The sequence below is a fragment of the Dasypus novemcinctus genome, chromosome 2 (assembly GCF_030445035.2).
Source record: "Dasypus novemcinctus isolate mDasNov1 chromosome 2, mDasNov1.1.hap2, whole genome shotgun sequence".
NCBI classification, from domain to species: Eukaryota; Metazoa; Chordata; class Mammalia; order Cingulata; family Dasypodidae; genus Dasypus; species Dasypus novemcinctus.
Window position 1 is genome coordinate 16994768 of NC_080674.1, and position 288358 is coordinate 17283125.

General features: G+C 40.5%; 1 protein-coding gene and 1 pseudogene across 1 annotated transcript; one reads left to right on the forward strand and one right to left on the reverse strand.

Moving 5' to 3' along the window:
* Window positions 1-49575: 49575 nt before the first annotated feature.
* Window positions 49576-179899, reverse strand: MARCHF11 (membrane associated ring-CH-type finger 11). Its single transcript, XM_058307150.1, has 4 exons — window positions 179363-179899; window positions 178067-178222; window positions 72188-72380; window positions 49576-50066 (listed from the first exon to the last, which is right to left on the reverse strand). Exons 1-4 carry the CDS (start codon window positions 179897-179899, stop codon window positions 49744-49746), a joined length of 1209 nt encoding a protein of 402 aa, XP_058163133.1. The 3' UTR covers window positions 49576-49743.
* LOC101425606 (lysM and putative peptidoglycan-binding domain-containing protein 2 pseudogene) lies at window positions 96932-97597 on the forward strand (annotated as a pseudogene).
* Window positions 179900-288358: the final 108459 nt, after the last annotated feature.

Here is a 288358-nt window from a genome sequence, read left to right on the forward strand (position 1 = left end):
TGCCTTTAGGGTCAACCCAGATAATCTAGTAGAATCTCCCTGTCTTAAAGTCCTTAACTTAATCACATATGCAAAGTCTCTTTTACCATATAAATTGACACTTATATGGGATTAAGACTTGAATATTTCTGGTGGCCATTCAATCTACGACAATCTGCTCTCTGGCCCACAAAGATTTATGTCTATCCTGACTATATTGACCCTATCCCAACATTCTCCAAAGTCTCAACCTATTACAGCAGCAATTCAAAATTCAAAATCTCATCTAAATATCATCACCTCAAAAGACCCACACATGCACACACCTAATTGCAAGGAAATGTATTGTAAATTTTGGTAAACAGCTGGCAGTCTGAGGAGTAGCTCTCAAAGTCCTCTCATTTTTGGTCTGGTTGTAAGGATTGAAATGAAGCCACACCAGGAGGTCCTAACTCATTGTTATGATTTGGCAATATGGTGGGGTCCTGGAATGGGTGTCACTGAGACCTTCCTCCCAAAATATCTCCTCTCCTAGGCCCTTCTCTCCCATCCAGTTAAAAACCACCACATGCAGCATTATTCCTTTAGGTTCACAGGGAATAAATCATCAAATGAATGCCAGAGTGTAGATAGGTCTCCTCTGATCTTCCATTTAGCACAATAATGTGGATCATTTATTTAGTTTAGTTGTATCTGTGGGCAGATGTGGTACATGGTGATGCAGTGAAGAATAAAGAAGATTGCTGAAGAAAGACAAGCTTTTTCTGCATTACTAAGAAACAGGCAGAAAGAAGGAATAAAATCTGGAAAAGGAAGTGATATGAAGGAAGAGGACCTTCTACAGTAAGACAATTATCTCAGATTATCTTGATGGTCATTCATGCCAAATTATCTTGATTGACATTCATGCCACAGCTTGCTCAGCCTTTTCAGATATAGATGAGACTCTTTCCAGAAGAGCAATGTTTTATTCAGGAGAGATAAGTTTCATAGTGTATAAGACATAACATGATATTTGGAGCCAGACAGATTGAATTGGAATGTCATTTCCACCACTTACTAGCTATGTATTCTTGGACAGCATTGCTTAAATTTTCTTACCCTTGGTTTCTGTATCTGTAAAATGAGGGTACAAATGTCTACATTAGAGTCTTTTGATGAAACAATTAAATTAAATAAGATATGCCAAAATGCCTGGCACAAAATGAGCACTGATTGCATATCAACTCCTTCCTTCTTCCCTTCCCACTGACCTCGGCGCAGAACATCCCTCACTGAAGTCAGCTGGCTGTGGAGGAAGGAATACCTTTCTCCCAGTGTTAAGGGTTTGCAAAGATCTGCTCTGTTGACTGACATCAAGGGCTTTTATTTTCTGGCAACTCATGAAACATGTCTTCCTAGGTCAGGAAAACGTTCTTCCTGTTTCATCTCATTGTAAAGTTTTCACCAATCTTTTATTAAAATTTTGAATTCTAGAGAAATAAGGATTTTACATTACAGAATTCCTATCTACAATTCTGTCATCTAAATTATTCCATCCTTGTAAAGTTGACTTTGAAATAAACTAGTTCTTAAAGACACCAAGACATTTAAATAAAAATATGTGTATATATGTGGGCCAAGACCACATGGGAGGTCTACGGTTCAAACCCTGGGCCACCTTGACCCATATGGAGCTGGCCCATGTGCAGTGCTGATGCACACAAGGAGTGCCGTGCCATGCAGGGGTGTCCCCCACATTGGGGAACTCCATGCGCCAGGAGTGCACCCTATAAGGAGAGCCACCCAGCATGGAAAAAAAAAAGTGCAGCCTGCCCGGGAGTGGTGCTGAACACACAGAGAGCTAATGCACCAAGATGATGCAACAAAAAAGAGATGCGGTTTCCCAGTGCCACTGACAAGAATATAAGCGGACACAGAAGAACACACAGTGAATGGACACAGAGAGAAGACAACTAGCAGGGGTGGGAGGAAGGAGAGAGAAAAAAATTTTTTTAAAGAGGTCTTTTAGAATGTTTGCATATGGCTTAACTAAATTCTAGTATAGTACTTCTCATTGGGGTTTGAGGACAAAGTCCTAGTCAACCACAGTGCTATTTTGCCTTCTGTTTATAAAACACTGCACTGTGTACTGTGACATTTTTCCATTAAGGCTTCTTAGGGGAAGTGATGTATCTGGAGCTGAATGTGGTCACTTTATCTGATCCCTGGTAAAATGTCACCTTAAGTATCTCATCACAGCCCCAGTGGTCCTGGAAGTATTCAATGTGTTACCAGGAAGTGACGCTGGTATGAGGGTGACCAGAAGCCATGGCTCTCATTTTAACCTTTCTGTTTTTACCTTTTCATTGTAGTAACATATATATTATTTTACTCAAAACTCCCATTTTAAGCACTTCCAAATGTACAGCTTGGTGGTTTTAATTATATTTGCAATGCTGTGCTACCAGAATCACCATATATTACTAAACGTTTTATCATCCCAAACCAAAACTCCACACCCATGAAATAATTCCCCCATCCTTACCTGTGGTCACCAGTAAAATACTTTCTGTCTCTATGAATTTGCTTGTTCTCGATATTTCATATAAGTGGAATCATGCAATCTTTGTCTTTTTATGTCTGCCTTATTTCTCTCAGTATGATGTCTTCAAGGTTCATTCATGTTGTGGCATGCATCAGACTTTCATTGCTTTTCACAAGTGAATAATATTCCATAGATGCGTTTATTACCTTTTGTTTACCCATTCATCTGTGATGGATCTTGGTTGTTTCCAACTTTCAGCTATTGTGAATAATGTGCTATGAGCATTGGTGTATACATATTTGTTCAAGTCCCTGTTTTCAATTCTTTGAGGCATGTACTTAGAAGTGGGATTGCTAGGTCATATGGTAATTCTATATTTATAGTACATTCTTTTTTCAAAGGGGAAAGAAAATTAGACAATGTAGAAGGAAAGGGAAGTCTACAAAAAGAATAATACCTTTACAATCAGAACAGTCGCCAGATACAGCAATAGAAGAAGCAGAGAAAATAAGGACATGCAGAGTAAAACATATGCAGGTCAGATTTTAAAAGCTTAATAAGATGGATAGAGAATGAAAGAGGGAGCATTAACAAAAGTGCCATTTCTTTTCAACAGAAGATACTATGAGGTTATGGTTTGGGGATTTTAAAAATTGCTTTCCATTTTATAATATGAAAAATAGTGTAAGATTTTGAATTAGATGATATCTCATATTTCTTCCAAATCTAAGATTCTCCATGACATCCAGAATGGCTATGGAGTGGTATGAGTATATTATTTTGAACAATAATAAAGAATTCTACCAATGCTCTACTTTAATAAGACATAAATCTAAGCTAATAACCTCATGGTCAGTGTGTACACTATCACAAACACAGACACACACACACCCATAGTCATACTGATGTACATGTTCTCCTGAAATATTGAGCAATAGAAGTGAAGGACATTTGGGGAGCATAAAGTGGTGAAACATTGGTTAATCAGTGAACTAATGAACACCTCCCTTGCATATGACTAAAGAGGATAAATTAAAGCCTCATATTCCTGAAACTTTGAAACACTGTTGATTGCACTTGGAAAGAAACTCTACAGGAGTAAGAAAGAATCAATGTTATCCATAATTCTTGGAGAATGGAAGCAGGTTTTCAATTCTCTAATCCCCAGAGTCAAGTACAGAGAACATGATGTCACTGGTGACCAGTGAGAGGTTAACGTTCCTCAGCTGCTCTGCTCTTATTTTGACAAGCCCTCTGCTCTGGGCAGGGACCTGATGGGTTCTTTATTCTGCAAACAGAGCCAGAAACCCAGAGCAGTGGACTGAACTCGAGGCCAACAGGCAGGAAGAGCCAGAAATTGCTTCGTTTTCAAGTGTATGCATGGAATTGATCAGCTAGCTATATAGTGTATCTCTATTTGCTAAGAACAGATAGGCAACAGGACCACTTACTGGAAGCATCGCCCTTGCTCAAATATTAGGATTTTTAATGCACTGAATATAGCACTGAACCTCCTGGAGTTCTGTATTGTGGTCTCTAACTGGATGTAGTAAGGCACATGGGGAACCTGAGGCTGTTGGATGAATCTAGACATATTAGACAGAAAAATCAATGCGGAAGTCTTTTTACCTTGTGGATTTGGGATCTCATTCCAGAAAAATAGAAACAGAATCCCCCAAACTCCCTGGAATCTGTCTACAGGCCAGGCTGGATCAGTTCATCTGACTTTGGCTTTAAAGTCTCTACATAGTTTAGGCAAAATACTTAGCTGAATATCATACCTATGTCTGAGGTTTAGGTACCCTTCTTTCTCTAAAATCCTAGAGATCTATAGAGGGCAAATGCAGAGTCACAATTTATATGGACTTGAGGGTGCTCTGCTTTTTGACATGTGTTGCCTGTGGGTAAGCAGTACTGATTTGCTTGATCTGGCTTGTCCAAGGAGACCCCTTCTCTACAGGAGCCATTGAAAGGTAGGTGGTCCTTAAAGGGAATGATGATGAGTAGCTACACTTTTCTCAAGGAATTCCCCAAAATATGGCTTTTTAATATGAAATAATGTTTTTCTCCTTTGAGTATGGCACTTTGATTATTTATAATTCTTGAATATATCCTATTGTCAGCAACATTGCGTTGAGCTTTTCTAAAACCAACTCCTACATTAACACATGGATTTTGTCCATGAGAAAAGTCATTTTTACTAGTTAAACTGTTTTCCAAATTTTGATGATAACATATAAGTGAAGTTATGATACATGCCTACATGAGTTAGGACATATAGTCTAGAGACTAAAAGGTTGGATTAGGGACCCCGACAGCCTGGGTTCAAATCCTGGCAATATCACTTACTAATTCTGGGACCTTGGACAAAGACAACTTCTTGGTGCCTCAATTTTCTATAAAATCTACTTTATTGGGTTAAGTGAGCTAATAATTATGAAATGCTTAGAACAGGACCTGTACATTAATGAGGACCTCATACATGTTTACTTTATTGTACTTTGTGTATGTATAGATGAAAATGTGTGCCTTTAAAAAAAAAAGTCCTTCCTGCTCTGCATCATTTTCCTTTTCCCTAAAGCAGGCTAGTAATAAGGAACTCAGTTCTTTCAACCACAGACTGGGTGTGGAAGCTCAGCCAACCTTTAGATTAAAGCACAGGTAGATCTGTTAGCATGAAAACCTCTTTCCCAAGGGCCTGGATCATTGTTTTGTTTCTATTTTATTTGATAAGGGTGCAGGAAGGGGCTTCACTCTTCCCTCTGCATGGACCTCCACCTCAAGAATGTGGGGATATTGGATATCCCTATACATTTATAAGTTCTGAGAAAATACCTGGAAGATGAGTCAAGGAGCATTGAAGGAAGTTGAAAGAGAGAAGCTGAGATTTATTGAGCACCTACTCTGTACCAGACAACATCATACGCACTTTACATGCATTTTCCCTTCACAAAGGAAGGAAGAATTAACTGCATCTTTTAGATGAGGGCATGAAATTTGGGGAGCCAGGATGTGAGCCCAGGACTATCTGCTTCTAGAAAGTGTGCTTTCTTCCTCCTGGATTTGCCTGTTACACCTTGTGACGCCATTCTGGGTAATCAAGATAAGGACCCTTTTCATTGTGCTTGTTTTATTTTTTTTTATTGGGTAAGGATATAATATGTTTCAGAAAAATTTTTATATGAAATACTAAAACCAAACAAACTTTTATCAACCTTTCTTCTTAAAGTAGGGACATGTATGTTTTGAGAAAATTCTATCGGGTCAAGCCCCTTCTTCTTTGGCACTGAAAGGTAAACTGTGGTGAATCTCAGAAAGGGAGGGAGCCTGTGCAAGTGTGCCTAACTGTGAAGTTTCTAGTACACCCTCTAGGGATTTAGACTCTGCTGTTTCTGGTAGCAGCCAGTCCTCCATGCAAAAAGCAGGTCCCCTGATACTCCATCCCCAGAAGCAGGGATATAGCAGATGCCTGGCTTCTGCCTCCTGCCTGTGGCTCTCAGCATTACTATTCTGAGAGCCTAGGCAAGACAAGAGAGGAGGAACTCCTAGGAGATTTCCCCAAGACTCATCTCATCCTGCCCCTGCACACCCCACCCCATACCTGCATACCTCACACCCATACCCTGATATCACCTCCATTCTAGCCTCCAGGGCACATGGGCCACCCTGATTAGGGGACATGTGTCCTTTCCTCCCTCAAAGTGTTGTTGACAGGGGCACAGGCTAATGTGGCAAAGAAAGGGGAGCTTGAGAGTTTTTATTGGATCAATAAGGTATTTTGGTACCATGCAATCCCCTGAGGTAATATTCATTTATTGGATAACAAAATATATTTCCATACTATAGGTCAGCCTCTTATTAGATGCTCTCAGGAGTATCTGTCCAAATTATGGCAAATATACCTTTTCAGTAGTAGTTGTATTTTTTCAGGCTGTATTCAAGATGAGGACATTTTAGACTGGAAGAAGTGTTAAGACATTAAGGTACCCTGTGATACAAATGGGCATTTTACAAACTAAGTAAAGACAGAATTTCTTAACACTTCTAGAGCTGCCCAGGATGGCAGGGGACTTTAGTCTATGTGAACACTGAACTGGTCAGTAGGAAGACTGTTTAAAAATGCAACTTTTGATTTATGGGAAGATGTCATCAGATTAGGCAGACAAGGCTCAGCTCTTTCACAAAAACACCAGAGAAAGAACCAAAAGCTATCCAAGGGGCCTGCTTTGGGGGTCAGTAGATCAGGAAAGTGATTCACAACTCCCACAAGGGTGAGGCACAGAGAGATGAAGAAGCCAAAACAACAAACTGTGAGTTATGAAACTTCCTGGCTGCCCAGAAGGGCTCCCCTCCCCGACCCTGGAGATATTAAGTGGAGTGAGGGTGGGGGTGGGGGGCTAAAACCCCTGGCTCATGGCAAATGACTGAGAGGGGAGAAGATATCTTCCTCCCTGTCAGGTGTTATGAGGGAAAAGGGAAAGGGAGTTGGGGGGACTTATCTTCAGTAAATTCAGCCAGTGGAGCCTACTTTGAATCTCAGCTCCAGCCAGATAAAAACAAAGGAAAACTGAGAGATACACCTCTTTGGGAAGGTGTGCCAACAAACACCATCTACTGGCTGGTCTGAAAATTGCATGGATAAAAACTGCTTTTAGGGCTCTCTTTACCCCATACTTAGGAGAAAATTTTTGCCCCATAGTGAGTCCCTGGCATGATTTTGATAACTTAAGCTGGGCAATTTTAAATACTCAGAATAAGTTGAACCAAATATCAAAGAAGAGCTGTGAAAAAATAATAACAATAGACAATAGAAATTGGCCATGAGAGTAAATTCACCAACATATTCAGATGCCTAGACATCAGAAAAAATTACAAGCCATACTAGGAAACAAGAAGAGATGGCTCAGCCAAAGGAACAAACCAAATATTCTGAAGAGATATAAGATTTAAGAAAATTAAGCAATGATAATCACACAACTCTCCTAAATCAATTTAAAGAATTGAAAGAAAATATGAATATAGAGATAAAGGATATTAGAAGACATTAAGTGAGCATAAAGAACAATTTGAAAGTCTGCAAAGAAAAGTAACAGACCTGATGGGAATGAAGGACATGATGGATGAGATTGAAAATACATTAGAGGCACATAAGAACAGATTTGAATTGTTTGAAGATAGAATTAGTGATTCTGAAGACAAAGCATCTGAACTGGAAAAGTCAGGAGAACAGAAAGAGATGGGAATGGAAACAATGGAAGAGGGTCTCACAGAATTGAATGACAATGTGAAATGCAAAAACATATGCATTATCAGTGTCCCAGAAGAAGAAAATAGAAAAGGGGCAGAAAGAATATTTGGGGAAATAATGACTGAAAACTTCCCACTCTTATGAAAGACATAAATATCAATGTCTAAGAAGGGCAATGCACCCCAAACAGAATAAATCTGAATAGAGTTCCCCTGAGACACTTACTATTCAGAATGACAAATATCAAAGATAAAGAAAAGATTCTGAAAGCAGCAAGAGAAAAGCAAAGCATTACATACAAGGGAACCTCAATAAGATTAAAATGCTGAACTTGCATCAGAAAGCATGGAGGAGAGAAGAAAATGGTATGATGTATTTAAGGTAATGAAAGAGAAAACAGCCAGCCAAGAATTCTATATCCGACAAAGTGTCCTTCAAAAATGAAGGGGAGCTCAAAGACTTCACAGACAAACAAAAACTGATAGAATATATTACCAAAAGACAAGAATTATAAGAGATATTAAAGGGAGTGTTGCAGCCTAAAAGGGAAAAAAACAATGGCAAGAGACTTGGAGAAGAGTGTAGAAATGAAAATTATTAGAAAGAGTAAAGTAAAAAGTAAAAAGATAGACAAAAGTATGATATGACAACAGAATGCCAAAGGTCAAAATGGATGAAGGAAGTAATGCCTTTACAGTGATAACATTGAATGTTAATGACTTGAACTCCCCAATCAAAAGACATAGGCTCATAGAATGGATAAAAACTATAAGAGACTCACTTCAGATGTAAGGACACAACCTGGTTAAAAGTGAAACTTTGGAAAAAGATATTCCACACAAACAGTAACCAAAAAAGAACTGGAGTAGTGATACTAATATCGGACAAATAGATTTTAAATACAAAACTGTTATAAGGGCTGAAAAAAGTCATTATATACTAATAAAAAGGGATAATTCAACAAAAAGAAATAACTATACTAAATATTTATATACCTAACCTCAGTGCCCCAAGATACATGAAACACACACTGGCAAAGCTGAAGGGAGAAATAGATTTATCTACAATAATAATTGGAAGATTCAATACACCACTTTCAGTATTGGATAGAACATCCGGACAGAGGATAAATAAAGGAAAAGAGAGCTTTAATAATGTGATAAATGAACTGGACCTAAAAGACATCCATAGAGCATTGCACCTGAAAACAGCAAGTTATACCTTCTTTTTGAATGCTCATGGATCATTCTCCAAGATAGACCATACATTGGGTCACAAGACAAGTCTCAATAAATTTAAAAGGATTAAAATTATTTAAAAAACATTTTCTCTGATCATAATAGAATGATGCTAGAAATAGTGGATGGAAAAAGGGAAAATTCATACATATATGGAGATTAAATAATACATTCTTAAATAATCAGTAGGTCAAAGAAAAAATTGCAAGAGAATTCAACACACTTCTTGACAACATGTCAAAACCTATGGGACACCACAAAGACAGTACTGAGAGGGAAATTTATAGCCCTTGATGCTTACATTAAAAAAGAAGAAAGTTAAAATTGAACATCTAACTGCACATCTGGAAGATCTACAAAACAGACAATGAGCTAATCCCAAATCAAGCCAAAGGAAAGAAATATTAAAGATCAGAAGAGAAATAAATGAAATAGAGAACAGAAAAAATAGAATCAACAAAACCAAAAGTTGGTTCTTTGAGAAGATCAATAAAATTGATAAACCCTTAGCTAGGCTGACAAAGAAAAAAAGTGAGAAGATAGAAATAAAATCAGAAATGAGAAGGGGGACATTACCATTGACCATGTGAAAATAAGAGATATACTATGAACCATAGGCCAAAAAACTGAAAGTGTAGACAAGATGGACAAATTCCTAGAAACACATAAACCACCTACGCTGACCCTAGAAGGAATAAAAGACCTCAGCAAACCAAAGACAAGTGAAGACACTGAAACAGCCATCAAAATCCTTCCAAAGTTGAAAAGCTCAGGACAAGATGGCTTCACAGGGGAGTTCTACTAATCATTCAAAGATGACCTATACTGATCTTGCTCAAGTTCTTCCAAAAAACTAAACAGGAAAGAATGCTACCAAACTCATTTTATGAAGTCAATATCACCCTAATATCAAAACCAGATAAAGATACTATGAAAAAAGAAAATTACAGATCAATATCTCTAATGAATATAGATGCAAAAATCCTCAACAAAATATTTGCAAACAGAATCCAAAAGTACATTAAAAGAAATTATACACCACAGTCAAGTGAGTTTTATCCCAGGTATGCAAGGATGGTTCAACACAAGAACATCAATTAGTATAAAAAACAACATTGATAAATTGAAGAAGAAAAATCACATGATCCTCTCAATTGATGCAGAAAAGACAGTTGACAAAATACAGCACCCTTTCTTGATAAAAACACTCCAAAATATAGAAATAGAAGGAAGCTTTCTCAATAGGGTAAAGTGCATATATGAAAAACCTAGAGCTAGCATTGTCTTGAACTGAACTTTCCTGCTGAAAGCTTTCCTGCTGGGATTAGGAACAAGACAAGGATGCCCACTGTCACCATTGTTATTCAACATTGTGCTAGAAGTTCTAGCTAGAGCAATTAGACTAGATAAAGAAATAAAAGGTGCCCAAATAGGAAAGAATGAAGTAAAACTTTCACTATTCGCTGATGACATGATCCTACATCTAGAAAATCCTGAAAATGCCACAACAAAACTACTAGAATTAATAGATGATTTCAGCAAATGGTGGGGTACCAGATTAATACACAAAAATCAATAGCATTTTTATACATTACTGATGTGCAATCTGAGAAGGAAATCAAGAAAAAATTCTATTTATAATAGTGACTGAAACAATCAAATATTTAGGAATTACCAAGGACATAGAGGATCTGCATTCAGAAAACTACAAAACATTGCTAAAAAAAGCTGAAGAAGACATAAAAAATGGAAGGACATTCTGTGATTGTGGATTTGAAGACTAAATAAATTAAAAATTTAATAAAATTAATAAAATTAAAATGTCAGTTCTACCCAAACTGATTTACAGATTCAATGCAATTCCAGTACAAATCCCAACAACCTTTTTTTGCAGAAATTGAAAGGCCAATAATTAAATTTATTTGGAAGGGTAAGGTGTCCTGAATAGCCAAAAATGTCTTAAAATGAAGGGCAAAGTTGGAGGCCTCTCATTAAGAAGCATATTACTTAGCTACAGTGGTAAAATACAGCATGGTACTGGCATAAGGACAAACAGATTGACCAATGGAACTGAATCCAGAGCTGAGAAATTGACCCTCACATCTACAGTCAAGTGATTTTTGACCAGATTATTCAACAATTGGTGCTGGGAGAACTGGATAGCATATCCAAAAGAAGGAAAGAAGACCCCTATTGCACACCTTATATAAAATATTAACTCAAAATGGACCAAAGGCCTAAACACAAAAAACAACAACCATAAAACTCCTTGAAGAAAACGTAGAAAAACAACTTCAAGATCTTATGGTAGGTGGTAGTTTCTTAAACCTTACACCCAAAGCACAAACAACAAAAGAAAAAATAGATAAATGGGACCTTCCCAAAATTCGACACTTTTGCACCTCAAAGGACTTTGTCAAAAGGGAGAAAAGGCAGCCAACTTAATGGGAGAAAATATTTGGCAGTCACATATCTGACAAGGGTTTAATATCTATGATATATAAGGAGATTATACAACTCAACAATATAAAGACAAGCTATTTGATTAAAAAGTGAGCAAAAGACTTGAAAAGAACTGTCCAAAGAAGAAAAGCAAATGACAAAGAAACACATGAAAAAAATGTTTGACATCACTAGTGATTAGGGAAATGCAAATCAAAACTACAATGAACTATCACTTTACACCTACTAAACTAGTTGCTATTAAAAAGTCAGAAAAGTGCACATGTTGGAGAGGATGTGGAGAGAAAGGAATGCTTATTCACCGTTGGTGGGAATATAGAATGGTATAGCCTCTGTGGAGGACTGTTTGGCAGTTCCTAGGGAAGTTGAATATAGACTTGCCATGAGCCCAACAATTCCTTTACTAGGTATATACCCAGAAGAGCTGAGCGTTGACATGAATAGACATCTGCAAGCAATGTTCATAGCAGCATTACTCATGCTAGCCAAAAGTTGGAAACAACCCAGGTGTCCAGCAACTGAAGAATGGATAAACAAATTGTGGAATATATATACGATGGAATATTATGCAGCAGTAAGAAGAAATGAAGTCGTAAAACACATGACAACATGGATGAACCTGGAGGACATTATATTGAGTGAAACAAGCCAGACACAAAAGGACATATACTGCATGACTACCCTATAATGAACTAAATATATTATGTGAAATATAAATATATTATGTGAAATATGAATATGGGTAGAATTGTATATACAAGACTTTTTCTTTGAAGCTGAACAAACATAAATTAATACTACACAATATTAATATCAGACTCTCACAAAATAACTGTATACTAAGTGAAGGAGACCAAACACAGAGTACTACATATTGTATGCTCCCATGTATATAAAATATAAATATAAATCAATTTATAAAGATGAAATGGGATTAATGGTTATGAAAGCTTGAGGAAGGAATGCTAAGATGTGTGGAGTTTTTCTTTTTGGAGTAATTAAATGGGTCTAAAATTTTTGAGATGATGAATGTACAACACTGTGATTATACTAAAAGCCGTTGATTATACACTTTGGGGAGATCATATAGTAAATGAATATATCTCAATAAAACTTCTCAATTAACAAATGAATAATTTTGCAAGAATAGCTAGAAATAGCAGCTATGTACAGCAGGGGAAACAGAGAGATTGAGAGGTGAGGAATTTTCTTGTTTGTTTTTTGTTTATTATTATTGTTATTGAAATAATGAAAATGCTCTAATAACTATTGAGGTGTTGAATGCACAACTATGTGACTATACCAAATGCCAACTGATTGTACACTTTGGAGGAATTGTATTCTTTAATATGTATCAATAAAATTGATTTCTTAAAAAAAATACAACTTTTATCTAAATTCTATACCTACATGACCTATTCAGGCTCCTGAAGATGGCACAGGGCAGGATGTGACTGAGTCCATCCATGTCTCCTAAAATGATTGGAGCATCTGATGAAAAACATATGACCAGAACCCCACATCCAGATTAGATTCCTGAAGGATGTATGCACAGAGAAAATGTCAGAGAATTGTATTATTATATTGCTAAACAAGATGTTGATCTCAACATCCTATCTGATTTCTTATTTTAGCAGCTTAAGTTGATTCATGTGTGAGTCTAGAAGTATATGTTTGAGGCTTACTGTAAGGTCTCTAAGACTAGATTCAAAGAATTAATGTATGTAAAGTTCACAGCACAGTGCCAGGCACACAATATGTACTCTGTAAACATTAGTGCTCTTACTTTCATCACTATTATTTTAAATGGTAGCCACCCTCCTCTCCTAAGTAACAAGCCTCAGTCTCCTGGCCTAGACTTAATGAGGACAAGGCTGCACTATTCAAAATGGAAATACAATGCTATTACAAAGTGTAATTTTTCTAACCTACAATTCTCAATATAATATTCTATTTGCTTGCTGGATTCTCTTGGACTTTTTTTTTTCCTTTCTTCCCATTCCCTTCCCCTTCCCCTGCCCCTGCTGTTTTTGCTGTCTATGTCCATTTGTTATATGATCTTCTGTATCCATTTCTCTTTTTGTCTTCTCTTCTCATCTTTCTCCTCTCGGATTCCCCGGGACTCGATCCTAGAGACCTCTGATGTGGAGAGAGGTTCCCTGTCAATTATGCCACCTCAGTTCGCTGTGCTTCACCTTAACTCTCCCCTTTGTCTCTCTTGTTGTGTCATCATCTTGCTGCGTGACTCACTTGCATGGGCACTGGTTCACCACACAAGCACTTGGTTTGCCATATGAGCACTGGCTCACTGTATGAGCACTGGCTCACCGCATGCGCACTCATGCGGGCACTTGGCTCACCATGCAGGCACTCAACTCACCATGCGGGCACTTGTGTGGACACTTGGCTAGCCATGTGGGCACCCATGCAGAAACTCAGCTTGCTGTGCATACACTTGGCTCACTGCATGGGCACTCGGCTCACCATGCAGGACCTGGCTCACCACACAGGCATGCTTTCTCTTCTTTTTCACCAGGAGGCCCCAGGGATTAAACCCAGGTCCTCTTATATGGTAGGTGGAGGCCTTATCACTTGAGCCACACCCTCTTCTCTCTCTTGGATTTTTAAGACACAGCCACAGGCTAAGACTGATAAATTCTACTAATTTGCTAAAGGCTGCCAAGACAATATACTAGAAATGGGTTGTTTCTTTACAAAGGGGGTTTATTAATTTATAAACTTACATTTCTGAGGCTATGAAAGTGTCCCCTAAGCTGCATCTGTGGACCATCAGGCATATGATGGTGTCTGCTCGTCCTGCCCCTCTCCTCTCTCCTCTGGACCTCCTTGCTTTCAGCTTCTGGCTTCTGTGGATCCTGTGAGCTTCTGTGTTCCATTGATTTCAGCTTCTGTCTCCTGGAGTCTTCTCTCTAAGCTTCTGGGCATTTTTCTCTGTATGTCTCTGCATGTTTCTCCCATTTATAAAGGACTCCAGTAGAAGGATTAAGACTCACCCTGGGTCATACAGTCTGATCAAAGGCCCTTAACTAAAGTGATTTAATCAAAAGTTCCCACCTACAGTAAGTTTACACACACAAGAATGGATTAGCTCTAAGGACATGATCTTCTGGGGTCCACCCAGCTCTAAACTGTCATATACACTTAGAGGAAAAATGTGACTCAAACTGACTCTCAATTAGATTTCTAAAAGTGACATAAATATAGAGACTATCTACATATTTTTATAACAGACTGACAAATATTTCCCACTACCTTGAGAAATATTCTCCCATTTAACCCTGGGCAATCAAAACCCTAAAGGAATGTTTTGGTGCTATCACCCCATGTTTCCCTGTTTTCTTAAGACAAATAGACTCAAATGTTTCACCCACAAAATGATTTTGGAGCATAATAGAGGTACATATAGAACTATTTCTTCACAATGCATTCAGATGAATGATAACTTCAAGGGAAATAATATTTGCAGAGGCCATCTATCTCACATCAAAGCCAAATTAGGGGTAGAGATTGGGAGCCAAAGTCCAGATAAAACTGCTGGTTTAGTAGAGAAAAGTTTAGAGTTTTATTGAGGCATATTAATTTTTTTTCCTAAAAATAAACCAAAAGCCATTATCACAGAAGTTTGCTTTTTCAAGCAGTTATAGCTGTATACAATATATGAACATTGGTCTTGGGCTCAAAACCACATTAAAATAGAGTTAAGGGCCTGGCTTCCATCCAGCAAAGTTTAGGTGATATAACTTCAATAAGACTTGTTTACCCATGACAAGGCCAGATACAGACCTTACAAATTCCCATCCTTCATCTCAGAAATGATTAGCTAAACTCTGTACCAATGACCAATCTGGACAAAATACCCATGAACTCTACTTGACCAATCTTTCATCATGCTTGTAGCAGTTTGATATTGGTTATGAATTCCAAAAATAGATATTGGATTATGTTTATAAACTTCTTTGTTCCTCTGGGTGTATAAGACTATATTAGATTCAGAGGTTTCACTTTTACTTAATTAAATAATTAAATTAAATAATGATTAAGGCTTTGATTGGCAGAGTAGGAGAAAAGAGATGGCAAAGAACAGAGTTTGGAGTTTTTGAGTTGGAGTCCTAGGAAGTAAACATGCAGGAGAAGAACACAGACGAGCAGAAATGTGAGGAAACAGAGAAGGCTCCATTATACATGACAAAGGTCCCAGAAAGAGAGATGAGCCATTTACCTGATAGTTTGCAGCTGCAGAGACCAGAACCCTGAGCATCTAAGCCTGGAGAGAAATGAGCCCTGGGAGAGGGATGAGATTTATGCCAGCCTACAACTGATATTGGAAGAAGATGGGACAATGGAGCCTTCAGAGTGAGAGGGAGCCTAAACCCTTGCAGACATCAGCAGACATCTTGCTCCAACACTTGGCAACAGAGTTTGGTGAGGGAAGTACTTTACGCATTATGGCCTGTAACTGTAAGCTTTTACCCCCAAATAAATACCCTTTATAAAAGCCAACAGATTTCTGGTATTTTGCACTAGCACCCCTTTTGGCTGACTAATACACCTCCCAACAAGTTCTGGGGTCCTGGCCCACCCTTGAGCACAGGAACAGCAAACCCTGCCTTAGCATGCCCTCCTGAGAATCAGCTGACCTTAGGGAAAGACATTCCCTGGTCAATGGTGCTTCATGCCCCTCACTCATCCCAATTCCTGTGAACCTGTTCACTTCTTCCTACAAAAAAAGGCCATTCCTGCCTGACCTCTGACAGTTGCAGATCTTTTGGTGAGATCGTTCTCCCTGTCACAAAAAATCCCTTTGCCCTTATTGCAATTGTCTTTTTAAATAAAGTCTCCTTTAAGTCTGGATTTGTTTTTATTTGGCAAGGTCAGTCGCAGGTTCTGCTTTAAATCTTCATATTCATGTAGCATCATCATGGCCACAGACTAAACTACCATATTTTCTGTATCCTATATTCTATTTCTGCTTCCAAAAAATTCAAATCAAATTATTAAATATTGAGCATCTACTAAATGCAAGGCACTCTATCCCAAAGGGAATCCTGATGTGCATATACATGTCTAAATAGGATATGTGTGATAAGTGTACACATGGATGCAAGATAGTGTTATTAAATTAGCAAAAATTAATGAAGCTTGTTAATAGCATTCTTCAAAGGACTAAGAAAATGCCTCATTGTCAAGCTGAAATACGTGCATATATGTATATTTGGGATCTTGGGCAGTTTCTTTTGCTTTCTGGGGCTTAGTTTCCTCACCTGTAAAATGGGTCAATATTAGTGCATAGGTCCTAGGGTCATGGTGAGGATTAGATGAGATAATAAGCCTAAAGAACTCAGAGGAGCAGCTGAGGCATAATGACTGCTCAATGTATGTTTGCTGGGAAGAGAAATTCTGGGAGGAAAAACTAAGTGTAGACAGAAGACTCGAGAGCATATTCCACCGAGCAATCCCATCCAGAAAGCAGTCATTGCTATTGAAAAGATCACCTGCATCTGACCACAACTCCTCCCCCTACCCTGCCCCCACCCCATAAGTGTTGTTGGACTTCCTTTTTTAGTTAGAGGAAATTCTGGAAAGCATCATAGCTTTTTGCAGACAAAGAAAAAGCCAGGTGTCTGTCTAAACAAAACTTTGGTAAGAGGAAATGTTGGAGAATTTGTGAAATTCCATGTGCAAACCAATGATGAAAAACCAATTAGGAGTCTGGTCACTGAACAGGCAGAACTGAACCCCCTGAATCTGGTGGCCTGAGGACAATTAACCCTAGGAAAGCCCAAAGCTGAGAGGGTCCCTGCCCCCAGCACCTTATTTACACACAGCAAAGCTCTAAGTCTAGTGAAGCTCCCGGTGATGAGAAGAGACAGTACCTGGGGTTGGGAATCACTCAGGGAGCCCAATGAGGAGGGGGTTTGCCAAAAAAAGAAAAAGAATAACCCTAAAAGAGCATGGCATCCTCATGTGTATCAAATTATAGGCTCGGTTTGGAAGGAGACTAAGCTTCAAATCATGCCAAAAGTCGCACACAAACTAAAGCAGCTGACCATTTGCAGCTATGAATCAATACTGCATTTTCAAAATGCCTTGTTTCTTTTATGAATGTCTCGACTTCTCCAAGCCAAAGAAACTTAAGAGTCCAGAGTAAAATAAAACATGTCAGGACATTCCGGAACAGCATCTATTCATAGGGACCTAGTTAGTGTACTCATCGAACAATATGTTCTCAGTAAATCACTTACGTTGGGTAATGTATGCAAATACATTAGTCATTCCTACAGACCCAGACTGCTAATATGTGGTAATGACCCCACATTAGCTAAAGAAGATCAAGGCTAAAGCCGAATGCCTTTGCAGGGTCATCTCAACAATGACAACAAAAATTCCACAGAGATCTAATAGTGTGTTGGTGCCAATATCTGGATCTTTTTATTGCTAAGTGTTCTCTTTCCCCTCTGCTCTTGGCATGGTTTTTAAATCACGTCTTGTAGCTTTTGTTTAGGAGAAACCAGATGCTATCTCTATATCCTGAGGTCAGACCCACGCAGCCCATCAGTTAGCACTCTACCGACAGGGGGGCTGCGTGCTTGGTGTTTTAAGTCCTTCATTAATCTGGGCCCATGTTCCCTCGGGCTTTCATCTAACAAAGGGTATTATGGGTGCTTTCCAAATGTTCAGTTGTTTTACATCTTTGTTAGTAAATGTGGGCACGTTGTGTAGAAAGGGAATCCTGGGCTTTTAGATGGTACCTTTGAAAGCTTTGGGTCTAGGAGTGGCAAATAGACTGTGCTTCAAATGTTAACATTATCAGTTGAACTGGCTACCTTTTTAACACCATGGTGCTAAAAAGTGTCCCAAGGCCAAATTCAGGCTCCAGAGGAAATGACGCCAAGTTTGATCATTGGTGGCTGTTATGGGCACATGAAATAAGCCTCGCTAGCTATTTTCCTCCTCTAAATCCAACTCTTTCTTTTTATGGATGAGGAAACTGAGCTACAAAATATTTAAATTACGTTCTCAAAGGAGTGCAATTTGTTAGGGAAAAAACCAAAGTGAGAATCAATACATCCCAATTCCCTTTTCTACTACACTATTGAAAGAATCCTATTAGCATGAATATAACATAATTCACCCTCCCGGTGGTAATGCTGGTCTTTAATCTCTAGTGGAACTATAATCCAGAAAGTAATACTATCCCCCACCCCCACCCCGCCCCCCATTCTCCCCTCAAGGATATGTTTACTTTGCATTTACCTAGAGATGTTGTTAGAATTCTGGGATAAAGTTTATCTCTTGGCACTATTTACTCATCTATAAATTAGAGAGAATGATGCTCAAAGCTTGAATGCTGCATACTGAATTTAAGTCTCTAAAATCCCTTTGAGTTCTTTAGAAAAAAATAATTCAAAGAAATGAAAGTTTCTCTTGTTATCAACATGTCAAATGTTAGAAAAGAAAAAATTAATGTATATATGTAAACAAAGTCTGCGCTTGCATTGGTCAAGCTATAGGAAGAAGTAGAAGTAACAGTGAACATTTTTGAAAGAATAAGAGCAAGGAGTTAAATTCTAATTCCTTGGAGCAATTATTTTTTTTTCCCTTGGGGAAGGACACTAAGAACTTTTGTGTGCCGCAATGCCATCTATTTTTTATTGCACCAATGAACAAGTACATCTTTCCAAACTGCCAGTTCTTATCGTTTTTAAATAAGAATAGATGAGTTTGAAAAGATATGAAGATTCATTAGGCCTGGCTCTAAATATTGCAGGTGAAATTATTTCTGTCTGCAGCAGCCTACTGCAGACTCTGAGAACGGTCACCTAATAACCTTGAAAGTTACATTTCCAAAGAATGTGGTCCCTGTTTGGGCAAATTCAGAAGGAGCAAGACACAGTCCCAACATAGCATACATCTTACCAGATAAAGAATGATATCTGATCTCCTTAGCCAGGGGCATCTTTCTACACACTGAGGATACCCACAAAGCCAGGGAAGGAGGAATTTGATTTTGATACGGCATTTCAAACAAAATTCTAGAGTCAGTAAAAAAAGAATGATTAAACTCCACTTCTTTCCAATCATATTAACCTCCACAATAAATAAATGAATAAATAACTGAGGCAGTAACTGCTCTTGGGGAAAAGCTGATAAATATAGCCATGAATTCTACTAATCACCTACAATTTATATTTATTTCCACCTGGATGACCACAACAGTCCCATCTGCATTTTCCATGTGAGGCCCTAGGCACACTGAGGGCTAACCATCTTTCAATGCCCTGAAATAGGAACAGGAACTGACCTCTCTTGAGTCCCGTCCACCAGGTCAACCAGAAGACTGTTGTGTGCCATATTTGTTGACCAGACTGTAGCCCTCACCTCCCAATTCTGCCCTAGGTCTTCTTTAAAAAGTAACCAAATATACTCCTGCACTGCCACCCTATGCCCAGGCACCAGTTAGGAAGTGCTAGCTCTCCCATACGTAATAAAGGCCAGTCCTTCAATCATTTTGCATGATGTTTTTAAATTAAGACACAAAAGGGGAGGGATCACCATACTTCATTTACAACATTCATTTCATCCTGCATTGCACTAGACTTTGTAGCAAGGACACTGTCATGCAGCCTGAACTCCTCAAGGCATCCAGCCTGGTGCTTAATATGTGTTAGTAGACTGAAGACTGTCTGAATGGATGGGTGGGTGGATCATATCTGCCTGATGTCAGTGTTCCTAGCTGCTCATCTGTTTTTCCCTTTTCATTCCCTTCTACCACCCCAGCCATTTCCCAGAACAGAGTACGGCCTCCCTCACTCCCCTACTCCTTAACTTCCTACTCCTCACCTGACGTGCCCTCCAACACTTCACCCTCCACTGACTTCTCCCAATGTAATGAGGGCTCAAGGAGAATGACTCAGCTTGGAGAGTGACATCCACGTCTTTCATGACCTTTTCTCCTTCATCATTTGCCTCATTGCCAGTCTGAGTGACTCAGCTCCTAGCTTAATGGAAATGGTGTTTATAGTATATGCTCCTCATTTAGAATAATGATTTACAAAGCTCTGCCACATCCACTGCTTCATTTGGTTGTCAGAGCACCTTTTGGGGTCTCATGAGTCCTAGCTTACTGGGAAGAAGTGGGGTCACAGAGGTGACATGACTTAACCAAGTTCACATAGTTAGGCTAGTTAGTGGCAGATGTATATCCTGTGTTCTTTTCATTGTACCATCAAATTCTTCTTCAATTACTGGCTGACTTTATTTCCTCCCTCACGGCAAAGGCTTAATCCCAATGGCTCAGTTCCAAGTCACAGCACAACGGATGTTGATAAACTTGACCAGGTTTCTAAAAGTATACACTGGTAGTTTTTTAGTTCACAAGTCTTAAAGTACTGATGGAAGTACGCATTTGTTATGAACAAAATACGACTTGAAATATTTAATATTAAAAAAATGCCTCCACACTGGAATCTCATCGAAAACAGACATCTTTTCCCCATTCATTTATCTGTGACGATTTGGGAGGATGGGGCTAGCGTGAGAAGTGGGGTGTTAGGAACTTCGAGGGGTCTTCTGTCATTGTGTGGGGTCCATTGCTGGAAGTAGCCTAGGAAGAATCACATAGAGTGAGCATGGGTGGGACACCCAGACAAGTAAGCAACTTGATGGCCAAGGGGCTCCATTTTGAAAGGTGAAGAAGTTTGCCCACTGAGCAGGAGAGAGAGGACAGACAGACACAGTGGAGACAAGAGCTAAGGGAATGCAGGCTGCTGGGACCAGTAGGGTACCAGATTGCAGTGTGCATCTGTGGGAACCATTTGAATCACACACACACACACACACAAACAGGCATTCATGCCTTATTTTCCATTTAATTTATTTTTTATTGTTTTAAACTTATTTCCCCCTTCATCCATTTACCTGCATGAAAGGGGTTAAATTGGGACAGATTTACCACTTCTTAGTTATCTGATACTGGGAACATGTTTGATTTTCTCTGAGCCTCATATTTCAGCTTTTGAGAAACAGAGAGGCTTTAGAACTGTGGCAGTGTTTTGTGAGGATAAAATGAGATGATATACGTAAAGCATCTAGTATACTTGGCACAGAGCAGTTGTTTAATAATTTATTTTCTGGGTACTTTCTTTTTTCATATGATTGGTTGAATTTTTTCAGTTGGAGAAAAATTAATAAAGTTACAATGTTTAAAAAAACATTTTCACAAGGTTAAAACTGAAATTGAGCTCTAGGCTACATACGTAAGTAAATCTAGAACACAAAAAGGTTAAATGAGAGTTTCTCTTTTAATACAAGAACTTAATCTTCAATTTATAGATAGAAAAGTGATACTTTTGTAGTCATTTCTCCAGTCTAGAGACACTATCTATTATAGATAGATAGATAGATGATAGATACAGATACAGACAAACAGATAAGAGAGAGATGAATGAAGAGATGGATAGAGAAAGATGTGGAGATAGAGAGGATTAAAGTATTGTTCTTGACCCATCCACATCTCCATGTGACACTACAATTTAATCTTTGCTGAATCCAAACCTGAGTAACTGCAAATGACATTTAGACTTAAGAGGTTTTGTGCTGGTCCCGGTTATTTATATTTCTTTCTTGTTACTGAGTAATGAAGCATCACAGGAAGATCAACATCATCAATAAGAAAGTTAAATTCTAAAACTACTCAGATTCTAAAAATGGGCTCAAATGAAAACTAGAGAGGGAGGAGCATATATTCCCCCCCACACACACACGCTCTAATTGTGCATTTTTCACTACCACCCCCCAAATCTGTCTTGATTTCAATAAAGCCTCCTCCCTTCACCCCCACACCTCCTCTCCCCTGCCAAATGACCTCAGCTTTTGTTGGGTAGCTGGGAGGTAATTAAAAGCACTGTTTATGTGGGACTCAGGAGGACCGGGGTTTAAACTGAGAGAATAAGTACACGAGCTGCAAGGCAAAGGGGTGTCTTGGAAGAACAGGCACAGGAACAGGCCACCAGGACCAGGGGACCTGGGCTAATCCACACAGTGCTTCAGACACCTAGAGCAGGGAGACTCTCTGGCAACGGCATCCTCACTGGCCATTGCCTGCGTGCAAAGGGTGCCAGGTAATAAATGGACATGATAGGTTTAAATAGAGGGGGATCAGGTGCTGCTGACTTGAGATAGTAACAAACCACTTACAGGATCTATGCCCACTGATGGGACCGGCCCAGTCCTCCCCAGCCAGGCCCCAGCAAAATAAGTGTCATTCCCAAACTTTTCCAGGATCAGAACCCACCATCAACCACCAAAAATTTTATAACTTTCACATGATCAGAGTTGTAGCTAATGTTTTTTGGACCCCTATCATGGGCCAAGTCCCACTGTGTACTGATGCTGTGAATGTTCATCACACCTCTATGAGTTCCATAGCCTCATGCCTATTTACAGATGAGAAGCCCAAGGCCCAGTGTATTAGTCAGCCAAAGGGGTGCTGATGCAAAATACCAGAAATCTGTTGGCATTTATAAAAGATAATGATTTGGGTAGAAGTTTACAGTCACAAGACCCTAAAGAGTCCAACTCAAGATACCATAAGATACTTTCTTACCCAAAGTCATTTGCCACATATTGAAGAAAGATGGCGGGTGATGTTTGTGAAGGTTCAACCTTCCTTCTTTCTCTTAATGCTCTGTGATCCCACTTTCTTCTGATCTCAGCTGTATACTGGTATAAGGCTCATTTCTTTCCTGGCTTGGCTGCTCTGGTCTCTTCACAAGGTCATCTGTAGACTATCAGGCTCATTTCTCTTCCCAGGGCTGCAGGGTCCTCTGTATCTTCTCTGTGTATCTACTTCCATGTGAGAGTCTGTTGTATCCCCACAAAGGGAGTGAGGACTCAGTCCTGCACACCCTAATGATGTGGTCAAATCAAAGCCCTAATCTTAATGTAATTTAATCAGACATCTCAGCTGAATCTAATATAATCATGCCCAGAGAAACAGACCAGTTTACAAACATAAACAATATCTCTTCTGGAATTCATAATTAACATCAAACTGCCGTAAATATCAAACTGCTACACCCAGGGAAGTTAATGTAGCTTGTCCAAACGTCACACGGCTGGTAAGGGGTAGCTAGGTGCAAGCTCAGGTAATCCATCTCCATACTCTGTACTCTAAACAGCTATGCTATGCTTCATCCTGATTATAATGTACTTTCACTAAAGTACAAGTCACAAAAGGATCTGTACATTTGATAACATTTTAAAATTAATTTGTATTTGCCTGTCACAATATGCTTTCATACAGTTGGAAAACAATATGCCTGAGATGGTTTGTTCAATCCATAAAGAACACTGGAAGTAGCACATGGGTACATGGATTCCTTATGACTTCTTCCCTGAGCCTGGGAATGCCCACTCAGACCCCATTCACCTGTATGCCCCATACTCTTGGATTCAGGCTATGTATTGATCTGTCTACTTGTGGTCAGAGACAGTATCTTCTTCATGATTGTAATACCTGGCCCAGCATAACATCTTGCCCATAATAGGTACTCAGTAAGTGTTTCTGGAATGAATGAATGTATAGTTCTGTATCTACTCCTCTATCCCATTCCCAGGGTATTTGCAGGCACAGAGGATTTAAGAAATTTCTAGTTTGGACTGTAATCTGTGGTCATACTAAGCATTTTGGAAGAAGTAGTGCTAGAAGAGCGCTCCCCTGGAGACATGAGTATAAAATTCATAGCAGAAGGGGTCAGTTCCCATTCTGTCCAAAAGTCGAAGTGTGACCAGGCATCCATGTCATGGACCTCTGATTAAACAACCTTATCAGCTTGGAAATGGGCATTACGGACAGTGGGTGGTGCATGATCAGTGTCAGCAGACACCTTGGGGGAAGATGGCAGGGTCTTTGGCCAGCACGTGGCAGAACCTGGGACCCAGTAAGAAGCATCTCTCGCAAGTCAGGCACGGCCAAGTTGGAACAGGGAGATGAACCACCTGGAGCTGGAGCATGTAATCAGCCTGCCTGGGCTGCTGATCCCAACTGACTGTTTAACAGCGTTCGCTCGTTCAGGTCAAATTCTGACTGACACACAAGGGAAACTTGCCCCTCCAGACTTCTTCCAAGAGCGTGACTCTAAGAAGAATTCACTCACTGCTAATTAGAATGAATAAAAAGAGGAAACTGTGAATCTTGGCGTTATGGGTATGAAATTGTGCCTTACTGGTCCACGGAGGCCCAGAAGTAGGGTTCTTGGAGGTTCTGGTGGAATTAATGTTCACAGCTCTTGGATCTACCCCAAGGGGAGTGTTTTGGCATTTTAAGCAGTCCCCTTTCACTCTAAGAAGCAGCTGTAAGAAAGAAATCCCAGAGGGTGCAGCCCGAGCAGAGCATGGGATACACAAAGTGTTCCCCAAAGGGAGCAGGCTCTGTCTTCCGTCCATTGAAAAGGACCCGTAAGAATTGGGTAGCAAATCACTGGTTTTGAGAGGGTTTGGGCGCTTTTTACCCTGAATTGGATTATTCTTGCAGAGCTCATTTCTTCCTCTTCCTAAAAACATTTGTGGCCTGAGTCCCCATCACTAGGATGAGGGTGAGGGGAAGGGCGCAGAGGAGGGGAGGCAGACAATGCTCCCAGGGAGCTTGCCATTAAGCTGGGCTTAGGCCAGGACTGGGCTCAACTCCTTGCTCAGAAAAATCATTCTGAATAGGCAACTCATGCTTGTCGGGTTGCTTCTCTGCCACCGCTTGTGACGCTGAAGAGCTTTTCTTTACAAAACAAGCCCTGATGCCTATCCTGTACATTCAGCAGAACAGACAAAAAAGTGCCCATTCTCCATTGCATGTTAAAACTCTAAACTTCACAAAAATGAGAAATTGATAAAAAATGGCATGGTAGTAAGAAGTAAATCGAAAGCAGATACTTCCCTCAGCCATAGATGAGGAGGTATTTGGGGATAGATAATAGCAGGTTGATGAATCTGAAGTGCCCATAAAATCCAGCTGCAAGTTGGCTGACCACAGAATACAACTGGATTCACTTATTTCTAATTAAAATGAATAAAAAGAGACACTGAGATATGTGAAGTTTGGCATTATGGGTAGTGAAAGCCATTTGATGGGAGGAAGCCTACTTTTCTGTTGTTTTGGAAAACCACTTTATAAAGGATCTGTTCCATTATTGATGTCTTGAAATTTGTACAAAGTAAGAACCAAGGATATTTCTAATACAACTGCATACTAGGAAAGTCAATCTGAAGAGGCCTTAAGGGTCTAAACTTGGAAGAGTGTGTGAATTTGACTCCCTATTAAAGAATGCATCTTCTGCCCTGGCTTATGTGGGAAGCTATCTTTCCTTCTGCCCCAAGTGCACAGCTCTGAGCTACCCTCTGAATACTGTTAGCTGAGGTTGCTGTGGTGCCCAGATGGCCCCCTTGATTATTGACTGTATGATTTGTAATTCCTGGTGCTAACTTTTCTTTCTTGGGATGAGCTCACTCTTCCTTTATTTAGAAAAGAAATGAACTGCTAGGCTCATGTAAACTAGGAACTTGGGCTGCAGGGAGGTGTAAGGCTAGAAGAAAGAGCTACACATAATACACAACAAAGCAATCTCTTGTGGGAATTCTTACCCGTTAATCTCAGAACATCCCTTTCCCCCACCTTTCTGGCCTGGGGTGAGACAGGAGAGTTATTTTAATCTTCACTCCTATTTAGGGGATTGGAATGTTCCAAAGAGAAGAATTTTACTGAGCATTTGAACAATTGATCCCAGATGGATTCTCTCTGCTTCATTTTTGAAACTGTTATCTCTAAATGTGTTCTAAAGATAGAATGTACATATTCACTGAAGACTGAAAGATGCTGAAATATTAGGCAATGCAGGATGGTAAGTCTTGCCTCACTCCGGTCTCGCTTTGGGCAAATGACTTCGAGTTTTGTTTTTTTCTTGGTGTTTCTGATACATGTGGAATGGGAACTCTGGACAGGCAGAGAGACAGTGGCTGAACTTGCAAGATGAATTGTCCACATCTCTGTTCAGGAGTGTACTTTGAGAATATTTTGCAATAACAGTATATAGATTCTACTTAAAATTAAGTCAAGAACTAATTGTAAATGAGAAGTGTATGTGTGTGCATGTGTGTGTGCTCCCAGGTAGTTTGCCCTGTGTGACAGAGTGAGAGAGTCTAGTAGGGAAGTCAAGATTAAAAACCAGGATCTGAATGCAACCTATATTCTACTGCCATTTTCTACTGCACAATGTTCCCTTTTTCTAAATGGTTATCATTAACTACCCATAGTGCAGAGCTGAGAACCAAGACAATTGGTACAGCCTGCACTGATCAAACAGAATGAATACTTGTAAACTTCACATGGTAATTGTGCATCAAGCCAATTGTCAGCCTAAAGTGATGTTCTAGAGACCCTACATGCTTGCTGCATAGTTTGCCAAAGTGGAAGTGAAGGATGCTCTCCTGAATGTGTTGTCTCTCTCTGTGTTCCTAGACACAGATATTTTGGTCACAACAGACTGAACCAGAGATCAACTTCTCAGCTCATGACCACGTGACACATGTGGCTGCCCAGTGTCATACAAGGAGGCTCCATGTTGGGTGAAGACCAGTCAGTCCAAGAGGAACCTCCTTCTGGAGTTGTTGAATAAGTGATACAAGAAGTAGAAGGAAGAAGTGGAGGCAGTGCAGCCATAGAGAGAATCCAAGAGTAGAGGGAGAAGTAGCTAGAAAAGAAGCTCATAAATTCAATTGAAGAGGCTCCAATAGTTACCACTGACATAGAGGACAAGAGACTTGAGCTCTCTGTTTTTTTTCAAAGATTTTTTTTTTATTTCTCTACCACCCTCCCCCCCCCATTGTCTGCTCTCTATGTCCATTTGCTGTGTGTTTTCTGTGACCATTTCTATCCTTATCAGCAGCACCAGGAATCTGTGTTTCTTTTTGTTGCGTCTTCTTGTCGTGTTAGCTCTCCGTGTGTGCGGCGCCATTCTTGGGCAGGCTGCACTTTCCTTCACGCTGGGCAGCTCTCCTTATGGGGCACACTCCTTGCATGTGGAGCTCCCCTACATGGGGGACTCCCCTATGTGGAGGACACCCCTGTGGGGCATGGCACTCATTGCATGCATCAGCACTGCGCATGGGCCAACTCCACACTGGTCAAGGAGGCCCAGGGTTTGAACTGCGGACCTCCCATGTGGTAGGTGGATGCCCTCTCCATTGGGCCAAGTCCGTTTCCCAGACTTGAGCTCCTTAGGGTCTGAGACAATGTGTCGATTCTTTTTTTAAATCAATTTTGTTGATACATATTAATAAAGCATACAATCGATCCAAAGCATACAAATGCATCAATTCTTTGTGACACCTGGCTGTGGAACACTGACATGGTTTCCTGAGCCTCCTCACTTCCCCACATGTTCATTGTCAAATCCCCACCACCTAAGGTGTCCCCAGACAGTCTCTCCACCTTGTAATACCAAATAGGTGTATCAGTCCCCCAAAGCGGTGCTGATGCAAAGTACCAGAATCTGTTGGTATTTATAAAGGGTGTTTATTTGGCTAAAAGCTTACCATCCCAAGGCTGTGGAAAGTCCAACTCAAGGTGCCATAATAGGTACTTGTCTCACCAAAGTCAGCTGCCACATGTTGATGCAAGATGGTGGGCGATCTCTGCGAGGTTTCAGCCTTCCCCTCTGGGCTTCCTCTCAGGCTCAGCTGCCCTGCTTTCTTCCTGATTTCAGCTGCAAGCTGGAATAAAGCTTGTCTCTTAGGGCTTCCTACATCAGTCTCAGCTGTCCCACTCTCTTCCTAAGGTCAGCTGTAAGCTCTCAGGCATAATGGCTCATCTCTCCCCGAGGCTTCAGCTGTTGGAGGCGTCTCTTTCCTGTTGCAAGGCAGGATCAAAAATGAGAGCTCTCTCTTCCTGTGTGTCTGTCTGTGTGAGTATCTGTTTACATAAAACCCACCAAGGGGATGGGGACTCAACCTGAGTCACACCTTATTGACGAGGTTGAATCAAAAAGCCCTCAAAGTAATCGTAACAGGTTATCTAATCAAAGGCCCCTCAACTAAATTTAATATAATCAAAGGGTATCACACCCAGAGGAATAGATTGGTTTGCGAACATAATCTTTCTGTTTGGGGCATTCATAAATAATCTCAAACTTCCACAGTAGTAGTGGTCAGAGTAAGAGTAATTTAATAAACTACAATAGATTGTTTTAGTTGAATCTTTAAAAAACACTGTGAGTTAGGTATCAAAATTTTATAGTTGAGAAAATGAGGCAAGGGGAGAGGTCAAGTACAATGGAAGCCTTCTTAACAGATGTGGGAGGGACCAGTAACTGGTTAACTGAAAATGCCAACTGAAGCTAGGAATTTTACCTTAAACACTTGTTTTCCTTAAAATATATTAATGTGCATCAGTTTGACAAGGCTTTTTCTTTGGGTAAGGGGTCTACTAATTGGAGTTCAGCACTGTTTTACTGGCAGAAACCACAGGCATAATATATGCTCAACATTTTTTAGTTTCAGTTTTTTGTTTTTTCATGTATAAGAACCTAGAGACACATGTGAAACAATCTGAGTGCAGACTCCTTCTAGATTTTTTTTAACTTTTCCCTAATCATTTATAGTTGGTTTTCCAACACTTGACTTGGATATCTCACTCTAATTCTGTGCTTCCAAAGCATTCAATCTGGTTTTAACAGGAGAAAAAAACCCACTTTTCCACACATTTCATCAGTATTTATATTTAATTAAATGATGGGATGACAACTGGTAAGGAGAGATATGAACACTAAATCTTAGAATGCTTACCTGCTAGGAGCAGAAGTGTGTGGGTCTACTAGAGAGATTCTGTTTTCCTAAGACCTTGGTAACTGTGTTTACCATCCAACATGCTCATCTCAAACCTCAGTCAAAGATAGTAGAATCCATTATCCCCCCCCCTGGAATCTGGAGGGTGCTAGATAACTACCTTGACAGAATATGGTGAAAGTGATATTAAGGGACTTCCAAAGCCAAGTCATAAAAATGCCATGCACTTCTGCCTTGGTTTTTTGCAGTGCTTCCTGTTGGGACTCAGCCACATGGTGTGAGGAAGCCCAAGAAACCCTGGAAATGCCCAAGTGGGAAGGAACAGAGGGTGCTAGCCCACAACCCTTCCTGAGGTCCTCACACAACCAGAGCTAACTTGCCGACCCTATGAATAAACTTGGAAGGGGTCCCCCTAGATCCCCAGCTAAGTAGTATACTATGTGGAGAAAAGCTGCCATCTCTGCTGAGCACTTCCCAACTACATATGACTAAACAAAATAAGCAATTTTTGTTTAAGTCACTAAGTTTGGGGTGGTTTGTTATACAGCAGTAGTAATTTGAGTATCATTGTGTATGCTTTACAGAGAGAATGGAAAATATAGATCAAACAGCAGGTCTGTCAGGGGAGCTTTCTCTGTACCTTCTCCAAGATTACACAAGCAGTAAGACATAAAGCCTAGATGGAAACCCAGAACTCTGACTACGGATTTGTATTTCTATATTCCTGAACACAGCTAGCATTGAGTCTAACTGGATCTAAATAGCAAGCACGGTGGGTGGGAGTTAGATTTGGATCAAAGAGGGCTGTCCTAAACTTTTGCCCTGACAATGACTTTTCCATCAACACTGACAACTGCTGTAATCTTTTCCCCATCACTCCCATACCCAAATGGGACTGCCTGCTTCCCTACCCCAACACACAAATTCTGGTAACGACAACCACGTAAAGAGGAAATGATTGGGGTTAATTGTTGCTTTGCTATCCTATAGAATGCTGCAACTATGCATTTAGGAGATTTGCTTTTAAAAGAACAACCCATCCTGATTGTATCTTCAGAGTAGCGTCTGTGGAAACACAAACTTCTAAGCCCAACATCGGGAATGGTAGAAGCTCGCCATTACTCACCCACAGACCTTCCAAAGTTGTGCATGACACAAACTCACTGACTTAGCTTTAGTGCTATTTCAAAGTATGTTCTCTGCTATGCCCAGAAAATTATGACCCCATGAAAACAGTTGTTTCAGTTAAACGGAGCTAGGTGTTTTAATACTATTATAGTCCAACCATAAAGGACTTGAGTCATAAAGTCCTATTAAAAAATAAAGTTTACCTGTCACTTTGATTAAACTGAGTTCTACCAGCAGCAAAAAAAAAAAATTGTAAGTTATACCCTGGGGTCTTTTAAGTGGAAGTGAAAAAAAAAAGGAATGAAGAAAGGAACATTTTAATATTGCAATTCTGCCAGTAAATTTAATTTACTCTTATTTAGAAGGGGGTTAATGCAAATTCTTCATAAACACGGGTATGTGAAGATCTCTAATGGAATAGAGGTTATTGAGATATAATTCTCCTAGTGGGTAATTCAAAAATGCAGTTAAAATTCTGTTTCCTATAAGGTTATCAGATCTAAGGCAAGCAAAAAAAGATTAAATCTGTGAGAAAGGAAAGTCTCGCTCTCTCCTTTGACATTCTTCTGACATTTAAAACTTCCCTCAGCTTCAGAGGAAATCTGTATCTGCCGAAACTCATGATTGGGACTGTGGACCTAGGTGTTGACAAAGAATTATATAAATTTATTTTTTTAATGGTAACTTTAACTTCAGAGATTTCTTTTTAAGAGAGAGTCATGCATTTGGGGAAGAGGAGAAAAGAAAATGTGATGTGGAAATTTGATGAAATATTAATTAATGAAAATTTCCCCCCTCTACTTTCTTAAGAGACCAAAAAGCCAAGAAAAAAATTTCCCTTCCCCAATTGTCAAGACTGTGTTTGTTAAATTATTTTTACTGTGGTGGATGGGTTTTGTTTTTTGTTTTTTTATTTGTTTGGGGGTGGTTTTTTGGTCTTTTATTTATTTATTTTAGTCTCACTGAGGAAAATTAAACTAGATTCTGGAAAGGATGGGAGGCAAGTGACATGGTGTGTGGTAGGCAGATGTGTAACCCCCCAAATGTAAAGTTGCTAATCAGCTGACCTTAAATTAGGGAGATTATCCTGAATTATCTGTGTGGGCCCAATGCAAACACAAGGGATCTTAAAACTGGAAGAGGGAGGCAAACGCGAGAAGCACTGGACCCAATGTTGTTGGCTTTGAAAATGGAGGAAGGGACCATGAGCCAAGGAATGAGGGTGACCTTGAACAGCTGATAAAAGCAAGGAAACAGATTTTCCCTGAGAGCTTCCAGCTCAGTTAACATCTTAAGTTTAGCCCAGTGAAACCCGTGTTGGACTTCTCCCTTATGCAACTGAAAGATAATAAATGTATTTTTTAAGCCTCTAAATGCATGGTTATTTGTTATAGCAGCAATAGGGAACTCATACAAGATGCAGAGGGATTCTTTGGAAGGGGAAGGGCAGAAGTAAACTGAAGAGGTAGCTGCAAGAGCATGAGGAAGACTTACGAGGTTTTGTTAGTGCTGATTGTAGTTAGAAAACATGTCAAACTTTCTCATATTGGCTCCCAGGCTCCTCAGAGGGGAAGGGTTGCAAGGGGCACCTAGAGAGGTTAGATGTAAACTGCCGTGTTTCCCAGCAGTGACTCTGGTCTAAGTTTAGCAGAAGCATCTGAGCTGCCATCTACAAAGGGCATTACAGGTCTGAATGGGAGCCTATCACCTGGGACCAGTATATCGAATACTTGATGGCCCTTCCTCAAATAGTGTGGACTCTGCAAATGCCTCATCCATCCCTTATTAGGGAAGAGGATGAGGTCCTGCTCTTCCACAAAGGATGGGTATTGAATTTCTAATGAGACAAATAACAGGTGGCCTTGTAGTTTTGATGTAAATAAACAGGTATAACTATACAGCCAATAGAGGAAATAAAATGGAATACTGAAAATGCTCAGAAATATTTACCTAACAAGAAGCAAGAAAGGAAAAACATCCGAAAAAATAAAAGGAACAAATCAAATAACAAGTTGACAGACATATACCCAATTAGATAGATAATTACACTAAAATAAATAGACTAAATCTTCTAATGGAAAAGCAGAAATTTCCAGAGGATATATTTTAAAAAAACCAGGACTCAACTCTATACTCTTTACAAGAGATGAACTTTAAATATAAAAACACAAATAAGCTAAGAGTACCAAGCAAACAGTAGCTGTAAGAAAGCTACTTTGGCAAAGTTAATATCAGAGCAAGTAAATTTCCACGCCAGAGTTAAAGGAATGAGTTGCCACAATGGTGCATCTTGGAAACACAGGTTCAGGGCACAGTAGTAACTTCCAGCAAATGACCCCTTTATTGCACAGAATAAAGAATTCAGAAAGGACATATTTCCTTGTCCTTTACTTAGCACAGAGTCCAAAGGAACAGGGGAAGAAGTTCCATCACAGCTGGTCCCCTGGGGTGGTTGAAAACTGCTCCAGATCGAGGTCTCTAGATGGCAGCTCAGCATGTCCCACATCTCCCCAGAGAAGAGAGACTGATCTATGCTGTTTGAGTGTGGTTATTTTTCCACCTGGGGGAGGGGTCCCTGTCACTGACATAAGCATCTGGGCCTGCTGAGATCTGGTAGGTCCTTTTCATTAGACTACACACCTCCCACAGGTTGTGGAATGGCACACAACAGAGAAGGAGGTGGAGATAGGTGAAGTCTGGGCAATGGTTGTCTAACACAAGTCTGTGACTTCCCTATCAGAGATGAAGAAGAAATTATTTTATAATGAGAAAGGTCACTTATCAAGAGCCCTAATGAGTCTGTCCTAGTCTGCCAGGCTGCTAAGACAAACACCACACACTGGTTGGCCTAAGCAATAGGAATTTATTGACCCCCAGTTTTGGAAACTAGAAGTCCAAAATCTAGGTGTCAGCAAGGCAAGGCTTTCTTCAAATTCTGTAGTATTCTGGTTATGGTAATTCTCCATCACTTGGCAGGTTTCTGGGCTTCTACTTCTGGTTTCTCATGACTTCTGACTTCTTTGAACTGACTGCTCTAAATTTCTGTTGCTTATAAGGCACCCAATCATATAGATTAAGGCCCACCCTAATTGAATTTGGTTACATCTTGAACCTGTGTTTTGTGGGTTACATGGTTCAATCCCCCAAAATCTGAAACGTAAAAACAACTTCAAAACATATAGAACAAAAATGTACAAGCAAACATATCCATAATCTGAGTGGACTAATTGATAAAATATATAGATAAAAAAAATATGAGAATATAGATTTGAATAATATCGACCAATTTGACCTAATTGAAATTTGTGTGATACAACAAACAACAGTTGCAGGAGCATTTTTTTCAATATCCATGGAAACTTCTTGAAGTGGAGTACATTAAACAGAGACACAGATCATTTGGCTTTCCTTCTATCAAAAGGATGAGTCTGTTTTCCTACCCCTTTAATCTGAGCTGGTCTTGTGACTTGTTCTGACCAAGGAAATATGGCAGAATTGATGTCATACTATTTCTGAGCCAATACCTCAAGAAGGCTTGCCACTTCTACTGTCACCATTTTTGAATGCTATTGCCACTGTGCAAGGAAGCCCAGTCTAACCTTTGTGAGTTGAAAGATCATATGGAGAGAGAGGCAAGTGTCCCACCTGAGCCCATTCCCAACCAACCTTCCAGTTAAATGAAATTTCATGGATGAGGCCATGGGAGTGGTTTCTTCATTCTTGGCTCTGACATTTAAAATATCTTCCAGTTTCCTTGAGAAATGGCCATTGTTTGGGCCTACTTTCTGCCCTGTCTTACTGCATTTGGCATCTTGGAATGCTCCTGATGCCATGTGAAGAAGCCTGGCCTTTGGGATGAAATATTTCATGGAGGCCCAGCGTTGTTCATTGTCTAAGCCATAGCCAGCCCCTGACCGACTTTCTAGCTCGATGCAGTCACATGAGTGAGGTCAGGTGAAATCAGCAGAAGAATCACCCAGACAACTAAAATAATTATGAAAAATAATAAATTGTTATCAAACCACTAAATTTTGGAGTGGCTTGATATGAAGCAATAGATGATTAGTCTAAGAAAGATAGACCATATATTGCCCCCCAAAATGTCTTAATACATTTTAGTGGACTGGATTAGAGAATTTCCTCTCTTACCACAATGGATGAAATTTTAAATATCATAAATCAGCAACAAAAAGAGATCTAGAAAGCCTCCAAATATTTTGGAATAACATAGTTCTAAATAATCTATGAGCCAGAATGGGAATTTATAACATTTTGAACAGAATAATAAGGAAAACAACATATTAAAATTTAAGGAATGTAGTTAATGTAGCACTTAGAAGGAAATTTGTAATTTAAAATGCTTTTATTAGAAGAGAATGAAAGTTTAAAATTCATTATGTAAGCTTCTATCTTAAGAAGCAAAAATTAAACCCAAATTTAGTAGAAATAAGGAAATAATACTGCCATTATTTACAGATGACCTGGTTGTATGTGTAGAAACTCATAAGGAATCAATAACAACACACAACAACAAAACCTATGTGAATAATGAATGAATTTAACAATGTCGTAGGATACAAGTCAATATACAAAAGTGATGTAGTTCTATATTCCAAAAACAAACAAGCAGAAAAACAAATTGAATGATAACACCATCTACAATCGCATAAAAATGTAAAATACTTAGAAATAATTTAACAAAAGATGTAAAGGCCTCTGCACGTAAAACTACAAAACTTTGTTGAGATAAATTAAATGAAATCCTAAGTTTTTTCTTCCCCTCCCCCTCCCCTGCCCTGCTTTTTTTGTTGTCTGTGTCTGTTCGCTGTGTGACTTCTGTATCTATTTCTCTTTTTGTCTTCTCTTCTTGTCTTTCTCCTCTAGGATTCACTGGGATTCAATCCTGGGGACCTCAGATGTGGAGAGAGTTTCCCTGTGAATTGTGTCACCTCAGTTCCTGGTTTCTGCTGTGCTTCACCTTGACTCTTCCCTTCATCTCTCTTTTGCTGCATTATCATCTTGCTGCAACTCACTTTTGCTGACACTGACTCACAGTGAGGCACTCATCTTGCTGCATGGGCACTGGCTCGCCATGCAGGCACTTGGTTCACCGTGCAGGCACCCAGCTTGCCACACAGACACTGGCTTGCTGCACAGGCACGCTTTCTCTTCTTTTTTTCACCAGGATGCCCCAGAGATTGAACCTGGGTCCTCCCATATGGTAGGCAGAGGCCTTATCACTTGAGCCACATCGGCTTCCCCTAAGTAAGTTTTTATGTATTAGAAAACTCAATATTGTTACATTGTCCATTTTTCTCAGTTTCACCTATAAGTTCAATGTGAATCCAAAGAAAAAAAATCAGGCTTTTTTGTAAAATTACAAATTGATTATAAAATGTATATGGAAATACAATGGTTTGACTAGGAATTTTAGAAAAAAGATAAAGTAGGATTTATAAAAATTTATATAAAAGTTTATAAAAAGCTTATATAGTATACCCAGAAATTCCTTTCTTAGCTAATTTAACCCAATAGAAAAAAAAGACATATGTTCATGAAAAGACTTGTTTAAGAAAGTTCAGTCATTTCCTTCGTAATAGCCCCAAACTGGATACAAACTAAATGCCTATCAAAGAAGAATGGATAAACAAATTGTGATATATTCATACAATAAAATACTACTTAGCAATAAAAAAGGAACACATAATTGACAACCACAACAATATGGATGGATCTCAGAAACATTATGCAGAAAAACATTGTCAGACAAAAAAGTTCATATTGTAGGTATATAGTATACATATTTCATTTATGTGTGTTCAGGAACAGGCAAAACTAATCTACCTTGAAAGAAATGAGAATACTAGATGCCCTGGGTGAGGGTGGGATGGGGTGGGGTAGGGAGAGGCACAGTTGTTGGCTGAAAGGGAACATGGGAGATCTTTTTGGGGTGATGGGTATATTATACATCTTGATTGGGGTGTTTCTTATGCAGGTATATATATTTGTTAAAACTCATCAAATATACACTTAACTGTGTATTTTGCTGTATGTACATAAAACTCAATAAAATTAGTTTATAAGAAAAAAATTAATTGGCACATCTGGCTGGGGTTTTACAAAGCCTGGGACAAGGAAATCCCAAAGGACAGACAGCCCAAAGCCTGGATCTCATTGTAGGACATGAGTGAGACTCAAATGATCAGCAATGTATTGGGAGTGTAGTCAGTGAAGAGATGATGGCAGGACTTCCTAGAAGCTGAAAATTCCACAATGGAGTGTGAGGGAAAAGTAGGAGATTTGGTGTTCTGTTAGCAACAGAAATCCTTTTGTCTGCAAAAACAAATACAAAAACAGGAAATGCAACTCCTAAACATCCTTCTTGCATAACAAGAAGCTAAGAGGTAAGTAGCTGCTGGCATCAGTTTAAAGGTTCAGTGATGTCAGAACCAATATATTTGTAGCTCTTATCCTTTGACTCATGATTTTAAAGTGGCTGCTGTAGTTCTAGCCACCACATACTCATTCAAAGCAGAAGAAGGAGGGAGTGTCCCCAGTTTGTCCCTTTCTAATAGGAAATCAGAAACATTCTCAGAGGTAACCCAGCTGGTTTCTGTACATGTTTCATTGTCCAGAACTGTGGCACATCCCAAGGTGAAGGAAATTGGGAAAAGTAAGGTTATGCATGATATGACTATTGCAGGAGGCAAGATGTAAAGTAGTGGGGAATGAGTGTTGGGTTGGGCACACAACAGTGTTTGAAAAGTCCAAACCAACACACAAGTACTAGTGATGAGGAAAGGGCGGGGAAGTTTATAGGGACTCATTTAGGGTCTTAGCACCTTGCCATGATGGATTTTTTAAGTTCCTTTATTTGGATATTTAGGGAAAAGAGAAAAAAGGACTGATTTGAAGAGCTCGTTATCTTTAAAACATCTACTCTCTTGTTAATTGGACCCACCAGGACAACCAAGAAGGAGATGATGACTGACTACAACTATCCTGAGGAACTGAGAGAGTCTACAACAGCAAGCAAGAGAGTTCCATCCATCAGCCCTATGGGATCAAAGACCCCTCTCAATTAAAGGTGGCGTGAGCATCACTGTCCCATAATCCTCAGGATTGGGGAATGAACTACGGACTAAAGTAGACTTACTAGTATTCTACTATAGCTTTATTGTGATTCTAGCAATGGAAGAACTTATATCATTGATGTGGAAGCAACAGCCATTGGAGATGCTGAGGGGAGGGAGAGGGAAAAATAGGTGTAATATGGGGACATTTTGAGGACTTGGAATTGTCCTGAATGACATTGCAATGACAGGTACAGGCCATTATATATCTTGTTATAACCTACAAAATTGTGCAGGAGAGAGTGTAAACTACGATGTAAACTACAATCCATGTTTAGTGGCAATGCTCCAAAATGTGTTCATTAATTGTGACAAATGTATCACAATATGAAGGATGTTGTTAATGTGGGAAAATGTGGGAGGTATAGGGAGTAGGGTATATGAGAATTCCCTATATTTTTTATGTAACATTTATGTAGTCTAAGTATCTTTAAAAACAACAACAGCAACAAAAAACAACAAAACTCCATTAAGTGGAAAGCTTAATATCATTGATTTGAAGATAAAGGGAACTTGAATAAAGTTGTTTAAGTTTGTACCCAACTTGCCAATTTCCACAACTCTCTTAGCCTCTTTATTCCAGAGTTCATTCATCCATAAAGAGGACAGAATAAATTTCCCAAATAGTGCCTTGCACAGAACAAGAACTCATTACTATTAGCTGTTGTTTTACTATCTCAAACACTTTGGGGTCTTCAAACAAGTCATTATACTTAACAATTATATTGGAAAATTATATTTAAGGAGGCAATCAATCAATTTATATCATAAATTCTGCCTTCTAAAAACTAGTCTCATCTGTAATTTCCATATTCTACATTTAAAATAATTCTACACTTAAATAACAAATAAATTAAATTAAAACAAAAGCAAGTAAAATTTGAATAATAACATGATTCTGCTTACTGATCTGACCCACATTTTCATCCTTGGTGAATTCCATTGAGCTTCTTAATTCAAAAGGCAGGTTCTGGGTAAAGGAGCTCTCTGCCATAAAGGGATTACTAAGAAACTGAAGCAGATTGCTCTAAGATGGGGTCTTCCTGGAGCCTGAGCAGGCAAGCAATTTGCAACTTCGATAGAACTGCTGAAATTGGTGCTCTCAATTCTTTACTTCTTAGTTGCAGCAACAGCCAAGGACCCTGGAAGGGAGGGCTGGAACAATGTTTTCTCTTGCTCTTCTCTCCTTCATTGAGCTAGTGGGTGGTTTGGCCCCATATGCTTCTCAGATTTAACTGTAAATAATTTGACGACTCAAATATGAGAGATACAATTCTGATCTCTACAGAGAATTATACCATCAGTGTCCATTCCCAGCCAGTACCTAGTCTTGAAAGAGGAAGGCTTAACAAAAGTTTAGGCATTCAAAATAATGTACTTGCACATGAGCACAGTTTAAAGAGCACATATGAGGTAGGCTAAATATTAACCTTACAAAGATGTCCATGTCCTATCCCCAGAACCTGTGAACTTGTTCTATTATATGGCAAAAAGAGCTTCACAGATCTGTTTTTAATTTAAGAATCTTGAGATGAGGATCCTGGATTGTGCATGTGAAGCCAATATATTCACAAGTCTTTACAAAAATGGACTCAAGAGGGTCAAAGTACGAGAGGAGGTGTTATTACCCTCGTAAGACCCATTTCAAACTGCTGACATCCAGAACTGTAAGTTAATAAATTTATATAGTTTTAAGACACTGTACATGTGGTAATTTGTTATAGCAGCCATAAGAAACTAATACAAAATCTTATCTTTTGCTTGTCTCATATACGTGTGTTTTCAGTTCTTTCCTTCTCACTCATTATCCAATCTTCCTTGCAGAAGAGGCTGAAAGGTGCTTAATCAGTAACATTGAGCCATGAGCTGCCACTCTTTGTTTTCCCAACCCACATCCCTCTGCTGACAACCCCCCATGCTCAGGCAAACACACGTTCACACAGGACTCTTCTTGCAGCATTGGATCTAGGTGATGCAGTGTGGTAGGTTGAATTATGTACCACAGAAAATCTGTTCTTAATCGTAATCCATTATTGTGGGTGTGAATAGGCTCTTCTGGTGTTATTTTTAGTTAAGATGTGTTCAACTGAATCAGGGCGGGTCTTAATACCATCACTGGAAGCCTTATAGAAAGAAAGCCACAGATAAGAGCCAAAAGTTGATGGAACCTGGAAGAGAAAGGAGAGGACATGGCCATGTGATGGGAAAACCAAGGAACCCAAGGAATTCCAGCCTCCCAGAATGCTACTGACCCTGGAGGAAGCAAGCCTTCTAGTCTCTGAAACCATGAGCCAATAAATTCCTATTTACAACCCAATCTGTCATGTGGTATTTGTCTTAGCAGCCTTGAAACTAGGACATGAAGTATCTACAGATGCACATGGGGTACCAGAAGTAGGGGCAGAGAGTATTTGTTCTTTACTGTTCCATTAAATACCAGGAAACGGGGACTGTTCAAACTTGGGAGAAGCCTGTCAAAAACAGGAAATTCAGCCTGAGTAAATGGGATTAATTAAAAGCATGGTCTCAATAAGCTAAAACTGACAAATCTATTTTCAGAGTCATTTCTTTCATTATGACTGAAAAAATACTTAGGCAAGTTGTCTATAAATATTGCCTTGCACATGTGTCCAGTGTTGGTAAAGCTGAAAATCTGAAAAATTACTCCACACGGTGGAACTCTCTGTCACACTCCTTTTGCATCAAGTTCTTCTAGGTTGACATTGGAACTCTCCATCTGGCTCTTTCTAGACTCTCATTTTTCCACAGCTGGGAAGACCTTGATATAACTAAAGGGTGAATTTGACTCTGGTGATCACCAATATACTACAGAAGCCATTTAGACATTAATTGCATGGGCAACTTTGCAATGAAAAGAGGAGTTTCCAGGGAACTGATATAATGAGAAACGGATTATTCAGTAGTCATTAAAACAATTCCAGATGTACCATGATAACAAAATTAATCATAGCCCAATACATTAAACCAGGATCTGGTAGATGGCCTATCTTATGGTGTCCCCAAAACTAATTTCTTCTTCCTTTCATGAGACTTTATTCCAATACTAAATGCCCTTACAATTTTTGTAGGGCATTTTCAAGGATCCCAACTAGCAAAATAACTATTGGATAAATGGTTTGAAGCTGAATGGACCCCAGAAAAATCATATTCTTAAAGCTAATCCATTCCTGTGGATGTAATCCTACTGTAAGTAGGGCCTTTTTGTTAGGTTATTTAAGTCATGGCCCAGGGTGTGTCTTAATTCCCTTACTGGAGACCTTTGAAAGAGAGAAAAATTCAAACAAACAAAGAGAAAGCCATGGAAGCAAGAAGCAGAAAGCAACAAAACCCAGAAGAAAAGGGAGAGACCAGCAGATGCCATCATGTGCATTGCTATGTGACAGAGTTATACAGGATTGCTGGCAGCTAGTCTTTGGGGAGAAAGCATTGCCTGATGATGCTTTGATTGGTACATTTTCTTAGCCTTGAACCTGTAAGCTTTGTAAGCTAATAAATTACCATGACTAAAAGCCAACCCATTGAATTGTATCTGCTTGATTCAGAAGAGATAGAAAGTGTCTATGCTTCATATAAATAATATCCTCCATCATTTTTAAAATAATGGCAGAGTGATAGAGGGCTGCCATTTTAGGGTGGTCTGGAAGGATCTGTGGTAAATTGAAATGATGAGCCCTACAGAAGAAAAGCATGCCCTTAATCTTAATCCATACTTGAGGGCGTGCACCCGTAGTAACAGGAGCTTTCGAAATGATGTTTCTGGTTAAGGTGTGGCCAACTGAATCAGGTTGGGATCTAATCCAGTTGACTGGAGTCCTTTATAAGCAGAACACACTTCAGACAGAGCGAGGAAGCCATGGGAAGAGCCAGAAATGGAAGGAGCAGAATAGCCATGTGATGGAAAAGCCAAGGAGCCCCAGGACCCATGGCAGCCAGCCCCACAATACCACAGTCTTTGGCATAAAAGCACCACATTGCGGATGCCTCGATTTTGGACTTCTCCACAACTCAAAACTACCGGTCAATAAATTACCATTGTTTAAGTCAATCTATTGAATAGTATTTGTTTTAGCAGCTGAAAAACTACCACAGCTCATGATATGAGGAAGTAAAGTAGTGGGCCAAAAGGACATGTGGGCAAGAATACTTTAGATCAGGGGTTCTTAACCAGGGGGTCCAGTAAGCTTGAAATGAAAAAAGTCAACTTGTCATCTTTATTTTCTCTGACTTCTAACTGAAATCTAACATTTCCTTCATTTATCAGTGTATGCAATAAATTGCAGTAGTATTCATTTCATATCACATTTCAGTTGTTGCATATCTCAAAAAATGGCTTATGATTATCCATACTTGGAAATTACGGTAGTTGTTAGAATTGACACCAGTTGTGTATCATAAAACTATTTGCCTCTACATTCTGAGAAGGGGATCGTGGTTTTCACCTGACTGGCAAAAGGGTCCATGGAGCAAAAAAGGCCAAGAACCCCAGTTTAGATAGAGGGAAAAGCAAGTTAAGTTTCCAAAGAACATGCTTTCTATGTTTAAAAATGAGCAAGAGCCAGTGAGCAAATGAGAATAGAAGCTGAGGTCAGAGAGGCAATCCAAGGCAAATGTTGCAGAGCCTGGTTGACCTCAGTGAGGACACTGACATTCTCAGTGAGATGGAATGTCAGTAGAGGATCTGAATAGATGCGTTGCACAACATGATTGGCATTTTAAAATGACTCTGGCTGCACTGTTGAGACTGGACTACAGAGGTGAAGCATGGCCTCAGGGAGCTATTGCATGAGAGAAGATGGTGCTTGGACCAGCAGGGGAGGTGAAGAAAGGTGACTGGATTGAGGGGCACTGTTTTAAACAATAGAATTCACAAGTGGAATGAATGTGGGATCCCAGAGAATGAGAAGCATCGGGGATGAATCCAAGATTTTGGGACTGAGCAACTAACTGTAAGAATACAATTTTCATATGCTGAGATGGCAGGAAAAAAAGGATTTTCCAGGAGAAATCAAGAGTTCTGTTTTGAACAGATTTGATTTGATATACCCTGCTCCCTATTCTGAAGAGAAAATAGGGACCGTCAGGCATAGTGCTCCAATTTCTATCACCAAACCTACATACTTACCTGCAACAATCTCTACCTTTCTCCCTCCTTTTCCTCTGGCACAACTCTGGTTGAAAGCCTGACATCTACCCAGGTTCCGGGTCCCATCAACACTTGGACCTTGTTTAGGGGTCCTGCATCTCTCTCATTTATATGCAGTCCCAATTTCTCAATCTTTCCCTGCCTCCCCAGGTCCTCTCCAACATCATTTATACATCCTCAAGGTTCTCACATCTTTAAACGAAGGAGAGGAAGAAAAATAAATGAAAGGGGGGGGCGGAGAAAAGAAAATCCTCCTTTGAGAAAACATCTACCTCCTACTTTTCACTGTTACTCACAATTGAACTTCTCGCTCCATTTCACTTAACAGGTAATTGAACCATGCTTTCTCCCACCATCCACCCACAATTTCACCGAAACCACCACCAAGATGTTCCTTGCTGGTAAATCCAGCAGATGAGTCATGATCCTACTTTTCAGTTGCATCAAGCACCCTTGACCACTATTCCTTTGGGAAACAACCTTTCCCCTTGGCTTCTAGACATCTCTCTCCCTCGTTTTCCTCCCACCTCTGTCTGCAATTCTCACCCTATACGCCTTCCCTGAGTGTTCTCATTCTCCAAGGCGTTGTTTCCATCAATATCTCACATGCACATTTCTAGCAGTAAACTAAGCTTTAGACCCACACATCCATCTCCTGGACATCTCCCCGTTTCTTACAGCAAATCCACAACAGAATTTAGGGACATTCGGCTCGCTCCTTCTGGACCTCTTCTGCCCTGTGCTCCCCGTCTCAGGGTTGGCACATGGCACCAGGAGACCCAGGGCCACCCATGAGAGCTCTTACTCTCTCTCCGCACCTTAGACCTCCACATCTGCTCCTCTTCCAATATTCCCGGCTGCTGTGACCGCTCTGCCTTTGCTCCTTTTGTTAGCTCCTGGTTCTCCTGTAACGTCTCAGTTTAGAGGTTGCTTCCTTTAAGAAACCGACTGTAAACCCTGCCTGAGTCGTTTGCCCTTTTGAAGTGCTCCTTTCTTCGAATTCTCGTATCCAGCACCATGGCACTCCAATCATTTTGTTGTTACTGCCAATTTCTTTGACTTCATCCCCCACAAGTCTGCTTCTTGAAATCAGCCTGTGTCTGTTCCCATATTGCTAGGCAGGCTCCTCTTGTTGTTGCCTCCAGGCAGTCCTTGGGGCTTGCTGCCACCATCTTCCCCTCTTTCCTTCCACTGGTGCTGCCTGAACTGCTCTTTATCTTGGGATGAGGGACAGGCTTTCCAGCTCCTAGGGTGCTCAAATCCTTATTAAGGTGCTAAGGAGGAACAGCCTAAGGTCCCCCTTGTGTGCCTGGGTAACAGTAACTTTAACAATGGCATAAGGGAGAGAATTTGCCTAAACAAGGATTAATAAACAAGAATGGGGACATAGACGAGTGAGCATCTTGAGAGCTGCATCTAGGAAAACCAACCACTTTTAAAGGACTTTTTTCTTCTTCTCTTGGACTACTAATCAATACTTTTGTTCTTTCCTCTTATTAGAACCTAAAATTCCTAAGAGTACCATAGGAAGCATCTCTAGCCTCAGTTCACACCGTCCTCATAGTCACAGCAGCTTATGGGAAGCAACCACCTTCTGTGGCTACAAAGGTCCTGTGCAGCTGTGTGAAAAATTAAAAGTGCCACTGGCATAAGGCATTTCTCACTCCAGCTGATGCTTCTTGTGTGATCCAGCAGCTGGAAGAATATTCCTGCTCGATGGGTCCAGAAAGTTAGATTTTAAAATGCCAAGATCATCATTACACAGTTACACATGCTAAGCTCCATTCTCTTCATCTTCGAGCAAACCTTTTTTTTTAACTTATCGTATTATAAAAAGACAATTTCCCCTGAAAAGCCACATCACCCGTAGAATATTCCTCAAAAATCTGAAAAAGTTACCAGAAAATTTAGTGGCTGTTACCTTGCTCTGAAAAAGAATAGAAGATGCTTTGGCCTAAGGTTTATAATGTTTTGTTTTTTTAAAAAAACATACCAACATTTTACGAGAAAGCATGTATTAGTTTCATTCTCCCACTGGCTCCTAATGTTCTATTTTTCACAGGGAGAGAAATCTCATAAAAGAATTTTAAACTCTTTGAATAATTTACTAGATAAACCCACTGAGTGTAAATTGGCACCTTTATGAAGGTAATGAATTAATCTCTAGGTACCACTGGGGCCCAAGGACTTCGAGCTTTGCTATAAATTGCAGCATCTGCTGCAATTCTGCATACGTGATGGCAACTTTTCTTCTGAACTGATGAAATGGAATTGAGCTAACTGCGTCAAGCATTTTCTTAAGTTAGTTAACCAATCATGTTTTAACACATAGGATTTTAAATTATGTTTATATAAATTATGTCATTTTATATAAACCAGACATACATGTGCACACACACACACACACCTTCGTAAAACCACATCTTAGTTTGATGAAGGATGAACTTGGAAATAATTTTTTAAAAAATATTAGATATTTGTAACTTACTGTTATTAAATGCATAAGTGAAAAAAAAAGAGCTATAATGGTACAGCTGCTGTGAAAAGTTTGGCAGTTCCTCAAAAAGCTAAACATAGAACTAGCATATGACCTGGCAATCCCACTTCTAGATATTTACACCAAAGAATTGGAAACTGGGACTCAAACAGATATTTGTACACCAATGTTCATAGCAACATTATTCACAACAGCCAAAAAGTAGAAGTGACCCAAAGGTCCAAGAACAGATGAATGGATAAGCATACATACAATGGAATATTATTCAGCTTTAAAAAGGAATACAAGTTCTGATACGTGCTACTATATGGAGGAATCTTGAAGACATCTCATTGAGAGAAATAAGTCAGACACAAATGAACAGATATTATATGATTCCGCTTGCATGAAATAGCTAGAATATGCGAATTCATAGAGAGTGAAAGTAGAGTACATGTTACCAGGAGCTGGATTTATCAGGGAGTGGGGAGTTTAATATATAATGGGTACAGTTTCTGTTTGGGGTGATGGAAAAGTTCTGGTAATGAATGATGGTGAGAGTAGCACAGCATTGAATGTGATTAATCCTACTGATTGAGAATGGTTGAGATGGGAAAGTTCATGCCACATATCTACAATTTAAAAAGAGAGAGAGAGGAGGAATAAAGAGATAATAACAACTAAAGTCAATACATGATCCCAGATTGGAGCTATTAATGGAGAAAATGCACTAAAGGATGTTGTTGGGATAAATGAAAAAAAAAAGGAGTGTAGTCTGTAAGTTTTATATCAATGTTAAGTTTCTTAAACTTGGTAACTGTACTTAAGGTGGTTATATACGTGAATAGTCTTTTTCTTCGGAAATGCCTTGGAAGTATTAAGTGTTCAAAGAGCATGACGTATACAATCCAGTCTCAAAGGTTTAGAAAATGGATGGATACATAGAAAGATGGATAGATAGAAGGAGACGGCAAATGTGGCAAAATGTTAAAAGTGACTGGCTCTGGGCATCTGGATGGGAGGTATCTTTATTACTTTTGCAACTGTCCTGGAAGTTTGAAATTATTTCTAAACAAAAAGTTTTAAAAAAAGAAGCTATGAAGGCAATATGGACAAAGCCTGGCCTCTGTTTGGAAAGGGCACATTAATTGCTAGAATACAACTGATCTAATTCTGGATCAACAAAGGCAGATTTATTTGGCTGTTTGCCTCCATAGACAAGGGAGGAATGAGAGCACTTGCCTGACAGTACTAACCTATAAGGGAGAGGGGGCGGGAACAGAAAGGAAAAGAAAAGCAGCCGAAGGTCAAAAGCAAAGAGAGAGCTGGTTTTATTTTGGTATATTTTTAGATCTGGGGATATATGGGATAAAAAATGGATGATATACTTTAGGACGTGTCTGGGTACACTTTTAGTAATGAAGAAACCACCACCTATTGCACAAGCTCTGTCTTGCACTTTCCTCTTACAAAACGTGAGTTTCGCTGTCTCCTGGAAAAGAGGAGTAAAGCAGAGCCCTATGATGCCCCAAATTTCTATGCATTATCAAATTTATAGCAATTATCTGTTTATGAGCACTGCCTACCATTTCATTTTGTAGAATTTCTCCCCATCTCCTGAGGCTATGATGACAATTCATTACATTTTGGCCTCAAAACTTGAGGACTGGGAGTGTTATTCACAGGATGGGTTTGAGAGAGGACATCTATCCCCCAGACGTGACCTTGCCCTGTGCTGCTTGACCCCCGTCTTCTCACGATCCCCTATGGGTCTAAGTTCCAGCTACTAGCCAGCCCCAGAGGGTTGGGATATGTCATCACAAGCATCTGATGCTCTCCCACTGGAAACCTCTGACCATTCCTGGAACATCACCCAGAGCCGTTCCTGGAGCAACTCTCCTTCCTTTGTCTGAGTAGCAAATTTCTGCTCTTTCTTCTGGACCTGAGTCCTGGCGGCTCCTCTGTGATGCCCTTCCCAGCTGCCCTAGGGAGAGCTGACCCCTCTTGATGGCCGCATCCCTCCCTCCCTTTGCTTACCTGCATCCCAGCACCTATGATGAGGTGCCCTGTGTCCCCCACTCGCATCTCCCCGCCAGCAGGGACTTGTCTGGGTCCTTCTGCAGCCCTGTACTAACCGTGCTTGGCATACAGAAGGTGCTTCATTTTGTTTACGCTATAAAATGAATGTCCAGAGAGACTGCATACAGGTGTACATTTTCGTATTATTGGGAAAGAGGTCAAAAATAAAGAATTTCCAATTCATTACCTTACCACAAATGCATTTTGACATTTAGGGTGGTATGGCGTTCACAACTGGAAAGTTAATTATTTATATCATAGCTCATATTGAATGATAGTGAGACTTTAACTTTTTTTTGAAGAAGAAGAAGTGAATTCAATTCTCCGAACAGACCTCTTGGATTGTTTCTTTGGAGTTTCTATGTAATCATTTTATAGATGGTTCATTTTGTTGAGTGAAAATTCTGCCAGACTCTCACTCTGCTATTGCTTTGGGTTCTGCACCTGTATTACAATTTCAAGCACTGTCTTGTCCAGGTGTCTCCACTGCACGTGCCCCACACCCCTGCCCAGGAGACAGAAAGAGGGTTTCTTACACGCTGCCCCCTTTTTATTTTTGATTGAGTCGATATAAAAACAAAATGCACACTAATTTAAAGGGCTGGCTTGCTGAAAATACTGGAGCCATGATTGCCTAATCTATATCTAATACTTTAGCCAGTTTTTTTAACACGATGATCTAAAGTATCATATAAGGTGGGCCAACAGTACCCACAACTATTCTCAGTAAATATTGTGCTGTTCGTGACTGGCCTTGGCGATTTAATTGTTCAGGACAAATATTGACACACGCAGGGTGCAAATGACAGATTCTTGCTTTGACAGTCGATTTGCCTCTCTGGTGTCTCTATTAAATAACCTGCATTCCTGTCCTAGACAGTAAGACCTTCAGGGACAAAGACCAGTTTTCTAGGTCTCACTTCTACCCGGTGTGCCTCGCCCAGGATAACGTGCATGTGTACAACCCCAGCGTGATATTGGGTTAAAACAAACAGATATGGTTTTTTTAGAATAAGACCATTTATCACTCTCACTTCTGAAATCTGTCTCTAAATTTTGGCTGAATTTTCCTTCTTTCCTCACTTGATGATTCATTCTTCACATTTCTGCAAATTGTTAAATTCTTAACTCATTGTGATGCAGTTTTTCAACTGGGAAAATACCCTTTTAAGTATTGGCAGAATTTGCTGTATAGGAATCACAACATTGCCTGTAAACATTACCTATTCTATTCTAATTCACTCCAAAGTTATTTTTAGAAAATAGAATGTAAAGCATTTCATCCTACATGCTTTTAAATCTAATCATCAATCACTTCAAAGAGCCATCACATCCAGGCCACACACGCACCTGCTTTCTTATCTATTCTCTCAATGCCCATTAAAACATGCCAATTACCTCCATTAAGAGGATAAAATGGTGGAAAATCCCCAGGTACCACTAGTTAGCAAGTTGTTCTTGGGGAGTCAGTAGCTCCATTTTTCTTCTCCTTTAAAAAAAATACTCATCCAGTATAAGGCAAGCACTTCTGGCTGCCAGTGAACACATTTCCTGGGACTTCATTAAACCAAGTATTATGATCAGTGTTTAATGACTAAGTAGGTATATACGCTTTTACGAAATGGAAATCTAATTAAAATGGTGCTCTTAGGATTCAAGACACTAATAATTAACCAAAATAATTGCAATAGGTCTATTAGAAGGCTATGCAAACGTGAGGCAGCATTACTCTTATTATCATTACAATTACTGTGGCCAGGCAACATTTTGGTGAGCTTTTAGGTTTATTAGTCAGTAGGATGCCCTGCCGAAGTAGTATGTATTAGAATAAATCTCTTTCAGGCCACTCATTTTTATCTTTTTTTATATGCTCTCAACTTTTTCCGAAGTAAGAAAACAAGTTGCAATTCTTAGAACTTGAATTCCTGATGACAGAGTATTTCATCGCAGCAAAAAATCCGTGATCGAGTTTACCTGCCAATGGCAGGCACAAGGAGGCCCTGGCAGGGCCTCATGGAAGCACCTCTATTTTGCGTATTGGACAAGCACTTTGGAATGTGCCCACAGCCTCCTGAACGCTTATCCATTTGTAGCATATCTGAAAAATTACACATAGAGCAAAAAGTTTGATAAAAATATATTTAAAACAAGCAAGAAAAAATAGTTTTGGCCTCAAGGATAACTTTCATCATTCTTTTAACCAAGTCGAGTTAAATTATACGTATAATGATTTCAAGTACCAACTTATAAAAGATGTCATAAATCAGAAAACAAAGAACAAGAGAACTCTTTCTTCAGAAAAATGTATTTGCAATTCAAATGTTCATATAAAAAGCATAACTTTTAAAAAGTTCATAGATGTTTTTTTTTTTAGAAGTGCTATGGGTTTGCCATTCATTGCAATTACATTCCAGAATGTGCTAGGTGGTCCACACTGTGTCACCTTGCACTTCCGTTACACTGAAGTCACTCTCATCACAACCTCTCCCGAGCTGTTATCTTCTGACAAATCTTCATGGGGCCTCATCCGGTTGAAAAGGTGTAATAACACGTAGCCGCACTGAAACCTTGGGGAGGTTAACTGTGTTGGGTGGACCAAGTTTCTGTTCCGCAGTGCCGTCAAAGGCAACCATAAAGTCCTACTTGTGGAAGACTCTCCCCGGCTACTTTCTTCGATGTCAGTGGCTTTGTCATAATTTAACACATCCCAGTGCAAGTTAACAGCTCGCCAGCGCTTGAACACTCTGTAAACTGCAGCTCCTTCATGGACAATGAGACCTAGAGTCAGGAAAAAGTGACAAGATGGATTATAATCAACGGCTGGGCATGTTATTTTGGATACATGTCAGGGATTAAAGAAACAGTCAATTCTCTTTTATTCATCACCATCAAAGAAAGTGGTATTCTGACTCCTCACAGATTGTGGCTAATGGCTGGCTATTACGCATATTGCAGAGGCATAATTAATATTCAAACGCTCTGATAAAATGCAGAGTAAAGCTATCATAGATATAATTTACTTGCCCGATCATGGTTTGGGCATTTACAATGCCTTAGGAGAATCACTAGGTTCATTTATTCATTCAACATTCATTTCTTGTATGTCCCTGTGCACTAAGCAGTATGTTAGGGGCTTTCATCCAATGGCTACTCAGACAGGCAGGCCCTTGCACCTGTGCAGCTGGCAACTCAATTTAGGAATGAGCCAGACATTAAGGTCAGGCCATCTCCCCAGTTCCTAAAACAATGGCTGGGGCAGAGGAGGTGTGATACAACTATTTATTATTTTCTTTCCTCGACAATTCGACAAAAATGTACGGAGTACCTAAGTTGGGAGTTACGATCTCACTTAATTCTCACCATAGCTTTGTGAAATAAGTACTATCATTTCCCCCACTGTATACACAAGGGAAGTGAGCCCTGTGGACATTAGAATAACTTGCTCCGGAGGATACGACCAGTAGGTGGCGCACCAGGGATTCAAACCCAGGCCGGCCAGTCCCAGAACCCTTGCTCTTCGCTGCTATGGAGGGAACTGGATGGTTACATGCCTGCGAGACAGGTTCTCAGGAAAATAAATGTCATACAATTTATGATCTCAGGTCCATAAGTCAGCAGCCTATTAAGTCAGGCTTGGTGCACCCATACATTCTGTTGGGCAGGAACTGTGTCAAAGTAAACTGAGGTGTAAATGTCTTCGAGTGGGGTGTGCCCTCTACAGTCCACACCACATCCCACCCCACACCCTGCGTTTTCACCCGTTTACATCTCAGCATGCAGTCCAAAAGCTTTGACTTTGTGACTTCTTACAATAAGGAGTCCCTGGAGTTGATCCCATCAGATAGAGAAGTCAGAAGAAGCTCCTCTCCTTAAGGAAGCTGAAATTGCATTGAGAAATCAATAAGGAGGCCAGCGTCGGATGGAGTGTGTCATGTAAGTAGAGCGTGGCAGTTGGCACAATTACTTTTAAATTTGAAAATGAGCAGATCCTGCCACCCAGCATTCAGACTTGGGTACATGCCCTAGAGAAATGCTCACCCCTCTGTCAAGGAAGCATGCTCAAAAAACGTTTATTGCACACTTGTTTCTGTTTGAGAAAAAAATCGCAAACAATCTCAACCTCCATCTTCAGAGGAATAGATCAAATGTGGTGTATGGATCCAATGACATAGAATGGAATAAAGTCATACGCACAAATGTGAATAAATCTCAAAACCAAAACAAAAGTGAAAATCTTAAAGCACTAATGAAAAAGGAAAGTTGCCGACAGAAATGATTGGGGTGATACCATTTACAGAACAAACCAGAAAATATTATGCATTATCTTGATATATATATAAAAGTGAAAGTATAGAAAGTACAGAAACGTGCATGAGGATGATAACCACCAAATTCAAGATAATGGGGAGGGAAGGAAAGGACACGATTGGGACAGGTTCAAAGAGGGATGTCGGGAAACGGACTTTGGCCGAGCGGTTAGGGCGTCCGTCTACCATATGGGAGGTCCGCGGTTCAAGCCCCGGGCCTCCTTGACCCGTGTGGAGCTGGCCATGCGCAGTGCTGATGCGCGCAAGGAGTGCCCTGCCACGCAAGGGTGTCCCCCGCGTGGGGGAGCCCCACGCGCAAGGAGTGCGCCCGTGAGGAGAGCCGCCCAGCGTGAAAAGAAAGAGCAGCCTGCCCAGGAATGGCGCCGCCCACACTTCCTGTGCCGCTGACGACAACAGAAGCGGACAAAGAAACAAAAGCAGACAAAGAAACAAGACGCAACAAATAGACACCAAGAACAGACAACCAGGGGAGGGGGGGAAATTAAATAAATAAATAAATCTTTAAAAAAAAAACAAAAACAAAGAGGGATGTCAACTGCACCCCTAAGGCTGCATTTTTCAGCTGGGTGCTGGGATATGGATGTTCAACATATTCTAAATACTTTTGGGGCACCTAAATAATCCATAATTTCAAAAATCATGGGGCATTTGTTAGGAAAATCAGTCTGCTGTAAGATGGATCAAGGAATAAACAAGTTGGGGAGACAATTGCCAATTCTATGTGAGGAGTGGGTGGTAGCAGGAAAGAGGAAACAGACAAAGTAATAAACACATGAGAGGCAAACTGACAAGAACTGAAATAGAAGAGGGGGGAAAATAATCAGTCTTCCAATATTTTTAAGGTTGGAGAAATGTACATTTAAAAGGACAGCAGTAATCTTCTCATCAAATGGCTGCAATGAGGAAGGGTTTTGAGCATGGTTTTTGTTGGGGAGATTATTTCATTTTTTTGGTCAGCAAAACATTTCCAGAGAGGTGACGATCTGATACCCAGTCCTTGAAAAATCACACCCTACCTATTATCAATATTTAAATTTGTATTGTTCTCCTACAAAGACTTAAATTCTGACACATGTGACTTCAAAGCACTCTAAAGATAGTAATGCTGGCCACTAAAACTGCATGTGGTCCACTAAATAAAAATGCTGTACGCCCAACTGTTGTCGCTCATCAAACCAAGGAGAAATTTAAATGTCAATTAACCTTGACAACTTCAAAGAATTGTTTTGATCACCTTTTTTTATAAGGGAATCAGCCAGGTTGACCCAACTGACCAGATGCTTTAGGGAAACAGGCAGAATTAGAAGTCAGGACTATTAGATTTTAAGTGATGGTTCTATTACTAGCTTTCTGAATTCTCCACGGCCAATTATTTAACATTCTGATTCTATTTTTCCTCCTTCAAATGCAATTGGAATACCTAGTCTTTACATTCAGCAGGATGGCATGAAGATAAATAGGAACTCATGAACTTTAGAGTGCTCAGGTTTCCTCTAAGAAACTATACAAATACAAGACATTATTATTAATTTAAAAATCAATAGTGAATCTATGTAGTGAGGAACATCTGTTCACGCTAATCACAGAACAATTACAGTTTGCAACAGGGTCATTTTGGACAAGTGCTGTGACCAGGGGGAGCTTTATCAGGGGAAAGCACTCATCTCACAGGATCCTATTCTCTTTTTTTTTTTTTTATTGATTTCCTTTAAAAGACTAGAAGCAGATAATTTACTAGAGCTTAGACTCACTTTCTGGGAATAAATGCCTAGTAGCTCTTTGCTAAATACATAAATCTACTGAATGAACAGAAATAAATCCCACAGGTCTTTATAGTACATTTTTAACCGAATACAAAGAAAGAGAACTTCTTGATGTTTCCATGAAGACAAAGTCCTCTTGAATTTCCAACTCTATGTGCTACTTCTTAATTGTATTTCAAGTTCTAAGTGATGCTTAGATTTTGCTTGATTCCCCACGAGCATTCGAAATTACTCCTTGCCCTCTGCAAGCTTAAATTTTAATGAAATATGATGAACTCCCATAAGGTAGATCTCTGTAATATGCTTTTCTCAACCTCCCCCGAACATTTAGATGTTCTGGAATGGTAACAAATGTTTTTGGTACTAGTGGTTATGAGAAGGCATGACAAGTATTTTAATTTAAATGCAGGGATAAAGACTCATTCAACTCTGGTTTATGTGATGAAAACCCAGCTTTTCAAAAGCAGTACTGGCATTCTTTATTGTGGGTGATTTATCCCCTCTTGCCTCATACATGAGGCCCTCACTCCCTCCGGGGGCCTTTGCTCAAGGAGCAATACCTCCAGTTAAACCTTAAAATGAATTTATCACTTTGTCTTTTCAGGTCAGAGGAGAACAGGCTGGGATTTGCTTTTTCATCTGAGTCACTAAATGTGAAGCAGACAATTTTTACAAAATGCAAATATTAAAAATTTTAGGATACTTGCTGCTAAATGGCATGGATATCAACAAGAGGTGATTCATGGGAATTTGGGATTTTGAGAGCAGGGTGTGTGTATATGTTGAGATTTTCTAGCCAGTAACGTTTAATTGGAGTATTCTCTTATTGGTATGCAATGAAATATTTTTATTAGGGAATAATCTTTAAAAAACAAAGCAGATTTAAATAGTTTGGGGTTTCACTGAACTAAATGCATAGTTTTTATGTAAGTAAAATGTATTTCAACTTCAAAGTGATATGTTAGCTGAAATCCTTATATGGTGGTAAAGACAAGCTAATTACTCAAAGAAATGATGGGGAAGTCTATCCAGGCACACGTGGTTACATGCTCAGATGTTCACACGCACACCATATGCCTATGTTTATTTCAATATCATAATTGTTACAATTAACAAAGACTTGCAACACTTATATGGTCAAATACAAATAAATTTGATCTGATATTAATTATCAAACCACTGGGGCAGACAATTTTATTTTTTGAGTTACCAGTCTCAACTTTCGTATGTGGATAGGTGTGGTTTTCATAATTTAAAAGCTAAGTCTTTACCAAGTATCTACTTCGTGTCCAGCATTGTGCTAAGTGCTTATTACAAGCATGACTTTAATTGGATCTCAACAGCAACTGTACAAATTGATACTATTAGCCTACAATTTTACAGGTGAAGAAATGGAGATTTAGAGAGATTTAAAACCTAGACAATATTGTGAAGATAAAAGAACCAAAGTTAAGACTGGCACCCAAATGTGTCTACATGTCAGTCTGGTTCATTACACAAATACGCATGATAAATTTGCAATGTAAGACAGTCTCTCCTAGGCAAAGAACAGCTAAGAGACCTTGCAGATATTGTGTGATTCCCCATTAGTATTGAAAATTACTCCTTGTTCTCTGCAAGCTTCAGTTTTACTGAAATATGAGTAATTTAAGTCCTAGAGACTATGATTTGGGCAAAGTTACACAATTAGCTTCCATCTTTAATATCCTAATAGATCACATACCGTTCTATCTCTAGGAGTGCAATGCAACAGCTTCTTGCTCCCCTCCCCACAACAGGAGAGGAAAGAGGTAGGGAACCTTATTTGAAGGGGAGCACTATAAGGGGTGAGAGTTTCCTCCAGTAACCCCACCTTTCTTGGAGGCATAGAGCTGCCCATGCCCTGTCTACACTCTGAGCTTTCCAAGAATACAGCCACTTGATGGAACCACAGACTCAGGTTAAAGTCCTGTGTACGATTCAGTCATAGCAACCCTTGGGAAATCTAAAGGACTCGTGGCAGATATCTGACCAGAAAAGGCTCTTGATTGTGAAAATGCCTGAGTTGTAGGTTAAATTTTAGAAGACTCTTTTCTTTCTCTTTCTTACATATGTAAATGCATACCTACATACATGCAATTATATCCATATATAACAAATGTACAGATACACATGTGCAGTCAATTTTAGTCGTAACCAAACTCAGTAATTACAGGTATAACCCTGTGTCATTCTGAGAAGTTGAGTGTACCAGAAGCCAAAATGTGACACAAGCTAGAACAGTTTAGTATCCATCTCATAAGGTGGCCCCACTTTCAACTCCTTAATTTCCATTGCTACTTGGTGAAGACCAGAACATGGTTGTTCCAAAGACGGTTAACGAAATGAGGCTGGGGTGTAAGGCACCTGGTGAAGTGATTATCTTTTCTGGAATGTAATAAAATGCCTTTATCTTCTCAGCATTATTTCTCCATCTACCCCAAATTTAAATGCTCTACAGTTATGGAAATTTACATGTGAGTGTAGAGTTAATTATTTTAAAGCCCCCCCTCATTGTTGAATCTTGTTAATATGAATCTTAAAGAAATAACTATAAGTTATTATTTCTATATGTGCTGAATGATTTTGTTGGACTGATATACAGGAGACTTGAAGCAAAAAATAACCGAAAAAATAAAAATCCTTAAGGAGATGAAGACTGAAAGATAATACATATGCCAACACAAATGTGATTAGGCTCAAAAACAGTGCAATCTAGATATCCTAAAGTCCAGGCCTCTGGAAGCTACAATGTTTTGATCATATATGGGGACGTTCATAAATATGTATCTCCAGGATTGCCCATATGGGAATAATATAAAGAAATATTCCACATAAAATACATTGGATCTGTAAAAGATGCGTTCATTTCTCTGTTGCAAAATATAAATGGGGCAGAGCTTCGCTGCCCCCATAACTGCCTAGAGCCAGTAAAATTCAGACAGCCAAATAAGAATGGTAGGGTGGCCATGAGATCTTGAAGCTCAGTGGGTCAAGGACAGATTCATCATTGCCACTGGTAATAAAACTTCTGTGTAAGACACATAATAAGGACAATGAATGCTTCAGAAACTTCCCACAACGTGAAAAACCTTGGACACTGCAGGATGATTAATTTCTAAATACTAATGATCCAACCTACCCAGGCTGCAATTAGATAACAGCCTACAAGAAGCAATGATGGTCACCCTCGTGAAAGCCTTAAACAATGATGAGCTTCCCTGAGCGCACACATGGCAAGTTTATGGGGTCTGTTCTAGGACGTGGCCATGCTCTCCGTCCTCCCCACGCAGTGAAACCTGCAGTTATCAGCCTCCACGCAAAGAGCGCATCTTTGCCTGATCTTCAAGGCTAATGTCATCACTGCCTAGGAACAGACAAGACGGCAAAGTTTAATTGGAAATATTGCCCTTTTATAATTGGCAGTGAATGCAGCACACCATTGCCTGAAAAGTCTTGACATGGGTTAAATTTTCTTCTTATCGTGTAGTCCCTGTTTCAGGAAAAGGCATCCTGAGAAAATTAATCCAGAAACCCGGGGGTCACCTAGATTCTTCCCTCTTCCTCAACCCCTTGCACTAAATTCTGTCTTTTTTGGCAAACCTGATCTAAAATCACAAAACCAAGATTTCCCTTTGCCTGGAAAGCCCATTCTCCTATAACTGCCTTCAAGAAGCACTCAAACAAAACCAATTGTCCCCTCCTTCCAGTCTCTACACAGGGAAGAGTGTTTTTTTAATCACTTGTACTGCAACCATTAGTTTATATGCCTGTGACCCCCCCAATGAGCTGTGTGCTCCCTGAGGACAACTTACTTGCTTTGAGGTACCTATTATTGTTCAATGCCTGGTACATAGTAGGAATTCAATAAATCTCTCTCTTTGAGAGAGAGTGAGCAAGAAAGAGAGAGAGAGAGAAGAGAGGAAAAGACAGAGAGAGGGAGGAGATATACTAGAATCGAGAGAATGATAAGGATTGACTTATTGGAGTTGTAACAATGTTTATTAAAGCAGAAATGGAAATATCTTAAATATTATTCTTTGAAATGTTCGAGTTGTATCTTAAGATACCAAAAACAAATGGAGAAATACACTCCAAGACTCGAGTTGAAAGAGGTATAGGTATTGGGGCCCCTATTTCTCAAGAGTGGGCTTTAGCCTTCTCCTCCCCCCACTGCTCAAAAAAAATTATGGGAAGCCCTGGCAGGGACAAGAGAGCCAAAATCATTTACAAATATTTGTTTTCAACTCTTGCAAATTGTACCAGAGTCCACCACTATCAGGTTAGCCCTGACATCAAATGCATGTCTGCTAATAAAAAAATCAGGAATCTGGACACTAACAAAATGATTATACCCTGTCCTAGAGCTGAAAAAGCAGACGTGGATTCCTGTTTGCTACCTGGGGCAAAACAGGAAGGGAGAATAAAAAGGAAATTATCCATTCATCTGGTCACTTGTTTTCCTAAGAAGCCAATCCATCCATCAATCATTTTAATGATATTCTTATTTCTCGGTAGATAGGAGACATATTCTGATCTTTCAGTGACTAGCTGTGGAGCACTAATTTACTACCAACATATTCACAGAACATTCCCCAAAGCTGCAGGATTGTTATACATTATAAAATACAAGATATGTCCAAATTTTTAAACAATGAATAACGGAATTCACTGGAGAGGTTTGTTTTATCATCAAAGTTTCTGCTCCAAAGTGCTTGAAAAATCCATGGATATGATGATTTCCAAAAAAAAAAAAATACCTTTGTAGATAAAGAAGATATCCTCTAGTTCTCTATATGGAAAGAGACTTGTGGCATGAATTAGAAAGATTCATTTCTGAGTGAAATGATTCTTTGCTTCTGTCCGTCAAGTCATGCAGAGGAAACACCTTGTAGCAAAGGGGTAAAATTATGTATCACAAGGATCAGAAGAGGACAAAGAGCCTGGTGGACCAATACAGCCACTGAATTTCAAAGTCCAAAACTATGGGCTGTGATGTAATCCAAGCCCTTCTCTCTGGGTCTACAACCCATTTGTGTTGGAGCCCAGAATCCTGGCTCCATCCTCACACTGAGCCAGAGCACACCTAAGAGGCCACCCTCGGCCAAAGGCCAGACCTCACGAGTCTCTCGGCCCATTCGCTTGTCAGTGGTCTGCAGGGATGGTGCCTACACTGACCCCGAAGTCGACGGAATCGAATGTCGAATGCTCTTTTCAGAAACAGCAAAGGCTGGGATGGTTTACGTTCTTCTCTGTCCTCTCTCCTACCGAGTACATCGTAGCATTCACTCAGACTCAGATGCGAAGATTACAGTGATCCTCACAATTTATAAAACGAAATAACTCTGTAAGCCCCCAGTTAAGGAAAACAGTATTTGGTTCCAAAAGCATGAGTGTCTCTCTTTTGTGTTCATGAAAGCTTTTTAGGGATGGGAATTACTTTGCTAGATTTCCATTTGTTTCCCACATTCTGGTTCCTGCAAGTAGGCTATTGGCAGATCTTTTCCTAGCCGCAGGTCGAAGTAAAAATAATTTTTTCTTTCTTCATTGACTGATAAACAGTCTAGTGCAAACACACAGAACATGATCTTCAGTACTCTCCAGGGTAAATCACAAATGTTCTGGTGGTTCTAGTTTGTGTGTGTGTGATATTTTAAATTATCTAAATTGAAACATTTAATTAAAATTCAAATGGATTATCACTGTGGCCTGCAAAGGGAATTTCATTCTTGTTGGCTTTTTCAATTCGCTTAAATCAAACAGGCAGTGGGCAAAAATTTCAAACAGAAGAGCTACCACCTTGGCCTAATTAATATGTCGAACTCTTTGATTTCATTCACAAGGCTTCAGGAAGATTTCTTTAATTGAAAATATTAATGGAATTTTCAAACAGAATATCAAAATGCTCAGACCTTAGGTTTTCACAAGATTCTGTCACCAAATGAGAAAATCAGAGGTTGAGGTGTCATCCTTTTCACAGCTTATTCTCATTAAGAAATTTTTCACTCAGGACAATGGAAAGAGAGAAGTGGCTTTTGGTATGATCTATTAAATATCTCCCATTCTTTTCACTAATTCTTAAAATATATTTTTGACTATTAATTTAGAATAAATGAAGGCATCACACACGCACACATACACACACAAACACATCACTTTGGGTTTTTAGAGGAAATTTTCCTCCATTTTTTATCTAAAACCAATACCCTCAACTTTAAAAAAAAATATATTCCCTATATCATGCCTTAGGTATCTGAGCAGTAACTCAAGAAAAAGAGTCACTTTACTGTATGGATAACATTTCAGAAATTAGTTATCTGAGCTCAGCCTACAAGGGAGGTTTTTTATTTTTGTTTTTTTCCCCCAAATAAGATATAAATTAACTAAGTCACAGAAGCATTCTTCTTCATTGTCCACAGGCTCTGGAGAAACAGGGTCTGGCCTTGAATCTTGGGTTCTGCTTCCTTGCTGTATGACTTTGAGGGAAATTACTTAATCTGTGCCTAGTTTTCTCATCTCTAAAATGAGAATAACATTACCCACATCTTAGAGGGTTGTGTTAAGGATTGAGTGTTAAAATTTAGGTTAAGTTCTTAGAATGCTGCCTGGATCAAAGTAAACATGATCTTAGATCACTGTATTCTTTGAGAGATCCTTTTAAAAAAAACAAACTATTTCTACTTATTTGGAAGCAGTTGAAAACCTATATGGACTTCATTTCTATGCTTGGCTCAGTCTTGAAAGCTGAACAGATTGTGCCCCTTCCCCATCAGCACACCCACCACCCCGCAACCTAAGCATGCTCCATAGAAGCATCATTTAGAAGAATGATGGTGTTGACATTTTCCTGAGAAAGTTTATGCTGCAAAATAGTATGAAGCCCAGAGATCCCCAAAGGGAAAGATATCAGTTCTGAAGAACAATCTCCAGGTTTTCAGGCTAAAGTAGCAGCCTCTTCTGCACCTTCCTGGATGAGGCCAGGTGGCTCTTCCTGAAATGATTTGGTACCATAATGAAACTGCCCAGTTAAAGAAAACCATCCTTTCCCAAGTTGATCTGGACTTTTTAATAAACTCATTTCGGACTGATGTGGGGTCACGCTCAGAGCTTTCTAAAATCGCTACAGTTGTTCTCTAGCCTCTTGTGTTACCAATTCCCACCATGACTCTTCTGGAAGAGAGTGAAGTCACAGAAAGAGCAACACCATATAAAACACACACATGTGCACAGAGGCACAAAGAGTAAGGCCACAAGAGATGTCCCCTATTGACCTGTCACCTACCCTCCATCATTATGGATGATATTTTTCCCTGGCTCTTGGACCTTTTCAGCTTTTGTAGACCTGCAGTACTTCAGAGTCCATGTGGATGGCATAGCCAAAACCTGATAGATGTAATCCTTTGACCTCCATTACTCTTTCTTCACTCCAGCCCAGACCTTCCAGAAACCATGCCAACTCCAAACATTCCACTGCTGACAACAATCTCCAACACTTCTTACTTTCCCACTTTCTAAATCTCCATACACTCTCTTTCACCTCCTGATGACTTTGAGCTTGGGACTATGTGATCTTTCCTCAATCTGTCAGCTTCCTTCTGGCTTTGGTTCATTTTCTGGTAGCCAAGAAAGCACAGCCCATCCTATACTTAGCCTCTCACCACTTGAAGTGAGAGGCAAGGTTGACACTGCAGCTGTTATACAGCAAATCTGCTGTCCAGGGCCATCTTAGCTCAGTCTCTCTACACTTACTCCTTGTGCCCAGGTAGTAAAAACTCAAAGCTGTGCAGATTGGAGACACCCCTGCTCCAGTCCTGAAGTTTTCCAATCATTCCCAGCAATCCTTCCTGTCTCTTAGTTCAGCTTCCTCTCCCCAATGCCATCAGCAGTAGCTCATCATTCTTACTGCTGCTCTCTCAAACACTTTTCCTTATGTTGTACTTTCTCTGTCTAAGCAGATGATCAGTCTACGTACTTTACTTGAGAAATGGGAGGTCTTTTGCAAGAAGTCCCCTCAATTTCTTCTTCCATAGCAGCTTATGTGGCCATTTCCAGCTATGCCCACCCTCTCTCTCCTCCTGCTCATCTCAGGCATGGGGGTCCCTCCTGTGCAAGGTAGAGAAATCAATTTATCCTTTCCCACTCTTGTATTTTCACTTTTTCTGCTGCTTCTTTGTCCTCAACATTTGGCCATACTCAACTCTACCATAAAGAGAAACAAACAAAAATCTTTCTCAATATTGACATCATTTAGCTCTGTCCTTTGAAAGCCGAGATTTAAAAAATTATATTCTGAATCCCCCACTGCTCATCCCAGCTACTCTCAATTTACTGCAATCTTGTGTCTATATATTCCACTCCCCCCATATTGCCAAATCTAGTGAGTAAATTTGCCTTCATTTCATTTACTTTTGATACAATATGTGACACTGTTGTCCACTTGCTCCTCCTCCCAGAAACTCCTTCCTCTTGACCCCGTTCTTTTATTTTCGGTCATACTCCTTTCCCTGTACTTCCTCCCTCACCATGTCCCCAAACTGAACTTATCTCACCAGTCACTCTCCTTTGAAGACACTGATTTCGCCTACCAAATATATATCTCCAACTCAAACCTCAGGCCTGAGCTCCAGACCCTTAAATCCAGCTGTTTGCTGGCCATATCCACTTGGATTTCCAAGAAATTCCAGCAAAACCCTAACTACTCATGCCTATCCCTTATCTCCATTGAATTGACCACCAGATTTTGTGATTAACCACTCTTGCTTCTAGCAGCTTCTCTCCAGGGTTAATCAGTTGCCTGGATTATGAAAAGAGCTTTCTCATTTTCTCTAACATGTCTCCACAGCCTCCTCCATGATCCCCTCCCTGTCAAAGAGATTTCTTCAACATCAGGCTGATCAAACTGGTCAAGTAATCATCCAGTAGTTAGGTGACTCCCGAAGCTTTCAGTTTGGGTCTCACTCCCAAGCTCCACCCAAAGTAGTCCCTAGATAACTAAATTTCCTTTCCTCCTTGCTACTCCCAACAAACATCTTTTCCTCTAGCCACATGAAAAACACATATGATTCCTTAAATAGATCCCAAGTTTTCATGTGCTGGTAGGTGGGCAATAGCCTATCTCGGAGCACCCATCTGCCACTACTCCCTTGATGTAACAAACTCTCTCTTACCCTTAAAATTTAGTTCAAGATTTTCTTCCTGCCAAAGATTCTGCTGACCTTAAATATGATTAACCTTATCCAATCTGTTCTCACATATATTTCTCTCCTGGCACTTTTCATGTTGTATATTAACTGCTAATTTCCCTAACACTCGCTCCACAAACACACTTTTAGAACATGGAAAACAAGGAGCATGTTATATTCTAGGTGTTGGCAACCTTCTCAAAGGACCAGAAAGTAAACATTTTACTAAATGTAAACATTTAGTAAACATTTTGCAAGTCATATGGTCTGAATTCTGCCATTGTCTGCAAAAGCAATTACAGTCAATACATACATGAATGGACACAATCATGTTTTCCAATAAAACTTTATTTATGGTCATTAAGATTTGAATTTGATATTATTTTCAGGTGTCACAAAACCATATTCTTGGTATTTTTTCACCCACTTAAAAATGCCAAAAAAATATTTCTTAGATGGTGAGCTGTCCCAAAGCAAGGCAGGCTGGGTTTGGCCTGAAGGCCACCGTTTGCTAACCTCTGTCCTATTTAAGTCTCCTTCCATACCCCAGGTTTGGCAAACAGTAAGAACTTATGAATGTTGGCTGAATGAATGATTAACCCTCCTTGACCAAAGTAACCTAAACTGAGAGAGAGGGTTGATACAGGGATACTATTTCCTGTGGAAGAAACTTAAGTCACCAATAACAACAGTTCTTATCTGTGACTCTGCTAATTAAAAGATAACAATTTTCTCCAAAACACCCTGAACTTTACAAGGTCAAATGAGATGAAGGCATTGGTTTGGGGTTTTGTTTTTTCCTTCTTCTCCTCCTCATGAGGAGGCCCAAAGGGTTTAATTAGCTTTGAGTGACCATTCCAGGCCCAGCACTGAGCAAAAACAAGACATGTCCCTCTACTTTATCTCCTGGGGTTTCAAAAGTTATTCAAAAGTTATTAGTCATCCCTAGTAACTAAGATAATAATCTTCAGATAAGCTAGTAAACATCAGTATAATTAAGGCAGAGAAAAGCCTATAATTTATACCTTCAGAGTAAAGAGATAATAATGGCCTACTTTTCAAAAAGTCAGTAAATGGGCTGGGGCTGCCTTGCCTGTTGGCCTTGAGAAGAGACATGGGGGTATTGGTGGCCAGCTGCTATGGTCCCCACTTCCCGTAGAAAACACCCGAGGTGTGGAGATGGCTAGATCCCCCACACTCGATGCTAGTGGTTGTGGCTTTCCCTTGTGGGGGTTTAGGAAAAAGGTGTTGTTTTTCCACTGACACCTTTGAGTTACAAAGGGCCACTGCCTCTGCCTCCAGGAGGCCTACCCAGGATACACTGGAACTGTGACTCTCAGAGGCTCTGAGTGGTCCTGGCCGTGGATTCCTGGGTGTGCTGACCGTGTTGCATCAGACTCTTAAATGAAGCGGTGGGACTTCCTGGGTGAGGAAGCATGCTAAGATATTCTGAAATCAGGAAAGAATGGTCTGGGGTGATAATCAGGAATTATACTCTGTTTAAGGAACTTATTCCATACGAGGTAGCAGAACATGCAATTCTGGCGACATTCATGGCCACAGGGGCAACCTCCCCACCAACGTGGTTGCCCAGGATGAAGCCTGGGGGAAAAAGCCGGAAGGGCCGTGGGCCAGAGGAAAGGACTGTTTCTCTCCTCCCTACAGAGGCAACCGAAGGAAGGGAAGGGCTCCCAGAAAAAGCATAACTGTAGCACTGGAAGGTATGTGGGTCTCTGATCAAATTAAAGATCAGGAAATGAAAGTACAGGAAGCAAAGGTGGCTGATGTTCTTCATGCGTCTAGAGGGAAAATTGTATTGATAGGAAGATTCTGAAAGGAAATGCTGGGCTAATAAGCTTTCCTAGCTATTATGGGAAATGGTGTTTAAATTGAGTTTCCTCTCCACACGCCTTATGATTCATGCAGACTCATCGCTTGCTTCCGATGGGACTCAGACGCAGACAAATGCAGCAGCAACCCCTGCCCCCACCGGCCCACCCTCCTGCGGAAGCCAAAGCATCAGCACTTCAGCAGCCACCCGCGCCCCCACCCTGGGCGTCTGCTGGCCTGTCTACTTTCAAAGCTCAGTTGTCCCTGGAGGTGGCAGGGCGGGCGGGTTGGCACGTGGGGGGACAGAGGCGTCCCCGGAAATTTTTCTGATGAAAGTTTGGATCTGGGTTTGGGGTGCTTTGTGTAGTCAGTGAATGGGCTGGGGCCGCCTTGCCTGTTGGCCTTGAGGAGAGACATGGGGGTGTTGGTGGCCAGCTGCTATGGTCCCCACTTCCCGTAGAAAGCACCCGAGGTGTGGAGACGGCTGGGGCCCACCACACTCGATTCTAGTGCCTGTGGCTTTCCCTTGTGGGGGTCTAGGAAACAGAGTCCCCTCCTCGACTGCCTGTGTGGGGCTCAGTGCCCCAACAGGTGCTGCCACCCGGGGGTTGTTCTCCTGGGAAAATGACACCTTCATTCAGGGGGATTTGATAAGTTTTACAGGTATCCATGAATATTTCACAGCTCAAAAAACACTATCTAGCTACAACGAACCCCGGGCGCGCCTTTAGCAAAACCTGCCAGTCTGGGCTCTCTCGAGCACCTTCGTCTGTGGCTGGCAACCCTGGGGGGCAAAGGAAGAACCTGCAAACCCATCCCTCCCCCTCCTCCAAAGGATGGCATGTTTCAACCTCCAATATTTATTTCACTCTAAATCGCTTCTCTTGGGAGATGTGTTTCTCACATACAGTACTTTAAGAAACACTGCTGACTTTTGAACCATACTGAGAGGTGCCTCGGTATGGAAAATCTTAAACAGGACATCATCTAAAAGTCATTTATATTTTGCTTGGAATGAATTAGAATCTTTTTCTCTAAGCAGTAGATTTACCTTTGTAATTCTGCTTTGCTTATGCTAAATAGTTTATATTCTTTGAAAATTATCCACAGGGGGGACAATGACCTTAAAAGCACCCGTTTAAATAGGAAACGACCCTGGCATTACATAGAGGTGCCTGCCACTCTCCACAGGGGAACATATTTGTGGTAACAGAGTTTGATGGTTCTAAGAGCTCTGATTTGTCAAAAACTGTCACCTTTACTCATACAGTATCACAAAGTTAGAAAATGTCCATTGAAAGCTTCACGTTAATAAAACATGAAATTGTACATTACTTTTAGCTGTTCAGCTATGAAAAAATAGCAAAGTGACGCAATATCAAGAGCAAGGGGGATGAATCTTGTTTTTTTCATTTTCCTTTTTTTTTTTTAGGAGGTACCAGGATTGAACACAGGACCTCGAGTATCTTGGCTTTTTTAAAGGCAAATATATATCTAATAGAATCAATGCAAGATCATAGGAATACGTTGTTATTTATTTCTTATTCTAAAGTTCTATAATGAAATGAGAATTCATTATCCCATTGGTGGCTTTAACTGGTTCTCTTCTATATGTCCAAGTAAGTAGCTTATAAATTGAGAAAAGTGCACTTTTCAAAAGGACAATAATAATAGCTATAATAATTTACATGAATTTTTAAAAAATGATTCAGATTCAAAATATTTTAAAATAAAGCTTAATCTTGGCAAGTATGAATTTACTACAGAAGGAACACTCTTCAGGAACATTTTTTTCAGTATCGATTACAATTGGTAAAGTCAAGTGAAGATATTTCAATCTTATTCTTTTTTTTTTTTGGAGGTACCAGGGATTGAACCTAGGACCTCAGACATGGGAAGCAGGCACTCGACCACCGAGCTACACCCACTCCCCTCAATCTCCTTCTAGTGTAATTCAGGTTATTTTGTAATCCCTTAATCTCTGTAGCTTTCAAAAGCACGGCAGCATAAACAATCACATTTCATTTTTCCAAAAGAGCCTAGAGAGCTATTTTTGGTTCTTGGTTAGTATATCAGAGTGTATACGAGTGTGGGCATGTGTGTGTACCTATATATCCTGTTTTTGCATATTTGTGCTTTAATCTGCATAATAAAGTAATATAGCCAACAAGCAACATCAGAATCAGTACTTTAAGCCTGAGTCCCAGAGAGAGGGAGGACGTTTTCCTTCAAGTGATTACAGGGAGCATGTTCTAAATTGAAAAGAGATAGAGTGAGAAGTGCTTGTCCCTCGGTGTTAAACACAGAGTAGAGAAGCTGAGCACACAGCCCCTCCTGCGCGCACTGCAGAATTCGGGGTTTTTGAGAGGCAGTGATCTCTGCCGGGTTTTGTCTTCAGGAAGTATAAGTGTTTACAGAGTAGCCTCACGCCCCTGCTACCCCCAAAGAATACCAGCAGGACGAGCTGCCCATTTGTCTGGTCCAGGGTGACCATTCTTATTTTCTCAGATAAAAGTGCCCCCAAATGTGTAAAATAGTTTTAGGGTTAATTTAAAGAAAACCATGTTAATACTATTAAATATAACTTACCTACCACTTAAAGTGTAAAAAAAAAGTCATGATAGTTAGCAAGATGTGGGGAAATGAGAATTCTCTCATACATTCTGGGGAAATATAATTGGGAGAGCGCTTTTAGGGGGCAACTGCAAAGGATCTATCAAAATTTAATGTGAACATATTGTTTGACCCAGACTTTACACTTCTAGGAATCTTGCCTATAAAAAAGGATATGCTTTGCAGCATTGTTCTTAATGGCAAAAAAAGGTGGAACAACTTCAATATCCATCAATAGAAAAAAGTTGAATATATCATTGAACGTGTGTTCTAGTGAGTGTAATGAGAAAGACCTCCAAATCATATTGCTGAATGAGAAAAACGACTTGCTGAACGACATGTATAGTATGACCCCACTTAAATGAAAAAACCAGTCCACGTAGGTGTGTATGTACCTATGTGCCCACATGCTTAACAAAAAAGGACTGGAGAAGATAAATCAAAATGTTGAGAGTAGACATTTCTGCCAAGGGTGTGTTATAACAGAAGGAGGGGCATGAAGAGTCTCTTTTCCTTTTTGTATTTCATAAATATAAACACGAATTGTGTTTATATTTTTAAGAATTGCAAATATGTACACATTATGTGGGCAATTTTTAAAATTAAAAGGAGAAGAAAAGTAACTGAGCTTCTTACTTTTATAACCATGAACAATCCCTTCCCTTAGTATCTCCAGGAAGGTCAAAACATCGTCCAGACATGGACTTGGCATTAATTTATAGTGCTAATTAGATTAGGTACAAGCACTGCTATCTCTATTTTGGGAATCCCATTAACATGATAGGGTTTTAGTGTTGCTTATATAACAAGAAACTGCACTCACCGCCCCTGGTTCTACCAGGCACTAAAATGACTTTGCAACTGTGCTTACTTTTTAGAGGCAAATTAATCAAATCACTCTTGTCCTCATATGGCCATCTTTCATTTCCTTGACCTTTTAATCATTAATAAATGTTTTCCTCTCTATTCCTTTGAATCACACAATCAATGGAAGTGACATTTGTCTGTTTTCACTATGTGCAAAGTATGGAGTTAAGAACCAAATCCTGTGCCTAGTTTCTTTCACTGTTCATTTGAGCTTCATTTCTATTTCTAGGTTTGCTAAGCATGCTTTGTCCACTGTGCACATTTTCTTAGTAGGAAGCCAATACAAGCCTGCTCTGGTTATTACTTCTTCCTAAATTACTGCCACTGGGCTACAACATCTCAGTGATTTAAATCCTTTATATTAGTTTTCCTGGTGCACAATCATAGTCTGAACGCCATCTATTTAAATATTTAAAAGCATTCCCCAGCGACAATATAAAGTTATATCCTTTTGCACTTTTATTTGCTTAAAACAGACATGAACTGCATAGTAAATGTAGATTGAAAATTAAATATTCACACCTGACCCACAGAAGCCTTCCAGAAGATTTCCGTAAAGGAAGAGCCATCGGTTGAACATGTCCTCGTCCTTCACGGCTCTCTTTCTACCTCTTAGCAACCAACTGTCAACTTTAACACCCCTCTCTTATTTCTCTCGAACTCAATTTTACTTCATTCATCTTTCTTGGAACTCAGAGGTTTTTTTTTTTTACCACTTAAGAAAAACAACCCGTTTATACAGACCGGGCAATTAAAAAAAAAAAATCAATCCCTTATACATTTACCATTCCATCACTTAGAATCTGTGCTGTCCAATATGTAGCTACTTACATTTACATTAATGTTAATAAAACAAAACGCAAAATTCAGTTTCTCATTCTCACTAGTCACATTTCCAGTGTGAAATACCTAACTGTAACTAGTATCTACTATACTGGACAGAGCAGATTAGCACATTTTCAGCAGCAAAGAAAGTTCTGTTGTATACAGCGCCAAGCGCTGGTCTAAATATTTTGACTGTAACAGTACCTAGACCCTTGGGGACATTCAAAACATTAATAGCAAGAAAAAAACAAATCTTGGGAATAATTAATAATGAATGAAAGCGGCAAACTAATTCTGTTTCTGGAAACAAGTCAACACATTTCCCCAAGTAAGCAAATTTTCTACAGATTTTTAAATTTCTATTTCACAGTCCTGTCTGTTCTTAAATATTATATACAAGATTGGTTGAATTATCACATATTTTTAAATTCTGGGACTTTTGCAATAATTTTCTTAAAAGAACATTTATGAAGTTGCTAAACTCTTCCTTCTCATTCAGGTGCAATAATTTTTGAAGAGCTCAGATGACGGGAATGTGGGAATGTTTCCAAATATTATAGACCTCTGAACAGAAGTCAGCCTAATGACCTTCATCCTGCCGGGTGTGTAGCCATCCTTCTGCCTGCTTGACTATCACTGCCCCATGAAATTTTCCTGCATGTTTCCCCTCACTGCAAACCACTGCATGGCCCCTCCCCAAACACAGTCCCCAGCGTTAATCCCATCCTGATTTGCCCAGCTGTCATTCTCTGTACATACTTCCCTAACTGTATACACTTGCACAACTGTGTACACCCTATCATATTCTAATTACCACTTTCATGCCTGTCCTCTCCAAGACGTAGTAAATTCCTTGGGGGCAGGAAAGTGGCCCACTCTTATTGGTATTCCTAGCAGCTTGTACTGTGTCTGGCGCATAGAAAGTTCTAGATAAATATTTATTGACCTGAGCTGATCCAATTGTAAATCTGTTTTTCACACTCTCACACTAAATCTTCCAGTCAATGGTATTTTAGGTAAAATCAATGTAATCTACTTTGTTACTGTCTACAATTGCTTGGCAGACATTTGAATTAATTTGAAATGCTAGTAGGTACTAATACAGACGGGAATATCTATTGGCTGGCTATTAGTAACTGAAAAATATTTTCCTTCTTGATTCTAGTCCTTTCACAAAGTTTTTGGGGCTAAAAGATTTTCTTCGGGCCCAAGTAGGCTAATTAAATGAAATTTGCATATGAAATAAACAAGGCAGTTCAATTTGAATTCTTTAATAATTTTTCAAAATATACAAGTAGATTCCTGAATGATGAGACTTGGGTTTGATGCACCAAAGATAATTCAAAGTATTGTTGGTATTTAAAACTTAAAGAGTCACTCTCAAAAGTGTCTCTCCAGAAAAATGTCAAAAACCAAAATTTCAAGCAAGAGCCCCAAATCTGTCCTATATGACAGACGGGTCATTAGTTTATAGGCATGGGCTTTTAAAACCAGATTTCTAATCATCCTATTTACAATACTGACAGTGGCAAACATGCCAAACACAATTTACGATATAATAACTCAGCACTAAAACAAGTGAAATTCAAGAAAATGATTTACTAACCAGGATACTTTTGATCCTTGTTTGTTGTCATAATGCTATCAAGAAAGTCAATTGGACATTTTACTTCTTTAGCTTGGACTGGGGACTTAATGAGTCTTTTGGTGTGCAGCTCCCTCTTTTTTAATATCAATGGAATATCACATTTTATAACATTCATGCTGAAGGACAGAGAAAGCACGCTCCTTGAATTTGTTGAGAGATCTGTAGAATAATTTTGGGACTCTTCTCTCCTTAGGACAGTACCTTAGTGATTAGATTCATGTTTAATTTCTAATATGCTTAGATTTTGCATGATTGCATTTAATTCAAATTGCTCATATACATAATCAGTCCAATTATCCAGGCCACATCTGCTCATTTTACAGATAACTCATGACATTTCCCTCCTTGCTATTTTTCTTGCTGGCTCAATATTTGATCATTTTCTTTCCTCTCAGTCATACTTGGGTGACAAGGGAGAAAAAAAATAAAAGGAGGGGAAATCAGACTGATGAGATTTTAAAAATTTATGGAATTACTTGAGAAGGTAGTAACCGAAAATATTGAAATTGCTAGTCAAATTAAGGCTCTGATAAGTTGAGGATATAAATTTAAGTGGTCTCAAAGTTACCTCAATGTTTCTGATGCATTCAAATATCCTTAATCTGTAAATTCTAACTAAGAACACAATCATTTTATATAATCCTTATTTCTTTTATTTAGACCTGCACATAGGGATAATTATTCCTATTTTTACAGGTAAGAAAACAGGATTAAAGAGAGATGAAGATGATCTTTGCAAGCAATGGCCAGGATTAGGAATAAAGTCGTTTCATCACAAATTTAGCACTCATTCCTTGAAATCAGAGGTTATCAAGCTTCAGCATGCATCAGAACAGAACCACTTGGAGGGCTTGTTAAAACACAGGTGGCTGGGCCCAATTGCTGAAGTTTTTTTGACAGAGTAGGTCCGAGAATGTGCATTTCTAAAACAGTGAAGAGGCTGCTGGTTTTAGCCCAGGGACCACACTTCGGAGAATCACTGCCTTAAAACCACGGCCGCCTCTCTTAGCCTTTTATATACCCCACTAAAAGCTGCAACCCACATCAGAGCAGAGAAAGTCTTCCAGATATGGTAGGGCTCCTCTCTGACCCCTCCCTCCCCACTGCCAGCCAGTCACCATCACAGTGGCTCTGCTTCCTCACGGGCACTGCATGAACACTGCATGAAGCAGCTTCTGCTTTCTTGGGTACCCGGGAAAGGATGGCTCAGCCAATCGCAATGCATACGTAACTTCTTTGGTAGGGTCTATTTTAGCTAAAATGAAGAAGTTTTTCTTCCCAAAGCCACTGAATTTACTAAGTAAAACAAAGGGGCAGAAGATAGCAAGAAAGCTCATCCCCACGTCCCCAACTTTCCAAGGAGTCCTTTATGGCCAAGGGAAATCTGAGTTATCATCTTGATATAAGATGTTCAGGTGTCTGTCCTCTCCCCAAATGGACAATATTGCCAGTTGCATCATCAGTCAGTGTTTTTTCAGCTTTGCACAGGACGGCCAATGTGCTCTCATTCCTTAGAAATAAACGACCATTGTAATATTGCTCAATCCCTGTAATTCCTTCAACCCCTCCTTCCTTTTAGCTGCAAACTTTGTCATGTTTAATGGACATCATCCCATTAATACGTTTTCACTGCTAGGTGTTTTTAGGAAAGTAGCCATATTCTGACCCCTGGATAATTGAAAAACAACAACCATAACAAAAAAACCCTGGAGAACCAAGGTAACATGAACCACCGCATTCTATGTTAGATCAGATGGGTGAAAATAGGATAGCTGAAAGAAACGGATTACTGACGAGGTGTTAAGGTTTAATGTCATGGGCTTACCTATGCACACTAGATCCATAAAACCATACATTCCATAGCAGATTTGAAAAAGGATGTCCTTCCTCTGCCACATTGCATAGGGGCTGAAGGCTGACCACAGAAGCCAAGTCACACTCGCTATTAAGAACAGGGATCCTAGGATTACAGCAATCATCTGAACTTTCTCAACCAGTGTTATAGAAATGCTTTGCCACTAAAAGAAAAACAGAGGCATGTGAGAAAAAAGTGCTGTGGATAATTTTAAAAGATTAAAAAAAAATAAGCAAAACAAAAAAACACACATTTTCAGCCCCATGTTTCTCTTTGTAATGTTAGTCCCTTTCCAATCTGATCAAATGAATTTTCCCATTTCACTCAGGCTCTAAAAAGCACACAAGCAGGTAGAGATTAATGAATTGCCTTTACGTCATTATTCTCAGTAATTCCCCATTCTGCAAGTTTAATCTCGTTTTATTCCAGAAAACAGGGCTGAGTGTGAATGGCTGAGGAATATGTCATACCTGGGAATCATGTTATTATCTTTCACACATGCATTAAATTAATTACACTCTGAAGATACATTGTAAGGACTTCTATATTTGGTAATTTATTTTGCTCTTAACACACCTGGATACTGCAAAATGGGGGAATGTCCCTTGTTTTACAGAAAATTGTAAAAAGAAAAAACACGCACAAATAAATCATGTAAGAACATCAGTTGAAAAAGTCATTTAAAGTAATACAAAGTAGAATAATCATAAGGGAACTACAAAAATGTATATTATCTTTTTTTTTTTTTTGGTACATTTCAAATGCCCAGATATTACTTACTTTTTATTAATCTAATGGGTATTTCATAAAGCTATTTTTCTCAAGATTTAGAATTTGTACACGAATGGAGTATCTTTGAAACTCATGAACTGTATTAGCACATGCTATTCAATGAAGAAATAATTTTGATGCCATAAGGATCAATATTTGAAAGGCTGTATAGTATAAATGATCAAAAATCTTTCAAGGTTTCCAGCAGCTTGAGAGAATTGATTAGTCATGGTCGCACTTTTGCATAACCGACACAAACAAAAGTAGAGTTATTATGGTTTGCCAGTGAACAATGAAACTCAAAACAACCTGCACATTCTCATTCTGTGTGAACAAACTCTGGCAGTTACAACACACGGCTTCTCAGAAGAATTTTAAACAGTTTAAAAATAACCTTAAAAAGAAAAGTGAGCTTGAACAATCAGTGTCCATTGGATGAATCTGAAATTTCTTTAAACAACTTACCTTAAGTCTGAGTATGTGCATCCCCCTGGCAAATCTATCACAACCTAAAATTTCCCTCTTTCCCTAAATGTGTGTCAGCGTCTTTCTCTTTCTCTTACACTGTAAACCTAGAATTTATATACAATATTTTAAATATGCATTTGGTCTTGCATATTCATGACAGTCATAAATTCTGCATTGGTTAAGGCTTTCATACCAAAATGCATTTGAAATATTTCATTCTCTAAAGTCATTTATTTTTCTTTTAAAAACAAAAACAAACCACAAACTAAAGTTTGGTGAGTTTATATAATATTCATGTCTTAAAAAACATGCCATGGCTTTTAAAATTCTGAATGAATAGACCAGTCAATATTATTCTACGGTTACAGCTCAATCAATGTTGTATTTCAAGCCAACTTTTAGATTTGATACTCATTAATGTTTGCATTTAAAAGAACACGGGTAAGTAATCTAGACTAGCTACACCTTACATTCATCCTAGATGGATGCCACCATGTCTATATGCAACATGTTGCCCTTCATGAATTTACTAGCCACATCAGATAGATGAAAAGAAAGCATACTTTTAACTTCATGAGGCAAGTTAGGTGTGTGTGCTTATTTGATTTCCGCATAGTAGGCCACATGTTTAGAAATGCTTATGCCTGAATCATAAGGGTCCTGGATAACTAAAGGAGAGTGAGGAAGATTCACCAAGAATGATCTTTGCTGGTATCTATTTTTCTTTTGCCATTAATCCTCTGCAATGTTCCAGATTCATGAGGTAATTTTAACGGAGTTAAATTTCAGCAGCTCAATATGGTATCATTAATTATATTTAGCTTCAAATAGACTTACTAATGGATTGATCTAAGCCTGCTTGCATGATAATTCAGTCATAATACTGACTCGGGTGAAGTGGGAGCAACGGCTGGTCATAGCTGTGGTGCTTCCTGGGACCCCGGGAAGCTTGGTGGCTTGCACCTTGGAGCCATCAGGCTGCAGGGGGCTGGGAGGCGGCGCTCAGATGGGTGCAGACACATGAGATTTACCTTTCCCATGGCAGGGATGAGGGATGATCCAGTGAAGGGACAGGCTTCCCAGGAAGAAGAGACCCTGACACTTCACACGTGTTTGGTGACACAAAATATGAAAGGGTTTAAAGCATAAATGCCTGGGGAGGTTTGGGATGAATGTATTTAAAATTATGCCAGGAAGTTAGTTTAAAAAAAACAAACAATTCTTGATTACAGTACAGTGGGAAGCTTAATATTTCCTATTATCAGAGAAATCATTTTTTGTTGTGGTTATAAGAAATAATTTGGGATTTCTGAAGTTTCTTTTGTAAATCAGGATAAATTGTACAAAGTCTGTAATTAGCTCCCTGAATTTGTTTTTATATCACTCTGGCTAAGGAGGCAAACATGCAAACGTGTACGTTTAAAAGCACATAGATGCTCTTCATATCTGGGATAAACCTTAAAATTAACATAATCTCACTGGCCAGCTGATGAAGACTGACCATTACTGAAACCAAAATTATTAAATCCCATATGAACATAGGGATTTTTCTTTGAACACTCATATCATCTGGGTCATATCTTTGCTTCCTTATATACTGTTCTTATTTTAACCATTATGTGCAAAAGGGATTGTTCCCATTCCTGCCCTAGGAAAATGAACATTGGCTTGAACTGGTAGGAAGTACTCACCTAGTGGCCTTGGCCTAGAAATACACATTACCTAACACTGCACATCAAGGAGCTGTGTGCTGCAGCACTAGCTTAGACAATAAAAGTAGAAGATGAGTCTCTCAAGGACTTCTCATCCCATCCCATGCTTGGTACACAAGGCCTGGATTTAAGTTTGCAAGAGATTTCTGAATCTTGAACAAAATTTTCCCACTGTTGAACACTGAACACTTTTCTCCTTTAAACACAGAGGAGAAATACATAAATTCTCTTCATCTATATGTATTCAGCTATTTAAATTTCTTCCCAAGTTTGGGAGAAAAAAGTTCTATCACAACCACCACATTGGCTCTAAACAGTTGCTATTATCTGATTTCTTTCCGTAATATTTGAATATGTGTGACTATTTCATATTTCTAAAAAGCTGTTCACTTCTTCCCAACAAACTATTGGACATATTGTTTCTAGCAAAAGGCGGGAACAACTTGCTCCTCTTTTGGATGTCCAGTTTCATTTAGTGCACTAGAAGAAGTAGTTTATAAGAATAATAGCCCATGTTTATATAGTGCCAATATGTGCCAGGTACTTTTCTAAGAGGTTGTATGTATTAACTCTTCTAATCCTCCAATAAACCTATGAGGGAGTACTATCATTATCCCCGTTTTCCAGGTAAGTACTGAGGCAGGGAGATGCTAAAGTATTTGCCCAAGGTTATATACCTAGTAAGAGCTGAGGCTGAGATATAAACCCAAGCAGTGTGGCTCCCAGGTCCATACTCCTCATACCTTACACTATTCTATAGAATAATTCCACTGAGCTCTTATAATAATTAATTGCATAGCCCACTTTCTTTGCAATGCCACTACAATTCTCCTGATAAAAGCTCCCAGAATGTCTTCTCTGGCCTCCTGGAAGAGCTTTCCAACCCGACTTCTGGCCATGAAATGCCCAGGTCTACATTCCTAAGGAAAGGACAGTTGCCCCTCCCAGGCTGGGCTCTAAGTTCTACCGAGGAAAGCTAAATGTTTGCTTCAGTACATATCTCCAGTGCCTGGCACGCCATTATTGAAGGAAGGATGAAAGAAAGGGATAGAGGGAGATCAAGCAAAAGAAAAGAAAGGAGGTGGAAAGTAAGGATAGGAAGAAAGCAAGCAAGGAAGGAAGGAAGGACAGAATCTCTCAACTTAATCTCATCTGACTTTTGCTTCCCCCAAATGTTACACACCTCTTTACGTTGGTCCTACCGTGTGGTTGTACACACTCTTGCCTCAGCCTGCAGGGCCCTTCCCCTTTGTCTCACCTGATGAAATCTCTCATCCATCCATACCTACTCCAATGCCACCTCTCCTAAAAGGTTTCTCCTCATGCCCTACCTCCCTTAAACAGAACCCTTTCTCTGGACCCCAACCATACATGTTATTTATACACCTGTTTACTGCTGACATCTCTTTAAAATGGACTTCAGCTTGCCATCGACCTCCCCGTTTTCCACGGGCAGTTGAGTCTCATTCATCCTCATGTTCACCGAACAGCTGAACACACCCAGTAAATGCTGGATTTCAGCTACTATCACCCAGCTGACTATCAGATTAAAATTTGTTCCACATCCGTTCCATCACTGCCTATAGGATAAAGTACAAGCTCTGGCTGTACTACCAGTGAAGAGAAAATCAAGAATGCAAACTCAGAACTTTCAGCTTCCAAAGCTTAAGTTCTCACTAAATGCCTTACTCTCTGCCTACTCTATCTGCTCGCATTCCTTCTTTCTGCCTGCTTAAACTGACATGTTCTACATCTGAAAGGGGGGAAAATGGCCATCATTATACCTATCTGAAAGGTGGGTGTAGAGCTGAAAAAAAACAACATGTGTGAAATCAGCCCAGCCAAGTGCTAACTGAATCTCATCTACAGCTTCTAAATAGCATCTTCAGAGACTTCTTGAATCTGAAAGATGCAGTGTTTGTTAAATGAATATGAGCATAAACAAGACAGCCCCAAGGAGTTATGTCTCTTTAATTTTAATAAAAGTTTGGGAGGAATTAAATAAACTTGCATTGGACATTATTTAATATTGTCTTTATACACAGCTGGTAAGAGACACACTGTGTAAGTAAGACCCACCAGTTCTAGAAAAGATGTGGACAAGGCACATCATTGTGCAGGATGTCATTATGTGCACAAGTCCATGTTAGTGGGGTGCTTTTCATAGGAAATTAGGGAAATACCCCAGTGATGGTGTGGAACCACACCAAACACTATTGCTTTTACCAGTGAAATCTGACTAATTAATATAAGTCTATTTATTTCAGAGAAGAAAGGATGGAAGGGCTATAAATATCATCCCCAGTTTCCTTTAAAGAATCCATAGTCTAGAAAGCTGAAAGAGGATGCTCAAGCCAACATAAGACCCAGAATCCATCCTTCCTAGAAATCATTTCTGGCCGATGAGTTAAGCATTTGGGAAAAGCATGCACTCCATCAGATCCCTAGGAAGCTATTTCAAAAGATGCACCTGTCATCCCCTTGTCTGAAAGAGTTAACACCTTCTCAAAATAGAACCCAATTTCCTCCCTGAAAATAGCAGGGGTTCAGAGGGAACTAGGCTGCACCCAGAGCAGAAGCAGATCCGTTCAGCGTGCATTCAATCATTCAGACTGCAGTCCCGTTTCATCTTTGGTTTTACAAGTCAGGACAGATACGAATCACAAGCAAATAGATCTGTAGTACTATGATTTATATTGTGCAGCATGACAGGTGGGATTAGTCATCAGTGTCACAAGAGAGAACACCTGCTCTTAAGAAGTGTCCTTTTTAGGAAAATGAATTTAGCTAAAAAAATTTCAATCATCTTTAGATGGTGCTCAAAATTGCAAAGTAAAGTTGGGATTCGAAATGCTGGCAGAAGACATCACAGTGTGTAATCAATTTGGCATGTGGATAAAACATTCAGTTAATTATATGCCCACTCTTTGTGGAGGAGTATTTATAGGCTGCATATTAAAAATGATTTCATGGTTTTGTATGGGTCTTCTCTGCTAGAAAAGCATCTTTGTAAACGTATCAGAACTGAGACAAAAATCAGACAAAAAGAATTTGCTTTGCCTGAGCAAGGTGAAATTTAAACAATCTAATGAAAAGAATTAGAAAACATGGAACTACTTCTTTGAAAAAATTAGTAAAGCCATAACAAAACTACACAAGAAATGAAAAAGGGTATATAACTACTGATCTTACAGATGGAAAAAAAAAAAAGCTTTAGGTTCTAGTACATTCAATAGCATAGGTGAAATAGACAAAATCTTTGAGAAACATAACTTATCAAACTAACTCAAGAAGAAACAATGTACAAATAACCCTATATCTGTAAAATAAGGCTTTTGTAATCAAAGCCCTCCCACAAACATGTACAGACACATACAAACACCTCCAGTGCCAGATGGTTTCACTGGGTAATTTTATCAAACAGTTAAGAAAAAAATAATACTGATCTTACCCACTTTCAGAAAATAAAGGAAGATAAACATTTCCAAGTTCATTTTATGAGACACAGCATAATCCTGACACCAAAACTTGACAAGGACATTATAATGTATAAAAAGAATATGCATCAATGCTAAAGATCTTCTGTGTTAATGGGGGATGGAAAAATAAGCCAAATGTACACTATGGACCATAGTTAGTGGTAATAGTCTGATGATATTACTTCATAATCTGTAATAAATGTTTCACACCAGTGTGGTATGTTGATGAAGGGTGTTGTATGGGAATTCCACACATGTGCATGATTGTTTTGTAAGTTCACAACTTCTGAATAAAAATATATTAAAAAAAAAAAAAAAGAATATGCAGCATGCATGGGTGCGGTTTATTCCAGGAATGCAAGGCTGGTATAACATTTGAAAATCAATCAGTAAAAGTCATCATATAATCAAACTTTAAAAAGTCACACACACACACAAAGTCATCTGAACAGAAGTGGTAAAATCATCTTACAAACACCCATTCCATGATGATTAAAAGAAAAAACCTCTCAGAAAACCAGGAACAGAAAGAAAGGTTAATCTGATAAAGGGATAAAGGGAATCTATAAAATACTTATATACCAAGCATCATACTTATTGGTGAAAAATGAATGCCTGCCTTCCTATAATAAGGAACTATGCAAATATATGCAGTTATTTACTTCTTTCATTAATGTGCCGGATTTCCTAGTCAGTGCATAAGGCAAGAAAAAGAAATAAAAGGTAAAAAGAGTGTGAAAGAAGTATAAAATTGTGACTTTTAGATGACACAATTATCTATGTTGAAAATTCTAGGGAATATATGAGAAAACCGAATAGAAGTAATAAATTAATTTAGCAAAGCCACAAAATACAAGTTTCATAAACAAAGATCAATCGTATTTAAATATCAGCAGTAAAAAATTGGAAAATAAAATGACAAACACAATAGAATTTGTTAAAAGATGCCAAAAATCATAAATTTCTTAAGGTTAAGTTATTTAAAAGATAGTCAACAAATTATTCCTGAAAGAAATTAAAGAAGACTTATAAAATAACTGGAGGTTATGGATAGAATGACTTGCTCTTCTTCAGAGAGCCATCCCTCCCCCCAAATTTAACTTTTAAATTAAAATAAAAAAGTATAAGAAAAGCAAAGATTTCTCAAGATTGCTTATATTTTTAAGAAAAGAGGCCACCCATTTAAAATTGTCACTCAATATTGCAATTGACCTAACTTCAGTCAACAGTGATTTAAAAAGGAAAACAAATCTCCAAATTGTTGGTTTCAGTTTCCATAAGAATTAGGAAGGAGACGACCCCCTGGACCCATTCTCCCATGTGAAATAACCTTTCTTGCAGCTCCCTCAGCTACTGGTAACATAAATCCTGGGAAGGACCGTGCCTTGACCCCAGATCGTCACTTAGCTGGAATTAACACACCTGGAACTTGTCATGTGATCAACGGGGGGGGGGGTAGGGGATGGGCAGCTCCCCAAGTGCACAGGGATGTGTTGTGAGTGAGGGTTTGCGCTATTGTACACAGCTTGGCACATCAAAAAGACTTTTCCTCCAAAAATCATCCCTTGGAAATCCCAGAAGGTGACTGCCCATGTCCCGATGTCCCAGGACTAAGGAGGTTGCTCAGTCGGCACTGGCAGCTCAGGGAGAGTGAGCCAAGCTCCCTGTGTGGAGGGCCGGTGGGGGTCCCTGGGTGAGCGTCCAGGATGAGCCCTGTGCCTGGGCCAGAGGATTACAAGGTAGGAGAGGACCTGTTTGCTCCTCTGGGGGAGGAAGCCCAGGAGAGGAGATGGCCTCTAGGAAGGCTTCCCTGTGGTGGAGGAATTCTTCCCAGGCTGGGCAAAGGAGTAGGTAAGTCTGGTCTTTACCTTTGGGATCAGGAGCATAAAGTCCTAGGTAAATCGGGACAAAGGTGAAACTGATCCAAGGCCGCGTGGGACGAGAAATCCCAGGCCAGGGCCAGGGTGACCAGGGAAGCCTCCAAAGTTTCAAAATGGAAGGCCAGGAGGGGTGGAAATTCATACAGAGAAGGTGTGGTTACTAAGCGAGAAGCAACACTAGCAGGGTCCACAGACACGGTGTGGGGAAGGAGCAAGTTCTGTGAACAGCCAGGGACCAGGGCAGCAACTGAATGCGTGAGATGAGCCCGCGACAGAACCATCCATCCAGGAAAACCCTCCTACTGAAAACTGTCCTTTTCCCAGGCTCCAAGTCTTTAGAAAATAGGGGCTGTGGCCTCTAGATTCTCCTATCCAGCAGAAGGGGTGGAAAGTGTTCCTGGGTAACTTTAGTTAGAAGATTGTATTTAACTGAGAAAAATCTCTTGAATAACTGAGGATGAAGACGGGGCGACAACTATTCAAACAACTCTCTGGAAAGTATTTATTTAGCAACGACAAGAAGAGTACCCACATAATCTCACTCAAGAGAAAAACATTTGTTTCTCTACTTGTTTCTTCTATTTCTTCCAGAGCCATTCATGTCCCATCTCTCAACGTTAACTCTAATTCAAATGTTTTGATTGACATTAGATTTTCTCATTTGGCAAAGACTAACAGCTTGTTAGCTCCTAGTTAACAAGCCAAAAGTTGAAATAATACATTTTAGCTCTTCGATTTTCAAGAGCTAATGCAGCTTTCTCTCTTTCTGTTTTAATTCTTTCTTGCAACAAAAGCAGGTGTGATCCATTATTTCAAATCAGGGAAATTTGCCCGAAGTGTCAACTGTCTAATATAGTTAGTCTTAGTAACTAGATTTTGTCCCATATGAATTAAAAGTGTGTGTCTGCATACAATGCATTTTTATTTCATTACTCTTCTCAACAATCAGTATTAATTATGTTTAAATATAAGCTCCCCATGGGATCTCTGAGTATTATTAGCAGATGGTCATAACCATATTTACTTGTTCTCTCCACAAAGTGTTGAAGAAACTTTACTAAAGAAAACTTATTAAAACTCTTGTCAGACCCCTTGCTTTTTTCATCCCTGCTCAGACCACCCATGTAGAGGTGTGCATGGGAAACCGCCCCCTTTAAATTTTTGACACATATAAATGTGTTCATCCATTGTTCCCTTCTCAGGTGCCTGGCACATGCCAGGCCCTATAGGGGTCACTAGACTGAGGGAAAATTCCCGTTCTCTGGAGATCACCATCCAAGGAACACACAAAAGTCTAAAACTCAAAATAGAGCTGGGTGTGTAAAACAATAGCAGAATGAGTATGGGACTTAGTAAAGGGAGAAGTTGCCCCTGCTGGTTGACTGGGAAGGCTTCCAGGAAAAGGCAGCACCTGAGCTGAGTTTGAAAGAAGAGTAAGAAGAGTAGGTCACATGAAGAGAGAGTGTGCTGAGGAGCTGGGGAGAGACAGAAGGACAGACTGACAAAGGCATGTGCAAGGGGGCTGTAGGTTTGGCAAACAGTGAAACTTTTATTGTTCCTGGAGAGTAGAAACCATGTGGGCAGTGGCAGCCAGTTCACAAGGGGCTTCCTGGCCTAGCCATGGAGTTTGAACTGTGTCCTTAAAGGCAATGACTACTAGAGAGCCCCAGGAACGGATCAGGTCTGAGGGTGAAGGGAGTCTCAGAGGCTTAGTGCCTTGTCTTGTTCTTGCTTCTTAAACTTTCCGAACAAGGCTTCAACAGTGCATCCCATTCCATATGCTCTTCTGCCTTATAATCTCTTTTTCCCTCCATCCTTCCACTGCCAGGTAATCTTTCAAATGTTGACCAAGAGGTAGTATCAATTTCTACCCACTCTTGAGTAAGGGATGCTTTGATCAATAGAACATGACAGAAGGGAGTCTACATCAGTTCCAGGCACAGCTTTTAGCTGTCTTGGCAGCTCCTGTTTCCTTCCTCTTGAAAGCCACACCATATAAGATGACCTTGAACTCACTACGCCACGTGGGAGGCCCTGGGGGTGAGACGCCATGTGGAGAGGAAATCAAGGACCACTGAGGCAGTAGGCAGGGGGAGGAAGTGTGTCCTCCAGTCCCAGGTCCCGCCAATTATACCACGTGGATCACAGGCAAACCACCCGGTTGAACCCTTTCTGACCACAAAATCGTGAACAAAATAAAACGGTTGTTCTAAGCTACTAAGTTTAGGGATATGTTGTTCAGCACCAACAGGTAACAGGAACTCCTCCATTCAGTCGCCATCCTTTACATCTTGGTAACTGCAGGCTCTCAATTTACCAACTTGGTCACACACATCCCTTCCCCAGCTTCTCAGCCCCTTCTCTTCCTGATCTTTAAAAAATGAAAATTTCAATTAAATCATTTCTAGGACCCTTTTCTTCTGCACATTTTCCTCAAACGATCACTTCTTTTTATTATTTTATCTTTCCCTTCTGTCTTCATTCGCCAGGGCTGCCATAACAAAACACCATAACAAAAATGTCATAACAAAACAACAAGAATTTATTGGCTCACAGTCCTGGAGGCTGGAAGTCCAACATCAAGGTGTCACAGGCAATGCCTTCTCCGAAGTCTGTAGTGTCCTGGTGGTGGCCTTCCAGAAATCCTTCATCTCATGGCCATCTGTCTCCCATCTCCACACCTGCAGCTGTGCCAAATGATTGTGTACAACTTTTCCCTGCTTATAAGGAGTTCAGTCATATTGGATTAAGGCCCACCTGATCAAAAATTGTGTTTATAAATGAGCTCAAACCCACAGGACAGAGGGCTAGGACTTGAACTTGTCTTGTGGCAGGTGTGATTCAGTCTACCCCACTTTTCTTCCACCATTCCCCCTTCTCCTTCTCTATATACAACTTAAGAATTCTATAAGTAAAACTGTTAAATGCATGAGAGATGTTTTGGGGTTGATGGAAGTGTTTTAGAACTGGATTGTGATAGTTGCATAAATCTAGAAATTTGCTAATACATTGAATTGTATACTTAAAATGGGTGACTTTTATATAGTATATAAATTATGCCTCAATAAAATCAATTATTTTAAAACCCTGGGAAAAAATCTTTAAAATAGCAAAATGAGTGATATCTCTCTGGCAAGTATTTGCTTCGTTGGCATTGGAGATTGAATCATGTCCCTTACAACAGGCAGGTTCAAGTCCTAATCCCTGGTCCTGTGTTCATGAACCCAGTTGTAAATAGGACCTTTTGAAGATGTTTTGGTTCAAGTGTGGCCATGTGTGAATGAGGGTGGCCTGAATCCAAAATGGCAGAAGTAGTTATGAACAAAAGAAACTGGACATGAAGAAGAGAAGCCATGGGAGCAGCCAGAAGCTGGAAGCTGACAGAATCCAGAAAGACAGAAGATGGTCATATGCATTGTAATGTGATGGAAAAGCCAAGGAACCCCAAAGATTGCTGGCCAGCCAGAAGATACTGACTCCAGGAGGAAGTCAGCTTTCAAGCTCTGAAACTGTGGACGCAATAAATTCCTTTTGTTAAGCCAACCCACTGCCTGGTATTTGTTTCAGCAGATAGGGAACTAAGACAGGTAGTGTATATTACCTTATGTTGTAAAGTAAAAGACTTGAAATGTACTGAATTTTCCAAATTAAATATAGACTCTAGACCAACACAGCTAAGAAGGAATTCTTAGGATGGCCATATATCTCAAAAAAGCCTGCATAGCTTTTACCTTCCTGGAAGGCTGAATGCTGATTAAAGAGTTTGGACTCTGGGGTCAGGTTTGACTCCAGGATCTGACATTTCCATCTCTTTGTGGTATGGCTTTTCTCATCCTTAAAATGGGGATAAAAGTAATTTTATGAACATACACACACAATGCTTACCATTGTGTCTGGGCACAAGGTAGGTGCCCACCTAGCTGTAACAATTATTACAAAGGCAAAAGAACCTCAACTGAGACTGCTTCTAGATGCTTCTAGATGAAGTCTGAAGAAAGAATGATCACTCATGCATCAGGGCACAGTTGCCCTGCTCAGCTACTCATTACACTTCAAACTATATCCTATTTCCTGACATCCTACCATAATTAATATATCATTTTGCTTGAGTGCAAAGAAATCTTTTCCACTGACTTAAAGAACTGTAAATTCCTCAAGTGAAATTTGGCAGCTCATTAAGCCCGTAAAGGGGGGAGGGGTAGTGACAATTAGCTATGATACATTCTGCTATTTTATTCTTTACTTTGAGGAATATTTTAATAAAACAAATGAGCAAATACCTTTCCCACTGGTCCTGGAATTTCTCATTGTCCCTTAGTTTTCCCATCAATAAAGATTTTACAGGAATATTAGAGAACAAGGAGATCTTCTCTTTGCTTACTCTTTAGGTCATTCATTCACATTTTCCAGGCAAGGAGGAAGTACTGAAGGGGATGCTAGGATGACATACTCCAGCACCTGTCCTGAACACCTGACTGTCCAACGAGGGAGGGAGACACACGATCGATAACTGAAGGGAACCCCTTCACAGCAACCCCCCCATGCAAATAGTGCTAAGAAAGAACAGAGGAAAGAGACACTTCATAATCGAGACCTACGTAAAGCATAAAGAAGGTAGTAATGTGTGACGTGGGGTTTTGAAGAATCAGTTAGAGTTCAGTAGTCAGAAAAGAAGGTGCCAGGCAGAAGAACATTTGACCAAATGCTTCTCACTCCTTGGCTTCAGGTTTTTCTTTAACTACATTTTCTTTTACTCACTTTTTCCAATATGGACAAATTTTGACTTTCAAAATTCTATACCAAACTTAAGACAAGGGCAAATAATCAAATGATGACTTGCTTGGCCCATGTAATGGGCTGTGAATAATCTAGTGAAACATCTGGTTTCTACCTTCAAAGAGTCCGCAATCTACTTGAGTGATAAGTCAACAGAAATGGGGGGTGCAAACAATACAGTATGTCCCTAAGCCATAAGCAGAAGAGACTGGGAAGGTTATAGAGAGGCTGGTGGATAGACATTGATGAAAGCTAAAGAAATCCCAAAAGCCTTCCTGGAGCAGGCAGGCCATGAGCTTTACTGTACATGGCAGGGATGATATGGAGCTGTAAGTCTGAGATAAGGCTTTCCAGGCAGGAACAAACCTAGCAAGGCACCAAGGAGGGGAAATGAGAGGCCCCGTTTCAAATCAGCCTGTTTGCAGGAAGCCAGAGCAACCATTTGAAAAGTGAAAAGCGTGGTCAGTGATCTGATAGATTTGTCTACAGCGCATCCATCAATATGACTCACTTTCACCTACTAAATCCCACTGATACATGGTTATCCATTTACACGTCTGCTTCCCTGACCACTCTCTGAACTCTCTGCAGACAAGGACTATGTTGATGTCTGAGACCCTGCTACTTGGCCCAGTGCCACAGCAAGTCATCAGAATCAGGAAACGCTGGGTCACCCAGCAGTTGGGTTTAGGTTTCTCTCTGTCCGTGAGTGACTTGTCTTGACAGTGTGAACGGATCCTGAAAGTCGTACCAACCTTCTAATTCTAATCCAGTGGTACTCAGCCAGGGGTGATTTGGCCCTCCCAACGGGACATTCAACAATGTCTGAAGACAGTTTTGGCTGTCACAGCAGGGGGCTGGGGGAATCCGGTAGGCAGAGGCAGGACAGCCCCCTCACCAACAGGGAATGTCCTGGCCCAAAATGTCAACAGTGCCGAGACTGAGAGAGCCCGCCCCAGCCCGTGACCCTTAAACACCAGAGCAGGGGCTGGACTGGAGGGCGGGTATTTTAGTTGTGTTTCATTTGAACTTAGAGCGCACTTGTCTTTTAAAAGAAAAAAAGGGGGAAAGAACTTGGTTCTTTTCAAGATAATTGCACTTAGTTTCCTGGAGAAACTGGACAGCAACCATGTTCAAGGTGTGCCACGGGTCCTCTCATCAGCCAGCAAACTGCACAAGAGCAGGACTGCTCCCAGAAAACGCACAGCCACGGGAAGTACAGAGCGGAAGAGAGAGATTCCTGCGCAGACAAGTTCAAGGCATCTGGTTAGAGACAGGTTCAACACTGACTGTGATGGCTCATGTAGCTCCACACACACACACATACAGCACAGCAGGCTAACTTTTGAAGTACGTGATAGATGAGTCGATGAAACATTGCCGCGGGAGGAAAAAAGTGTGTAGTTTTAGTAAAGACTTCTTTATAATGTGAGATAGATGATAGACAGTACATGGATGGAGGGATGGAGGGATATACATGAGAGAGAGGGATAGACTGAGTAGAGATAGATGATAACTAGAGAAGAAAGATGATAGATGAAAGACAGAAGGGAAGCAGACTTGACCCAATGGATAGGGCATCCATCTACCACATGGGAGGTCCGTGGTTCAAACCCCCGGCCTCCTGACCTGTGTGCAGCTGGCCAATGCACAGTGCTGATGCACGCAAGGAGTGCTGTGCCACGCAGGGGTGTCTCCAGCATAGGGAAGCCCCACACGCAAGGTATGTGCTCCATAAGGAGAGCCGCCCAGCATGGAAAAAGTACAGCCCACCCAGGAATGGCGCTGTATACACGGAGAGCTGATGCAGCAAGATGATGCAACAAAAAGAAACACAGATTCCTAGTGCCGCTAACAAGAACACAAGCGGTCACAGAAGAACACACAGGGAATGGACACAGAGAGCAGACAACTGGGCGGGGGGTGGGGGGAGAGGAAGGGGAGAGAAATAAATAAATAAATCTTAAAAAAAAAGACAGACAGACCTGCTAACCCACATCCAAGGTCACAGCCAAGGGCACCACATTGATTGCATATATCTGCAGTGTGTCTCCATACATGCAACTACCCAGAGTAAGAGAAGCAGTTGGCTCTTCTGTCTTTGATTAGGAATTGGAAAAAAGCTAGTGAGCAGGTCAAATCCAAAAAGGTTAGGATGATGCCAATATCTGGTACCACACAGCTTCTGGATCAGGCCACCTTTAGGCCTCAGATAAGAGGACTTCCCAAAAGAGGAAATGACTGCATTATTCTGGAGAAGAGAAAGCTTTCCAGACAGGAGTGAAGAGAAAATGGAATACGGTTTTCAAATAAATGGTAGCCTGGGACCAAACATGCCCACGGAGGGGAGAACTGAGCTTATTTGGCGTACTAAATTGAACGTACACCATTTGGCACCCTGACCATATAAAAACACATTTGGAAGGAGGCAGAAGCTCCTCGGGGGCCTTTCATTTTCAGCAGTGAGAAGAGGGGCCCGGAATTGAACTGGTCCTCCGAGGCCACAGAACCTGCTGGGACACCCACATGTCCGCACAGCCAGGTGCTCTCAATCTCCTCCACACTCTCCCTTTCTCAGCTTTGGTCACCTGATCAACCTCAGGGGTTTGGGAACAGTGCTAGTCATAGAACTCCCACTCCTTTCCTGCCAATCCGGGGGACAGGGGTGGGGGGGCCTTCCTGTCCCCATGGCAACAGAAACTGGCCTGCCCATGGCCCAAAACCTCGTTGGGGGCTGGCCGAGGCTTCTGGCCTTTTCTGCTGCTGGGGATCCTGGCTGCATGTGTACTTCTGAGTGAATTTCTGTGGATTCTGACAAACACTGAAAACCATGAGCACTGCAGAGGAATGAATGTGAAATTACCCACAGCCACTAACCAGCTTTGAAACAACTTGACTTATAAACGGAATGGATCTAAGCTGTGAAGTCTAGTTTCCTAAAGGTTTCCCTCCCCACAAGGTGCTTGGAGTGAGAAAACAAACTAAGTGGTTTGGAGAGAGAGAAGAGGGCTTGAGGGCAGCGCTACTGATTTTTTCAGAAATCAGATTACCCTATTATTGCTTTTCAATAGTCATGTCCCTACTGAAGGATAATTTGTTCTTTAACAAACTCTTGTGAGAAAAGTTTTTAATTGGAGGCAGAGATGCACGGCTGGAGATGAGACTACTTCACAAGTAGTAAAAGAAGCAGGTATTGGGACCACCAGCAAAAGAAAAAATAAGACTCTATCTGGACACAGGACAGGGAGGCCGGCTGGGTATGACGGGGCGTCTAGGACAGGGACGTGCAATGATCCCACTGGTGGCCGAAGTGTTATTGGGATGGAGGAGCTCCCCGCAGAGAGTAGAAGGGGCAGAGGAGAAGCTGATCTGATCTGGCCTCCTGGGGTTTCTGGAAAGCTGTTCTTGCCCTACGTTACAAGGCCAGGTGGGCGAGCAGGCAAACACAACAAGTCCAGTGTATTGCCACGTGGCCGTGTCCCATGATACAGTTATGCCCTGGATATTTTTCTTTGGCAGTGGCAGAAGCAGCAGACCTTCTCAGAGTGCTTGATGGAGAAGGCATTAGGCATTACGAGTGTACGTGTAGGCAAGTGACTGCGCGTCTGTGTTCTTCAAATGGAGTTGAGGGCTAAGGGACCAGAGTGGGTCCAATCTCGATAAGCATTTGAGCTCTGCCCTTTCCTGTAGAGCACTGAAATTTTCCTGACTTTTCGGAGCCTGTTTCCTTATGTGCAAAATGGGGATAATAATATTTACCTCATAGGGCTGACGTAAGCACCACAGGAAGTAATTTTCATAAAATACCTAGGGCCATCCCTGGCACATAAGTGCTCAAAAATTGCATCTAGCTAAACTGTTCAAAGAACTGAGTTTCCAGAAATTCATCAACTGAGCTCTGATAGAAACTGAAATCCCTGATACTTTACCAAATGGGCAAGTCCTGTAAGTGCCACTTTTCAAAAACAAATTTTTATCAAGAACCATCAGAGTATCTTATCAGTAAAGGTCCATTTTGGACATACATTTTCTTCTTGGTTCTCTAGAAAAACTGGGCAAACTATATTCAGATTTCCTTCAATTAATTTGGAAAATGTGATAATGTGAGCCATTTTTAAAGCCCTCCTTAAAAGATAAAAATGATAATGCAAAAAGTTCTTGGTTAGGAGAGCAACTGAGACCAAGAGTATATAATTCAGCTTCTGTATTTTTTGTAGAATTGTTTTGTGTAGAGGGATGATTAAATTGTGTCACGGGACCCACAGGAGACCAGATGAAGTGCTGTACACTATCTGGCCCATGAACTTTTGTTATTTTTTCCATAAATGATAATATGGGCCATTTGGTGTAAGTGAAGAGGTGCTTCTTCATATATGAAGTACATGATATGATGTGATATATAATACTGTATCATAGGATATGATATGATACAAAGGTATCATATATAATGGCTATTTACTCGATTACAGAATATTAGAGGTTAAACAATAAAGCACTTAGAGACAAATCCAGCCCAAACCCCCATTGTACAGAAACTTAAGAGAACTAGTTGTGGTCACTAGTTCATGTGGCCAACATGATAAAAGTTACAGATCTTTGCATTATAATTAGTAATAGCAAACTTAGAAAAGGGTGTGATTTATATTTCTAGCATCTAGCCTACAAAGTAACAGGTACTGCATTTCTCTAGATCTGACAAGAAGTTAATTCATTTCATATTAAAAACTGCCGAACTACAGTGGTATGTGGGATTCCCAAATAAGGCAATCTATACCTAATATATACTTTACTATTTCAGTACAACCACAATTAATGTTATCTAGTGATCAAATGAAAATTAGGACTAATATTTGGAAGAATATTTCTGAACCTAACAAAGAAACTCATAATACCTGTTTTAATACTAATTATAATAATAATACTTAAAAAAGAATTTTAGGACAGTCTTTCTAGATCAGAGGCTTCCTTCTCTAGATACATAAAAATATGTATGTATTTGAATGTAGATAAGAGAGAACATAATTGAGGAATGATTCTTAATAGACTCGATACTGTGTTGTCTGAGAAATCGTTCATGACAGAACCCACCCTCCTAATTCCAATGTTCTATATCAAAGGAGTATTTTTGTATTCAAAGGAAGGTGATTATCTTACTTTTTTACAGGACAGATTGTACGCCAGAGTTAAGAGTAATAAAAGCCTGGGTTTTATGATGAAAACTGAGATGATGCAACTAAAGGAAAAATAAAGAATGAGTCTAAAGTCTGAACAAGATCATTTTGTGTTCCATTTTTTGCAATCATCATGCTTGAGTGCCAATGGGCAACGTGCCCGAAACGTTTTTTTCTCCCTTTCTGCTTTTATTATCTCCCAGAAAGAATCATTATTCTTAGTATAGGGGAAATCTCCCCATTATGACCAGAATTGCTACATTGTCAGATCATGCCCAACCCATTTATTTGGAAGAGTGACTGGCATGTGCACAAGGGTTGGCATTCTTACAGCTTTACTTTTATAATCAGGAAGAAAAGGCGGTCCTAATTTTTAATATATAATGAGCCACAATGTGGTCTCTCATATTTCTTCACTGATTACATTTACTTTATTTGGACTGGTTTTTTGTTTGTTTGTTCATTTGTTTATTTTTTTGTTTTTGAGGCACTGGGGCCAGAGATTGAACCTGGGACCTCATATGTGGGAAGCCAGTGCTCAACCACTGAGCCACACTGGCTTCCCTGACTTGGTTTCTTTTGTGTGTGTGTGTATTTTGTTGTTGTTGTTTTTTCGGGAAGCACTGGGAGCCAAACCTGAGCCCTTCCCTGTGGGAGGTGGGCGCTCAACTGCTTAAGCCAGATCCGCTCCCATACTGTTGTTTTTGAGAATAAAAAACCTGTGCTATGGAATCAAAAATCATTTATCTAAGCTCTTCTACTTGATGGTATTTATTTATGGCATTTTACCACACACCGTGTTCCCTGCTGTTGTGATTATTTCCTCCTTCTGCAGTGAATAAATTCCTTGCCGTCGATGAAATTCATGATTAAGTTTATGAGTAATGCAATAATGGAGGCTGAGGTAGATCTTTGTAAGGGGCCTTTTGCAAGAATAACTTAAAATGAAACATCTATTCAATCTATTTATTAAGACAAAATTTGTGGATCTAATTTTGGTCACTTTTGTGTCATGAGTGTCCTCTAAGTCCCTTAATTCATCCATTTCCTTCATAACACTTGCCTTAAATATGCATCTGGCTCAACTTCCTATGCTTCTCTGAATCTTATAAGATTTTTTTTTTTCAGGAGGTATTGGGGATTGAACCCAGGACCATGTACATGGGAAGCAGATGCTCAACCACTGAGCCACACTAGCTTTCTGAATCTTTTAAGTTTGTGCTGTTGACTTCCAATTCAGCTGAGAAACACTGGCAAGTGTGGCTTCATGTCACAGCCTCATCAGGTTATGAGAGTAGAATGAACCCATCAGTGAATGTGAATCCAGAGCCCTAAAAAGCAGGACAGGAGAGAGGAAAAGAGAAAGAACATGCAAAGAGAATATCTCCTCTTAAAGAATCATATTCAGAAAGCCTGCATGTTAGCAGTCATCTAATATTTTGAATGCATTGGGTAAGAGGGAAAGAATAAAAGTTTATTTAAAAATTTTGCTCCACTAAAACTGAAACTTGGAGCTTATTCACTTTTTAAAATCCTTATCTTTTTCTAGAAAATGTTCAACATGAGCCACTTTTGTTTGGATTGATTTGTATTGGCCCCTATGGGAAGCAAAGCATCTGGGAAGGGAGGGTTGATATGCATTTTGTGAGGTTGAGAATCACCAGGCAAGGGCTGGTAAGAGGTTAGTGGTACAAGTCTAGGCTTTGGAACATACGTGGACTACTTAACAGCAGTCAGAAAATGATCTTCATATTTAAATGTATGAGGTCATTAACTACTATCCTTTTTTTTTTTAGAAACTGGTTTTTTTCTTAAATTTATTTCTCTCCCCACTTCCCCCGCCCCCCCGCCCCAGTTGTCTGTTCTCTGTGTCCATTTGCTGCGTGTTCTTCTTTGTCCACTTCTGTTGTTGTCAGTGGCATGGGAATCTGTGTTCCTTTTGTTGTTGTTGTTGCATCATCTTGCTGCACTAGCTCTCTGTGTGCGTGGCACCATTCCTGCGAAGGCTGCACTTTCTTTCGGGCTGGGCAGCTCTCCTTATAGGCTGCATTCCTTGCGCGTGGGGCTCCCCTACGCGGGGGACAACCCTGCATGGCACGGCACTCCTTGCACACATCAGCACTGCGCATGGACCAGCTCCACATGGGCCAAGGAGGCCCGGGGTTTGAACCTTGGACCTCCCATGTGGTAGGCCGACGCTCTATCCACTGGGCCAAGTCCGCTTCCCTTAAGTAGTATTCTTTTTTTTTTTTTTTTTTTTTTAAAGATTTATTTATTTATTTAATTTCCCCCCCTCCCCTGGTTGTCTGTTCTTGGTGTCTATTTGCTGCGTCTTGTTTCTTTGTCCGCTTCTGTTGTCATCAGCGGCACGGGAAGTGTGGGCGGTGCCATTCCTCGGCAGGCTGCTCTTTCTTTTCACGCTGGGCGGCTTTCCTCACAGGCGCACTCCTTGCGCGTGGGGCTCCCCCACGCAGGGGACACCCTTGCGTGGCGCGGCACTCCTTGCGTGCATCAGCACTGCGCATGGCCAGCTCCACACGGGTCAGGGAGGCCCGGGGTTTGAACCGCGGACCTCCCATATGGTAGACGGACGCCCTAACCACTGGGCCAAAGTCCGTTTCCCTTAAGTAGTATTCTTAAAGTTAGTATCCCCAAATGAAGCATTCCAATAATGCAAGGCTTTCTATCTATCTGCAACCACCAAGTTGAATCAATTCTATGAAATCAAACTGCCCATACTTCAGTATCTAAGGCCTGTGGGGCCATCTTGCACAAGGAACAATACTGCATCGATGCACGGTGCCCATGGTATGGTGCTACATCCAAAAACAGACTGAGATTCCCCAGCTTTCAATGCTTACGATTTCATCAAACAACTCTGATCATCTGAAGTCATTCAGTCTACTCCTCCCACCAAATTGTGGAGAACTGCTATTACAGGTGATTTAGGAAATAGTTTCTGCTGCCATAAGAACTTCTAAAAGAAAGAAGTACTGTGCTACTGATTGCACTTTGTCTGCTTCGACAGAGTACAAAGATCCTATAACAAATTTAGAAAAAAAAACATCTTAGGCTACTGGGATAAAAGGTAACAACTACCATTTGCCTCCCAGGCATGATGGCATTGCATTTCGGAATATTTATGAAGAATCCAAAGGTGTCATCTCAAGCCACAAAGAATAGTGGCACAAAAGTTATCTCAATTTCTGGGCAAAGCCTTAAGAAACTGGATGTGGGTAAAATGGCCAAAGAACATCTTTAAAATAGGAGTTGCTTTCTCTAAAACAGTCCTATCACTCCCACGCAAGGCCAGACAGTGAGAGGATGCTAAGATTTATCAAGCACAGTGATAAAAAAATTTTTAAAAGTTCAAAAAGAAGAGGTAAAGTTGGCCACTTGGGACATTTGGGAAGGACAGAGATAATTAGAGGGAACTAAACTAAATACGCATCGAAACTGCCATTAGAATTTTAGAGCAATTACTTAAGTTGTAAGTTAGGAACACACTGGGAAAGAAAAATGTGCAAACACTGCAGCAGTAACCACAGCGAGAATTCTACCAGAGGAACAATAAGAGCAAGAGAAAAGAGTTCTTGCAGCTGCGCTCTCTGAAAAGAACCACCTAAGTTAGTACACAGAGGAGGGGGAGTAGCTAAGCACCAGGACTGCTCTGGAAACTTTTCAGATTGATTGTCTTCAATACAGAAATGAATAAAATATGACTGGATCTGCCATGCTATAATATGGCTCATTTGGGATGCTGTGAATTATTTATTCCTGAGTATATAGCCATTCAGGGTGTTTATCCAGTAACCTTTTAAAACCATCTGATAAAATGGTGCAAACTTTTCTTAAATTGGTTCATTTGGGTAGGCATGCTTAAAGAGTAGCTTCTCTCTTTGCAATCCTGAATTAGCTTTCATTTACACATCCTGAAAAATATAGTTTATATGTCGTGCATTACAAAGCGACAAATCAGTCACATCCATGTGGGGCCTAGGGGCCCTTAGGAAGGGAAACTGCTCAAGCATTTTGGTGTCTGCTCTCTGTGATCCCAATTGTTTTCCAAACTAAACTAGAAAACAAATGTCACCTGTTCCTTCCCGAATAATTCTGTGCTTACCAGGTACCTGAGGAGACAGGCAAAAGTTCCAGCCCTTGTGGTGGCCACTGCCGAAGAGCAGACACAGACATTAGACCAAAAATGGTACAAAGGAATTCAGGCTGTAATGATAATTGTGAAGAGGCCTGTGAGAAAGCAAGCCTGCTATGAAGGAGGAAAATCTAAAGAACTCATGCAGATGTAGGCGTTCAGGGAAGGTCTCCTTGACCAAAAGGCATTTTAAACTCAGATGAGTAAGAGTTCTTCAGAAGAAGAAGCAAGGGACACACGTGGCTGGCAAAAGGAAGAGGTCTTGAAGCACCCGTGGCAATTCTGAGGAACATGGAGAGCTGCAGATGGAATGCAGCACGTGAGAGGAGTGACATAAATGAGCTTGAAGAAGTAGGCATGGCCTGGGTCACGCGCGGTAGAGCCTTGGGAGTCCTCTGGCAGATTGGAGATTTTCTCCCAAGCTCAATGGGGAACCACCCACTAAAGGGCTTTGAGGCAGGAATGATATTTTTCTTGCTGCCTTATGGAGCAGTGGAAGTGGAAAGTCCACTTAGAAGGTCATTAAACTGGCCCAAAACAAAAAGAATGATTACTTGAACCAGAATGGGGCCTAGAGGTGACAAGTGAATAAAGGTGCAAGATCATTAGATGGGGAGACTGGAGGAAAAGGTTTGGAGAGAAAGACCAAGAGTTCTGTTATGAACACATTTTGTTTGAAATTTCCATTAAGCATTCAAGTGAAGCTGTCAAGCAGGTAGTTGGATTTATGACCAGGAAGAATGACAACTGTTTTAATCAGGGTTGTATCTGTGAATATGTATGTTTGTAATTATTAAGAGATTTATTATAGGAATTGGCTTACATGACCACGGGAGCTGGCAAGTCCATAAGGCAGGCCACAAGTTGGGAACTCCGATGAAGGTGACGATGAATTCCCCAGGAGAAGGAAGCTGCTGAAGTAGAAACAGAAATTCTTCTTTCTGACTGCTGAAATCATCAGTTCTCACTTTAAAGGCTTCCAACTGATAGCATGAGAGGCCTCTCAGCACAAAAGGCAATCTCCTCTCTTGATTGTTTATGGAATCAACCCTAAGTGCAATCAACTGACTAAATGACTTAATTCCATCTACAGAATATCCTCACAGAAAACATCAGGCCAGGGCTTGCTTGACCAAACAACTGGACACCATAATCTGGCCAACTCAACCCATGAATTTACCTATTGCAACAATGTACTATAGAGAAGGAGAAACCAGGACTCAAAAACAACAACAACAACAACAACAAAACGCAAAACCTGAGCAGTCAGAGAGACAAAAGAAGTCCAGGAGGGAGGAACCCAAGAGTCAAAAGAAGAAAGAGGAAAACGGACTTTGGCCCAGCGGTTAGGGCATCCGTCTACCACATGGGAGGTCCGCGGTTCAAACCCCGGGCCTCCTTGACCCGTGTGGAGCTGGCCATGCGCAGTGCTGATGCGCGCAAGGAGTGCCCTGCCACGCAGGGGTGTCCCCGGCGTGGGGGAGCCCCACGCGCAAGGAGTGCGCCCCCTAAGGAGAGCCGCCCAGCGTGAAAAGAAAGAGCAGCCTGCCCAGGAATGGCGCCGCCCACACTTCCCCTGCCGCGGACGACAACGGAAGCGGACAAAGAAACAAGACGCAGCAAATAGACACAGAGAACAGACAACCAGGGGAGGGGGGAAATTAAATAAATAAATAAATCTTTAAGGAAAAAAAAAAAGAAGAAAGATGGTGGCATCATAATTACATCATGCTCTAAGAGTCTGAGAGCCCAATTCCAGGTCACGGCTAACTTTAGCAAGAGAAATTTCACCTAAGGAAAGGAGGGCACAGTCAGCTTTGAGTGGTTTGAAGAGTGATAGGGAAGCGAAGTTAAGTATAGACCATACTCTTTAGGAGTATGGTTGGGAAAGAAAAATAGAGCAGTAGCTGGGTCAAGGAAAGGTTAATCTGTTAGCTTTGGCTTTCCTGTTAAATTTCTTCTAACGTGAGAGAGATAGATGGTGATCTATATAACTCTAGGGAATAATCCAATAGAAGGACACACAGAAGAGTCAAGGAAAAAAAGTAAACATCCCAAGAACAAAAGCCTTGTGCTTGTCAGGCTCAGATCTATAGCGTGAAAGAAAGGAAGAGCCCTGAAGAGACTGATATTTTCTCTCTAATACCAGGCAGAGAGAGATTAAGCACACACTTGGTTTTCCAATCAGGACTTGCGGGAAAAAATCATTTTAATTTTTTCCAAATTTCCAGAGCCATGATCATTGGATGCCTTGAGGCTGTAAGTGTTAAAAGATGCTGCAGCTCTGGCCGCCTCGCAGAACCCATGGCAGATTCCTCGCCCGCGCTGTCCCTGCGGAACAGTGTCCCCACGCGCCCCGGCCCATGGCCTTGGCCCCATCACCGCCGACGCGCCCGCGCTCAGGCTCCGAGTCCGAGGAGGCCGAGCTGTCCTTGAGCCTGGCCCGCATCAAGACCCGCTCGTAGGGCAGCGCGGCCAGCGTGCGGGCGCCACTGAGCACTGGCATCATCGAGCACCATGTGGAGCAGGGCATTGCGCTCAAGTACGGAGTCACGATGGAGCAAATAAAAAGGGCAAATAAACTGTTTACCAATGATTGTATATTTCTGAAGAAAACATTGAACATCCCAATTATATTAGAGAAGCCTTTGTTGTTTAATGGACTTAACTCAATTGATTCTCGAGAAAAGGAAACTGTTGGTAGCGGTCTTTCTCTTGAAAAACAGCCAGTGGTGGCTGGAGAAGCCCTACCTCCTCCCAGTCCTCAGGAATCCGATGTTCAGCCTTTACAGCCCGAGGAAGTATCCCCTAGAGATTTCCTGCAGAGACTAGACTTTTGGATAAAGTTATCAACACAGGCAGCCAAGAAACTAAAGGAAGAGAGCAGAGATGAAGACAGTCCCTATGCAACTTCCCTCTATCACAATTAGATGATTAAAAGGCATAATTCTAACTTGGAACAGGAAATGGTTGGATAATTAAAAAAAACAAAAACTAAAGATTCAAAAGCATGTCTTTTGGATTCCCATAGCATCTATCTTAAAACCCACAATTAAGTAGTTCTACCTATTGTAATTGCACTGAAATATTTCACTCTCTCTGGCTTTCTAGAATTTTAAGTCTTTTATTATGGCATGTTAGCAAATTTGTATTCTAAAACTTATGGCTTTTGCACAGGTGGTTGTAGTTTTTAGACTAGCTTTTGTAAATACTGGTTAAAATAAAGCATCAAAGACTATTTGCATATTCAAAATAAAAACAATGTTTATCTTTTGATAAAATCCTAGTTATGTGACAAGTATGGTTGCTGTTTAAATGATGCTGAATCTGTTGTGTTTGTAATAACTTATGCACTATATATTTCAATATGTATTACATATTCTGAGTTAACATAAAGCTCCAAATTTTGTCAACGATTTTGTAAAAATAAACTACAAAAGTCCGGATGAGAAAATAAACTATGTTTTCATAAAAAAAAAAAAAAAAAAAAAAGATGCTGCAGTGGGTTGAATGGGAGACCCCAAAACATATGTCCATGTCCTTACCGCCAGAACCTGTGAATGCAGCCTTATTTGGAAAAAGAGTCTTTGCAGAAGGATCTTAAGATGAAGAGATCATCCTGGATTATCTGGGTGGGTCCTAAATCCAATGACAAGTGTCCCTTATAAAACAAAAGATACAGAGGAGAAGATGATGTGAAGATGGAGCCGAGAGAGATGCAGCAGCCCGCCAAGATGTGCCAGCAGGCACCAGAAGTTGGAAGAGGCTCCTCTGGAGCCTCCAGAAGGTGTACAGCCCTCCTGACAGCCTGACTTCAGACCTCTGGCCTCCAGAACTATGAGAGAATAAATGTCTGTTGTTTTCAGCCACTGAGTTTGTGGTAATTTGTTACAGCAGCCTGAGGAAACTAATACAGACTTCTATTCATGAGTACATTATGTTTAAAGGTCCTATCAGCCAACAAAACAATTATGTTTACTGCCTGCTGACAAAACAATTTAAGAACCCTCAGATTCTCAGTTTATTCCACCAATTATTCCTCCAAGGCAGAAAACCCAAGGCTCTGTGCTTTATGACTTCTGTGTATAGTAATAAAAACACAGCCACAGATTCAAATACACATGCAAAATGCAATGAAGTAAAATGAACTAGCTTAAAATGCATTACTAAATAACCCTGCACAAATGCATTCCCCTAGGCTTTATGTCCATACATATGCTGCTAAGTGCTTAACTCAAGGACACTGCTGTCCCAGCAGGCAGTCCAAGGACAGACAGTGGAGGGTTAGTATCTGTACAGCATACCATCAGCAGCCTAGCCAGTGAGCTCCCCTCCAGGAGTTTCTAAGAACAAGGCTCCTTTTGTTTCTGCAAGTTCACCTTGGAAATCTAAAGTCCAATAGATTCATTCATTCATTCATTCAACAATTATGTACTCATCATTTATTATATGCTAGCAATGGTCCTAGGTGCTAAGGACAGTGTGGAAAATAAAACAATCCTTCCCCACAATGAGCTTTCATTCAAGGTGGCTGAGAGGGAATAAACAGGGAGAGATTTTCAACATACATCCAGAGGTAACCACTTCTCACCACCTTCATTGTTACCGCCCTGGCTGAAGCCACCATGGAGTCTCACTTAGATTTTGATGACAGCCTCCTAACTTGACTGGTCATTCTGCTTCCACACTTTATGTTGCCACCGTGCTGTCTCTTCTCCACAGAGTAGCCAGGGAGATCCTTTTTAGATACCAAGTCAGGTCATGCTACCCATCTATTTCAACCCCTCCAACAGCTTACAACTTATACTATGACTTACAAGCCTTTGCCATTCTCTAACCCCATATCCTATCACTCTCCTTGTGGTAGGACAAAACAATACTTTCAGCTCCTCCCATTGAGAGGTTGAGTCTATTTCACCAACCCTGGGATCTGGCATTGGCCACAAGACACTTTGACCAATAAAAATGTGGCAAAAATGACATGCAGCTTTGCTCTCTTGACCCCTTGGAATTCTATTGCCTCCATGTGAACAAGCATGGCACAACCTGTTGGAAGACAGAAGACTAATGGGGACTTGGGACGGGCCATCCCACCTGAGATCCTATAGGCCAACCAGAACTCAGCTACCTAGAAGCTGCAAGAGACACATAAGTGAGCCAAGTTGGGACCAACAGAGAAATACCAGCTGAGCCCAGGCAAATCACTGACAAACAAGTTATTGAGCTAAATAAATGATAACTGGTGTAAGCCACTAAGTTTTGGGGTGGTGTGTTATGCAGGAAAAGCTAACATTCCCCCTGTTCATTTTGTTCTTGCTACACTTACTTGCATACTATTCCATGAACACACTAAATGTACTTTCCACTTTTGGGCCTTTGTTCTTGCTGTTCCTTATACTTAAGAGCCTGTCCACCCAGATTCCACATATATCACTCCCTTCAATCTCTCTGCCCAATAGCTACCTATCAGTGAGGCCTTCCCTGAATTAGCTATATAGAATTCCCAACCCTACTATACAATCTGCATAGGATCTTGTTTACTGTTATTCTGCCTTGCCCATTCAAGCAGAGAGCTCATGAGGACCAGGACTTCCTCTTGTTTTTGTTCCTCCCTGAATCCCCAGTAACCAACACAGAACCTGGTACAAGATAGATGCTCAATACATTTTTGTTAAATAAGCAAATAAATGAAACAAACCAGAAAATATAAGATACTCAGAATATACCCTGTGCTGCCTTGTCTTTTAATCCTTAGGATGTTATGGGTGTATTTGGTTGTGTGGAGTTTTTGCAATGAATTGTATTGTTATTTAATCATCATGGGGGCTCAACTTGCCCCTAAAACATGATACAAAATTTTAAGGCCAGAAACCTGCCTATTGTACTCCAGGTATCCTCAGTGGTATCGCCAATGTTATCTGAATGTCATCATTCAGCAGAATTTGCTAGTATTTTCTACATGTCTACTACTCAGTCCATTTTTGCTGGCTGGCCACTGGATCCAACTCTTCATTGCATTGTAGAAATTCTTCATGAGCAGCTGTCCACACTTTGACTTGCCATATTAAAAATAAGCCACAGGCTTTTTGTAAGGTATGGATACAACTTTAGACAAACCAAATGCATGGCCTGAGAAATACACAGGGGCACATGGGTCAAGGGGATGGAATACTGAAATCAGAGCTGCCTGGGAAAAGCCAGTGCCTTCCTCCAAAAGAAAAAGGAAAGGGATTCAATATATCTGGACTTCTGTTTGCAAAGTAAAATTTTCAAATGTAAATCTTTAAAACAGACTAATGTTTGATATTGGAAGATAGTAAGAGGGAAGTTGGAGGCCCAGTGGGCGAATGCTATGAGCTGCTGAGAATGACCCAGAGGGGAGGAAGAACAACAGAACTACGCAAAGAATTAATAAGGGGAGAGGGTATAGCTCAGTGGTTGAGCATCTGCTACTTATTTATGAGGTCCCAGGTTCAATCCCTGGGACCTCCTTAAAAAAAAAAAAAGAATTAATGAGAAATTGTGAGGAAAAAGTGATGGGAAGAGAAATGAAGTGGGGATTCAGAAATGGAGAGGAAATTGCCTCACATGAGAGGAGAACAACAAGAATAGCTTAGAACAGAGTTAAAGACAGAACTGGTTAACTGGGGTTGATAAGGACTATTTTGGAATTTATTTCTGTTACAGGAAAATGGAGTGATGGTTCAAGGGGATTTACTTATTAAAATGTAGTGGGAGTTATAGGGGAGTTTAGTTCAATCTAAACTCAAAAGTGAGATACAGTAATCAAGACAAAAATGCCCTCTCCTCTTCATTAATCCAGGAGAGGACAGAACCATGACAGAGGGTATGGACAGCTGCCAATGAAGAAATGGAGAAAATACAAGACCATGCTTTCTGGAAGCAGTCAAAACTGGAGGCATGGGCTGTTTCCCCTTACATTCCATTTATGAAGGATTCTACTTCCCACAGGGAAGGGTAAAGGACGTAACCCTAAGGAATATCGAATCCATTCACTTTAGCAATAGATACAGGGAGTTTAATATTTGAATGCTCTCACCCTATTTCATCTCAGTTGTACAATCAAAATAAATCCACAGTAACTACGGTTCTTTGAAAACTCAGTCATTGATTCAGGGCAATTAAAATTTCAAGATAAAACTGAGGTTGGCATAGTGTAAATTTGTAGACATGGTAAGAACAGATATTATAAAATCTCCAAAGAGATTCATAGCACATGTATCAGACTGGTCTGCCCTGTTAAAATGTGGTCTGAAATTATCTTTACAGAAATAACGTAAAGGATTTATCCTGTTTGGGATATTAAGCCTTTAAAGGGTTTTTCTAATCATGGGTTTATAGCTGAGGTTTCCAAATTTTCTTGGTACACAAAGCCTTTAATGCTACAGGAAATTTTCTTGCAATGTTCCTAGGACAAAAGAAACAGCTTATAATTCCAGTTACCAAGTAGATAGGTCCAAACAACTTAATAAATACTTATTTGCTAATAACTCAGTAGCCATTTGAAAAAAATAATATATAAAAATTTCATTATTAAATAACCACAATTACTTGTAATAGGATGTGACTGGATGTTGGGCACAGCATGGCTTCTCAACTGGTGAAATCAAACAAGACAATTGATGTCTTCATTCTCTGTTCCATACTGATCATCATGGAGCATATGCTTTTTATCACAGCTACTTTTGAGAATCCAACTTCACAATGAATGGCATCATCAAAAGGAATATGTGAGATCTAATGCAGAAACTGTGAACTACCTTGAGCTAGTAATTCAACAGGGTCCAAGAGATGGCACTGTATTTTTCTTGACAATTTACAATATCTGGCAGTGCCCCAGGAAGTTGTTTGTGGTACCCTCTCGGGGTCTCAGGGTCCAGATTCCAAAACCAGGGATATATACAATCATTTGTTATCTTAGTTTGCCAGAACTGCTATGACAAATACAACCCAATGGGTTGGCTTAAACAATAAGAAGTTACTGGTTCACAGTTTTAGAGACCAGAACTCCCAAATCAAGGTGCTGGCAAGGTCATACTTAGGTCGTGGAGTCTGCATTACTCTGGGCTTGGCTTGCTGCAATCTTTGGGGCTCCTTGACTTGCATCTTGGTGATGGCACATGGTGATGGCCTTGGTCTCCTCCTGTAACTTTCTCTGGCTTTTACATCTACTACCTTCTTCCAATTGCTGGTTTCTACTGACTGTTTCCAAATTTGTTCTCTTTGTAAGGCCTCCAGCAACGCAGATTAAGATCCACCCTGATTCAGTTTGGCCCCACCCAACCAATTACATCTTCAAAAGGTCCTATTTACAAATGGATTCACACCCACAGGAACAGGGATTAAGATAAAGAACTTGTCTTTATCTTACAGTCAAGATCATACAGTCAATATCTGTAATAAACAATAGAAGATGCATATTCCCATTTCTAATAATACCTTTCATCATTTCTAAATTTTTGGTTGACTTTTTTTTTCATTACTTTTTTTTTGTCTTTATTTATTTAATATTACATTTTAAAAATATGAGGTCCCCATATACCCCCCACTCCTCTCACCCCACTCCTCCCCCCATAGCAACATTTTTGAGACATCTGATTAGGTTGCACTAATCCTGGGGATGTCCACTTGGCCAGGTTTGCATAATTACAATTACCTTTGATCAGAGGTTTCTTTGCAGGAACATTTCTCAACCTCATGTCCATTATGTGAGGGTAGTGTGTAGTTTAAACCACATACCATAATCTTCAAAATCACCATATCATAATAGGGTCCTAATAAAACCTGATATGATGCATCAGGATGAAAAGGAACATGATGTGTGGTTGATGCTGCCAGCGATTCCTGCTTTAGAGTATGGCCTACAGGATCATCTGACATGTGAACCGTGGACCAGGACCAATGCCAACCAGTAACTCACACTTTGGCAGTGCTCATTCTGATTTGTCAATGTAACTTCTGGCTCGGCAGTCTTTAGAAAATAATCAGAATAACTGTACATTGTAATGGATGCAGATGAAGCTCTTAAAATCTGTAATGGTTATTAGTTTGGGTTTCTTAACATTGCTCAATAACAGATACTATGCACCATAAGCATTGCAACCTTCTGTAACTAAAAGAAATTCTTAACGAAGGAATAAAGGACACATCACTATAATGCAGAAAACGGGATATTTTTTAATTAGGTTGATGGGTGGAAAGTCCACACAAAAAATGCTTGACATGTAAAGGAAAGGAGGAGCAATCATTACAATAAATCATGTTCTCATTTGCACAGTACGTCCCAATTCCATGAAGTCACATGCCAAAAATTTACCATAGCATGTTGTTAACTAATGACTAAATTGTTTACAAGAAAATGATGGCACACAAGCTAATTTTAACACATGAATTTTTTTTAACTTTATTTTAAAAATGCATCCAGAATTAATCTTAAACCCTAAATTGCAAAACACCAATTGATACAGTTCAAATTGTAGCAATAACTACCTTTTTTAATGAGCTGTATAGTGGATTACAGTGGAGTTACCGGTATTCTATTATAGAATTATTGTGACTCTAGCAATGGAAGAAATTATATCACTGATGTGGAGACAGTGGCCATGGGAGTTGCTAAAGGCAGGCAGAGGGAAAAAGGTGTGATTTGGGGGCATTTTCAGGACTTGGAGTTGTCCTCAATGATATTGCAGGGACAGATGCAGGATATTATATATCCTGCCATAACCCACTCAGTGGACTGGGAGAGAGTGTAAACTACAATGTAAATGATAATCCATGCTGTGTAGCAGTGCTCCAAAATGTACTCATTAAACACAATGAATGTACCACACTAATGAAAGAAGTTGTTGATGTGAGAGGAGTAGGGTCTGTGGGGAATGGGGTATATGGGAACCTCCTATATTTTTTAATGTAACATTTTGTGTGATCTATGTATCTTTTTAAAAAAAGATAATGTTGAAAGAAACCAAAAAACAAAAACAAAAACAACCACAACAAGAAACTAATATAGCACTATATGGGAGGGGGGGGCGGAGCGGCTAAATCCCCAAAGGCAAGAAAAGCTAAATGGAAGGTTTGTGGGAAGATGGTGGAGTAGAAAGCTCTAGGAATTGGTCCTTCAACAGGCAGGAACTGTCTGAATCAACTATTTTGAAACTCTGGAATCTAGAAGAACACTGCAGTATCCAGGGAACAGCAGGATCAAGAGGCTGGTAAACTCTGGTAAACGGCAGTGAACTTCACTCTCCCCTGCCACCCATGCCCCAACCTCGCAGCAGGCAGCAGAGAGGTCCTCAACCCCCTGGTGCAGTTTGGTGGTGCCAGGGTGTGATATAAAGACCTAGTTCCTCAAGATGCAGGAACTTTGGGTTGAATCACTGATCACTACTTTAATTAGCTATTTCAGATCAATGGGGGTCTGGCTATGAGAGAGGCCATTGTTAAACCTTAGGGAAAAGCAGAAGAGGAGTCAGCACTCATTCTCAGAACTACAGAAAACAGTTTAAACGGTAAATGTTGAATCAAGAAAACGCAGGTTCAAAGAGCACAGGGGATCCTGGCTGACTTGCAGGACCCCTCCTACTTCACCCCCCGCCCCAGAGCAGTGCAGAGCTGCCTAGTGCTCCTCTTGTGGGTCCTTGGCCATCTTCCAGCTGGGAAAGAATGATCTAGGAAGCTCATCTTCAGTTTGGTCCCCATCCCAGAATTTACTCTCCAGGGAAAAGCTGATCAGGACAGGAAAGCAATGTAAGAAACAACTGAGTCTGGTGAAGTAGGGCAAAGGCTTAACACGTGCCCTGGGGCACCCAGGAGAGGGAGAAGTTCTGCTTCTTAAGGAGAGTAATAGTTACTGAAATTCCAGTAAACAGGAGAACGCCTAGGGCTACTAGGAAGCACAAGGCCAAGACAGAACATAGGCCAAGGAAATGCAAGGAGAACACTTTACTTCCATTCACCTTAGGCTGAAACTCCTTGATAGGAAGGTGAACTCTGAAGGAGAGCACAGGCCACTGCAAAGCCAATTTGAAAAACACTATGGAAACTGTGTTTTGCATTGGTTTGAATGCTTTTGTTAGCTCCTGGCACTCAAGAAAATCTCCGTCATATCATTAGTTGGATACCAACTTGAGAAATAGCTTAAAAACAAGATCCCTGATTTAATGTTTTGAAACATTAAAATGCACAGTGTGCAACAAAAGATTACAAGACAAGTAAAGAAAGAATAAATGATGGCCAATCCAAAAGAAAAGGATAACAATCCAGAAAATAGCAATGAAGAAGACCAGAATGTAGATATATCAAAGACTTTTAAAAAATGACCTTTAATATGCTCAAGGAGATGAGGGAAAATATGGAGAAAGAACTAAAGGATATCAGGAAGACAACAAATGGACAATATGACAATCTCAATAAAGAGCTGAAATTGAAAAAAAACATAAACAAAGAGAACTGCTGGAGTTGATGACCTCAATAACTGAAATGAAATATTCCCAGGATTGTTTTCACAGCAGATTAGAACTTGCAGAAGAAAGAATTGGTGACCTTGAAGATAAGAAAAAGTTAAATAGGCTGGGGAAAAGAAAGAAAAATATACGAGGAAAAGCAGATATAGCCTAAGAGTCCTACAGCACAATATCAAGCATTCCAATGTATGCATTAAGGGAAACCCATAAGGAGAAGAAATAGAGAAAAAGGCAGAAGGTATAGTCAAAGAAACAATGACAGAAAACTTCCCAAACTTGGCAAAAGATATGAATAAGAATATCTTAGAGGTGGCGGACTTGGCCCAGTGGTTAGGGCGTCCGTCTACCACATGGGAGGTCCATGGTTCAAATCCCGGGCCTCCTTGACCCGTGTGGAGCTGGCCCATGCACAGTGCTGATGTGCGCAAGGAGTGCTGTGCCATGCAGGGGTGTGCCCCGCGTAGGGGAGCCCCACACGCAAGGAGTGCACCCCGTAAGGAGAGTCACCCAGTGCGAAAGAAAAGTGCAGCTTGCCCAGGAATGGTGCTGCACACATGGAGAGCTGACACAACAAGATGACGCAACAGGAAGAAACACAGATTCCTGTGCCCCTGACGACAACAGAAGCAGACAAAGAAGATGCAGCAAAAAAAAAAAAAAAAAAAACAGACACAGAGAACAGACACGGAGTGGGGGGGTGGGGAAGGGGAGAGAAATAAATAAATAAATAAATCTTTAAAAACAACAATTAAAAAAAAAAAAAAAGAATATCTTAGAAGCCACAGGACACCAAACAAGATAAACTTGAATAAAAATATGACCAGACACATAGTAGTCAAAATGTCCAATGCAAAGGACAAGGATAGAGTTCTGAAAGCTGCAAGAGCAAAGTAATTTATTATGTAAAGGTAGTACTAACTACTTTAAGTACAGATTTCTCATCAGAAACCATGGAGGCAAGAAGGCAAGTGGGATTAAATATTAAAAGTGCTGAGAGAAAAAAAATTGCCAACCAAGAAAGAAAGGCATTCTTTTTAAAATGAGGGAGAGAATAAGACATTCCCGATAAACAAAAGCTGAGGGGAGTTCACTATCGCTAGACTTGCCCTACGAACAATGCTAAAGGGAGTTCTTCAGACTGAAGAGAAAGGACACTAGACAGTGGATCAAAGTAGCATAAAGAAATAAACACTTCTAATAAATGTAACTATATGGGTAATTAAACATGCCATTAGTATGATAATGTATTTTTAGTATGTAATTCCACTTCTTATATGTTGCTAAAATAAAAATGCAGAAAAAGTAATAATAAACTATAGTTTGAACATACAATATACAAGATATAATTTGTAACAAGTACAACAAAAAGGTGAATATAGGAATTTTTGAGTAGGAACAGTGTATATACATGCTATTGAAGGTAAGTTAATGAGAAATAAAAAGTTGTTAGATATTTGGGGTACTACATTTTAACCCCATGGTAATCAGAAAGGAAATATAAGAAAAATATAACAAGAAATGAAAAGTCACTCCACATGGTACAATAAAAATCAAATAAATATGAAAGTAGGCATTAACAGAAGAATTGAGGGTCTAAAAAGTATAAGAATTACAAAGACTAAACAGCAAAATGGCAGAAAAAAGTCCTGCATTAGCAATAGTAACTTTAAATGAAAATGGATTTAAATGTTCAGGTCAAAAGGCAGAATTGCTAGAATGTATACAAACACCTGACCCAACCAGATGCTATTTATAAGAGACCCTCATTAAATCCCAAGACATAAGTAGGTTGAAATTGAAAGGATGAAGAAACATATACCATGCAGGTAATAATCAAAAGAGAGCTGAGATAGTTCTACTTATATATGATAAATTAGACTTTAAGTCAAAATCCTTATGAAGGACAAAGATGGTCCTTATATATAGATAGAGGGATCAAGTCAACAAGACACAACATTTATAAATATATATTCACTAACAGCAGAGATCTAAAATATATATAAAGAACATATTGACAGATTTGAAGGGAGAAATGGACAATTCTGCAACAATAGTAGGAGACTTTAATACACCACTTTCAATAATAGATAGACCATATAAACAGAAGATCAATAAGGAACTACAAGACTTGAAGGATATTTAAAGCAATTAGAACAAACAGACATATACAGAACACTCAAGAGCAGCAGAATACATTCTTCTCTAGTGCACATGAATCATTCTTCAGGACAAACCATACATTAGGTCACAAAATAAGTCTCAACAAACCCAGAAACACTGAAATAATATAATGTATCTTCCCAGACTACAATGAAATGAAACTAGAAATCAGTAACAGAGAGAGAAATGGAAAATTCACAAGTATGTGGAAAGAAAGAATGTACTCATAAACAACCTAAGGGCCAACGAAGAAATCACAAAGAAAATTAGGAAATATCTTGAAGCAAATGAATATGAAAACACAACATACCAAAAAATTATGGATGCAGAAAAGGCCATGATGCCAGAGAAATTTATAGCAATAAATGCTTGCATAAAAAAGGAAGCAGGCTCTCAAATCAGACATAACCTTAAAACTGGAGGGCCAAGAAAAGAGCAAATTAAACCCAAAGTGAATGGAAGAAAGGAAATAACAAAGGTCAGAGCAGAAATAAATGAAATAGAAAATTTTTAAAAAGAATAAACAAAACCAAAAACTGGTTCTTTGAAACAATCAATGAAACTGACTAACCTTTAGCTAGAATAAGAAAAGAGGATACAAATAACTACAATAAGAAATGAAAAGGGGAACATTACTACTGACACCACTGAAATAAAATGGACCATAAGAAGATATTATGAACAATAAAACAACAAAGATATAGATAACCTAGATGACTTGGACAAATTTCTAGAAACACACAGACTATTGATACTGACTCAAGAAGAAAAAGAAAACCTCAGCAAACCAATAACTAGTAAAGAGAGAGAATCAGCAAAAATCTCCCAAAAAGAAAAGCTCAGGACCTGACAGATGGACTCAGAGGGCAATTTTACTAAACATTCTAAGAATTCATAACAATCCTGCTAAAACTCTTCTGAAAAACTGAAGAGGAAGGAAAACATTCCCTTAATTCATTCTACAAGGCCAACATTGCCTTCATACCAAAGCGAGATAAAGAATCCACAAGAAAACAAAATTACAGAAAAATATTGCTTATTAACATAGATGCAAAAATCCTCAAAAAAAAAAAACAAAAACAAAAACCCAAACAAACAAACTTAATTAACTGACTCTAACAGCATATTAAAAGAATTATACACCATCATCAAGTAGGATTTATCCCAGGTATGCAAAGGTGGTAGTTCCACATAAGAAAATCAATTAATATAATACTTCACATTAACAGAATGAAGGGAAAAAGCAGATGCAGAAAAAGACATTTGACAAAATACAGCACCACTTCTTGCTAAAAACACTTGGAAAACTACGAATAGAAGGAAAGTTCCTTAATATAGAAAAGTGCATATATGAAAAACCCCACAACTAACATCCTACTTAATGGTAAAAGACTGAAAACTACCCTTCTAAGATTGCGAACATGACAAGAAATCTCACAGCCACCACTGTTATCCAGCACTGTACAGGAAGTTCTTGCCAGAGCAATTAGGCAGGCATCCAAAATTTGGACAGGCATTCAAACTGGAAAGGAAGAAGTAAAACTTTCCCTATTTGCAGATGACATGATCCTATATGCAGAAAGTCCTGAAAATCCACAACACAGCTATTAGAGCTAATAAATGTACTTAGTGAAGTGGCAGGGAACAAAAGCAACCCCCAAGTCAGTAGCATTTCTATGCACTGGTAATGAGCAACCAGAAGAAGAAATCAAGAAGAAAAATTTCCTTTACAAGAGCAACTAAAAGAATCAAATATCTACCAATAGATCTAACTAAAAATGTAAAGGACTTGTACAATGAAAACTAAAAAGCATTGCTGAAAGATATCACAGTAGACCTAAATAAATGGAAGGACATTCTGTGTTCATAAATTAGAGTACTAAATATTGTTAATATGTCAATTCTCCCCAAAGCAATTTACAATTTTAACACAATTTCAATCAAAATTATAAAAAGTGGAAAGCCCAATCATCAAATTTATACAGAAAGATAAGGGGCCCAAATATCCAGCTCCATCTTGAAAAAGAATGAAATTGGAGGGCTCACACTACCCAATCTTAGAACTTATTACAAAGCCACAATAATCAAAACAGCATGGTACTGGCAAAAGGACAGACATATAAACCAATGGAATTGAAAAATGAGTTAAGAAATCAGCCCTCACATGTATGGCTACAATTTTTTTTTCTCTTTTTTAGGTACTGAGACCAGGTTTTGAACCCAGGACCTTGCATGCAGGAGGCCAGCACTCACTGAGCCACATTGGCTCCCCTGAGATTGGTCTCTCATCTGTTTCTTCATTGTTTGCTTGTTTGTTTTTGCTTATTGTCTACTCATTGTTTCTGCTAGTTGCTTGTTGTTTGTTTGTTTTCTTTAGGAGGTACTGGAAACTGAACCTGGGACCTCCCATGTGGGAGGCAGGAGCTAAATTGCTCAAGCCACATCCACTCCCCTGGCCAACTGATTTTTGACAAGGGGACTAAGACCACTCAATTGGGAAAGAATAGTATCTTCAAAAAACAATGCTGGAAAAACAATGTCCATATGCAAAAGAGTAAAATTAGATACCTACCTCACACCATATACAAAAATTAACTTAAAATGGATCAAAGACCCAAATATAAGAGCCAGAATTATATAACTCATAGAAGAAAATATAAGGAAGCATCTTCAGGACCTTGTGTTAGGCAATGGTTTCTTAGACTTTATACCCAAAGCACAAATAACAAAAGATCAAATAGATAAATGTGACCTCATCAAACTTTAAAACTTCTGCCATGAAGGAACTTTATCATGAAAGTAAAGGAACAATCTATATAAAAGGAGAAGGTATTTAGAAACCATATATCCAATAGTGTTTAAAATCCTGAATATATAAAGAAATCCTACAACTGAACAACAAAACAACTCAATAACTCAACTTTAAAAATGGGCAAAAGACTTAAATATACATTTCTCCTAAGAAGATATACAAATGGCAAATAAGTAAATGAAAAGATGCTCAATTATCAGGTAGTGTCGAGTTCCAAGCCAGGGAGCTCTGTCACATTCCCCAATGGAACAGCAACAATTCCCCAAGTGCAAGGGCAAAGACCAGTGAAGGATGGTCCAATGATGGGTCCTTGATACTGATGACTATGCTTATGAGCTTGTGTGCTTGAAATTTCAACTAGGCCTAGAGATGCAGGGTGCTGAAGATTTACCTCCTGAGAGCCTCCATGTTGTTCAAATGTGGCCAATCTTTAAGCCAAACTCTGTACGTAAGTTGCATTACCTTCCCTCCCCCCCACCCCCCAGCATGGGACACGACTCCTGGGATGAGCCTCCCTGGTGCCAAGGGATTACTACCAATCACCAACTGGTGATGCAACTAGAAAAAGACCTTGAATACAAGGGGGAAATGGTAAAAACAAATGAGATTATATGGCTAAGAGACTTCAAAATGAGCCAGGAGATCATCAGAGGGGTCACGCTTATGCACATCTCAGCAGGATCCCAGAGATAGCTAAAGTAGATACAACACCGAGTACTGGTACTCCTGAGGGCTACAGAGAAACACAGGTTCTATGGTCATGACAGATGGCTCTGGAGTTCAGTGCCTTGCCAGGGGACCCTACTTTGGAATTTGTGCTCCTGAATGTGATGGAGTTGGACTCAGATGTGACCTTTCTACACATGCCTCTTCTGTCACTTTTACTGAACCTGTGATTGGCATTGGGGTTGGTGTATACCCAGGAGACTTGAATCTCTGGACTGTTCATGTGCCAGCTGGGCCCTGAGCCTCAGCAGAGTTGCAACACCTAGTCTCTGGTTCGTTGCACTTACCCAGGTCAGCTAATAGGAAGGTGAAGATGGCCAACCAACACACCAGGGAACTAAGAGTATGTACAGCTGCAAGCAGAATTCCCTCCATCAGCCATGTGGAGTCTTAGCCCCCTCTCAATTTAAAGGTGGAGTGAACATCACCATCCCAGGGTCCACAGGATGGAGGAATAAAATATGAATTTTGGTGGACTTACTGGTATTCTACTATAGAACTATTGTGACTCTAGCAATGGAAGAAATTGTATCACTGATGTGGAGACAGTGGCCATGGAAGTTGCTGAGGGCAGGGAGAGGAAAGTAAAGGTGTGATGTGGGGGCATTTTCGGGACTTGGAGTTGTCCTGAATGATAATGCAGGGACAGATGCAGGACATTATATATCCTGCTATAACCCACTCAGCGGACTGCGGGAGAGTATAAACTACAATGTAAACTATAATCCATGCGGTGCAGCAGTGCTCCAAAATGTATTCACTAAATGCAATGGATGTGCCACAATGATGACAGAGATTGTTGATGTGGGAGAAGTGGGGGTGGGGTGGGGTGTGGGGTATAAGGGAACCTCTTATATTTTTTAATGTAACCTTTTTTTGTGATCTATGTATCTTTTTTAAAAAAAGGCAGTTAAAATTAAAAAAAAGTTTTTTAAAGATGTTCAAAATCATTAGCCATAGGGAATTGAAAATCAATACCACAATGAGATTCCACTTCATAACCACTAGAATGGCTAGTATTTTAAAAAAACAAAAACAGAAAATTACAAGTGTTGGAGAGTATGTGAAAAAATAGGAACACTCATTCATTACTGGTGGGAATATGAAATGGTGCACACATTGTGGAAGATGGTTTAGCAGGTTTCTCAGAAAAGTATAGAATTACCATGTGACCCAACAATTCCACATGTAGGTATATAGCCATAAGATTGAAAACAAGGTCTCCAACAGATATTTGCACACCAAGGTTCATAGCAGCATTATTCACAATTGCCAAAAGATGGGCGCAACCAGTTGTCCATCAGCCAATGAACAAAATGTGATACAAACAACGGATTGTAAAAAGGAACGAAGTTCTGATATATGTGACAACATGAATGAAATTTGAAGACATCATGCTGAGTGAAAAAAAAAATTCTGATCTCACTGATATAAAATAACTAGAAAAAGCAAATTCAGAGAGTCCAAAACTAGAATATAAGCATTCAGGGGTTACAGTGGGGATAGGGAACAGGAAGTTAGTGCTCAGATTGTACAGAGTTTCTATTTGGGATGATGGAAAAATTTTGGTAATGGATGGTAGTGATGATATCAACAACATCGTGAATAACAGCACTGCATTATACATTTGAATGTGATTAAAAGAGGAAATTTTTGGTTGTATATATGTGACTAGAATAAAAAACTTTTATAGAAGTCTTTAGGACTTTACAGTACAAAGAGTAAAAGTAAACCAAGGACTATACTTAACAGTATAAATATAACAATGTTCTTTCACCAGGTGCAACAAATGTATCACACAAATGCGAGGTGTTAATATGATAGTGCATGAGAACTCTGTATTTTATGCATGATTCTCTAATGCATAATGTATTTTATACATGATCTCTAATGTATAATGATCTCTAATTTTATGCATGATTCTAAAACTTGTTTAATAAAAAAGCTAAATAATAATATATTCTTTTCTCCTTCCAAACTTCTCATTGTTCCTTTCAGTGCTCCTGTGCACAGCACTTCAAATATTTCAAAGTTTCTCATGTAATGGGATGCAGTTAAGATTCTAATAAGTACAGACATTAAATTAATTTGCCATGTGAATTTCTCACTATAATATAATTCATTGTTTGTTTCACCCTTAAGAAATGGCATCTTCAAAGCCCTGTTTGGTTAGTATCTACTTTAATAAGTATGGATATTTTATAAGGAGTTAAAATAATAACTTGATTAACAAATTTAAAACTGGGGGGATATTTTTGACAGGCCATAAATCTTTCATAACAATGTATTCTACCTGCTTACATCATATCAACTCAGACAAAGCATCTCCCTTTGGATCCTCCAAATAATGTATTATGGAGATAATTAAAGTGGCTTATCTAGAGTAATTAAATACTCAAGCTTCATAGGGTAAGGAGGAGATTCCAAACACAACAGGAATTTATGGATATGTGAAATCATGGAGGCTAAGTACTTAATTAACATATATGCTCAAGCTTCCTACTCACCCTAAGTTATGTTCGTTGTTGGAAGAGAAACTGTTAGTTTTCTCTTAGTGGTCATCTTAGGCTGACCACTAGTGACTAATAATATGCTGCCTTTTTTGCAGTGAGATTGGAGTCATGTGGCCAATTTCTGGTCAATGGGAGTCAAGCACGGCAGGGCTGGCCATAAAATCATCTTATGTGATCCTCTCTTTCTCTGCTTTCTTCTTCTCTGATGACTCCATGTTTCAGATTCCTGTGTTTCAGACAGTACATTGTTTCAGTTTGCCAGAGGACTGCCAATGCAAAAGACCAGATATCTGTTGGCTATTATAACAGGAGTTTATTTGGAGTAAAAGCGTAAGTTTCAAGGCCATGAAAGTACAACTCAAGGCACGAGAACAGGTGCTTTCTCACCCAAGTCAGCTAGCACAGTAGAAGCAAGATGGCAAGAGATCTCTGCCTGGTCTCTGCCTTTCCGCTGGCTTTCCTCTCAGGCTCAGCTGCAAGCTGGCATAAGACTTGTCTCTTTCCAGGCCTCCTATTTCAGTCTCAGCTATTCAACTCTTCCCAAGTTCAGCTGTAAGCTATCAGGCATATAGCAGGAATGGTCTCTTCTTGAGCTGCTCCATGGGCCCAACCTCTTGGGGGCTTAGTGTAGAAGCAATCCTCTCCCTCTCACATTGCAGAATCAAATATATTGGCTCCAGTTTTCCCTAAAGGGATCTTATCAAGTAATCTAATCAAAAGCCCCTCAACTGCATTAAATGCAATCAAAGGGTATCACACCCAGAGGAATAGATTAGTTTACATAGTATTTCTCTTTTTGGGATTCATAAGGTAATTTCAAATGCCACAGACATCTAGATGATGGATGAGGGCACTTGACCTGATTGTGGGCAGGAAGTAGTCTCTATTTGCTAAGATACTAAGACATTGGAGTTGGCCCCCACACCTTAGGCTGACCACTAGTGACTAAAAAAGCATATCTGGGCAAGTCTGGTTAACTGCTTGCATCAACACAGCAGGAGTTTATTTGCACGTGCAGCGATCCTTCTGGACAAAAAGTCAAGTACCACAATTACAATCTGTCACTGCTCCACAGAGAGGCGAGATCATCCTCAATGGAATGGCTACTGCACAGATTTCTACTCTAACCCAGTTCTTAGGAATCCACCCAGTGTGGGAAAGGAAGGGAGGAGAAAGGTTAGTCTGTGGGACAAATGAGAAGCATTTGGCTCCCCAGATCTCTTTTCTCTTTTCTGCCCTGCCTTTTAGAAATGATCACTAGAGCTCCCCTGTCCCCTTGTTTCCAGTTGGATGGGGCCAGTGTCTGCAGATCGAGAGTGTGAGTGGGCTAAAGTGGGGTACCTGTTCCTCCTGCTCCCTCCCTTCCTGACCATGGCATTATGATGTCTACATTCTTCTACACTGCAGCTCACCCTCTCTCCCATCACTCCAGCTCAGAGAAGTTTCCAGTAATTCCACTCCCTCAACTTGTCCTCCTTGTCCTGCTCTTGCTCATTCCCTTGGGGACTTACTATCTTTGGTATGATGCTGTATGTACCCCAGAAAAACATCTTCTTAAATCTAATCCAGTCCTGTGGGTATGAACCTATTGTAAGTAGGAACTTTTGACGAGACTACTTCAATTAAAGTTTGACCCACATCAGTGAGGACGGGTCTTAATCCTATTACCAGAATCCTTTATAAGAGAAGAAAATTCAGACAGAGAGAAAGTCACAGGAGGCAAGAAATTGAAATGGAACCCAGAAGAGAAGGAGGAGGAGACCAGGAGATGCCACCATGTGGTTTGCCATATGAGAGAGGAACCAAGGGTCATCAGCAGCCAGCCTCAGAATGCCAGTCTTTGGGGAGAAAGTTTGCCTTGATGTTGAGTTGATTCAGACATTTTCCCAGGCTCAAGACCATGAGCAAATAAATTCCCAAACAATTTCATAGTATTTGCTCGAGCAGCCTAGGAAACTAAAACACCATTCATCTCTTACTGAGTCTCTTGATCCTGCTCACACCTCCAACAAAACCATGTTTCCTGTCAGAGATGATGCAGGCTACAAGTAATTAAGAAAGATAAAACTATCTTGATTGAAAATTCTAAAAGACACTGTGACACAAGGCAGGACTACTGGGTGAAGTAGCACCCAACACTGAGAGAGAGGTGATCCTTTCCTCTGGCTGAAGGCACAATGCAGCTTGGCTACGGGAAGCCTACCAGAAATGCTCTAGCATGTCAGGGGTTACAGTGAGCATGGGAGCTCTCACACTTCCGGGGGTGAAGAGGCCCAGCAGGGATATCGTGTGTCTGCAGGCAGTTCAACTCAGACATGAGAGGCTGTGGATGGGTGCCATGCTCAAGCCCAGTGAGATTATCCCTGGGGACATCGATAAATAGACAGGAAAGGGAGCACAGCTCTTCAGGGTTCCACTGTAAGAAGAAAGGAGAAGAACAGAGAAATAGAATTTAATCCTATGTCATTCTAAACTGGTGTGGCCTCGGGAAATGAGCTTTCTTAGAGAATGTGGTGGGGGCAAAATCGTTGAATGAAGAATGTGCCCTAAAAAAGGAAATAATTTTCTTGGAATGAGTTTTAGAGTTCACAGATCATATGCCAAACTTGTGTGTGCACGTATGTGTGTGTTTGCTGTTTGCCTGTGTGTGAAAACAGCATTTCAACTGTGTAATTTACAGTCTATGAGAAAATTGCTTCAATATTCACAAATTTAGGGGAAAAATGTGAGCAAGCTTGGCCATCTGTTCATACTAGTAATTCATAAAATATCGATTCCAGATGGATATTTAAACCTTAGATATTTACCTGTTCTGCATCTGATGCCTGTCTTTCACTTTCAAAATTGTTTCTTTTACTTTGTATGTGATCCCTTCCAATGTTTTTTTTTGACACAAAGTTTAATTAACTCTTGATTAGCGAAGGCTGATTGGAACAAGAACTCATTGCTGGAGAGGCTCTAACTAAAGGAATAAATATCACATCACTCAGACCTGGTACGGTGGCAATCCTTAATCTACCAACAGTTTACCATGGTCCATGCAATTGACATACAATTACCATGAGCTGGTATTCTGCTTATAGCTTGTTGGAATAGTTGTTTTCATTTCTGATGGGTCTGGTGTCTCAAAAAAAAAATTGATAGTATAACTATCCAAAGACATTTATAGGACTTTACACAGCATAATCGCACAACTAGGATATGGAGTGGTTCAGAATGTTTTCTATCACCTTCACACTACTATTCATGTTCCTTTGGTTATATTTTCTTGGCAATGCTCAGGAAAGTTTAATTGTTCTTTTGTTTGTTTTTTGACCTTATAGTGTGTGTCTTTTTTTTTTTTCTATAAAGCAATATATGAGAAAAGACGATGTTTGGGTTTTTTTTTTTTAAGATTTATTTATTTTCCCCTTTCTCCTCCTCCCACCCTGCTTTTTTGCTGTCTGTGTTGTCTTCTCTTTTCATTTTCTCTCCTCTAGGATTCACCAGAATTCAATCCTGAAGACCTCTGATGGGGAGAGAGGTTCTGTGTCAATTGCGCCACCTCAGTTCCTGGTTTCTGCTGAGCTTCACCTTGACCCTCCCCTTGTCTCTCTTTTGATGCGTCATCATCTTGCTGAGTGACTCACTTGCACGGGGCACTGGCTTACCATGCACCACGCGGGCACTCGTGCAGGCACTGGCTCATCACACAGGCGCTCACACAGGCGCTGGCTTACTACGTGGGCATGCTTTTTCTTCTTCTTTTTTACCAGGAGGCCGCAGGGATCGAATCCAAGTCCTCCCATATGGTAGGTGGAAGCTCTATCACTTGAGCCACATATGCTTCCCAGAATAGACAATGTTTTAAGTCATAGTTAATAAGAGGAAAGAAAAAAAATCCTCTTTTTTTTTTAATCAAGTGCTTTTTTATTTGATATGGCTAGGTAAAATTTAATTTTAACATAAATTATCCAAATAAATATATTTAAAATATGTATGTTATATTAGATTCCCAGTAGACATTAAGTAAATTATTTTTGAGGTAATGTTATGACCTCCTACCCCAACTTACTTTACTCTTTACATGACATAGTGTATATGGTAATAGAGTGGGGAAAACCTATCAGTGAGACATGGATCCAAAGAAGAGTTTACAGGCATATTTGTACCATGAAATCTAAAGCTAATAAAATTCCCATGCGTTGCCTTTTTAAATATATTATTTTCTAGGAAATCAATAGAGGCAAAATAAATATTTTTAGAGAGAAATGAGAGATAAGTATTTATTACTCTTTTAATATCATATTTCCTAGGAAATCAATACAGGCAAAATATATATATTGACAGAGAAAATGAGAGATAAGTATTTATTACCCACTAAGAGTCTATCTAACCACATTGTGTAAATACTGATAAGATTCCATTTTAATAAACATAATAACCAGATTCAATTTGGTCCACCTCTCAAGTAACAATTCACATTAACTGCTGTGCTCATGGGAAGGCCATAAGCTCTAGGTGATACACACACATACAACAGATGTGTTTGCATTAGTTATTAGTCCTTGATGCATGTTACTATTCAATGAAAATCATGACCCTTTAGTAAGATTGGGTGTGCACAGTACTTCAATATTTTTTCTTTGCTAAATATGCTCAGAAATTAGGATACTGTGGAACAAAATTCTGTTCTGGTGATACTTGACCATTAAAACACAGTTTTATCACTGTGTAGATTTCTGTCGAGATTTTAGCTGTGCTGTTATAGAATGTAATCAGTGAAAAGTATTGCAAAATAGAGAGGAGACAAGCTATTCTTTGGAAAATGAAACATCATTGGTCCTAGTAAAAATACTCCTGATGGGGAAACGGACTTTGGCCCAGTGGTTAGGGCGTCCGTCTACCATATGGGAGGTCCGCGGTTCAAACCCCGGGCCTTCTTGACCCGTGTGGAGCTGGCCATGCGCAGTGCTGATGCGCGCAAGGAGTGCCCTGCCACGTAAGGGTGTCCCCCGCGTGGGGGAGCCCCACGCGCAAGGAGTGCGCCCGTGAGGAAAGCCGCCCAGCGTGAAAAGAAAGAGCAGCCTGCCCAGGAATGGCGCCGCCCACACTTCCCGTGCCGCTGACGACAACAGAAGCGGACAAAGAAACAAGACGCAGCAAATAGACACCAAGAACAGACAACCAGGGGAGGGGGGGGAAATTAAATAAATAAATAAATCTTTAAAAAAAAAAAAAAAAAAAATACTCCTGATGGTAATATACATGAAAGGAGCGGACAAAAAAGGCAAATAGCAGTAGCAATTTCATAGATGAAAACTATCCAGAAAGCATTATTAATTATGGGAAGTCAAGAATGCTCAAGATATGTTTCTAAGTTGTGTTATAATTATTGGGGTTGAAGACCATCATCATCACCACAATTCATCCTTAGAGTCACTGTCAGGGTCTGATCCCTAAACTGAGAATCTGATACTAAATACATTTATATCATTTTACTAGGCACCATATTTTCTATTCTCATGGAAATTAATTCACTTCCTAATAATTTTCTATGTGACACAATTTCTTTTAATACATATGCCTGAAAACTTGTCTTAATTTACCAAGCAAGTACAGTCTGATAGAGCCTTCATTTTAAATAGATGAATTAAGTTTGAATATTTACACATGCTTTAAATATACATTTTAAAGCTAGTGGTACTTTGTATATTCCATTTGATGGAAAATAGCTTGAAGAGTTAAAGAAGGGTAGGGTAAATTACCCACATGTACTATGAAGGCAAGTGCTGCAACAGGAAAAAGTAATTAAAACATGATAATAACAAATCAAAGTTCTAATCTTGACAGAGATAACTCAGTTAATTTTTAAGGAAGAAAGTGAACAATTATCATGAAAGAAGTAACATAGGATAATGTAGCTTAATTCAGCAAGAAAGAGCATATTCCTTTTAGAATTGCCTTCTACCAGCGAATGAAGGTAGAAAAGAGTAAATTACAGTCTGATTATAATTTTAACTTTCTAGGAAACAAGAAAGTTTCCAGAAATATTTTCAAGTTTGAAATTTAATAAGTATACAAACATGCAATTATACTGGGACATGGGTGAGGGAAAAAATGAACCCTGGTAGGAGAAAATAAAGAAAGGATGCAATCTAAAACAAAATGTAAAGTTATCAGCAAAGTGGTGTGTTGAACTGGGTAGTGGGGAGGCAGTGGATCAAAGGGGGAACAACAGAATGAATCCTGTCTCCAATGACCCACGCTGGAATCAAGAATGAGTCACTCAAACCCCTTCAGGGCTCAGTTTCCTCTGGTAAAATGATAAGGTCAAACTTGATCATCTCTTCGATTCTTTTCAGCTCAAATATCCTGGGAACATCGCCATTTCACAACATACCGCTTAAATACAGAGTATTTTATTTTGTTCATAGGACATGTACTATAACCGTGTTCTTTAATTATTGTCCTACTCAGTTCTAACTTTTGCCAGCTTCTCCTATTGCACATTAAATAGTGGTAGCATGGCACCATTTAAAAGAGAGCCACTATAATTAATCTGTAGAGGTCATACAGTAGAGCAAAGTGCTCCAACATAGGAAGAACAGAAAGCTACACTGCTGCCAGTAAGCACAGTGTGGAGAATGACTGCAGAGGACACTCCAAAGCCCCATAGCAAGAGCTCAAAGCATCTCCTGACTGCGGCTGACCAGCCTACCTCAGATGAAGGAGGAGGATGGGGCAGTGGCCCATGCTGGGAAAGGTACAAGCCGCCCCTGCTCCTGGCTGCCAAGCAGGTTGACAGCCATGTTCAGAATCAACAGGTGCTCAAATGGATCAAGAGCAAAGATAGTGAGAGGAAATAATCATATAGCTTTAAATTTCTGTTTTGACTACTCAGTCAAGGTATGATGCTGAGAAAGAGAACAGATGACACGGGGTGACGTGTGGCCATCTGGCCAGGGCCTCTTGGGGTCTGGTCTTATCAACCATTAAGCCAGCCAGTGTGCCCCACCAGTTCTACTTTGAACTTATTTCAGAGTTCCATTTTTATTGCTCTAGGAACTCTAACTTTGCATCTGTCTTCACCTTCTTCCTCCTTAAAGTGGCCCTCATGGCCTCTCACAACTACCCATTTGCCACAGTTCTTGCCGAGTCAAATGATGGCAAGTTGATACTTGTCAACTTAGGTTGCCAGGGCTGCTATGACAAATACCACCCACTCCACTGGTTGGCTTAAACAGGAATTTATCATCTCACAGTTGTGGAAAAGTTCAAAACCAAGGTACTGCCAGGACATTTTTCTGGAGTCTGTAGCGGTCTGGTGACATCTTTCCAGCAATCGTCCCTCGCAAGGCAATCTCTCTTCCTGCCTGCTCCTCTGCTTCCGTTTTCTGTATCCAGTTTCCTTTGTTACAGGGACTTCAGCCATGTTGGAGTAAGGCCCACCCTCATTCACACACGGCCACACCTTACCTAATAACAGTAGCAAAGGTCCTACTTACAAACAGGGTCACACCAGGGACGGGGAGTTGGAACCTGGGCATGCCTTTTGTGGGGGACTTGCTTCAATTCCCAGCACATGGAAATCTAGTTGCATAAGGAAAGTTTTAGAGCTCTCTCCATTCTTATCAAAAGGCCACTTGATAGCTAACGGCAGTCCCTATAAGCAAAGTACAGGAATGGGGGGGGGGTGCAGTTTTAGTAACATGCAAGCAAAGGGTTGTATTTAAAGATGGGCGATTTATATGCAAAGTGTTGGAGAACAGAATACTGTGGAACATTATCCTAGAAACCAAGAATAAGAGAGCACCTCTGCAGATGATTTATGAACAGAATCCTAAGAAACGTTTAGAAGATTTCTTAGAAACCTCAGAAGTATGGAAGAAGACATGCCTTATAAAAAATAGAAGCAGAAAACGGCAAGGAGTGGAAACCCTCAGAAGAAAAGTCAGCAGGAACAGATGGAAATACACCTGGCTGTGGAAAACACGGACATAAATATTTGTAAGGAAATAATGAACATAACAGCCAAATCAACATTCACATTGGAGTAAGGAATTAACATTAATAAGGAGAGTACTCAAAGATACACCAATGAAAACTTTCTTGCACTTAGAGTAAAATTAATGAAAAATGTCCGCCAAGTACATTCTAAAAAATTATGAAAACAAAAGGATGAAGAAATATCCTAAAAAGATCCATTTTATATATATTAAAACAAAAACAAACAGTTGTCTACTATGGTTGGTTGAAATAATGGTTCAAATCAGCCACTCCTAATATCGATGCCCTTGGCAATACATTTTGTAGCTCCTCCCATCAAGAGGCAGAGTCTATTTCCCTCCCCCTTGAATCTGATCTGGTTCTGTGACTTCCTTGTGTGAAGACAATGTGTCCAAAGTAGTTGTGTAACAACTTTCCAGCTTTTCTTGGAACCCTGACATTTAAGCAATCTGAGCTACTCTGCCAAAGAATGAGGGACAACATGGAGAGAGAGCCCATTCTCCTAGGTAGGCCTTCAAACAAGCCTGTCAATGCCTAAAATGTGAGAGATCCCAGCCCAAATCAGCAGAACCCTCTATTCGTTCCATGGCTGGCCACTGGGACAGGCACAAGCAAATCCAGTTGAGATCAGACAACACACAGACTACCCAAAGATCTACTAGCTGTAACAATGGCTTACTGCTGTAAGCCCCTCAGTTTTGGAATTGTTCGTTACACAGCACTAGGTAGCTGGTTCACCTAAAAAGGAACCAAAAAAAATTAGATAATTTTGTACTTCTTCTCTGCAACACCAAGTTCAAACGGCTTTGGTGCAACTATTTTATACCAAGCCAAGTTGTGAAACTGCTATTTGCATGCAAAAGCAATTGATATAAATTCTCAAATGAGCAAGCATCATAAAATATACCTGCAATTTATTCTTTCAGAACACATTTGAAGGGAAGCAGATGTGGTTCAACTGATAGAGCATCCACCTACCATATGGAGGGTCCAGGGTTTGACCCCCAGGGCCTCCTGACCAGTTGTAGTAAGATGGACCATGCGCAGTGCTGCTGCATGCAAGGACTGCCATGCCACACAGGGGCTCCCTTGCGTAGGGGTGCCCCATGTGCAAGGAGTGTGCCCCGCAAGGAGAGCCACCACACGTGAAAAAGTACAGCCCACCCAGGAGTGGCACAGCACACACAGAGAGGTGGCACAGCAAGATGACACAACAAAAAAAGAGACGCAGTTTCCCAGTGCCACCTGATAATGCAAGTGGACGCAGAAGAACACAGCAAATGGACACAGAGCAGACAACAGGGGGGAAGGGGAGAGAAATAAATAAAAATAAAATAAATCTTAAAAAAAAAAAAAGAACACATTTGAAGACACACACCAGTCTACTCTGAGATAAGCCAAATTTATCACTTTCACTTTGAGAAAGCCACAAAAAGATGACTAGTAGACTTTGGCAACAAAATATAAATGTTTAAGCTTAAATAATGGTTATAATTGATTACCAAACTGAAGGCAAAGTGGAAAATAATTCTTAAAGGTGACTATTATACAGGGAGTGAAATAATACCTTAGTAAAAACAAATTAAATTAACAAATAATTTTTATGGAAAGTAATAAAAAATTTGAAGGGATAAAACCATGCTAAATTCTTCAACAAATATGGAAGACAGACAAATGATAACTTTTTATTCTCTACTGGTAAACTGAAGAACTATCTGAAAAATACATTTTTGACAAAAATTAAAGGCTTATAAAATCTAAATCAAAATGGATGCCTTACAAATCACTAAGAAAATAAAGCAAACAGCCCATATCAAAACAAACAGGAAAGAAGCATAAAAAACAGAACCTCTTCCCTTACAAAAATAACAAAACAGAGAAGACAAGAAAATTCAAAGTATCTTAGTAAAACATAAATACCCTCCAGGAGAGTCAAACCACAAATATTAGCACATTCCTCATACAAGTAAAGGGCTTAAAACAAAAACGACAGCAAAAAGTCACTTGTAAAATAAATAAAATCAGGTTAATGGAAACCAAAAGGAAACAAGGGTGGTAAAATTCACTTATAAAATATATAGTTTAAAGCAATGAAATACATGAAATTGAGTCATTTTATACTGATGAAACATGCGCTGAAGTGTGACACTTTAACAGTCATGAACCTTTATGCTCTGAATAATCTTTCTTTGATGCAATTAGGGTTGGCCTTTAAACATTTTGCTTAAATTAAAACATGTAAAAAGGTATTTTCACTTGCTAATCTCTCAACAAGGCAATACTGATTTGCATTCAGTGTATCTTTTTTATATGAACCACACTCCGGACGAGTAATTTCCTATTTTGATTTTTGTTTTCTTTACTTGGGTGGGGGGGGAGTTGACTATTTTGCTATTTATTTATTTATTTATTTATTTATTTATTGGTCTTTATTTATTTTTTTAATGTTACATTCAAAAAATATGAGGTCCCCATACACCTCCCACCCCCTCACCTCACTCCTCCCCCCATAACAACAATCTCCTCAATCATCATGAGACATTCATTGCATTTGGTGAATACATCTCTGAGCACCGCTGCACTTCATGGTCAATGGTCCACACCATAGCCCACACTCTCCCACAGTTCCCAGTGGGCCATGGGAGGATATACAATGTCCCTGCAGCACCACCCAGGACAACTCCAACCCCCGAAAATGCCCCCACATCACATCTCTTCCTCCCACTCCATACCCCCAGCAGCCACCATGGCCACTTTCTCCACACCAATGCCACCTTTTCTTCGATTACTAATCACAATAGCTCAAGAATAGAATATCAGTAAGTCCACTCTAATCCATACTCTATTCCTTCATCCTGTGGACCTTAGAATGGTTATGTCCACTCCCCCTCTATATCAAGAGGGGGCTTAGATTCCACATGGATGCTGGATGCAATTCTCCTGCTTGCAGTTGTAGGCACTCTTGGCTCCCTGGCATGGTGGTTGACCTTCTTTACCTCCATGTCATTTATTGTGTGTCTCTACCCACTGAGACAAGACCCTCTCACAAGATAAGCACATCATATTGATGTAAGCATGCCACACGTGGACACTTTCCCATATATCCCCTCCCCCACCCCCACGAATACCCTGCACTAGTGACCCTCCCCTGCCATCTGAGTTTTGGTTTCTTTTAAAAGTAGTGAGTCTTAAAACACTGGCAAAGCAATCTGAGGGCAAAATCCTTTCCCATTTATATATATATTTTTTTCTGAATCTTTTACAGTTGTAATAACAACAGTTTTTTAATTAATTCGGTTTTATTACATCTTTCTAAAGCTCTCAATTTGGTTTTCATATATGTAATTAAAGATCACAATAAAAATAATAAGCATAACTAACCTGAAGAAGTTTAAGAACAAATGAAAGCAAGTCATGGTAATGCACACATCACCAGAGGAAGCTGAAACACGTGGATGCATCAGATGGTTGTCTGCCAGCCACTAGAATTCAGTGTGCCACAGACATCAGCCAATGTGATTTACAAAGAGATGGACTGTATCAGTTAATCAGGTGAGGAGTCATATAAAAATATTGAAATACAAATGAGTTTTCATGACTAGGAGATTTCAAAGGGAGTCGGGAGGTCATTCCAGAGATTACACTCATGCATACCTCAGGAGGATCTCCTTGACTGCCACAATAAACAGTGCCTCAATCAGGGGTGCTCCTAAAGGCTCTAGAGACATCTAGAGACTATAGGAAGGGCAGGCAATCTTGGAAATCCAGCACCCTGTCAGTGGACCTTCCCTCGGAATATACATTCCCCAATGAAACAGAGTTAGACTCATTTATAATTTCCCTATATGTGGCTCTTCTGTTCCTTTTCTTGAAACCAAAATCAGCACTATACTTGTTAAATATATGTACCAGAGACTTAAATCTTTGGTCTGGTCGTGTGCTGATTGAGCTCTGAATCTCAACAGAGTTGCAACACCTACTCTCCAGTTCACCGGACTCACCACAGGACAACTAACAAAATGATGATGATGGACAACACCCATCCCCCAAAACAGGGAGTATCTACAACTGCAAGCAAGACAGTTTCATCCATTTGCCCTGTGGGATCCAAGCCCCCTCTCAAATCAAAATAGAGTAGGCATCACCATCCCAAAATCCTCAAGACTGAGGAATGAACAAACCTACGGGGGAAATGCAATTATGGACTAAAGTAGACTTATTATTATTCTATATTCTATGGAAGAACTTGTAACATTGATATAAAGACAGTGGCCACCAGAGCTTCTGAGGGGAGGGAGAGGGAAGAATAGGTGTAATGGGGGGCATTCTTGGGATGTTGGAATTGTTCTGAATGTCTTTGCAATGATGGATTTACCATTACATATTTTGTCAAAATCTATAAAATTGTGAGTGCAAAGTGTAAACTGTAATGTAAACTACTGATCTTGGGTAGTAGCAAAGCTTCAATATGTGCTCATCAATTACAACAAATGTGCCACACTATTGAAAGATGTTGTTAATGGGGAAAAGTGTCGGGGGGGTGTGGTATATGGGAATCCTCTGTATTTTCAATGTATCATTTATGCAATCTACAGCATCTTTAAATATAATTTTTTTTTAAAAAAAGAATTTTTTTTTTACTTAGAAAGCAGAATAAAAGGGTCAACTCAGACCAGCAGAATATCTCAGCCTACATGAAATATCAGGTGTCAAAAAATTTTTTTGACCTTGAATAAAAGGGGGAAATGGAAAGGACAAAAGAGTTTATATGGCTATGAGGCTCCAAAAAAGAGTCGGGAGGTCATCAGAGGGGTTGTGCTTATGCATGCCTCAGCAGGGTCCCAAAGACAGCCAAAGTAGATACAAGCCCAGGTACTGGTTCTTCTGAGGGTTACAGAGACCCGCAGATGGCACTCAGTGCCATGTCAGTTGGCTCTGCTTTGGAGTTTGTGTTCCTGAGTGTGATGGAGTTGAACTCAGATGTGATCTTTTTTCACAAGCCTCTCCTGGTACTTTTACTGGACCTGTGGTTGGTGCTGGGGATGGTGTATACTCAGGGGACCTGAATCTCTGGACTGTCTATGTGATAGCCAGGCCCTGAGCCTCAACAGACCTGCAACTCCTACCCTCCGGTTTAATGAACTTACTCCAGCCATCTAACAGGGAGGTGAAGAAGTTCAACCACCACACCAGGAAGCCAAGAGTGCCTACAACTGCAAGCAGGAGAATTGCATCCAGCATCCATGTGGAATCTAAGCCCCCTCTTGATATAGAGGGGGAGTGGACATAACCATCCTAGGGTCCACAGGATGGAGGAATAGAGTATGGATTAGAGTGGACTTACTAATATTCTATTCTGGAACTATTGTGATTAGTAATGGAAGAAATTGTAGCATTAATGTGGAGAAAGTGGCCATGGTGGTTGCTGAGGGTAGGGAGAGGGAAGAAGAGATATGATGTGGGGGCATTTTCAGGACTTGGAATTGTCCTGGGTGGTACTGCAGGGACAGATGCTGGACACTGTATGTCCTGCCATGGCCCACTGGGTAGACTGGGGAGAGTGTAAACTACAACGTAAACCACTATCCATGTGGTGCAGCTGTACTCCAAAATGTATTCACCAAATGCAATGAATGCGCCACAATGATGAAAGAGGTTGTTGATGTGGGAGGAGTGGGGTGAGGGGGGTGGAGGCTATATGGGGACCTCATATTTTTTAATATAACATTAAAAATAAAATTAAATAAAAAGAAAGTAGAATGAAAAGGGGATGACAGCAGATTGAGCAGGGCCTCGGGTCATTCCGAGGATGTTGGCTAAGGACCAGGAGAGCAGGAAAATCTGTGAGAACCTTGTTACAATACTGCAGGCAAGAGATGCCGGTAATGCGAACAGAGTCCAAGTTGTAGAGATGTTGAGAGAAGGCTGGATACTGAATAGGTCCTGAAAAGACTAACTGCAGGCTTTGCTGAAAGACTGGCTGTGAGACATGAGAGAAAACACAGGAGCCAGGGGGGACTCCACAGTTTTTGTCCTGAACAAACAGGAGGCTGGAGCAGTCACGTCCTGAGATAAGCATCCAGAGGAAGATGTGATGAGCAGACTGAATTGGTGTGTGATGTGAGAAATAAATATTTTTTTAATACCAACAAAGTCTGAAGTTATTGTTAGCCATCCTGAACATACAGAATTTAACTAAAGAAGTCAGAAAACAGAATTAACAAAAATGACTGAACAACAAGCTAGCAACAGCCAATTAGAAGCAATAGCCAATTTTCATAAATTCAGGAAAATAAAGACATTAAATATTGTAAATCAAAAATCTAGAAAGAATGTTAATGAGATACATTCATATCCAAGAATATTTTAATTTTAATTATTATTGAGAAATATGGCAGACTTTTGAATAAGTAGTTTTTTTACATGAAAATACCAAAGATAGCAAAGTTGCCCACTCTGAATACAGCTTTTACATATTACCAATTTTCAATAGAATTTTTTGAAACTTTATAAGCTATTGTAAATTTCATTAGTAAAACTACATGGGCAAGGACATTAAGGAAAATGAAAAGTAATAAATCAAGAATAGTGCTGGTAAAAGGTGAATGACTTTGAAACAGACCTAAGGCATTTAAAAAATTAATATATGATCAAATATTACATTGAAGTGAGAAAAAGAAGTAGATCACAGATGACACTGGAAAACGGCTATTTGAAAAACATTCAAAGACTCTCAGGTAATACACAAAAATAAATTCTAAATAGACCAAAGAATTAAAGGTAAAAATGTAAATCATAAAAAAGAAAAGAACGAATATACAGAAATTATTTAGTGTGCTGTCTAGCAGGAAAAGATATTAAATATGAGCGAAAGGGAAGAAGCCACAGAGAAGTGAAGTTCAATAGATAAGACCCCAACAGAAATCAAAATTATAATTAAAACTAAAAATTCTGCATGTCAAGAAATTGTAACATGCATGTAGGTAGACATGCATAAACTTGCAAAAATACAAAAAAAAAAAAGTTGGAATATTTCAAGTTCCCTTAAAGGAAAAGCAAAACTCAAATACTCCAATAGACACCTGGGCAAAGGTCCTCTTCAGACAATTCACAGAGGAAATATAAGTGACTGATAAACATCCCAAGCTACTCAACTGTATTGATAATAAAAGAAACAAAAGTTAAAGCAACAAAATGCTATTTTTCTTCTATTAATTTGGTCTGAAAATTTTAAATGTCATCTTGCTTAATGTTAACGTTGGCAAAGAAGGCAGGCACTCTCCTGGTGACAATGGAAACTGGCACAGCCATTCTCTCATAAGCAACTTCAAATTATAGGTTGAGACTTTGAAAAACTCATGCTCTTTCACCTATTAACTCTACTTCTCACATCCTATCCTCATGAAATAGCTATTTATATCAACAAAATTTCATACACAAACTTTTCAACAATAAGGAAGAAGCTAAATAAATTATGGCATATCCTTATAATTAAAAGTTACATAGCCATTACAAAAAACATGTTTAAGGAATATTTACCAACATGAGAGACAATAATAATGCAAAAAAAATAGTACTTACTATAAAACTTTAGGTATACAAAACATGACTTCCATTTTAATAAAATTCTATGTGTGCATTCAAGACTTGAAGGAAACAAAAATCATTCTTAGTTTTTGTACCCAAACGGTTATGGTTCATATATGATACATACTTCGTGGTTTTTCTTTTTCCATAGTCCCTACATTAAGCATACATTAATTTGTACAAATGAAACAAACTGCTTTTTTAAATATTGGTTTTATCAGCTCAGGGTGAATTTAGAGGTCAGCTCACCATTCAATATATTTTGGTATTTTCATCAGTGACCGCATGATGACACTGTATATGAACTTAATAGCTGTGTCTGTCTCTTACCAAACCAGGGGACTTTTTGAATTCAGAATGACATTGTTAAAAGCTGAAATGATCACAAATAGATAAGATGCAGCTCAAATGGGACATCACCTGGGTCTTTTACAGAGGATAAACTAACTACATAATGCAATGTAGAGAATGAATGCAAGAGTGTCTGAAACAGATCTAGGAAATAATGGATGAGGTACTGAATTAGAAAGTGCTATATAAAATCAAGTATATTATTGAAACATAAATTGAGAATGAAACGTGAGACTAATCCCCCCACCCCAACTGACCATGTAGTCTCTTATGAACATCACCATCACCCATGCATCCAGTTTTTTTACTTATATTTTTGAATCAAGTAGCTCTTTTCCCTTAATTAGAGAAGTTTTAGGTTTGCAGAACAATCATGCACACAACGCTGGATTCTCATATAACACCCTATTATTGATTGCTATTATTTTTTTCATAAGGTACTGCTGAACTAAAGCAATGGCAGTGAGAATGCAGTGGGAATGAAGGAGTGGGAGTGGAAAGGATAAAAGGAAAAATGTAAAAGTTAAGTGAATATTGAAAAAGGTAAATGGTTTGTGGAAATGCTAACTGAAACTGAAAGTGTATTTTGTCCTAAAATAAAATGGTTAATATGGAGATATGTGGGACAGAACTAGTATGCATATACCAGCTGTAAAAGTATTGTGGTAGTATTCAGTGAGTTAACATTTTGTAAAAGCAAAACAAGCCTGAATGAATACAAAAACTGCAAAAACTGTGTGAAAAGGTCAACAATGGACTTTTGCAGTTCAAAGTTTTATGCCCTGGCTTGATGGCAATGAATCTGGCTGCATAGAAGAAACCTGTGGCAGTGACCTACTAAGAAACATCAGAGACAATGGTATTTTAAGGGCCTAAAAGAGACAAACAATTGGGACAAGCTGTAAGGTCCCTGCTACTCTATCAAATTATTAAATGCTATTTGGCTGGGTAAGAGTTTGTATTAATTTAGCATGTAAATTGGACATGGCCAGCATTAATATTGAGTACTGGCTTATATAGCCTTGCAGGTTGGAAATTTTAAGCCCATGAAAAATGAAAGTCTATTCTTCTTGTTCAAAGTCTTATTGTTTGTTGTTGAAGCTTTGTTTTCTGTAGATTTTGCAAAAACAAAGGGGAAAATGTTGTAGGAAAAAAAAAAAAAAAAAAAAACCAAAGCTGTAGGACTCTTGATTCATTCTAAAGTTGAATGAATTATCTACATTACAAACCAACATCAAAAGTCTACCTTCTGGGAAGTGGCTGTGGCTCAATCAGCTGGGCTCCCTTCTACCATATGGGAGGCCCTGGGTTCACGTCCTGGGCCTCCTTGTGAAGGCAAGCCCGCCTGCACACTGCGGAGTGCCACCTGGCCCACAAGTGCCACTGATTGCCTCCCGGCCTGCAAGTGCTGCTGATCGCTGCCCAGCCTGCAGACACTGCAGAGAGCTGACTCAGCAAGGTGACGCAACAAGAAAGGGAGACAAGCGAAAACAAGAAGAGTGTGCAGCGAATGGACACAGAAAGCAAACAGCAAGCAAGCTGCAAGGGGGCAGGGGAAATAAAATAAATACAGACACAGAAGAATGCACAGTGAATGGACACAGAGAGCAGACAGCATGCGAAAAACCACAAGTGAGGGATAAAAAAAATGTTAAAAAAAAGTCTACCTTCTGAGAAAGCCAGCAAGATGGTGGATGGTGGCATAGTAAGGAGCTCATAGAGTCAGTTCATGCTACAGGGCAGTTTGGAATCACCAGAACTATCTGAAGCACCTGTATGGGGGCTCCAGGAGACCAGAAGAGCATCCTGCCATATCCTTGAAGCAATGGAAGAAGGATATTGCCCATCTGCAGAGAATCTTCATAAATAGAATACTCCATGCCCCGGAGGACAGTGCCCATCCTCCACCTGAGGCACAAGCCACCTTGGGAACTATTTTGTGGCTGGAATTGGAAGTCCACTTCCCAAAAATGGGGAAGAAAGAGACGGCTGGGCACCAACTTCAGCCACTGATTAGTAAATTCAGCTGGCTAAAGTACAACCCTAAGAAAAGCTAGTTTGAACCTGTCCAAGTGAGAAAGAGGCCAGTAGCTGGCATTTTGACTCTGCCCCTGGCATGAGGGGAAACCAGGTTGACTGAAAATCACAGTGATGGATGGCAGAGACCAGTTTCTTTCACCCAGATTGGTCTGCAGCCCTAGCCTAGGATTCGGCCCTACCTCTAGCAGGGAGGAAGCTGACAGGCCCTGTACTAGCCTCTCCAGGTAACTGCAGGTACATTTGGCTGGCACAGACTGAATAGTGTGAAGTCTATCAGGGCAACTGTGATCATTCTGGACCCACACGGCATAGACTGCTGCCCACACCTGCAGTTCCATCCCTGCTCCAGGCAGGGGAGAAAGGTGTATGAACCTTCCTCAGTCTCTCTGGGCAACTACAGTCTAGGCCTACATGACTTGGATTATTACACATGGCTGTGGCGCTGTCCCAAACCCTGGCAAAGGAGAAAGTTGGGAGAAACTTCATTGGTCTCTGGGGCAATGAGGGCAGCACAACCAGCTAGGGAGAAAGGGCAGGAAGCCCTAAATTAAAGAGAAAAAAAAAACACAAAACACACAAAAAACAACTGCACCCAGAATAACTACGTCTAGTAAGCCAGATGCCAAGACACCAACAAAAAATTACAATCCACACCAAGAAACAGGAAGATATGGCCTAGTTAGAGGAACAAGATAAGCCTCCAGATGACATAAAGAGTTGACAACTAATCATAGATGTTCAAACAAACCTCCTTAATAAATTCAATGAGATGGCTAAAGCAATTAAGGATATTAAAAATACAATGGAGGAGCACAAAGAAGAATTTGAAAGCATACATGGAAAACCGCAGATTTTACAGGAATGAAAGACTCAATAAATGAAATAAAAAATACACTGGAATCATATAATAGCAGATTTGAGGAGGAAGAAGAAAGGATTGGTGAGCTTGAAGAAATGGCCTCTGAAAGCAAACATACAAAAGAACAAATGGAGAAGAGAATGGAAAAAATTGAACAAGGTCTCAGGGAACTAAACAACAGCCAGAGACAGGCAAACATATGTGTTATGGATGACCTGAAGGAGAAGAGAAGGGAAAAGGGTCAGAAGGAATATTTGAAGAAATAATGGTAGAAAATGTCCCAACATAGATATCCATGTCCAAGGAGCACAATGTATTCCCATCCAAATAAATCCAAACAGACCAACTCTGAGACACATACTAATCAGAATGTCAAATACCAAAGACAAAGAATTCTAAAAGCAGTAGGAGAAAAGCAATGCATCACATATAAGGGATGCCTAATAAGATTAAGTGCCAATTTTTCATCAGAAACCATTGAGGCAAGAAGACAGTGTTATGATATATTTAAGATGCTACAAGAGAAAAACTTCCAGCCAAGAATCTTATATTCAGCAGGACTGTCTTTCAAAAATGAGGGAGAGTTTAGAATATTCACAGATAAACAGAAACTGAGACAGTTTGTAACCAAGAGACCAGCTTTGCAGGAAATATTAAAGGGTGTGCTACAGCCTGAAAATAAAAGACAGGAGAGAAAGGCCTGGAAGAGAGTCTAGAAATGAAGAGTATATCAATAAAAGTAACTAAAAATGTCAAAAGAGTGGTGAAAATAAAATATGACAGATAAAACCCAAACATTCAGGAATAAACTTAACCAACAATGTAAAGCACTTATATTCAGAAAACTACAATTCATTGTTAAAAGAAATTTTTAAAAGACCTAAATAATTGAAAGAACATTCCATGCTCATGGATTAGAAGACTAAATGTCATTAAGATGTCAATTCTACTCAAATTGATATGCAGGTTTAATGCAATCCCAATAAAAATTTCACCAGCATTTTTCAACTAAGTGGAAAGCAGGATTATCACATTTATTTGGAAGGGTAAGGGGACCTGAAAGTCAGAAACATCTTAAAAAGGAAAAACAAAGTTAGAGGGCTCTCATTTCCAGACTTTAAATCATATTATCTAGCTACAGTGGTAAAAAAAAAAAAAAAAAAAAAAAAAAGGCATGGTATGGCATAAAGACAGAGACCAATGGAACTGAATTGATGGTTCAGAAACAGACCCTCACATCTATCATCAAGAGATTTTTGACAAGCCTGTCAAACTCATCCAGCTCAGGCATAAAAGTCCATTCAACAAATGGTGCTGGGAGAACTGGATATACACAGCAAAAAGAAGGAAAGAGGACACCTATCTCACACCTTATCCAAAAATTAACTCAAAATGGAACAAAAACCTAAATATAAAAGTAAATACCATAAAACTTCTAGAATGAAAGGTAGGAAAATATCTTCAAGACCTAGTGGTAGGTGGTGGATTCTTAAAGGAGATAAGAGGATGATTGAGATGTATTACTGATGTTTAATGTATGTAGAAGTTTTAATTAACTTTACTCTAAAAGTATGGAAATGTACAGAGTTGATGGTAACACATTATAGTGAGTAACAGCTGGTTTACAAATGGGAATGTGGCTGAAAAGAGTAGTTTAGTGATGTAAATGCCAACTGACAGAAAGTTAGAGAATAATCTAGGGACTGAATAGTGCAGTAAACCCAGACGTGGATGAGAATTGCAGTTGATGGTACAGATGCAAGAGTGTCCTTTGTGATACAGAGCAGATGTAAATCACTATGGCAGGGTGGTGGGAATGTGGAGAGCATGGGAAAAATACCACTGGAGTGACCTATGGACTGTCATTAACAGTAGTAATGTAATATTCTTGCATCTATGCCAAAGACATACTGTGTTGATAGTGGGAGAGTACGGAAAAAATGTGCCAAATGTACGCTATGGATCTGGTAAATAATCTGATGATATTATCTCATAATCTGTTACAAATGTCCACCACAATGGGGTGTGTTGATAGAGGGGTGTTGTATGGGAATTCTGCACATGTGCATGATTGTTTTCTAAGTTTACAACTTCTGTCATAAAAATATATTTAAAAAATAATACTAGGGTAGGTTGGGGGAAAAATACATCATATCTAAAGTAAGGACTATAGTTAGTAATAAGATTTTGACAATATTCTTTTATAGTTTGTCAAATTATAAATGTCTCAAAACAATGCAAGGTGGTGGTGGTGGTGGGTTGATGTATGGGACCCCGGTATGATGTTACACATTTTTCCTTTAAGTTCACAACTTTTACTATATACTTATTGTTTATTTATGTTCATGTATAAATAATATAAAAGTAATAGTAATAATAAGGTGGGTTGGGGGAAAAATACTTTGGTTAGTAGTAATATTTTGTGGATGCTTTTTAATCATTAGTTAAAAATGTTTCACAACAAAGCAAGGTATTGGTGGTAGGTTAAGGTATGAGAGCCCTGTATGATCTTATGTATGTTTGTTTTGTAAGTTCACAACTATTACTATACACTTACTGTTTATTATGTTTATGTATGACTGATAAACTTCAATAAATTTTTTTAAAAGTCTATCTTCTGTTAATAATAGAAGGTGTGTATGGAAACCCTGTATTTTCTGCATGATCTTTCTATAACCTTCAAGTTCAGAAACAAACCGTCACATCCACGGGTAACTGATTTTTGACAAGGGCGCCAAGTCCACTCAATGGGGAAAGAAAAGTCCCTTCAACAAATGGACCTGACGAAAGTGGATCTGCACATGCGAAATATCACAGGCCGACCCCAATATAACACCACATATACAAATCAACTCGAAATGATCAAAGACCTAAATATCCAATATAAGACGCAGAACTACTCCTGGAAGAACACATAGGAAAGCATCTTCAGGACCTTGTGTTAGGCGGTGGTTTCTTAGACTTCACACCAAACGAACATGCAACAAAAGATACCTGGAACTTCATCAAAATAAAAAACTTTTGTCCATCAAGAGATTTTATCACAAAAGTAAAAAGACAGCCTACAGAATGATAGAAGATATTTGGAAACTACATACCCAGTAAGGGTTTTGCATACATCTTATGTAAAGAATTCCTACAACTCAACAGAAAGACAAATAACCAAAACTTTAAAAATAGGCAAAATGGAGAGCAGATGTAGCTCAGGTGGTTGAGCACCTGCTTCCCATGTACGAGGTGCCAGTTTTGATCCCTGGAACCTTCTAAGAAAAGAAATGGGCAAAAGACCTGAATAGACATTTTACAAAGAAGTTGTACAAATGGCCAATAAGCACATGAAAAGATGCTCAGCATCACTAGCCATAGGGAATTGCAAAGCAAACCACACTGAGATTCCATTTCAAACCCATTAGAATGGTTACTATTTTTTTTTTAATGGAAAGTAAGTGTTGGAGAGGATAAAGAGAAATAGGAAATTGTTACAATCTCTTTAATAAATGCCATGATGGGGGGAAAAAAAGTTTACCTCCCAGAGTTCTTTCAACCCTCTTGGCAGAACATGTTAGAGACTATCTTGCTATAATGTGCCCTGCCCCAGCACATAATGTATGGACAAACTGATGATGTCACATCAGATGGCAGGCAGATCCGTTCAGTGCACACATATTTATTGTCTACTGGGTGCCAGATACTGTTCTGCAAGCTACAGATACACCAGTAAGGGAGAAAAAAAATTCCCTATCCTCATGTAGTTTACTTTCTGGTCCAAATATGAAATCAGGAGGGATTTAGCAGAAATCTTCTCTAATTATTATTAGCAAAACAGCTTTGGCTAAAATCAAGTGTAATTATTATTAGCAAAGACTCCCAAATTTCAGGCACTGCGTATCATGAAAACAAAACGGTGGCCCTTTCCTAAAGAGTCCACATGTCCATGGGGACTTGAAGGCAATCTGGAAACTGATGAACTGCAAATGCTTTGGCCACGCTCCACTGTCAAAATGAAAGAAGGATGTCCTCGGAAAGTCATCAAACAAAATATGAAAGAAACTCATCAATTAGGAGCTAAACAGCTGGGAACAACCTTGTCGACACAGCACATTTACTATAATACTTTGAAGAAAATTGACATTTTTAAAAACCAATAAAATTTACTTTCCATTCACCTTGAAAATGTTAAGTCAAACACAAGCCAAGAACACATGAGAACAATGGATTCCAACCTTGAACTAAAGGCATTGCCTCCCAAGCCTTTTAACTGTGAAAAGTACTTTCTAGCACCCAAAGTGCTTCATGTCCATTACCTCATGGCACAAGGTCCCCCTTCAAGGCCTTCTGCAACCAGGACATTGCTTAATTCCTGGAAAATCATTTAATATAAAGATTTTAAAAGGCAAAACAGCACCAACCCATGAGTTCTGCATGCTCATTGCCAAAAAAATTGAGAAGACAGTCTTGTGACCATTTTTAAGAGGAAAAACAGCAGATTCTTAGTCACTATTAACGCAGGCCAAAATGACTAAAAATTTCACTTGAAGAGTTTGCATCACTATTTCCAAAGTGAAATAGTTATTAATAAGTAGCATTAAAATAGGGGGGAAAATATTGTATGATATTTTACAAAGAGCAGCCATTTCCAAGGTGAGACTTTAAGAGGCAACCAGTAGCCAGGAACTTACAATCATAATAACAACAAGGTGTTCCATTACCGTCCTAGTACACATGTCATCATCCCCTCCACTCAAGCTCACCTTTCTTGTTAAAGATAATTCTGCTCTATGATCACTGAGCCAGATTTCAAAAACCCCTCTTTGAGCCCAATAGTTCCTTAACCCAAGTAGATGGTTCAGAAGGCAACCAAGGAACACAATATTTTACAGGGTACTACTACAGTATAGCCAATTTTTGCCTTAAGGACTCAAATTGTGTACAAATTCTCAACACTAGCGTGCAACAGTGCATGAAGTGCCATGCAATCTGGTAAGTCCAGGGAGGCTCGCAGCTACTTCTTCCATTGCCCCCATCTCCCCCCTCTTCTTTGTCAGCTCTACTTAAAGGGGAAATCTTGGCTACACATTTTGCAATTTTCCTTCACATTTCTAAAGGCAATAGAAATAGTAACAGACCTTAAATAGGGCAGAGTACCCTATGCCTGTATCCCTCCATTCTCTATCTCTATTCGTTAGTTCTTGTACCTACCCTTGGCTCTTCCTTCTACTTAAAGGTGTTCTAACTGACCACTTCCCTCTGCTTGTATTGCTGCCTCCTGAGATAGTGCTGGAGATGGTGAGTGCCTTAGTTTACCACAGGGTTGCCACTGCCAGATACAGTTGGCTTTAATAATGGGAATTTTATTAGAATAAAAGTTTACAGTTCCAAGGCTGCAAAGATGTCCAAATCAAGGCATTATCAAAGATTCTTTTTCACTAAAGGTCAGCTGCCAGCAAGCTTGAAGTTGTCCTACATGGTGAGGCAAGATGGTGGATCTGCCAATCTCTCTCTACGTTCTCCTGGAGCTGCTCTGTGGCCTATCAGACCTTGTTTCTTTGAGCCTCTTGGGGCTTCTCTGTCTTTCTGCAGCTGCAGACAAACCTGGAATCTTCTCTCTCACATGGCCAGGTCAAAATGGCAGAGCTCCCTTTCTCTGTGTCTCTTATTTCTCTGTGTATGTTCTCAGTTTATGTAAGATCCAGCAAGAAGGTGGAGAACCAACTGGGCCATGCCTCACTGGCATGTAGTCCAATCAGAAGCGCTAAAGCAAGCTAATCAAGTGATCCAATCAAAGGTCCATTCACAGAATTTAATTCAAGGACCCCACACCTGCCAAAGTGGGTTAGTTCAAGAACATAATCCTTTTCTGGGCTTCACAAAATTCAAACGGTCACAGTGATTATTAAGAAACTATCATGACCCCTTTGGAGTTGGGGAAGCGGAGCAGAGTTTTGAGCCACACTCTGCTTCTGTGACCCAGGCAGTCCCAGTTCATCGAACAACCCTAAGGCTGACCCATGAGTCGAAGGCAGTTCAGCTGCCCTCATCCACCCTGATACCATCCTGATAGGCCTGTTGCCCCTCACTGTCTCCCAAAGCTGGTACACCCTGCCAGTGAACACTGATCTTTCCCTCCTCTGAAAGGTACTTCTTGCCCCGTGTCTTTAGAGTTCTGTCAACCTCTCAAGCAGCTCATCTGATAGGCTGTTGTTCAACATGAATGGCCAGGGGAAGAGAACTGTCCTAAGCAAAAGCCAAGCCCTGTTAACGTTCCAAGGAGCAAAGGCATTTTCTTCAACCTGAATCCAGTCGTTGTTGTTACACCAAAGAGTCTAACTGCAACAAGAGCAAGGAGAGGGAGGCAGATATTTGGGAAAATTTTGTCTAGGCCCAGGGCAGTGTGGGCATGGAATGGGGGGTGCTTCCAGAATCCTCAGGCATAGGTTTAGATGAGATGCCCCAAAAAAGAGGCCCAGCTTAGATGTCCTGAGAGCAAAACATCTTTAAAACAACACTGGCAGGACTTGAGGAGGAGTTTGATTTAAATGGATTTCAGGGTATCAGGAAATGCATGAGTCAGAGAATAAGAGCTGTAATGTGTGGCTCCACATACATTACACCCTCTGGTTCAACTCTACCTAGCACTGAACTGAACTGAATCAAACTGAAATTCCTGGTTGTCTCGCCAAAATAAAGTGATTGGGGATAAATAGTTTAACCTCTTGACTCTTGCTGGACCCATCTGTAAAATGGAATTAAGGATAAATCTAACACTACTAGATTTTTAATAAGAAATTGCTGGGATAATGCATATGAAACTGTTTAATACAATGACAAACAGTAAGAAAAAATAAGAAAATGTTAATTATTATTATTTCTCAGAGAAACTCAGACTGAATATGTTCTTGAATACTTACTGAATGTTGGAGTGACCTTTCATGCCCTTTAAAATTGAATTGCTTTGTGATATCCAGCTCATACTCACTGTCCCAGAGTGCCATGCATCTTAATGTACAGCCATCACCAGATCCTCACTACCTTCCCCATGAAAGATCACTTTCTAACAGAATTACTCTACAAAACTCTTATTCTCTCCCATTCCTTCAATCTCTACCATTAACCTTTAAACACTTGCTCAATGACCTTTTCTCCTCCTTATCCCATAATCCTATGTCCTGTTCTATCAGCCTTTTGATTGATTTAGGGGTTTTAGCTTTTAGCTAAAGCATGCATTTTGATTCTTAATCAAACCAACATATTACAATCTATTTATTGAGACACAGAGGATTGTGTAGATATTTTTCACATGGATCCAAAACCCAGTGAAGTTATATAACTTAACAGCAAAGTGGGGAATTGATGATGCCAAACGTTGTGATTAAAAAATAATTTTCAGTCCATTATCTGGATTTTCAGGCTATTAGGCAAACATCTAAATTAAGTAGAAATATGGGAATAGTTGGCTAAACTTTTCAACATTAATCTAAATTTTAAATGCCTTGTGCGCACAATAGAAAACCAGGAAAATCAAGAGTAATAGTTGACAGAAACAGGAAAAAGAGACTGTAGGTGTGGTCATGGGAAAAATCACCAGACAAAATCTTCCCATTAGGGTTGGGGCATTACAGGTTAATAGAAGAGAGCTGAGTAAGTTCAGTTTAAAAAGTGAAAGATTCTGCACTTACTGACCAGTTTCCAAAATACACATTATGGAAAGCAAGGACAGGAGGTGACTAGCTTTATACAGTGACAAACACCTGACAAACAGGTGATCAAGGTCTACAACACAACAAAAGTGACAAATGATGTTGCTAGCATGTACCCTTGATATAATGATAACAATGCTACTTTACCTCTGTGGTCTTCCACCCCAAAAACATATAATTCCCCTACCCTTGAGAAAAAATATCAGGCAAACCCAAATTGAGGGACATTCTGTAAAATACTTGACCAGTGCTCCTGAAAACTGTCCAGGTCATCAAAAACAAGGAAAGTCTGAGAATTCGTCACAGGCCAGAAGAGGCAAAGGAGACAGAATGTCTAAATGTACTGTGTATCCTGGAAGGAATTCTGGAGCAGAAAAAGGACATTAGGGAAGAACTAGAAAAATCCCAGTAAAGTGTGGTGCTTCATAGTAACATACCAACATTGGTTTCTTAGTTGCAGTGAGTGAGTCATGTTCATGGAAGATGTAAATGATAGGGGAAACTGACTACAGGGATACAGGAAATCTCTGTTCTACCTTTACAACATTAGTGAAAATCAAAACTATTAAAAAATTAAAAGTTTATTAAAAATGTCAAAGATCCCTAACAATTAGAAAATACTAGACAAATTAACTGATAACATTACAAGCATTTTGTCAGACTAGAAACACTGGAAGGTATGTCTCATTGTTGTGGTTGTTACTATATCCACAAATTCACATTCAGCCCTGTCTTTTCATCTTTTTATTGTCTTCCTCTATGCCTTGATGTTAAAGGTCTCCTACCCATCTCCGGCCAGCTCTCCAAACTGGGTCCAAGACTGATCCCTTTCTTGACCCCTACCCTTTATCTCCACCTCTATTCTTTGAGAAGAAACTGATTCGTTGATTGATGCTAATGTATCAACAGTCCTTAAGTAATAGATAGCCCTCTGGAGTAATGTTTAAAGACAAAGCAGCCCATTTAATGGGAGACTGATTTGGGGGCAAGCAAGCTTCCTTAGATTCTTCCATCATGCCCAAGGAATGCTGAACGGGTCTACTCCTCAAAACAATTGGACAGAATTTGCAAACTAAATCTCCATGTCCTTCCCAGACTTTAAAATCAAACTAACAACTAGGTGCTTCCATTTTGTAGGTGTCTATTTAAGTCCAGAAGTAAGTTCTTTAAGAAAGAAAAACATGGTTTTATAGCAAGAGACCAAATATACCTTCTCTATATAAAAATCATGCAGGTATTGAAAAGGAAGTATATTTGTGGAAAAATGTAAACCATGAGCCTTTTCATTCATTCCAACACATGCTTTTATCCAAAGAAAGTACAAAGATGGCTTCTTCCTCATGAATACTGCTGATTCCACTTTTCCCAGAGTCATGGCCACCACATTCAAATATTCATGTGATCCATTACTCTCAAATGGGAACTTCTTTCCATTTCTAGTTAAGTTTTATTCTTATTTATTCCAAGAGAAATCATTAGATAAAATTCTACCTTTTTTATGCACTGGACCTCCAGAAGGGTTTTATATTGAAGTCTTTAAATCCCCTACTACTATTAATAATTCAATTAATATTTGTGGAAGTTTAAAGTTCTTTCATGAATCCCAAAAATAAAAAGATTATTCTTTTGAACTAATCCATTCCTGTGGATGTGAGACCCTTTGATTGCATTAGATTCTGTAAGGATTAGATCACTTCATTAGATCAATTTAGGACTTTTGATTGAACTAAGTCAGTGAATGACCCAGGTTGGAGCTCTGCCTTCTTGCTGGGTCTTATATAAACAGAGACACAGAGGAAGAGACACACAGAAAAGGGAGCCACCACCATCTTTACCCTCCATTAGTGAGAGGGGACAAGGGAAGGATTGCTAGCAGTCAAAGCTGAAGCATGAAGCCCCCAAGAGGCTGCGCCCATGGAGCAGCTCAAAACTGAAGAGACAAGCTCTGGGAGACATGAGACCAGAGTGGAAGGCAGGAACCACGGCAGTGATTGCCTGCCATTTTGCTTCACCACTTGGCAGTGGCAAGGATCACCAGCAATTGACTTTGGTGAGGAAGCACCTCTGATGGTCTTGATTTTGATATTTCATAGCCTCAGAACTACAAGATTTTCCCCTAATAAAATTCCCATTATAAAAGCCAACACATTTCTGGTACTTTGCATCGGCAGCCCAACGGCAAACTAAGACAATATCCTGCCAAATTATATAAATGGAGTGCAGCATTCAGTATCTTTCACTTACTGGACTCTGAATACAAAGTTCATTCCAATTGTCTGGGAAGCAAAAAATTGCTTAATTTTTTCTAAATAATCGAAAGAATTGGGACACAAAGTCAACCTCCTCATTCATGAGTGGGTCTAAATGCCAAGCCCCAATTTCTTTCTATTTTATTAAAATAGAGGGACGGAAAAGGGTCCCTTCAACCTCTCACAGTGGCCTTCTTTTCATTAAAACAAATCATTCTAACTTATGGAAGTTGGTGCCTGCTACTAATCAGTTAACTCCACTAACATCACAAATAAGCAAAACAAAGTGTAGTTAATCAAAGTCTTTAATTTGCCAAAAGCATTCTATTTCTCCTCTCTAGCTCTAATGGTTGGAATAGTTTCATGAAGAGTATTCATGCTAGGAGAAAAGACCAGCTCAAAACTGCAGAATTCTCCCCTGTTCCCCACCACTTAAGAGAAGAGTCAAAAGACCCCTGGACTCCAGGATGTCAGGGCCAACCAACTCCACCAGCTCTAAGATGTTGGGAGTTCAGAATACATGATATCTACGATACTTGCAGCTCGATCAACTAAAAACCTGGAAGAAAGAAATACAAAGTTCTGACGTGAAAAGAGAGAAGCAAGACAAACTGGCCTGTTTAGGCTGGGTTGCTTTTAATCTGAAAATTGGTGACAGAGTAGCTAAACTGGGAGGACAATCAATAGTCTCAATTTAGCTTTCAACTAGAACACAATTCAAAAGCAGACCAGCTAGCACACAAATACTGGAGAGCTAGTGTAGCTGAGCGTGGGGGTTTCGTCCTCGCTCAGGCCCAGGAGTCGGGGGGCTGCTCCAGTCGAACCACCGGCGGGGGGTGCTCCGGGTGGAGCACCGGCTCTCCAGGTGTGGGGGACGCGCGGTTAGGAAAGAACCACGGAGACCGCTTGAGCGCAAGAACAGGTCTGCTTTATTACGGAAGTACACTTAGCTATATAGGGTTGGGTAGAGGGAGGGGCGTGATGAAGGGAGGGTTGGCTAAGGGGCGGCTGTGGACAGGCTGAAGCTGATGGATAGACCTGAGGTAAGCAGTTACTGGGGAAGAGGGCAGATTGTGGGTTGGTAATATGGGCGGGACTGGCGGGAAGGGTGGCGGGGGCTGGAAGGGGAGGAGGGGCGGAGAAAGGCAGCAACAATTGTTCCTTTTGTTTTAAAAAGAAATTGAAGCAACAAGTTTTGGTGCGCACGGTGGGTGTGAATGGCTCGGTGTGCGCAGCAACAAAAGACAAGGATTAGGAGGAAGAGTAGGAGGAAAAGGAGGTTATAGGGACGGGCACGGGGATAAGACAAGGGGTGGGGGGAGACCACGAGGACCGGCCGGTCGTGAGCGGACAACATAGCATCTGGCCAGGATGCATGTGCCCACCATTAGGGTCGGCGCACGCCGGTGCCTGGCGCGCGCCGAGCCTTCCCAGCGAAACGGGCCTGTGATGCCCCTGTACCCCTCGCCCAAGGGGGAGGAGTAGTTGGGGAGAAGTAAGGAGAGGAAGACAAGAAGCTATAGGCGTGCGGTCTGGAGTAGGTGGCGTGGACGGAAGGGGCGTGGTGGACGGCTGGGGGGGACTCAGCGGTGGCGAGGCGTTGGTAGTGGACTTGTACAAAGGAGCTGAACACTGCATTGGCTTGGTCTTTGGCAAGGCGGACTATTCTCCTGATGGCCCAGGGGCCCACGGTGAGGGCTAAAAGGATAATGATAAGGGGGCCTAGGAATGGGAGCAGGTACGGGAGAAGAGAGTGAAAGAGTGTAGAGGAGTAGCTCGCGTTGTCGTGTTCTCTTTGGCGTCGCTCCAGGCCTTCGCAGACTTTTTGTAGGCTATCTTCTGCGAGGCCGGTGGTATTGGCGTATACACAACATTCTTCTCCAAGGGCAGTGCAGAGCCCCCCTTCTTTGAGCAGGAGGAGGTCAAGGCCACGACGGTTCTGGAGAACGACCTCAGAGAGAGAGTTAAGGGAGTTTTTTAGATGCTCAACAGCTTCTTGGAGATAGGTAATATCTTGATCGACCGCCTGCCAGAGGGAGGAGAGGGAGGCGGATTGCGTAGCAAGGGCAGCGATCCCTGTGCCTGCTCCAGCGAGACCTAAAAGGGTGACGACGGTAAGGACAGCAGTAACAGGCTCCCTTTTTTGAAAGTGGGAAGAGAGGTGGCGGGTGTGAAGAGAGAGAAAGAATTCATCATCTCCATGGAAAAGGACTCGTGGGGCGAGGAAAATAAGCAGACAGGTTTCATTAGTGGCGTTGAGGGTGGCGACGTTGAGACAGGGGGTTAATCCCGTGGAGGTACAAAGCCACTGGGAGGTGTTATGGGGGATTAAGAATTTGGCGGAAGCGCTAGGAGAGGAGTAGTTAGAGCAGGCGTGCATAAGGGGATGGGAACCTTGGCGGGTATGAACGCAGCGCCCTGTGGAGGAAACAGATTGGAAGGTTAGGGGAACAGAGGAAGTGTTCCAGTTGCATCCGGTAGGAGAATTTTCGGAGGATTCACTGAAGGTGAGGTTTGTGGCGACGGGTTCATATATAGGAAGAGAGGGGGACAGGCAGAGCCAACAGCTTTTGGTGAGGTTGGGGTGAGAGGAGTTTAGAGAAGCGTACGAAGCTCTGATCAGATTAATGAGGGGGCTGGGGTACAGAGTAGGGGGTAAGCGAGGCTTGGGGTTGTGGGAGCTGAGGGAGGCAGTGGCGAGGGGGGTGCCGGGCGAAGGAGCAGGCGAGGTGGAGTGGGGCAGAGAAGGGGGCTGTGCCTTTGGAGGATTGAAAATCTGATTTGGGCCCACTGGGGTGGAACGTGTGGGAATTGGCTCCTTTTTTATAGTGATAATGGCGCCGTAATCGTAGCCTACTGCATACAGGCGGGCTCCCCACATGCAGCCTCGTAACCAGAGGTCGGAGTTGGGGTCTTTGACTGTGAATGCGATGGTGTTCCATCGAGTAGCATTACGCTGGAGAGTGAGGTATGGGTCTTTGTTAGGGGCGCTGGACCATCCGTGGGCGATGGTTTCGCACCCCCAGGAAGGACAGTAATAGTGTGCTGGGTCATGGCATCCTCTGGCGGAGGATGGGCACATGTAGAAACCTGTGGCAGCCGGGTTGTGTCCCCCCCACTCATTAGACGGAAGGTTCGTGCGTCCAGTGAGGTTGGCGACATCAGTAGTGAAAGAGGGGGCGGAGGCAGTTACGTTGGAGGCGAGGAGCCTTTTTTGTTGCCAGAGGGAGAGGGTCCAATTGAAGGGCTGGTGACTCGGGTTGGCAGCGGCTGGGAGAGCGAGGGAAGCCAGGACGAAGAGAACGGCTGCGAGGCTGTATAGAGGCATCATCTGATGGTACGGCATCTTGATGATGGCTGGTGCTGGATCCGGGTGAACGGGGCGACCTCTGGGCCGTATCCACTGTCAATGTTATCTCTCACCAAAGGCATAGGGTGCTGATCGTTCGGTGGAACTAGTGGGTCAGTGGCAGGCCGGATGCAGCGCCCAGGAATCCAGAGCGGCTGCGGCTCAGACTCTGGAAAGACACAAGCAAAGCCCCTCCTCTGTGCTAGGAGGGGAGCTGGATCTTGCCAACGATTTGTGGCAGGGTCTTTCCAATGGACAAGGGGAACGTGCGAGGGCTGCCACATGGGTCCCCAGTGCTTATGGGTGGGGGAGAGTCCATGGTCATCGAAGGTTAGGAGATTGTGATGAATGAGGCAGGCAGTCACGACGTCGGTGGGGGGCCTTGTGGGGAGAGGAGGCCCTTTCTTTTTGAATGAGTAGCTTGAGCTGTTGGTAAGTGCACTCGACGATTCCTTGCCCCTGTGGATTGTATGGAATGCCAAAATGATGCGTGATGTGATACATCTGCACAAAGCTGGCGAAGGCGGCACTGCGATACGCTGGTCCGTTGTCTGTTTTGAGATCCCATGGAATTCCCATGAACAAAATAGCTTGGCGAAGCGCCTGGACGCAGTGTTTAGCACTTTCTCCCGCAAGAGGGACTGCATAGCACAGATGCGAAAAGGTGTCAATTGCTACATGAAGATATTTGAGGCGGCCAAAGGCGCTGACATGAGTGACATCTAATTGCCACCTTGAGTTGGGGCGGAGGCCGCGGGGGTTAACACCCTGAGGCTGTAAAGGCCCAAGTGGCAACAATGGCGCGCAAGTCCAGCATGCGCGCACAAGGTGTTTGCAAGTTTCAATGGGTAGGTCTGGGAAGAGCTTCCGGATGGACCGCGTGGAGAAGTGGAATTGGGAATGCAGGAGCTTGGCTTGATTAACAAAGTCTCCAAGCCGCGGCCCGTCGGCAGGGTTTTCATGTAGGAGGACCGGGTTTACCTGGCGGCTTGACACAGAAGCATCAGCGAGGTCATTCCCTTGAGCCAGCGGTCCTGGTAGGCCAGAATGGCTTCTGATATGAGCAATGAACCAGGGCTGCTGCCTCGCCTCAAGCAGTCGCTGTACGAAGGCCAGCGCCCGATCGATGTTTGAGTCACCTGGTAGGAAAGTAGCAAGCGGGAGGCTGCGACACACCTGAAGAGTGTATAGGCTGTCAGTAAAGATGTTGAGAGGCTGGTCTGGGTGGAGATTGAGGACTGCAGCGACAGCTAGAAGCTCGCCCACTTGAACAGAAGAGTCATTTGCGAACAGCAGTTGCCGTGGCTCAGGATTCTCAGGAGTGTATATGATGGCAGCAAACGCCATTTTTGAGGCATCTGTGAAGGCAGTGATAGCAGAAGGGATCGGGTTCCCTGCGGGCAATGGACGGAACGGGTTGGAAAACGCCAATTGAGACATTCCCTGCAGCAATTGGTGATGAGGATAGTGGTTGTCAAAGGAGCCGCGAAAGAGCTCTACCAGGCTCTGCATTTGGGCATTGTTCATGATGAGGGAGGTAACTTCCTTGGCATCTAAAGGCCAAACAATAGTGTGTGGCGGGATGCCATACGTTTGTATGGAGAGAAGTACTAAGTCAGTGGCCAACGTGATCCAGGCCCTTATAAAAGGGCAGATTTTCAGGAGTTTGCTCTTTGACGTATGCAGAAAAAGGAGAGGGCCATCTTGCCACAAGAGACCTGTGGGAGTGATTGGCGTTGGCAGAACTAAAGCCAAGATTGGAAGGGTGGGGGAGAACCGCTCCAGGCGACACTGTTGCAGGGCGGCGCTGACTTGTTGGACGGCTTCTCGAGCCTCTGGAGTGATGATGATGCTGCGAGTGGTCGCCGTTGGAGGGCTGTCCCTTGTCTGCAAAAGCTCGAAGAGAGGCTGCATTTGCGCTGTTGTGATGGGAAGCGCCGAGCGAAGCCAATTGATTTGCCCGCAGAGCTGTTGGAGCTCAGTTAATGTCATCTTCGGAGAGAGGTGGATTTTTGGGCTTGTGGGCTGGATAAGCCGATGAAAATGAAAGCCTAAAAATTGGAAAGGAGGCTGGAGGTTTATTTTGTCAGACTGCACAGTAAGCCCGAGGCTGGAGAGGTTTGTTATTATTGCCGAGAGCAGATCATTGAGGAGCGCACTGGAGCTCGCTGCTAAAAGGAGGTCGTCCATGTAGTGGAGAATGTATGTGTGCTCCGGATTGAACTTGGAGCGCAGCGGCTCAACAGCATGGTTGACATACAGTTGGCACATAGTCGGGCTGTTGCGCATGCCTTGAGGCAATACTCGCCATTGAAATCGCTGAGCTGCGCCGTGGTTGTTGATGCATGGAACCGTGAACGCGAATCTCAGACAGTCCCGGGGGTGAAGAGGAATAGAGAAAAAGCAGTCCTTGATGTCGATGGTTGCCTCATGAAAATGCTGGGGGACTGTGGTGGGATGCGGGCATCCTGGCTGAGGTGATCCCATTGGCTTAATATGTTTGTTGATCTCACGGAGGTCGTGGAGAAGGCGGTATTTGCTGGTGTTCTTTTTGCTAATGACAAAGACCGGTGAATTGTAGGGACTAGTGGACGGCTCTATATGCCCTGCTTGTAGCTGCTCTTTGACGAGGGCAGAGAGAGCCTGCAATTTGTGAGCTGGCAAGGGCCACTGCTCAACCCAGATGGGCTCCTCTGTGTCCCATTCCAGAGGGATAGGGTCAGGTTTTGAGATGGGAGCAGTGGCCCCTAGAAGGGGGGGGGCAGAGCAGCTGAGAAGGCTTCTGTGGTGATTCGGGCCTTTAGCTGGCTGAGAACATCTCTCCCCCATAAGATGGTCTGGACTGACGAAAGGACGAGTGGACGAATTTGGGCTTCGTGGCCTTCTCGGTCGCTCCAATGCAGAGGCTGGGATGTTTTCCAGGAGGCAGCGGCTCCTGTGGCGCCGATGACTTGAGGGCCGGTTTCGAGGGGCCAGTGATTGAATGCGGCAATTTCGAAGGGAACACAGGAGACTTCAGCGCCAGAATCCAGGAGCCCATCGAGCCATTGCCCATTAATCTTAAGCTCTAATAAGGGTTTCTGGCGGCGTGTGATGGGCATTGTCCACATTATGGCTTGGAAATTTTTCTGGGGGCCTCTTGGGGGTGGGGCTGAGGCCTGCCCCGATGGAAGTTTAAAGGCTGCTGGGAACCTTGGGCGGAACGGCAGTCGCGGGCCCAGTGATAACCTTTCCCACAATGCGGACACGGCGTAGAAGGGCCCCTTGGCCGTCGCATCGGCGGGTCTGAGCGAGGCGCTGGGCCTGGCTGGGAGCACTCGCGGACGAAGTGGCCGGGCTGGCCGCACCGAAAGCAGACGGAAGTGGGGCTGGATGAAACAGCCATGGCAGAGGCAAAGGCAGCGGTGAGTGTTTTGACTTGTGGGTCGACGTCACGGCAAGCAAGGACCCATTCGTGCAGAGCTTTGTCACGTATGGGAAGGATTATGGCCCGGAACAGTGCAAGGCACCCGTCAATGACTAACTCTTTGGCTAACGCAAATTGGGCATCCTCGCTGGAAATTTTCCGCTGACAAGCTTCCAGGACGCGGGCGACAAATGCTGGGAAGGTCTCATTGGAGTCCTGAAGCAGCTGCGCAAGCTTGGTGGGCTGCTTGGTGGAAACTAGAGAGAATGACCGCTGGACGAGGACCTTTACCCGGTGCCAAAACCCTGGGTCAATTTTGAGATAAGAACGAGGGTTTGCATAATTGTTGGTGCCCATGTATGCATCGGAGGGATCAAGGACGCTGGCCTGGGCATTCTCCACGATTTGCCAGTCAACAGCCGCTTGATAATGGGAGCGCCATTCAATAAATTGACCCAGCGTCAGGATGCACGGGCTAGTGCAATCCAGTCATATGGGAGAACGAGTTGGGTCCCTAACTCCTCAAGTAGTTGCTGCGCATAAGGGCTGCCAATTCCGTCTTCCTTTACAGCTTTGCGGAGGGTCCTGACCTCTTCCGCTGTAAAGGGTAGCCAAGTTTGGGGTCGCTGCGGCTTGGGCTGCGGATTTAGCGGATACAGCTGAGGGGTTTGAGGAGGCGTGGCACCGGGGGCCGATGGAGCAGCCAAGGCAGGTGAAGGGCTATTGCCGTACGGCAGCGGCAAGGGATAAGCGGAACACAGGTGAGAAAATGGCGGCTTAGTGGCTTCCGGGCGACAACAAAATGGCAGCAGGACCCTTCCGGGCGCCGGCCAAGATGGCGGAGCAGCTACATCCGGCGGCGGACAAAATGGCGCGGGGGGCGCTTCCGGTTTAGCGGAAGATGGCGACCCTGCAGTTTCCAGGCCCGAACCGGATGTTAACTGGGCAGGAAGAGGCGGGTAGAGGTGGGAGGAGGACACCGGCGAAGAAGAAGCCGGATGCGCGCCATCTTGGGCAGAAGTGGGGGAAGAAGGCGGAAGTCCGCCATATTGGGGAGCAGCAGGAGTGGTTTCTGTCTGCTGCGGGGAGCTCGGGCGGGGAGGTTCGCGCTCGAGAGCGGCAGCAAGTTGGTTAGACAGAGAGTCAGTGTCGGCGGGCTCATCGGGATCACAGTCTAGAGGCCATTTAGGAGAAGCTTCATAAACGGCCTCGGTCGGGGCGCCAAGGAGACAGGCACGAATGGCAACGAGAACGGGTAAGAGGCCTGTTGGGAAGGTGCGTTTCTCGTGCTCCATGGCGGAGGTGACTCGATCAATGAGTCGTGAGTATGTGTCCGTGCTCCAGAGTTGGCAGGTGGCGAGCCACGGATTAAAGGGGAGCAAGAGATCCCAGTACTTTTGGAGCTGCCGCAAGGAGACGCGGACTCCATTGGCATTGAGCAGGGCAGCGAGGGCCCTGACTTGCGGCGCCTGACGCAATGACAAAGAGGCGCCCATGACGGGATAGGGACGGGACGACGGCGAGGGGTCCCTTGGGGCTCGTCCGGGCAAGGGGTCCCTACCTGGAGAGGAGGACGATCACAGCAGCAGCAGCAGCAGCAGCAGAGAGGGGCCGGGGGAGGAGCTGCCACGTTGGGCGCCAGTTGTAGCTGAGCGAGAGGGTTTTGTCCTCGCTCAGGCCCAAGAGTCGGGGGGGCTTGCTCCTGCCGAACCACCGGCGGGGGGTGCCCCAAGAGGGAGCACCGGTTCTCCAGGCGTGGGGGACGCGCGGTTGGGGAAAAACCACGGAGACCGCTTGAGCGCAAGAACAGGTCTGCTTTATTACGGAAGTACACTTAGCTATATAGGGTTGGGTAGAGGGAGGGGCGTGATGAAGGGAGGGTTGGCTAAGGGGCGGCTGTGGACAGGCTGAAGCTGATGGATAGACCTGAGGTAAGCAGTTACTGGGGAAGAGGGCAGATTGTGGGTTGGTAATATGGGCGGGACTGGCGGGAAGGGTGGCGGGGGCTGGAAGGGGAGGAGGGGCGGAGAAAGGCAGCAACAAGCTAGAAGCAGAACTACAGGCTGTAGCAGCCACATTTCTTAAGAAACATCCCTCCTGCCTTCCATTCTAGTATGGTGTAGGTGACTAGCTATCACGCAGAAAACTGGAAGGTCCAGCTTAGCTACCCCATTCGAAAAGGCTTAAAGAGACAGAGAATGCTGAAGAAACTTCTTTCAAGTTTCCTAGAATAGAAACACAGAAAGTATCTTGATAGTGCAATTTTCTCAAAGGAAAGGAACATTTTACTGACTCCCTTTCATTCATTTCTTGGTAGGTGTCATATTTGTGGTGAATGCATTTAGAAGAGGGCACTGCCACCGTAGGACAAGTTTTGATTGGTCAGTATGTAAGCAGTCCCAGGAACAAGCTGATCGGTTGCGTCTCTTTATCCTTAAAACATAGAGACTGTCATTTAAAAACACTGCTAATGCCAGCTGGTATTTACAGAGAACTTACTTCAGGCCGTCACTCTGCTAAATGCACTATGTACACCGTCGCGTTCAATCCTCCCCAAAACCCTATGACGCAGCTGCTATTATTATCCCCACTTGACAGACGAGAAAACTGGGACAAAAAGAAGTTAAATAACTGGCCCCCACGGTTATGAAGCAAGTAAATGGCAGAGAGATTCAAAACCTCCCCGGTGGGCATATTAAAACCATGTCCTTAATTGCAAAGCCACCTGGAAGAAATAACAGGTCCTGGTTCTAGACACGGCTCAGCTGCCTGTTACCTCTGGGAGCTGGACTACCTCGCCTCTTCTTTGAGTAAGGAGCATTGCTCTCAATGGGATCTTAAACTGGGATCTCCCAGGTATGTTGAATGGTCATCAATCTGTCCTCCCGATATTTCAGAGGAGCCAATCCTGGACAGGCTATTTATCCTAACCAGCAATTCCAACCTCTGTGCCTTGGCTTACAGTTATTTGGATCCAACATCTATCCTCCTAGAGGATCTTGAAGGCAGGGTGTGTAATGCAATAATGTGCCTCTTCACAGTGCACAGCCGGTGTCTTGCCTATTATTCACATTAATGAGTGAACACCGATGAAGTGAATGTGCTACAGAACCCACCGAGCGACTGCCTGTGAGTTTGTGGTTCATACAAGCATACGTGCCAGGAAACATCTATGTCACCTACATGGTCACAGCAGCACTAAGTGCCGAGGCACTGTGGCTCATGGAAATTTCTATAAGACACATATTTCTCAACCTGCCTCTTTTTTTTTTGGACTTAGGGAGGGTGAATTCTATCACTTTCAACAATCAAATCTATATAATAAATGATCAGAGTAGGAAGGAATTGTACTAAATTCTAAGAAATAGTAGACTTTAATTTAGCTTTTCTTAAAATCAAGGGAACGGATGTGGCTGAAGTGGTTGAGCACCTGCTTCCCACATGGGATGTCCCAGGTTTGGTCCCAGGTACCTCCTAAAAAGAAAAAAACAACAGCAAACAAACAAAAAAAGAAAACCAACTCAGGGGAGCCAATGTGGCTTACTGATTGAACACCAGCTTCCCACATATGAGGTCCGGGTTCAATCCCTGCCTCCAGAATCTCAAAAAAAAAAAAAAAAAATTCAACTTGTATGATTAAATATATGGAAAATATGCACATATCATAAATGCAAAACCATATCATAAAACAAAACAAAAACTATCCCACATTTAGATTATTTCTATATCCCTTACAAAAGAATGACCACCAAGGAATTGACCAAATTTGACAGCAGCATGGAATTTTCCTCTTTCCCCACTGACCTACACAGACCCCATTAACATTTGGCAATCTTTCCCTACCCGATAGCAATTTCCGGCCATAATCAGTACTGATCCTTGTCCAAGAGCATGTACACCTGGTGGTGATAGGAAGAGGGTGAAAGGGAAAAAGCACGCTATCTTTCCATTCCTGACGCCCCCATCTAGTGACCCTTCCCTAGCCACCAGGTAACCACAGTGTTAGCAGTCTCCTGCCATTTCCTCTCCCAAAGTCCTCCTTACTCTGCTTAGCACTCCTCCTTCTCCTAAGCCTCGACGTCCAGGGCCTTCCTTTGAAATGTGGGTGTGGTCTTTATATAAAGTCGCTAGCACATTTTGTTTTAAAGATCTATGGTCTAAAGGAAATGAAAAGTAATGGTAATGGACAGTTGAGATGACATAGCCCTCTTACATACAGATGCTTCCTGGTTGTGGTTAGAATTAAAACACAATTAATTCTATATCAAGCATTGGTGAGGATGTAGAGCAGCTAGATTTCTCTTGGACTGCTGGTGGCAGTATAAATTTGTCCAAGCATTTGGAAAACTCTTCAGTAGTATCTCCTAAAGCTAAATATACCTATATGCACATGCCCTATAACCCAGTATCATTAACTGCCTAATGGCTCAAATTCTTTACCTCACCCTATATCCATACTCTTGGCCATTTAACTTTTCAGCTTCTACCACCTCTTGGAAGAAATACAATTCACTGTCTCTTGACTTTGGACCCATCAGTGTAACTTGTTTTGGACAATGAAGGGTTAGCAGATATGTGCTTGCATGGATGCTCTGGGTAGCCTACTTGACCAAAGAAGAGAGCAGCCTGGCTGTCTGTATTCTATATGATGGAATATTACACAATAACAGAAAAAAACAAACTATTCCTGCACACAGTCATGTAGATGAATCTCACAGTGTTAGGCTAAAGATGCCTAACACAAAACAGTAAACACTACTTGATTCCATTTATATAAAGTCCATAAACAAACTAATCTGCTTTGATTAAGATTAGAATTATTGTGACTTTGGGGGAACTATATGCTGGGAGGGAGCATAAGTGAGCCTGTTAGGGCTTGAAAGGTCCTACATCTTGATCAGGGTGGTGGTTATTCAGGTGTATGCATATATAAAAATTCAACAAGCTATATACTTTAGATGCATGCACTTAATACAAATTATTGCTCAATAAAATAATGCAATCACCAAAGCACTACATCATTCTTAAAATTCACAGGGTCATGTGCCAGTTTCAGGGACAGTAGGAACCTGAGAGAGCCTATTTTGGCTGCATTCTGCCAAGAGAAGATGGCCAGAGCCAAGGATATTTAGGGCCAGGAATATAGTAGAAGGATCTTCATTGCCTATGCCCTGGAAGGAAGCCATGAAGCAAGAGAATGGAGATGAAGATAACTATTATCTCCATTTCTCCAAATCCAGAAATAATTCACCCTAGAAACATAATACCTGGTGCTACAGAACATATGGGCTAACTGGCCTCTGTGGACAGGCCTGGGAAGCCCACATTGTCCAAGTCAGTGAGAAAAGGTATTAGTATCTCCCGGTAGGTATAAGAGATTACTTAGTAGTAGGCAGGAGACAGCCTTTTGTATCAGTGTAACAGTCAAGTCCGAGGTCAACATTCATGTTGTTTTCCAATACCAAGTAAGATTTACTCTGCAGAGCCAAATTTCAGCTCACTCTCCTCTTCCAAAACCTTCCCACATGCAGCCCCTCGCCGCACCCGAGGCTTGGGTACTGTCACAGTACCCTGGGAGCACCTTTATAGATGCATTTTCCATGAAGTATTACAATTTATTTGCTTTTACTCTCCACTAGACTATAAGTTCCCTGAATGTGGAGGCCATGACTTTGATGTGGTTCTTGGTGCCTGCCGCAATGCCTCATGTGAACGTGGCGAATGCTGTTCCCCTACCTAGAATGAGGTCTCTGTTTCTCCATCTAGTCAAACCTTAACTTAGGTTAAGGAAGCAACTCAAGTGCTTCCCACAGTGTGAGACTTTCTTTGCTGCCTCTTGCCCATATTGACCACCTTTCCTTCTCTGAATCCCTGTGACCCTGAGAGTTCATTGACCTTCAGAGTCCATTATTCCACAACTTTACGTTTGCATGAATCTTCCCAGTTAGATTTTAATTTCCAATGACAACACTTCAGCAAGTGTTTTCTTAGCTCTTTATACACATATTCTTAAGTATATTTAGACATATATATTTATTCAACCACTGTGGGTGTTTGGGGGCTATGTATCCCAGAAAAAAAAACATGTTCTTAAATTTAATCCATTTCTGTGGGTGTGAACTCTTGTAAATAGGACCTTTGATGAGTCAGTTAAAGTGTAGCCCAGGTGAATTAGGATGGGTCTTAGTCCTATTACTGAAGGCCTAATGGAGAAGGTCACACAGAGAGAAAAAAGCCAGAGGGAGCAGCCAGAAGCTGAAAGCCAACAGAACCCAGAAGAAAAGGGAGAAGCCACAAGAAGCCGCCTCACGCTTTACCCTGTGACAGAAAAGCCAAGGAAGAAGGATTGTCAGCAGCCAACTCCAGAATGCCAGTCTTCTGGGAGAAAGCACCACCTTGATGACACCTTGATTTTGGACTTTTCCTAGACTCAAAGTGGTCAGCCAATAAATTTCCATTGTTTAAGCCAACCAATTCACAGCATGGTATTTGCTTTGGCAGCTAGGAAATGAAAACAACTAGTAAATGGAATTACAGCATACAGGTGGTTTCAGAATGTGTTCTCTATCCCTCAACAACAGGTTGTAGAAATCTCTCCAGATCAGTCCATTCCATGGGCTTCCGAGTCCCCCAATGTACTTAGGGACCATAATTTACATAATCATAATCATATAGGGACTATAATTTACATAATCATTCATCATTTTATGGATGAGCACTCAGGTCTTTCCCAATATTTCACTATCACAAACAAGGCTGAAATCAATATTCTTGTACATACATCATTTCGGAACTGAATAATTATATCCTTTGAGGAAACCTCTTTGGGTAGAATTGCCAAATCAAAGAGCCGTACACTTTATATTCAGATAAACATCCCTAGACCACTCTCAAAAACATCACCCATTTACAGCCCCCAGACCCTTTCCTCAGAACCACTCCCTGCTGCCCACCTCTCTCTGAGACTAACCCATTTTTTTGCCTTCTGGAAGGACCAATCCCTAACACCCCTGGCAGCTCAGTCTTACATCTTTGCTTCAAGAGTGTGAGTGTGTGGATGTGTGTTGGGAGGTGTTGAACACTGGAGTCAATCAGAATTCCCTTGTCCATGTCTACAGTTATTGCCACACATAAACATCTCATGTATCGCCATTAACACAGCCAATAAACATATAAAAAGATACCCAATTTCCCTATTAACCAAAGGAATACAAATACAATAATGAGATTTTTCCTTGCTTTGGCTTTTATGTTATTATTGTTTGGGGTAAAGATAAAGAGCAATATCCTCTGTTGACAGGAATGTAAGGAAAAGGCCCTGGTGCCCATTTTGGGGATTCTCTTTTTTAAGTGCATTAGCCGGCAGTTCCAGAAAATTTTTAAGTAACAATGATGAAAGCAGGCACTCACATTTTGATCCTTACATTAACGCAGTACTGCCAGTATCTCTCACTCATGAAGCATGAAGTGGTTCTTAGTTGAAGTGTATATTTTTTTCTACTCCACAGATCTGCTATGAATGAATATTGACGTTCATTCATGTGATGCATGTGTGTGTATCTATCAAGAGGAATACACAGTAATTGGTACACTTGCCATGAGTGTGATTTAAACCAGACAGTTTGCACTTGCCTACCCATTTGTCTAACAAAGAGCTTCATCCATTTCTAACCACAGAGGAGATTTTTCCAAGTTTCTGGGCCAAGGCTTGAAAACAGTTTAAACAATTGTTTCTGAATATACCTATGGCATAAGATTTATCAAAATCCGTGTCATATACAATAGGGACCCTGTTTTATTAATTCACACTAAAAAGCATAACCCATTTTTGACAGAATCCAGTCTAGGGCAAAGAAGTCCTGGTTGAGACAGGAAGACAAGGGACAGGACCACAGGATAGCATTACCTACAAACTGCTTTTAGCAAAATCTGACATCCATTTCTTACCCTCAATCAGAAGCACAAATGGAGCCCAAGATGTTTCATCACTCCTTACCAAAGTTTGTGAAATAAAGTGCAGCCTGATGAATCCAATGCCTGGAACTGGCATGGTTTCTAAATTCTGCTTCCTCTATTTGGCTAAAAATAAATCTGTTAAAATATTAAGATATGCCAGTAAATGGTATCATGCATTCTCTCACCACCTGCAGCTACTTATGCTCCTTTGAACTAAAAGCATCTCTCTGCTTATTGCAAGGCTTATGCACCAACAATGTCTTCTGGAACATACAGAGTGTAAATTAAGTTGCTGTCACATAATAATTTAGATCATATAAAGTAAATATTACAGCACCGAATGCACACCTTGTATGAGCAATCAATCATTCACTTAACTTCCTTTATTGATGTATTACGCAATGTTTTGCCTGCCCTCAAGTGGCTCACTGCCTGGTAGGGAGGTAAATGGGCACAATTACAGAAGCACAGAAAAGATAAAGTGCCATGGAAATCCAAAGAGGGAAGAGATTGCACACAGGTAGGAGTGATCAGATGGCTTTGTGGACAAGGGGTAGATTCTCAACATAGAAAAATTAAGAAAGGGAAGTCCTAACTAAGAAAGGAGTCCCAGCAAGAGAACTAAAATGGAATTCCCATTTGTGCTGGGAAACCAAGGACAATTCTAGGGCAGGATCACAAGTTCCTTAAAGCACAGGATGTGGGCATCCATTTGGAAACATAAGATGTGGCCTTGTCTATCATGCTAAGGAAAATGCATGTTCACTCTGTAGGCAAGGAGTCATTGGAGGGCTGCTTAAGAGGGGGTGCAGCATGCGCACTGCTGCTTTCTAGGACAATGAAAAGGTAGAAGTCTAAGTAACCTGGCCAAGATCACACACAAAGCGAAGTGAAGTGTTCTTGCCTGTAGGCGTATTCAGTAAGCTGCCTGTTAATTGATGGCTCTATATATTGATAGAATTGGCTATGGCAGAGTCTGCTAATTGTCACTCAACATCAATTCATTCCTTTCTTGTAAAAAGAACTCCCAGATTTTAGCTGGTCACAGCTAACCAGAATAAAAAAAAAACCACACTTCTAGTTTCTCTCACAGTCAGATAGGATCAAATGACTCAGCCATATCCTTAGAACTTACTCTGAAGTGGTGTGTACCACTTCTGGGAAATGTCCTTAGGGCAGGGGTTCTGAACCAGCGGTTCATGAGCTTGAATTGAAATTCAAAAAAACATTATTCTTGTGGGGACGTGTTGGTGTGGGTGAGATATATTTATTAAATAAGACAGAGTATGGTGTGGACTTAGTAAGGGGTTGGTGGTTTTCAACCTGACTGGCAAAGGGGTCCGTGAAACAAAAAAAGTAAGAACCCCTGCCTTAGAGAGACAGGGTGTACTGTTCCTCCTTTATCATTCTTCCTGGATGGAATGTAGATGTGATGTCTGGAGCTGGAGCAATCATTCTGGGCACTTGGATGAATTTGGGGAAGGAGACCATTTGAATTGGAACAATTAGGTAAGAGGAGCCTGACAAGCTGGAACACTCCTACTCTGGAGCACCTTACCTGACACATTTATGGAAGAAGGAAAGAAAGGTCCATCGTTTATGAGCATCAGAATGTTTGGATTTTCAAAGTCCTTTCAAGGAAAGGAAATCTAGACAGAGACACAGGCAACTGAGCAGAAGTATCGGTCAGAAGGAGAGGCCATGTGACAGAGGCAGAGATGCAAGCCAACGATCCCCAAGCACTGTGGGCAAACCAGCACCAGCGCGCTAGACTCAGAAGAAAGCGTGGCCTGTGGACATCTCAGTTTCAGACGTCTAGCCTCCAAAACTATTGGACAATAAGCCCCCCATTGTTTAAGCCAATTTATTCTGTAGCAGCCCTGGCAAACTAAGACACTGATTGATCCTATAAAAATTAGCACAACTTAAATTAAGGCAAGTCAAGGTAAGGCATATTTTTCTCGACTGTTCCTTCATACACATTCTTTGAGAATTATGGAAGGCAATACCTATGAAGCTCTTTGCAAGGTGGCTGGCACGTTTAAGTGCTCAACAAATGGTGGCTATTATTATTATCAGTTAGTATCTCTAGAAGTAGCCATTGTACTGTGACTCAAACTTTATCATGAATGGGGTTATTTTCTCGGCTCATTAAAGGTTCTGGCATTGTCAGCCTGAGAAGCCAAGGTCATGGGGAGATGCTCAAACATACTCTTACTCTCCTACTCCAAGTCACTGTCGACCACACTTAGGAGATATTTTCAGTCCTGAAAATGACATGCCAGGATTCACTTAAAGTAAACGCTTTTCTAATCTAGATCACATACCACTATATGATATGCAATCAAGTTAGTTTTAGCCCATGAACATCCATTATGTATATAAAGCAATATATTCTTTGTACTGAGTTCTGGATGGATTTAATATATACTTACAAGTTTAACGATAACTGTATAATCACTGTTCAGTCACTTTTTTGGCACTGTTTGGTTCTGATTAGACATCTAGAATAAATTCCATTATCAGACTCTGATAAGATATGAGAAATGATCTCCCTTACTTCAAAAGTGCTGGCCAAATTCTGACTCACAATTGATAAGGAGCTCTGAATTACATTTCATATCATAGAACTGTCACTCATTTATAATTAGCACCTTATTTGAAGTTAGGGCCTTGTCTTCAAATTATAAACTAAAACTGCCTTCAACAGTGTCCATTATTCTCTTTAGTTCATTATGGGAATACTAACATTATGTCAGTGTGGTGTGGCCAGAAATTGGTTCAATTAATGTTGTTATACAAAATATACAAATATTATTATTGCAAGCATTTCTCTCCTCATTCTCAGTTAGTTAAAGCAATTTCACTAAGAATTGTCCCAGACTTGTACCAACCTTTGCTGCAATATTGCCATGCCAATTAATATGCTCCATGTTTTGCTAAAGGTTTAACTGCTGAAAAAATATTATGGGCCATGCAAAACAGATTTAATTTACCATGTCTTTATGTCATTTAGTACCCTATGGATTGCTGCTAGGAGAAAGAGGCACTTAATAAGTCATTTTCTTATAGAATCTGATGAAGAATAGTTTTCTAGCTGTCTAAACTAAAACATACATTATTGAAGCACTCAACTATAATTAACCATGCTAAAGTATGCAAGTATTACCATTTTTAGCTTTTATAATATTCCCTGGGATCTATTTTGGCCTAGAAATGCATTTGAATTTTTGATAAGGCACAAGTACTACATGTACATCTTGATATGAAATACGGGTTTTTAAAAATATATTTTATTTATTCACTTAAAATCTCTCACCCTGCATCCCATTTAAAAGACCTTGAATAGACTATATGTTCAGGTCAACATCTAACAGAAACATCGTACTCTGAAATGAGACCTACATGCTCAGCTCTACCAGAAAAAGCCTTGAAAACTAGAGTGGAAATGGTTTCCCCTGACAGAGTATAAGATTCTTTCTATCCTTTGCCATACTTTCAGGTACTTTTTGATATATGGGTTTGTCATCCCATTAGATAGGACAGTGTTCTAAACCAAGTGCCTTTGAGCTACTTACTCATTGCTCATTTTCAATAACTAAGAGGTCATACATTCCATGCACCAAACCAAGGATCATTTTGGCACTATTGTTCTGAAAAGGGTATGCATGGGCATCCAGACAAATTGCCTGATTGTCTAATACTCACTATTGGTTTTAGCGAAATGCCTTGTACCTCTAAAATAAATCTGTATTTCCCAATTAGTAAAAGGAAGTTCTATATCTCTCTCCTTTTTTTTTCTCCCAATTTCTTATTTTCAGGTGTTTCCATGACATTCAGCCTTTCCTGGGGACAAAGCCAGCCAGAGACCTCCACACACCCTTCTACCAATCCTCAGGTGGTGGCTGGTGCCTCAATAGTACAGTTTAAAGCAGTTAATGTTTCTCTGGTTAACTAAGAACTTAAGCTGATTGGGAAATAAAAATCTCCTCCAAGCAAGATAGCTTGCCATTAGTAGAACAATGAGTAGTAATTAAAAACCTCATTTTCTAATGTAGTTCATAAGTTTTACATCATGAAAATTGTCTCTCATCTTTTTAAAAAACGTTTCTCTAAGAAAAATATAAGACTCTCTTTGAAAAAAAGGAAAGCCAATCAAAATGAGATTACTGTTCTCTTTCCAATAAAATTTCACCAAGTAACTGGTCATTAGATGCATTTAGATGCATGAATCAAAATAAGTGATATCTTCAAAAATTCTGTTTTAACAAAAATATTTTAAATAATTGATCATCGATATGCCACAGATATTTTGACAGAGAGCATTAGATGTGATGTTTTCTTCTACTTAAACTTGCTACACCCACCCAGATATACAGGGGGTGATCAAAATTTGAATGTACTCCCTAAACTAACTTTTAATGGATTTAACATTCTGCTTGAGTTCACATGCTCTAGATTCTTAAATTATTTAAGAAACAATTATTCCAAAATCTCTAAATGGAGTAAAGATATAAACCCAAAAAGTTGCAAAATGGAGTAAAGAAAACGTAGAATTATGTTCAATTTTCTCAAAATCTAACCAAACAGAAAAACAGGCCCCTTTGTTTAAACAAATCGAGTGAGCAATAATATGTCAAAGGTTTTTAAAGTAAATGGAATCTGGGCCAACTTTATTTTCAAACAAGATGAAAAATATAGAAATATCTCTAACCTGATAGATCTATAAGCATCATGGGTCAAATTCCAAGAACATAACTGTAATTCACAACAATGTGCATGTAATTAGCACCACTGAGTTGAATATTTCAAAGTGGATAAAATGGGAAATTTTAGGTTATACATGTTACTAGAACAAAATTTAAAAAACAAACAAACCATGAGACTGTACAACCTGTTTATGGACCACAGTTACTAGTGTAGTCATTATAACATTGTGTCATCAGTTGTAGCAGGTGTAGCACACTAATGCAAGGGGTTGGTAAGAGAGGAAGTATACGGGAATTCTATTTTCTGCATGATTTTTCTGTAAACCTACTTCTCTAATAAAAAAGAAAACTAAAAAAAAAGACGTAAAAGGAGCAAATTTAGCATGTTTCTTAGAATCCAGTAAATTCTCTTACATTTTCCACTATTTTTTTTCCCTTAATATCTGTGCGAATGGATTTTTTGCTCACTCTTAAAGTCTCAAATCTGCACCATAATATCACGGACATACAATGAATCAAGGGGATTGAGTCTCTATCAAATCTTTTAATATATTGATGAAAAGTATTAATCTATTGGCTCTAAATATTGACTTATCTCCAGTTCATTAATGGAAAACTTAAACCCAAATTGAAATATACTTCAGTAGGAACACTAATCATGGTTAATATTCACTGGGATACCTCACTTCTACAGAGCCATATATAAAAAACATTCTGTCAATCTAGGTCGAAATTCATAGATTCATGGCTTCCTAATCACTTTGTCTAAAACTTTAACCACCCTTCCCAAAATTTATATCTCCCTTCAGAGCCTAGTGTTTTGTTTTGTTTTGTTTTTTCCTTAGCATTTATCACTGATTAACATACTAATTCTTTGGTATTTTCACTAGTATATTGTCAGTCTCCCCTCTGCAATGTATGCCTCCCTGAGTGAGGGCAGGGATTTCATCTCTTTAGGAGGCACCAGGAACCAATCCCAGAATCTCCGGTGTGGAAGAGTCACTCAATTGCTTGTGCCACTTAATCTCCCTGGTCTGCTGCATCTTTCACTGTCTCTCCTCTGCATTTCCTTTTGTTATGTTTTCTTGCTGCGCCAGCCAGCTCTCCTCAGTGTAGGCCACCAGCTCTCCGTAGCATGGGCCATCTTGCCTTCACCAGGAGGCCCCAGGTTCAGTTCTGGGATAAATGGGAACCCAATGGCTTGAGCCACATCTGCTTCCTTTTATCTCTTTTATTTACTCTTTTGTTCATCTCCAGTGACTTGAACAGTGTCCAGCACCCAGTAGGTGATCGTAAACATTTGTTTAGTAATTAAATAGATGACTAATTGAACGAATAAACAACAAATCAAAATGCAATGGAATCTTATGTCTTGCAAGTCTTGTAACAGAGTTTGAGGAGTCAGGGATTAATAGAAAGCTACCACATGCCATGTACTTTTAAAATGTTCCTAGATTTAGCCCTTCCAACTGCAGGAAAGAGTTAGAACATATGGTTGTCACTGTGTTCACAGGACTAATGAGTGGTTAGGTTAAAATTTGTAACCTGGTCTTTGTGTTACCAAAGTCCTGCTCTTTCCATTATAACACACTGACTTGTATAACTTCAACCATTCTAGAAGACATTTTTCAAATTAAAACAAAAAAAAGGAGCTTCAACTACAGAGGTTAAGTGTACCAACATGACTGCACATGAAGAGCCTTAGGAGACTTGGAAGAAGCAGTTGACTAATAATGAATGGTGGGAAGCAGACTTAGGGCGTCCACCTACCACATGGGAGGTCCGCGGTTCAAACCCTGGGCCTCCTTGACCCGTGTGGAGCTGGCCCATGTGCAGTGCTGATGCGTGCAAGGAGTACTGTGCCACGCAGGGGTGTCCCCGGCGTAGGGGAGCCCCACGTGCAAGGAATGCACCCCGTAAGGAGAGTCACCCAGCGCGAAAGAAAGTGCAGCCTGCCCAAGAACGGCGCCGCACACACGGAGAGCTGACACAACAACAAGATGACGCAACAAAAAGAAACACAGATTCCCGGTGCCACTGATGGGGATGGAAGCGGTCACAGGGGAGCACACAGCGAATGGACGCAGAGAGCAGACAACTGGGGGGGCGAGGAGAGGGGAGAGAAATAAAAAATAAGAAGAAATCTTTAAAAAAAATAATGAATGGCAATAAAAATCTCTTTAATAAAAAAGACTTGGGTCCCACCATGCCTTAAATAATCACACCAAGTCTTAGATAGCAGGTGGAGGAAAGATAAGAGGAAAATAACATAGTTCTTTCACAAGCTTTGAGAGAGGTCAATTGCATAAATACAGAGCTTAGGAGAATATTCACATTTAGAGATTCAAAACACATAAGCTCAGATAGCACGTAACCACCACGATTGTTCAATCTTAGATTTTTCTAAACTGGTAACCTCATAAAGAAAGCAATACTAATTTACATGGCAATATTACAGCAAAGGTTGGTAGAAATCTGGGACAATTTTTGATGAAATTTTAAGATTTTAAGATAATAATTGTTACTAGGGATAAAAAAGGGCATTTTATTATGATAAGATTTTATTATGATCAATGTATCAAAAAGATACAACAATAATAATACTCTTGAACAACACTATGAACTAACACCTAATACACACCTATAGAATACTCTTACCCAACAAGAGCAGAACACATATTCTTCCCAGAAGCACAAGGAATCTTCTGTAAAGAAGACTCTAGATTAAGCCAAAATACCTTTTCCAAAAGATTTGGGTTATATGCGTTTCACAATTCCAAACTGTCCAGCTTTTTTACAGGTATTATGTTTATGGTCTATTACAGAACACCTCACACTCCCAGCAGGGTCTAGGGCAGCTCTCCGTAACCAAAACCACTAATAATTCTAATAATTCTATAGCAAAATATATACTACTGACAGTGTGGTAAAGACAGCTTCAAGTCAATTCAAGAGATGTTTGCCACCAAATAATTATAAAAGAACAAGAACATAAAAAGCCTGTTGCTTCCACTTTCAAAATATTTTTCAAATGCCTGAACTTTTCTTCATCTCTGCTGCCAACACCCTAGTATAAGCCAGCATTATGTCTTTCCCCTCCATCAAGGAAGTGTTCTAACCGCATCCACCTCAGCCCTGCCTTTCTCCAATACACTTTCTACAGGGAAAGCAAAGGTGTCTATTATTATTATTACTTCACTTCTCGCCTGAGACCTTCCATTGACACCCATTGCTCATTGAAAATTTTTCATGGTGGCCTGCACAGAGAGTAAAGCATCCTTCCACCTCTCCAACATCATCTCCTACTACCCTCACTTATGGGAAGTGTTTCTTTTTATTCCCTCAAATACCAATCTCTTCTTCACTTGGAGATTTGATTAAGCTGTTCCCCTTCCAGAATGATCTTGAAGAGCATTTGAAAGGTGAGATCATCATCAATCTTTGGTCTATTTCAGCTTTCACATTCTCAGAGAGACTTTCCCTACCCCTTCTATATAACTAGCTAAGCTTGGTCTCCCCCATACTCTATTTTTTAAAATAAGCTTTTTATTTTAAAATAGTAATAGATTTAGATTTGCAGAAAAGTTGCAAAGCTAGTACAGAGAGCTCCCATATACCTACCTGGCTCTCAGTGTCCCTACTGTTAACATTTTACATTACTGTGTTACACTTGTCACAACTGATATCCCAATGTTGGTACCTTACATTTGACTAAGCTCTGGACTTTACTCTGATTTCACACGTGCTTTTCTAATATTCTTTTTCTGTACCAACGTCCCTTTAGGATATCACATTGCATTTAGTCATCCTATCTCCTTAGCCTCCTCTGGTCAGACTCTTTCTCAGGCTTTCCTTTTTTTGTGTTTTCTTCAGGTTTGGGAGTTCTGATCAAGTGTTTTGCAGACTATCCCCCCATTTGGGTCTGTCTGGCAATTTTCTCATGTATCAGTTTGGGGGAGGAAGACAACAGAGTTGATCTGGTCTTAATAGCATCATCGAGGGGACATGCTATCAACATGCTTTATCTCTAAGGATGTTACACTTGATCACCTGGTAGTGTTTGCCCAGTGTCTCCACTTGCAAGTTGGACACTACTCCCCTTTTCCATACTCAGCTCTTGGAAAACAAGTCATTAGGAACAGCCACACTCATGGGGCTGGTGGTGTGAAGCACTCTTGGGGCGGGGGGGTATATACATAAATTATTCAGAATTCTTCTGTAAGGTATATTTACTTATTCAATGATCTATTTATATCAGCATGGACTCATGAATATGTATTTTATAGGTCAGATTATAATCCAATACTACATTATTTATTTTGTTGCTTAAATTGTTCCAGTTTAGCCACTATGAACTCTTTCAGATTAGCTCCTATGTCCCTTTGACATGCTCCCCATCCTTTGCTTCTGATCACTTCTTTACCCTGTATACTACATGATACTCCAGTCTCATCTTGTATGAGACTGGTTCCTTTTAATGGAGAATGGTATTAGAAACCAAGATGTGGGTGCTGGGTGTGCTCATGGTTACTGGATTGTCACTGCTTATAGACCCTCTCAATGGGCAGAACTAAGAAATACATATGTGAATATTAACCTATTTATACATATATCAATAAATATTTCTCTATGTACACATTGGTATTTATATTAAGCTAAACATGACTTCATTTTGATGTCTTCACAGTTCTAACCCATAGTTCTTTCTAGCATACTCTTTTTAACTACCCAGTTTATTTCCATTGGAGTTCTTAACATAATCTACAATTCTTAGTATTTTTATTTATTTGCTCACTTGTTTATTCTATCCCTCACCTTCAATAATTAGAGTTCCAGAAGCAGAAATCTTGCCTGTTTTAACTAACTCTGTATCTCTAGGGCCATGTAGTAGTGGTTATTGGGTTGAATGAGTGAAAAAATAATAAATTAAAAAAGTTATTATATAACTTTTTTATATATTTATAACTTTATATATATAACTTTATTATATAATTCCATAAGTTATTATAAAAAATAACAAAGATGGAATATCTTGAGACTGCCCCTTGAATATGAATCTTCCAGACCAAAAACAAACACATAAATAATCCATCGCTAAGCTCTGTTATAGTAATAATCTCCATGCATTCATCATCACTTGGCATTGAAATTTTCCACATGGGCAATTCAAGGAATGGATAGTGCTTTTTCCCCGAAAGAAAAGTTTAATCATGTCTGAAATAAAAGTAGCATATTTCTCTTTCAAATTTCCTTTTCTGTAATAGATATTACCTTCAAGCACAGTAGAATAGTACTGAACAGAGAAAGCAGGCTGACAGGAGGTAGGGAGATTCATTATCCAGCCTTAAATGTTTTACCAAATCACTCAAAAATCTTTTAACATCTATAAGCTTTTCACTCCATTGCTGAAGAACCACGTGTCACCCAAAGCTACCCAACAAATTTTGGCAAAGTTAAGTATAAATTTGTGGGCTTAGCTTTTTTCTTTTGTTTCATTCAACTATTTCTCAAATTGCTGAAAAGCCTTTCCTAGACCTGAAGACAACTTTAATAAAAGGTATGGCAGTGTAGTTGATAGCGCATCATGAAAAGCAAAGGACGGTGGTTTGGGAGGGGACTGATGGGTGGGTTTGCATTCAAAATTTATTTTCAACTTCAGGGTTGAGCTTGGACATACTTGGTCCTAGAGAATACACTGTTTGTTGAGTCCTTCTCCCCAAGGGACTCGGAACTTCCCATCCACCAGTTCCCACTCAAAAGGCAAGGATGTTGTCAAGGAAAAGGAAGAGATGAACACACAATAAAACACATATTTGCTGAATGCCCAATATATGCCTGTTATTGTGTTAGGTAGGCATCTAATAAATGTTATCTCACTAAATCCATACAACAGATGTTATTCCCTGTTGTAAAGATAAGAAAGCAGAGGTTCAAAGAAATTAAATAACTTTCTGAAGGTTACCCCTTCAGTAGGGCACAAAGGGGTTCTAAATACAACCCACATCTGCCAGCACCAAATTCTACCTGCTTATCTACTCCACTATTAAGCTGTGTGTATTTTCTTTATTTTTTTCTTCTTATCAGTAGAGAAGCTACTTGCATATTTATGTAAAAATTTACAGATAACACAGAAAAGAAGTTAATACTGGGGTGTGGCTGAGGAAGGGAGAAAGGCCAAAGCAGATCCTGTAGATTCTTGAATATTCTTTCACAAGAATATACCTGAAGTTCCCTATTTGTGGGAGATGTTATCCTCCTTAAAATCTTCTCTAACAGGTTGAACAAACCAAAGGGAGACTTTGTGAATTCCTTGAAAAAGTTACCTGTCCATTTGAAATATTTTGCAGCATAGAGTCATGACAAATTGATTTAACAAGGAGGTAGTATCTGGGACAATTCTAAGTTCACAGATAACAAGGGTATGACCAGATGCATGGGGGGGGGGAGCGGGTGGCAGCCTTGAGCCCAAACTAAGCTCTTGGCCACCTGCAAATAATCAGCATATGAAAAAAAAAAAAAAAAAGCAATACTAAATGCACAGTAAGGCAATGGATAAATTGCCCAAGTGCCATCAGTCACAAGGTACAGGCTTGATGAGACAAATACTGGAGAGAAAGCAAGTTTTTAGGGGGTAGTTTTCAAAACATTCTACAACCAAGGGAAGTGTGAAACAAGAAAAGGCTCCACAATAAGTTCCTTCATTGACTTAGCCTATACAGAAAAGCTTCAAGTTTTTGTCATGTCTTCCCACGGAACTGCTTCCAGTCCACCTCTACTTATACTGGACTTCCTTTGGGTAAATTATGTCAAACGGTTTTGAATTGTGAGTTCTGCCCACAGAGAAGCTGTTGACAAGTATCCCAGAATATGGAAAATACCAGTCATGATGCACTTTTTCTTATCGGTGTCCTCTGTGTCTGCCATCTGTTTATTTGTAATCTTAGGCAATTACATCCTCACCAGTCTATTCTGCGCTCTTCCGAAGAGTTGGAAGCACTCTCAGTTGCCCTCAGTGTCATTCCATTCTACTCTTAGAAAGTCTAAAAATAGAAGGACACTGAGTTTCCTTTGCTCTAATTCCTTTAGCAAAACATCAATCACATCACAGCAAAGCCACAGGCCAAGGCAAAGTAGGAAAAGAGCAAGGATGAAAATTACCTGCTCTCATGCTTTATCTCCCTGTGTTGGGGTACTGTATTCACCTGTGGAAAATCATTCTAGAAGTTATGTTACAACTGTACAAACCTCTTATCAAAAAATGTCACCTTGTTTTCAGCCAAAAATATATATCCAGGAGACAGTCTTAGCAGCTCATATGAGCCAATGATCACACAGTAAAATTTCCAACAAATTATTCAAATTCTCTGAACAAACGCTAGATGAAATCCTTCAACCAGTGACAACCTCAAGGAAGCAAGTGTCACACATCAGTAATTTAGCATTCACTGAGGCTTTTTTCCTGACATTTCATCTTTTGAAAAGAGCAGGTATGTCTCCCTGGAAAGGTTTTTTGGTAATTCTAGGTTTTTAAAAATAGATCACTGTACTACTCTCAAGACCTTTTTCCTGTATCTGAAGAGCTGATGCATTTGCCCTGGCAGATTCAGTGTAGCACTATTAGAAGATGAACTTAACGAGTTAAAAACTAAGAGTTGGTAGATGGCTAATGTGTGAGCAATGAATGAAATTTGATTTCTATAAGTCATTTCTAGCCAACTTACTGAAACACTCATTTGTGCATCTATTCATTCATTCATCACTTCCACAAATAAACACTGAATGCCCACAAAGTAACCAAGAAAATGAATCTTAAGCCATATTGAAGTATGTTATAGAATTTGCTTTAAAACCTGTCCCTCTCACTGCTATACTTGCCCCCTTTAGAAGACAAATCCAAGAAAACAAAAACAATCTCATTCTAAAACATTCAAAAAGGGATATTCCAAGCACACCTGCAGGGCTGCAGCCCGATTTTAGGAATGGACCTAAGAGCATTCCCTAATATACATTCCAGGACTCCTTGGGATGAGGGGGTGCCTGCCCCTGACCCAGGGCCATTTGCTGAGACAGCCTTGCCTTCTGCTCCTAACTTAATCAAAACTATGCTGGGAATTTAAGATTTGAGTCTGATACAACCAAGAAACAATTTGGAAGAAACAATGGTTTTAATATATAATATTAAGAAGTTAGTAGCATTTCATGCTGGAGAAAGAGTGCCACCATTTTCGATGGTAAGTTTATGATGATTTCCCCCCAAATTAAAAAGCAACATATGAAAATGCAGAAATGCTTCACCCATTTAATTTCCTAAGAGGTCATAACACACCTAAGTTCATATCGATGCTGTGTTTAAAGTAGATGTCTATTTTTTTGTAGCCTGCAAGTTTTTGCATTTTTACATGGTTAAAAAATAAATCAAAAGAAGACTACTATTTCTGGACATGTGAAAGATGAAACTCAAATTCCAGTGTTGATAAGTACAGTTTCCTGGCACCCAGCCACACTCATTTGCTTACTTGCCCATGGCTGCTTTTGCACTCTAATGGGGGAGTTAACGGCAATGGCTGTGCCGCCTGGGAAAAGCCTAAAATATTTACTACCTGGGCCTTTACAGAAAAGGTTTGCTGGCCCTTGGTTTAGATAACAAGATAAATATTATCAAGTGAGGACATTCTGGGGGCCTGATGAGGTTACTCTAACCAGCTGCCGGGTCTTCTGGCCACCCTAATTGGCTTTGACCAAGAAGTCTGCCCACCTCTGCCCAGGAAGAGAGCCAGAAGGAAGGGCAAAGAAAGAAAACAGGAGAAAGGCATCAAAAAGAGAACTGCATATAAAAAGAGCTAGAAAATGTGAAAAAGATGTGTGACAAAAAGGGTGGAGCGGAGAGAATCACCCAAAGGGACCACGCTGTCCTGTCCCCGAGCCTCTTTCTCTACACAAGTTAAGGGTAAAAACGCCAGCACACACTTTCCCAAGTGACCTACGCCCCTTTTGCTGCCATCTCAAAACCATCTGGATTTTGAGGCAAATTGTAAAGCTGCTGTACCCATAGCCAACACACTACATAAGATGGCTGTGCTAGTATACAAAGGAGAATTTACATATTTTATACAGTAGAGACGCATTAATCTGGTCTAGTGAGTAAACTGCAGATTCATGTGTTTTGAGAATTTGTAAGCAAATGAAACAAAAAGAATTCTAAAGATGAGGAATTTGCCTCATGATGTATTCGTCATTTATTTTGACATTTTTTAATTATCTTTATTATATGCCGTTAGAGGCACTTAAATATTAAATGTTAACATTGTTTTTAAGCCATTCATGCACGGTAATGAAAAACCTCCCCACAGCTCCTTTTTTTTTGCTGCTAAGCCTACCAAGAATATTATCTAGAAAAAAAGTGATGGATCCTCACTACGTCAATCGCCAAGGTTCTCAGAGCATCCAGACAAGCTTAAGCCATAAAATGCAAATGCCTTGAAGCATTCAATTAACAGCCTGCAACACTAATGAGATTCATGCTCCTGTGTTTTCTTACTACACTTTCTAAATCGCAGTGAATTTTCCATGATAATTTGTCAGTTTCTCCTAGTGCCTCAGCCACAGGATAACAACCTCATCACCTCTGCAGGTGGAAATAACACTTTCGTGACAGAGCCCCATTTAGGAAAATAATCACAAGGACCCCAAGAAGTTAATTAAAGTTCTACAAGTGCCTTACAAGTTAATTAAAGTTCTACAAGCGCCTCAGATCGATATCCAAGATGAATACCGGGGGCCAAAATCCTCTCTACATCAAAACGATTTTGATAAATCCAAGTGTTGTAGAAGACGTAGATGACAATGAAAACACCCGAGTCCCTTTTCCTTCCTATGACACTCTCCTGCTATGAGAAGACTGGCTGCATTTTAAGTATTTAGAGGAAAAGGAGGAAAGGGAGAGCGCATCAAAATGTGACAGGCTATCAAAACGGCCAGGAGCTGCTGTCCACAAGCCGTGAGGCCCGTGGGTAAAACTCAAGCCCTCCCCAGGCTCCACTCACTGATCTGAGGAAGGGCGGAGGAAGGAGAGCTGATGGACACCACTCTTGGCAGTGGCTGGTGTTCAGCCAGCTGCCCGTGCCTCTGCAGGGACCTCTGGCCCTTCTCTGACCTGCTGCTTCTTGACACTGACCCCACGCCACTCCAGGCTTCCCAAAGTAGATAGAAACGATGGCTGCCCGGTGGCCGAGCACTGCCCTGCACTTGGCCACGGTTAAAAGCACCGCACAGGGATTATTACCGAGCGGTACTCAGGGATGCATTTGGAGAAAGACCTCGATCAAAAGGGGGAGATAAGGAAAACAGACTTTTTTTGGCTAAGAGATTTCAAAATGAGTCGGGAGGTCATTCCAGAGGTTGCACATATGTGGGTCTCAGCCACACTTCACCAAGTGCCACAGTAAACAAAGCCTCAAGCAGAAGTGCTCCCGAGGGACGTGGGGACATCTTCAGCAAGCCCCACAGCCACATGACATCAACACCACCGCTCGGCAGGCTATATCCGGGAATATATGAAAAGCTATTTCCCCAATCTAAGATATTTATATGCGTTTATAACCCTCCTAATCACGATTCTTCTTCTTTTATTTGAACCTATAATTTTCATTTACTTGTTGAGGATATTTCTCAGAGACTTAAAACCCAGCAGGATTGCAGCCAACTCCTCCCCTGTGGGTCCTCGGGCCTGTGGGTCCTCGGGCCTGCCCTGGACAACTAACAAAACAAGGATGATGGACCAGCCCCAGCCCAAAAGCAAAACAACTGCGAGCAAAACAACTCCATTTCTCTGCCCCATGACATCTATGCCCCTTCTCAGCCTGAAGCAGTCAGAGCAGACTTTGTCCCAAATCCCTCAAGATTGAGCAACAAACAAACATAAGGGGGGAGTGTAAGTGCCAGCTGAAGTGGATTTATTGTTATTGCAGTTATTATCTTGTGATATCTGAGTAACTTGTAGCATTGACATAAATATATAAAAAGAGTACCTCATAACTCCAATTTTTAGCAGGCTATGTAAATAAGTATGTCAATAATATGCATGTGAGTATGTAAATAAGACCCACAGTGAGGTGCAGATGGAAAACAAAGACGCTCACAGGCTCTAGGGTCATTGTTTTTAAAATAGTCATTCATTATTTAAGAATTTATGAAAACTAATTTGGTCAAAACTGAGATGGGTTCCCCAAAAGGGCAGGGAGTAAAAATCCAGGGGTAAAGAATCACTTTGGTGACATAAGACTTAAAAGGACCTGGGAGCAATGAGCAATTAAAGGTCCCCATCTCCTAGTTGACTGGATGAGTTATAATCACCAGTGCCAACACAGATAGGGTAGATACTACTTACTGTGTGCTGGACTCTTTTCATAAAATACTTTTATGTATTTAATTCTCAAAATAATGTATAAGACGGGTGCTATTATTATCCCCTTCTAAAAATTGAGTTAACTGAGGCACAGAATTTAAGTAACTTGCCCAAGATTCCATTTGTATTACATTTCTTTTTACTTTTAGGCAGAGCAGTTGTAGGCTTCCAGTATAGCAATTATTAGTAAAATGCTATTTCATAAAATACCCATATTTCTTGAAAAAGTACTTAAAGTATTCATAAAATGGAATCTAGCTTGATTAGTTTCTAATGTCACCAACATCTCTAAGTAATTTTGATTCTATATGTCCTTGCATGTCACTAACTTTAAACTCTACTATGAGATTCAAAGCATAATTAGTTTTTACTCTTAAAATATCATGAACGCATCATCTCGGATATGTTCATAAACAAAATAGATTCTGCAAGTAGGGAGGAGAGTAAATGCATTTGCATCACTTTGAATGTCATAAAAATTAGTCCCTACCACTAAAAATATGGCAATTAAGGTTTACTCTGTTCTAGAGGACATGTGTATGAGCTTTCTGTTGGGACACATAACTGAGCTTTGTTGAAATCCAATAAAATTACGTTTAAATCAAAATTCTCAAAGAATTCTCATCTCAGTGGAGAAAAAAGAAACTAAACTGAAGTTTTAGACTATGGAGCACGTGACGTGTCTCTCACACACACCTGCTTCCTGCCTCATTGTTCTGTTGCCCTTCCCCTTCTGAACACCAGGAAGCGCATCATGGGAACAGTGGCTCCAGACAGTGCACATGCACATGCAGATCAGGTGTCTCCCACGTTGGCTGAAGGATGGCCACTCTCTTTTGAAAAGGGCCTGACTCCAAAGGGGGAGTCTATTTCCCCTGCCATTCAATGAGTGCCTTACTTTAACCAGAGAAGCAGGCTGAGGCCGTAAGTGATCTATAATTCCCACTTTCCTGTCCTTGGAACCCAACCATCATACTCTGAGAAGCCTACGGCACACAGCGAGAGAACTGAATCACCAGCTGACAGCCCCAGCTTCCAGCTAACAGCCAGGACCAACGACAAGTCAAATGAGCGAGCCATCTTGGATGTTCCAAGCCAGTCGGTCCACATGTGATGTCAGCCCCAGATGACATCACATGTGGAGAAGAACTTCCCAGCTGACCTCAATAAATGCACAGACTCTAGAACAGGGGTCCTTAACCAGGGGTGGTCCACGACCTTGAATTGAAAATGTAAAACATATTATTCTTGTGGGGACGTGTTGGTGCAAATGTGATATATTTATTAAAAAACACACAGTAGTGTGGACTTAGTAAGGGGTCCTTGGTTTTCACATGACTGGCAAAGGGGTCCATGGAACAAAAAAGGTTAAGAACTTCTGCTCTGGAGAGCTAATAAATGAGAGTTGCTGTTTCATCCCCTGAGGACTGAGGATGGAGGGGGGTTGTTAAGCACAACATTCCCAGACAATCTTAGAGACACAGGCTGAAACCAGCTCCTGCTTGACTCAGCCTTACACAGGCTACCTAACCGTAGTAGACCCCAGAGACATCAGGGCAGCTAGGCGGGGTATGGGAAGAACACCTTCCCATGTAGGGTGCCACAGCTGAGATCGCGGACTTGGAGCCAGACTGACTGAGTTTAATAAATCCTGCCTTTGCCTCATACCAGTTATGTGCTTAGTAGAAATTATTTAACTTTTTTGTGCCCCAGTTTCCCTTTATATAAAATAGTGACAATATTCCCCATCCTATAAGTTTATTGTGAAAATTAAATCTCAGTATATATAAAGCATGTTCTCTCTTAATATCAATATTTATTCTCTCTTCTGCTCTTCATCCAAGGACTCTCGGGCTCATGGCTGTGGGAAAGGCACTATCCTAAGGATTGAGGGATACGAAACCTGAAGGGGAGGGCCATAACAGGAGTCTTGTTTATGCCTGCATCACGTGGAACAAGGTTTCTGTTTTAAAAGCATGAATATGATAATGCTAGACCTGGTGGGTCTCACACTGGCCAGGGAGGAAGCCAGGAATCAGAGTGAACACTCAAGTTTGTGGGCCATCCCTAATAGAAGTGACAATCAACCAGACTTCACTTGGAAATAAACTACTCCTACATGTAAGAATCCACACTTTAGAAACCTTATGACTGACACTTCAGTTTATTAAAAGGACCATGCTGTACACATATATAATGTAGTCCTGGAAGGTCATTTCATCTCTGGCATGACCTGAGCGATCATCATCACACTCATCCCAACTTTAGGTTTAAATATTATTTTGTAGTTAACTGCGACAATCAGATCAGGTTACAGATCATGGTAGTCTTTGTGTAGGTCATCAAAAAATTAATCCTAACTGTGTGAGTAATAATATTTGGGGGTTTCTTTTGTTTCTTTTGGTCATCTCATATATACAGTTTGGGGAATTGCTTTTGTTAAAGTAATTATTGAAATGACTTTTAAAAACTGAAACAAAACACAGTAATCACTATTTTTGCAATAGGATTAGCATTAATAAATAGTAATTTTTGCCCCAGCCCTTTGTCTCATCTCTATTTTAAAATGACCTATTTCCATCTACTGCAAAATGAATCATCCTAAATGAATTACTATAGAGATGCATAAGTTAACATTTTTTAAATGCTTAGAATTCTCTCTCAGGTTTTGAGTATCTGACCAGCACTTTTCACTGCTTAATTATAAAAGGGCTCCAAAGCCTCCATTTTTCATATTTCCTATTTTTATTCATGAAAATTACTGTAGACCCAATAATACTATCCATATCCTGGTCTTAAGCATAGTTCCATCTTTTTCTCAGGACAACTCTGATGGATCCATAAACTGACATCCAAAGAGCTCAATAAATTAGAGAGGTTCTGGGAAAATGTGTCAAGTTTGTGCCACTCTTAAGCGTGATAACATCACTGATCCACATTAATTATGCTTCCTCTTTCCTAATTATTTATAAGTCTCAGGTCAAATTGAGAAAATTTATATTTTCATTTCATGCTTGCTAGCCATGTCTTAAATGTGACTATCAGAGTTGCAAATTAATGGCAAGCTGTATAAAGTATACACAAATGTAAAAATACTAAGGAGATTTAAATTATTAATGCAGTAGTAATTCAGCTTCCAGGTTCCTTCTGCAAACACTAACAATTTCCCCTATTTTTCATTGCTCACCGCAAACTAAATTTGGTAATTTAAATAGAAACAGGGAAGGCTGGGTTTTATTGCTTTCCTTCCCTCCCAACTTTTCAGTCCCTCCTTCCTTTTCCTTCCAATGCCTCCTCTGTCTCTGATTTGAACCCTACTTTGTCTAGGTCTGCCTAGTGTCAGCCCCCTCTCACTACCAACTCTGATCTATTACACATTACACTGCATTATTTTATGATGTCGGTCTAAATATTTTATATTTTACATCCCACCAATTTGTTCAAAGGACCTGAATCAACTGCACCACGATTTTCCCTTTAAGTTTAGAGGTATTCTGCTATTATGTGATTATACACAAAAAATTTAAGAATATATGCAATTTTAGTAGCATTACTGAAAGTAACTTTTGCATCCTCCGTGTAAGCTGAACACAGTGAAGAATGAAAGTAGCCAAAATTTAACTGCATAAAAACCTCATATGAAAAGAAAGAAAGCCTGGGTAAATGAAAAGAATGCTCAGATTAGAACTATTAGGCTCAAGCAAAATTTCCACAAACTAATAAAGTTTTGCTTAACTTGCATCTGTTTTCCACAAATGGAACCCTTCCAGGGCTTTATTACTAAAGTTCACAAAATATTACTAAGACAAACTTTGTATTATTTCTAATAGAAAATTGATATAATTGGAGTACAAGACGTTTTACCCTTTACTTGCACTTTTAGAAACAAAAATGAGTATAATTTCATCAATAAATAATAAATTAATAAAGGGAACTATTTGATTAAAATGTCTTTTGAGTTTCTTGGACAAAATGTCATGGCTTTTTCAAAGCACGTCTCCACAAATTCTAAATCTTGGTTTTACTGTGATTTTCATAAAACATTTTAGGTAGCACTTATAAACATCCTTAATAGTACTAAATGCCAAGTGCACTCATGTTTAAAAAAAAATTCTTTCAAGATAAAAAAAAAAAGCCATCAATGTTTACCTGGCAAGGTTGTTTCATTTTAATGGCTATGACATGGTATCTGTAGCAGCAGAGTTCACAAGTCCAGGAACCCCTCTCACTGATCCACTTAAGCAGGCACAGCTGATGTGTATACCGAACTGACCCGTCACATCGGCAGGGGTTTAACAGCTCACCCTAAAAAGAAAACAGCTCCGTAAGAATATTTATGCCTCTATCTCTACCTTGAAACTCTAATGCTGGCGCTCTTCTTTCAAAGCCATTTACAACGAAGGATACAAGCGTCAAGGTCTACCTTAGGAAATGAAATTAAAATTCTGTACCTCTGATGGCAATGAAACCAAAGATATCCCTTAGAGTTGACATAAATGTTCTACCAACATACAAACTATCTGCAAGATATACCTCCCGATACCCTTGGGAGAAAGCTGTACTATTAAATCTCTTTAATAACTTTTAAGTGGATGGTCAGATGCATTTCCTCTGCAGTTATTCTTAGTCATTACTAAAGAAATGCATGGCATCCCAGAAAATAGCTTGCAGTAGCATTATGCTTTTATTTTTTCTAAATGTAGCACCATAAATATTGACCTAAGGCACTATATCCCTGAAGGACTGCATATTCTTATTCAATTTCCTTACCTTTAAAAATATTTAATCTAATGTTTTCTCAGACCACGCATTTCGTCTTTTCGTCTGCATGATTACTTTCCGGTAAGTTTGCACGCAGCCTTACTGGAATTTATAATTAAACATTAGGACTGGATTTTTCACCAAGCACACCAGCGTTTCCTTCACAAGGTCAAAGTAAACGTGCTCTTCCCTTCGGTAAGACTAAGTCCCCGGTATGGGCAACAAGGAATGACCCTGCCCTTTTCGGTTGCGTCGATGACTCACCCCCCGTTTGTATTCGAAGACTACATGCCTCAGGGTACATTTGTAAAAAAGGGCCTCCCCTTACATCCTCTGGGTTTTCTACCCTGTATAAATCAAAAATCACTTCGTAATTCACCATTTACTTATATTATGATTAAAGCACCTGAGGAATGCGTAACTCCGAAACCAGGTAGAGGGAGGAAAAGTGGAGAGCAAATTAAGCCCTGCCTTCGCCACCAGGACCTTTACCCGCCTTCACAGAAAGAGAAGGGGTAGCACAGCCCGGCCGTCGCCCGAGCGGCGGGACCGCACAGCCTCCTAGGAGCGCGAGGGGGCGAGCCCTGTCCGTGGTGCTGAACGGCCGCGCGGCGCCGCGAGCCCGACCCGCCCAGCCGCTGCCCGCGCCCCCCGCCGGCGGCCGGGAGTCCCGCCGAGCCTCACCTGCTCGGCGCCCTGGAAGCAGATCTTGCAGATGGGCTGGTGGTGCTGGTGCTGGTGGCCGGGGCGCTGGTCGCCGCCGCCGCTGCTGCTGCTGCTGCGGCTGCTGCACACCGAGCGCGACTCGGGCTGGTCGCCGGCGCCCCGCCGCTCGCCCTCCCCGCCCGCTCCGGCCTCGGGCTCCCCCGGGCCGCCCTTCCCCGCCGCCGCCTCGGGCACCGCCGCCTCGGGGAGGCGCCTGGGTCCTTCCCCGGCGTCGCCGGCTGCCGACGCCTCCTCCTGGCCGGGCGGCGGCGGCAGCTCGTCCGCGCCCCTGCGCCGCGGGGCCATCTCCCCGGGAGGCTCCCCGGGCCCCGCGGCGCGCTCGGGGGGCGCGGGCGGCGCGGGCGGCTCCGGCAGCGGCGGCAGGTAGCGCGGGGGCGGGGGAGCCGGGGCCGGCTCGACCCGCGGCGGCGGCGGGGAAGACGGCGGGGGCGGCTCGGGGTCCCCGCTCTCCGCCCGGCGGCGCCGACTGCCGCCGTGACCGCCCTCAAAGCTCATGGTGCTGCCGCCGGTGCCCTCCCGCCGGCCAGGCTGGCCCGCGGGGCTCGGGCCGCGGCCGGAGGGAGAGCGGGAGGGGGAGGGAGGGAAGGAGGGAGGGAGGAGCCGGGGTGGGGATGGGGGCACCGGGGAGCCGGGGCCTGGGGGGCGGGACGGGGAGGGGACGCGGAGGGCCCGGCAGCGGCGGCAGAGGCAGCTGCTCCGCGGAGCCGCCGGCTCGGCTCTGATGGAGGCGGCGCAGAATTCCGCGGCGCGTGAGAGCCGCGCGGCGGGGGGCGGGGAGTGGAGGGGGGGGAGAGAGCTGGGGGAGGGACACGGCGGAGGGGTTGCGCCAGGAGTAGGGGAGAGGGGGGAAAGGACGGGCGCCCACCGAGGAGAGCGTGCAGAAGGGGCGGGCCGGGGGAGGGGGGTGTGGAGGGTGCGGTGCGGCCGCCGGGCGGGGTGCGGAGGGGGTGGCGGGGTGTTGGAGGGGAATCCCTCGGCCGCCTCCCCGACCCCGCCCCGGGGCCGCTCACGTCGGTTCCGGGGCGGATTACCCCTCTCCAAACGGCCCGGCACTGCGGCTCTCGTGAGAGGCCGGGTTGCGGGGGGAGGGGTCGCAGGCTGCGGGTCCAGAAACCGTTACCCGGTGGGCAAGTGGGGTGCGGCCGCGCAGGGTCAGACGGGGAGGCGGGATGGCCCAGCCCGAGACCTGCGTGGGAGTGGGGAGCGCGCGAGGTTGGTGCCCTGGGCTTACCCGCGCCGTCTGTGCAGGGGCGCGGGGAAGGGCGCACGGGACGCGGGGACTGTAACCGCCGCTGCCCGGCGATGGCTCCCGTCCCTCCCGAGCCCTCTCCCTCAAGAGCACTCTCACTCATCCAGCGGCGGGGTCCGTAAGCAGAAGTCTCGGGAGCCGGTGTCCTCCCCCGGTCTCAACCCTGTCTCTTCTCCGCGTCCTCCTCTCCCCCCCTCTCCCACCCCCTCAGCAGTGAGTATCCCGGTTCGTTTGCAAATATCTTGGTGTTCCGGAGATCGGAGGGTCATTTCCTGGAACAGTTCCTGTGAGTCCTCGTACCACGTTCTGTGATGTGTGGCTACTTTCATCCTTGCTGTGCAAACCACTCGAACGGAACCCCGGAAAGGGGGGGGGGGGTGGGGGCTGCAACCTCGGATCTCGGTTTGACGCATCCCGAAACTTGTTTCTCTTCTGCTCAACCCCGCAAAACCTCTGAGACTCATCTTTAGGGCAGAGCCGCTGTTCCCCAGCTCCTTTCTCAAATAAACTCCCTCACCTGCAGGGAACTCTAGTGCACAAGCAGTGGTTTCCAAATTCGTGCAGGGCGAAATCAGAAAGCGCTGCATTTATGTACTGCAATGTGTATATCCAAATCGATGGTGATTTTTCCAGGGGTAACCCTTGATGGTCTTTGAAACAACTGGCTCGCCCTCAGGGCGGTCATTTTGGGCTGTATTTCATAGCTGAGGACCCAGGATCAGATAGGCTAAGTAACTTGTTCAAGGTCACGGGACTATAAACAAAGAACTTTTGAGCTCCCTCACTCCAGATTATCAGACTTTCAAACACTGAATGGTATTTTCCCGGATCCTCTCTCCATCCTTCTCACCGAGTATTGTAGTGTGTGGTGTTTGGCAGCACTGACTCCCATTAATAATTAGATGTTCTGAAATGGCGGAGGTAAAATACCAGCTTGGGTTTATTTTTCCACTTCCATTTTGGCAGTAAAGCATATACTTGATTTTTTTAAAGTCCGGGCCTTTTGACAGTAACTGGGTTGGTTGGGAAGCAGAAAGAGAAGACAGTAAGAAAGAATTTAAGAATACTTTGTCACAAACGGCCCCAGATGAAATAGTACCCAAGAATGTCTTCTAACCTTTAGCCCTCCTCAGGCCAGCTTATTTTTGGTAACAGAGCAGCAGGCAATAAGTACATTTTAAAAATAATCCCTGAACGCTCTAGGAATTTATCACATTGAGGAAAATGTGATTGTAGATAAGCTTTCATTTTCAGGCTTCACTTGTCAAAATGACATTGCATGAGTTTGTATATTGCTTTGGTGTTAAGATAATCATAAGCCTTAATCACAGGGTCTTGAGTTGTCTACATTTGTACAAAATCCCCTAAATAATTCAATTTATGACTAGTAAATTTCTACCAGATGTGATAAAATATTTTATGGACAATATACAAGTTGTAGGCTCTGTATAAACAATTAGAATATTGCAGACAGCAAAGTAGCATGGATTAAAGAGGGAAAAGCCACATTGCTAAATGTGTCCTCTGGGTTGATTGTTTCTGAGAAAAAAAAGAATAACTCGGGTAAGAGAAAGCTAAATTTCCTTGATACAGTGGATAACCACATAACATTATTTCCCACCTTCCCTGACCTTCAAGGCTGACCCAGTCCTGAAAAGGGAAAAGGTGTTCATTATCTTCAGTTAGCCCAGTGAATATTTGGTGGATCAAAGAAAAACAGCTTCTGTACAATTGTGACTACTTCCTCCATCATAAAATTGTAGAATAATGGGGAACAAAGGAGGCATGAATCACCCTTAGAAGCTGGCACCCAGTGAAAGAGATGCTGGAGCCACGATGTCAGATAAAGAGCAGCAGGTACCAGCAGCCCCCTTTGGCCATCACATAGTCCATGTGTAAAAGCCTTTGCCAACTGAAAAGATACAGGGAGCAGCAATTCTAACAATTTGAGCAAATACCGAAAAGCCCACCAAACATGCCTTAACCTATATGACTAGGGAGAGATATATTAAGAAATCAAATGCTTGAAAAGCCTCCATTCTCATGTCCCCTCACCGCCAACAGACACACAGAGTAAAAATCCTCTTCACCGCAGGGAGTGTTTTGTGATGCGGAGGCACATCCTTTATGTTGGCAGAATGTTCTGGGTTCTGGGTTCTAGGTTCTTGGCTATGTCACATAAAGGAATTTAAGGACATGCCATAGGGTAGGCAAGGGGAGTAAAGAGTTTATTGAAAATGAGAGAAAAGGAAAAAGTACGCACCACAAATCATGAGCCTGCGTGTACTATGGGACTAGACCCCGGCCCTGGGTTAGCCTTCCCTACTACCCCTTCCTAATGCTGGGGAGGGGTCCCAGCTGTTTGCTGTTCTGATTGGTTGCCCCACCTGTTAGCTCTCAGGCCCAAAGATGAGGCCTTTTGTTTGGAGTCAAAGGGCAGTCATGACCCCCAGAGAGTTCCAAATGGGACCTCGTGGCCAGGGTCTCTGCGGGGTCTTTTCAGCTTTGTTCTTAGAAGCAGCCTTCCCTCAGTGGGGTTTCTGGCCGGGGTCTCACAGCCATGTTCTCTGCCAGGTCCCAGCTGCGACTTGTCTTCCTTTTTCCCTGCCTCATGTATATACCATCAGTTTCCTGAGTTGAACCCATGGATGGGGACAAGGTGGGCATGGGCAGACAAGTATATCCCCAAAAGTCTGTGGTGGATATTTGTAGAATACTCTCCTTGAACTCCCCTGTTGACCAGCTCCCAGAGAAAACAATCCAGACTCCATGGGCTCATAGTGGTTTCTGAATGACTCTCAAACTGGGTTGTGTGATGATCTTGATATGCCCTTTAAAAAAAAAACCACACAGATAAATTAGCCTAGGGAGCTCTTTAGAAGTTCTTTCCAATTTTCCTAAGTTTACCAATCAGAATGTTTCAAAATTGTTTTGTGGAACAAGTTAATACAACAGTTGGTCAGGGGAATGTAGGTTCAGAAACTTTCAGCAAATTAATCACTTTACTGTACAGAACAAAAGTCCAGAAATAGTAATATCCTTGTCACTACATAGTCCACTTCGCTCTATTGTTTGCCTGTGGTTTTAATCTGCAGGGGGTGGAGTGGGGGTGAGAATTCCTGCCTTGATTAGCAGCATCTGGAGCTGCTGAGTTCCTGCAGGACCTTTTCATTAGATTTAGCATCATCCAGCATTGTGGAAAGGAACACAATAGAAAAGGTGGTGGGGTGGCAGAAGGCTACTTAGAATGTGCTTGTCACTACCCTAGGAAAGGAGGTGGGGGAAGGTGGGGTCTGAGATGGCCACTTAACAGGTATCCATGACTTCCCTAACAACTTTTCTCTGTGACGTCTGATTACAATACACAGAATTCTAAGTTGCCTGCAAATATCTGAGAGAAAACAAGAACTTACTTCTTGTGATGGAAATGTAGTAGCAGAGAGAAGTCAGGTGTATGTGGTATCAAAGGCCAGGACATGAGAATTCTGAGAAGGAAGTTTTATTTTGACCAGCTGGATTCGGCAGACTGGCAAACTTGTCCTGATAAAAACCAAACCCGAATAGAATTTCTGGGTCCCTTTTATACAGAGGATATCAGAGTGGGGAGTCAAACGGTGCTTGTATGTAAAAGGACCTTTTGTTAGTTTCTTCAAGTGTTTTATCTGAGTATTAGATAGGTTATTTCTTCCAGGTAAGCTTGAGTTAACACATATCCCCTACATTCCAGGTAAGCTTTTAGCACGAACCCCCCCACATTCCAGGTAAGCTTGACACACATGGCTTGCATCCTCCCTGAATATCCAAAGCCTATAGAGTTTATACTTCTCAATTGGCTTTCTAGGCATATTTGGATATAAAATAAGTTTGAATTTATGCACAGGCTATATTAGAGTAAGGTGATGTTATGTGGATATAAGGTGGTTTTTATAGAGGACCTTGGAAGGCAAGCCATGTACTTGTTTAGTACTCAATTCAGAGAGGAGCTCTCTTGTGCACCAGAACTGGAGCAGTGTCTCCACCATACCAATCCAATACCTTGCGCCGACAAGTCTCTTCAACTCCAGACTCATGTATCAAATTGCCTTCTTGAACTGCTCTACACAGGTATTTAAGAGCCATTTCAAATTAACCAGGTCCAAAATCAGCTTTCACTCCCCCAAACCTGCTGGTCTTCTGGTCTTTCATTATGCAAGTAAATCCGTGTTGTGTATTCATGCAGTTGCTGGAGACAAAAACCTTGGCTTCATCCTTGATTTTTATCTTTCACACCATACATTCAATCTATCAAAAAATTATTTTGTACATACTTTCAAGTACAAGCCAAAATTTCCTCTACTTTTCACCTCCTTCCCTACCATCCAGTCCAGACCGCCAACATGGCACCCCAGAACTACCAAAAATAGCCTCCTAAGTGTTACCCTGCTTCTTATTCTTGAACCCATCCCCTACAGCAGCCAGGGTGATCCCATTAAAATGTAAGTCCCATCATGTCATGCCCCCACTCAATTAGTGTAAAATCCAAAATCTTAGCATGCTCCAGAAGTCCCCAATTTAGACCCCCGCTATCTCTCTGTCACCATTCCCTCCCAACTCCAGCCCACACCCCATTATTCATCCCTTCACACTGCTCGCCCTACACCTCTTACCCAAGCATACCACTTCAAACCCCTTACAGCTGGAAGGGTCCCTCACTTCACTCAGTTATTGGTTCAGATTTGCCTCATCAAAAAGACCTTCCTTGGGAAGCAGATGTGGCTCAGGCGACTGAGCTTCCACCTACCACATAGGAGGTTCGGGTTTGGTTCCTGGTCCTTCCTGGAGAAAATGAGCAGGACAGTGAGCTGATGTGATGGGCTGGCACAGCCACCTGACGCAGCAGGATGACGTAGTAAGATGACCCAACCAAGAGACAGTAAGGAAAGACAATGAAAAAATGCAACAAAGCAGGGTATGGAGGTGGCTCAGGAGATTGGGTGCCTCCCTCCCATATGGGAGGTCCCTGGGTTTGGTTCCCAGTGCCTCCTAAAAAGAGAAGATGTGCATACAACAAATGGATGTGGCAAATGCACACAACAAGGGGTGAGGAGAAATAAGATGAATGTTAAAAAAAAAAATACCTTCCTTAACCTTCATCTCTGAAATGGAACCCCCCACTCCCATTTTAACATACTAACCCTTGCCCAGTTTTACTTTTGGTCATCACTTTGTTATTCAGTATTTTATATTTATGTTTTATTTGGTTTGGATTTTCTTGTTTTCTCATCTGTCTTGTTTCCTGTGTGGCCATAAGGAAGTACCACAACTGGGTGGTTTAAAACAACAACTTTAATGTCCCACAGTTCTAGAAGCTAGAAGTCCAAAAGCAAGGTGTCAGCAGGGCCATGCTCCCTCTGAACCCTGGCAGGGACAAACCTTCCTTGTCTCTTCTAGCTTCTGACGTTGGCCAGCAATCCTCAATGTTTGACTTCTAGATGCATCACACCACTCTCTGCCGCCATCCTCTCCTGGCCTTCTCCCTAGTCTGTTTGTTTCTTCCCTTCTTACAAAGACATCAGTCACATTGCATTAAGGACCCTCCCTGGTCAAGGTTTATCCTTATCTTTACTAATCACATCTTCAAAGACTCTATTTCTAAATAAAGTCAAATTCACTGGACCAGGGATTAGGACTTGAACATACCTTTTGGGAGTATACAGTTCAACCCATAAGATCATCTACCATCTTCCACTGGAATGCCAGCTCCATCAGAGAGTACTTTGTTTACTGCTCTGTTGTCTGTACCTAGAACAGTGCTCAGCCCAATTAATTGAACAAATACACAAAATTCAATCAATCAGATAATCAGTGTCTGTAATTAAGACACTGTGCATCTGGTTAAATCACACTTACCAGGTAGGAATGCAATCTGTAGAAAAATATAGTCATAGCACTTCAGTAGGCTCTGTATGATACAAAAGAAAACTTTTTCATTGCTTAATTGCATTAACCAAAATTACTCTGTTCTCTTAGTTTTTCCAAGTTGCTGCCTAATCAGCCAGTCATTCCCCTGGAAACATTTCTCTTCCTTTGAGGAATTGCTATTTAGTCATACCAGCCAGGTCATTTTGTTCAAAGTACCTTAAGTGGCTGGTCAGCAGCTCATGGTCCAGGCTGGGTCCATTGTAGTCCTTTATTGGGATTTTTAAATTCTGGAAAAGGGGTGGAGCAGGGTGGAATTGGGGTGGTAGTGAGGATGGTTGAGCGAGTATAAACGTGGAGCTGAGGATTAATCAAAAACTGTAATAAACACATTGCAAGACCCATATTTCCTTTTCCTTCTCCCTTTCCCTGCCCACTCTCTCCCAGGGATATATCACCCACCTGGGCACCTGCCTTCTTTTCCTGGCTGCTAAAACCCACACAGTGGGTTGGCTTAAACAACAGGAAGTTATTGGCTCATGGTTTTGAGGCCAGGAGAAGTCCAAAAGCAAGACATCAGCAAGGCAATGCTTTCTCCCCAAAGACCGATGTCTGGGGCGGCTGCTGGCAATCCTTGTGGTTTCTTGTCTTTTCTGTCACATGGCAATGCACCTGGTGATGTCTTCTCCTTTCTCCTCTGGGAATCCTTGACTTCAGGCTTTTGATTCTGAATGCCTCCTATATTGGTCAGCCAAAGAGGTGCTGATGCAAAATACCAGGAATCAGTTGGTTTTTATAAAGGGTTTTATTTGGGGTAGAAGCTTACAGTTACCAGGCCATAAAGCAGATGCTTGTTCCATGGCTTTCTCTTTCTCAGTCTGAATTTCATTCTGCTTATTATAAAGGACTCCAAATAATCAGGATTAAAGCCCATCTTGACTTAGTGGGACCACAACTTAACTGAAGTGGCATCTTTAAAAGATTCTAGTTACAATGGCTTCACACCCACCAAAAAGCAGACCAAGACCAAGACCGAGAATATGTCTAATCTCAGGTACACGATTCAATCCACCACAGCCCCTCAACAGTTTCATAAATATTCTGAGAAAGTCAGGATCTGAAGCAAGAAACCTACAAAGTTGCTAAGTTGGGGTTTGGCTTCAGTGGGATGCTGACCCGGATCCTGGTTGCTGCAAGGTCCCCACCTCTGGCCCAGGACCTCTGCCCAGAAGGATCACTTGCTTTCTCCTCTCTGCCTTAGAAGATCCCTCCTTCAGACAAGGAGAGAAGGCAGGCCCACTGGCAGATCCACGTTGACACCTGCTCAGCCATCCTCACTACCACCCCAATTCCACCCTGCTCCACCCCTCTTCCAGAATTTAAAAATCCCAATAAAGGACTACAATGGACCCAGCCTGGACCATGAGCTGCTGACCAGCCACTTAAGGTACTTTGAACAAAATGACCTGGCTGGTGTGACTAAATAGCAATTCCTCAAAGGAAGAGAAATGTTTCCAGGGGAATGACTAGAAAATAGCTGCTGATTATCCCCACATCTTGGAATTTGACGTCTGGCTGATAGGATTTCGAGTATTTGTCAACCTTCCTCTTGTCCAGCTGATTTCCCAAACCCAACCCCTTCTAGCTAGGCCCATGATTTGAAACTACACACCAAAGGGTACTGAATGGGTACTGAAATAGAAAACCCAGACTTATAAACTGCTTCTTAGATGCAGGACATTTTGAATGAGTAGGCACAAGTTAATACAATTGAAGAAAACTAATATTTGATATTACAGGCATGAGCTGATATACTGGTGTGTATGTGGGAGGATCTCACAAATGATAGGCATCAAAAGGACTGGATACAGCAAGTAAACACCATCTTTTTGTGTGTACGCAGTCAGCAGTAACAATCAGCAAGTGTCAACTTGTTGGCAATACACTTGGAGAGATACCTGAATGGGCTTAATCTCAGGAAACCCTTAGTCCAACCAAGAAGACACATGGACATAAACATACTACATAGGTGAAGAGTTAGAGTAGGAGAATAAAAGTGGTATTGAAGTACAGAGATAAAAGAAATTCTGCCTGGCAAAGATGAGTCATCATTTTAAAAAGTTTCTCAGAGGGGGTCACTTGAGCTGGACTTTGGTGGCTGGACAGGGGTGTGTGAGGCCTGCTTCATCCCAGCAATAAACAAGAGCAAGTGAACAGAGAAACTTAGACTTAGGGATGAGAAATTAGAGACCCAGAAGGCTGAGAGAGGATATGATACAATTTTATAAAAATAAAGATTGTGATAAATAGAATAAAAGTGAACCTACCGTATATCGAAATACCAAAACGAGGAGCCCACCTTCTGTTGGAAAGATATCACTATGAGAAGAATTGGAGCCATTTAATTACTGAGAAATCACTATTCCATTAAATGTGACAATCTATTACCACCTGAGAACCAGAAAATAAGCAAATTGGTCTCTAAAAGACCACCACAACCCACCATCTGTGCAATTGCTTAAAATTCCGTTTATTAAAGTTTCTGTTTTACCCTCAGGAGGAACCATTAGATCTGTTATATTTGATTTTTAAATATAATGCTAATAAATATGCTTACCTAATTTCCCTGTCCACAGCAGATGAGAAATAACAAGTTTGGAAATGCAACCAGAGTAGGAGAATTGGGAAATAATAACTAATATCCCTGCCCTCTTCTTCGCCGGGGAAAAAAATAAAAACAAAAAACAGACCCAAGAATTTAAAAAGTTGAGCAGTAAGAGTTCACAATCTATACACTTGCCTAAGCCCCCTGGAGATGTGATGGCCTTGTGTGTGTGATGAGTCATATTCATAATAAAGCAGGTGAGGCTCTAAGTAAAATTCACAATCACTGCCATGAATGTTGATCAACCTAAAAGGGGGTATAAGACCCATGTTCACAAGATTCCTTTTCAAGATGGTTAATTACAAAATTTTTACCACTTAACCAGATTAAAAGGTTTCTTATGCTCCTCTGGGCAGAGCTCCCCATCCATTTCCTGACATCCCCAATTCCCAGGCAGGGGCCCATCAGGTCCTGCCCTGCTCCTGTGAGCAAGCACCATCTGGACCCTCACCTTACTATTGCTGCTTGTCTTTCTCCTCCAGCACATCTAAGCTACTCAAGGACAGACAATTTATTTATCAAAAATATATGGGGGTGAGGGAGTGAATGTGGCTCAAGCGATTGAGTTCCTGTCTACTACATGGGAGGTCCCAGGTTCTGTTCCCAGTGCCTCCTAAGAGGACTAGCAAGACAGTGAGCTGGCTTGACAGGCAGATGTGGTGAGCTTAACACAAGATGATGCAACAAAAGACACAAGGAAAACATAATGACAGACACAACAAAGCTGGGAGTGGAGGTAGCTCAAGCAATTAGGCACCTCCCTCCCACATAGGAGGTCCTGGGTTTGGTTCCCTGTACCTCCTAAAAAGACCAGCCACAAGAAACAGACAAAGCAAATGCAAACAAAGCAGGAGTGGGGAGGGAGGAATTAATAAATTAAGTAAATCATTTTAAAAATGTATGGGGAAAGCAGATGTGGCTCAAAAGACTGAGCTTCCACCTACCACATGGGAGTGCCCTGGTTTGTTTCCCAGTGCCTCCTAAAGAAGACAGCATCCTGGTGCAACAGGCAGGCACAGCAAGCTGACAGAACAAAAGACACAATAAGAAAAACATAATGAAATACACAAAAAACAAGGAACAGAGGTTCCTCTTGCCTCTTTTTTTAAAAAGATTTATTTATTTACTTATTTCTCTCCCCTTCCTCTCCCACCCTGGTTGTCTGTTCTCTGTGTCTATTTGCTGCATCTTCTTTGTCTGCTTCTGTTGTTGTCAGTGGCACAGGAATCTGTGTTTCTTTATGTTGCGTCATCTTGTTGTGTCAGCTCTCCGTGTGTACGGCACCATTCCTGGCCAGGCTGCACTTTCTTTCGCACTGGGTGGCTCTCCTTATGGGGTGCATTCCTTGCGCGTGGGGCTCCCCTACGTGGGGGACACCCTGCGTGGCACGGCACTCCTTGAGTGCATCAGCACTGCGCATGGGCCAGCTCCACACGAGTCAAGGAGGACTGGGGTTTGAACTGCAGACCTCCCATGTGGTAGACGGACACCCTAACCACTGGGCCAAGTCCACCGCCCCTCTTGCCTCCTAAACAGGATGAACAAGAGAGCGAGCTGACATGACCAGCAGGTGCAGCAAGCTGATGCAACAAGATGATGCAATAAGGGACACAAGAAGAAAAACACAATGAGAGACACAAAAAAGGAGAGAACAGAGGTGACTCAAGTGATTAGTTGCCTCCTTCTCATATCAGAGGTCCCAGGTTTGGTTCCTGGTACCTCCTAAAGAAACAAGGAAGAGAGACACAGCAAGCGCAAACAACAAGGGGATAGGAAAAAATAAATAAATAAAATAAATCTTAAATTTGAAAAAATGTATAGTTTGTCCCCAGTGCTTGTACAAGTACCTTAGCACATGAGTAGTCAAAAGATTTATGCAATGAACAAAGGATAATTAAGTGATTGTAACATTTAAAGGAGATGTATATTAAGAGTGCTCATCTTGTCATATCAGTGGGTGGAGAAACATAGAATGAGTGGGAAGGTTTTATACCCCCATCCTGGAGAGGTCCAATGTTCTCAAACAGAGGGGAGGGTGTCTCTCAAGAACATGGGTGGTTCCCAATGGGGGAGGACAGACTAGTGTGTCAAGCTCTCAGCATTGGTGCAAGTATCTATGAATCTTGTCCTTCAAGCCATGAAGCTTGGTTTCACTGTGGGCTCCAAGGGAAGGGGGAGAGAGGAATAGAATAGATGGAAGATGGGGTAACTGGGGGACAATGGAAGTGTTCTGCATGATCGTGCAATGATGGATACTAGCCATGTTAAATATCACCAAAAATTTATAAAAGTGTATAGTCTAAAATGTAAACCATAATGTAAACTGTAATATTATGAAAAATTTATAAAAGTGTACAGTCTAAAACGTAAACCATACTGTAAACCATGATGTAACCATGGTTGGTACTTATGTTTCAATATTTGTACATTAGTTGTAGCAAATGTAGCACATGTAAAAAAATTAATTGGGATATTAAAAAAGTGAGAAATATCACTGTGATGTTTGAGAATATCAGGCCTCCCCAGGTGGGGGTACAATACTTTCCTGCTCATTATATGGGTCTCCACCCACTGATATAGCATAGTATAACAAGATGAGCACTAACACACTCCCTAGAAGCCTGCCCCAGGAGCACCCTGTGCTAGATGCCCCCCACCAAACACCTTAAACCCGTAACCCTTCCTTAATGTATTTCCTAAAGAGCTTTCTCAACATTATAGTTTCAACCGTGTACCTGACAATCTCCCATGTTCACCTGCTCCCCCCGCCAACCCTTCCCTCAATTCCATGGACCATCTGAGCCATCCATCCCACCCTAGCCCCCTCAAGCTACAAAGCCCAACCCAATAGTATCCCTTCACTGCACAACTACTTATCTCCACTATATCATAGATTTAGCCCATGTCGGTAGTGGCTCACAACCTTCCTCTCCCCCGCCCCATTTCCTGTAAGCCTTTCTTCCAGTCTCTAGCTCTCTGAGACAGCTTGATTTGCTTAATTCATATCAGAGAGGTCATGTAGTATTTGTCCTTCAATGCCTAGCTTGCTTTGCTCAACATAAGGTCCTCAAGATTCATCCATGTTAATCTGTGTGTTAGTACTGTATTCCTTCTCACAGCTGAGTAGTATTCCATTGTATGTATATACCACATTTTGTTTATCCATTCATCTATTGATGGGCATTTGGGTTGATTCCAACTTTTGGCAATAGTAAATAATATGCCGCTATGAACACTGGTGTGCATATGTCGGTTCATGTCCTTGTTTTCAGTTCTTCTGGGTATATACCCAGCAGTGAAATAGCTGGGTCATATGGCAAATCTATAGATAGTCTTTTGAGGAACTGCCAGACTTTCCGCCACAATGGCTGGATCCTTCTACATTCCCGCCAGCAGTGGATGAGGGCTCCCAGTCCTCCACATCCTCTCTGACACTTGTAGTCCTCTGATTTTTTAATAGCTGCCAGTCTAATGGGTGTAAGATGGTATCTCATTTTAGTTTCAATTTGCATTTCCCTAATAGCTAGTGATGTTGAACATCTTTTCATGTGCTTTTTAGCCATTTGTATTTCTTCTTTGGAGAAGTATCTGTTCAAATCTCTTGCCCATTTTTTTAAATGGGTTTTTTTGTCTTTTTATTTTTGAGATATAGGATTTCTTTATATATGTTGGATATTAGGCTTCTATCAGATATATGGTTACCAAATATTTTCTCCCATTGGGTAGGCTGTCTTTTCACTTTCTTGATAAACTCCTTTGAAGTGCAAAAGGTTTTAATTTTGAGGGGATCCCATTTATCTATTTTTCCTTTCACCACTCATGCTTTGGGTGTGCAGTTTGTAAAGCCATTTCCTATTATAAGGTCCTGTAGATGCTTCCCTACATTGTCTTCCAGGGTCTTTATGGTCTTGGCTCTTATATTTAGGTCTTTGATCAATCTTGAGTTGATTTTTTTATAAGGTGTGAGATGGTATTCCTCTCTCAATCTTTTTCCAGATTTTTTTTATTGCTGTCATGTACTAGACTTTCTAAGTTATGAAATGAAACTGGGCAAATTAAAATAATTATGGGACGATTACTCAAGAATGAGCAGAAATCCTAGAAGTCTCTCTACTTCTTCATCCAGAACAGAAAGGATTGCACACACAAACCCCTCTGCAAAAATGGTCCAGGGGAATAAAAACATGACTTTGGTGTTTTAATCACAATTCACAGATCATGCTTGCTCTACATGCCAGTTACATTTACTGAAAATTTTTTCCAAGAAGACTGATCAGTTCATGGAGTCCTCTGCTACCACATGTACAGATTCCATTATGCTCACTCTTGGAACAGAGGATCTGAGGCCTGGACAGGGACCCTGTGACTGAATATTGATGTCCCAGCCATGACACCAGTGTTGTGTGCCATCCCCTCTAAGAGAATTTTTTAATTTTTAAAGGGTTAGAGTTTAAAAAAATAAAAGAACACATGTGACAGTTTGAAGCAGAGTGGACCCCAGAAAATCCTGTTCTTGAAACTAATTCATTTCTGTGCATTTAGACCTATTATAGATGGGACCCTTTGATTAGATTCTGTTAAGGGAACTTCCTTTTGATTAGATCACGCCCACAGGGCATGACCCAGGGTGCCTCTTAATCCTTTTGTAAATGGAGGAATAAAAAGTCACAGACTCAGAAGGAAGCCTGCAGAGACAGAGAGGAACACTAAGCGTAGAGAATACCACAAGAACAAGAAGCTGAGAGCAACATGGCGAGAAGGAGGCAGGGATTGACAGGACCACCTTTGTATCTGGCCATGTGGGAGGAGTCCAGGATTCCAGGCAGACAGCTTTGGCAGAAGAGCTTCACCTGATGCCTTGATTTGGACATTTTTCTCAGTCTAGGAATTGTAAGCTTTTAACCTAATAAATTTTCATTGTCCAAGGCAACTCATTTTTGATATATTGCTCCCAGTAGCATCTAGCAAACTAAAACAATATGCAACAGAGATGATATGTGGTTTACAAAGTCTTGTATTTTTCAGAGGTTTGCTGGCACCTGCCCCAAACAACTCTTCAAGGAGCATATGAATGTCCCCAACTTACAGAGGAGGAGCCTGGAACTCATGATTAACATGCCCCCCAAAAAAGAAATATCCCATTCCTGAGCCAACCCAGGAGGAGGAGGTGTGATTGAGACCCAAAAGAAGGACCAGAACTGAAGGGAAAGGATGGTTAAGGAGTCTTCAGGGGCAAACGTGGCTTCTTTCCACATTTTCCCACATCAGCCGCCCCGGAGCAGGAAAGTTAGGACTTGTAGTAGGGGTAGGGGAGAGTAACATGCCTGACCTTTGGATTTTTATAGCATGAAGAATTATAACCATATTCTTCCAAAATTGGTTTTAGATGCCATTGGCAGAGAAAAAAATAATAGGAGCAGAGTGTCATTGAGTTGAGTAAGTGTGACATTTCCTACACTCTTATCTATTAACTGCCTGAGAAAAACATGCCAGTTGTAAAAGACACTTCAATGTTTCAAAGAAAAATTCATTTTTAAATCGTGATCGGAAATGGTAACACAAGCCCAAAACTCACGCCAAATCTATGGTTCTCAGCTGGGAGCAACTTGCCTCCCAGAGGACATTCAGCCATGTCTGGGAACAATTTTGGTTGTCACAGTCTGACAAGTAGTCAGATGGTTCTTCTGGTATCTAATGAGTGGAGGGCAGGGATGCTGCTAAACAACCCCTCACAAAGAATTATCCAGCACAAAACATCAAAGCTGAGAAAACCCAACCTAAATAATAGTAAAACTCTTACCAGGGTGTGAGTACAAGAGAAATAATTACAATAAATTTTAAAACACATCACTAACAGAAATTATAGAGTCCATGATGGAGGGTATTGTTGACCAAGAAGTAACAAAACTAACCTGCAAGACACAAAGGCATTTTTCTGGGGCCTTAGAGTTGGCATACAGGGAGCACAGATTTAGGTAGTAGCCCAAATTATGTCCTGTAAATTGTTTCCAAGGAAGAGTTTTTAAAGAAATAGAAGTTTATGTCAGTTGTTTGTGTTTCACCTGAGCAGAGTCTCAGAGACAGATAAAGTAGATACAATCCCACATATTGGTTCTTTTGAGGGCTAAAGAGACCCACAGGTTCTATGGTCATGGCAGATGGGGTTCACTGCCATGTCAGTTGGCCCTTCTTTGGAGCTGGTGTTTCTGCGTGATGGAACTGGACTCAGATGGGATCTCTTTTCACAAGACTTTCATGCTACTTTACTGGAATTGTAGTTGGTGCTGGGGTTTAAGATATATCTAGGGGATTTGAATCTCTGGACTGACAATATGATAGCCAGGCCCTGAGCCTCAACAGACTTCAACTTCTACACTCTGATTTATTGGACTTACCCCACTCAGCTAACATGGAGTTGAAGAATGTCAACCACCACACCATGGAGCCTAGAGTGCCTATAACTGAAAGCAGGAGGATTGTATCCAGCATCCATGTGGAATCTAAGCCCCTCTTGACATAGATGTGCAATGGACACAACCAATCCAAGGTCCACAGAGAAAATGTGGCATTGGTGTGGGAAAAGTGGCCATGGTGGCTGCTGGGTGCAGGGAATGGGAGGAAGAGATGAGATGTGGAGGCGTTTTCGGGACTTGGAGTTGTCCTGGGTGGTGCTTCAGGGACAATTACTGGACATTGTAGATCCTCCCAGGGCCCACTGGACAGAACGTGGGAGAGTGTGGGGTATGATGTGGACCATTGATCATGAGGTGCAGCGATGCCCTGAGATGTACTTACCAAATGCAATGGATGTGTCATGATGATGGGAGAGAGTGTTGCTATGGAGGGAGTGGTGGGGTGGGGGCGGTGGGGTTGAATGGGACCTCATATATTTTGAATGTAATATTTTTAAAAAATGAATTAAAAAAAAAAAGTTGTTTGTGTTTGGGGGATATTTGGGATGCCCCAAATGTCCTTCAGATTAGATAGTTTACTGATTTCTTTATTTTATGGTTTATTTATGGTATCCAGTTGCCCTTAGAGTTTTGAGGAACATTGTTGCTTGTGGCTATGTATACTTTGGCAGTTTGTGAACTTTGGCTAAGATGTGCATAAAACTAACTTCCTGAATGGCCTCCTTACTCCATTCTATTTTATTCATTCATCCATTCATTCATGCATGCATTCATTCATTCATTCATTCATTTATGTTTAGGAGATACTAGGGATTAAACTCAGGAAACAGGTGCTCAACCTCTGAGCTACACCTACTCCAACTCCATTTTTTTTAAAACAAATCAATTTTATTGATACATATTAATAAAGCATAAATCCATCTAAAATGTTATAGTCAATGGTATTTGGTATAATCACACAGTCATGCATTCATCACTTCAATAATTATTAGAGCATTTTCATGATTCCAATAATAATAATAATAAACTAAAAACAGACAAAAACCTCATCACCTCTCAGTCTCTCTATGCTTCCCCTGCCATACATAGCTGCTCTTCTGTTTCTGTCTCTCTAGTTTATTTGTATTTATTTTTTGTAAAAAGTCATATATATGCAATATTACACATATTCATATTTCACATGAGGTTTCACTAAGTTATACAGTCCCATGTTACATTTTTCGGTTTTCCTTCTATTAATATACATGTCCTTAGAGTTTCCCTTTCAACTAATGTCATATCCATATAATAGCTCTGCTAGTTACAAACTATGATGTGCTGAAACCATTTCCATTATTTCCAAAGATTCACAAACAACCTTTTAACCAATTCTTCACAATTAACCCTCAGCTTTCCATTCTCGATCCTCATTCTATTTTCTGGTGTCCCATATTATACTTATTAATGCCATGAGTTCACGCAATGTATTTAGTTCATAATAGAGCAATCAAACAGTATTTGTCCTTTTGTCCCCAACTCCATTTTAAGTCTCTTAGCTATAATAATTCTATTTTACTTTATTTCTTTTTAAAGTATTCTGGTAAAAAAAAAGTTTCAAAAGAAGCAAGAAAAGTAACAAAGAGAAGCTAAATATTAGGTTTTCTTTCGTCATGAAAGTAGTCAAAATGATTAGGAAAGAAGGAAAGTGTCCAAAAACTAATTGGACAGCTACACATAATATAAGAGCATATGCTTAAAATAAAAAACTAATTTAAAATAGATTAAAGGTACTGTGTATGCAAGAGGTAAGCCCTAACAAACTGATGAGTCACTTTCATTTAATTTTTCATTTTTCATTGTTTTCAGTACTCTGTGAATGGACTTTCCATTGATTTCAAAGGAACTTTTGGTTTTGAGATTAGCTTCCACAAGGAAGCTAAAAATTAGACTTTAAAAATTATGAATCCATAATAATTTAAAGACTCCTAGAATATAAGGACCCGATTATGTAACTTATGAACTCAACAATGAAAAAAATTTTGATGATAGTTATGGGATGATTGTATTTTTAGGAGATAATGGTGATAATAATGAGGCAGGGACCTGAGGGGAGGGAACAGGTGTCTTGGGAAGGCGCTGGGTCAATGGAAATGGAGCAGCCAGTCCTATGTGAGACTTGTGATCACCCATCTTTGCCTGCGCCTTCAATAGAGAGCTACCAATGACAACAGAAAGTCCCATCAACAAGGGAGGAAGAGACTGCCCAAGACCAGGTGCCCTGATCGTTGCATGTATGCATATCCCCTCCCCTGACCTCCACTCAGGTCAGCAGACAGTTAGAACCAATGATAAAGTTGTGTTTCCAATCCTTCTTTACCAATGAGAATGTTGCAACTTGCAAGTCTTCATTTACATGGAGGAAGGGGGGAGGGTAATACAGGCTTATTAAGGCCACATCGCCAGCCCTGGCATGCATGCCCACACTCCTGTCTTTAGTATGTACTTTCGCTTTACATTAAACTCTTTACTTGCTTGCTTAAACTGTGGCTCATCTTCGAATTCTTTCTTACTACGTGGCCAAGGACCTGGAAGTCTACCCAGCAACATAACCAGTTAGGAATTCCTGAGTAGTATAAATGCAGTTAAACTCCAATTTAGCAGTTTAGATGGACATTGAACATTTACTATATCTCAGTGACAGTAACACTCTCTGTTTAATAAGCAGACACTTAGCACTTCCTATAGTCTAGAGTACTTTTTGGGAATATATTTAACAGACAGACTTGAAGTTCAAGCGTATATCCAGCAGACAGTTCAAGGTCCAGGAGTATATGCAACAACAGACTCAAGGTTCAAGAGTGTACTTAAATGACAGACTTGAACCCCAGACAGAATGGCACCCTCCAAAAAACAGGAAAAGGTGGAGAGGTCAGAGCATGGGGAATTGTTCTGAAAGGAGATTAAGGGGACTCAAACCGCCAAACTACCTTCCCAATTCACTTTTACCTTGGTGACCCACCCACCCAGACATATGTCCGGACAGGAACTGATTCTCTCCTTGAAACTTTAAAGCACCTTTAAGGCCTGAGGTGCAAGTGAGGTAGGAGAAAAGTGATTGTCCAGCTTTTAGACCAAGAGGGTCTAGTGGCCACAGAAAGCTCAATTCCCATGCTTACATCTCTCACTGGAGCCCAGAACCTCAGGCAGTCAAACTCATCCAGGGACCCTTTTGTCCTTAGTCCCATCTGGGTTGCCAAACTGATACCAAGGAAAAGCAGGTTCCTTCTTCCTGATGCCTCTTTAAAGCCAATCCCTGAGACACTGAGGCTTCAAAGAGAGGAAGAGTTTTATTGGTTGCACAAGCAATGGAGCACAGTGACCTCATGGCCCAAAACTGCCTCCCTGATCTGCAGAAATTCTAATATTTTATTTCATTAGGGTGCCGAACCGAGCATAGCTTCCTTCATTAATATAAACATTAAGGGGCTGAACAAGTTGGACAGTAGTGAGTTATTAAATGAGGGTCAGTCACAAGGATTTGGGATAGAGGAATAGAGAACAAAGGTCAGTGACAAAGTCTTTCATATGGATATTAAATAGAAGTGGGTGGAGTGTTAACATCCCAATAGTAAGTATACCCGAGAGTGAGTTCAGTCTAGAATGACCATCACAATAGTAAGCATAGGCAAGGGTGAAGTTAAGTCTAGAGTAATCATGAACAGGGGTGGGACCACTCTAGCCAGCTTCAGTAATTTCAGGTATTAACCTTTTGCTATTTTATAATATAAAGGCATCTATATAATGATTTAATAATCATAATTAGTTTTAAATTCTTAACCCTTGGTTACATCCTGTGGCAGTTTGATATTATTTATGAACTCCAAAAAGAGATATTGATTATGTTTGTAAACTGGTTTGTTCCTCTGGGCTTGATACACTTTCATTTAAATTCAAAGGCTTTACATTTACTTTATTAAATCAAGATTAGGGCTTTGATTCTACCACATCATTAGGGCATGCAGGATTGAGTCCCCGCCCCCTTGGTGGGCTAAATAAATGGACACTCAATTAAGAACATGAAGAAATATACAGAGGAAGAGAGAGAACTCTCATAGACACAGAAGAGGAGAGAGCTTTGATCGTGTGGCTCAAGGAAGAGAGATGAGCCAGTCACCTGAGCATTTGCAGCTAAAGATGGTAGAGCAGGCAAGTCCTATGCCAACCTACAGCTGAGACTGGAAGAACCTGGGCCCATGGAGCCTTAAGAGGAAAGAGGAAGGCTGAAACCTCACAGATATTGCCTGCTATCTTGCTTCAACACATGGCAACAGACTTTGGTGAGGAACTAACCCTGAGTTGAACTGTTTAGGGCCTTGTAACTGTAAGCTTTTACCCCAAATAAATACCCTTTATAAAAGCCAACAGATTTCTGATATTTTGCATCAGCATCCCTTTGGCAGAACAATAAAAATCCTAACTCTACCATCTAGGAATAACAAATGTATCTGTAGCAAAGTAGCTTTTCTCTCTTCTCCAGAAACCTGAAGGAGACCCACAAGGGTTCTCTAGGTTCTTTTACTTGGCACAGAGAACTGGAATCCACTAAGGTTTGGATCTCACAAGGGAAAGAGTTTATTAAGGTGGCAAGGTTAGGAGACAGTCTCAAATCTGCCTCCCTGGACAGAGGAGTCAAGGATTTTTATTAGAATTAGACAAAGAGAGGTAGGGACAGGAATGTCACTGGCTGAGTCCACCTGCAAACTGAGTTCTGCAGAATGGGCATCAGAGGAGGGGAGAAGGGCTGAACTCAGGGTCGCTGTTTGTGCCCACTTTAGTTGCACTCCTTGGTGATGGTCCTCAGGTTTCTCCCGCAGGTGTATGTTTTATTAGGTTTTAGGTAAGGGAGAGAAGGAAAGCAGGAGCTTGTTAGGGAGGGGGAAACAGGAATTTGCTTTGTGACTAAAGACAGTTTTCATTAATAGGCAACGATGCACAGCTTCATGCTATGAATTATAGGAGTGAGATTACATGGTTTAAACTAAAATACCATTCATTAGTTCAATGTAAGAATTAAGGCTGTAGTGTAACATATATCATATGACTGCTTTTGGTCTCTTTCAAACTTGTTAATTGGGAGAAAAAAAATACAGAGTCTCTGTTGAAATATTAATGCACCAGAGATAAGATCTAAGACTCTGCGAAGGGAAGAGAAGTTTGAGTTTTGCAAATGCTTTCTTTTTGTTTTGTAAATGTTCCCCCAGCTCCTTCTGATCCACCTTGGAGGTAAACTGGAAGGAACCATTGACTAGCAATAGATTAGTATAATAGATTAAGGAAGACTAGGAAACCTTGGGATGGGTGCCCAAGAGAAGAAACTGACTAATTCCTGTAAAAGGAGAATACAAGACCAAGGACGCCTTTAGCACAACAAATAATTCTTTTTCAACATCTTAGTGTTTAGGAAGACATATTCAGAGGTCAGAAAGCTTTCCTTCAGTTGGTATATAAGTCTTCCAGTCCTTCCAAACAAGGTTTAGCTAAAGGAATCTTAACTCTACACACAATGTATTTTGATCATTTTCTCACATCCTTCTAAAATAGACATTTTAATGGTAAGAAAGCATTACATTGCATGGATGCACCATTTGATTATTTTCTCCTGGACATTTTAGTTATTCCTGTCTTTTTTTTCTTTATACTGTCTTTTTTTTTTTTTTTTTTGGTGGGAGTAGGGAAGAGCCAAGGCTATTCTCAGTAATACTTGGATAAGCATCAAAATACAGAATTTTTTTTTTTTTGCATTTTTTTCTAAATAGTTTCCCAAGAAAACTGTTAAAGTAGAACTGATGGGCCAAGTAGCAGGAAGGGTTTTTCCCCCAACAAGAAGCCCTAAGTGTATTAATGATAGAAGCTACAAATTTCACACTAAGCTGCAGTTACTCATTTGAAGCACCAAAACCAAAAAGGTCTTTGTTTTCACATGGTTACTTTCTTAAATCCATAAGAGCATTGACATCATTACTCTTGTTCTTCAAGAGCTTCAACTGCCTTTGTTTGTTGCCTTGTGACATGGCCAGTTCTATTTCCTTAACGTCCACACTTCATTCATCAATCTCTTCCTCTTCACTCTCCTAGTGTACATTAAGATGTTTCTTCTTGAATGTTCAAGGCAGCTTCACCTTAAGCTCTATTTCTCAGCAGCAGCTAGCTGTGCTTGCTGAGATAGATCTTTGATCCCAACTTCCCCTAAAAACTACATAGGGATTTGAAACTGGAATTGAAGTGGGTTCTTTCCACTTGATGCACTTTAAAGACCAATTCCTGAGACACCAGAGTTTCATAGAGAGAAAGAGTTTGTTTTCTTGTGCATAGCAAAGGAGGTAAGGGGCCAAAGGCTTCCAAACTGCCCCCTAGTACTGCAGTAATGAAGACGGGGAATGATGGAGGCCTCTAGGTTCTTGGCTATGCTACAAAAAAGAATTTAAGTACCTGCTGGTTTAGTTAGGCCAGATGTTTACTGAGAAATGGGAGAAGAGAATAGGATTGTGCACCTAGACCTGCAGATGTGGGCTCCTCTAGGCAGAGAGAGCATTTTGGGTTTGTGAGGCTACCTCTATTAAGCTATTATTTACTCCTCACTGTCCTAATGTTGGGGGCGCAGGCCAAGCTCTTTGCTGTTCTGACTGGTTACCCCACCCGTTAGTTCCCAGGGGGCCAATGGTGAGGCCCCTTGAGGTATCCCGGGCTTCCCCTTGACCTCCGATGGGATATCGTTTCAATCTCTCCCGGAGTGGTCTCTGGGATCTTTCCAACTTTATTCTTGAATGTGGTCTTTCCCTCAGGGGGTTCCAAGCAGGGTTTCATGGCCACCTGTTTCGTGGACCAAGTTCTTCTGCCACATCTTACACTATTCTTCTCTTTTCCTAAACCAATCTGCCTCAGTAATCCTGATGGTTTTATAATACCCAGGCTTAGAAGTTTATGCTCATGAGTAATTGGAGTGGGGCTGACTCGGGGTTCCTTCATTAATGGACATTAAGGGGCTGAACAGGATGGGGGGGGGTAGCAGTTTGATATTGTTGATGAATTCCAAAAAGAAATATTGGATTGTGTTTGTAATCTGAACTGTACCTGGACATGACTGAATTATGATTAGGGCGTTGTGTCCCCACCCCTTGGTGGGTGGGGACTCACAGATAAAAGGCACGGCAAAGGAAAGAGTTGGGGCTTTTAATGTTGGGGTTTTGATTTTGGAGTTTGATGCTGAAGACTTAGGCTGGAGCCCAGAGGAAAGAGAAGCCAGCCCCAGGAAGGAAGGAATCTTTAAGCCAGAGTAAAACGAGCCCAGGAACGTAGTAACCCAGGAAGCCTAAACCCTCACAGACGTCGGCAGCCATCTTGCTCCAAATAGACTTTGGTGAGGGAAGTAACTTATGCTTTATGGCCCAGTAACTGTAAGCTCCTACCCCAAATAAATATCCTTTATAAAAACCAACCAATTTCTGGTATTTTGCACCAGCACCCCTTTGACTGACTAATACAGGGGGTGAGTACAAAACTGGGGGGAGTCACAAAGTTATAATCACGAGACAATACTTACCAGAGATCAAGGTATGTAGGAATTGGAAGGTATAGAACGAGAGTCAGTTACAAGGCTTTTCTCATAGGTTTCAAACATAGGAGGATAGAGTAGTTACCATTTCAATAGAAATGTTCATATCAAGGGTAAGAGCTGTCTGGAATGATCATCACAATGGCAGGTTTTTAGTTGGAAGTGACCATATACAAATGGTTAGGTTGGTCTAGTCAGTTTCAGTAATTGCAGATATTAACCTCTGGTTATTTTATAACACATTGGAAGTAAACGGCATCTATATAATGATTTAGTAATCATAATTATTTGTTACTTCTTAACCCTTGGTTACAGAATCTTGTAGATACATCTAGTTTTATGCCACAAAGAGAATATCTTCAGGTTTCCGGATGGTGTCTCTAACCCCTTTTACCGAAGACCCAGGCCTTCCATGCCTTCTTTTCACTCTGACTCGCTTTACTTTCCAGACTGGTTCTTCATTCATTTCAGTTGCTGCTGCCAGCTTGGCCATCTATTGCTTGAGTTTGGTACAAATTCATCAGAGTTCCAGACTCTGAGCCTGGGGCTAGCCTGGGACTGTGAACTCTTGCCTTGGGGCAGTGACCTTTTCTGTAACTTTGCTGTGCATTTCCTGGGGGAGCATGGAACCAAGATAGCAGGAGGAGCCCATGAAAGTTCACGACTTCTGATACCATTGTCAAATGACCTTCTAAAAGCTTCTCTTAAATTATACTAAGTGTCTCCAAAAAACCTTGGATATCATTCTTTTAAAAGCTGTATTTTTGTTCATATTGTAGACACACCTTAATTTACTTACCAGTTTAGGTTGTTTCCAACTGTTTCTTATGTTGTGTTTCTGCCCGTGTATCTTTGTTTGACTATTTTTATACAAAAGATTTCTAGAAGTGGAAATATAAAATATAAGGTAAACGGTATAATTTAAATTTGGGTAAATGTTGGCAAATTAGATTGCAAAGTGGTTTATAAACATTGGTTTTCTTTACCTCCAAAAGAAGAGGATTTACACAGTCTTTTGAATTTTTGAAAATCTCATGTGGACAGAGACCATATAACTAGAGTCTTCTTGTTTTAATTTGCATGTTCCTGATGACCAGTGAAATTGTGATCCTTTTCACATATTTGTTCATACTTTTCTTTTGAGTTCTCTCTTAAATGTTCTTACACAGGCACTTTAAGTTGGATACTAATTCTTAAGGTTACACATAAGGAAAAAAATTGCTATCTCTTCTTATGAGTTTTTCCCCTTACTTTTTAATCTCAGCTATACAGTCAATACTGATAACTTGTATTTCCTTAGAAAATTGTTCTTTTAATATAGATTTCCCAATGTATTGATATAAAGTTGCACATCTTATTTAATACTTACCATTACATCCTCCTCAGGTCTAATTTTGTAAAAATTTGCATTATCTCATTTGCTATTTTTGAAAATTGAAGTCCCAATTTAATTCATCCTTCCAATCATTTACATTTTTTTCTTGTTCTTTTTTGAAAAACTATAAATAATCTGTGGTATGCTGCTTGGCTCCAACCCAATGAGTGTTTTCATTCAATTCTAAACAGAATGTGGGAAGCAGATGTGCCTCAACTGATAGAGCATCTGCCTTCCATATAGGAAGTTCAGGGTTCAAACCCAGGGCCTCCTGGCCCGTATGGTAAGCTGGCCTACACTCAGTGCTGCTGTGTGCAAGGAGTGCTGTGCCACCTAGTGGTGTCCCCCGTGTAGGGGAGCCCTGTGTGCAAGGAGTACTCCCTGTAAGGACAGTTGACCTGCGTGAAAAAAGCACAGCCCGCCCAGGAGTGGCGCTGCACACACGGAAGCTGACGCAGCAAGATGACGCAACAGAAAGAGACACAGATTCCTGGTGCCATCGAGAATGCAAGCGGACACAGAAAAACACACAGCAAATGGACACAAGAGAGCAGACAATAGGGGTGGAGAGGAGAGAAATAAATAAAATAAAATCTTTAAAAATAAAATAATGTGATTTCTGTTTTGATTTTTTTCTCCCACTTGAATAGTATTTTTAATGATTCAAAAAGTTCAAGTAAAATAAATTTAAGAGAAAAGGATACATTTTATTGTTCAGTTTTGGTTTTGTTTCATTATTGGCTAAGATATGTGAACAGTGTGGAAATATGTAAGATTTTCTTTGAAGTCTGGTTGTGGTAGCAGAGAGAAGTGGGTGATTGCAGTATTGAGGGCCAGGACGTGAGACTCTTCTGAGAAGGAAGATTTATTAACACTAGCTAGCTGGGCCTGGCAGACTTCTGTCCAAAGACCAAGCCTAGAGCAATATTTCCAGGTCCTTTTTATACAGAGGATTTAGGAGTGGGGGGTCAAGTGGCGCTTTGATGCAAAAAGGACTTTCTTTATTATTTTCTTAGAGTTCAGGAGTTTGTTTGAATACCTGGTAAGTTTGAATTAACATATCACCCACATACCAGGTAAGCTTGAATTAATATATTGTCTACATTCCATCTGGATTTAAGTTTGAATACACATTCAGTCTACATCCTTCATGAATATTCAAAACCTGTAGTCTATATCACTTGATTGGCTTTCCAGAAACTAGGTAAACTTGGATATAGAATTAGATAAGTTTGAATTCATGCACAGGCCATATTATGGTATTTGTAGTGAATATTTGTAACTTTTTCAAGGGTGTTTGTAAATACTGCATTTTTTTATATTTCAGTACAATCTTATATATATCACAACTTAAATTTTACCTACTTGATACTGTGATTTCTGAGATAGATATGAATCTCCCATTAAGCCCCTTGGATGTCTATTCATTTAATTTTATATGTTCTGGTTGGGTGTTTTAACTATTGTAAGTGATTATTATTGAGGTGTTTATTATAAATTCCTAGTGGAAGGTTCCATTTATCAGTATACACTTTTGCCTGTTTAATCCTTTCTGTCTTAAGCACTCTTGTATTCTTTTTGCTTTCATATACTTTTCAAATCTTTATTTCTAAATGCTCCATCTCATTTTGATTTTGATTTTGATGTGTAAAATTATAAGTAGAATGGGATTTTTTTTTTTTTTTTTAAATTTTGACCAAATCTGAGAAACCCTGTCTTTCCTTGAAAATGCTAGCCAGCATTTATTATAATAGCTGTTATGGCTGTTTATTCACAGCATTCTCATTTCCATTTGCTTTTTCCCATTTGTTCTATTATATTTCTTCTTCTTTTCCTTTCTATCATTAGCTGGATTCATTGAATTTTCTTTATTCTTTTCTTTTTCCTAAAGATTTGGAAGTTAATACCAAGCAAATCACAGATTCTTTTGCCTGATGCACTTTATTAACCAATTCCTGAGACACTGAGGTTTCAAAGAGAGAAAGAGTTTATTTGTGTCTAGATAATAAAAGAGGTCAGTGGCCTAACGGCCCAATCTGCCTCCCTGAAGTAATCTTGATAGTTCTGTAGTATCCAGGTTTAGTAGTTTATGGGAATGAATAGTTGTTCATTAATAAACATTATGGGACTGAACAGGTTGGGAGGTGTGTACAAAAGTAGGGGGAGTCACCAAGTTATTACAATTGCAAGACAATCCTTATCAGAGATCAAGATATCTGAGGATGGGGGAGCAGGTGGGTAAGAGAATGAGGGTCAGTTACAAGGGTTTTCTTATGGATTTCAAACCTAGGAAGATGGAGTGGTTACCATGTCAATAGAAATGTTCATATACAGGGGTAAGATCAGTCTTGACTAATCATCGTAATAGCAGGTCTTAAATAGAAATGACCATATACAAAGGTAAGATCTGTCTCAAATAATCATCACAATGGTAGGTTTTAGTTGGAAATCGTCATATACAAAGGGTGATATTGGTCTAGCCAGTTTCAGTAATTGCAAATATTAACTCTTTGGCTATTTTATAATATACTGAAAGTGAAGCATTTTTATAATGATTCAATAATCATAATAATTATTAATATTTATTAATTCTTAACTCTTAGTTACAAAGGTACACATCTTGTTGGTATTCATTTAGTGGTTGCCTACAAATTTTAAAGAAACATAGGTAGAAGTGCTAGTGTCTATTGAGGAACAAGAATTAATCCATGTCTACCAGCTTTCTTCCCTGAAAAATAAGTAAAAACAGCTTTACTCATGCTTTTTCTCTCGTCTCACCTCATTCTAGCTCATATTTGTTAAAATAATTGGAACTTCTTATTCCAGATGGCCTATGTTTCTCTTTCCTCCCTCTCTTCCTATTTCTCTCTTTCTCTCTTTCTGGGTCATATTAAATTCACATTACTACCTATTATTTAGATTTCAATACAAGTGTTCTTATCCTATTTGCTTATCACTTTAAAAAAATCTTCTTTTGGGCTCTTTCTTGTATTCCGTTTCATTTGTCTAAAATACATTCACAAGTGTTCTTTCATAAAAGGTTCATTGGTGGTAAATTTTCTGAATTCATTCATTGGGGAAAAAGGCTTCCCCTATTAATGATAATATACCCCTGTGTGTGGAATCCACATACAAAGTCACTTTTTCTCATAACTTTCTGCATATATTGCTCCCCTGACTTAAGCATCCTGTTGCATAGGAGAAGTCAAACACCAAGTTATTGTCACTCTTTATTGTTTCCCCACCAACCCCCTCTTGATGCCTTTAGGATTCTTTTTAGATTGGAGTTCAGAAATGTTGGCATGTTAGCACTAGATGTGGATCTTTTCATCTTGACTAATCTAAAGACTCAAGTTTTCCATTGCTCAGAGAAAAATTCCTTACATTGTAGTGGAAGCAGAGAGGATTCCACAATCGTCTATTGAAGGCTAGGACTAGGAAACTCTGAGAAGGAAGATTTATGAGCACCTTCCGGGCCCAGTGGACTCCTATCCAAAAAGCTGAGCCCCAGTGGAGGTTTCTAGTTTATTTTTATACAAGAGACACAGGTGGTGGAGTCAGGAGAGGTTTAGGGTCAAAAAGACTTTCTTTATTAGTTTTTTTAGGGTTTAGCTATTTGTTTGAATACCAGCTATGCTTGAATTAGCATGCTGCCCACATTCCAGGTAAGCTTGAATTAATATGTTGCCCACCCTCCAGGTAAGCTTGAATTAACATTCCATCTGGATGCAACTTTGAATACACATTCAGTCTATATTCTTTTTGAATATTTAAATCCTATAGGGCTTATATTACTTAATTGGCTTTCTAGAAACTAGGCACACTCTGATACAGATTGATTTCATGCACAGGCTATATTAACATTATTATTTAATTATTTTTCTTTAATTATTTCTTCCTTTCCATTCTTCCTAAAAATCTTCTTGAATGCAAGTTGAATTCCCTGGATCTAACTTCCTTTTAAAAAATTTTTCTTTCATACTTTTATTCGCTCTGTCTCCTTGTACTTCCTTCTGGGGGAGTTTCTCTCCTTAATTTTCCAATTCACCTGTTTGATCATCAGCTACGTTCTTGCTCATTTTATCTAGTCCATCTCTCTCTTTAGCAGTCAAACTTGTTTCCTATTAAATTTCTCTGAATGTATAAATGAATGCTTAGTATTAAGCTCATCCTACTTTCTGTTAACTGGGGTTGGGACGACTTTTGTTTGTTTAGGGTTTCCTTTCCGTGTTGTTACTTTTATTTCAAATATTTGATGATTCTTAGTTGTTGGTTCCCCCTTTCGAATGATGATATGGATCCATGGCTTCGGCGTACCAGATCTGCAGCCCAGGTGGGAACACCCCTTCCCCTGGCAGATAATGCAGGACTGAGGCAGGCTGGAACAGGGACCTGAGGGGAAAAAAGGGTGCCACAGGAAAGCACTAGGGCGATAAGGACAGTAGTTGTGTGTAAAACTCCTGCTTGTGGTCACCCATCTTTGCATGTGCCTGACAGCAGAAGGTCCTGCCCACAAGGGTGGAGTCAACTTCCCAAGGCCAATAACTGAAGACAATATATAACAAGAAGCCCATTTGTACCTCCTCCCCTGACCTCCACTCAGGCTGGCAGACACTCAGAACCAATGAAAGACTTGGGTTTCTAATCCTTCTTTCGCATACTCAGAACCCATGAGGGTGCTGTAATTCACAAGTCTTCATTTACATGGAGGAAGGAAGGGGGGGGTGTGGGGGGGACGACGACAGCCTTAATAAGGCTGCAGCCCCAGCCTCCCCCCACCTCACCCTTGAGCACACCTGCACCCCTGTCTGGGTGTGTACTTTCTCTTTCTTTCACTTTACAATAACATCTTCACTTGCTTGCTTAAAATATGGCACATCCTTAAATTCTTTTTTGCAGCATGACTAAGAGCCTAAAAACCCAACATTGGCAGCAGAACTGGACTTGGGCTGTTGCATTGAATGGGTTGTGCGAGAGTGGACAGGGGGGTGGGGAGAAAGGAGGGCTTGGGGAGAAGAGGCATGAGAGCAGAGAGACAAACAGACCAATGTGGAGCTAAGCTGGTTGTCCTTGTCTTGTGGATGTGAGGTGTCCGTGTGCTTTGCGGTGGCCTTAGTAACTGGGACCCACTCCCACAGTCTCCTGGATCAGAACTTCCACTTTACAGCACAGTGCTAGAGACCCCTGACTGGAGATTAATTCCTGAGCCCACTTCTCTCTAGGGAGAGTGGGGGACATCTCTTCTTCAACCCTCGCCCATTTAGTACCTGCATGGCCAGTGCTAGTTCAGATCTTGCTACAGGTCCAAGGCTGCCTGGGGAGAAATCCATTTTCGGACCTCAAGTTAGTGTGGTGAGGTTATAGCCTCCCAGCAATGTGAGCATTTACTAGCAAGCTATTACCAACTGCTTTATATCGTCCAGCATTTCCTGTTTTATTTTAATAGGATTTGAAAAGGGAAAGTGATTACTTTCAGTATCTTAACTGGACCAGAATTCAAAAGCTTTTTATATAGTAAGTTTGCTGAGATCCAAAATTAAGCTCTATCACTTACCAACTATCTGCATTACAGTGCCTCAGCTCCCTCATTTGTAAAAGAGGGGTAATAATACACATAAAGTAATACCGTCATCCAGAGAACATGTCTAGAACACTCCATAAGTGCTAGCTGCTGTTAGTATGTGGGCTGTCATATATATGCAAAAGTTTGTCCAAGGAAGCGGATATGGCTCAACTGATAGAGCATCAGCCTACCACATGGGATGTCCAGTGTTCAAACCCAGGGCCTCCTGACCAATGTGGTGAACTAGCCCATGCGCAGTGCTGATGCGCAAAAGGAGTGCTGTGCCATGCAGGGGTGTCCCCCTCGTAGGGGAGCCAGCCCCACACGTAAGGAGAGTGCCCTGTAAGGGGAGCCACCCCATGCAAAAAAAAGCACAGCCTGCCCAGGAGTGGTGCTGCACACACGGAGAGCTGACACAGCAAGATGACGCAACAAAGAGACACAGATTCCCAGTGCTGCTGACAAAAAATGCAAGCGGACACAGAAGAACACACAGCAAATGGACACAGAGAACAGACAACTGGGGGGTGGGAAAGGGGAGAGAAATAAAAACTAAATCTTTAAAAAAAAAAAAAGTTTGTCCAAGTTGACTTTTACTTGTATGTATGTATGTGTGTGAGTATAGGAGTGTGTGTGTGTCTTTACGCTTTTCAATAATAAAAACTTGCACTTAATTATAGTGCTCACTATGTGCCTTTTAAGTGGTTCACATATATTAACCCATGGTTCAGAAGGAGAAATCACAGTGGAAATTGGAAAATATTTTTAACTGATAATGAAAACACAATGTAATAAAACTTATGGTATGCTTTTTCCTATTATTTTCCTAATTTGTTATTGCTGGTATTTTTTACAATGTTTTAGTTTCTGTTCATTTAACTAGATTGAAACTGAATCTAGTTTCAATCCTGGGCAAAGCCTCAGGCAGGGGGCTTATGAGCTATTACTTTATTAGGAATTTCCATTCCAGAAAGGAGGAGTGAGGAAGAAAGGGAGTGAGCAGGGGAGACCAAGAGTCCATCTGAGCAGTCGCTTCTGAGCTAGCTGATTGCTCAGTACATGGGACTGTCCCTGAGCAGCAAATACACTAACCCCCTGAACATCCACCAGTTTCCAACTCCTTCCTTCTCTCAGATATTAGCCTTTCAAGTCCTAGCCTTGGCAGTCCTGAAATCTAACTTTGTACCCCCACGCCAGTGTAATTTTCGAGAACTCTGTGGGCTTCTCCAACTCTTGGCAGCTGCCCTTTTGCCCTGAATGGCACAAGAACTGGCAAATACCCCAAGGCAGAAGGCTGGGCTCACCACAATGAGCTTGGCTTCTCATCAGGAATGTGGTCCCTCAACTCCAAGCTGCTTCAGAAGTCTCTGAAGGTTTTAAGTGATATTTTTTTTCAGTGTATCTATTGTTGTTCTCATTGAAGCATTAGTCAACCACAAGGACTCCATTGAGGCTGGATATGGAAGCTCAACTAAACATTTGGTAGGTGATTTTCTCATTGCTCTTTCTCCCTCCATAATCAATCATTTTGGTTTTGGTTAACTCAATAGTCATTTGTTATTAGGTTGATTTTGTATCTGTTACCTATTGCTGCATAACAGATTCTCTAAAATTTAGTGGGATAAGCAAAAATATGTATTATGGCACAGTTACTGTGGGTCAGGAACCTGGGTGGGTCTCTCACAGGCTGCATCAAGGTGTCAGCCAGGACAGTGGGCACTTGAAGGCTCAACTGGGGAAGGATCTGCTTCTAAGCTCACTCGTGTGCTTGTTAGCAGGATTCTGCCAGCCCAAGTCCGCTTTCAATTCCTTGCCACCTGAGCAAGCTCAGCATGGCAGTATGCTTCATCAAAATGAGCAAGGGAGAAGAGTGAAAGACAGAATGTCCAGCAAGACAGAAGACGATGTTTTGAAACATAATCTTGGAAATGACATCCCATCACTTTTGCTGTATTCCGTACATTAGAAGTGAGTCACAGTGTCCAGCCCACACTCATGGGCAGGGGCTTACACAAGTGTGTGAATATCAGGAGGTGGGGATCTTTGGGGGCCAATTCAGAAGTTGCCCACCACATTTTTTATATCTAAATATGTATCTAAGTCCTGGCATTTAAAAAACTTTACATTATTTTGTTACCTCAATGTAAGAGAAAATACCATTTCTATTTCTAGTAATTTACTGAAATTTGTGTGCGTATGTGTGTGTGTAACCTCATATATAACCTTTTATTTGTAAAATTTCTCTAGACACAAGAGAAAGTAATTTCTTGCATTATATGAAAAAGTTCCTAGCATTATTATGGAGATATTCCTATTCCTTCCGTCTCCATTCCGTTCTTTTTAATGAATTTTGTCATAAATTCTTTTTTTTTTTTTTTTTTTAATATTGTGCCCTCTGTTTTTTAGGGGGCATTTTGGTCTGGTATAAATTTTTGTCCAACCATTTACTTAACCTTTTTTTTTTATTATTAGCTAATATTTATTAAGTGCTAACTGCTAAGCACTGTGTTAGACCCAAAGTTGGTATCATTTATCCCCATCTTTAAAATGAGGAAACTGAGGTGCAGCAGCCTGAGAGAACCACCCAATATCACTAATCATCTGGAAGAGCCACAGTCTGAATGCAGGATTAGGTGTCTGTCACCACAAAGTGTTATGAACTCTTCAGTCATGTTGGTGCTCTAGGCTTCTGTGGCAATTTATATTATTGATGAATTTCAAAAGGAAATACTGATTATATTTGTAAATGGGTCTGTTCCTCTGGGCATGTTAGACTGTATTGGATTCAGAGGTTTCCCTTTCACTTAATTAAATAATGATTAAGGCTTTGATTGGGCTACGTCAATAGGATATTGTGTCCTGCCCCCTTTGTGGGGAAACTACAAGGCAGAGGAGAGAGTTTGAGTTTTGGATGCTGGAGCCCCAGGAAGCAAACACAGAAGAAGAACACAGAGAAATAATGATGGCTCATTAGATATGGCAGAGGCCCTGGCAAGATAGAGAGCTTGATAGTCTACAGCTGACATTGTGGAGAGACCAGAGCAGCTGAGCTCGGAGAGGAATGAGCCCTGGGAGAGAGATAAGTCTTATCCCAGCCAACAGCTGATAATGGAAGGAGCTGGGACCAAGGAGCCTTAAGAGGAAGAAGGAGGCTGAACCCTTGCAGATATCACCTGCTATCTTGCTCCAGCATGTGGCAATAGACTTTGGTGAGGGAAGTAATTTATGCTTTATGGCCTGGTAACTGTAAGCTTCAACCCCAAAGAAATACCCTTTATAAAAGCCAACAGATTTCTGTTACTTTGCATCAGTACTCTTTGGCTGAATAATATAGTTTCTTTTGTTATTTTCATTTTTTAATTCACAAGTTGTTCTTTTTTTTCTGGGTATCTATTGAATCCATTTTAATCTTTGAAAAATTTAAATATCAAAAGGACATGTGAGTCCACACAAAAACTTGTTTATTGAATGTTGTAGCAACTTTATTCCTACTAACTAAAGCTGGAAACAGCCTAAATGTCCAAAAGAAGAGGAAAAAGAGTACTTTCGTATGCTTCCATTTATATGACACTCTAGATAAGAAATCACATCTACAGGGACAGAAAGCAGATCGGCGATTGCCCAAGGCCAGGGGCAGGGTGATAGGCTGGGAAGGGACAGAAGGAAATTTCTGGGATGCTGAATATCTTCTAGGTCTTGGCTGTGGTGGGGGTTAAGCAGATGTAGTATATATTTATCAAAACTCATCAAACTGTGCTTTTTAAATGGGTGTATTTTTGGTATGCAAATCATACCCCAATATAGCTGATTTAAATAAATAATGATACATTTTTTTTTCCCTACCTTTTCACCAGTTTTGCCTGATATGCAGCGGGCTATTTCCACGTGTAATCTCAGTTCTTTCTATATGTAAGGCTCAGGAAAACTTTATATGTAGAACATATTTTTCATGTTTGAAGAATTCCCCATTGTATGAGGAAATCAGGGTGCCTGTATGAGATCTACACTTACTTAGATGTTCCCACTGCTGATGTTGAAACAAAATCCAAGATGGGAGGAAACAGATGACAGCAGTGGGTGCAAGTTCCAGACCCAGCAGGGTAGTGGAGGGAGTCACTTAGCATTCAATGTTCCCATGGTCTCAGCTGCCATTTCTGCACCTGATTATCCGCCTTTTCCTAGCTACCTGGTCTCCAAGCCAGATTCTGGTATCTTCTTGGAGATATTGTGAGCTAACCAGTGGTTTTAAATAAATCCTGTCCTGCTTAAATTAACCAGAGTTAGCTTCTAGCTAAGAAACTTGAATGATAATGTCCTCGTTTTTTGTGTTAATTCCATATTTTTTCAAAATCCACAGTTCTTCGACCATTTACATTTTCTTTTCCCTATGCATTCTGAAATAGTTGTTTGTCTTTTTTTTAAAGAGTCATTTTTTTCCTCTCCTCTCCCCTCCCTCACCCTGCTATTTTTGCTGTGTCCATTTGCTGTGCAATCTTCTGTATATATTTCTCTTTGTGTCTTCTCATCTTTCTCCTCTAGGATTCACCAGGATTCGATCCTGGGGACCTCTGACATGGAGACAGGTTCACTGTCAATTGCGCCACCTCAGTTCCTGGTCCCTGCTGCACTTCACCTTGACTCTGCCCTTCGACTCTCTTTTGTTACATAATCATTTTGCTGTGTGACTCATTTGCATGGGCAATGGCTCCCCATGCGGGCACTTGGCTTGCTGCGTGGGCACTTGACTTACCACACGGGCACTGGCTCACCACATGGTCACTCGCATGGGGCTCAGCTTGCCACATAGGCACTTGGCCCACCACATTGGCAATTGCACGGGCACTCAGCTCACCATGTGGGCACTGGCTTACCACATGGGCATCCACATGGGCCCTCAGCTCGCCATGTGGGCACTTGGCTCACCACATGGGCACTGCGTGGGCACTCACCTCACCATGTGGGCACTCGGCTCACTGCATGGACACCCATGTGAGCGCTCAGCTCGGTGTGCAGGCACTCAGCTCACCATGTGGGCACTTGAATCACCGCACAGGCACTCAGCTCACCAGGTGGGCACTGGCTCACCGCACAGGTATGCTTTCTCTTCTTTTTCACCAGGAGGCCCCAGGGATCAAACCCAGGTCCTCCATATGGTAAGTGGAGGCCTTATCACTTGAGCCACATCTGCTTCCAAGTCTTTTTTTTTTTGTCTTTTTTTTTAATAAGGTTAAGTTTTTTTTTTAAAGATTTATTTATTTTATTTAATTCCCCCCCTCCCCACATTGTCTGTTCTCTATGTCTTTTTGCTGCATCTTGTTTCTTTGTCCTCTTCTGTTGTTGTCAGCAGCACAGGAAGTGTGGGCGACGCCATTCCTGGTCAGGCTGCACTCTCTTTCACGCTGGGCGGCTCTCCTTACGGGACGCACTCCTTGCGCATGGGGCTCCCCTACGTGGGGGACACCCCTGCGTGGCAGGGCACTCCTTGCGCGCATCAGCACTACACATGGGCCAGCTCCACACGGGTCAAGGAGGCCCGGAGTTTGAACCGCGGACCTCCCATGTGGTAGACGGATGCCCCAACCACTGGGCCACGTCCGTTTCCCCATGTTTGTCTTTTACTTGATTGTTTGTTTTTCTGCAGTATCAATTGGTCTTTCAAAGATTATTTGAATTTGGCAATTTTACCTTCTCATATCCCTTTTTTTATATAAGATTAGAATTACTATCTCATCATAGATCTCTTATTCCATGGAACTCATGTGCTCTTAAATTTTATTGAGCATGAAAGTAGATCCATCTGTGTTCCTAAGCTTACCTCTTCCCACCTCAGAGACCTTCCACATAAGTCATTCTCCTTCCTGTAGCCTCAGCCTGTGCCTCATTCCTGACTCTTGATTCTTTGCCTATAGACACTAAAAAATAGATAGATAAATAAATAAATAAAAATCATCCAAAAACTTATCTCTTCCTTGTCCTCCCTATCTTCCTTCCCTTTCCAACAAACCATCTTGAAAATGCTGTCTGTATTTACTGTTTTCTTTTGCTCAATGCTTATTTCTTCCTGGCCCCACTACGGCCTGGCTTTTGTCCTCACCCTCATTTGAATTGTTAAGGTCACCAATAACCATCTGGAGTTATTTCCAGTCTTCATTGAACTTGATCTTTATAAGGCTTTAGGGATTTGGGATCACTTCCTCCTTCGAAAACTATCTTCCCTGGTTTCATATCATTCTCTCCTAACTTGACTTCCCTCCTACCACCTCCTTCTCTCCCTCCTCTCCCTCCCTCTTTCCCTCTCTCTCTCTGTTTCTTCTTTTTTGTTTCTTTTTTCCATTGCTAGAGTCACATTAAGTCTGTAGTAGAATACCAGTAAGTCCACTCTAGTCCATATTTTATTTCCCAATCCTGAGGATTTTGAGATGTCCCCTCCACCTCTAATTAAGAGGGGGCTTTGATCTCATATGCCCACTCTAACTCTAAATTGAGAGGGGGTTTAGATCCCACATGGCTGATGGATAGTGTTCTCCTGATTGCAGTTGTGGACTCTCTCAGTTTTGTGTGTAAGGATTGATCATCCTCACCTCCTTGTTATCTGACCTGAGTAAGTCCAATGAACTAGAGAGTAGGTGTTGCAACTCTGCTGAGGCTCAGGGCCCAGCTGGCACATGGACAGTTCAGACATTAAAGTGACCAACCCCAGCACCAATGACAGGGTCAGTAAAAGTGCTGGAAGAGGCATGTGTAGAGAAGTCACATCTGAATCCAACTCCATCACACTCAGGAGCATAAGTTCCAAAATACGGCCCACTGACAAGGCACTAAACTCCAAAGCCATCTGCCATGACCATAGGACCTGGGTGTCTCCGTAGCCCTCAGGAGCACCCCTAACTGGAGTTTTATCTACTTTGGCTATTTCTGAGATCCTGCTGAGACCTATGTAAGCAGGACCCCCCTAATGACCTCCTGACTCATTGTGAAGTCTCTTAGCCATATAAACTCATTTGTCTTTACCATTTCCCCTTTTATTCAAGGTCTTTTTCTAGTTGCATCACCAGACTGTGTTTGGCAGTAATCCCTCTCTGCCAGGGAAGCTCATCCTCAGGAGTCATGTCCCACGCAGGGGGGAAGGTAATGCATTTATATGCTGAGTTGGCTTAGAGAGTGGCCACATTTGAGCAACTTGGAGGCTCTCAGGAAGTAACTCTTAGGCACCCTGCAGCTCTAGGGCAAGTTGAAATTACAAGCATACAGACTCATTAGCATAGTCATCAGTATCAAGGGCCCATCATTGGGTCATCCTTCTTCACTGGTCTTTGCCCTTGCACTTGGGAGATTGTTGCTGTTACATTGGGGGATGCAATAGAGCTACACAGGATGGGAACTCAGCACTGCCTCAGTTGTCATGTGAAACCCTACCCACTATGTCAATACCCAAAAAACATCCAAACATATCCATATACCCTATATGCATGCCCTGGAGAACTCCCTCCCACCCATGCATCTCCCATCAATGACACCCCACACCAGTGCTTCTCCCCTGCTACATAGTTGAATCCCTCTCTGATCCAAAATTTCTTCAAAATGAAACCTTATATATATAGCCAAGTTCAACTAATAGGAAAATGAAATAGTAATGGTAGCTTTAAAGATTAGAAATAAAATACATAATAATTTAGAAAAACTAAAACTAAAAAATAAATTGGGGTATTAAAAAAATGAAAAATATCACAAATTTTTTTTTTTATGTTTTGCCTTTCATCGCTGTACTATTTCTTCCTCAGTATCTACATACTTCTTCAAAAAAGTTTTACGTCACAGTAAAGTCACATATAGAATACAGGGAACTCCCATATACCCAACATCAAACCCTTTTCCCCCTTCCCCAGCATTCCATTGTTCCCCCCCCCCCCCCTTTTCCATCTATTCTATTCCTCTCTGCCCCTCCCCTCGGGGCCCACAGTGACATCTAAGCTTCCCTGCTTCAAGAACAAGATTCAAAGATACTTGCAACAATGCTGAAGGCTTGACACTCTAGTCGGTCCTCCCCCATTGGGACCCACCCATGCTCTCAAGAGACACCCTCCCCTCTGCTTGAGATCATCAGGACTCATTAGGATGGGGATATAACATCTTCCCACTCACTGTATGGGTCTCCCCCACTGATATAATATACTATGACAAAATGAGCACTCACAGACTCCCTAGAAGCCTGCCCCAGGTGCACCCCATCAAACACCTCAAATCAGTAACCCTTCTTTATTATATTTTCTGAAGAGTTTTCTCAACATTATAGTTTCAATCACATACCTGACAATCTCCCGTGTTTACCTGCTCCCCCCAATCCTACTCCCAATTCCATGGACCATCTGACCCATCCTCCCAACCCTAGCCACGTCAAGCCTGCACAATCCAACTCAATAGTATCCCTATGCCCCTTTCTTAATATCCCTTCACTGCACAACTACTTACCTCTACCTACTCATAGATTTTGCCTGTGTGGGCATTGGCTCACAAACTTCCTTTCGTCCCCTATTTCCTGTAAGCCTATCTTCCAGTCTCTAGCTCTCTGAGATAGCTTGATTTCCTTAATTCATACCAGAGAGGCCATATAGTATTTATCCTTCAATGCCTGGCTTGCTTCACTCAACATAAGGTCCTCAAAATTCATCCATGTTATCCCATGTGTTAGTACTGTATTCCTTCTTATGTCTGAGTAGTATTCTATTGTATGTATATACCACATTTTGTTTATCCATTCATCTGTTGATGGGCATTTGGGTTGATTCAAACTTTTGGCAATAGTGAATAATGCTGCTATGTGCATATGTCAGTGAGTGTCCTTGTTTTCAGTTCTTCTGGGTATATACCCAGCAGTGGAATTGCTGGTTCATATGGCAAATCTATAGCTAGTTTTTTGAGGAACTGCCAAACTGTCCTCCACAATGGCTGCATCCTTCTACATTCCCACCAGCAGCGGATGAGAGTTCCCATTCTACCACATCCTCTCCAACTATTGTAGTCCTCTGTTTTTATAATAGTCATCAATCTAATGGGTGTAAGATGGTATCTCCATTGTAGTTTTGATTTACATTTCCCTAATAGCTAGTGATGTTAAGCATCTTTTCATGTGCTTTTTAGCCATTTGTGTTTCTTCTTTGGAATAGCATCTGTTCAAATCTCTTGGCCATTTATTTTTAATTGTTTTAAAATTTTTAAAGATTTATTTTTTGTTTATTTCTCTCCTCTTCCTCTCTCCCCGTGCCAGTTTTCTGCTCTCTGTGTCCATTGGCTGTGTGTTCTTCTGTGTCCACTTGTATCCTTGTCATCAGCACTTGGGAAATTGCATCTCTTTTTTGTTGTGTCATCTTGCTGCATCAGCTCTCTGTGTGTGTGGTGCCACTCCTGGGCGGGCTGCAATTTTTTTCACATGGGGCAGCTCTCCTTATGGGGCATACTCCTTGCGTGTGGGGCTCCCCTACACAGGGGACCACCCTGCATGGCATGGCACTCCTTGTGCGCATCAGCACTGTGCATGGGCCAGCTCACCACATGGGTCAGGAGGTCCTGGGTTTGAATCCTGGACCTCCCATGTGGTAGGCGGACACTCTTATCAATTGAGCAAAATCTGCTTCCCATCTTGCCCATTTTTAAATGGATTGTTTCTCTTTTTATTTTCAAGATATAGGATTTCTTTATATATGTTATGTATTAGGCTCCTATCAGATATATGGTTCCTGAATATTTTCTTCCATTGGGTAAGCTGTCTTTTCACTTTCTAGAAAAACTCCTTTGAAGTGCAAAAGGTTTTAATTTTGAGGAGGTCCCATTTATCTGTTTTTTCTTTCATAGTTCGTGCTTTGGTGTGACATTCATGCAGGCATTTCTTTTTACAAGGTCCTGTAGATGCTTCCCTACATTATCTTCCAAGGTTGTTATGGTCTTGGCTCTTGTGTTTAGATCTTTGCTCCATCTTGAGTTGATCTATTCTATTTTCTATCTCTATGAATTTGCTTATTCTAGATATTTCATATAAGTGGTATTAAACAATATTTGTCCTTTTGTGCCTGGCTTACGTCACTTAGTATGTCTTCAAAGTTCACCCATGTTGTAGCATCTATCAGAACTCCCTTTTAATGGCTAAATTATATTGAATTGAATGGCCATGACACATTTTCTTTACCCATTTGTCTATTGATGGGCACTTGGGTTGTGTCCACCTTTTGACTCTTGTGAATAATGCTGTATGCTAGTATTTGTTTGAGTCCCTGCTTTCAGCTCTTTGGGGTATATACTTTGTAGTAGAATGGCCCGTCATACTGTAATTCTATGTTCTATGTTGAATTTCTGAGGAAGTGTCAAACTGTTTTCCACAGTGGCTGTACTATTTACATTACACCAGCAATGCACAAGGGTTCCATTTCTTCACATTCACACCAACAGTTTTTTTATTAGAGAAGTTGTGGGTTTACAGTAAAATCATGCATAAAGTCCAGGATCCCTGTAATACACTCTATTATTACCACCTTGCACTGGTGTGGAACATTTTTACAATTGGTGAAAGCACCTTTTTATAACTGCACTGTTAACGATAGTCCATGGTTTAGCTTAAGATTCACTGTATAGTTCCACAGATTTTTAAAAAAATTTTCTTTGCCAATGTTTGATATTATCTATTTTTTTAAAAAGATAATAGCCATCCTAGTAGTTATTAATTGGTATTTCATTGTGGTTTTCTTTCCTAGCAAACATTTTTAAAAATATATAGGTTAAATTCCCAAAACAAATTGAATGTATCCTTTATAGAGCTGACTACAAGAAACTTAAAAAATAGAAATGGTTACTTATAGATTAGCCATATGAAAATGTAATAAGCTAGTTATATAAAGATTCTATAAAAATATGAACAAGCTAAATGACAAACAACACTACGCAATAGTTGTCAATATGTATGTAAAGGGTTAGTATCCTTAATATATACTTATAACTATTACTGATTCAATATAAATTAACATTAAGGAAGTAGTTTACAGAAAAGGAAACAAATATTTTTAATACTTAGAAAAACTGGTGATCAGAAGGAGAAACAGCTAGAGATGCCTACCCACTCCGATGCAGGTGTCAGGGTCGCCAGCCAAAGCACGGCTTACACAGGCGTTGATGATGGAAAGACTTTTAACTCACATTGAGAAGGGACAGCAAGGTCAGCTTCCCTAGTGGGCATCCGTTCCCACAGCCAGCGGGGGTCATCTGTGGCCAGTGCAGGGAGGTTTTCTATGCAAAGGAACCCTGCACCCTCCCCGTCAGGGACAAATATCACCAGGGTGTAGGCTGGATGTCATAAAGCATGCCCACCAGAGTCAGACTGTCTCCAGTGAATATTTACATGTGCTCAGGCTAATTGTAGGTTAAGGTTTATCCCGCCTGGCCTACACAGCTGGTCCTGAGCACAGGATATTCTTGCAGATCCTGGGTGATGGTGGCATGCAGTGCCAGGGCTGTCCCTGACCACAAAAAGATGTTCACCTCATTTAAAATAAGAAATTGCTAACTAAAACTATAAGAAGATAGTATTTCCTACCTACCAGATATGCAAAATTTGGTGACACACTGAGCAAACTAGGTTTTGGAGAAACAGATACATTGTTAAGGGTGGTATAATTTTTATACAACTGCTACATAGATTATCAAGATATTAATAGATTAAAATTTAAATACATATACCTTTTGCCCACATAATTGGGAGTTTTTGTCCTAAGTGTATACATAGTCTCAAAGGCCATGTACTGAAATATTAATAGCAGCATTTTTGTAATAGGAAAAGCTTAGTGATAACCTAAATATACATCAATAAAAGAATGCTAAAATAAATTGTAGTGTATCATACAATGAAATATTATGCAATATTTAAAATAATGAGATAACGCTAGTTGTTGTAATGTAGAGTGATCACCGAGAAAGGTTGGAACCAGGAGGAAAAAAACCCAAAGTGTTGGATAGTGTTTATATCATGCCATCACCTGAGTGAGAGAAACAAAGAGGATGCAGCTCCCTAAATACTTGTGTGTGTATTGAATATTTCTAAAAGAATACAAGAAACAACTAACATTGTTTTTTCTGGGAAAAAACATTGGGGGACAACTGGGCAAAGATGAGATACATAGCTACTTTTTATTGTATATCCTTTTTTTGGTAAATTTGATACTTGGCCATGTACAAACTTCAAAAGTATAATAACTTCTTTTTTCTCTATTAGAGAAGTTGTTAGCTTACAGAACAATCATGCATAAAATACAGGATTCCCCTATACACCTCACCACAAACATCTTGCATTGATGTGGAACTTTTTTCCTTTACTGCAAGATGTTTTTTTCAAGTTTTACCTGATTTTTGCTCTCTTATACAGTCCCGTGTTACAGTTTTTAACTTTTCTCCTAGTGATATACGTGACTTTAGACTTTCCCTTTCAGCCACTGTCACACCCTCGTAGTCATAGCTCTACTAGTTACAAATACCATGACATCCTTTCACAATTTCTATTAATTTTCAAAGATTTACGAAGAACCTTTTTACCAGTTCTTCAAAGATTGATCTCAGCTCCATTCTCTACCCTCTTTCTATTTTCTGGTGACCTGTATTGTAATTAACTACCTGAATTTACACAATATATTTTGTTCCTAATAACGCAGTCATACACTATTTGTCCTTTTGTGTCTTGCTTGCATCACTCAAGCTAATGTCCTCCAGGTTCATCCATGTTGTCATGTGCTTCACAACTTCATTTCTTCTTACAGCTGCATAATATTCCACAATGGATTTATCCATTCATCATCTATGGATACCTTGTTTCCAACTTTGGTCAATCATGAATAATGCTGCTATGAACATCGGTGTGCAGATGTCTGTTTGTGTCTCTGCTCTCAGTTCTTTTGGGTATATGCCTAGTAATGGTATTGCCAGGTCACATGGAAAGTCTATATTCAACTGGTGTGGAATATTTTTTTTTAAGATGTTTATTTTTTTTAATTTACTTTCATTTCTCTTTTTTATCCTCCTTCCCCCAGAAACCATCTGTCTGCTCATTGTTTGCTTGCCTTATCCAGGAGGCACCAGGAACCAAACTCAGGACCTCCCCTTGAGAGGGGAGTGCCCAACACCCAGAGCCACATCCACTCCCAATGGGCAGAGGCGCCTGCTGGCTTGTGGCCTTTACTTGTTGTGGTGGGAGGTGGCATCTAGCTCTCTAGCTCCTTGTGGGTGGGAGGCAGCATCTGCTTGTCGTCTCTTTTTTTTTTAGGAGGCATGGGGACCTGAACGGGGACCTCCTGTATGGTAGGCCAGTGCCCAAGTGGTTGAGTCATATCCGCTTCCAGTGTGGAACATTTTGATTGTACATTTTTATCATCGTACCAGTAACTAAAGTCTATGGTTTGATTTAGGGTTTACTGTTTGTGTAGTGTGGTTCCATAGATTTTTTAAAAAAGTTTTTATTTTGTTACCACATATACAATCTAACATTTCCCCTTTTAATTACATTCAGATATATATATATTTCAATGCTGTTATTTGCATCCACAATATTGTACTACCATCACCACCATCCATTACTAAAACATTTTCCTCCTTCCAAATAGGAACACTCTTCCCCCTTCTTACACCATCTCACCCCTGGTAACCTGTATTCAAGCAAAATCCATGAGTTTGTTTATTCTAATCATGTTGGGTGAAATAAGCCAGACACAAAAGGACAAATAGTGTATGACCTCACTGATTTGAAACAATTACAATAACTTTTTAAGGAGAGTGCATTATAAAGTTTCCTGTTTTTTATGTATTGCTGTCATTTCAACTGTTTTGCTTTTGCATTTTAATGATAAAAATTGAGCCAGGCATAATGTAACTTTCTCACAGGATTTAATGCTAAGATTCTCAAACAAAAAGTTAATTTATCAACTAAATAAAGGTCATTTTTTTTTAAATGGAGGCAAAGTTGTCAGCAGAGGTCTGTGACAATAAATTTATGAGATAGGAAAAGACCTCTGGAAGGTAAGGCACTTGATGCTTAGGTTTGGTCCTTTGAATTAAAGTGGATTCCAAACTTGGATTGATTACATGAAAAGAACCTGTCATGTCAAGAGGACTCCGTATCCCACAGGATTGGGTCAATGCTGTATTTTTGGCTTCCTCACAATGTGTCAGGCCTTTGATCTTTGCTCTGAAGTAATTTGACCTGTGTTGATCTCACAGAAAGAAATTATCTTGGTCTTAACCTTGTATTTTCTTTCATTTTTCTTCTTCCTCTTTACCAGTCACATTTAACTGTATTTTTCTTCATTCCAGTGGGAGTTTTCTCTTCATTAAGATGTCAGAACTGAGTTCATAATGTGCAGTTAACCTATAGCAGCCTCTAAAATAATATGCCAAGATTTTGAAAGGATTAGAGTTTTATGGGTAAGAGTGGCTGCTTCATTTATAACACTGTACTTAGGAAAAATTAAAAAGCCTTTAAATCATTTTTTTCCCTAATAGACTCAGAACCATTATGAGTTTTTATAAAAATACCTTGTATCCAATGGCGTGGCCATGCTCAAATATTTCTGAAATATTTTCACTGAGAATATATGAACAACATTGGCAATGAATTTTGTTGTTGAAGTTGGAAGATAGGCTCAGAAAGAGTCTCTCTACCTTTGTGTAGTTTGAAATTTTCCAATCATACAAAAAATGGGTAAGGACATTGTTTGATCCAACTTTCCTATGTTTATCATCTCCAGTTCTAACAGAATGCCTCTTCCCTCTGTGTTGCCCCAGGAAGAAAGAGTGAATGAGGTAACTCCGTGAGAGACTGTTCATTCACTCATCAAATATTTCCTAAGAGTTTCTGGACCAGACCCAGGTTTAGGCTTGGAGACTACAGTGTAACCAAGGCAAAGTTCCTGTCCTCATAGGGCTTCAATTCTAAAAGGGAGGGCAGTAAATAAGTGAATCATCAAACAAAATTTCAGGATTGATATGTATAAGTCTTCAATTGCTATGCAATTCCAAAACTTAGTGAATTTAAATGACAGCCATTCATTTGCTGATGGTTCTGTGCAATGGCAATTTGGACAGGGCTCAGCTGGGTCACCTGTTCCAGGTGATGTTGGCTAAGTTCACACACATATTAACCAGGTGGTTGATAGAGGGCTGGCTGGTCTCCCAGAGCACCACTCACATGTCTGGTGGTTGGCTTGGTCGTAGGCTGGGATGCCTCTGTTCTCCTCTGCATGGCCTGTCCAACAAGCTAGCTCAGGCTTGGTCCCCTGGTGGTCTCAGAATGTTAAGTCCTGCAAGTGAGAGGCCCTAATGCACAAACAATTGTAAGTCTGTGCATGTGTCATGTTTGTCATTGCTTTATTAGCCAAAGCAAGTCACTAGACCAAAGTCAAAGTCAGTGTGGAAAAAGACTAGACAAGGGCATGGACACATGAAGGGAAATGTTGCACCCACTTTTGCAAAAATTCTACATAGATCAGGTACCAAGGATCCCAGATTCAGACTTCTTTTGTATGCAGGTCTGAGCACTAGCTTCCATGTTGGACCTGTTTATGTTTTGTTTCTACACATATCAAAATATATTTTTTAAAAAGGAAAAGTTTTCTTTCCCACTGAAAATGCTACGCTAAACAAAATTAAATAGTTGTTATTATCATTATCATCATCGTCAGTAGTATTCTGGGCTTCACAGGGAGTGTACTGGGAAGGTGCTGTGGGAATACTGAAAATGGGCAATCTCCCTGATAGTATCTCATACATTTATTTTTTACCTCGAAGTTTCTCCCAAGGCAGATGCTACCTCACTTCAGCCAATTGTTGCTATCGATATTGTGTGTTTTGAGAGAAGCAGTGCTTTGTTTTTTTCTCTATTACTTTATCTTTTTTTCTGGAATATCTTTCTCCCATTCTCCTCTTCTCTTGAGCTAATTACGTTCAACCTTAATAAATACAACCCAATTGTCAAGTCTTTGGACAGCCCCATTTTACAGAGGAAGGAACTATGGCATAAGATATTTAGTAATTTGCCCAAGGTAACCCAGAGAGTGAGTAGTAGAGAAGGGATTCAGGCACTCTCATCTCATCGCTATGCTGTGCAATATAGGTGGTGTTTCCAATTCCCATACTTTCTCTTTGCCTTCACCAGAAACATAACATTTAGTAACATTTTCCCCAATTAACCAAGAAGACTTTTAACTATTGATTCTCTTAAAGAGCAAAGTGAGATTTCTGTATAATAAGTCAGAGAGCTAGACCCCTCAGTTTCTAAGTGACTAGAAATCTCGCATAAAATATATATTTAAAAAACCTTATTAAAATTATCAATGAGTTGGCAAAAGAGCAGTTCACCCTGAGGGCTTCTGCCAAACCTGTTGCACTTGAGTTTTACTTTTCCCAGCCTGGGGGGACATAGGGAACAGAATGTAATGCCTGGGGTCTGCCCAAGTGGAAGTGTTCAAGGTAATGGCTCAGATGAAGACCGACTCCCAAAGGGTTACAACCTAATAGAAGAGAAAACCGGAAGTAAGGGTTACAACCTAATAGAAGAGAAAACCCGGAAGTAACCTCCCACTCCCCAGCCTCAGGGCACCACAGGGAGGATCAACTGTTGGAGTCCTTGACTCTACACAAATTGCAGGGGGGGGAAAGCCTCTGAGGAGCTGGAGCTACCAGATGACCCTGATGAGGCTATAAAACCCTAATTCAAACCACCTGTGAGATACAAATAGCTTGAAGCCAAATATTTCATTTAGAATAAATATTTTCATCCAGTGAGACCTGCCACCTCGCTCCAGAGATACTGGCACGGTTTGGGAGTTCTCATAGTTATTGGGAGCACTATGACATTTTGCCAGTGTGGACAGGGATGCAAAATCTCCATAATGAAGACCTGTCCCACCCCAAATGCCAACAGCACGCTGCTCGTTGAGAAACACTGGTTTAAAACATTGATTTAAAGTAGAGGGCTACCCCCACCCCCACGTTAATTGAACTTATCTAGAGAAACCCACCTTTATCTCAGATGTCAAATTTTTCACAGATGTTCCAAAGAAAATAAGAAAAATCATAGGCAAGCATAATAAAATAAATATGGAAATAAGGCACAACCCACGACAGACGCAGGATCCCCAAGAGACCTGTGGGATCTCTGCACTGGGACCCTCGGGACCTGCAGGTTAGGGGTGCCGAGCAGGTGCTCACCCAACACGCTGCGTCACTGTCAGCCTGCGATGCTGCCCCACGCCCGCGCCCAGGCCCTACTGCAGGTGGGGGGTGGTCTCCCCCAACTGATGCCAGGGACCACCGCCCTGATGGAGGGCGGCAGCAGTGGGGGGGGGGGGGGAGGGGGCGGCAAGGATATGGAAGGGAGGTTGAACAGGAGGTGGGAGCCAAGAACCTGTTCTGGGGAAGCAGGTGGGTGGCAGGAGGTGGAGCCACACCTGACCTGGGACTTGCGCCAAGGGCACATACTTCTTCCGTTCAGCTTCCTTTACAGAGCACACCCGCAGAGTAGTTAAGAATTAAGAGTTCCAAGATGGCAACCGCATTGCTCTATAGCCCAAGGACGGCCCTTGCTGTGTGTGAGGTCACTGGCCACACAGCCTGCTCTGGCTCCTAGCAGTCCCAAGGCCCAGCTGACTCTGCCAGGCCAGCTGTCCTTTCAAGAGCTGCTGTTTTCTTTCTCAGGGGGGTGTAAATCTAGCTGCAAGAATTCTAGAGTCAGATATTGCAAAGGGTTGTCTTCTTGTCCACATACATTAGGTAGAGTTTCATTTAACCCAACTGTTTTTGGTAGGAGCAGCTCCCTCTCCTTAGCTTGAACTTCTTCTGTTCACAATCTCCATAGCCTAAACCTCTAACCTCTGCCGTGGGGAGGAGACTGGAATCAGGATTGAAATGGAATGAGGGAGGGGATCTTAAGGGTAACCACTTCCCATGAAGACGGGCAGATACCCGTTCCCTCTGCAGCCCTACCCGAACCCCATTTTCAGCAGGATGTGGTGCTTTCCATTTTCAAAATCCCTCATTTCTGGATTCAGTGATTAGAAATGGACTTAGCTGTCCCTCCCCAAATTATATTTCAATAGCCTTTGTTCTGCTAATTCAGTTACCACTTGCTCATTTCCTTTCTAACTTCCAAAATTTTGTTGGTGTTCTCTCTCCTCCCATTCTTCTCATCTTATGGACTTTTGCTTTTTCAAATTCTCTATAATCACCACCTTGGTGGGGCTTTTGGGAGGGAGCAGAATTGCACACCTGTGTAATTACGTCTACATGCTCAAAAGTTTCTCTTTTATGTCCTTCGCCATTTTTATATAAAAGTACTCATTTTCTCTTCTTCCCCAACTCTTGTTTATCTATGGGGAGTTAATTTCACCAGTTAGGTCCAGGTTGCAGGGGCCTGAGAGCCTGGCCTCCAAGGGAAGGGCATAAGGAAATTGGAGAAGAAGGGGGCCTGAGTACTGCACAACCCTGTGTGAGATATCCTTTAGAAGAGCTTCAAGTTCACCATTGATCCTGCTTCGCCAGAGACAGTTTTCTCCCATGGGGGTAGGGCCCCCGCAGCAGTGACCATGCCATGGGATCAGCCTATGGACAACTGACCATTGCTGGGCCAGTTAGATGATCTTGCCTTGGAGTTTGGACTCTGAACCAAGATGAGAGAATTGGAAGTTATCAATAGGTAACCAAGACAAGTAAATGGCAGCACTCTGGAGGGGGACCACAGATTCCACTGGTAAGGTCCCCAGAGCTACCCTAGTCCCCACACATTCCACGATCCAGTGGGTCAGTTCTTCTTTGTGTTGCAAGACATACCACTATATCCTTTCATGGAATGTATGTATGTATGTACGTAGGTATGTATGTATTCATTTATTTGCTTAGGTTGGCTTTGTGCATCTTCACTCAAAATAACCTAAAAAAAAAAAAATGCAGTCTTTAGGTGCTGCATCTAATTGCCATGAAACAGTGGAGGTGCTGAGGTTGGCATATACCAGCTTACAAGAACCAATTATGTACATCTCTTTCCAACTTCATTTTCAGTGACTTCACCCTGGTGACTTGAAGTCACCTCTGGTAGGAGTATTTATGCCATGAGAATTGGAAAGTGCTACAGATCAGAGTTTGGGGTTCTTTTTTCCAGGAGAGCTGGTTGTTAAACACACCACTGGATGTGATCCTAGTTGTAAACTTCCCTGGCCCTCAGCAAGCTCATCCTTAAGACAGGTGTAATGCAGCTGCTTTCCGTTCTTCTCAAGGGTGGTGTTGAGATTTAACTGACAGAAATGAGGAGGAAAAATAAAGGTTTTAAACTATTCAAATATTCTGCAGCCTTGACAATATAAATTAGACACTTTCAATTCATTTCAGTTAATTTAACTTAATGTCAATTAATAGTATTAATTATTTAATGATACACTGTTTAGTGTACACATAGTTTTATTTTATGAGAAAAGGACATAGGTTTTACATATAAATGTAACTGGCATATGAATGACTTAAAGAAATAAAGATATTATGACTATAAGCAAGAAGAATGCTCCATTCATTTTTTTTTTTTTTAGTAAGCTGCAACAATGTCCTTTCCCTCAACTCCAGAATCAAAGAGAAAACGAAGTCCTATTTTCATACCCTCCCCGACTCTTCTACTCTGTAGGAAATTCAGACATTTTTCTCTGAAGATTAAAACAACCATCTAGTCTGAAGGTGAGAAAATCAACTGTCAGTATAATGCATTGTCACTTATATTCGCATACAAATATATTTTACAAAGTGAATTTATGTGCCTTTTCTTCATCGATTCTATTAACATCTATTTTTATTTTAGCCACAGTATAATGCTCACCTTGCTTTTTTCTTTTACTTCCATATAAAATAGAGGTTCTGGGATAAGATATAGCCTGAATTTCGATTTCAGGTATAGAGTAAGGATGAACAACTACTACATTTAGATCCCTATCTTGGGTTTTGTGCTATGTGCTCTAAACAATTGAATTAACATCAAGCCTCTGTCCCTTGTTGAAAATAGATGTTGAATCTGGATAAGGTGGATATTTGTCACTGTGAAAAAATATATGTTAGGTAAGCAACTCAGAAAATATTAGAAAACTACAACAAAACAGGTGCTGTTATTATTGATAGGGTGCTTTTGTGAATATAAAGGAAGGGACAGTCCTTGTCCACTGTGACTGCAGGTGAAGGACAAAGCAGGAAACAGGCTAAATAAGAAATCATCAGCAAGCACAGGCAGAGGAGCAGGAGCTTCTTGGAGAGACATTACTGACTTCGGTTTCATTCTCTTCTTCCTTGAGCCATTCTCATGCCTTCTCCTCCCAGAGGGGGAGATTTTTACCAGGGACTGGATTCAAATGATTTGGTGAAACAAAATTCTGAAAACAAATTTGCAAGAGAGGGATTTTGTTGAGTAAAGCCTGAGAGAAATATGTTTCTCACACATAGGAGCAGCCTCAGAAAACTTACAGGGAGAAAGGGAGTATCAAGATGAGGGAAAAGTGAAGAAAGGATTATGTATATGGGCAAGACGGAACAAGATTTGACTAAGGCCAGGGAAGGAAGGGATTTGAAGATAGTTTGATGCATAAAGTATTATATCTTTATTTGCTAACAATTCAGAATTACACAGCTCTCATGACCCAAATTTTCACTTCTCTAGCAGAATAAAAATTGTGAAGGAAGCCATAGGCACAAACTGCTTTTCTTCAAACCTTGTCCTGCTGGGAGGCTTCCCTCATACCTCCTTCCAGTGACAAACTCATGCTTGCCCAGGAAGACTCCTTCCCCAGCATTTTATCTGTAAACTTTATCTTTGATTTGGAATGAAAGATCTTGCCCAGGTAAAGGAATTTCAGGCATTCCTGAGCAGTCAAGGAAAGTTTTTTAAATGTTTTTTTTTTTTTTTTGCCAAGCACATGAAATCTATCACCTATTATCACTTGTGTATTTTACATTTTTAATTATCTCACATCATTTGAGGCAGGGAAATGTGTTAAGAAGCTAGCAAATTAGTCCAAATGAAAAGGTGACAGTGGCTTGGATAAAGTACAGGTAGTGAGAAGTGGTCAGATTCAGGACATGACTTAGAAGTGCTCTCAGCAGATGTTGCTTATAAGTTGGATAGGAATGTGCTAAGGGAAAGAAATAACTTATGAATTTTTTGATGGAAGAACTGAGTATAGGATGGTGTCGTTACTGGGTTGGAAATACCAGGGGAGGAACGAGTTTGTTGAAGGGTGTTCTCTGGTGACATTAAGACAGAGAGGTTTATTATATATTCAGATAGAGACTGGGTGGTTAGATATAGCAGCTTAGAGCTTAAGAAGAGGTATCTGGCTTATAGATAATATTTAAATCCATGGAGGACATGAGGTTGCAGTAGAGTTTGTAGCAAAGGAAAGATCTCTGGGGCACTCTATTGCCTTGTTGCCCAGAAGTCAAACCCAGAGAGCATGGTGTTATGGAAGTCAAGAGGAGACTGGTTTTCAAAAAGAAGAGGGCAGTCAGCTGCAAGATCAAGGAAGTTAAAAGAGAAAAGTAACTACTGGATTTGGCAACATGGGCATCAATAGTGATCTTGATAAGACCAGGGTTTTTAGATTGGTGCTAGATGGAAGAACAATTAGCATTTGTTGAATTGTAGAGGTAGAGTGAAGAAGTGGAGACAACATCTACAGACAACCACGAAAGACATGGGAAAGAAAGAAATGAATAGATAAATGGAGATGGATGTGAGGTTGAAGGGCTTTTTTTTTCAGATAGGATATTTGCCTGTATGCTAATGGTAGTTTTCCAGTATAGAGAGAGAAACTGATGCAGGAATTGGGTGTGGCTAATGGCAGGTGCAAAGTGCCTGAGAACTCAAGAAGTGTTGGGATCCAGGTCATAAGCAAAGGGAAAGTGCATTAGGTAGTGTGGCAGTTTGATTATTATTTATGAATTCCAAAAAGCAGTATTGATTATGTTTGTAAATTTGTCTGTTCCTCTGGATGTGATAACCCTTTGGTTTTATCAGATTCAGCTAAGACATCTGATTAAATTATGTTAAGGTTAGGGCTTTGATTCAACCACATCATTAGAGTGTGACTCAGCATTGAGTCCCAGCCCCTTTGTGGGCTGATAAAACAGACTCTCACATGGAAGTAGACACATAGAGAAGTAGCACAGCAGAGGAGAGGACTTAGTTTTGATGCTAGAACCCTGGGAAGAGAGATGAACCTGATAGTTTACAGCTGACCTTGTGAAGAGAACAGAGTAACTGATCTCAGAAATAAATGAGCCCTGGGAAGAAATATGAGCCATATGCCCACCTACAGCTCAGATCAGAAGAAGCAGGACCCACCAAGCCTTAAGAGGAAAGAGGAAGACCTAGTCCTCACAGATAGCAGCCATCTTGTGCCAACATGTGGCAGCAGGCTTTGGGTGGGAAAGTACCTCTTATGATACCTTGAGTTGGACACTCTTTAGGGCCTTGTGACTATAAAGTTCTACCCCAAACAAATACCCTTTATAAAAGCCAACAGAGTTCTGATACTTCGCATCAGCACCCCTTTGGCTGACTAACACAGACAGCAACAGGATCACTTCATCCACAGCAACAAGAGGGAAGTCAAAGGATATGGTACAGATGAAGGGAGGTTAACAGTTGATTGTGGGAAGAGCAGAGCTCCAATCAGATTGCTTCTATTGATGACCTCTGAGGCAAAGTCATCTGCTGAGGATCAGGAAAGAGAATTTGAAGAGAGAGTAAAGGGTATTAAAATACATTTTTCAAAATGGGAAATTGAACCTGCTAGGGAAATGCAGTAGGATTATGGGACAATATTGATTAGTCATTTGAGAGTTGTTGAGTGACCATTTAAGATCATTTACAGTGTGAGTAGCCACCATCACTGAACATCTTTCTCCAGCAATGTTTAGCTTCTTGTGTTCTACCTGGAGAAAGTAGACAGATAGTTGGGTTGGCCTACATTGGAGTTTTGTGGGTGAGGGCAACAGAGGGAAAGTGGGGTAAGGGAAAGAAGAGTGTTTTCAATAGAGTAATTATAACAATGGATCTGGAACCCAAAGTGAATAAGAAGGAAAGTGATGGTGTGAGACCTGTAACTGATCATGAAAATCTGTTGGAATTATAAATGTAAGGATTGAGGTGGGAAAATTGCTCAAGTGGAAGGAATAAGGTAGGCAGATCAGAAGGATAGGAGGTGGGTGTCAGAAGCACATGCTTGATGCTAAGATTTTTAAGTGGTCCTTTTTTTGACAATGACAGTGACAAGGGTGTAACCATGAGAGTGGGTTGCTGGGCAGAGGGAGAAATGTAATGGAGGTAAAAAGGTCCAAGAACAAGGGGACCACTATGTGGAATGGATCTTCTACATGGATGTTGACATCATCAAGAATGGTGAGGGGTTGACATGTTAACCAACATGTCATCAACAAAAAGGGACATAAGCAGGCATCAGTGGGAGGCAGCAACTAGAAGAGCTGCAGGAAGCACTGTCCAATGGCAGGGCCACTAGGGAGCTGGAGGTTTAAAGGAGAGGGAAAGAAAATTTCTTGGAAGTGGCAACTGAGGAAAAGCAAGAAACTCCTAGACCAGATCCTAAGGTTTGGGGATATGGATGAATAAAAGGCCTAGTTCAAGGTGGTTACAGGGTAAACAATGTCATGGGGCAAAAAGATGAGGAAAAAAAGAAGTTGAGAGGGAATTCAGGAGAGATTTTCTATGACTGATGTCAATCATGATATAGAAGGCATTCATTCATTCAGCCAAAATTCAGGGGTTTGGGCAGGGCTTCCTGTGCTGGAGAGACAACAAAGAGCAAGACAACCATGATGGCTGCTCTCAGGAATTTGCATTCTGGCTGAGGTAGCAAAAATAAGAGACCAGCAAAGAAGAAAAATCAGATCCTCTGGAAGGCAAAGAAGGGAATCTAAACAGTGTGAGTGTAATCTTGTGTGAACAAATGACTACTTTAGATTGGGTGCTGGAGATGGACGCCCTCAAGAAATGAACCCAGATGTGCTGGTCTACAGAGCCATGTGGGGCACCCAGTCCAGGGGACGCAGGGTGGCTGGGGAACTTGGGCTTCTGTGGTTGACTTAGGGAACGAGGGTGTGGGGCACGATAGGAAGGGTCGCAGGCAAGTCTGCCCCGTTCTCAAGGGGCTGCTCTCTCGTGGGCATCCAGAAGCACTAAGCCCCCACTGGCACGGGCGTCTCCCTGCCCACCAGGCTAAGACCCACCTGTTCTCGTCCAAGGCAATATGGTGGTGAGGGGCGCTAAGCACCTGGAGACCCTCACTCCTATCCCAGAGGGCAGTCGTGTTGCCTCTGGAGCAGTAGCAAGAGCTGAGGAGAGAGGAAAGTCACACAGCTAAATCGGGACATCTCAGTTCTGGAGGTGACAGGCAGCATCAGCAAACTTTCACTTTGGGACTCAAAATTAGGAGTCAAATGCCCCACAGAGGTAAAGGGGAAGAGGGAGGGGAGGGGAGAAATGAGGCAATGTTGCATGAATCCCATAGGAACACACGGCTCTTACATCTTCATGACAGAAGTTCTGATTGGTTATAAAGGACGTTTCATTAAACAAGTATTTGTCATGCACTTATTATATGCAAGCTGCTAGTTGCATTGCTAAATGTCAGAAACCTGACCACAACCAGTGCCGATTGGGGGACCTTGGTCAGATGCCAGAGAGGAAGTGCCTACGTGAGTCTCACCATCCCTAGGCATTAAATGGAAATAACATTTACCTCCGGTAGCATGATTTTCAGGAGGCAAAAAAATAAAGCTGTCCTGTGAAAGTATAACAATATTAACAATTTCTCATGATACTGGGGAAAATATGATTTGGGTTTTAAAACTCATAACAATATTCTAGGCACCCCAGATGCTGTTCCTCAAGTCATTTCTAGTAACGAGGACTCAAATTGTTTCATCCTCTTCCTTCTGTCTCCTAGCGCTTTCTTCATGCTTTGTTCCTGCTACCCCAAGCCGGTTTCCATTTGATTGCCACATGGAAAATTATTTTGACCCTTGATAACAAGTTTAGAAGCTACTCGCAATCCGATTTCACAGTTTGCGTTCGCTTTAAACTATTCCTGGATGCTCTCCCTGAAAGAGCCTACAAATAGAATCCAAGGGTCACTTTGAAGGACGGCCTGGTTTAACATCTTTATTAATAATCTGATGGAATGCAAAAATACAGGAACGAAATCTGATTCTGAATTGGGAGTTACCACAATGACAGAGAAATAAATCGAGGAGCAAACCACAGAGTAACTGCAATTCAACTGGGCAGGTTACAATCTAATATATCTGAGAACTAAAAAGAGATTTGAAAACATGGACTGTCAGTGGATGAGTGAAGTCAGTCAAATAATAATGCCTGGGGGGGGGGGTTGTGGAATGGCAAATTTAATCATGCATGTTAGCAGAACTGAGCAGGAATGATCTAAGCTTTTTTTACACAGTAAGGAGGGAAGTACTATAGGGAAAGAAAATATCAAGAATTGGTGAGATGACGTCTTGAATTGGCAGGGGTATTGGATATGCTTTTACTTGAAAATCCCTGCAATTACAAGGAGGTTAGGGGCATATGGCAGGGGATGAGTGGAAGGAGAGGATCGGGAAAAGCAAGTTGAATTGGTCATTAAAACCTGCATCAGTGGTTGTTAAAGGTTGCAGAAAGTAGTCCAGCATAGTAGGTGAAATCTTCAAAGTCAGACTGGGTTTGAGTCCCCTACTCTGCCACTTACTAGTTGTGTGACCATGGGAGAGCACCCAGGAATAGTTTAACATGAGTGCAGGTTATTTAACTCTTGAAGTCTCAGTTACTGGGCCTGAAAATCTGAAGTAGTAGGAGGCTTGTTTGAGGCATGAAATGAGATGGTGAGTGCTAAGAAATTAATATAATCCCTCATACACCAACCAGTTCTCAATAAATGTTAACTTCAACACACAACAAAAATAAAAATGGTCCACAAACAATTGGGATGTCTATTTCATAATAACAAACATAATTTTCTAGAAAGGACATTCAATTCATAGTCCCCACCCAACTATTCAATGGCCTCCATGCTAATAAAATGGTAATTTTAAGTAGTTCATCCTCCCCCCCTCCCATCGCTTTCTCCACCATATAATTCTGCCATCTGTCCTTGCCATCTCTTCTTAATCAGAATAGCCCTAATAGGCAGTCTTGCATCTAGTGATTTTTAAACCAAGACAATATGGAATGAGAGCCAGATGGTAAATTTGTGCATATCTAGGACAATCACTTTATTTAGCTACAAAAGCAAACAAAATTAAACAGTGGTTTCTCCTTTGTATACATTTGTTTCCCTGGCCAGATATCTCTCTTAACTTTTTTGGATATAAAAAAATGTCCATCCACTCATCTTGTTGCACGTGTGACCTCAAACCATAGGATAGCGACAAAGGAATCTATTTTGTTTGTGCCATTTTTAAAAATCTTCAATCATTGTGTAATTGTTTCTTGCCTGTGCTAGGCCTTCTCTTCCATGATTTTAGGCTGAAGGTCAAATAAGGGTGTTCTTTATTAAAGGTCAAGCTTGGAAAGGAATTTGATGTGAAGTGAGGGATCCATGGGTGGAAAAAGTGTGAGACTGCCTTCTAGAATGATGAAAATACCCTCGATAAACAGAGTCACCTCCTTTGTGAAGTTGGCTTGCTGATTTACTTGCTGCCTAGAGGCATGGAAGGAATGAAGTGTGTGCCCATAAAGGGCCTTTCCCGAGGTTAGAAGCAGGACTTGCCCTTGGTAATCTAGAGTCTACTGAATTCATTGACATGACCGAACACACTCCTTTTTCAATTGAAAACTAGTGCTCCAATGGCTTGATCATTTTATTTGATAACACTGAAAGAAAAAACATTCAGCTCTCCAAGATTTTCTTCTGTGAAAAAAAATGAATGGCATAAACTTCTAGACCTAGTTGAGACATGTCGATTTCTTTTTCCAATTTGAACATTTTTCAAAGCATCAGTCAAAAACTATCAAGTAGATTCTGGCAGACGCATTACTTTGCAATAATAGATCAATCATCTCAACCTTTCTGTGCCATCTTGATTTTAATGCCATTGAAAAAATTACTGCACTTTTAGCCTCTTTCTACTGGGTGCCAAACCAGTTTTTTAATAAATAATTACTATGAAATGTTGTTGTTGTTTTTTCCCACTTGATGACCTTGACAAGTGTACACTGTCTCCACATAATATAAGAGAACCATGGTGTTTTAACTTTTTTTTGTTTATTAGGAGGTACTGGAAATTGAACCCAGGACCTCATACATGGGAAGCAGGCACTCAACCACTGAGCTACATCCACTCCCTAATGAAATTTGGTTTTTCATTTGTTTTCTTTTTAGGAGGTACCAGGGATTTAACCCAGGACCTTGTACGTGGGACGCAGACGTTCAACCACTTGAGCTACATCTGCTGCCTGTTTTAACATTTACAGTATATTTTATTAGACATTCATTTTGCCTAAAGGAAGTATCTTTCTCATAAGAGGAGAAAAGTAGAACTCTATTTTTCAGTAAATATGACTGTATTTTTCAGTAAATACAAGTACCAAAAAAATAAAAAATACAACGTTCTGCTTTGGAATTCAGTCACATTAAAGAGACTTTATTACTTAAGAAATTATTTTCCCCTACATAAAATTTAAGTTGCTAATATGATCCAGATGTGTGTCAATTAACCATCCAGCTCGTGGGCTGCTGCTGAATGGTAACTTACTTTAATTATGTTTATGATTAATGTCCTTCTAGCTTATTGAAATAGAGATGAGAGAATGCCAGTTTGCTTTCCACTTGTGCTCTATGTATGAGAATGAAACAAGCAGTTACACAAGATGTACTGCATTCTTTTCAGTTTGGGACATGCAGTTCACTTGTCTCCCTGTCTGAGGCAAAGCCATGTCCAACAAAAGATTGGATACCTTGTGTGGTTTTTACTATGGTATCCATTCGATTTGTTCTCCAGGCGTGCCAAGCACACACCCATATTTTAGTTAGTCATTTTATGTGAATCTGGCCTCAGTTTTTGGCAAAGACGTTTTCTCTGAACATTTGCCCATCAACCTGTCTGCATCTACTGGCATTTTCTTCGGGCTTATGAAAGCAATCATAAAGAGAGTAAAAATTCATTTTCACTTATGCATTGTGCTTTTTTGAAATGTGTCTCTCTTGTTTTCAAGTGCTTTGATCTGATAGAATGAATCCTTGAATTATCCTACACAAATTTTGTTAGGCAACAACCCTGTTCTGAAAGGGTCATTTGGATGGCTTTTAGTGGAAAAATAAATAAGCCACTGACTTGGAAGAAAATAGACTTCTTGGAACACTCAGTTTTCCTCCTCTCTCCATCAGTGACTTGAATGACTTCATTCTCATCAGCACCAACGAGGCAATGCCTCTGCCATCTGCCTCCAGATGATCTCCGGACGGTTTGCAACATTTACTAACTTTGGCCTGGGATCAGTATGAGTTATTAGACCCTGTATGATTGAATCATGCATTTCCTGCCACATCCAGCTTATCCAGCTATCTGGAACAAATTCCATTTTGTTGTAGGTAAAAGCAAGCTGTCTTACATTAGGTCCGATAGCCTAGCATTAAACGTCTGCTACCTTACGGGTGTTTTTCACTTTTTAGATTAAAATGCCTGATAAAGGCATTCGTATATTTTCATTTACCGTTTATTGCCTACAACTTGGATGTCTATTCTCCCAAAATGGCTTTGGTTATGGGAGGAAGAGGCTGGGGTCTGTGACTCTGTTACATATTGGAAAAATTGGGTCCTTTATTTAGTACCCCTAAAGCCCTTTCTTTCTGTTTCTCATTTGATCAGCTTGTAATTGATACATTGTCCTTCAGATGCTTTTACATTGTGAATACCATGTTGCTTTAAAAACAGTTAAGAAGTATGGAAGCACAGGAAACATTGTTCCTTAAGGAGCAAAATTTAAAAAGAGAGAGGAGGAAGGGGGAAAAAACAACTAGTCCTCAAAATATTTTAAGCCCATGTTTTAAAAAATGATATAAAAAAGAAAGCAATGAAAGAAAACATTTAAAATGTGCTAAGTTGAAATTCAGAGTTGAGGGTTAACTGGACATCTGAGAAAGCCAAAAGCCTGAGGAGCCGGAGGCTCTTCCAGAACAAGGATTCAGAGAATTTCAGCGTCCCTGGAAGCTGCTCACAGACCCCCATACCATCCACACCAAATCTCAAGAGCTTTAAGGAGGAGATCCAGGAGTTTGCCTGTTAGCCCACTTCCTGGTGATTAGCTTGCACGTTGCAGTCCGAGGACCATGTATGTATTTACCACAGAGCACTGACAACCACTCTGGCCCTACCCTTGTCTAGATGGACTTTCCTCTGTCAAAAAAACAAAACCAAATATCTCCCCCACTCACCTCAGCCAGTTTCCAAAATGCTTGGCAGTATAAACCCCTCCACCTGGCAGCATTCTCACCGGCACCTCTAGTCTCACCTCCAGTGCTCCCACACCTCCTGCTTCTGCTACTATTACTCCCAAAAGCCCAGTTCCCCAGAACAGAAGAAGTGGAGATAAAAAAAATAAATAAAATTAAAATCAGACCGTATTAATTTCTTGCTTAAAACTCCCCAATGGCTTTCAGAGTCCAATTCAAAACACTTCTCAGGCTGCCAAGTTCCACAGGCTGAACCCCAGCCCACCCCTCTCTGCCACCATCCCCTCATGCCCGTCTCGCCCTTGCTTTGCTTTCGACTTCATTACTTTCCTGCCACCAATGCCTTCTTCAGATCCTCAGCCAATAAACCTGTTCCTCCCTTAGGGCTTTTAACTTGTACCTGGTTTATTATATGGGCTAAACTTGGGAAGGCAGAAGCAGAAAAGAGCTTTCTGCTTCTCCCACCATTGCTCTTCCCCCCTCTCAAACCTCTTCCCTTCATAGAGGTCTCAGACAGTGCTCTTAGCTCTCTGCTCGCTCTCTAAGAAAGCCCTCTGGTGTGAAGCTCCTCTCTCCCTCCACTCCCCCTCCTTTCCTTCTCCCAGCTTCACCTCCCAGCATCTGGCTTCTCTAGGGAAGGGCAGGCCTGCGGGGTGGGGATCAAGGGAAGGGTGCCATGACCTGCCCCATCGCGGAGCCATGTGAACTCCCTCCTGCTCTCAAACCCAGTGCCCTCAGTCATGATGCCCACGTTAGCTCTTCCTTAGAGGGGGAGCTGGCGAGCTCTCTAGAAACCACCCACCATCCCCACCATCCCACGGGCACCCACACTGCCCTGCTCCCTGAGGCATTCCTTGACTCATGATTCAGACCCCTCCTCCCCCACTCATCCGACCCAGGGCTGGCCTTTGGGACCCTCTCCCTCAGCAGGCAGCCTTTAGGCAGAGGGGAGTGCTTCTCAGGTGACCTCAGGTCCTTCTTTGCCTTCCACAGGGTCTCTAGGCCTGTGGGCACTTTCCCGCCAAAGTGCTGGCCAGAGGTGCTGGTATCTTTTGTGCTCTCTTCTCACCCTGTCCTTGCCAGTTTCCCCAGTCGGCTTTTTAGCTTTGACTTCTCCAACCAAGCAGTGAGCAATAGTTTCTTTGCTACCGAAATCCCAGGGGGAGCCTGTCAGGTTCTCCAAAAACTCCTCTTTTCTCTTCTCTGGTCACAACAGAAGGTGGGTCTCTGAGCTTCTGTGGGCAAGCTCTGAGAGAAGAAATAAGAGCCCAGTCTCCCCTTCTGCAAACATCCCTGAGCCCCCAAGAGCTTCAGTTACTGCCTCTTATACATGCCTTACATCAGGGAGCAGGACTCAGTCCCTTCAAACTCATGAGCAAAGAAGGGAAAACAGCACTGCACATTTTCCTACCACATACTTCAAAGCATCCTTCAAACAGTGCCTCTAGCAATTTCTTATACTATGGCTTGTATAAGCAGCAGATCCACCTCCTAGCAAGTCCAATATGGGAGGTTTCCAGTCCTCTCTTTAGAACATGGGGAGACTTATCACCTCCTTTCAGTTTTGTGGATGTCAACCTGTTAGGAAAATCCCAATCCTCAGACTGTTATGTTCTCATTGTTTCAGGTATCCATTGCTATAAAACAAACTATCCCCCAAATTAGTGGTATAAAACATCAAGCTAGGTCTCACAATTCAGTGGGTTGCCTGGGCTCAGCTGGGTGGTTCTTCTCTTCCTTGTCAATTGGGATAGACTGGAAGGTTCACTAAGACTTCACTCATATGTCTGGCACCTATATGTTTCCCCATGTAGCCTCCCCTTGTAGCTTGGGCTCCCTGACAGCATGGTAGTTTCAAGGTAACTGGCTTCAAAGAGGGAAAGCAGGTGCTGCCAGGCCTCTTAAAAGGTATGCCTGGAACTGGCACAGCTTCTGGCAAAGCAGATGTTAGGCCAGCCCATATTAAGTGAAGGAGGGAAAAGACTCCACTACTTCGTAGCAGGAGTGGCATGCCCATATAAGGAGGGAAAGAACTGATGGATGCCATCTTGGGAGATTGCCATATCAACTTCTCTGCCTGGAAAGTTTTCCCCAAAGATTTTGATATGGCCACAGGTCACTTTTTCAGCATTCAGGTCTCAGATTAAATGTCATCACCAACCATCATCCTCAAGGCCATCACTGACCCCACCAATCTCAAGTAGCCCTCTGTGGTACTTTGAGGCTGTATGTACCCCCAGAAAATCATGTTCTTGAAACTGGCCCATCCCTGTGGGTGGAGCTATTTTATTAGATTATTTCAGTAAGGCATGACCCAGAGTGGGTCTTAATCCTCTTACTGGGGATTATATATGGGATGAATATGGAGAGAGGGGGCCACAAAGACACAAAGGAAAACTCAGAGAGGAACTTAAAGAAGATGAAAGAGAAAGCAACAGACAGAGCAGCCAGAAGCTGAAAGCAATGGAGCCTGGAGGAGAAAGCAGATACCGGCAGATGCTGCACATGCCTTCCCATTTGAAAGAGGAGTCCAGGATCACCTGCAGCCAGTCTTCAGGCAGAGAGTGTCTCTTGATGATGCCTTGATTTGACTTTTCTCAGCCTCAGAACTTAAGCTTGCAAGTCAATAAGCCCTCACTGTAAAAGCCAAACTATTTCTGGTGTACTGCCTTGGCAGCCTTTAAGAAACAAACATTTCCCATCATGCCTAAGTTTTTTTTTTTTTCTTCATTGCATATTTTGTTTTTTGTTTAACGTATATTGCCATTATTTATTGCATATCAATGTCTTGGTTTACCAGAACCACTATGACAAATATCACACAACAGGTTTGGCTTAAACAGTGTTTATTGTCTCAGAGTTTTGAAGGCCAGAGGTTCAAAATCAAGGTCTCAACAGGACTTGTTTTCTCCTGGAGTTGGTAGCTTTCTGGTGATGACAGATATTTTCAGTTTCTTCTATAAAAAATGACCTCAGATTCAATGAAACTTCCTAATGTCAATAAAAGGCTACACAGAATTTTATTCTCCCAAGGTAATAAGTAACCTGAGTAAAGTCAAGGAAGAATATTTATGTTATACCTTTGGTTTTCCTTCTCATAATAGCTTAATGTTACAGTAAATCAACATCGTTGAGGGGTTCATACCCTAAAGCAGGAATCAGCAACCAGAGCTTTTCTGCCATTGTTTGTATTGGGATGATAAGGGTAACAGCTAACTGTCTTGAGTATCTGCTTTGTGCAAGGTCCAGTGCTAGGTGCTTCACATGGACCAACTCACTGGGAGTTTTCCACACTTAATGGCCAGAAGGGTCTCCTGTGTTTCACGCAAGTGTCCCTGATCCTGCAGGAATGCACCTTTTCCAAGCCCCATCGTTTGAGCAAGTTCCCTCCTCACCCTCCCTGCAAAGAGTTGAATTTTATCCTCCCAAAATATATGTTCAAGTTCTAACCCTCAATCCCCTGAGCGTGGCCTTATTTGAAGAGGAGATCATTAACGATGCGATTAGCTGAGATGACATCAAACTGGTTTAGTGCAGTATAACTGGTGACTTTATGACAAAGGGACATTGGGGAGACAGACAGACATGAGAGGGACAGCCACGTGATGATGGAGACAGAGACTGAACTGCTGTAGATGCAAAGCAAGGAGCGGCAAGGAGTGCTGGCAAGCACCAGAAGCTGGAGGAAGCAGGGATTCTCTTTCAGGGAGCACGGCCCTGCTGGGCCCTTGATTTTAGACTTCTAGCTTCCAGAACTGTAAGAGAATACATTGCCATTGTTTGAAGCCACCCGGTGTGTGGCACTCGTTACGGCAGCCCTAGAAAATGAATATACTCCCCAAACCCTAAAGGAAAAGAGAGAGGTACTTTGATACATTATTTTATGAGAGTGGCAGAGCCTGCCCTAGGATCTCCACATCATAATGTACCTTATTTAATTAAAAATAAAACTGAAAAGTAATTTTCTTTTTACATTGGGGATTTAAACAACCCTTGTTCCCAAATAGTATACTGCCTACTTCATTAAAAAATACCAATTATATGAATTTTAGCTGTCTCTTTTAAACACATTTAATCTATTTAAATTTCTATTTAATCACATCCTTCTGGGAAGACAGTAGGGATAACTCAGGTTCAATAATTTTTACTTCTTATGCATGTCTGTTTATACCTTAAATAACAACAACTTTTGAGGGTGAACATATGATGATAAGATAGTTAAATGCTATTCTAAAAATCAACTTTTGTTAAAATTTCCCTAACCCAGCTAAACATGTTTTGATTTTTCAAATTGATCTAGTCACTTAGGTTTGTTTCCCAAATACTATCCTCAAGGCACAGAACTAAGAAATTCTTGGAAATAAGTGCAACCATTGGTTGCTACTCAATGCCCAGCAACTTAGCTGACTATTGGCTGCTGGAAACTCTGGTTTCATTTAATTGATGTCCGCTGTCTTCATCACAGAGCTGTTAGCCCATCAGAAAGATAGTTAATGAACTGGGCAAAATAAATTGCATTAACTCTTTTGCCCTAAGGTTAATCATGGGAAATATTTTTAAATGTACTTTTGATGTGCTAAGCTTCTCTAATAAATATGATTAAGTAAAATAAGTTGAAAGGAAGAGCATCAATTCAATCATGATTGCTTAACATTAGGCAGTGGGTTTATATCTGAGCAAGGGAAATTTAGTGGCTGTACTTTCATTAGAGGTTAAAGAGAAATTGGCTGTAATCCAGATACTGAACTCTACCTCCATGGACAGAGTTTTTCTAAGCCAGAAAAATAACCGATTTATACATCAATATGACAGTCTTCAATAGGGTATTGTTCAAGGATTTATTTGTGCATTTTATATGCTGTTTTCCTGCTTTTCATATCAAAATGAACCTTAACATTCTTTGCTAGACTAAGAATAACACATATTCTATGATTAAGTATGTTGAAATAGTAGACTCCTAAGAACAGTATGTTTTATTTAAAAAAAACATTCTCTCAAAATTATAAGTAAATTTTATATTAAATATTAAGCCTTTCAAAAATGTTTTTAGTCACTTTTTTGAAAAAAGAACAATGTAAAATGCACTGCAGCTGCTGCTATTCCCTGTACCACTTCTACCCCTCTAATATCCATCCCTCTCAGCATGGCCATTTTAGCACTTGCTAATGCATTCGATTTTAGACTAAAGTCTAGGAATAAAACTATGCTATATGGCACTTGGAATAAAGATTATACAGGTCAATAGGAAAACACTTCATGATACGTAATTTGCTTTGTTTTGGTTCTTATTAGTCTTATCAAGAAAAATGCTCTTGGATTTAAAGTTTTCATCCTTGTTAAGGATGAAATGATACTATTTTTGAACATTTTGATATATATTTTGATATATTCAATTTAGTCATTTTTTCCTGTGCCAGTTAAAACCCCAAAATGACTATAATGATAAGTGTTGGTTTGGAGACAATGGCAGCCACCATTGGAGAGAGGAAATTATAAACATTAATTTATATTGGAATGGGATCCTTTTTTTATTTTTATTTTTTTATTTTTTGAAGTACAAAATCAGTACTCTCCACCCTCTTAGCTGAAATAGAAAAACCCCACTCCAGCTTCCTGGACTGAGTCCTCCATATTGTTTAATCTTGACTGAAGTGGATAATCACAGAGGAGATGTCAGAGAATGTAGAACATCTGGTCTCCTCTGGGTTTAGGATGGAGATGGCAGATTCCATGGTAGCTTCCTTCTCCAAATGCAATCTCACTGTAGCCAATTGCTTCAAGGGACCTGGTATCCCTTCATACATGAGCTCCTTTCTTCATGAGATGACAGACTTTAGGTAGTTGTCTGAGAATAATTTCTGCATTTCAAGAATAGCCACCCATGTGAAATTTTTGAGTCAAGGTATTCTAGTCTTCAGTTTCTACAAGAAAGGGGACTGGGACTAAGTAACTATTTTTACCCTAAGTTCTCATGTTCAAGTTAGTGAACCTTTACCAAATATTTACAGTTTATAAAGCACTGTATTAATTAGAGTACATAAGGCTTGAATAGAAAAATGAAGGAAAAAAGAAAGAGAGACAAAAATATTCTTACCTTTCAGGAGCTGACAATCTTCTTAGGGAGACAGATGCATGCCCTAACGATCCAGTATAAATCCAGTTGTTCTAAGTGCTGCAAAGGAAGCTCAAACCCACGGAGGATGGTAGGAGCATGGGCATCTGGGAAAGCTCTTTGGAAATGTGGTAATTCATTTGAAGCTGTTTCAATAAGGTGGGAGATTCATGAAAATGCAGGATGCTACTTTAACAAAAGCCCAGCATGCATTAGAGTATGTAATGAGAGATAAAACTTTAAAGGATGGAAGCATCCTTATTTCTCTTTCTGTAGCCCCCTTTGTCATTACTATTAGTAAATATATAAAAAATAGGCCTTATCATAACACTATCCAGAATCCAGAGGTTGATGCCAAACACTTCTTTGAATTTCCCCTTGATAATCCCTCAACTAGCAATGAGTCCATCACCGGGTCTCAAGGCAGTTCCCCCTCCCATGGTTTTTTTATACCCTTCTTCTTCACCTTGGTTTTCTAGATCAGGGGCCAGCAAACTTTCTCTGAAAGAGCCAGATAGTAAATATTTTCGCTTTTGCAAGTCATACAGTCTCTGACATAACTACTCAACTCTTCTTCTGTAGCTTGAAAGAAGCCACACACAGCAGTCTGTAACTGGGTGTGGCTTGTTTTTATTTAAAAAAAAAAAAAAGAAAAGAAAAGAGGTAGCCCAAATTTGAACCACTGGTCATAGTTCGTGGACCCCTGGTCTAATTCCGTCATCTGCTCTGTCTTTTCCAAAGAATCTTAATTGTTTCTGCTCTTTGCCTTAAGTCCAGACTGTTAGCTTTTTGCAACCATGAGATTTTCCACCTGATGAATCTGGGAAAGGATCTGACTTGGGAGGCAAGGATGGAAAATAGCTTTTTCTGATTTGGCCTGAAGGATGATGTATCTAAAATACAAATCCTTTATGTGTCAAGATGGACTACTTAGCTAATGTGTTAGTCATTCAATGGGGTGCTGATGCAAAATACCAGAAATTGGTTGGTTTTTATAAAGGGTATTTTTTTGAGGTAGGAGCTTTCAGATACCAGGCCATAAAGCATACGTTTCTTCCCTCATCAAAGTCTGCTTGAGCAAGATGGTGGACGACATCTGTGAGGGTTCAGGCTTCCTGGGTTCCTACATTCCTGGGGCTTGCTTTTCTCTGGGTTCAAGGTTCCTTCCTCCCTGGTGCTGCCTTCTCTCTCCTCTGGTTGCTAACTTCCCACATCTTCAGCATCAAACTCTAACATCAGAAATCTCCAACTCTGTTCTTCACCACACCTTTTATCTGTGAGTCCCCACCCACCAAGGGTGCGGATGCAATGCCCTAATCATAACTCAATCATGCCCAGGTTCAGATCAGATTACAAGCAAAATCCAGTATTACTTTTTGGAATTTATCAATTATATCAAACTGCTACACATAACTTTAGTGCTTCGTTGTGCTTGGCATGTCTCTCTCTTTTTTCTGGTTTCACCAAAGGCATCTTTCTGTTAACTTAGCTTCACGTGGGCCAGGGCTTAAGAATGGAGTTAGGTATGCACCATGCCTCACCAAAGGGGTCCTTCGGGAGTGGAGAAATGGGAGGTGAATAAAACTACCATCTTTCTATATTTGTAATCCCCAAATCTAATTATCAAGTGCCATTATTTGTCAACTTACTGATTTTTCTTTAATTGAATTATTATAACACTGGGACCAAAACCTAAAGCATTTCAACTTGATCTATATGCAGTGGAATACAATGGAAGGTTTTTGATGGAGGAGAAATGGGTTCAGATTTGTCTTGTTTTTTTAAAATAACATTTTAAAGTGAAGTTTATCATTCATATGTGAACATATACAAACAATAAGTGTATAGTAAAATTTGTGAATTTATAAAACAAGCATGTGTTTCACCATACAGGGATCCCATACATCTCCCCACCACCAACACCTTGCATTGTTGTGAAACATTTGTTCCAGACTATGAAAGAGCATCGTCAACATATTACTACTAACTTTAGTCCATATCTTGCATTTGTTTTTTCTCCCAACCCACCCAATTATTAACACCTTATATTTTAATATATATTTGTTATCATTTGTGAGAGAAGGTTCTATTTGTTCTGTTAACCACATTCCATCATCTACCATGGGGTACACAGTGTTATACAGTCCCATGCTTTGTACAATCCATTCAAAGTATACACTCAGTGGCTCATATTTTCATCACAGAGTTGTGTTTTCATCACCTCAATCAATTTTAAAATTGTTTTTATTACTTCAAAAGGAAAAATCCCATATCCCCTTACACCCTCTATTGTTGTCCCTTAGCGTTGAAATAATATCTTCTTGCCACTGAGGCAAAATATTGCCATATTACTATCATCTGTAAGTTACATTAGTTGTAATTTTCGCATGTATCACCATATTCTTAGCACTTTGAAAAAGAAGAGAATTCTTATATTTATACTATTAACCACAATCTTTTTTTTAATGTATTTTTTATTTTTTTAAAAGATACTTCTAATATACAAAATGTTACACAAAAACATATAAGGGATTTCCATATGCCCCACTCCACACCCCTCCCACATTTTCCCACATTAGAATCATTCATTAGTATGGAATAGTCATTGCAATTGATGAACACATTTTGGAGCATTGCCACTAAGCATGGATTATAGTTTACATTGTAGTTTACACTCTCTCCCACATAATTCTGTAGGTTATGACAAGAATACAATGGCTTGCATGCCATTGCAATGTCCTTCAGGACAATTTCCAAGTCCCAAAAATGCCCCCGCATTACACCTGTTTTTCCCTCTCCCTGCTCTCAAAATGTCCCATGACCAGTGTCTTCACATCAATGATATAACTTCCTCCATTGCTAGAATTGCAGTAAGTCTATAGTAGAATACCAGCAAGTCCACTCTAGGCCATATTTTATTCCCCAATCCTGAGGATTTAGGGATGGTGATGACCACTCCACCTCTAACTTAGAGGGGGCCTCAATCCCATTTGGCTGATGGATGGGACTCTCTTGCTTGCAGTTATAGACTCTCTTGGTTTCCTGGGGTGGTGGTTGTCCATCCTTATCTCCTTGTTAGTTATCCAGGGTGAGTCCAGTGAACTGGAGAGTAGGTGCTGCAACTCCATTGGGACTTAGGTTTAAGTTCCTTTCCAACCTGAGATGTAAATTGAGGAGTTGGTGGTTGAGGCAACATGAATCTGGAATTTTGCTTGAACAGTGAGAAGGTCTAAGGATGAGAGGGAGCAGCCAGGAGGGCTGGGAGGCTGGAGCAGGGTGAGCAGTGGCCACGCCTGCGGGTCCTTAGGGGCTGGGGAGGGCCACACTGCACTTGGCACAGGAGGAGCCACTGGAGCTATTTCAACAGAGGTCTGAAAGATTGGCATGCTCAATGGGAATGGGGTTTAAAGCAGGGGCTCTTATTAACCACCATCCTCACCCACTGCTGAACTCACTGTTACACATTCCCTAAATTATTCTCTAGTTCCTTTCAGATTTGTTTTTAAGGGAATATAATCATGGCAAAAATGTTATAATTGAAGATGATAAAGACTGGAAGAAGAGCCAACATGCTTTTGTTAAAAATCCCTGGCAAGGAGTACTCCCAACTTCAACTTGTCAGACAGCATCTACAGCTGCCATTTGTGGCCCAAGCAGTCAATCACCCTTAGTAGCATCCCAGAGACAAACTCTCCAACAGGGCCTTACAGGACAGTGGGACTGAAAGAGACATAAAGAGCTGGACTTCAGGCTGTAGTCTAGATAGAGGGCGGTTCTGTCCAGCGCTGTGTGCAGATTGTGTTTTCCAAAATGGCCCCAACCAGAGCTCCCATTTCACTTTTTTTCCCTCTGTGATGCCAACCCTGCCCTGTAGACAGATGGGGGTCTTTGTTCCTCCCCTTGCATTATGGATGGCCTCTGACTACAGCAGAAGTGATGCTATGGAACCTTCGAGGTGAGGTCATAAAAGACCATAGAGCTCTCACCTTGTCCTCTCGGGATGTTCACCTTTGGAAGTCAGGTGCCTTGTAAAGAAGTAGCAAGTACACACAGAGGCCAGGGGTAAAGTTAGGCCTTACACTCCATCTGAGGTCCCAGCTGAGGTCCCAGCCGACAGCCAACATCTACCTCCAGATGTGTGAGTAGGTAAGCCAGGTGATGACGCCAGCCAAAGACCTCCATCTGACTACAACAGTAAGAGAGACCCTTGCGCAAAAACCACCTAACTGAGCCCAGTAAATACCGAGAGCTATGAGAAATGATAAGAATCATGTCGCTTTTACATCACTGAGTTTTGGAGTGATTCATCACATAGCAATTGATGGCAAAATAAGCTAAAAGAGGCAAAACCCAATGAGGTTGTGGTTGTTGTTTAATAAAACAGTGGAAGATAATAGTTATTTAGTATCATGTCCAGTTCTTATGTTCACTGCTTAATATTTTGAACAAGTGAATCAAGGTTTCTTTTAGGGATCACCATATCATCTACCCTTCTTAAATGTGCTACCAGAATTGACAGAATCCTGCTGTCTTCAAAGCAGATGGCCTACATGAGCCACCAGGATGGGAATATATACATGAATGCTCAAATTGTTATACATGTTTTAAATTTAAAATTTTTAAATGTTGCCTATTTCACATGTCTGTGTATATTAAGCTGATAGAATATAAGTCACAAGATATTAAATCCTAGACACATTATTCATTAATACTTTTTATTAGAGAAGTTGTAGGTTTACAAAGAAATCATGCAGAAAGTATCAATTCCAGATACCTACCCCACCACACACAGCTTTCCCTATTATTTACACTTTGTATTTGTGTTGTAATTTTTGACAATTAATAAAACTATATTATTATAATTAAACTAGTAACTGTAGTCTACAGTTAATATTAGGGTTAGCTGTTGTATAGTTCTATGGTTTTTTAAAATATCTATTCTGGTAACATATTTACAACTTAAAATTTCCCATTGTATCACAATGTTGTGCTACACAGTAACCCTTTCTAAAGAGTAACCTCCCACATGTCTTGCAATCACCTCCCTTTCTTTAAGGCATTAATTCATCTTTTACTTTTTCACAGATGCAGTCACATATTTCCTGGGATCACTACAAATCTTGATGAAGCCTTGTGGCATGTCCTTTAATCTAATTATAGCAGCAACCCCAATGGTATATCATTCGCTTGGGTGCAACAAACTGCATGATTTAACCCTGCCACATTCTTGGGCGAATTCCATTCTTCCATCAATGGAGATGCAGCTGTTTTGAGCATGTCCAAGGATACAGAATGTGGCCCTCCAGCTTCCAAGTCAACACCGCCCCCTTCATTCTCCACAGGCAACATTCTCTCCTACTTAGGGCAAAGCATAACGTCACCAGCCCTCTGGCTTCTGCTGCCCAGCTCTCCTCTCATTTGAATGACCCCACTCCTCACTCCTACCCGCTGAGAATCGTGAGGCCTTTTAGTCAAAGGCAAAACCTGTATCTGTGTTCCTAAGCTTACCCCTTCCCACCTCAGAGACCTTACACGTAAGTCATTCTCCCTCCTGTAGCCTCCCGTAGCCTGTGCCTCATTACTGACTCTTGATCCTTTGCCTATAAACACTAAAAAATAAATAGATAAATAAATAAAAATCATCCTAAAAATTGTCTCTTCCTTGCCCTCCCTATCTTCCTTCCCTTTCCAATAAACCCTCTTGAAAATGCTGTCTGTATTTACTGTTTTCTTTTGCTTGATGCTTATTCCTTCCTAGCCCCACTACTGCCTGGCTTTTGCCCTCAGCCTCATTTGAATTGTTAAGGTCACCAATAACCATCTGGAGTTATTTCCAGTCTTCATTGAACTTGATCTTTATAAGGCTTTAGGGATTTGGGATCACTTCCTCCTTCGAAAACTATCTTCCCTGGTTTCATATCATTCTCTCCTAACTTGACTTCCCTCCTACTGGCTCCCTCTCTCCCTCCTCTCCCTCCCTCTTTCCTTCTCTCTCTCTGTTTCTTCTTTGTTTCTTTTTTCTCTGTCTTTCTTTCTCTTTCCTCTTTCTCCTTCTTCCCTCCCTCCCTCCCTCTCTTCTTCCTTCCTTCCTTTCTTCTTTCCTTCCTTCCTTCCTACCATCTTTTCTCCCTCCCTCCCTCTCTTCCTTCTTTTCTATTTATTTCTGAGCAATGTGCAGGATTTAACTTGTCATGTGAAAAGAGGAAGAACTGAGTGATTCCAGGCTAACTTAATACATCAGCAGAATACCTCAGGCACTCCCCTCTCTCCTTTTTGCCATTTCCGGTGAGTTGTTGGCTTTTGTCTTCGTGTTTTTCGCTTTCAAGATGCAAGACAGTTGCTACATTTACAACCATGTATCCTAGATGTCTTCCTTGAGAGGCTGATATAAGCCAATCTATGTCCTGGGTTCATTTTCAAGAACAAGATAAGCACTCACGCACTCCCTAGAAGCCTACCCCAGAAGCACCCTATGCTAGATGCCCCCCACCAAACACCAGAAACCAGTAACCCTTCCTTATTGTATTTTCTAAAGGGTTTTCTCAACATTATAGTCTCAACCCGTACTGGGGATGAGTGTAAACTACAATGTAAACTATCATCCATGCGGTGCAGCAGTGCTCCAAAATGTATTCACCAAATGCAATGAATGTGCCACAATGATGAAAGAGGTTGTTGATGTGGGAGGAGAGGGAGGTGGGTGGGCAGCGGGGTATATGGGAACCTCTTATATTTTTTAATGTAACATTTTGTGTGATCTACGTATCTTGAAAAAAAAGACAAAAAAAAAGGCAGTATGTGACACTGGATGGGATCTAAGAATGGAAAAGAAAAAGTCCCAAAAGGACATTGTTGTTACATGAGGAAAAATACAGTACAGAATTTAAGCTTTATATCAATGTTAACTTTCTTGAACTTGGTAACTGCATGTAAGGTGACTACTTAAGTGAATATCCTTGTTCATAGGAAAGGTGCATGAAAGTATTAAGTGTTCAAGGTGTGTGATGTGTGCAACCTTCTCCAAAAGGTTCAGAAGATAGATAGATAGATAGATAGATAGATAGATAGATAGATAGATAGATAGACAGACAGACAGACAGATAGATAGAATGCTATGGCAAAGGTGGATCAGGATATCTTGGGGGGTGGGGAAAAGTTGGAAGTCTCTGTGAGTTTTTAAAAACTATTTTTGCAACTGTTATGTAAATTTGAAATTATTTGAAAATAAAAATTGAAAAAAGAAAAGAACAAGGAAAACAATAGCCTTGCTCAAACTTCCCTTCCTTTCTCTTTGACCAGGACTGCCTCAGATGTTCATGAATAACCATATCTCCGGCAAGGGCAACTTTCCATGATTGGCTTAGCTTAATCAACATTCACCCTGCCAGGGGTAATGGAGAGACCCTGTTCAACAGCAAACAGGGCTCTGTCAGCCAGGCAAGCTGGAGGCTCCATCCTTCTGATTCTCCCTTCCCAGTCTTCTTTATGACATCCTTGCACTAGTTTCCTACAGCTGTTATAACAAGTTACCGCAAACGAAGGGGCTAAAAGAACAAGTTGATTCTCTCACAGTTCTGGAGGTCAGTAGCCCAAATTCAAGGAGATGGCAGGGTTGGTTCCCTCTGGAGACCCTGAAGGAGCATCTGTCCGTGGCTCTCTCCCGGCTTCTGGCAGCTGCCAGCAATCCTTGGTATTCTTGCCTTGGTTTTCATAACTCCAGTCTCTGCCTCCATGTTTACATGGCCTTCTTCTCTAGGCATTTCTGTATCTCAAATCTCCCTTTCCTTTCTCTTATAAGGACACCAGTCTTTGGATTTGGAGTCTCCTCTAAATCTAGGATAATCTCATCGCAAGATCCTCTAACTTATTTACATCTCCAAAGACATTATTTTCAAATAGGGTCACATTCATAGGTAGCAGGTGTTAGAAGTTGGACGTGTCATATGGGGGGACAGTATTCAATCCACTGCTTTGACCTGTGTCAAAGACACTGAAATAATAACACAATATTCTGAGCTGACCTTTCTTTCTCAGTTCAGGGTAAGATATTTGAGGGAAGAACCTCTACCATTCACTTCCTTTGTAACTTCCCCAAATATTGAGTACTGTGCTCTCCACTACTAAAGACAAAAGCATTAAAAATAATGATAGATTAAATAACCTGAAAACAAAGTGACATATTTTATAGTAATGGGTGGGCATAGTTTTAATTTACTCTCCCATTGAGTAAACAGTGCCTTTCTATCTGCATTTCAGAGACTCCCCTGGGTGAGTGACCATCAGTATTTAAATCTATAAAATGGCATCTTGGCTCAGAGCAGGTCTCTTCATGGCTCCCATGACCCAGGATTCTGAGATTGTAAGATTATTGAAACAAGCAAATTCATTTTGAGATAAATAAGCCTGTCAAGTGGAGAAATGGAAAGTACTACCAGTCATGATGTCCTGAACTAATTGTTTGTCTCAACTACATCAAGCATTTGTTTTTAGCAATGTGGGATAAGTCTCTAAATCTTTGAATTTTTTGAAGTATAATTGCTGTTTTTAAAAGCAGTGTATTCTTCTGAATTGTCATTGGGGCCAAATCATTGAAAGTATAGCATAGAGCAAATGATAACAATTGAGATATTACTTTCTTCAATGAAATTTCATCAGTGTAATAACTATTTCCAGAATATACCGCTACAATTAAAACAAAGGATTAATGAAAAGAAATTGATGGTACCACATTTAAACATGTTTTGATGACGTTAAAGGATTTTTTTCTTCTAAGAACATGTAAGTGGTTATTAAGGGTTGAATTTTGTTCCCCCAAACGACATGGTCAGCCTCTAACCCCTGATCCTGTGGATGTGACCCTCATTTGGGAACCAGGATCTTTGCAGATATACTTAGTTAAGATGAGACTAACATGGGTTATGGTGGGCCCCCATCCAATATGACTGGTGTCCTTATAAGAAGGGGAGAATTGGACCAGACAGGAAGGTGGCTGTGGGGGGCGGGAGGCAGAAACTGAGTTATGCCACAAGCCAAGGAAAACCAAGGATTGCGGGCCACGCCAGAAACCTGCAGAGGCTTGGAACCGATTCTTCTCTACAGACTTCGGAAAGAGCATTCCCTTTTGACATCTTGATTTCAGGTGATTTAAATAGCAGAGATGTGATATTTATCACCCTGTTGGTGGTATTTTGTTGCGGCAGAACTAAGAAACTAAAACAGTGGTTTTCAATAAATAAAAACAAATAAGTTATCCCCTTGCAGTTCTTATTTCCATTCCATTATTGGTCTTCTTCTTGTTTTTCACTTTTTACACTTGAAATTGTCATCTTTATTTATAAACTTGACTTATATTTCCCAAGGTAAGAGGAGAGATATAGACCTCATATTTATATGGTGTTTTATGGTCTACAGTGTCCTTTCCAATCTATTTAACCATGTCTGAACCACATGCCAGTCTCTGGAGGAAGATAAACCATGTATAATTTCACAGATGAGAAAACTAGCACCTTGCTCCAAGACCACATGGTTAGTAAGTAATAGAGCCCCAGGACAAAATTCTATATCTTCTGCTATTTAGTCTAGTGCTCTCTGAAACTCTCCAGCCACTCCAAACGCAAAACATAAATCTCCCCTGCCTTCTATAAAACAACATTAAGATTGTACCATGGATGTCCAGAGGATAAAATTGAGTGTGGATTTTTGATTACCCCTTTTACCTGCCATTTCAGTTTTGAAATGGCAAACCTTGGGAAAGGTTTTTTTGTTTTTTTTTTAAATGCAGTGAAAGCCTTACTTATCAGGATTTGGGAGAGTCTAGTCAGTTTCACTGAAATAGATAAAACCATTCTTCATGTAATATTCATAAAACAAACGAGCTTTTTAAAAACTTGCAATGATGGCTAAGCTATAACCACACAATCTATCTTTCAGAATGTGTGGCATGTTTGTGGCATGACGGAGTAAGTTTTACCAGACAAGGCTCCCACCAGAAACAAGTATTAAGCTGGACAAAATATATGAAATAATTATTTTCAGATGTTATTCAGAAAGTAGCACAGATCTGTGATCCATGAGAAAAGGAAACATAAGATAAGCTTCACGGTCATCACAACTGTCTACCTGGAAACACTTTCCAAACTGCAGTGTAGGAGGAGTAAAAACGTCTTCGTTTTGCAACTAAGAGGTTGGCTTAAACAATGGGAATTTATTGACTCATGATTTTGAGACTAAGAGAAATTCAAAATCGAGGCATCAGCAAGACACTGTTTTCTCCCTGAAGACTGAGGAATTTTGGGACTGCTGCTGGGGATCCTTGCATCCTTGGCTTTTCCATCACATGGCAATGTACATGGTGGAGTCTTCTCCTTTCTCTTTCAGGTTCTGTTGGCTTCCAGTTTCTACTCCTCCCTTTGGCTTTCTCTTCCCATAATAGGATTAAAGCCCACCCTCATTCAGCTGGGCCACACCTTAACTATAAATAATATCCTCAAAGGGTCCTATTTACAATGGGTTCATACCCAAGGGATGGGTTAAGATTAAGAACATGCTTCCTTTCTGGGGTTCATAATTTAACCTATCATAAAACCCAACTAGAGAGAAGAGGTCTCATGAGTTGAGGAGGCAGATATCACTCTGGGCTGCTGAGGTGACTGGAAATTGTAGGACTGGCATTGGAAAGATGGTTGCCACATGGGAAACAATCTCCAGAATTCTGCAGCCATCCCCTTGGTCTTCACAGGGCAAGAATCCACAAGATGGGAGGCAGGGGGTAAACTACCAAGGAAAGAAAATGATTGGGTCCAACTAGGGCTGGGAGATATAGGCGTACCAGCCAGAAGTCTCATTAAAGAACCCCAGCATTCAGTAGAGGCCCAGGAAAAGCCATGCTGTAAGAGGAGGGCTAATGTAGCCTTACTGTAAAAACTACTCTAAACTTCCCTTAGCAAAGCATAAGAACAAGCCTTGATTTTTAAAAAAAGCTTGCAAGGAAGTTACTGTCTATTGGAACAAAACTCAATACTAAATTAAGGAAGACTATAAAAGGCAACAATTCAGCAACATTACATCCATAGCATCCAGCAAATATGAAGTATAACCACAAGAAAAGTCTGTGAATAGAAACATCCAGGATTGACCCAAATGAAATTAGCAGACAAGGATATTAAAATAGTTATTAATATATGCAAGGGTTTAAAGAAAAATCATTAACATAATTAGGAAACAAATTGAAGATTTAAAAAAGGAACCAAATAGACATCTTAAGATTAAATATAAAATATCTGGAATGAAAACACACTGTATGGATTTAATAGCAGATTAGGCACTGGATTTGAAAAGATCGGTGACCTTGATAATAGAACAATAGAAACTTTTTACATTGAAACATAATATAAATAGAACTGGAAATAATAAACAATCTCAATGACATGTGGGACTATCTCAAGTGGCTTTACTTATATGTAAATGGCTTACTAGATGAAAGGAGACTGAGTCAAAAAATGTATTTCAAGAAATAATATTTGAAAATTTTCAAATTTGATGAAAACTGAAAACTATCATTCCTCAAACCCCAGTGAACTCCAACCATAATAATCAACAAAGAAAATATATTTAAAAAAGACATAATCAAATTTCTGAAAACCACTGTTAAGAAAAAATCTTAAAAAGAGTCAGGAAAAAAAAGATGTTACATACAAAGGAACAACAATAATAGTGACTACTTAACCTCATTAAAGAGTATGCAAGCCATACTATAATAGACATCTTTAAAGTACTAAAAGAACAAGGGGAAAAAAGGAAAGCCAATGGAAAATCTAAAATCTTATAAAAATATTATTTATAAATGAAGGAAAAATAAAAATAATTTCTGAAAGCAAATGCTGAAAGGATATCACCAGCAGACAAGTGCCACAAGAAATATTAAAGGAAGTTCTTCAGGCTAAAGGAAAATGATGCCAGATGGAAACTCAGTCTACACAAAGGAATGGAGAGTTCCAGAAAAGGTAAATGTGTGAATCAATATAAATGATTTTTTCTCATTGTTAATTCTTTTAAAAGGTAACTGACTATTTAAGACAAAAGTAATATTTTAGTAGGGTTTATAACATGAAAAAGGAAAACTCATGAGAACAATAGCATAATGGTCGAGGACAGGAAAATGGAAGGATACTGTTAGAGAATTATACTGTACGTTTATATAATACTTTTATTATATATGAAGTAGTATAATAATTTCTGTAGACTGTAGTCAATGGTGCATATTGTAAGCTGAAAAGGAACCAGTTTTAAAAGTAAATACATTTTTTTAAAAAAGAGATAGTAGAGGACATAAAAAAGGAATCCTAAAAATATACTTAATCCAAAAGAAAGCAGAAAAATAGGAAAAAAGAACAAATATCTGATCAGATTGAAAAAAATAAATAGCAAGATGGTATACTTAAACATAATTATATTTGATAATTACATTAAATGGGAATGGACTAAACATTAATTAAAAGGAAGAAATAGACTGGCTCAAAAAGCAAGACCAACTATATGTTGTTTATAGGAGAGAAAAGGAAATCTGCCATGAAAATTTTTGTCATAGGAATATTGGAGTGTGCTGATATCAGACAAATTAAACTTCAGGACAGTGTTATCAGAGATTAAAAAAAAGGAGGGGACATTTCATCCTGAAAACATGGTCAATTGATCAAGAGGTCACTAAAATCATAATAGTGTATATGTCTAAAAACAAATTCAAAATTCAACATGAGGAAAAAAACTGATGGAACAGAAGGGAGTACTAGGTAATTCCACAATGAAATTTGGAGATGTCTATATTCTTCTCAGAATTAGATAAGAATAAGTATACAAAACTATCTGTAATTATATAGAAGACTTGAAGAACACTATTAAGTCCTTTGACAAGCACAATAAAAAATATTTTTTTAAACAAGCACGGAGCACTCACCATTATAGGCTATATGTTATGCCAAACAATACATTTAAAGAATTTAAATCACATAGAATATGTTCTCAACAAAGAAATTAAATTACACATCAATTAAAAGGCAAATATCATAAATATCCCCAAATATCTGTAAATGAAGTTATCTCTTTATAGTCCCTGGGTCAAAGAAAAAGTCACAAAGGAATTAGAAAATATTTTAAGGTATGGTAATGAAAATACCACATATCTAGACAACCAAAGGCAAGGCAGACAATCTCAGGAAGTTGACACCCTGTCAGTGGGCTTTACTTTGGAATATATAAATTAGATTCATTTATAATTTCCCTACACATGGCCCTTCTACTCCTCTTGTTTGAACCTATTATTAGCACTGTATCCATTAAATTATGTCCCAGAGATGCAAATTTTTGTCTGTTCATATGCTGGTTGAGCCCTGAATCTTAGCAGAGTTGCAACACTTACTCTCCAGTTCACTGGACTTGCCCAGGACAACTAACAAAAGAATGATGATGGACAATGCCCATCCCAAAAAACAATATCTACAGCAGCAAGCAAAACAGTTTCATCCATCTGTCCCATGGGATCTAAGCCCCCTCTCAATCAGAAACAGAGTAGGCATTAACTTCCCAAAATCCTCAAGATTGAGGAATGAACAAACATAAGGGGAGAGTACAATTATGGGACTAAAGAAGACTTACTATTATTCTAGCAATAGAAGAACTTGCATCATTGATATAAAGGCAGTGGCCACCAAAGGTTCTGAGGGGAGGAAAAGGAGAGAATAGGTGTAACATGGGGCATTTTGGAGACATTGAAATTGTTCTGAATGATATTGCAATCATGGATATAGGCCATTGCACATATAAAATTGTGCAGTGCAAAGTATAAACCATAATATAAAGTATAGACCATGGTTAGTAGCAAGGCTTCAAAATGTGCTCATCAATTGCAACAAATGTACCAAACTAATGGAAGATGTTGTTAATGGGGGAAATTGTGGGAGGGGGGTGGGGGTAGGGTATATGTGAATCCTTTATATTACCGATATAACATTTATGTAATCTAAAGCCTTGGCCCAGTGGTTAGGGCGTCCGTCTACCACATGGGAGGTGTGCGGTTCAAACCCCGGACCTCCTTGACCCGTGTGCAGCTGGCCCATGCAGTACTGATGCACGCAAGGAGTGCTGTACCACGCAGGGGTGTCTCCCGCGTAGGGGAGCCCCACGTGCAAGCAGTGCACCCTGTAAGGAGAGCCGCCTAGCGAGAAAGAAAGTGCAGCCTGCCTAAGAATGGTGCCGCCCACATGGAGAGCTGACACAACAAGATGAAGCAACAAAAAGAAACGCAGATTCCCGTGCCGCTGACAATAACAGAAGTGAACAAAGAAGACACAGCAAATAGACACAGAGAACTGACAACCGGGGTGGGCGGGGAGAAGGGGAGAGAAATAAATAAATAAATAAATCTTTTAAGAAAATAAAGGGGAAAAAAAGGTAGGAATGTAACATTCATTTTATCAGCACAGCTTTAGTATGAGAGTAACTAACACTAATGGGAGAAAATATTTAGAAACCACATGTCTGATAAAGGATTAATATCCAGTATTTATAAAGAAATGCTTCAACTCAACAAGAAAAAGACAACCCAATTAAAAACTGGGCAAAAGACTTGAATAGACATCTCTCCAAAGAAGATATACAAATGGCCAGATAGCACAGGAAAAGATGCTCAACATCATTAACCATCAGGGAAATGGAACTCAAAACCACAATGAAGTACCATTTCACACCCATTAAATTACTGCTAGTTAAAAAGCAGAAAATAATACTCATTCTTTGCTGGTAGGAATCTAATATGGAGTAGACACAATGGAAGACAAGTTGGTGCTTTCTCAGAAAGCTAAGTATAGAACTGCCATATGACCCAGCAGTCACACTACTAGGTATATACCCAGCAGAACTGAAAGCAGGGACTCAGATATTTGCACATCAATGTTCATAGCAGCATTACTACAATTGCAAAAAGATGGAAGCACCCCAAGCATCCATCAACAGATGAATGGATAAACTGTGATATATACATACAATGGAATATTATTCAGCCATAAAAAGGAATGGAGACCTGATACATGCAACAATGTGGATGAACCTTGAAGACAGCCCATTGAGTGAAATCAGCCAGACATAAAAGGACAAATACTGTATGATCTCACTGATCTGAAACAATTAGAATAAGCAAACTCATAGAGTCAGGCTTTAGAATATAGGTTACTAGGGGATAGATTGGGAATAGAGGATGGGAAGTTAAGGCTTAAAATGTGCAGGGTTGAAATGGTGGAAATGTTTTGGTAATGGATGGTGGTGATGGTAGCACAACACTGTGAATGCATTTAATAGCACTGAAATACATATCTGAGTATGATTAAAAGGGAAAAATGTTAGAACATATATATGATAACAATAAAAATGTTTTAGAAATCCATGGAACAATACTACACAGTGCACCTTAAGTTAAATTATGGACTTTAATTAATTAATAGTACAATTATAAAAATGTGTTATTATCAATTGTAGCAAATGTTCCGCACCAAAGCAAGGTGTTGGTGGTAGGAAGGTATATGGGAAGCCTGTATTTTATGTATGATTGTAAACCCTCAACTGCTCTAAGGAAGGAAGGAGGGAAGGAAGGAAACCCCAGGTCCAGATGTCTTAACTAATGAATACCTTCAAATAATTAAGGAAGAAATAATATCAACTTTACGAAATGTAATAGAGTGTAAAATATGGTTTTTGTCTTTACTTTCTGATTTAAGAGTAGCACCAAATGATATGACTATTATACAAATATTTAAAATAGGGCTGAGAACAACAATAGAACTAAATCAGAAAAAGAAACCTGATTCAAAAACATGTTTGTGATTCTTGAGTTCAGATAGGTTTTACTGTGCTCTGTCCCAAAGTTATCCTATACTGATTTGAAACTATATAGCCCAAGTTACTGCTTCATTTTTTGTTTTTTGTTTTTGCCCTCTTTTTTATCAGTTATCTATTCTTGCTGTTTCTACTTCTTCCACTCTAATCAAGTTTTCACTCCAGTCTTTCATTGAAACTACTCTTGAAAAGGTCACCAGTGACCTCGTATTATCAAATTCAATGGTAATTTCTCTACCAATCCATAGCCATTCCTTCCTCCTTGAAATACTTTCTACTATGAGATTTTGGGATACCCCGCTCCTTTGGTTTTCTTCTTACACCAAGAGCAATTCCTTCATAGGCTCCTTTGCTAGCCTTCCCTCCCGTTCTTCCTCAAAGTCTAATCATTTCAAATGGTTTTGATGCAACCCAGCACATGCAACCAAGAGGCAGAAACATTTTACAACAGTTTTTACACTTACCATGTGAGATGTGCACTGATATTTGTCTACCTTTGTCTAGGTAAATCTAGCCTCATCTAGTGACTTTTTTAAAAAAACACCTGTTCCCAACCTTAAATTGATTTTAGGACCCTCTAATAGGTCTCAACCTGTATTTTGAAAACTGCCACTCTAATTATAGCAGGGCCCCAAGGCTCAGGCCTTGGGACTTGACCCACCCTTTCTCCCTAAATGAAACCACCCACTTTCCTGACTTTCAAATTCATTTACATGCTGCAATCTTCTATAGCTATATCACTAACTCTGAAACTTTCCTGAATATATGCTTTATGTATATAGCCAATGGCATATTCCATATTTATTTAGATATCTAAAAGAAAATGTAGATGAAAATTGTACAATACAAAGCATAGGATATTATCCCCCAAACCTGCTCTTCAACCATCTTCCTTTCTTCAGTCACTCAGGGTGAAAAGCTTGGCATCATTCTTGATACCTGTCTTCCTCTCAGACTCCACATCCCATCATCAAAGCTCTAGCTTCAAAACATATTCCAAATCTGAGCACCTGTCAGCACTTTCCCCTCTCCCACCCTGGTCCAAGTTATCATCATCTGTTACCTGGAACATTGCACTAGCCTCCTTATCGGGCTCCCTGCTTCTATTCTGGTCCCACTAAAATCTATTTTCCATACAGTGACCAGAATGAGCATTTTAAAAAGTGAGTCAGGGGGAGCAGATGTGGCTCAAGTAGTTGAGCATCTACTTTCCATATAATACGAACGGTCCCGGGTTCGGTTTCTGGTTCTTCCTACAAAACAAACAAGCAAAAACAAATGAAAAAACCAACCCAGGGAAGCTGATGTGGCTCAGTGATTGAGCACCAGCTTCCCACATATGAGGTCCCAGGTGCAATCCCTTGCCCCAGTACTTCAACCCCTAAGAAGGAAAGAAAGAAAGAGAGAGAAAGAGAGAGAGAGAGAAAGAAAGGTGAATCAGATCGTGTCACATCCCTGCTTAGAACCCCACAGTGGCTACAGTTTAAACAGTAACAAAACCTCACCTTTACCCTGTGATCTGACCTCTGGCTGCCTCTTTGACTCACCTACCTCTGGTTCTGGCCACCCTGGGATTTTTATTGTTTCTCAAGGTCGCTCAGCATGACCTTGTAGTGGGGCTTTAGAGTTCCTATCTCTGCTGCTTGAACTGTACCTCGCCCAGGGAGTGCACATCTCTCTCTCCCTTATGTCATTCATATTTCTGATAGAAATTCACCTAATGAAAGAGTTCATTGACCATCCCTTAGAACAGAGCAAAACTATGTCTTTACCTCATTAGCTGCTTTTCTTTTATTTGTAACATTTATTAATTGACTTTATATTATATATTTGTTTGTCAACTATCTATCTCCCATAAGAATGTAAGTTTCAGGAGATCATGATTTTTTTTTCTGTATTGTTTGCTGTGGCATCCCCAGTCCCTGGTTCAGAAGTGGTACTCAATGTATATTTGCTGAACAAGTGATTGATCATTTGTACTCATAGAAACACGAGCTTCACACTTTATTGTCTGTTGGGACCAGAGAGCGGTGTATTTAGCAAGCTTGGGGAGATGGGTAGGAGGAACCAACAGTCCCCTAGAGGAAAAGAGATGCCCAAGCCTAGGAGGGAACACGGAAAGGGAATTGGAAGAGTTCGGAAGGCAAACATCTTCATCTCTGCTGACTCTGGGTTGCCCAGAGTCAGAGTTCATAGGCACCCCAATATATTCAGAATTCATTGGTGATTATAAAATCGAATGCCTTGGGACTTTCTAACTGAGGTTCTCTGAGGGTTTAAAGAAGTTTGCACTATGGCCTCAGACTAGGCTCATACTAAATTGCCCCTCCAGTATGGTTTCTTGCACATACGAGTACTTACTCTTCCTTTTCTGTATTTAGCAAATATTTATTGATCCTCCCTAGGCGCCAATCACCAGGGGTCTTGAAGTTAAGGTCTGTTCCCATCTGGAAGGACTTTCCAGTCTGGTAAGGGGAGGAGACACGAGAATGGGTATACCAGAGGTTGATCACTGTTGAAGTAGAGGTGCACACGGATGGCTAAGGAAGCCCAGCAAAGAGGCATCTAACTCAGCCTGGATGGGGGAAGAGGCCAAGGAAGTTTCTATGAGGAGATGGTTCCTATCGCAAGCCTGAAAGATGTGCAAGTGTTCTACGCAGATGCAGGAAAGAAACTCGGAGAGGCAGCACGGCCCAAAACGCAGCGGTTAGAACGCAGGCTGTTTAAGGAACTGCAAGATGATCTTTTGGATCTGACTACTGACCAGCGGGAGAGGGGTGGGGGGAGGGCAGGAGCCACATGGCACATTCTTGAGGATTTTAGCTTAAAAAATGGGAAACTACTGAGGGAGTGCAAACACGACGAATTTGCACAGCAGAAAGAATATTCTTTCTGAAAACTGTGTTCTCATCTACATAAGTTTGAATCAAATGACTTTTGTTCACATTTTACTCAATTGTCCTTTGAGCCTTCCACCAAGGCCCACCGCCCCATTTAATAGATTGCCTCCCCCCCCCACACCACTGGAGAGACTTTCCCCATGTCTGAGCTTTTGTAACTTCCTTTCATTGTTACAAATAGTTTAAGCTGTAACGCTTCATACAAAAACTATTTTTTCAACAATTAAATTCCATCTCTAATAAGGAACAGAGAAATGAGAACAATTATATATGAGATATATCATTTGAATATTTACAAATCCCCCTGGGAGTCATTGGGCAAAAGATCTGCCTTTGCTCTGTTTTTCTCTTATTCATTATATGAAGTGGCATTTCTTACCTTTCACATATTATTTTTTCTCTTTTTATGAAGTTCAAAAGACCTGTGGTATAGAGATTAGAGTGACTGAGTGAAAGACTTGGATCCTGAGCCCAAGTGGGTTCTAAATAACTGTGTAAAATGGGCTTCTGAAACTCAGTTTCTTCTGTAAAATTAGAGTATAAATATACATTCTATCTAACACTAGAATTGTTCAAAGACCAGATGTAATATTTCTACGTTCCTTTATTTGACATAAATAAATTTGTTCTTGGGGGTTCTTTAACCCCAAATCTTTGTCTGAATACATCCAAACTTAGAAAGCTGTATCCTAAAGTATATTCCAAATAATTCAGCCGACTAAGCTTTAAGCCCCTAAGAGGACTGATGTATTTCTACCCTAATTGGAAATGAGTATCTACTTCAATATTTCCTTTCACTTAGAAAATGTTTTCTAGATAGACATGCATTGTCATAATATGAGAATATGTTTCTGAAGGGTTTAGAATCTAATTGACACTGAGTAATTTCAAGGGTCATTATTGATTACTAAACACAACTATCTTTAAAATTATCACCTCGTATTAGGTTATTGCTCAAAGTTACTTAAATCAGTATAAGTTCTTCAAATGTGTCATGATAAAAATCACAGCAAGGGCCAACTTTGCATATAAATATCAGAGAAATATTGATATTTCACTTAGAGTCTTGAGCAGAACAGGGAACTTTATTACTTTATCATGAAGCTATTCTGCTGCAGAACTGGAGCTAGAACCCAAGTTCCCCAAATCCAAATCTATGGCTCTTTCTACTCCTTCAGAGAGTTCCCCCAATTTTCACATTTAAATAACCAAAACTTAAATTAGCAGAAAGCAGGGGGAGAGGGGAGATGTTTAAAATGAAAAGGAGATGTTAACATGTAAAAAACTTTTATCAAAAGATTCTATTTTATACTTGAGGTTATATGAGAAATATCCAATCCACATAATTTCAAAGTTCTTAGTTCCATCATAGATTTTCCTATTAGGCAATTAGAGCCTAGTTAAGACATTTAATTTAGTTGCTTACTCGTATTTGCAGTGCTGATCTTAAGTTAGGATTTAATTATAGAAAACATTACACTAAATTAATCTCTTTGGAGTTTATTATTCTTATGCACCAAATTTCTAAAAACTAGCCTGAAGGAAAGACAAAACAACAACAACAACAACAACAACAACAAAAAACCCAGAGCAATTTCATATAAGCTCTCTCCCATTGGACTGATCTATTTTAAAATCCTGATGAGGAAATATTTTCCTTTATTCAGGTCCGGTAGTTCAGCACACATTTTCAAAGTAATGATGATTAAGACATTAGCATCATTAAATATTTTCAGTTCTCCAAAATTACAGTGGGGTGTTTGGGGCATTTTTAATCTGGAAAAAATATAGAGCAGGGAAAAATCACCCAGACAGTTGAGCAAAGATAGTCTTGGCTTTACCACTGGAGTGGGCGAGGAGGCATTTAGGACATCACTTCATGCTACAGCTGTTACAAAATTTTTATGTGGCAGTTGCAAATTGGAATGCTTTCCTCATAAGTGTTTAACTCCAAGGTTACAGCCCTTCTTGAAGAAGTAAACTTTGTCCCAGTTGTTCACTCTTAGGAAAGGATTGCAGTAGGCAGATGAATACTTACTTATAAAAATAGAGTTTTCCTTTATGATAAGGAAAATATTTCCCAAACATCACAGTGGCAAGAGGACCAGATTAGGCTGCTGTCACAGCTCTATCATTAACTAACTTTGAGTTATCTCCTTACCCTCCCTGGAACTTTGTTTCTTCCTCTGGAAACTGATGATCTCCGAGGTTCTTTCTATGCCAGCTTTGAATTCTCCCAAATGTCCAACTTCACTGTTTGAATTCTTTACTAGTGTTCTTCACCGAAGACTGAGAAGTCACTATTTTATTTTAAGTTCAGTGTCACAGTTCTTCTTCTGTTAAGGAATGAATGAATGAGTGAACAAATGAACTGAGTACAGTTATACTTATATAGAAAGCAAGAGAAGTGAGAAGGCTGGAAAGTAGTTTTTCAGATGTATTAGTGGAGTGAATGATAAGCATGTGTCTAAACCTGTTACTGAAGGCCTTAGAGCAGGGGTTCTTAACTTTTTTGTTCTATGGGGCCCTTTGCCAGTCAGTGGACCCCTTACTAAGTCCACACTATACTGTGTAATATTTAACAAATGTATCACACCCACACCAACACATCCCCACAAGAATAGTGTTTTTTAAAATTTCAATTCAAGCCCCAGACCCCTTGTTACGAACCCCTGCCTTTAGGGAAGGCCACAGAGGGAGCAGGCAGAAGCTGAAAGTCCACAGAACCCTGAAGAGAAGAGAGAAGCCAGGAGAGGCCTCCATGTGCATTGCCAAGTGTCTAAAAAGCCAAGGACCATGGATCCCTGGCTGCCAGCCCCAGAATGCCACAGTCTTCAGGGAGAAAGCATCGCCTTGTTGACTCCTTGATTTTGAACTTCTCCTAGCCTCAAAACCGTAAGCCAAAAATTCCTGTTGTTTAATCCAACCCACCTCATGGCATTTGTTTTGGCAGCTGGGAGACTAAAACAGCATTCCTTCTAGGAAGAGTCTCCTCATTTGAGGGAAATTATTTTTGTGCAATATACTGTTTGCTGTGTTCTTCCTGTTTTATACACACAGGCTGAGCAAGTTATACCGTCACATAAAATCCACCCAGAAAACAAAAATTGATGAATTCTGGGAAGTGTGACCTGAGGAATTTAACTCTTCATGAAAATAAATTTGGTGAAAGTTTCCATTCCATTCATTTTTTAAAAGATGAATAACCCATTGCAATCACCATGATGTAGTCTAGAAAGAATATTGGACTAGGAAATGGGAAAACTTGGATTTGTACTTCCTGAGGGAAGGAATCAAGGCTCTCTTATTTTACTTGGTATTTCTAGAGCTCAGCACAGTGGAGGGTGTAGAGTAGATGTTCAGAAATGAGGACTCGGTCCTAGTCCTAGCACTGCTGCCTCCTAGAGCCATATTCTATCCCAGGTTTCCATGGAAACAGGACTCAACTCTATGTGCTAAGACTTCATTGAGAGGTGCAATCTCAAGATATCAAGAATAAGGGATGATCCCTCTAGTACAGGGACAGGGACTACTGATAAGAAAATGGTCCATTGACGGGCCCTTAATATTGATGACTGTGTAAATGAACATCTACTCTTGAAATGGAAACTTAGCCTAGTATTATAGGGTGCCTAAGAGTTGCCTCCTGGGAGCCTCCTGTTGCTCAAATGTGGCCTCTCTCTAAGCTGAACTCAGCATATAAATACATTACCTGCCCCCAGCATGGGACATAATTCCCAAGGATGAGCCTCCCTGGTACTGAGAGATTACTACCAAGCACCAACTAGCAATGCAAATGGAAAAAGACCTTGACCAAAAGAGGGGAAAGGGTAAAGACAAATGAGTTTATATGGCTAAGAGACTTCAAAGTGGATCAGGAGGTCATTTCAGAGGTTACGCTTATGCATGTCTCAGCAGGATCTCATTGACTGCCAAAGTAGATACTACCCCAAACAGTGTGGCTCCTGAGGGATCTGGAGACATCCAGACACTATAGTCAGGACAGATAGCTCCAGAGTTTGGTGCCTTGTGAGTGGGCCCTGCTTTGGAATTTATGCTTCGCAGAGTGACAGAGGCAGACTCAGTTGTGGTTTACATACACATGGCTCTTCTGTCCTCCTATTTGAACCTATAGTTATTACTAGAGTTGGTAGATGTATGTCCAAGAGACTTAAATCTTTGGGCTGTCCATGTGCCAGTTGGGCCCTGAATCTCAACAGAGTTCCAAGAGTCTACCACTGCAAGCAAGAAACCAAGAAACCAAGAAACAGAGAAACCAAGAGTCTACAACTGCAAGCAAGAGTCCCATTCATTGGCCTTATGGGATCACAGGCCCCTCTCAGTTAAAGAAGGAGTAGACATCACCATCCAAGAATCCTCAGGATTGGGGAATGAACTACACACTAAAGTAAACTTACTGGTATTCTACTATAAACTTATTGTGATTTTAGCAATGGAAGAAATTATATTATTGATGTGAAGGCAGTGATCACTGGAGGTTCTGAGAGCAGGGAGAGGGAAAAACAGGTATAATACAGGGCCATTTTGGGGACTTGATAATTATCCTGAATGACATTGCAACAAATACAGGCCATTATAAATCTTGTCATAGCCTACAGAATTGGGTGGGAGAGAGTGTAAACTAATCTACACTTAGTGGCAATGCTCCAAAATGTTGTCATCAATTGCAGGGAATGTTCCACACTAATGAAGGATGTTGTTGATATGGGAAAATGTGAGAGGTATAAGGATAGGGGCATATGGGAATCCCCTATATTTTTTATGTGACATTTGTATGATTTAAGTGTCTTTTTAAAAATTTTTGAAAAGAACAAGAGAGAAAGGATGGAGAGCAGACTCAAGGTGGTACACTACAGAGCCAACAATCACAGCTCCCCAGGAAGACAGTTCATGGCTCAGTGGTACAGGATGCCATCTGGTTGGACCACATAGGACCCCTGAGCCTCAGGATCATTCATCAGGGACAGGAATTTGTCTGCCAGCTCCTACCGCTCTCATCTCTCAACTAACTCCATGGGACATTAACCCTCACACACTCAAATGGCATTGTCTGGCTCCACTGGGCTGTTGCAGGGGAGACCATATTCTGTAGCAAAGGGTATCTTCTGAGTCCAGGAGAGGCGGGAGGTGGCAGAGCCCTGACTAAGCTATGTCTTGTTTGGGCACAGGGGAACATCCTCCTTCAGAAGCATGGTGGAAGCCATGCCAAAGGGCACATTCCTACTGCACCCTATCTAAGCTGAGAGTGTCCATGGGTCTCTCCACTGAGAAGTAGCCAAGTCTCAGGAGGCAGGAGGTAGGAGGCAGGCAAGGCTAAGTGAATCTAGGTAGGTATGCAAACTGGTCAGGTGTTTTAGAAATTTACTTGACCCAAGTTTCAGTTTTTTTCACCTCTAAGATGGGAATCATGTTATGTGTCCTGACAAATCATGAGGGTATCATGATGACAAAATGAGAGACTATATAACCTCAGTCCACTTGTCCTTTGTCTCCCTCTCTTGCATCCACCTGGAAAAAGTCCTTCTCTGGAAGAATGTACCCACCCATCTTCTCCCTGTCTGCTGCCAGCTCTTGCTAGAAAACATCACACACCCAATTAAATTGATATTGCTAGCATCAGTGAGACCCTTTCACTGTCTCCCAGTCTTGTTATGTCTCCCCAATAAACTTCTCTCCCTTCAAGTCTTTCCTTACCTTCCTTCTACCTTCCACTCTGCTCAATCCTTGACTGAGGGCATAAGCAGATCTTGTAGGACTTGACGGTTATAGAAAGTTGAAAATCCCCTTAAAGAAAAAACAATTACAAATATATAATTTTAGAAGCATGGTGGAAACAATATATAATTTGTTATAAAAATGAGTATTTATTTAAAGTAGAAAAAAACACAACAAAATACTAGAGAGTTGTTGTAGCAGTTTGATATTATTTCTGAGTTCCAAAAAGAAATACAGATTTTGTTTGTAAACTGGTCAGTGCCTCTGGTGTGATAACTCTTTGATTATATTAGATTCATCTGAGACATCTGATTAAACTATGTTAAGCTTAGGGCTCTGATCCACTTCATTAGAGTGCGACTAAGTGTTTGAGTCCCAGACCCTTTGGGTTGATAAAACAGACTCTCACATGGAAGTAGAGTCCCTGTCCCTTTGGTGGGCATGCACAAACACAGCAGAGGAAGAAAGAGAGCTCATTAGACATGGCAGAGGCCCCAGAAAGAGAGATGAGCCTGATAGTCTACAGCTGACCTTGTGGAGAGACCAGAGCAGCTGAACCCAGAAAGAAATGAGTCCAGGGAGAGAGAAGAGCTTTATGCCAGGCTACTTCTAAGAAGAATTTGGGACATGGAGCCTTAAGAGGAAGGAGGAAGTCTGAACACTTGCAGAGATTGCCTGCCATCTTGCTTCAACATGTGGCAACAGACCTTGGGTGAGAAAGTACCTCTTATGGTACCCTGAGTTAGACTCTTTAGGGCCTGGTAACTGTAAGCTTCTACCCCAAACAAATACTTTTATAAAAGCCAACAGAGTCCTAGTACTTTGCATCAGCATCCCTTTGACTAATACAGTTGGGAATCCAGGTCCCTTGCTAGAAATACTTACCAAGAAATGCTTACTGGTTGCAACCTGGTTTGCTTTCTTAACCTAGAATTTGCAACAGCTTTGCTTGTAAAACCTTCAAGTACACATGAACATCTGGACATCTAAACTACTTGGTCAGAGTGGTGGGGGGGATACTTCCTCTATCTCATAAATGGATACATTTCCAGACCCAATTATCCAACTGTTTACTTAACTTCTTATTTGTCCCATAGACATCTCTAACTAACTGCATCCCAAATTAACTTCCCTCCCTATCCCCACTCCACATCTGCTCTCCTTCCAGCTCTCTATAACTCAGTAAATGACACCTGCAGACCCTGTGCATGCCAGTAACCTGACAACCACCTTGAATCTCTTCCTCCTTGAAACATGTTAAAATCCACAAGGTTCTCAGTTCCTTTGTCAATACCCACTCCTAGCCACCATCATTACTCTCCAGAAAACAGTGCACTTTGGATAAATCCAAAGTCTGTACAAAACCCTCAGTGTCCCACATGATAGAGGTCTGCCTCATGTCACTCCACTTTTCCTTCCACCCAGAAAGAAGTCTTCCTTCAGTTCCTCAAACACAAGTCCTTTCCTGCCCCAGAGCTTCCTTTTTCCCTGAAATAAAGCAGGATGACTGCATGTCCTTTCAATGTAATTATTTAACAGGCTCATTGAAGAATTAATTATTTAGGAAAATTCATTTGTGTGACTTTGTGTTTACTGTTGGATTAGAACATGGACATTGAAAAGTGATAAGTTTGCTTGTAGATTTTTGTGCAAGTAGAAAAGAGAACTCAGAGTTTTAAGGTCCCATAGGTCCATAAAATTGGTCCCATTGACTAATTTTTAATCCATTGGCAAGTTTATTTCTTTGGCTTTCCAACTATATAAATCTCTGTACCAAGAATTCTCTAACTTAGCCTTGCCATCCTACCAGATCCCTCATTAACTAAAAAGTAAAATATATTTGACATGTGCTTGTTCTATATTTGTATGAGAATGTTTTAACTTTTTAAAAATCAGACTTTGCTTTGGAGATAGTATGAATATGTCCAAGTGGATTCTTGCGCCAAAGCCTATTAAACTGTGTTGCCCAACAAGTATTCTTTTTGGGCTTGTCTTTTCTAGAACCCCAGAGTGTTTCCCAAGTGATACTAGGTCTTAACTTTTGCTACCTGTGGTGAATTGGAGCTTGTATGTACCCCTGAAAAATGTGTTCTTAAATTTCATCCATTCTTGTGGGTGTGAACCCATTATAAGTAGGACCTTTTGATGAAGTTACTTCGGATAAGGTATTAATGGGTCTTAATTCTGTTACTGGAGTTCGTTATAAGTGGAATGAAATTCAGACAGATAGAATGAAAGCTACAGAGGGAGCAGCCAGAAGTGGCGCATCAATGGAACCAGGAAAAGAAGGGAGAGACCAAGAGACCAAGACACCAAGAACCTTGCCATGTGTTTTGGTTTGCCAAAGGGCTTCCAATGCAAAGTAGCAGAAATGGGTTGGCTTTTATAAAGGGGATTTAATTGGGGTAAAAGCTTACAGTTCTAAGACTGTAAAAACAGCCTCATAAGCCTCAATCAAGGCACCATAAGGGGTACTTTCTCACCAAGTCAGCTAACTGTTGATTCTGTTGTCTAGCCATGTGGTGAAGCAAGATGGCCAGATACCAAGGTCTCTGTCTTCCCCTCCAGAATCTACCATCTCCCAGAGCTCAGCTGAGGTCAACCAGACATAGGATTTTATCTCTTATGGGGCTTCCTCTCCCAGGCTCAGCTGCTCCGTTTTCTTCCCAAGTTCAGCCATGGGTTATCAGACATATGGCTCATCTCTCCATTGCCCTCAGCTCTTTGAGCCTCTTGGGGCTTCTCTCCTTGAGCTCAGCTCAAGGATGAAAATGGAGTCCTTTCTTTCACATTGCAGTATCAGTTATGGCCACTTCCTTTCTCTCTCACATGGCCGGATCGAATATGGCAGAGCTCTCTTTTTCCATGTTTCTGTCCCTGAGTCTCCATTCATATCAGACCCAGCAAGAAGGTGGAGATTCAATCTGAGTCACACCTCATTGATATAGTCCAATCAAAAGGGTCTCAAACCTTCAGGAACAGATGAATTAAAAAACATAATCTCTCTATTTTGGGGATTCATAAAGGAATTTCAAACTCTAACATTAAGTTTCAAACTAAGGACCAAGGATCGCCTGCAACCAGACCCAAAACTCCATAGTCTTTAGGGAGAAACTTTTGCCTTTGTGATCCCTTGGTTTGGGCTTTTTACCCTCAAATCTGTGAGCCAATAAATTCCCATTATTTAATCTAACCCATTTCATGGTATATGCTTGAACAGCCTAGGAAACTAAAACACTACCTTTCTGTGTCTTTTCTTTTTCCTTTAACCTGATGCCATGATTTTGTTTTTGTTTCTGATTCTGATCTTTGGTGAGATTTGGTTCTGGTTCTGGTTTGTACAGACAGCTGTAAGCATTTGTTGTGTCTGTGTGTTTATGCATAGCTGATAAATTATTCCCCTTAAGAATGACTGGGAATCTGGTTTGATCATTTGGTGACCTGTGTTGTTGGGACAGAAAAGACAACAGAGTGTCCGGTTTTCCATCTTTCTGTTTGCTTGTTCAAGTGTGATCCCAAATCAGTTAGGAAAATATTTTGCACCTAGTATAAGAAAGAATAGCTCTTTGAGATCTGTGCTGCAGTCTTCGTGTTTCCGTGCTCATGCTGACCTGTAGCTAGGTTTGTATGGCTGAAGCTACTGATCTTTGGGTATGTGTGTCTGCAACTGAGAAAGGTCATTTCCTTAAATATTTTCTGCCTCCATAGGGTATTATTGAATTAGATTGTAATGCCTCTTAATTTAAAGGACTTATGATTGGCCTATAGAAATAAGTATGTGCTTACATAAATCAATTATTTGTCAAATATTCCAGAAAATAAAGAAACTAAATTGCTATTAATAATTCTAGTCTTATTAGGATAATTTTTTTTAAGATTTATTTTTTATTTATTGCTCCCCCTTCCCCCCCACCCCCCAGTTGTCTTTCTGTGTCCATTCGCTGCGCATTCCTTTGTGACAGCTTCTATCCTTATCAGTGGCACCAGGAATCTGTGTTTCTTTTTGTTGCATCATCTTGTGTCAGCTCTCTGTGTGTGCGGCCCCATCCTTGGGCAGGCTGCACTTTCTTTCATGCTGGGAGGCTCTTCTTATGGGGCGCATTCCTTGGGTGTGGGGCTCGCCTATGCGGGGGACACCCCTGTGTGGCAGGGCACTCCTTACGTGCATCAGCACTGCTCATGGGCCAGCTCCACACAGGTCAAGGAGGCCTGGGGTTTGAACCACGGACCTCCCATGTGGTAGGCGGATGCCCTATCCATTGGGCCAAGTCTGCTTCCCTGGGATAACTTTAAAAAATAAACAAATCTCTTGTGTCAGAAGCCTCTTTCAAAGGAATCCAGGTTCACATATTTAAGGGGAATCTTTACACAAATTTGTACTCATTAAATAGTTTAGGTTTAAAAAATAGATATATTTTCCATGAGTTTATTTGATTTGGCTCTTTTTTTTCCATAAAGAGACTAGTTAATTTGATTTCTTAAACTTCTTATATTGGCTTATTGATCAGATAAACTAACATTACTCCTACATGATGCTAGTTATAAGAAAAATGTAAAATTATATGTTTAAACTGAAGCATGATACTAACAAACATTTTATAATAGTGATTATGTTTTGTAGTACATCAGCTTGATCATAATTTCCAAGGTCCTCAGATAAATGCAAACCATAGACTATAATTAAGCTTATTTTAATATAATAATTTATAGAATGGCTATACTTTTCAGTTATGTTAATAAATATGACCATTTTTGCTAGTTTAAAAAGGAGTAAAAATTATGAACGTTGCTAGTCTGTTAAGATGTTTGTATATTATAGATATTTCTCAATGTCTTACCTCTTGGTTTTCTTTGTGAGATAAAATGGAATTACTTTAGGATAAATTATAATTATTAGATATAATTAGTGACAGAGAAATACGCCACTGTATATAAAGTAAGCAGATGAGAAAAAGGGAGTGGTTTTGTCCTAACACAAATTTCTGTTTTTCCAGAATATGAATTCAGTGTGTATTCAGAAAGTTGTAGAATGAAGTGAATTTCGTCTTGTTTTATAAGAGTGAGTATGAAAAGAAGACACAAAATGCATTAAAATTTTGACCAACTTTGTTCAGTTTCGGTAGTCTTATTTGTAAGATAATTTTTAAAAATCTTGTGAATCCTTTATGCCAAATATTCTATTAATGCTAGAATGGAACTTTTTCTCCTAAAATGACAATTAATTTTTTAAAAATTTATTTTTATTTATTTAGTTTTAAATTAAAAAAAAAATTTTTGACAATTAATTTTGAAGAATTTAGTATTCTCTTTACCAGAATTGTAGAAATTTATTTTCTCTTTTTACTTCTGGTGTATTCTGCTCCTGTAGCATTTATTCTATCTCACCAGAATAATTGCCTGTGCTTTTGTTGACTTTAACATGTCCTGGATTATTAAAAAGGAACAGAAGAAGGAGGAAGAGAAGAAAGTGGAGTAGGAGGAGGAGCTGAAGGAGGAGGAGATGGAGAAAGAAAAGGAGAAGGAGAAGGAGAAATAGGAAAGGGGTGAGAGGAGAAGGAGGTGGGAAACAGAGAAAGGTCCTCTCTTCTGAAAGAGCTACATTTCCTTACAATTGTTTTATCTTCTATGTTTACTCTTAAATATTTTATTATTACTTTGATTGACCATAGAGTCAAGTATTGTGTCTCAGGTACCCATGATCCTTTCTAAGTTAAGCGACTATTCTCTGATACCTCTTTTGATTTTGCTTGTCCCAGTTAAGGCCCTTAATTTAAGAAAAATAAATAAATTTCAGATGACTTTTATGGCTGAAACAATCTTTGCAATTTCCCAGAGGTATCCTGGTAAATTACAAACATTTGTTCTTTCACCTTATAAAAGAGGGATGTTAAAATAATTAGGTTTGGTCTTCTTCATACTTGAGCAATATTAAAAGAGCTTCATGAGAAGAATTGTCAAATAAAGAAACAGATGCTTAGTCTTCCCTAGGTTAAGTCTGTATAGGTAAAGTGTTATTAATATCAATATTTCAGAGATTGTATGCTTTATGGAAATTTACCAATGTCTTTGCTGTCCATAATATGTTCTTATCCTCAGGGGAAACATCAAGCCTTAGTAGATATTCATGCATTGTATTCCTATACAGAATTTTACTCTGTTAGGTTACTATAATAAATTAACCACAGATATCCAAACTGCACCATTTATAGGTAGCCTCTCTTCCACTCTGATGATTTGCCGAAGGCTTTCCTGTAAGCTACTGGCTAGAACTGGTATCTGCACCAGAGGCTCACAGCAGGGACTCTTCCTGGTCCTCTGATATTATTTGCTGTTCAAAACATAGACTCACAGGCTGAGGTAGCAGAACTTTAATTGGACATCACTTATGTAACAGTCATGACACGGAAGAGGAGAGTACTTTGAACCTGCAGCCATGGGGAGAGAGGAGAGCCCTATGTCTGCGTATAGCTGAGATGGGATGAAGCTAGGCCCACGGAGCCTTAAGGAGGCAAGCGAGGCCAGGCAAAGACTGCCTACATCTTGCTTCAACATGTGGCAACTGACTTGGGTGAGAAAGTACCTCTTCTGGTACCTTGAGTTGGACTCTTTAGGGCCTTATAACTGTAAGCTTTTACCCCAAATAATTACCCTTTATAAAAACCAACAGATTTCTGGTACTTTGCATCAGCACCCCTCTGCTGACTAGTACAATATGTTATCACAATTTTTAAAAATCTTTAAAAATAAATCAATCATTAAGGGAAAGGATTGTACTTTATATTTGGAGTCAATGCCTACAAAGTCCTGCTGGGAAAACTGTCCTGGTCCCTCTTCTATGGCTTATGATAGCTGACACATTGAGGCTCAATGGCCAAATCCAGGCCACTGCCTATTTTTGTCCAGCCTGCGTGCTAAGGAAAGGTATCTACATTTTCAAAATGTCTGATTCTGGTGAGAAAAGTTACTCCAAGAGAACATTGCCTCTCAGCCTGTAAAGTCTAAAATATTTACTGCCTAGAACTTTACCGAGAATGTTTGCCAACACTTGGCTTACAGGGTTTGGGCCTCACAGGTATGAGGAAAGAAACCTTCAGAAATCACAGAAACATAAAATTGTGGGGACCTTGAGGAGAGTCAAGGGCCCCCAAATTGTAGGTACTGAAGTTCGAGGCAGACTCTTGGGCTTAATTTCCTAACCTCAGAATAGAGGCGCAAATATTAGAGGCATTTAAAAAGGACATCTGAGGTTCCTTATGAAAACTTCCAGACAGAATTTGATTTTCCTGCCTTAGTTTGCTTAAACTACTTACTCATATTAGTATACAGTAATATCATATATACTCGTATATCAATAGGAGCTAATAAAACCTCTTGCTGTTCCTTTGTAAATAACTGGGTCAAAACACAATGTGTAATATTAATTTTTGTGATCTTAAGCAGGGTCTTTTATAATTACTTATGAACAAGGGTGGGGGGGAGGCGGGGAGAAGGACCGGAAAGAAAAAGGATCCCAAACTCAGAAATGTAGCAGGAGAATGAGAGCATTTCTTGTCAATGTCATTGATTTTGACAAGAATTTGATTATCTGGGAGAATGCGCCCATGTTTGCCTTTTCTATTTACTGTTTGATAAGAAGTTAGACACTGTGAAGTTACAAATTAACTTGTGCATTTCTGTCTAGTAGAAAAGAAAACCCCAACAGTTAACAGTTTTATGGCCCTATAGCTCCTCCATAACAATTTTGTATCAATTACAAGTTCATTTTAACATTCCTTTGAGGGAACAACTATATAAATTGCTGTTTCTTGCATTTTCCTTTGAGACAACTTTATCATTTTACTCGTTCCCTCATTAATTAGTAGATTGAATAAAATCTCTGCCACCTGATTATTCTATATTTGTATGAGTCGTGTTTTTCACTTTTTGATGATTAGAATTTTCACACCTTACGCAGATTCTGCTGGAAATCTCTTCCTCCGCATTTGCTCCGGTTAACTGCTTAGTCATTCTCTCCTTCAGCGAGTTTTTCCCTGACCTTCCTCTCCCCGCACATGTCTTTGCATTTTATTCCCATAGCATCCTACACTTTTCCTTCAGAGCATCTATTTGTATTTGTTTCTGTTTATTTTCTCTTTCCCAATTAGACAGCAAGCTCCCTGATGTGTAATGACCACCTCTGTTTTGTTCATCACTATATACACAGTTACTGTTCCATAGTAAGTACTCAATAAGTGGTGATTAGTATTATTTTAAGAGCAAGTAATTTCCTATTCATTAACATAAGTTCTCTTAAAATAAAATAAAATGATCATCTGCAATGGGACTTGCTGGGAAGTGGCAGGGACTTTTTGGAAGATGAAAATTGGCCAAGGATGAATACAGACCAGAAAGCAGGGCAGTCCTGAGAAGGTGCGATTTGAGCAAACTTTAATGACAAGATAGTCTCAGTCGTGTAGAAACAGCCTATTAAAAGTGGACGACCATTTTTATACTAACCAGTGTGTATCTGCTCCCTGCTTTGTAAGATCCTCCTGTGTAATGAAAAACTTAAACGTCAACCAGTAACTTCCTACCTGAAGTTCCTAGTTGTCTTTTTAAGACTCTGCAACCCCTTCATCATTTTAAGACTCTCTTTCCACGGGTTTGAGATCGGCCTGCTCCAGCAGTTTCACTGTCAATAAACCTGCAGCTTTGGTAATATCGGTGACATTGTTTCTTTTGACAGTTCTAAAGGAGCTACCTGCTCCAGATACAGTGTTGTTGCTGTAAAGTGGAAAAAAAAAAAACTATTCTGCAGAGACTCTCCTGCCCCCGTTCTCTGCTGTCTCCAAAATGTTTCGCCTTGTTTCCCTTACTGACCAGCCCTAGTTCCAGTACCCAACAGGCAGTGGTCAGGACATGTCCTGGCTCGAAGAGAATCCAAGCCTGGGGTATTCAGCTGGGGAAGTTCAGTTGCACGTCTTCCTTTCTGGCTTGTTCCATCCCCAAAGACCACGGCCACGGCAGTATCTTGGTCTTCTCTTGCAAAAGCAAAAATATCTTTTGGACAATATTTGTTTTCATTTTTCCATAACTTTGAGAGAGAAACAAAATGTACTTCAAATGAAATGATTTGCAGAAAACTCTTCTTTGATGAAGATGTAAGTTTATTGATGAAAGAGTCATCACAAGACATTTCAGCTACAAAGTAAAGTGAAAAGACCTGCTACTTTTCCATACTTCCTACATGTGTATTCCAGTTTCACAGTTATTCTCTTAAATTTTTCTTTCCTTCTTACCAGCCCCCTCCCACCCCTACACACACCCAAGCATCTGACCTGCCTTTTGCAATCTAGCACCAAAATAGTATTCCTATTTTCTCCTTACTCCCCATTCCTACTGGTGTGAATCTGGCTAAGGCTAGAGTGGCATCTAATCTAAAGTCTTAAAACATTGCCCTAATCTATCTGCCCTCCTTCAGCTCAGCTTCTGTCACCTCATTCCCAACAATCCCCAGCCTTAATCAGCTATACAAAACTCACGTAACTACAGTGGTCATAGAATAAAACTCAAAATCCTACCTTGGAATTTCAAGACCTTCTATCATCTGCTCCCATTTGAATTTTCCCTTATTTATAGGTTGTAGAGATCCCTCACCCTTTCCAAACTTTGTGCTTCTATTCACAGAGCTCCTTTTGTGAATAGAAGCACCCCACCTATATTTTCATTTTAAATATACCTTGTCTTTGGTTCTTTTTATGAGTCTTCCTATTCCTCATTTTTGTTTAAGAAAAATTGTCTAAAATTTTGAGATAAGACAATGCAGTAGGTGGCATTTCCTTTCAACTAGAGTTTAGAAGTTTCTGGAAAGTTATTAACCTTGAGGATTCATGAACAATACATCCAAATTCCAAGGAATTCTCTGGAATTCCTGAAATTCTAAATTGTTTTGCATTTCATGCCATTTTATATGTTTTAAAATAACATTCAGTGTCTATAATTATAAACAATGAAACTTTTTTGGTGACAGCTTGAATTGAAAATTTAGATGTTTTCTTTTAAAAATACAATAATCAATACATGATTTATATTATATTGCAGAAATATGTAAAACACGCTTTCTACTTGAGTCAGATATTCGATAACAGAAAACATTAAGGGAACATTAATACAGATAAATACCCAATCAATATTATTTAAATTTTGAAAGAAAACATCACATTCAATATTTTCAAATTGCCATTCTTAGAATAAAATTTTAAACACATTAAAGCATTGCCTTATCTAATTGCATTGATTCTTATTTTGTGATAAATATTACAGAGGAAAATTTCTTTCATTTTTGCTTTGCCATTTGTTGAATTGTAAACAACATGCCCAAAGTATCCTCAAGTTGGCCAGTAAGGTATTTATCACTTCATATATGCTCATGTCCTTTAATAACAATGAAAATGTTTTGTTTGATGCCCTGATATTGGTTTTGCCATTAAAATCAATATTGCTGTTGCTAATTCAGATTTTTAAAGCAGGTTCTGATTTCATACCCAAGTATTCTCATTTCATTTCTTCTCTTAAAATATTTATGAAGACTTATAGCCTACATTGAATATTCAAACATTTGAAAATACCAAATAATATTAATAAGTAGCATTCAAATAACATATACAGGTTTTGGAACTCCTAAAAACTTTAACAGTACTTGAAGTTTAAGGATTATTTTTGCTTCTAAAGCTTGCTGAGCTCCACTCACAGGATTTGCATAAAGTATACTATACATACAAAGTTATTAACAATTATTTTACTTGCTAGAATGACACTGTGAATAGCAGACCAGGTTATGACTACACACATGCAAACAAGACGACAGCTACAAACAAGACAGACCAATCATGATCACTTGATTGATCTCTTAGGTGTTTCTTGCCAGCTATTTAGAAACATTGACCTTAATCTTCCTCTCTTCCTGAGATCATTTCCTGCTCTTGCTTTCAACTTGTCAGTGGATTCCTATCTCTACATTGATTGTTAAGCTTTCATTCTTGTAGGTCAATTATAAAACTTTTTTCCATTTCTCATTTTCTTTTCTGAATTTCCTTGGGATTCAGGATTTGGAATAACATATAAGCCCCCCCTTTCTCCCCTTCCCCCAAGAAATGTCGGTTAGAAATTCCCACATGAAAACACTGCTTTCGATGTCATGTTTAAGAGGCTCATACAAGATTATTTCATTATTTTGGGAAATGCCTGTGCTTGACTTTCCTAGTTATTGTTAGTTAAGGGCTCAGATTCTGTGAAATTACATGTTTACTTGCAGGTTTTTCTGGTGAAAAAATAATCCTCAAGGTTTTACTGCCCTCCAGGACATTAATCAGTTTTATATTTAACCTACCCATCACATGCTAACATTCTTTTCTCCAAGTGCCTACAAATACCCAGTTCCTCAAAATGCTCTTAGGACCAGCCTGATCATCTAGCGGTTCCCTTATCTATGAGTTAATATAGTTCTGACTCGTATCATTGTATGTTTTGCATGAAAATTGTGTTTTTAACTTTTGGAAAATTATATTTTAGTACTGCCACTTGGAAGTACTTTATGTGTCTCCTCTTAATTTTCACAAAATCCACCTCACATATAGTTCTCTGTGTCTTGACATCCATTTTATTAAATTTTCAGTTCCTGGAAGGCAAGGTCATGAACTAATTCATCTTGGTATTCCCTAGAGACGTTATACAATACCTTGCAAATGGTAGACACCCCGAAAATATCTGTTAAACGTGAAGGAAAGTATAAATGAAAATCTAATTTTGTTTTAAAATTTCTATTCAAAAACATGGATTCCCACCTTATATTCCTTCCTCAGGAAAACCCTCTGATGCACTTGGTGAATGTGTTAGCTTTGATATAGACACATTTTTTTTCATTTTAAAAAGTTGTCTAATCAGATTAGGATTATTTTTATTAAGAAAAAAAGTCCAGTCTCTTCAATACCCATTACTTTAATAGTAGCACTTATAAGTGAAGAATTAGATCACTTGTAGTAAAATAATCATTCTATAGAAAGCAAATAGGAAATTTTACAACAATTTTTTATATAGACAAAGCAAATACCAGTGGTAAAAGTATGAAAAAAATTTAATCTTTTTAATTTCACTCTTCATGAAGTGCTTGAGACAAGAGACCACCTGAGTCAACATAACTCAGCCATTGGGAATGGTAATTCATGCCCAGGAATATATGACTATAAATCAATAACTAGCATCACCATATGATTCAGGAAACCCTTGCACACCAATTTATCAAGGCAAACACTTAGCTCATCTGGGCAAACAGTTCTTATATCAGAACAAAAATTGTCACACCTGGATAAACAGTTTAATTTTCAGAACAGCTTTTCTATGTTCACCAAACCAATATTTTTATATCATGGGCTTTTCCCAATCCTACCCATCTTTAACCACTTGGGCTAGACCCCAAAGTTCTATAAGACAAGGTGATGATCATTCTGGCTACATTAAGTTGAATAAATTCAGCTTTGCCTGGTCAGTCATTTAGGAAGGTATATGTTATAATCAACTATCACACAAAAAATATGTAATATTTAAAAAACTAGTGTTATAGCAAACGTTACGGTAATTTTCAAAACATTCTGTTGTAAAGGTATTAACTGATATTGAGTACTTCATATTGTGAGTTAAAAGATAAAGTTAGAGCATTGACAGATACTTGTAGTTTTATATAACAGTGTTATAAAAATGTAATCTAAACTGACCAGGCAAGTGGTATGCCTCCCTTTTTCCTTTATATGACTTTCAATGTCACCTACAGAGAAGACTGAAAAATGAATGGGTTTTGAAATGTTTGGGTAATCCATCTTACCCACTCATTATTTACTGCTCAGAAATGCTCCCAGGCAAATTTTTGAAATAAAGATTGTCTTTGAAATTCCCATTTTCTCCTCTTCACAGTTTTTCTTCTCTCCGTTCTTTCAGGAAACCAAAATGTTCCTGCAGGTTTCTTGCTTCTATAGCTCATTGGCCTGGACCTTCCTGGTGATTCCTACATTGGCGTAATTGGGTTTCCAACATGTTTTACCCTCCCTGTGTCCTTCCATCCCCTGCCGTTAGCCTATGCTATCTATCTCCTCCATTGTACTCTCTCCCAAGGTACTTCCATTCTAAGTTGTCTTTCTATTGATAAATGAAAGGACTTATCGTCAGTTAAAATAATTTCAGAAAAAAAATAAGAAAACTTTGGCAAGTCCAGGGAATTCCCTGCAATCATTTCATTCACTGTGTCCTTTTAATCTACAAGAAAGCCTGGTCATACTAACATTAAGGTAATTGAGATTATTGTAGAGGAATAGGCAAAAATACCCATCAAGAAGAATAAGCTAAAAGACACCGTAAAAAGTAACTGGATAAATCCTGAAGACCTGACACTCTGGGGGACAACTGGTCCAGATGCATCAACAATTCAGGGTCATGGAAAAAGAAGACTGTTCTATATCAGAGGTCGGCAAAAAAAAATTTTTTTTTTCCTATAAAGGACCAGATAGTAAATATTTCGGGTTTGTGGATCCATATGATTTCTGTCACAGCTACTCAACTCTGCCATTGTAGATAATACTAAATCAACGTGAGTGTCTATGTTCCCATAAAACTTTATTTATTAAAAAAAAAACAAAAAACCAAAAAACAGGCAGCCAGATGGATTTGGCCTATGGCCCTTGCTGTACATTAGAGACTTAATTAACATAACAATAATATGCCATGTGTGGTCCTGCTTTAGATTCCTCCTGGAACAGACTAGCTGCAAATACCATTTGGGATATATTTGGGCAAACTAATGTGGTTTGGATATTAGATGGGATGTAATTTATTTACATGGAAAAGTATAGACTGTTAACTGGCAAAAGCAGGTTACTAAACATTGTATATCATACTATTTCATTTGTTTAGAAAAGTGTATGTATGAAAATCTAAAGCTATATTCATTAAAGTGATAATAATGACTATTGGGAACATGGTGTTTTAATTTTCTTAATTTTGTATTTAAAATTTTTTTACAATGTACTTATATACCGATCATATCATTGTAAAAATTTACTTTAATTTAAAAAATACCAAAGAAAATTATTTACTCAAAACCTTGAAAATTAGTATATACTTGGAGTGATGAAAATAAAGAAAGCCTTAAAATTATATCTTTTCATTTTGGTAAATTTTTAATAATAGGAACATTTTGTATAATAAACTAAAATAAAGATGGTTAGCCAAATAAATATATAATTCCTTAAAAAATTTTCTGTTTTTTGATGATTTTTGGAACTGTCCTCAAGAGAATAAAAATAGACTTCACACAAATTTGTGACTTATAAATTATATTTATTATTGCCTGCAGGAAATTTTGTACTTAATGTATGCAATTAATTATGTGTAGCAATAAATGTGTGTCATTAAAAATATATACAGCTATTAAATCTGGATTTTTACTTTTTATTAAAGGAATTCTCTGATACATTTCTAAGTGGTTGGCATTTAACGTATCTGAAACTAAATTTTTGCAAGGTAAGTATTTCTGGATATAATGTATTATTGGCTCGGTTACCTTTTGATTTTTTTCATGTTCTTTTGATTTTCTTCCAGTCATTAAATTTGAGAATGTATAAACAGTGCTTACCTAGGTATATTTTCTTGGGGCCAGGTATTTTCTATAAGTACATAGTAGAGAGTTAAGGGAAGTCTCCAAAGCAGATAACAAGTTGCCCTGTAAGTGCTAAAGGTACTGCTGTTGCACCATGGAATAGTGCTTCCACACCAACGCATGAGCCTTCTTAGAAAACACATTTGAACCCCTAAGGACTTCCACTTCCTCTTCTGAAAATGAAGGGTTTTGGATGAGTTCTCTTCTAAGGGCCTGTTTAGCACTGATAAGTGACAGTTTACAAATTGTATATCTCATTCATTCTTCTTTCATCTTCCATTCTTTTAGCACAGATGTAAGACACTGCAATAAACACAGAGTAGCTGGCGCCTTCTCCCATATCCCTCCCAATCCTAATGCCCTCATGTCATCCTCTATCTGTTCAAAACCATTCCTCTTAGTCCCGCTATTCCTCAGGCCCCACTAGCCCAGTTCTGATTTGTCCTTGCCAGTGCTCCAAAGCATTCCAAGTCCCTAGATTATACCTTCTATACACACAACAATAGAAAGATGAGTGTTTCCTGCCCAATACTATCCTCTACTCCTCTAGAGGAATCAACTAGATTCCTCTAGTTGGTTGAACTCAGGGGCTTCAAATTTTTGTAACAGTTGATAAGGTCTGATATTATATGGGAGGCATGAATCCAGATGATCTGGCAACCCATGCTGTTATACTCTACTCATTGACATTGCCATACTGTGATTCTTCAGTGCTCCTTCCAACTTTCCCTTTTCCACCCTATGATCTCTTTTCTATTTTATTCCTTTAACATCTCAGCACTTGAGCAATTCACAGGTGATGAGATATCACCATGAACCATGGCAATTAGCTATTTGATATTCAGAACAGATAAAATTTTAACACCCCTCTCCTCTATACATTATAATAATTTTTAGTAATAATCATGAAATAAAATGAATAATAATTTCCAGAAAAGAGTGAAAATTTTCTTTTATAAAGCTTTAAGTATAAAATCATGCAAGCAAAAAATAAAAATAAAATAAATATTCCAGTAAAACATAGGAAAAAAGATAATGAATTAGTATTTTTTCAATTACAAAAAGTATATATTTTTAGAATAGGCCCAAAAGTTGATGGATGATTTGTCACAGCAGTGAATAATAACATTTTCTGTTTTCAAGCCTTAATTTTGTAAAATTATCGATGGTTTTGTCAACATTGATATTTACATACTCATATTTGAAACATCAGATTTGTCTATCTATTCTCAATCATGATTGATGGAATAACTCTTTCTATGTATTTTAATTTAGAAATGTTTGTTTTTCACATAAAGCCACAGACCTACAAATAGTCAGAAAAAGTTTTAAATATAAAGATAAGTTCAGATGAGATTTATAAAAATTCCATTTCACAATAAATTCCACAGTTAACAATACTATCTTGTCTTTTGGCATTCTTTCTAGCAGCTTGCAAATTTCTACCCCCATCAAAAAAAAAATTAAATTAAACTCAAATAAAAGCTCCAAGAGGGCACATATAAAGACAGAGTTCAAGTAATTCAAGCTTGGTTTCATCTTGGCAATTCCTGTGTTACTACTGTTTATTTCAGATCCTGTTTAAATACAGGAATATATAATACCAGGGGGATTAAGACATGAATTCACTCCATGAGAGCTCGAACAATTCTGAATTTTTGGAAAAAAGAATGTATGTGGCTAAGTCAGAGTGCATTGCGGGCCAACTGCTTAACTGGGAGTTTGCCAAATTAACTTCCATGTAGAATATACTTTTCACTTAAGGATACATAATTTAAATGGACAATCTGAAGCATACTGTGGTAGGTTGAATTATATACCCTCAACAAGCACATGCTTTTAATCTGTGTCCCTGTGGTTGTGAACCCATTGTAAACAGAATCTTTAGAAGATGCTATTTTTAGTTAAGCTGTGGCCAACTAAATCTGGATGGGTCTTAATCCAGATTACTGGTGACCTTGTAAAGAGCAGATGGAAGTCATAAAACGCAGAAAGGAGAGGATATCACCATGTGATGTAAGGTAGAGATGAAAACCAAGGAACCCTAAGTATTGCCAGCAGACATCTCCAGAACATTAGTCTTCATGGAGAAAATATAGTCTTGCCAATGCCTTGATTTTGGACTTCTAGCCTCAGACATTATGACCTAATAAATGCTTTGTTGGTCAAGTGAACCCATTTGTCACAGTAGCCTGGCAAGCCAAAATACTTACATATATGCACTATAAAAATTCAATAATAATCATAGCACATGTTTAGATGTTACACCAACCATTATATTGGGAGGCGGGAGGGTAATTGTTCACTGATGTAGTTTGGAATTGCTGATACATGGTGACAATAAAAAGCAGATGAAGTTTTAGTTGGGTTTTATTACTGTTTATAAATTCTCTAAAGCAATGCACTTCCTTATTGCCTGTACCCAGCATGGACCACTCCCATCACCCCACTTTTGATATTCCACTGTTTACAAGTATAGGAAAAAGAAAGAGAAACTGACAGTATCTCAGTGTTTATTAAATGCAAAAGATTTTCCTTTTTTCTTTTAGTAGAAGAATCACTTGGGGGAGTTCAACTGATGCCAAAGACAATCCACGTGATGTGATAACCTAAAATGTTAATATTGATTTCTCCAAGTCATTTATAAAAATGTCACAGAATTTTTCCTACTTATTAACAAATTTACTTTCTCTTGGAGTATTTTCTTATTATTCCTGTATTATTAAAAACCCTTCTATATCTCCTCAATCCCTTTGTTAATGTTAGTATTTTAATTTTTTCTTTACCATATATATTTTTCCTTTTCTCTCTAAACTTTAATTTTTTGGCTTATTTCTAGTCTTTTTCAAATTACCAATAATTTGTCTGGTTTGCTTTTTAAAAAGCATCCTACATCTTAAACTTTTTCATGGAGCCTCGGGTAATTTTTAAGCAATTTGTCCAGCTTTTAAAAAGATTGAGAGGCCATTTAACCCAAATTATGAGATCTTGCAAAACTTTGCTTTTCTCCATATTCATATGATGCTATGTCCTGGGAGCAGATATGGCTCAAGGGGTTGAGTGCCTGCTTGCCACAACAGAAGTCCCAGGTTCAGTTCCCAGTGCCTCCTTAAAACAACAAACAACAAACAAACAAATGAAAAAACCAACTCAAGGGAGCTGATGTGGCTCAGTGGTTGAGCACTGGCTTCCCACATGTGAGGTTCCGGGTTCAATTCCCAGCCAGGTATCTTGAAAAAAAAAAAAAAGAAAGAAAGCTTCATTCTCATATATCTTACTTCTCAAGTTTCCTTAGAACTCTAAATATTCATAGCTCTCTTTCCTATTGAGCTCCATTTCTTCAATACAGAAATATTTTCCAAATTGTCAGGAAC

Coding starts and splice junctions, on each gene's coding strand:
- MARCHF11 (XM_058307150.1), bottom strand. CDS start 179,899: ATGAGCTTTGAGGGCGGTCACGGCGGCAGTCGGCGCCGCCGGGCGGAG. Junction 72,381..178,066: donor AAATGAAACAACCTTGCCAG/GTAAACATTGAT, acceptor TTTTTCTTTTAG/TGGCAAAGCATTTCTATAAC. Junction 50,067..72,187: donor TATGGATCTAGTGTGCATAG/GTAAGCCCATGA, acceptor TCCTGACTCTAG/GTCTCATTGTCCATGAAGGA.